General features: G+C 41.8%; 5 protein-coding genes and 15 non-coding genes across 29 annotated transcripts in view; 3 read left to right on the plus strand and 17 right to left on the minus strand.

The window, feature by feature from the left end:
• The first annotated feature begins 8,797 nt into the window (after positions 1-8,797).
• LOC125461785 (N-acylethanolamine-hydrolyzing acid amidase-like) lies at positions 8,798-36,029 on the plus strand. Of its 2 annotated transcripts, XM_048551028.2 has the most exons (11): positions 8,798-9,106; positions 16,303-16,464; positions 18,238-18,364; positions 24,160-24,250; positions 25,822-25,898; positions 27,822-27,994; positions 29,367-29,429; positions 29,544-29,610; positions 32,267-32,295; positions 35,428-35,518; positions 35,601-36,029. In XM_048551028.2, the coding sequence occupies exons 1-10, from the start codon at positions 8,934-8,936 to the stop codon at positions 35,495-35,497; spliced, it is 1,032 nt and encodes a 343-aa protein (XP_048406985.1). In that variant the 5' UTR covers positions 8,798-8,933; the 3' UTR covers positions 35,498-35,518; positions 35,601-36,029. The 2 variants fall into 2 exon arrangements, 1 of the variants encoding a protein (XP_048406985.1); XR_007249560.2 differs by lacking the exon at positions 29,544-29,610.
• A 6,004-nt stretch (positions 36,030-42,033) lies between these two features.
• Positions 42,034-42,104, minus strand: trnag-gcc (transfer RNA glycine (anticodon GCC)). The gene has a single exon. It is a non-coding gene; the product is annotated as a tRNA-Gly (tRNA).
• A 1,461-nt stretch (positions 42,105-43,565) lies between these two features.
• Positions 43,566-43,636, minus strand: trnag-gcc (transfer RNA glycine (anticodon GCC)). The gene has a single exon. It is a non-coding gene; the product is annotated as a tRNA-Gly (tRNA).
• A 1,463-nt stretch (positions 43,637-45,099) lies between these two features.
• Positions 45,100-45,170, minus strand: trnag-gcc (transfer RNA glycine (anticodon GCC)). The gene has a single exon. It is a non-coding gene; the product is annotated as a tRNA-Gly (tRNA).
• A 1,462-nt stretch (positions 45,171-46,632) lies between these two features.
• On the minus strand, positions 46,633-46,703 carry trnag-gcc (transfer RNA glycine (anticodon GCC)). The gene has a single exon. It is a non-coding gene; the product is annotated as a tRNA-Gly (tRNA).
• Positions 46,704-48,165: 1,462 nt separating this feature from the next.
• trnag-gcc (transfer RNA glycine (anticodon GCC)) lies at positions 48,166-48,236 on the minus strand. Its single transcript has one exon. It is a non-coding gene; the product is annotated as a tRNA-Gly (tRNA).
• A 1,463-nt stretch (positions 48,237-49,699) lies between these two features.
• trnag-gcc (transfer RNA glycine (anticodon GCC)) lies at positions 49,700-49,770 on the minus strand. The gene has a single exon. It is a non-coding gene; the product is annotated as a tRNA-Gly (tRNA).
• Positions 49,771-52,767: 2,997 nt separating this feature from the next.
• Positions 52,768-52,838, minus strand: trnag-gcc (transfer RNA glycine (anticodon GCC)). Its single transcript has one exon. It is a non-coding gene; the product is annotated as a tRNA-Gly (tRNA).
• Positions 52,839-54,300: 1,462 nt separating this feature from the next.
• Positions 54,301-54,371, minus strand: trnag-gcc (transfer RNA glycine (anticodon GCC)). The gene has a single exon. It is a non-coding gene; the product is annotated as a tRNA-Gly (tRNA).
• Positions 54,372-55,833: 1,462 nt separating this feature from the next.
• On the minus strand, positions 55,834-55,904 carry trnag-gcc (transfer RNA glycine (anticodon GCC)). The gene has a single exon. It is a non-coding gene; the product is annotated as a tRNA-Gly (tRNA).
• A 1,461-nt stretch (positions 55,905-57,365) lies between these two features.
• trnag-gcc (transfer RNA glycine (anticodon GCC)) lies at positions 57,366-57,436 on the minus strand. The gene has a single exon. It is a non-coding gene; the product is annotated as a tRNA-Gly (tRNA).
• A 1,462-nt stretch (positions 57,437-58,898) lies between these two features.
• On the minus strand, positions 58,899-58,969 carry trnag-gcc (transfer RNA glycine (anticodon GCC)). The gene has a single exon. It is a non-coding gene; the product is annotated as a tRNA-Gly (tRNA).
• A 1,462-nt stretch (positions 58,970-60,431) lies between these two features.
• Positions 60,432-60,502, minus strand: trnag-gcc (transfer RNA glycine (anticodon GCC)). Its single transcript has one exon. It is a non-coding gene; the product is annotated as a tRNA-Gly (tRNA).
• A 1,462-nt stretch (positions 60,503-61,964) lies between these two features.
• Positions 61,965-62,035, minus strand: trnag-gcc (transfer RNA glycine (anticodon GCC)). Its single transcript has one exon. It is a non-coding gene; the product is annotated as a tRNA-Gly (tRNA).
• Positions 62,036-63,498: 1,463 nt separating this feature from the next.
• On the minus strand, positions 63,499-63,569 carry trnag-gcc (transfer RNA glycine (anticodon GCC)). The gene has a single exon. It is a non-coding gene; the product is annotated as a tRNA-Gly (tRNA).
• A 1,462-nt stretch (positions 63,570-65,031) lies between these two features.
• Positions 65,032-65,102, minus strand: trnag-gcc (transfer RNA glycine (anticodon GCC)). The gene has a single exon. It is a non-coding gene; the product is annotated as a tRNA-Gly (tRNA).
• Positions 65,103-67,494: 2,392 nt separating this feature from the next.
• Positions 67,495-140,908, plus strand: ppef2a (protein phosphatase with EF-hand domain 2a). Its single transcript, XM_048533645.2, has 19 exons — positions 67,495-67,790; positions 79,206-79,287; positions 90,346-90,443; positions 95,225-95,248; positions 96,811-96,938; positions 101,798-101,855; positions 104,401-104,579; positions 106,067-106,181; positions 113,123-113,169; positions 114,110-114,276; positions 118,873-118,909; positions 119,016-119,165; positions 123,995-124,375; positions 125,619-125,804; positions 128,184-128,326; positions 134,651-134,757; positions 135,343-135,506; positions 137,374-137,461; positions 139,420-140,908. The coding sequence occupies exons 3-19, from the start codon at positions 90,389-90,391 to the stop codon at positions 139,599-139,601; spliced, it is 2,211 nt and encodes a 736-aa protein (XP_048389602.1). The 5' UTR covers positions 67,495-67,790; positions 79,206-79,287; positions 90,346-90,388; the 3' UTR covers positions 139,602-140,908.
• Positions 140,226-195,698, minus strand: nup54 (nucleoporin 54). 6 transcript variants are annotated; one of them, XM_048533650.2, is made up of 15 exons: positions 195,464-195,698; positions 186,322-186,423; positions 180,299-180,373; positions 177,658-177,810; positions 170,460-170,543; positions 166,909-167,052; positions 166,340-166,563; positions 163,905-164,092; positions 161,412-161,608; positions 159,739-159,793; positions 150,426-150,519; positions 148,442-148,549; positions 145,745-145,864; positions 145,489-145,599; positions 140,227-145,208 (listed from the first exon to the last, which is right to left on the minus strand). In XM_048533650.2, exons 1-15 carry the CDS (start codon positions 195,492-195,494, stop codon positions 145,080-145,082), a joined length of 1,815 nt encoding a protein of 604 aa, XP_048389607.1. In that variant the 5' UTR covers positions 195,495-195,698; the 3' UTR covers positions 140,227-145,079. The 6 variants fall into 6 exon arrangements, with proteins under 6 accessions (XP_048389616.1, XP_048389637.1, XP_048389607.1 ...); XM_048533659.2 differs by lacking the exon at positions 186,322-186,423 and having other exon boundaries at positions 140,226-145,208; XM_048533667.2 differs by lacking the exon at positions 177,658-177,810 and having other exon boundaries at positions 195,464-195,697.
• Positions 195,699-209,139: 13,441 nt separating this feature from the next.
• scarb2c (scavenger receptor class B, member 2c) lies at positions 209,140-270,017 on the minus strand. Of its 4 annotated transcripts, none has more exons than XM_059646393.1 (13): positions 269,786-269,937; positions 260,634-260,841; positions 257,142-257,299; positions 252,888-253,035; positions 248,279-248,470; positions 244,400-244,491; positions 243,918-244,037; positions 241,494-241,672; positions 237,766-237,884; positions 233,472-233,545; positions 217,057-217,108; positions 214,112-214,270; positions 209,140-210,742 (listed from the first exon to the last, which is right to left on the minus strand). In XM_059646393.1, the coding sequence occupies exons 1-13, from the start codon at positions 269,809-269,811 to the stop codon at positions 210,701-210,703; spliced, it is 1,569 nt and encodes a 522-aa protein (XP_059502376.1). In that variant the 5' UTR covers positions 269,812-269,937; the 3' UTR covers positions 209,140-210,700. The 4 variants fall into 4 exon arrangements, with proteins under 4 accessions (XP_059502376.1, XP_059502379.1, XP_048391623.1 ...); XM_059646396.1 differs by lacking the exon at positions 269,786-269,937 and adding an exon at positions 269,064-269,089; XM_048535666.2 differs by lacking the exon at positions 260,634-260,841 and having other exon boundaries at positions 269,786-270,017.
• Positions 270,018-270,060: 43 nt separating this feature from the next.
• The window catches only part of zgc:158260 (uncharacterized protein LOC571389 homolog), a 48,440-nt gene continuing 30,142 nt past the window's right edge, over positions 270,061-288,358 (plus strand). The window contains exons 1-5 of the mRNA XM_048535680.2: positions 270,061-271,423; positions 276,596-276,868; positions 277,732-278,110; positions 282,168-282,304; positions 283,611-283,773. Coding sequence (XP_048391637.2) covers positions 276,675-276,868; positions 277,732-278,110; positions 282,168-282,304; positions 283,611-283,773 — 873 coding nt within the window. The 5' untranslated portion in view covers positions 270,061-271,423; positions 276,596-276,674. The remainder of the gene's footprint in view (positions 271,424-276,595; positions 276,869-277,731; positions 278,111-282,167; positions 282,305-283,610; positions 283,774-288,358) is intronic.

Raw genomic sequence — 288,358 nt, forward strand, 5'->3', positions numbered from 1 at the left:
CGAGAACAAGCCAGCTCAGTGGGCAAGTCAACAACCTCAAACATTAATATACATAATTCTTGTTTAAAGACAGATGTCATACTCAATTCAAGCTGTTCCATTCAAACATGTTTATTTTTCTAAAGCTGACAAATAGACCTTGATTAGCAACTAGTTTAAAAAAAATAAACTCAGTTACTTGAAGGTAGACTGTTTGGTACCTTTTAAAGCCATCTTAATTAAGTCATTGACACCTACCCTAACTGTTAATTGTTTCACTAACAGAAAATTAAACTAAACGTTTAAAATGAAATCTAAGGGAAAATCCTAAAATGTTATTTCAAACCAACATGAAATCCTAAAAATTAGTGCCATTGTCAAAATTTTACTATTATTGCAAAATTTAACGAGCCACTATCAGATTTCACAGTGATTGCACAGAGATTTCTGCTGGGTAACTTGCAGGGAGACGTTCTAAAGAAAGTAAAAATGTAAGTTTTGCAACCTTGATAATAAAATGTGAGGCTGGATGAACACAGCAGGCCAAGCAGCATCTCAGGAGCACAAAAGCTGACGTTTCGGGCCTAGACCCTTCATCAGAGAGGGGGATGGGGGGAGGGAACTGGAATAAATAGGGAGAGAGGGGGAGGCGGACCGAAGATGGAGAGTAAAGAAGATAGGTGGAGAAGGTGTGGGTGGGGAGGTAGGGAGGGGATAGGTCAGTCCAGGGAAGACGGACAGGTCAAGGAGGTGGGATGAGGTTAGTAGGTAGCGGGGGGTGCGGCTTGGGGTGGGAGGAAGGGATGGGTGAGAGGAAGAACCGGTTAGGGAGGCAGAGACAGTTTTGCAACCTTTTTGGGTTGTGAAAATTTTCTGCACAAACTACAAATTACTTCCTTACCAGATCATTAACTTTTAATCTCAGCCAAAAAACGTTGTTTCTGTTATCACCAGCCTCTGCTTTTGGTTGACCTCAGACTTCCTAATTTCTCTCTTCAGACTGTTGAGTGCATGTCAAATACTGGACTCAATAAATTTCCACTGAGAACTCATCTTTGGGCAGCACCAGGAAGGTAGGTAACGTTTGGGCTCCTGAGTCTGTCCACTACAGATCGGCCATATCCTTCTTTCTCTTTCTGTTTCATTGTCTTTTCATTTTTCTTCACTTTTGTTGGCTGCAAAGGAGGTGTCATCGTGGGGGAAGCTGGAGCAGGACTCAGGGTGAAGATGGTGAGGTGGCAGCTGCAGGTTTGGCTGCATTGTGGACCGAGATTGGGATACCACGTAATGTCAGTGAGGTGACGGCAGCCGCGCTGGGGAGCCCTGGGGCATTGGCTGGACTCAGAACGGGGACTCATTGTGGCCTGGAGAACAGAACGCCTAAGAGAAACCCCAGAACCCTTAAGAAAACTTGGAGCTGTGCTTGACAAGAGGGGCTGTAAAGTTGAAATTATTTCTTATTTTTCTGCCTTTACATTTTAGAACAGAAAATGAAGCTCTATTTAAGTCTTTTTTAAATTTGTTTTGTAATCTAAAATTGCATTGGATTGTGGTGACAAAACACTTCACTATTTTTCCAAATAAATGTTACAATAAAATTATCCATTCATTCATCTTCCTGTTTACTATTGTCAGGGAGCCATTGCAGATATACAATTCCTTCCAGTTGCTCCCTATAATATTGAATTGTGTTCCTGCTGCTGTCAAGTGAACTGCTTAGAAGACTTCCAACCTGTACATTGAGAAAGGTGGAGGGAAGCAAAAGGACATCAGGATACCAACCTAATGGCTTTTACCCAATTTTCCAAACTCTAAAGGCCTAGGAAAACTCCCCTGGAGGTCTGCAGGACTAGCTGAAGTTGTCTTGTCTCTACTGGGAATTGAGGACCAACTGACATTGAATTAAAAAAAAACAAAACCAAAACTTGTTGGAAAAAATTTAACTGATGTAGGGTCACTGGACTAGACGTGTTAACTTTGCTTTCTTTCCAGACCAGCTGAGTTTTTCCAGCCATTTCTGATTTTCAGCATCCGCAGTTCTTTGGTTTTTTGACATTGTATTCAAACTTACTTCCCCATAAAGAAATTGGCTTATATGGCATGAAGAAACTTGCTGGCCTTTAAAATGTATAATAATCTGATTAGATTGTTCAACTGAGCTTTGGAGTTTTGGTGAGGACTTTGGTCACTGCTCCAGTGTAACCATGCTTATTTTACATGCTTTCTTGGACCTTTTGCAGCTCCATCCACAAATGTACTCAAATCAATATCTCCCAAATAGTGACCTCTTCCTGTCTTTTGAAATAGCTTTCATTTCTTTTTCTATGAAGAAGCAAAACGCAGTTAATTTTTTGCTGAAGAAATTAATTTTTTTAAAGCTACTTTTTAAAAAAAAAGGTTCATTTCAAAGGATACAGTTTCATCTCATAGTCCCACCCCTCAACTGAGTTGATGGTCCAACAATTGTGCTGTAAAGGTGCAATTTATTAATTTGAAAATCTAGCAACTGGCACTGCTAAGATTTCTCAAGTTGAAGGGTGAAAAATACTGTAATGAGCAGTGCCTCAACGCACTGTCAGAAAATTTAGAACATAGAACATTACAGCACAGTACAGGCCTTTCGGCCCTTGATGTTGTGCCGAACTGCCATACCAATCTGAAGCCCATCTAACTTACATGATTTTACACTTTGTGCTTCAGTTGCTTGTCAGTGCCTCATATTTCCAATTTCAAGTTTTCTTTCTCCCACTTGATTTGCATCCTTCTAATCTTCCTTCAGTTGCCTCCAGCAAGTTGTCATGTGTTTGAATATGGCCAATCCAACCTATAATCTTTAATTAATGACATTCACTACTTCTTTTCTCTTCAGAGGCAAGAGAAATATCTAAATCAACATTCTTCTCCTCCACCGATACCAGTTTATAACAGGGCCAATTTCTGCTACATGTAGTAAGAGCTATTTTTATGTTCTGCGATGCCTTTGGATTTTTATTTCACCAGAGGAGTCAACTCAATTGAGGAATGTAATCTACAAAACTTAAAAGACTCTGAAACTCCAGAGATTGGATTTTAACTAAGCAGTTAGAAGCAGGGAGGATGTGAGGTGCTCTCTCACTGTAGATTTCAAAGGGACCGAAGAGGCATCTTAACCTGTGTGTGTATGGAATGAGCTGCCAGAGGAGGTGGAGGCTAGTACATTTACAATGTTTAAAAGGCATTTGGACGTGTATATGAATAGGAAGGGTTCAGAGGGATGTGGGCCAAAAGCTGGCAAATAGGACTAGATTACACTTATGTGAGGAATAAGAGAATGGTCAAAGAAAGAGTAGGGCCGATCAGGGATAGCATAGGGAACTTGTGTGTGGAGCCTGAGGAGGTAGGGGAAGCCCTAAATGAGTTTTTTGCTTCTGTCTTTACGAAAGAAACCAACTTTGTAGTGAATGAAACCTTTGAAGAGCAGGTGTGCATGCTGGAATGGATAGAGATAGACGAAGCTGATGTGCTGAAAATTTTGTCGAACATTAAGATTGACAAGTCGCCAGGCCCGGATCAGATTTGTCCTCGGCTGCTTTGGGAAGCGAGAAATGCAATTGCTTCGCCACTTGCGAAGATCTTTGCATCCTCGCTCTCCACTGGAGTCGTACCTGAGGACTGGAGAGAGGCAAATGTAATTCCTCTCTTCAAGAAAGGAAATAGGGAAATCCCCGGCAATTATAGACCGGTAAGTCTCACGTCTGTCGTCTGCAAGGTGTTAGAAAGGATTCTGAGGGATAAGATTTATGACCATCTGGAAGAGCATGGCTTGATCAAATACAGTCAACACGGCTTTGTGAGGGGTAGGTCATGCCTTACAAACCTTATCGAGTTTTTTGAGGATGTGACTAGAAAGGTTGATGAGGGTCGAGCTGTGGATGTGGTGTATATGGACTTCAGTAAGGCATTTGATAAGGTTCCCCATGGAAGGCTCATTCAGAAGGTCAGGAGGAATGGGATACAGGGGAACTTAGCTGCTTGGATACAGAATTGGCTGGCCAACAGAAGACAGCGAGTGGTAGTAGAAGGAAAATATTCTGCCTGGAAGTCAGTGGTGAGTGGGGTTCCACAGGGCTCTGTCCTTGGGCCTCTACTGTTTGTAATTTTTATTAATGACTTGGACGAGGGAATTGAAGGATGGGTCAGCAAGTTTGCAGATGACACAAAGGTCGGAGGTGTCGTTGACAGTGTAGAGGGCTGTTGTAGGCTGCAGCGGGACATTGACAGGATGCAGAGATGGGCTGAGAGGTGGCAGATGGAGTTCAACCTGGATAAATGCGAGGTGATGCATTTTGGAAGGTCGAATTTGAAAGCTGAGTACAGGATTAAGGATAGGATTCTTGGCAGCGTGGAGGAACAGAGGGATCTTGGTGTGCAGATACATAGATCCCTTAAAATGGCCACCCAAGTGGACAGGGTTGTTAAGAAAGCATATGGTGTTTTGGCTTTCATTAACAGGGGGATTGAGTTTAAGAGTCGTGAGATCTTGTTGCAGCTCTATAAAACTTTGGTTAGACCGCACTTGGAATACTGCGTCCAGTTCTGGGCGCCCTATTATAGGAAAGATGTGGATGCTTTGGAGAGGGTTCAGAGGAGGTTTACCAGGATGCTGCCTGGACTGGAGGGCTTATCTTATGAAGAGAGGTTGACTGAACTCGGTCTCTTTTCATTGGAGAAAAGGAGGAGGAGAGGGGACCTAATTGAGGTATACAAGATAATGAGAGGCATAGATAGAGTCGATAGCCAGAGACTATTTCCCAGGGCAGAAATGGCTAGCACGAGGGGTCATAGTTTTAAGCTGGTTGGTGGAAAGTATAGAGGGGATGTCAGAGGCAGGTTCTTTACGCAGAGAGTTGTGAGAGCATGGAATGCGTTGCCAGCAGCAGTTGTGGAAGCAAGGTCATTGGGGTCATTTAAGAGACTGCTGGACATGCATATGGTCACAGAAATTTGAGGGTGCATACATGAGGATCAATGGTCGGCACAACATTGTGGGCTGAAGGGCCTGTTCTGTGCTGTACTGTTCTATGTTCTATGTTCTATTAACTTAGGATATCTGGTCATCATGGATGAGTTGGACTGAAAGGTCTGTTTCCATGCTGTACATCTCTGTGACTCAACACAGCCACACCATCAACACAGCCACACCATCAACAGTTCTGTCATAGATTCATATTGAATTCAAGAGGTTGACTCCACTTCTGTCTTCACAGATACTGAGTATTTATTTCTCTTTTGATACCAGACATTTCCAAGATGGCAGCAGGGTAGCAACACTGCACCAAGCTCCTGAAACAATATTCGTCCGCTTCCATCTAGTTTCTTTGGTTCTTGTCTTTCGATATTTTCTTTTGCTTTTTTTTTCTCATTTAAAAGCCTTCTGGTGTCTTGGGCGAGGCAAGAGCAGGCTAGGCCTCCTGTGCACGGGCAGCAGTGATGGCAAGAGTCAGCTCCTCCAAGAGTCTGAGCTCAGTGTGGAGGAGAGCCAGCCCTTAGAGAGCTCACAACATCAGCGAGCGTGGACCCAGCAACAAGAAATGGTGGCAAAGAATGGTGACCGCATCAGTCGGCCCACCGAGCACGTGAGGTGATGACAACGGCATCAGCTTTCAAGATGGCCTCCATGGTTAGCATCGATTGGTCCAACTCGCTCCTTCTGGTGGATCGATGGGAGTGGCAGCACGGTAGCTCTGGTGTGGTACACCTGGAGTGCCGTAGCGGCACTGGTGGCTCCAGAGCGAGAATCCTGGAGTAGACTGTGATACAAGGTCATTGTTGGAGGTCCCAGAGCCCCTTGTGGGGACCACGCACCCCCACCCCCAATATTGAGCAGAACACAAAAATTGAGGAAGAATTCTGTTTTTAGTTACATTCTAGTTATATCTTAATATCTCCTGAACTCAAAATGGCATTGGAACATGGCGACATATCACACTTTTCGCTATTTATTTGTTAAACACAAGTAACAATATATCATTCAATACAATTCAATGTTCCCTATTTGACTGGCATGTTAACCTGTCCAGAAAAAGTCAGAAAAGTTGGTAGAGGCAGGTTATGTCTACTCTCTGGCAACCATACCCCAGTCCATGTCCCTCTCCATGAAACCAGAGTAGGGGGATTCAGATATTTTAACTCGTCACTTGATCCAAATGCACCCTTTTGGATGCATAAAATGCCTCCAGATATACTTAACTTAATTTGACACTTAACGGTACAGTCTTGACCATGTCTGAGTCTTTATTTTAGTTAATACCGTGTGGAGCTGGAGGAACACAGCGGTCAGGCAGCATCAGAGGGGCAGGAGAGTGCGGGGCGACCTGCTGTGTTCCTCTAGCTTCATGCTGTATTGACTTTGACTCCAGCATCTGCGGTTCTTGCTATTTCTTTAGTCTTTTTTTTGGTTGAGCTGTTGGTAAGTTTTGTTTTCTGTACTCGGTTGCTAACTGTGCATGTGTGGAGTATTCCCCTAAAAGAGCTTCTTCACCCACCATCAGATTGTGCGCCCATCCCAAGAGCGTGTGAGTGATAATGGGAACTGCAGATGCTGGAGACGAGCACCAAACCATCATCTCCAACACCATTCACGACCTCATCACCTCAGGGGACCTCCCACCCACCGCCTCCAACCTCATTGTTCCCCAACCCCGCACGGCCCGTTTCTATCTCCTTCCCAAAATCCACAAACCTGCCTGCCCTGGTCGACCCATCGTCTCAGCCTGCTCCTGCCCCACCGAACTCATCTCCACCTATCTGGACTCCATTTTCTCCCCTTTGGTCCAGGAACTCCCCACCTACGTCCGTGACACCACCCACACCCTCCACCTCCTCCAGGACTTCCAATTCCCTGGCCCCCAACACCTCATATTCACCATGGACGTCCAGTCCCTGTACACCTGCATTCCGCATGGAGATGGCCTCAAGGCCCTCCGCTTCTTCCTGTCCCGCAGGCCCGACCAGTCCCCCTCCACCGACACTCTCATCCGCCTAGCTGAACTCGTCCTCACACTCAACAACTTCTCTTTTGACTCCTCCCACTTCCTACAGACTAAGGGGGTGGCCATGGGCACCCGCATGGGCCCCAGCTATGCCTGCCTCTTTGTAGGTTACGTGGAACAGTCCCTCTTCCGCACCTACACAGGCCCCAAACCCCACCTCTTCCTCCGGTACATTGATGACTGTATCGGCGCCGCCTCTTGCTCCCCAGAGGTGCTCGAACAGTTCATCCACTTCACCAACACCTTCCACCCCAACCTTCAGTTCACCTGGGCCATCTCCAGCACATCCCTCACCTTCCTGGACCTCTCAGTCTCCATCTCAGGCAACCAGCTTGTAACTGATGTCCATTTCAAGCCCACCGACTCCCACAGCAACCTACAATACACCTCCTCCCACCCACCCTCCTGCAAAAATTCCATCCCCTATTCCCAATTCCTCCGCCTCCGCCGCATCTGCTCCCACGACAAGACATTCCACTCCCGCACATCCCAGATGTCCAAGTTCTTTAAGGACCGCAACTTTCCCCCCACGGTGATCGAGAACGCCCTTGACCGCGTCTCCCGCATTTCCCGCGACACATCCCTCACACCCCGCCCCCGCCACAACCGCCCCAAGAGGATCCCCCTCGTTCTCACACACCACCCTACCAACCTCCGGATACAACGCATTATCCTCCGACACTTCCGCCATTTACAATCCGACCCCACCACCCAAGACATTTTTCCATCCCCTCCCCTGTCTGCTTTCCGGAGAGACCACTCTCTCCGTGACTCCCTTGTTCGCTCCACACTGCCCTCCAACCCCACCACACCCGGCACCTTCCCCTGCAACCGCAGGAAATGCTACACTTGTCCCCACACCTCCTCCCTCACCCCCATCCCAGGCCCCAAGATGACATTCCACATCAAGCAGAGGTTCACCTGCACATCTGCCAATGTGGTATACTGCATCCACTGTACCCGGTGCGGCTTCCTCTACATTGGGGAAACAAAGCGGAGGCTTGGGGACCGCTTTGCAGAACACCTCCGCTCAGTTCGCAAAAAACAACTGCACCTCCCAGTCGCAAACCATTTCCACTCCCCCTCCCATTCTCTTGATGACATGTCCATCATGGGCCTCCTGCACTGCCACAATGATGCCACCCGAAGGTTGCAGGAACAGCAACTCATATTCCGCCTGGGAACCCTGCAGCCATATGGTATCAATGTGGACTTCACCAGTTTCAAAATCTCCCCTTCCCCTACTGCATCCCTCAACCAGCCCAGTTCGTCCCCTCCCCCCACTGCACCACACAACCAGCCCAGCTCTTCCCCCCCACCCACTGCATCCCAAAACCAGTCCAACCTGTCTCTGCCTCCCTAACCTGTTCTTCCTCTCATCCATCCCTTCCTCCCACCCCAAGCCGCACCCCCCGCTACCTACTAACCTCATCCCACCTCCTTGACCTGTCCGTCTTCCCTGGACTGACCTATCCCCTCCCTACCTCCCCACCTACACTCTCTCCACCTATCTTCTTTACTCTCCATCTTCGGTCCGCCTCCCCCTCTCTCCCTATTTATTCCAGTTCCCTCCCCCCATCCCCCTCTCTGATGAAGGGTCTCGGCCCGAAACGTCAGCTTTTGTGCTCCTGAAATGCTGCTTGGCCTGCTGTGTTCATCCAGCCTCACATTTTATTATCTTATAATAAAATGTGAGGCTGGATGAACACAGCAGGCCCAGCAACATCTCAGGAGCACAAAAGCTGACGTTTCGAGCCTAGACCCTGTGCACTGGCTACGAGGTAAAGAAGTTTTGAAGTTTCTGGGGCGTTGTACAGCGGGGAGGCGTTGCACTTCCTGTCACACAAGAGGCTCCCAGTTCAAAATGAAATTTCGCTGTTGATGAGCGGGAGTTAATGCGATTTGTACCCTATTGCTGCTAAAATGTTGCTGTATTTGCACTTGCTGTTGTTCTGTTTAATCCCCGTTGACCGGGGGGATTTCTCTCCTCCGCGTTTCAATGTGAGTTTGGAGGTGCCGCCCGAGCAGCGCTGGGGGCCGGTGCTGAAACATTACGATGCGGCTCAGCTTCGAAAGATCGTACAGCGAGTAATCGAGTGAGTGAACGGCATCGTCAGTTTCAGTGCCCGGGACCCTTTTTTACTGTTTATGCAGTTACACCTTCGTTTACATTACTGCTGACGGAGAGTTCGTTCGTTTAATGCGGCGATGTTGTTTTATTGGTTTTCAAGAAGTTTGTTGCTCCCTTATTTTCTTCGTTTCTTCTTTACCGGTCGCGAGATTTCAGTGTTTTGTTACTGTTTCGGGTCGGGCGATCCTTGCTCAGACCCGAAATTCCGATTTCTCTCCACAGATACTGCCACTGCCTGTGTGGAGTTTGCACGTCCTCCCTGTGTCTGCGTTGCTTTCCTGCGGGTGCTCCAGCATCGTAGATTTCACGGAACCCCTGCAGTGTGGAATCAGGCCATTCAACCCCTCGAGAACACACCTACGCTCCGAGGAGCATCCCACCCAGGCCCATCCCAGTATTTCCCATCCTAGGCACCAAGGGCAATTTAGCATGGCCAGTCCACCTAATCTGCCCCTCTTTGGACAGTGGGAAGAAAACAAAGCATCCAGAGGGAACCTGCGCCGGCACGGAGGAAATGTGCAAACTCCCCGGCAGGCAGTCGTGAGGCAGCAGTACTAACCACTGAGCCACTGTGCCGCTCCCCTCCTCCCAAAGTCCAAAATTATGCACATCAGGTGTATTGGACATGCTAAATTGACCCACAGGCGTGTGCAATCAGGGAAATGCAGGGATGGAATAGAATGGATCTAGGTGCGATGTTCTTAGGAGGGTCTTGATGGGCTGAATGGCGTCCATCTCCACTGTAGGAATTAGAATCAGAATCAGAACCCCTACAGTGTGGGAACAAGCCCTTCGGCCCAACAAGTCCACACTGGCCAATGGAGATCCCACCCAGACCCATCCCCCTATAACCCACACAACCCTGAACACTACAGGCAATTTAGCATGGCCAATCCACCTCGTCTGCACATTTTTGGACTGTGGGAGGGAAACCCACGCAGACATGGGGAGAATGTGCAAACTCCACACAGGCAGTGTGGAGGCTGGAATTGAACCTGGGTCCCTGGTGGCGTGAGGCTGTAGTGCTAACCACCAAGCCACCGGGCTGCCCTATATTGTGTGATTCGAACTCAGAGGCTGGGTTAGCTGACTCTGTGAAGTATATGCACTATTCCGTACAAGTGCAAGCATGCACGTTAACAGATGCAACTATGAGCGGGGAGGGGAATAGTGAAGGACGTGGGGGGGGGGGGGGCGCGCGGGGGGGAGAGGAGATCGGGTAGTGGGGGAATAGGTTTGGGATAGCAGAGGGGGAATCAAGCCAGGGTGGGGAAGATATCTCCCTAACCAATCTCTTATCCATCCTGTGCACCTCCTCCCCATCTCCAACCCTATCTCTCTCCATAGCCCAATTCAATTCCCGTTTCAGTGTTGCAAAAGTCAGTTCCGTGCACATGCACATTACAGACTTCCTGCATGACACAATAATGTAGATGACCTAGAACCCAGTGCATGTGCTATTACCCCACAGATCCTATATCAGCAAATACTATCCACCCCAAATCACAAGGGAGTTTAGGTGGTAACAGGGAGTAGAAAAGCTGGGAGGGAAATGGGAAAATAAGAGAAATCAAGCACTTTGATGGTAGAATGATGTCCTAAAAGACAAAGCTAAGAATTCTCTATCTGAATGTATGTGGCATTCACAACACGATAGACCATGTAAAGGCCCAAATAATGGTAAATGGCTATGACCTAATTGCCGTTACAAAAATATGGCTGCCAAGTTCCTGGGACTGAAGACTGAACTTGCAAGGATTTTCAACATCTAGGGAGAAGAAGGAAATGAAGCTGGAGTTGCACTGATAATGATTGATGGGATCAGTACATTAGTGAGGAAGTGTCTCATTTTGCAGAACAATGTGTGGAAACTATTTGGTGGAGCTAAGAAACCGCAAGTGACAAAGGGCATTGAAATTCCTTACAGACCACTAAGTTGTTGTAGTAGTGTGGCCCATTGTATTAGTCAGGAGATGAGAGGAGGATGTAGCACGTGCGCCACAGCAGTGATGGGTGACTTCAAGCTGCACAGTGACTGACTGGCTAAACTAACAACACTAAAGCTGTGGAGGATGAGTTTCTGGAATGTCACAGGAATGATTTTCTAGAGTAGTATGTTGAAGGGCCACCTAGAGGACAAGTAATTTTGGATCTCGTATTATGTGATGAAAAATGCATCGTTAATAGGGATGGGTGACAATGCTATGATAGAATTTTACATTATGTTTGAAAGGGAGACCATTCAATCTGAAGCAGGGTTGTTAAATTTAACAAAGGGAAATTATTAAAGAATGAGTCATACATTTGCTACATTGTGAAAGACATTAAAAAAGGATAACCACATAGGCAATGGACAGTCTTTAAAGAATAATTATATGGCTTAGAGCAACTATAGGTGTCTTCAAATCACAAAAACTCAAAAAAGGTGAGGTAGTTGCGACTGATAAAGGAGGTTAAGCATTGTATAAGATTAAAAGAAAACATTTACGAAGTGGCTGGAAACGACAATAAATCGGAGTATTGAAAAGTTTTAGAATACAAAAAAGGAGGACCAAGAAACAGTTAAGGAAAGGAATGCAATGTGAACAAAATTTAGCAAAAAGACATCAAAAATTGACTGTAAAATGTTTTACATGTACATAAAAAAGAAGTGTTTGAGTAATATGAATGTGGGTCCATTAAAAGCAGAGTCAGGAGAATTTATTATGGGGACCAGAGAAATGCCAGTGATTATGTTTGGTTTCGATGAGGATGATGAGAACATAAGAGCTAGAAGCAGTAGTAGAAAACCAGTTCCTTGAGCCTGCCACGCCATTTAATACAATAAAGGGGATCTTGTCACAGCCTCAGTTCCGCTTTCCTCCCTACTTCCCATAATCCTTTAATCCACTACAAATTAAAAGTCACTGTCTTCTCTTTAATTTCTATTTATTTATTTTTATGGGATTTAGGCATTGCTGGCTGGCCAGCACTTATTGCCTGACCCTACTTGCCCTTGACAAGTTGGTGGTGAGCTGCCTTCTTGAACCGCTACAGTCCGCTTGCTGTAGGTTGACTCACAATCCCCTTAAGGAGAGAATTCCAGGATTTTGACCCAGCGACAGTGAAGGAATGGTGATATGTTTCCAAGTCAGGATGATAAGTGGCTGTGAGTGGCTTGGAGATGGTGCTCTTCCCATGTGCCTGCTGCCCTTGACCACCCAGGTGGAAGTGGTTGTGGGTTTGGAAGATGCTGTCTAAGGATCTTTGGCGAATTTCTGCAGTCCATCTTGTGCATTGGTGGTGGAGAGAGTGGATGTTTGTGGATACGGTGCCAGTCAAGCAGACTACCTTTTTTCCTGGATGGTGGCAAGCTTCTTGAGTGTTGTTGGAGTTGCACCCATCCAGGCAAATGGGGAGTATGTCTTCACACTTCTGGCTTGTGCGTTGTGGTTGTTGGTGGACAGGCTCTGGGGAATCCGGAGGTGGTTTACTCATTGCAGTAATCCTAGCTTCTGATCTGCAGCTGTAGCCACAGTGTTTACATGACAAGTCCATTTGAGTTGCTGGTCAATGGTAACCCCCAGGATGTTGATCGTGGGATTTGAACACGGGCTGCTTCAGTATCTGAGGAGTTGCAAATGATGATTAAAAATTGTGCAATCAGCAACAAACATCCCCAGTATACATCGTATGCTGGAGGGAAGGTCATTGATGAAGCAGCTGAAGATGGTTGGGTCTGGACACTACCCTGAGTAAGACCTATCCAGGAATAGTGGTGGCATAGTCTGGGACATTGTCCGTAAGGTATGATTCCATCAGTATGACTACATCAGGCTGTTGATTGACTAGAAATTATCCAGTGTCCCAGCGTCTAACACACTCTGCAGTAGTGAATTCCACAGATTCATGACCTTTTGAGAGAAGTTATTCCTTCCCATCTTTGTGTTAAATCTGTGACCCCTTAGCCTAAAACTGTGAGCTATAATCATTCTAGATTACTGCACCTAGGGAACCATCCACTCAATGTCCACTTTATCAATACCCTTTACATCTAATATACCTCAATTAGCTCTCCTCTCATTCTTCTAAAGTCGAGCAAGCATAGGCCTAACCTGCTGAATGCTGCCTCATATGACAGGCCTTTTATCTCTGGAATTAATCTAATAAACATACTCCAAATAGCCCCAAATACAATAACATCCTCACCTAGATGTAAAAATGTTCCCGGAATGAGAGATTCAGGTACTGAAGGAGAATGAGAAGTTGAAGGAAATTAATATTTGTAAGGTTGTAATGAAGAAGCAATGATCTGGAAGTTAATAAGTTAGTGTGACCTGGTAGTCTACACTACAAAATTTTGAAGAAGGTCTCTACAGCAATAGTTAATGCGTTAGTAATTATCTTGAATAATTCCTGCAGATTGAAAGCTTGCAAATGTCACCCCGCTATTTAAGAATGGAGCAATGGTTAAAAAAGGAACTACAGATCCAATCAGCCTTATATCAATAGTAAAAACACTAGAACCAATCAGAAAAGGGGTAGTAACGGACAATCGGATAAAAATTGGGCATTGTCAGTATGTAGAAAATTGTGATAAATTTGTAGGAGTTTTTTGAGGATATTATAAACAAAATTTATAAAGGGATTTCTGGTGTATTGAATTTTCAGAAGGCTTTTGGCAAGATCTCCCACAGGAGGTTGATTAGAAAATTTAAAACACATTATATGCAAAGCTATGTTTGGACATGGATTAAGGGTTGGGTAACAGATCGAAGACAGAGAGTAGGAATAAATGGGTCGTTCTTGCATTGCCTGACTATGACTAGTGGTGTAATGCAAGGATCAGTACTTGGGCCCCAGTTGTTCACAATATACCTCAATGATGTGTATGTGGTGACCAAATACAATAGTTCCAGATTTGCAGATGAAATAAAGTGAAGCAGGAATGTATGTTGTGGGGAAGATGCATGACATTTTCATAAGGATTTGGACAAGTTTAGTCATTGGGCAAGAATGTGCAGATAGAATATAATGTGCAAAATGTGAGGTTATCCACCTTAAAAAGCTGAATAGGTGCGCAGAATATTTTTTAAATAGTGAGAGATGGGAAAGTCTAGATGTTCAGTGACTTCATTTGAGACCTTGTCCATGTGTTACTGAAAGTTAACATACAAGTGCAGCGAGCTATTAGGAAAGCTAGTGGAATGTTAGCCTTTATCCATGATCATAATGAATGGTGGTGCTGGCTTGAAGGGCCGAATGGCCTACTCCAGCACCTATTGTCTATTGTCTATTTATCGCAGCAGGACATGGATACCGAAGTGAAATCTTGCCTCAATTCTACAGGAGCTGAGTCAGACCTCACCCTCGAGCATTGTGTGCAGTTTCAGTCTCCTAATGTCAGGAAGGATATCATTGCTGTTGAGGATGTAAAACAAAGTTTCACCCAGATTTGTTCCCAGAACGGTGGGACTGCCCAATGAAGAGAAATTGGGAAAAGTCAACCTGTAATCTCTGGCATTTCAAAGTATGAGAGAGGATCCCATTGAAACCAACAAAATACTTCCAGGTATAAACAGGGCAGATGCAGGGGTAAGATGTTTCCCTTGTTTGGAGAAGCTAGAGTCACGGATAAAGTTTAAGAATAAGGGGCAGCCATTTATGTCTAAGATGAGAGATAATGGGAACTGCAGATGCTGGAGATGCCAAGATAATAAAATGTGAGGCTGGATGAACACAGCAGGCCAAGCAGCATCTCAGGAGCACAAAAGCTGACGTTTCGGGCCTAGACCCTTCATCAGAGCTCTGATGAAGGGTCTAGGCCCGAAACGTCAGCTTTTGTGCTCCTGAGATGCTGCTTGGCCTGCTGTGTTCATCCAGCCTCACATTTTATTATCTATGTCTAAGATGAGTTTTGTTTTAATCAGAAGTTTGTAACGTTTGGATTTCTCTACCAGAGACAGCAATGAAATTTTACTTTCCTGAAGCCACTAGTCAGAGCCATGTCTACTAGAATACATGGTCCAGGGTATATGACATTATCCCTCCTCTCCCAGGGAAAGAATCACCCCAAGTCCTCCTCTCTTGGGGCAGCTCATATTATCCCCATTCTCCCAACTTGAGTGACACTGTGTTCCAGTCCCTCACAACAAATTGTACTCTGTCCTCCTGTTCCTCAGGCCAGTCACACGGTGTGGCTAACCCACAACCAGGAGTCTCTAGCTTTTCCTTTCATTCCAATAACAAAAGTGTCCATGTCTGCAGGTTTAACTTTGCTGGTTTCTAATTGCTGCCAAAGGTGACAACAAAAGCGACAATCACGCTGATTTACCCTATCCTAAGGAATGACTCTGCACCTAGATTTGCACTTGTTCCATGTGAAATGTTGTTCAGTACTAACACACCAACATGGTCATTATATAATAATGTGATTCCAAATTCCCATCCTGGTCACCATTATTTAGGAAGAATTGGAAAGTCCTTGAAAGTCTGCAAAGGGATAATTCAAATGGTACCAAGGTTGAAGAATTTTAGTGACAACATTAGATTGTAGAAGAGACATACTGGAGTCGAAACATTAATTTTGTTTCCCTCTCCTCAGATGCTGTCGGATCTGCTGAGTTTCTCTAGCACTTTCACTTTTTGTTCTAGTATTCACAGTATTTTGCACTTATTTAAGTATTTAGTTCTCTGCCATTTCACTTCCAGAAATGTCCATCTTGAAGAAGTTTTGTTCTTCTCTTTGATTGGATTCCCTGTTTAATCTTTTGGCTTGTTCACCAGCACAGCTTTTGATCTCAATCCCAGTGTTTGCCAAAGAACAGCCATACTGGACTTGAAATGTTAACTCTTGTTTCTCTCTCTGCAGGCACTGTCAGACCTGCTGAGTTTCTCTTCCACTATCTGTTTTTATTTTGGAATTTTGGCATCAGCAGTATTTTGCATATATTTGTTGGAGAAGCTGGGATTTTTCTTCTCGGAGATTTTACAGAGGTACACAAAATTATGACACGTTCAGATGCAGTAAACTGAAAAAAGCTTTTGGTGTAACGGGGCACAGGATTTTTTTTTAGCTTTTGGGACAGAGATAAAGGAAGGAAGATAAATAAATTTTTATTTCAACTGTTTGGGTAAAATTGGTGACAAATGCCTTGAAATAGTTAAATCTTCTCGTTGCAGCGCTGCTCCAAAGTGGCTGAGTTTCATCATTGAACGGTTTGAAAACCAGCTCGGCCAGATATTACCACAACCCTATGAAGCAGAAATACAAGGAATGGCTAAAGCCCTCAATTTAAGCCTTGGAGAAGGACTTCTTATTAATCTTGCTTATGAACTTTCTAGGTAGGTGTTCTTTAACATGAGAATCCATGTGTTTAAGAGCCAAATAATTTAACGCTGTTCGATTTCACACCTAATTACTTTAGCTTGCCTTACAAGGATATCAAAGTCAGATACTCTTAACCATGCAGGAATTGGAGCTATATTTACTCTGGAAGAGATTATTTTGGAGCATTCATACTAATTTTCACTGTCTTTGTCTTCCCAGTCAGGAATTTATTAGTTGTTAGAGTCACCTAATGCTAATGGCATAAGAGTAAATGGCTGACATTCTAAGAATGAAGAAATCAGTTTGATATGAACAAGCTGTTATGACTAGTTCACAGAAAATGGTTCCCAGTTGTTATGACTCCAGATGGGATACCCCCAAAATGGTCTTGCTCCTAAGAGGAGGGATGAACTACTCCCCTTTTGTGATCAACTACTCTCTTGCTTGATCATATGGTTAATTTAAAAAAGATCGCTTTCCTTGTCAGTACCTTTTCTCAGCCTCAATATATTGATGTTTTAAAAACAGCCAAATTAAGCAGGCTGGCTTGAGTTAAGGAAAGATTGTTGCTGTGGCCAACACAGACTGTCCAATACAGGCTGGTCTGGGGACTGGATGTGCAGGTTAGGTGGATTTATCATGGTAAATGTGGAGTTATGGAGATAGGGTTTGTGGGGGCAGGGGGTTGGGTGTTGGGTTCGGTGGGATGCTCTTCAGAGGGTTGATGCAGATGCAATGGGCTGAATGGCCTCTTTCTGCACTGTAGGGATACTATGAGCTGATATATTGCCTAGTTGCCCTCGAGAAGGTGGTGATGAGCTACTTTCTTGAACTGCGGATTCCATTTGGTATAGGTAGACCCACAAAGGTGTTAGGGAGGTGGTTCCAGACTTCTGACAAAGAAACACTGTAGGAGTGAGAATATATTTCCAAGTCAGGATGGTGGGTGGCTTGGAGGGAACTTGCAGGTGGTGTTGTTCCCATGTATCTTCGAGTTTATTAGCCACTAAAATAAGAGAAAAGATAATAAAATATGACACACATGCATGCAGTTTAGAAATCAGAGCTGAGTTCAGGAAGTAAATCTGGAAAAAAAAAGTTGGTCTTTAACTTATCTGTGACGAAACATGGCTCTTAACGTGGATAATTCCAGTAGTGCTGACTTTCTCTGTGAAGTAGTTGCTTGGAGATTCTTGGCTCTGCACTTAACTGAAAGGAGTTTCCATCAAGTATGATTCTGCTGACAACATATTTTCAGCAGCAGTGAGAGACTTTATTTCCTTTAACTGCACAGGCAGAGATGTTGAGTGGAAGTTCTGTGATTGTCTCTGCACGGAGAACATTAGCTCAATGGAATATGGAATACGAGCTAGCACACTAGCATGTTGCACACAGCAGTCAGAGACTTTGTATCACCCTGTTTGTGAGAAGATACTTACAACCTACCAGAATAAAATACACTCTGCACATGGCTCCATTCCTCTGACTGAAGTGTGTCTTGGATTACTTTCTTGCTCGGCCCCACCATAACTGATAGCTAGAAACCACACTCTGACTCAACAGTTCTATGCCTGTAGCTTCCTCTCCTCCTTTAGCACATGTTGTAGAACTCACCTTTTGACCATCCATAATATTATCATCCTTGTTTATTTATTCAGCATTTTGCAAATCAAGTCTCTGTAATGGGGTTTGGCTACACCAACAACTCTAAATGAAGGTCTGTTGTGATGGCACGAATGAAATGTTTGGTCTCTGAACTGATGGGTAACTCATGTCATTGTTCTTAGCTTTTGCACCAGTATAGTTGTCCAAGACACAGAAGGAAACATTTACCATGGTAGAAATCTGGATTTTGCATTCAGTGATGCTTTAAGATCTCTCACAGTTGACCTACAATTTATCAAGAATGGTCAGGTAAGTACTGCAGTATTATTACAACATATAGATGCTTAAGAAGATAAAGTGCTTTAAAAATACAGCTGAATATCTCAGCTTGCTATGCTAGATCTCACATATACTTTACAGATATGTTTTGGGAATTTCCCTGTACATCAATGGAAAAGATAATTTTGTATGCAGAAGTCAGGCTTAAAACAAATTACAGCTTTTTCTTAAACTTGAGGTCAAGAAGGCTGCAAAGAAGATTTTCATGTTTATGAAGATCAGTGCGGATATCAGCTTAGAAGAAAGACAGGTGATCCCATTGAAACATGAGAGCACCTGAAAAACTTGGGGATGCAGTTTAAAAATAAGAAGCCTGATGGAGATGTGAAGAAGTTTTCCTGCAGAGGGCCATTCGTCTGTGGAATTCTCCTCTACAAAGAGCAGTGGAAGCTGGACTGCTGAGTTTATTCAAGGCTAAGTGAGATAGATCTTTGACAGATAAAGGAGTCAAGGTTTCTTGAGGGGAGGACGATAAAGTGGAGTGGGACTGCTGTCAGATCAATCATGATTTAACAAATGGAGGAGCAGTCTCAAACTGGGTATTCCTGCACATAAGGCCTTCTGTTGAACCCAAGGCAGTTTTGTGTCTAAAACCAGCTTGGAAATAAATTAAAAACAACAACAAAAGGTGCTGAAAAATCTCAACAGGTCTGGTAACATCTGTGAAGAGGTCCGATTTGATGTTTCAGGTCCACAGTTCTTTAGGTTTTTATTTAGTTTGTGACTCGATTACTCCACTTGGGATCTAACAAAGATGAGGAAAATTTGTTCGTTCACATAAAACAGTAAAAACCTAACATCTGAAATCAAGGTGCACAGCTATTCCAGATTTCTTTTAAGCTGAAATTTTGAACATATTAAAAATGACTAATTGTGCTTGACTTTATTTCAGGTGCTTTGTTAAGTTAGAAAGTTGAATTTCAAGTGCAAACGGAAAGAACTGTGGATGCTGTAAATCAGGGAAAAAAACAGAAGTTGCTACAAAAGCTCAGCAGGTCTGGCAGCATCTGTGGAGGAAAAAAATCAGAGTTAACGTTTAGGGTCTGATGACCTTTCCGTTCTGAGGAAGGGTCACTAGATCTGAAACGTTAACTCTGATTTTTCTCCACAGATGCTGCCAGACCTGTTGAACTTTTTCAGCCTCTCCTATTGAATTTCAAGTGGGCTTGCATAGGTGTAGTTTTGAAAGCCATTCAAATTGTTAACATCTATTTATGAATCTAATCTCCATTAGCTTGCTATGTGTTTTGCAAGCTGAAATAGCTATGATCATCCCACATTTATTTTACTGGATTGTTGTGGTTATCACTAGAATGTTATGTAAGTATATAATGAATACATAATACTGAAAAACTGTTGAAATAACATGAAAATACTCAAATTGTCATTAATTTTCTTAAATAGCAAACTAATATTTTGATTATTTTATATTAGCAGGAATAGAATTAAATACACGCAATGCACTTTTCCAGGGTAGTGCAAAAGTTAATTTTATTAATTATTTTTCTTTAATTTAGTGATTGAGAAATTTGCTGAAAACAAGTATTTCTCTTGTTGCTAATGGGCTGTTTAGTTTGTTTTTGTTCAACTTTTTAAAATGTTATTTGTCGGGTGTGGCTATTGATGGATGGCCAGTATTTATTGCCCATCCATAGGTGCCCTTGAACTCAATGACTTTCAACTGCCCTCTGAAATAGCCAATCATATTGCTGTGAGTCTGGAGTCACATAGCTGTAGAGTTGTACAACACGGAAACAGGCCCTTTGGCCCAACCTATCCATGCCAATCATATATCCTAATTTAATCTAGTCCCATTTGCCAGCATTTGGCCCATATCCCTTTAAACCTTCATGTAGAGCTTGTATGTAGAGTCATACAGTATGGGAACTGACATTATGGTCCAAATTGTCTGCACTGACAGGATATCCCAGCAAGAACTAGTCTCATTTGCCAGCATTTGGTCCGTATCCCTCTTAAAACCTTTTCTATTCATGTACCCAATCCAGACGCCTTTTAAATATTGTAATTGTACCCACCTCCAACCACTTTGTGTGACAGCTCGTTGCATACATACAACACCCTCTATGTGAAAAATTTGCCCCTTGTGTCCTTCCTAAATAGAACATAGAACATAGAAAAGTACAGCACAGTACAGGCCCTTTGGCCCACGATATTGTGCCGTGGAATAATCCTAATCCAAAAATAAAATAACCTAACCTACATTCCCCTCAATTCACTGCTGTCCATGTGCATGTCCAGCAGTCGCCTAAATGTCAGTAATAACTCCGCTTCCACGACTACCACTGGTAAACTATTCCATGCGCTCACAGCTTTCTGGTTGAAGAACCTCCCTCTGACGTCTCCTTTATACCTTCCTCCTAACACCTCAAAACTATGATCCCTCGTGGCAGTCAATCCTGCCCTAAGGAAAAGTCTCTGGCTATCGACTCTATCCATGCCTTTCATTACCTTGTACACCTCGATCAGGTCACCTCTCTTCCTCCTTCTCTCCAGAGAGAAAAGTCCCAGCTCAGTCAACCTCTCCTCGTAAGACAAGCCCTCCAGTCCAGGCAGCATCCTGGTATACCTCCTTTACACCTTCTCCAAAGCCTCCACATCTTTCCTATAACAGGGCGACCAGAACTGGACACAATATTCCAAGTGTGGTCTCACCAGGGTTTTGTAGAGCTGCAGCATAACCTCGCGGCTCTTAAACTCGATCCCCCTGTTAATGAAAGCCAAAACACCATATGCTTTCTTAACAACCTTATCCACCTGGGTGGCAACTTTGAGGGAGCTATGCACTTGAACACCAAGATCCTGCTGTTCCTCCACACTGCCGAGAATCCTGCCTTTAATCCTATATGCAGCATTTAAGTTCGACCTTCCAAAACGCATCACTTGGCATTTATCCAGGTTGAACTCCATCTGCCATTTCTCAGCCCAGCTCTGCATTCTGTCAATGTCTCGCTGAAGCCTGCAATAGCCCTCAATACTATCAACGGCACCTCCAACCTTTGTGACATCAGCAAACATACTAACCCACCCCTCAACCTCCTCATCCAAGTCATTTATAAAAACTACAAAGAGCAGAGACCTAAGAACAGAGCCCTGTGGGACACCACTCAGCACTGACCTCCAGACAGAATACTTACCATCTACAACCACTCTCTGCCTCCTGTCAGCCAACCAATTCTGAATCCAGACAGCCAAATCACCCTGTATCCCATACCTCCTGACTTTATGAATGAGCCTGCCGTGGGGAACCTTATCAAATGCCTTGCTGAAGTCCATGTACACCACATCCACTGCTCGACCCTCGTCAACCTGTCTCATGACCTCCTCAAAGAACTCAATAAGATTTGTAAGGCATGACCTGCCCCTCATAAAGCCATGCTGACTCCCTTTAATCACGCTATGCTTTTCCAAATAGTCATAAATCCTATCCCTCAGAATTCTTTCCAAAACCGTGCTGACCACAGACGTACGACTGACTGGTCTGGAATTTCCAAGGATTTCCCTATTCCCTTTCTTGCCTCCCTCCAATCTTCCGGTACGACTCCCATGGAGAGTGAGGAAGCAAAGATCTTCACCAGCGGCATAGCAACCTCCTTTCTCGCTTCCCGGAGCAACCTGGGATAAATCTGGTCTAGCCCTGGGAACTTATCAATCTTAATGTTCACTAAAATTTCCAGCACGTCAGCTTCCTCAATCTCGATCTGTTCAAGCCTGTTTTCCTGCTCCTCAAAGTTCTCATTCACAACAAGGTCCCTTTCCTTAGTGAAAACTGAAGCAAAAAACTCATTTAGGGCTTCCCCTATCTGCTCAGACTCCACACACAAGTTCCCTATGCTATCCCTGATCGGCCCTACCTTCCCCTTGATCATTCTCTTATTCCTCACGAATGAGTAAAGTGCCTTCGGGTTCTCCCTAATCCTTCCTGCCAAGCCTTTTCCGTGCCCCCTCCTGGCCCTCCTCAGTCCACTTTTGAGCTCCTTCGAAGCAAACCTGTAATCCTCTAAAGCTGTGCTAGACCCTTGCTTCCTCCACCTTACATACGCTGCCTTTTTCTTTTTGACAAGAAGCACCTCTGTACCCGTCATCCAAGGCTCCTTAATCTTACCCCTTCTTACCTGTCTCAGAGGAACAAATTTATACATCACTCGCAACAACTGCTCCTTAAACAGCCTTCACATGTCTGCTGTGCCCTTTCTGTGGAACACTTGCTCCCAATCTGTACTTCCCATCTCCTGTCTGATAGCATCATAGTTTCCTTTACCCCAGTTAAATATCTTCCCCTGGTAACTGCTCCTTTCCCTTTCTATGGCTATGGTAAATGTGAGGCTGTTGTGGCCACTGTCGCCAAAGTGTTCTCCCACCACCACATCTGACACCTGTCCTGGCTCATTGCCGAGCACCAAATCCAAAATGGTCTCACCCCTCGTCGGCCTGTCCACATACTGAGTAAGGAAACCCTCCTGAACACACCTGAAAAAAACGGCTCCATCCAAACCATCTGCACTAAGGAGGTTCCAATCAATATTGGGAAAGTTGAAGTCACCCATAACAACACCCCTGCTACGTTTGCACTTTTCAACAATCTGCCGGCCAATGAGTTCTTCGATCTCCCTACTGCTCTTTGGGGGTCTGTAGAAAACCCCCAGTGAGGTGACTGCTCCCTTGCTGTTCCTAACTTCCACCCAAACTGACTCAGTCGACAAACCTTCCTCGGCAACCTCAGCCCATACCACCTCAGTAGACGAGTCCTCATCAAAGGTTCTTTCAGCCGCCGTTATACTGTCCTTGACCAACAAAGCCACACCTCCCCCTCTTTTACCACCTTCCCTGACCTTAATGAAAGATCTAAACCCTGGAACCTGCAACATCCATTCCTGACCCTGCTCTATCCTGCAACATCCATTCCTGACCCTGCTCTATCTTTTCCCCTTTCACCTTAAACCCATGCCCTCTAGTTTGTGATTTCCCCACCCTAGGAAAACAAGTTTAGCTATTCACTCTATCCATGCCCCTCATAATTTTATAAACCTCTAGAAAGTTAGCCCTCAGACTCTGATACTGTGTGTAAAAAGCCCCAGCCTATTCAGCCTCTCCCTGTAACTCAAACCCTCCAAACCTGGCAACATCCTTGTAAATCTGTGCTGCACCCTCCAAAATTTAACAATTTCCTATGCAGTATTCTATACATAGCCGCACCAATGTCCTGTACATCTGCAACATGACATCCCAACTCCTATACTCCGTGTTCTGCTCAATGAAGGTAAGCGGGTCAAACATCAATTTCATCAGACTGTCAACTTGCAACACCATTTTCAATGAACAATGAACCTCCACCCCTAGGTCTCTCTGTTCAGCGACACACCGCAGGGCCCTAATATTTACAGTATAAGGTCTGCCCTGGCTTGCCTTACCAAAATACAACACTTCACATTTATTTAAACTAAATTCTAATGGCCATTTATGTAGGCAAGACAAGGTGAAGGTGTCAGATTTCCTTCCTTGTAGGACATTAGTAAGGCATATGACAATTGGCAATGGTTTCATGATTCCTTCTTTTAATTTATTGTATTTAAATTCCACCATCTGGTGTGGACCAGGACATGTAACAGAGTTTCTTGAGTAATAGTCTAGCAGTAAAACCACTAGACCATTGCCTATCCTGTATACCACATAGTCTACAAGAAAATGCTGTTCCTTTCACTGTAATCCAAATTGTGTGTTTATTTTCATTAAATTATTTCTTTCAGATCGTCTACACAGGAACAACATTTGTTGGCTTTGTAGGTTTATGGACTGGACAAAGACCAAATAAATTTACCATCTCTGGAAATGCAAGAGGTATGTTGAACCTTGTGATGTTCTCTGAGCTAATGTACCTTTACTTCTCTTCAGAAGTATTACCATTATAAATATCTAAATTTTGATTTAGCTACTTGCCCTGGGTCTCAAATCCAAAATAAATATGTAAACATGTACATTTTGTAATGTTTGAAGTAATTTATGTCAACTCTGGAATAAATACGATCATGTTACTGTAGACTTGAAAACATGTCTGCGTATTTTCTACCACCTAGGCAGTCAATATGTGAGCCACAAAGCAATCATCTCTATTTCACTTCTTAGATTATGGCTTTTGCTTCTATTCAATATTTATTTCTTGCCGACACTTTTGGAAGCAAGTGAGGCAATATTTTGATCGATTTATATTGAAATTGTGTAAATTTCTGCATTCTACTAAGAGAAAACCCTCTCAATTCATTTATTAAAAGGTAGGGCTACACTTCAGTGGTTTAAATGACTTTACATTCCATTTCATTTGTGAAATGATCAAGATTGTTATGTTTTTAGTGAAAAAAGGACCAATTTTTCCAGATAAATCAATTAGTCTCTGTGTGCCACAGAACAGAAGTTCCATTTTCCAGTAAAAGCCTGTATCTTACAGGCTAATTTGCAGATCTGTGATTCATCTGTGTTGTAAGAAAATGTGCTAAAATGTATCGCTGTAAGAAAAGAAGTACAAATGTCACTAAAAAACTTTGCCAATGAGATGGAAGTTAATAAGTAGAACCTCTGTGCATTGCATATAATAGCTAAAAAATACATATTAATAACAATGCAGAAAACGCAGTGTTTATTCCTTGGTTCAAATCTCACTAATCTTGAAGGCATTGTAAAAGATGAACCGTGTGCATTTTAAGTCTCAAACATGTTGCATGCAAGGTCCTTCAAACCCAAAATTATTTATTGTGGATCAGAATATCAACCTCTGTGTTCTGACTGGAAAAATTTAGTTAAGGAAACAATTTAAAGTCTGTTGCATGTCTGCAACTAATTTGTTGATGCAGTGCTTCTGGCATACATACTTAGGATAGCATTGTTTTAACCACCTCACTCTCAGTGGCTCTCATCTCAGGCAAGACGGACTAAACCTGAGGCACCTTCTGTGAAAGTGTCCTCTGCAGTAATATCTCCACATGTTGGACAGGCCACTTCAGCTGCTGTGCCACCGGCTCACAGGGATGAAGGATTGCACTAGTTTTGCTTATCATCTAATCATTCCATTTTTAAAATATAATTACTTTTTTTTAACTAAAACGTACAATCTTACACTTATAACACTAAATTTGGAGTGGAAGGAAAGCAGTCCCAGAGTTGAATTCTCCATCAAATCACTACCCAAGTTTATACTTTTTTCACTATTAGATGCCTACTGTGCATGAAGTTTATTATAATACTTAACTGTTTACAGAAGCAAAGAAGAAATTACTTAATATCGGAGTGGGCTAATATAAATCTCTTGCAATTTGCTTGCACTTCAACGCATGTTAGTCTGTTTGTACTTTCTGGTTTAAGCAGCATTCCATCCATCATAGTGAATACAGAGCCATGAGTTTTATTTTGTTTTAAAGTCAACAGAGATTGGTGGAAAATTGCCGTTGCTGTTCTTTTCCAAAGAAGTCTTCCACCCAGCTGGTTGATTAGAGATGTAAGTAATTCCCTCTTTTTATTGCTTTTGTTTTATTTATTAGTCAATTTCCGCACAATATGGTTACATGAACATGTATTTTTTAAACCATTTCATGGGATATGGGTGTCATTGGCTAGGCCAACATTTATTGCCTGTCTGTAATTGTTAGATAGCAATTAAGAGTTAACCGCGGTACTGTTAGTGTGGAGTCACATGTGTGATGACAAAATTGGCAGATTTCCTTCCCTAAAGGGCATTAGTGAACCAGATGGGCTTTTCTCCAGTAATCAGCAAGTGTTTCATACTTACCATTGAACATGTCTGGAATTAAGAGTATAAAAATTCCACAATGTGGGATTCCAACCTAGGTCTCCAGAATATTACTGGGTCTCTGGATTAATAGTCTACAGATAATACCACTAGGCCATTACCTCCCTTACTTTGCTGCTAACATCCTGGTAAGCAGTTTAAGTGTCACTTAAAGGATAAATATCAGCCAGGTCAGCAAGTGAACTCTCCTACTCTTCGCACATAGTAAAATGAGACCTTTTTATATCCACGTGAAAGAACAGGTGGACTTGGATTTAATATGTCATCTGAAGTCGAGAGATTTCCTGACTCGGTAGTTCTGCCTTTGTTTAAAAGTGCCCCTTTACCCAGTGTTTCGGTGTGGGCAAGTTGGGGTGGGCTAGAGAGGGGCCCATCACCCCGTACTCAGGCCAGGGAGCGCTGAGTGCTGAAACCTGCTGTTTAAAAGCCCCAACTCAATCCCTGATACAGTTTAGACTCTCTAACCTTCACACTGCATCACCACATGCCACTAAACACACAACCACTATCAACTAGAAAGTAAGGGCAGCAAATACATAGAAACACCCCCACCTGTGAATTCCCTTCTTAGTCACTCATCATCCTGACTTGGAAATATATTGCCATTCCTTCATTGCCTCTGGAAAATCCTGGAATTCCCTCCCTAATAAAATGCTGGGTCTACTTGGACTGCAGCATTTCAAGAACCAACTCACCACCACTTTCTCTGGGACTATTAGGAAGGGCCAAAAATGCTTACATTCCCTGAATGAAGAAAAAAAACTAGAGTAAAGAATAAAATAAATAACTCTTCATGGTGCCTCCCTGCGCCAATGCTAAGTCAGTACCAGCTCATGCCCCCTCATCCACCCACAGATGGCTCCTGATACTGACAATGCCAACATGACTATCAAACAAGGTACGCTCTTTCAGAAACAATGAACGTTTTAGTAACAATGGCACATGTGAAAGTACTTAAAAACACCCATTCACAAACTTATAAAAGTGTCAATCAATCAATCAGGCCATCAGTATCTTAACTGGAGACAATGACAAAAGACACCACAGAAGAAAGTAACTAGTTTAATGTCCTATTGTTTTTGCTTGACTGATAACCACAGTTTACTCCAGCTGTTTAAACAAAGTTATCCATCCATGAGTCTTGTATCAGAGATAATGGGAACTGCAGATGCTGGAGAATCCAAGATAATAAAGTGTGAAGCTGGATGAGCACAGCAGGCCAAGCAGCATCTCAGGAGCTGTGCTCCTGAGATGCTGCTTGGCCAGCTGTGCTCATCCAGCTTCACACTTTATTATCTATCATCCATGAGTCTTCATGCTTGTCTGAGCGCTCAGGCACTTAAGTAAGGATCATCCTGTAGTAGAGAAATGTGGGCTTTGATAGTCTTATGAAGTAATATAAGCTATGTTTTGTGTGATTTCTTTTTATTGACTCAAAGTTTATTTACACCAAGTTGTCAAGTTCATAAAGCTTCAGTTATTAATAATGTTAAGGCCTGGCTGAGCAACAAATCAAGGGGCTGATAGAAAGTCTTAATTCGGTGGCAATAAAGGGAAATTGCACATCTTGGCTTCTCTTTATTATATCAGTGTTTTTTTTAATTTCTACAGACTTTGCTAGAAGCCGAGGACTTTCACACAGCTTTGAAGAAGTTAACCTATTCGCCAATCACTGCAAATGTATACTACATTTTGGGTGGAGTTCGACCAACTGAAGGTGTGATTATAACAAGAAGTCTAAATGGGCCTGTTGATATCTGGCCTTTGAATCCGATGAAAGAACAGTGAGTAGCAAATATGTAAATAATGCTTTCATTTAAAGTTGTTTAATTACTAGTGAAAAACAGTGCTAGCAAAATGAATTATTTTGATACTAAATTCTTATAAATAGATACTAGAGGAGGCCTATTTTGGTTTAATTGATCAACAAAGTGGCTTTATTGTCGTATCAAAATTTAAGTGGGTAAAAAATGTATTAACAGATTTCAATGAGGTAGTTAACATGGTAGATTTTGAAAACTGTTAATATGAATAATAACACCTTTTCAATTTTTTTTAATCATTCTGGACTCAACTTTGAGTCAACAATTTTAGACCATGAACTCTGTCATCTAGTTTTCATTATTTTGTTTTCAATCAGAGCTGACCTTTATTCTGCTATTAACACCAACTCTGGATCTATGCTTTGTCTTGTCTCTACAACTATTGCTGCTTGCATTGCCTCTTATTCTGTGACATTTTGATCTCTAATCTCTGTCGCCATCTAGCATTTACTTGACCTTCCCTTCTATTCCGATTGCTGCTTCCCATTTCTTTCAACCACATAAAGCTTCCACATTTCTATCCCTGTTCAATGCTAAGAGTCATAATCAGGCTCAAAACATTTCCTCTATATCATCTGATGTATTAATTTTAGAAAAATGCTTGAGTCTTGGGCACAATTACTAAGATTTTATTCAAGCATTTGTTGGAAACACATTTGGTAAAATGTCTAGAGGTCCCTCACCAAAACACAGTCAGCACAACCATTTGTAGTCATAATTGTTATATTTTGCTATTTTGTTTTACTTGTCATTGATTTTTCTTAGCCTTACATACATATCCTTATCAATAAACAAGACTATACTACAGATATCCCTTTTCATGTTCTCATTGAGCCATGATGTGTCCTTATTGCTGTAGTATTACATCCTCTCTGAAAGTTGCCTTATTACCTTAAGTATGCTATTCATCCTTGTGAAGGTTATTTGGTTTTCTTACTTACATTCTTAGCTAGGTTCCCATAGAATTGGCTCCACATCCCACCATTGCCTACAGTATTGGCAATATTTCCCTACATGCTTCAAGAAAGTACATATGGCTACATTTCTCTATTCTAATCTATTAGTGTGTTTTTAATTATCAAACTTAATTGTCTCACTCCAGACACTTCTAGACCTTCTAAGTTTTACCAACACTTTCAGATTCCCCGCATCTAGTGTTTTGCTTTTTTGTTATATGCCTCATAAATCTTACATTGAGTATTTGGCAGTATTAGTTCAATAATTCTATGAGCATGTTCTATTTCTTGGATGGTGTGCTGCTTTTGTTTTCATTCACCTTAATCTTGGGTGCATGTTATTGTGGTGAGTTCTGTGTTTTTTTTCATTTCCTTAGGTGGTACAGAGTGGAAACAAATTATGATCACTGGAATAATCCTCCACCATCTGATGACCGAAGGTGAACACTTTATGGCAATTAAATCTGCAATTACTTGCTTATAACAAAAACTGGAATTTATAATTCTGCTTTACATACTATTTTAGTTTTTTTATGTTATTTTCTGTTTTTAAGAACACCAGCTATGCAAGCTCTCAATGCTACAGGCCAAAATAACATCAATTTGCATGCATTGTTAAAGGTGAGCACCAATGGAAGCTAATTCTGCTGCTTCATTTATTTATTGGCAAAGTTAACATGTGGAATTATCAAAGATAATCATCAGTTAGAGGAGAAAGAATGAAAGCGGACAGGGATGATTCTAATGGTACAAATGATTCTCCTATCTGTATAATTTTCTTGGTAATTCTTTTACCTTCTCGTTCTCTATGAAAAATACCTGCACACTCACCAGCTGTCCCACATACTCACTGATGCTTTACTTAAGTGGTCGATATTCATGGCAAACTTTGGAACTGAGATTGATTTAATTTTTTAAACTAATTCTTGGCATATAGAGGTTGGTAGTTTCAAGAATATTAATGATGTGATGAAATCCTCTCATCATACTCTTTTTTTTGTGTCATGCAAAGCATCAATTCATAGCTGGTAACATTTATAGAACAGGTAGTAGTAAGAGTTGCTAAGTTGCAAGTTATATTTCTGCCTGACAAGAGAGCAGGGGCTTACCTCAAGCTTTTCATTAGGTTACTGAGGACAATTTGGGGGTCACTAACAGGAGTTGAAAAATTACTGAATTGCAGTGAATCTATGAGAAAGACTCGATGTTAAAAGTCTTGTGGGTTACTCTGTTTCTAGAAAGACACCTTAACAATGCACAGCCTGTGAAATGGACTCAGCTTGGAGCCAGAGCAGTTGGATGGCCTGGTGCTGTTAGAGCTCACGACGAAGTTCTTGTAGTTAGGAGGCAGCTAAGTGTTGTAGTCAGGACTCCGAAGATAAGACCATAAGACATAGGAGTGGAAGCAAGGCCATTCGGCCCATCAAGTCCACTCTGCCATTTAAATCATGGCTGATGGGCATTTCAACTCCACTTTCCTGCACTCTCCCTGTAGCCCTTGATTCCTTGTGAGATCAAGAATTTGTCGATCTCTGCCTTGAAGGCATCCAACGTCCCAGCCTCCACTGCATTCTGTGGCATTGAATTCCACAAGCCCACCACTCTCTGGCTGAAGAAATGTCATCTTGTTTCTGTTTTAAATTTACCCCCTCTAATTTTAAGGCTGTGCCCACGGGTTCTACTCTCCCCGCCTAATGGAAACAACTTCCTAGCGTCCACCCCTTCTAAGCCATACATTATCTTGTAAGTTTCTATTAGATCTCACCTCAACCTTCTAAACTCTAATGAATACAATCCTAGGACCCTTAGCCGTTCATCTTACATTAAACCTACCATTCCAGGGATCGTCAGTGTGAATCTCCGCTGGACATGCTCCAGGGCTAGTATGTCCTTCCTGAGGTGTGGGGCCCAAAATTGGAGACAGTATTCTAAATGGGGCCTGACTAGAGCTTTTCTGGAGATGTTCTGGAAAGTTCAGAAAGTGGAATAATCACTGGCTGTATATTGGGGTAAACTGAGAGGGGCTTGAAAGAAGCTGCAAACATCAATTATTCAGTGAGCTCGTGTTGGAAAGCTAAATTTGCCATTACTTCCAACCCAAACCCCAGTCTGCTTCAAATACTGTTCCAAGAAAAGTTCATTACAAGCTTCTGGAAAAGATATTTCATTTTCCTCCTAGATACCAGAAGAACTAGTCCAAGCATTGTCTTAAGTAATTTCAAGCTTTTGCTATATTTTTAAAAGCAGTTTTAATTTCACAGCCCAATTCCATCATTTCCTGAGTGCTGTACATATCTTTATTTCTTTGATGTCTGATACTTCAGTCTATTACTTGATGCAAATCATTTGCTGCATAATTTATTTATAGTTATTGTTGTTCATAATTCATATAACCTATACATCCCATTTATTGGATTGTTTTATGATATGTTACCACCTGTTCAAATTTTATTTTTAAAGTGTCAGTATTCAAAAGTGTTGCCCATGAGTACTAACTGACCTACTGTCTAGGGTCTAGGCCCGAAACGTTAGCTTTTCTGCTCCTCTGATGCTGCTTGGCCTGTTGTGTTCATCCAGCTCTACACATTCTTATCTCAGATTCTCCAGCATCTGCAGTTCCTTTTATCTCTAATACAATTTTAACCTCACTGCGAAGCCTCTTCTAGGGATGCCTAACCTGAAGAAGTTACCCTCCTCCCTGCATTCAGGGGATCTCTCTCCCACTGCAACTCTCACATAATCTGTTCGGCCTTGAAACTGCTCAGCCATGTCCTGAAGCAAACCAGATACCACAGCCACATCACCTTCCTCAGCACCTGCCTACTGAACCAGATCATCCCCAATGGACTGCAGTCCACATTCAAGCTTTCCCAATTTGACCCCAACCGTGACCACCTCTACATCCAGAACATTGAGACCCTTCAGAAGCGTTTCTCCCTGCGACTCCTGAAACACACACTTGCAGCAATGCGCCGGCATCTCCAGGCACTACAATCAAGCCTACCCCAGCTCAGAGCCTCCCTCTCCCAGACCTGCAAAGGACCTGTCCTGTTTTTTATTCTTCGTAGGATCGACAAAGCATTTCTGATGAAGGGTGTAGGCCCAAAACGTCAGCTTTTCTGCTGCTAAGATGCAGCTTGGCCTGCTGTGTTCATCCAGCTCCACACTTTGTTATCTCTTGCCTACTGTCTAGTTTTGTTTCAAATGTCTGGCATCCATGGCATTTTGTTTTTCTTGAATAATTGGGTATTCTAATAGTGTATTCTTTATGTTTCAGGTTCTTACTGTTAAACCAGTATTGAATAAGTAAGTATTGTTCATTTATATGCATGTTCAAACAAGGTTTAATTGGTGAAATTTTAAGGGAACACTTGCCAAGGTGCTGGATTGCATTTAGAATAGTATGACAAAAATACAAGTTATAAATTTGTGGTGTCCCTACCTCTGGACCAGAATGCCAGGGTTAAAATCCTACCTGCTTCAGAAGTGTGTCACATCATCTCTGAACCGGTTGATGTAGAAAATATACATCCTTCATTCGGCAAGGGGAGCAGGATTGCACGTGATATTCCAGGTGCAGTCTCACCACAAATTGAAACAGGAATTATTTGATCCTGTACTCAGGTCCTCTTCTGACAAAGGCCAACATCCTAGTTGCCTTCTGAATTGCTTACTGTACCTGTAGTGACATATGAATAAAGACACCCAAGACCCACTTATCAACATCTCACTATTTAGGACACAATCTGCACCTTTGTTCCTTCTACCAAAGTGGATACCCACAAGTGTTTTTGTATTATACTTCATCTTCCATATTCTTGTTCATTCACAGCCCTTTTAAATCAGCTTGAAGCCCTTCACAATTTATACTCCCACAATATTTGACATCATCTCTAAGCTTGGAAATATTACAATTGACTTTCACACCCCAAACCATTGATGTAGATTCTGAAGAACTGGATTTAGCACTGATCCTTAAGATACACCACTGGTCACAGCCTGCCAACCTGAGAATTACATGTTTTTACCTATTTTTGCCTGTTAACCAATCTTCAGTCCTTGCTAATATATCACCTTCAATCCTAATCTGCAGGATATTTCTCAGCGTGGTTTTCCATTAGACAAACAGAAACACCAAGTCACTTTATGTATGGCAGTGACACTTTTGGAAAACAACACGTGGTTTGTAATCCCTTGAGCCCAGGGCAAGTGACAGCTGTTGCTGGCTATTTTTGCTGCTGCAGCAAGCATCATCACCCCCAGCTATGTTCTGAATTGCAAGAAAGAGGTTTACGAAAGAGAACAGAAAGCAAAGAGCAAAACGAACATAGGGCAGTGCAATATACAAGAAAGGAGAGAGAAAAAGACGTAGCAGAGTGACCATATTCTCTATGATACCATAACATGTATTAATAATATAATCACAAATGCAATTGCAAATATTGCTTCCAAAAGTATTTTCTGTTAGTTTTACTATACATTCATAAACCCAGATTTGCATAGTTCTAGAAAATCCAATTTTGACTTGTCGCACTATAATAACACCCTCCCTCCATGAAGTTACAGGAGAGTGCAACAACAGTTTGGCCATTTTACAATGCCAGTGTCAACTATAAATGTGGACAGTTTTATATTTCCATTATTAATTTCTAAGAACAAAATGCAGAAATTTAAAGTGGGGACTGAATATTATTTGCAGTGTTGCTCCATTTGACCTCAGCTTCTAATCACATGTCATCTGAAGATGACACATGTAATGTCATGGAGATCAAATCAGACCCTGGAAGTAATTCAATCCAGTGCTTCCTGCCGAAGAAGAAAGCACTTATTTATTGCTGAAACTTTAAGAAGCTGGAGACTTTTAATTGTAGTTCTTTTTCACCTTTTGCTGCATAGGATTTATGTAAAAGGGCACATAGCTTTAAATTGCGGGATGATAGATATAGTACAGAAGTCAGAGGTAGGATCTTCACTCAGAGAGTAGTAAGGGTATGGAATGCCCTGCCTGTAACAGTAGTAGACTGCCCAACTTTAAGGGCATTTAAATGGCCATTGGATAAACATATGGATGATAATGAAATAGTGTAGGTTAGATGGGCTTCAGATTGGTTTCACAGGTTAGTGCAACATCGAGGGCCGGAGGCCTGTACTGCGCAGTAATGTTCCATATTCTAAAAGCAAATGAACTCCAGCAGGGTCAATAATGATCAGCAGGCAGAAGTCCTGCTCTCCTGTAATTCTATGTTGTAAAAGGCCTTGAGGAAATTTCAAACCATAAAATCTTTGGTTATATTTTATGTCTTGCTTTTGATTTTGAGCTGCAAGCACCAGCTAATAGTGCAAGGGATAGATTTTTTTCTGCTGTTAATACATAGTGCTAATGAGGGCTATAGCATTCTGGGGTGGTAAAACCTAATCCCTGTGGTATCTGTATTGAATACAATTAATTTAACAGTTAAAGTTCTTTTTAAATTCCCTTTAATAACATAATAAATATAACCTACATAAGTATAAATACTGTTTATTACATTCTGACTCTCATACACATGGACAAACATGCATACCCGGATACTCACAACACTTTCCCTTCTTAGTGAGAGAGAGAGAGCTCCATACAGCATACAAACAGTCCCTTCAGCCTGCCATGTCTGTGTTGACCAATAAACACCAAACTTCCAATTTAATCCCATTTATCTGCATTTGATCCAGAGCCTGCTGTGCCCTGGCAATTTTAGCATTCATCATATGCTTCTTAAATGCTGCGAGAGTACCTGCCTCCACCACCCTCTCAGTCAGTCAGTCCTATATTTCTACCGCCCTGGGTAAAAAGTTTCTTACTCATATCTCCTCTAAAAACACTTGCTTCTAATCTTAAACTTATGTCCTCTGGTCTTAAACATATCTACCATGGGGCCAAGATTCGCATGAACTGTTCTGCATCTGCCACTCATAATTTTGTATATCTCACTCAGATCCTGCCCTCTGCCTCCTCTGCTCGAGGGAAAGCAACCCCTCATAACTTATTCTTTTCATTGCAGGCAACTTCCTAGTGAATGTTCTCTGCACCTGTTCCAGTGCAATTAAGTCCTCCTGATAGTGATAGTCCTTCTGCCATTTGCATTATTTTTCCCCTTGCACGTTGGTATTTTATTGTAGAATTAATTTATATTGTCTTTTAGGCTGCAGGATATTTCCAACATGCACTTACCTCAAACAATTTCTCCAAAGCTGCTAACAATTACTTTTTCAATATTGTATTAACTTACTGTTGTACAATAACTGCTAACATCTTTGGTGCAATGGCCTTCACAAAAGTTAGAAAAATGATTCAACTGGATTATTAGTGCATCTGCGAATTGAATATTGTTGTAGTATTAAATGTGTGCAAAAAGTTTAAATCACTTGGTGATATTTTGTAAAATCATATTTAAATCTTAGCTTCACTATCTACACAACATTAATGTGTGCAGCTCAACCGTATTACTATAGGACGTTAGTTCGGACCTAAAGCAGAATACAGTGGAAGTTGGTAAGTAAGTTAAGAACCAATTATGTTGGCGATTCCTCACAAATGTGTTTGTGTATTTTAATCTTTATGTTTTCATTCATAGGCAAAGATTAACACTTGAAGCGTTTGCAGTGTTGAATTAGAAGATAAAGCAATCAAGGCATATTAGGTGTTTTTTTTGTCAGTTTTGTACGTTACGTGACACTTTTTTAAAAACCTTATACATACATGGTAACTGTGTTTTCTCTGCTTTCCACTGGACCTTTTCCGAAGCTTTTGGTTTGGAAAGTTTACAAATCAACTTGTAGATTTCAAACTAAATTCCTGGTATGATCCAGGAGATTTCTGATTTTGATTTTGATTTGATGTTGGCAAGTATCTTGATCAGTTTTTTTAAATACACAACTAATTTAGAAGAGATTTGAAATTGAATTCTAAAGCCATCAGATAGGAATTAATGCAGCATCAATAATCAGCTGAAAAATACAGAATTTTTATCAATGAAGTTTAATAAATCTGAATGTCTGGAGAATACTGTGTTTCTGTCTCATTCCTGCAGGATGTGCAAAATCATAGAAGTAACAACTTTCATGTCATATATCGATCAGTTGTTTGTAAAATGCTTGGACATTTTCATCTGAAATTTTAGTTACATCATAGCAATTAAAATCTAAAATACATTTTTCAGAAAATAGACTTTTTCCAATGTAATTTATCAAAGAACAATTGCCCCAAAACTAGTTCTACATTACTGGTGGGAAATTAACATACTGAATCTTGCCTGCCAAAGGACATGTTTTTATAAGCCAATACACTTGAGACTCTACTGACTTTTGGAATGTTTTGCTAATCATCTTGAACTATATGGTTTGTGAAACAAAGCCCCCCCACCCCACCTTCAAAAAGGTAGACTTTACCGATTGGGCCCTGGCTGCAATTGTAAATGCAGCTGTTAGATTAGATTAGATTCCCTACAGTGTGGAAGCAGGCCCTTCGGCCCAACAAGCCCACACTGCCCCTTGAAGCATCCCACCCTGACCCATCCCCCTATAACCCACAGCTCCCTGAACACTACGGGCAATTTAGTATGGCTGATCCACCTCGCCTGCACATCTTTGGACTGTGGGAGAAAACCCAAGCAGACACGGGGTGAATGTGCAAACTCTGCACAGACATTTACCTGAGGCTGGAATTGAACCCGGGTCCCTGGCGCTGTGAGGCTGCAGTGCTAAACACTGAGCCACCATGCAATCCTAAAGTAGAAGTGTCCCGTACAGGGATCGAACCTGCAACCTTGTTGTTATTAGCAACATGCTGTAACCAACTGAGCTAACTGGCCAGTTGTAAACAGTTCTTAGCAACCAAGAACATTTGTATCCCCAGCTGTGGTGAAGTCCAGCATGTAAATCAAGTGCAGTGAGGATACTTTTGCTCAATCAAACACAGAACACTGGGGAACCTCACTATGTGTGACAGCATCTGTGGAGAGAAACAGAATTAACATTTTGAATCCAGGATGATTATTCATCATAATTATACTTGCTCTTCTCTTAAGTTTTCCGCCGTTGCGGATCCACCGAGCAAGGACGCCAACTCATTTCATGTGATATTAAGACGTGGATAGCATTACACACATAAATACTGTAGGCACTGACCACATCATATCTGTAACGTTGCATGTGCAGTACCAGAGCTACCCATTCTCCTAATTAGGCTTCCACTGCAATGGCAATGATATTGACCTTATAATATAAAAGAGTGTGCCATCCACAAAGAAAAAACAATCTCGTCAAGCTACTTCCCTTTTACTGTCTCTGATTCTTCAGTAAAATAAGACGAGTAAACCATAATGCCATCAAGCTGCATTTAATAGCCAATGACAGTTCCTTTTGGAAGAACTTGGTTCCAGAATGCCATTACAGCCTTGATAGAAGTATGAACCAAAAGACCGTAAGACGTAGGAGTGGAAGTAAGGCCATTCAGCCCATTGAGTCAACTCCGCCATTTAATCATGGCTGATGGGCATTTCAACTCCACATCCCTGCACTCTCCCCATAGCCCTTGATTCCTTGTGAGATCAAGAATTTATCGATCTCTGCCTTGAAGACTTTAACGTCCCAGCCTCCACTGCACTCCGTGGCAATGAATTCCACAGGCCCACCACACTCTGGCTGAAGAAATGTCTCCTCATTTCCGTTTTAAATTTACCCCCTCTAATTCTAAGGCTGTGCCCACGGGTCCTAGCCTCCCCGCCTAATGGAAACAACTTTCTAGCGTCCACCCTTTCTAAGCCATACATTATCTTGTAAGTTTCTATTAGATCTCCCCTCAACCTTCTAAACTCTAATGAATACAATCCCAGGATCCTCAGACGCTCGTCGTAGATTAAACCCACCATTCCAGGGTTCATCCGTGTGAATCTCCGCTAGACACGGTCCAGCACCAGTATGTCCTTCCTGAGGTGTGGGGCCAAAATTTGCACACAGTATTCTAAATGGGGTCTAACTAGAGCTTTATAAAGCCTCTGAAGCACATCGCTGCTTTTATATTCCAACCCTCTTGAGATAAATGACAACATTACATTCACTTTCTTAATCACGGACACTACTTGCAAGTTAACTTTTAGAGAATCCTGGACCAACACTCCAAGATCCCTTTGTACTTCTGCTTTATGAATTTTCTCACTGTTTAAAAAATAATCCATGCTTGTATAATTTTTTCCAAAGTGCAAAACCTCACATTTGCTCACGTTGAATTTCATCAGCCATTTCCTGGACCACTCTCCTAAACTGTCTAAATCTTTCTGCAGCCTCTCCACCTCCTCAGTACTACCTGCCTATCCACCTCTCTTCGAATCATTGGCAAACTTCGCCAGAATGCCCCCAGTCCCTTCATCCAGATCATAAAGTGAACAGCTGCGGCCCCAACACTGAACCCTGCGGGACACCATTTGTCACCGGTTGCCATTGGAGATGTGCATTGTGGACAGTAAATAGTGTATACCAAATTGAAGGAAGTACAAGTAAATCACTATTTCACCTGCAAAGAGTAGTGAGAGGAGAGGAGATCAAAGAGCAGGTGTTGCATCTCCTGCACTTGCAAGGGAAGTGCCAGGTATTTGGGATGGGTGTTAAGGTGCTGGAATAGTGATCCAGGGCATTGAAGAGGGGCAGGATCCTTTGGAATGCTGAAAGGGAGGGTCGGTGTTGGGAGGCTAGTTTGACAGTTTGTTTGCAACAATCAAGTTTCAAGGTTATTAAAAGCTTGGATGCTGGTTTTAGCAGCAGAGAAGGTGATTGAGAGATTGAGATGGATGATGTTACAACAGTTGATATCAATTGTAGTAGTAATCACTTTTCTGAATGATTCATAAAGCTAAGTACTTTCAAAGTACTTAAGAGGATAAATGTTTGAAGCAAAAAAATCAAGCCATCAAAATCAGGTGCCCAGTGTATCATGCAAGAATTCTAGCAGTGAACTACCCCAATGCAGTATGTGTGGAGAGGCTTTTCTTTTCAATACAACTTTGCCATTGTAGTTCTTTAACTTTTCTAACAATTTGTGCATTTAGTCAATAGTTTTTTTAAAAACAAATTGAACTGGAAGTAGAAGCATTTACTCTTCCTATTGAATTTCAATTTTTGAAACATCTCAAAATATTCTACCTTGTTCTAATCGTGGGAAAATTATTGCAGAAGTAAAATACTTGAAAACCTTACCATTTTGCAAATGAAATTTTTACTCTTTAAAAATTGCGTAGTAATGGGGACAGAAATAAATTAAGACTAAATAGGCAAAGAGAATGGCTTTATTCAAAGCAAAAAAGTAAAGACTCAATGTAAGGCAGGGAGAGCTGTCTTTGAAGTAACAGTTACCTCACCTGATGGAACAGCTGATAATAATCCCTCGAAGTATGGCTTCTGTAACAATGCAGATGTATTTAAAAACAACAAAGGGTGTTTCATAGGTTTATTTGCAAGACAATCAGAGAACTGTGTAACAAAGCTGACTTTGTATAATTGATATCCAGCAGACGTAAAGCTCAAGATTCTGTCAACTAATGAGATGACTCAAAAGGAATTTAGTCACCAGAACATAGATGCAGCTTATGGTCTGGAGGGAGTAGTGTGGAGAGAGAAATTTAAAAAGCGCAAGTTTGATGCCATCTGGAGGTGGTTATGCTTTGCCAAGCCTAGCCATTTCGTTGTTTATAGGGAGATCAGATAAAATAATATTTAAAGGATCAAAAGGAATTTCAGGGAATATTCAGGGAATATCATTCTTAACATTATCATTTTTGAAAAATTCCACAAACAAAAAAAGGACAATACTGCATTATTCATATTAAAATTATATTTACACAGCATTTACACTGCAGACACAACCCATTTTCCCATACAGGTCGGCACCACTGGTAATTTCAATAAATATCACATTGGCGATCTGTGCAAGCCCAAGCCATTTATACACAATACTCTTGTTGACTAGGAAATGATTTCAAGTCTTCCAAATAGCAGGCATAAGTTCTAGCATCAGTTTAGAGATGCCAGAAGCACTCTCAGAACTTAAACAAAGATGAACTCACTCCCACCACACAGACCTGGCTCCCAACAATGAATTTTTTTTTGCACATGGTCGTGGGAGTGCTTTCCTACATCAGTAACATACTATAAATGCAAATTGTTGTAGTTAATTTTCTGGAGGAAGCCCTGTCAAATTTCTTTCAGTCTGGGGTCGTTTTAGTTCTCACAAAAGTGGTGCTTTTCTGACAGAGGCTGACTCTCTCCGTGACTCCCTTGTTCGCTCCACACTCCCCTCCAACCCCACCACACCCAGCACCTTCCCCTGCAACCGCAGGAAGTGCTACACTTGCCCTCACACCTCCTCCCTCACCCCCGTCCCAGGCCGCAAGATGACTTTCCATATGAAGCAGAGGTTCACCTGCACATCTGCCAATGTGGTATATTGCATCTATTGTACCCTGTGTGGCTTCCTCTACATTGGGGAAACCAAGCGGAAGCTTGGGGACCGCTTTGCACAACACCTCCGCTCGGTTCGCAATAAACAACTGCACCTCCCAGTCGCGAACCATTTTAACTCCCCCTCCCATTCTTTAGACGACATGTCCATCATGGGCCTCCTGCAGTGCCACAATGATGCCACCCGAAGGTTGAAGGAACAGCAACTCATATTCCACTTGGGAACCCTGCAGCCCAATGGTATCAATGCGGACTTCACAAGCTTCAAAATCTCCCCTTCCCCCACCGCATCCCAAAACCAGCCCAGTTCATCCCCTCCCCCAACTGCATCCCAAAACCAGCCCAGCCTGTCTCTGCTTCCCTAACCTGTTCTTCCTCTCACCCATCCCTTCCTCCCACCTCAAGCCGCACCTCCATTTCCTACCTACGAACCTCATCCCACCTCCTTGACCTGTCCGTCTTCCCTGGACTGACCTATCCCCTCCCTACCTCCTCACCTATATTCTCCTCTCTACCTATCTTCTTTTCTCTCCATCTTTGGCCCACCTTCCCCTCTCTCCCTATTTATTCCAGTTACCTCTCCCCATCCCCCTCTCTGATGAAGGGTCTAGGCCCGAAACGTCAGCTTTTGTGCTCCTGAGATGCTGCTGGGCCTGCTGTGTTCATCCAGCCTCACATTTTATTATCTTGAATTAACAAATGAATTTCTGCTTTTGCTTTGCGGCCGACGTTCAACTGATATCAACACTGCCACTTTTGACTTGACAACTAACAAACCCCTGTCAGAATTTGAGAGTCTTCTTGCCCATTGTTTGCCCTACCGTGATACCGCTGCTGACTGTGGTTAGCAGCTTTGGCCGAATTACGCTCGACCTGCAATTGGAAGATGTCAAGCATTTACCGTCCAGAGTGGAAGGTGTTGGACTGCTGCACATCACCATTAGGGACTTCGGCCTTGAGGAGCTGCAAATGCATTCCCTCATGTGACAGTGACGCTTGGCCTTTCCCAGCAACATAAGACACCACTCGCGCAACACAGGTGGGAAGCTTTCAATTTACTCTGGAAAAACACAAAGTGTGAACTCCCCAGCACACCCCCAATTCCGCTGGAACTGGTGGCCTCCTGTCATTCAGATTTGATTTCCAATTGCATTGTTGTTATCGACCAGACCTTGCCTGAACGATACGTTATTGCAGTCTCGCAAATTCCTTATGGACGTCAATTCATGCCGACATAGGAGTAGATCACTTAAAGGATCGTTACGCATGCAAGTGTGCCAAGTGATTCGAATTCAGCAGTGGAAAATGAGTCATGTCATGAAAGTAGACGTCTTGCGAATGCTGACCAACGAAGCTGACGACGGCGAGAGAGATGAAAGGCTGAGCGTCTTATTTCAAGAGCATTCTCAGTATTTGTCGGTTTCTAAGTGCTGAAGTAAAACGACTCAACCTTGTGGCACCAGGTGTAAGCTAAAAAGTTGCAAAGCAAAACCAGGCCACAAACGCGGCCCGATTCGGTAGAAAGGAGACTTCAACAAATAGCACCAAACAACAAGATGCATTGGCCGGGAATCGAACCCGGGCCTCCCGCGTGGCAGGCGAGAATTCTACCACTGAACCACCAATGCTACCAGGCACGTGCGCTCCTCATTACATCTATTTGAACACGTGACAACACGTCTCTCCACACCACTGACAGTTCCCTCAGTTTCTTCTTTCTCGACCTCGCTTCCACTACACTTCATCACCATGATCACTGCACTACAATTTCACCTCTCATACACCTCTCCACCATACCAGCGTTAACAACTTCCCGCCTTCCTCAACTCTCTGCACCCCTCTACAGCCCACATTAAAACTCTTTCAAATCAACTTTCCACCATAACCACACCTACGCTTCCCCACGCTTTACGCTGCCTCCACTCAATTCTCCTTTCGCTACTCTCTTCCTATTTTCCCATCGCTTCAAAACATCGCAATCAACTTTACATCAACATCGCTTTTCAATCCATTCACATGCTTTCTCCACACTTCTGACAAATTCCATGCATCACCTGCTATTTCCCACTTCAGCTTCTCGCTGCTAAAACACCACGCCTCCGTCACACAGACACCCTACTGCTTCTTTTCACTTCAACCCTTCCGCATTTCACCTCTCTTTGTCAAGGCAAAAGGGGACCATGAATTCCACATCGGTGGACATTCACCACATGGAACAAGGATGAATTCACAAATGAATTCTGCTTTTGCTTCGCGGCCGACTTTCAACTGATATCAACACTGCCACTTTTGACTTTACAACTAAAAAACCCCTGTCAGAATTTGAGAGTCTTCTTGCCCATCGTTTGCCCTACCGTGATACCGCTGCTGACTCTGGTTAGCAGCTTTGGCCGAAATACTCTCCCCCTGCTATTGGAAGATGTAAGGCATTTCCCGTCCTGAGTGGAAGTTGTTGGACTGCTGCACATCACCATAAGGGACTTCTGCCTTGAGGAGCTGCAAATGCATTCCCTCATGTGACAGTGACGCTTGGTCTTTCCCAGCAACATAAGACACCTCTCGCGCAACACAGGTGGGAAGCTTTCAACTTACTCTGGAAAAACACAGTGTGAACTCCCCAGCACACCCCCCAATTACGCTGGAACTGGTGGCCTCCTGTCATTCAGATTTGATTTCCAATTGCATTGTTGTTACCGTCCAGACCTTGCCTGAACGATACGTTATTGCAGTCTCGCAAATTCCTTGTGGACGTCAATTCATGCCGACATAGGAGTAGATCACTTAAAGGATCGTTACGCATGCAAGTGTGCCAAGTGATTCGAATTCAGCAGTGGAAAATGAGTCATGTCATGAAAGTAGACGTCTTGCGAATGCTGACCAACGAAGCTGACGACGGCGAGAGAGATGAAAGGCTGAGCGTCTTATTTCAAGAGCATTCTCAGTATTTGTCGGTTTCTAAGTGCTGAAGAAAAACGACTCAACCTTGTGGCACCAGGTGTAAGCTAAAAAGTTGCAAAGCAAAACCAGGCCACAAACGCGGCCCGATTCGGTAGAAAGGAGACTTCAACAAATAGCACCAAACAACAAGATGCATTGGCCGGGAATCGAACCCGGGCCTCCCGCGTGGCAGGCGAGAATTCTACCACTGAACCACCAATGCTACCAGGCACGTGCGCTCCTCATTACATCTATTTGAACACGTGACAACACGTCTCTCCACACCACTGACAGTTCCCTCAGTTTCTTCTTTCTCGACCTCGCTTCCACTACACTTCATCACCATGATCACTGCACTACAATTTCACCTCTCATACACCTCTCCACCATACCAGCGTTAACAACTTCCCGCCTTCCTCAACTCTCTGCACCCCTCGACAGCCCACATTAAAACTCTTTCAAATCAACTTTCCACCATAACCACACCTACGCTTCCCCACGCTTTACGCTGCCTCCACTCAATTCTCCTTTCGCTACTCTCTTCCTATTTTCCCATCGCTTCAAAACATCGCAATCAACGTTTCATCAACATCGCTTTTCAATCCATTCGCATGCTTTCTCCACACTTCTGACAAATTCCATGCATCACCTGCTATTTCCCACTTCAGCTTCTCGCTGCTAAAACACCACGCCTCCGTCACACAGACACCCTACTGCTTCTTTTCACGTCAACCCTTCCGCATTGCACCTCTCATTGTCAAGGCAAAAGGGGACCATGACTTCCACATCGGTGGACATTCACCACATGGAACAAGGATGAATTCACAAATGAATTCTGCTTTTGCTTCGCGGCCGACTTTCAACTGATATCAACACTGCCACTTTTGACTTTACAACTAAAAAACCCCTGTCAGAATTTCAGAGTCTTCTTGCCCATCGTTTGCCCTACCGTGATACCGCTGCTGACTGTGGTTAGCAGCTTTGGCCGAAATACTCTCGCCCTGATATTGGAAGATGTGAGGCATTTCCCGTCCTGAGTGGAAGTTGTTGGACTGCTGCACATCACCATTAGGGACTTCTGCCTTGAGCAGCTGCAAATGCATTCCCTCATGTGACAGTGACGCTTGGCCTTTCCAAGCCACATAAGACACCTCTCGCGCAACACAGGTGGGAAGCTTTCAATTTACTCTGGAAAAACACAAAGTGTGAACTCCCCAGCACACCCCCCAATTCCGCTGGAACTGGTGGCCTCCTGTCATTCAGATTTGATTTCCAATTGCATCGTTGTTATCGTCCAGACCTTGCCTGAACGATACGTTATTGTAGTCTCGCAAATTCCTTGTGGACGTCAATTCATGCCGACATAGGAGTAGATCACTTAAAGGATCGTTACGCATGCAAGTGTGCCAAGTGATTCGAATTCAACAGTGGAAAATGAGTCATGTCATGAAAGTAGACGTCTTGCGAATGCTGACCAACGAAGCTGACGACGGCGAGAGAGATGAAAGGCTGAGCGTCTTATTTTCAAGAGCATTCTCAGTATTTGTCGGTTTCTAAGTGCTGAAGAAAAACGACTCAACCTTGTGGCACCAGGTGTAAGCTAAAAAGTTGCAAAGCAAAACCAGGCCACAAACGCGGCACGATTCGGTAGAAAGGAGACTTCAACAAACAGCACAAACAACAAGCGGCATTGGCCGGGAATGGAACCCGGGCCTCCCGCGTGGCAGGCGAGAATTCTACCACTGAACCACCAAAGCCAGCAATGACGCGCGCTCCTCATTACATCTATTTGAAGACGTGACAACACGTCTCTTCACACCACTGACAGTTCCCTCACCTTCATCTTTCTCGACCTCGCTTCCACTGCACTTCATCACCATGATCACTGCACTACAATTTCACCTCTCATACACCTCTCCACCATACCAGCGTTAACAACTTCCCGCCTTCCTCAACTCTCTGCACCCCTCTACAGCCCACATTAAAACTCTTTCAAATCAACTTTCCACCATAACCACACCAACGCTTCCCCACGCTTTACGCTGCCTCCACTCAATTCTCCTTTCGCTACTCTCTTCCTATTTTCCCATCGCTTCAAAACATCGCAATCAACTTTACATCAACATCGCTTTTCAATCCATTCACATGCTTTCTCCACACTTCTGACAAATTCCATGCATCACCTGCTATTTCCCACTTCAGCTTCTCGCTGCTAAAACACCACGCCTCCGTCACCCAGACACCCTACTGCTTCTTTTCACTTCAACCCTTCCGCATTTCACCTCTCTTTGTCAAGGCAAAAGGGGACCATGAATCCCACATCGGTGGACATTCACCACATGGAACAAGGATGAATTCACAAATGAATTCTGCTTTTGCTTCGCGGCCGACTTTCAACTGATATCAACACTGCCACTTTTGACTTTACAACTAAAAAACCCCTGTCAGAATTTGAGAGTCTTCTTGCCCATCGTTTGCCCTACCGTGATACCGCTGCTGCCTGTGGTTAGCAGCTTTGGCCAAAATACTCTCGCCCTGCTATTGGAAGATGTCAGGCATTTCCCGTCCTGAGTGGAAGTTGTTGGACTGCTGCACATCACCATAAGGGACTTCTGCCTTGAGGAGCTGCAAATGCATTCCCTCATGTGACAGTGACGCTTGGTCTTTCCCAGCAACATAAGAAACCTCTCGCGCAACACAGGTGGGAAGCTTTCAACTTACTCTGGAAAAACACAGGGTGTGAACTCCCCAGCACACCCCCCAATTACGCTGGAACTGGTGGCCTCCTGTCATTCAGATTTGATTTCCAATTGCATTGTTGTCATCGTCCAGACCTTGCCTGAACGATACGTTATTGCAGTCTCGCAAATTCCTTATGGACGTCAATTCATGACGACATAGGAGTAGATCACTTGAAGGATCGTTACGCATGCAAGTGTGCCAAGTGATTCGAATTCAGCAGTGGAAAATGAGTCATGTCATGAAAGTAGACGTCTTGCGAATGCTGACCAACGAAGCTGACGACGGCGAGAGAGATGAAAGGCTGAGCGTCTTATTTCAAGCGCATTCTCAGTATTTGTCGGTTTCTAAGTGCTGAAGAAAAACGACTCAACCTTGTGGCACCAGGTGTAAGCTAAAAAGTTGCAAAGCAAAACCAGGCCACAAACGCGGCACGATTCGGTAGAAAGGAGACTTCAACAAACAGCACAAACAACAAGATGCATTGGCCGGGAATGGAACCCGGGCCTCCCGCGTGGCAGGCGAGAATTCTACCACTGAACCACCAAAGCCAGCAATGACGCGCGCTCCTCATTACATCTATTTGAAGACGTGACAACACGTCTCTTCACACCACTGACAGTTCCCTCACCTTCATCTTTCTCGACCTCGCTTCCACTACACTTCATCACCATGATCACTGCACTACAATTTCACCTCTCATACACCTCTCCACCATACCAGCGTTAACAACTTCCCGCCTTCCTCAACTCTCTGCACCCCTCTACAGCCCACATTAAAACTCTTTCAAATCAACTTTCCACCATAACCACACCTACGCTTCCCCACGCTTTACGCTGCCTCCACTCAATTCTCCTTTCGCTACTCTCTTCCTATTTTCCCATCGCTTCAAAACATCGCAATCAACTTTACATCAACATCGCTTTTCAATCCATTCACATGCTTTCTCCACACTTCTGACAAATTCCATGCATCACCTGCTATTTCCCACTTCAGCTTCTCGCTGCTAAAACACCACGCCTCCGTCACACAGACACCCTACTGCTTCTTTTCACTTCAACCCTTCCGCATTTCACCTCTCTTTGTCAAGGCAAAAGGGGACCATGAATCCCACATCGGTGGACATTCACCACATGGAACAAGGATGAATTCACAAATGAATTCTGCTTTTGCTTCGCGGCCGACTTTCAACTGATATCAACACTGCCACTTTTGACTTTACAACTAAAAAACCCCTGTCAGAATTTGAGAGTCTTCTTGCCCATCGTTTGCCCTACCGTGATACCGCTGCTGCCTGTGGTTAGCAGCTTTGGCCAAAATACTCTCGCCCTGCTATTGGAAGATGTCAGGCATTTCCCGTCCTGAGTGGAAGTTGTTGGACTGCTGCACATCACCATAAGGGACTTCTGCCTTGAGGAGCTGCAAATGCATTCCCTCATGTGACAGTGACGCTTGGTCTTTCCCAGCAACATAAGAAACCTCTCGCGCAACACAGGTGGGAAGCTTTCAACTTACTCTGGAAAAACACAGGGTGTGAACTCCCCAGCACACCCCCCAATTACGCTGGAACTGGTGGCCTCCTGTCATTCAGATTTGATTTCCAATTGCATTGTTGTCATCGTCCAGACCTTGCCTGAACGATACGTTATTGCAGTCTCGCAAATTCCTTATGGACGTCAATTCATGACGACATAGGAGTAGATCACTTGAAGGATCGTTACGCATGCAAGTGTGCCAAGTGATTCGAATTCAGCAGTGGAAAATGAGTCATGTCATGAAAGTAGACGTCTTGCGAATGCTGACCAACGAAGCTGACGACGGCGAGAGAGATGAAAGGCTGAGCGTCTTATTTCAAGCGCATTCTCAGTATTTGTCGGTTTCTAAGTGCTGAAGAAAAACGACTCAACCTTGTGGCACCAGGTGTAAGCTAAAAAGTTGCAAAGCAAAACCAGGCCACAAACGCGGCACGATTCGGTAGAAAGGAGACTTCAACAAACAGCACAAACAACAAGATGCATTGGCCGGGAATGGAACCCGGGCCTCCCGCGTGGCAGGCGAGAATTCTACCACTGAACCACCAAAGCCAGCAATGACGCGCGCTCCTCATTACATCTATTTGAAGACGTGACAACACGTCTCTTCACACCACTGACAGTTCCCTCACCTTCATCTTTCTCGACCTCGCTTCCACTACACTTCATCACCATGATCACTGCACTACAATTTCACCTCTCATACACCTCTCCACCATACCAGCGTTAACAACTTCCCGCCTTCCTCAACTCTCTGCACCCCTCTACAGCCCACATTAAAACTCTTTCAAATCAACTTTCCACCATAACCACACCTACGCTTCCCCACGCTTTACGCTGCCTCCACTCAATTCTCCTTTCGCTACTCTCTTCCTATTTTCCCATCGCTTCAAAACATCGCAATCAACTTTACATCAACATCGCTTTTCAATCCATTCACATGCTTTCTCCACACTTCTGACAAATTCCATGCATCACCTGCTATTTCCCACTTCAGCTTCTCGCTGCTAAAACACCACTCCTCCGTCACCCAGACACCCTACTGCTTCTTTTCACTTCAACCCTTCCGCATTTCACCTCTCTTTGTCAAGGCAAAAGGGGACCATGAATTCCACATCGGTGGACATTCACCACATGGAACAAGGATGAATTCACAAATGAATTCTGCTTTTGCTTCGCGGCCGACTTTCAACTGATATCAACACTGCCACTTTTGACTTTACAACTAAAAAACCCCTGTCAGAATTTGAGAGTCTTCTTGCCCATCGTTTGCCCTACCGTGATACCGCTGCTGCCTGTGGTTAGCAGCTTTGGCCAAAATACTCTCGCCCTGCTATTGGAAGATGTCAGGCATTTCCCGTCCTGAGTGGAAGTTGTTGGACTGCTGCACATCACCATAAGGGACTTCTGCCTTGAGGAGCTGCAAATGCATTCCCTCATGTGACAGTGACGCTTGGTCTTTCCCAGCAACATAAGAAACCTCTCGCGCAACACAGGTGGGAAGCTTTCAACTTACTCTGGAAAAACACAGGGTGTGAACTCCCCAGCACACCCCCCAATTACGCTGGAACTGGTGGCCTCCTGTCATTCAGATTTGATTTCCAATTGCATTGTTGTCATCGTCCAGACCTTGCCTGAACGATACGTTATTGCAGTCTCGCAAATTCCTTATGGACGTCAATTCATGACGACATAGGAGTAGATCACTTGAAGGATCGTTACGCATGCAAGTGTGCCAAGTGATTCGAATTCAGCAGTGGAAAATGAGTCATGTCATGAAAGTAGACGTCTTGCGAATGCTGACCAACGAAGCTGACGACGGCGAGAGAGATGAAAGGCTGAGCGTCTTATTTCAAGAGCATTCTCAGTATTTGTCGGTTTCTAAGTGCTGAAGAAAAACGACTCAACCTTGTGGCACCAGGTGTAAGCTAAAAAGTTGCAAAGCAAAACCAGGCCACAAACGCGGCCCGATTCGGTAGAAAGGAGACTTCAACAAATAGCACCAAACAACAAGATGCATTGGCCGGGAATCGAACCCGGGCCTCCCGCGTGGCAGGCGAGAATTCTACCACTGAACCACCAATGCTACCAGGCACGTGCGCTCCTCATTACATCTATTTGAACACGTGACAACACGTCTCTCCACACCACTGACAGTTCCCTCAGTTTCTTCTTTCTCGACCTCGCTTCCACTACACTTCATCACCATGATCACTGCACTACAATTTCACCTCTCATACACCTCTCCACCATACCAGCGTTAACAACTTCCCGCCTTCCTCAACTCTCTGCACCCCTCGACAGCGCACATTAAAACTCTTTCAAATCAACTTTCCACCATAACCACACCTACGCTTCCCCACGCTTTACGCTGCCTCCACTCAATTCTCCTTTCGCTACTCTCTTCCTATTTTCCCATCGCTTCAAAACATCGCAATCAACGTTTCATCAACATCGCTTTTCAATCCATTCGCATGCTTTCTCCACACTTCTGACAAATTCCATGCATCACCTGCTATTTCCCACTTCAGCTTCTCGCTGCTAAAACACCACGCCTCCGTCACCCAGACACCCGACTGCTTCTTTTCACGTCAACCCTTCCGCATTGCACCTCTCATTGTCAAGGCAAAAGGGGACCATGAATTCCACATCGGTGGACATTCACCACATGGAACAAGGATGAATTCACAAATGAATTCTGCTTTTGCTTCGCGGCCGACTTTCAACTGATATCAACACTGCCACTTTTGACTTTACAACTAAAAAACCCCTGTCAGAATTTGAGAGTCTTCTTGCCCATCGTTTGCCCTACCGTGATACCGCTGCTGACTGTGGTTAGCAGCTTTGGCCGAAATACTCTCGCCCTGATATTGGAAGATGTGAGGCATTTCCCGTCCTGAGTGGAAGTTGTTGGACTGCTGCACATCACCATTAGGGACTTCTGCCTTGAGCAGCTGCAAATGCATTCCCTCATGTGACAGTGACGCTTGGCCTTTCCAAGCCACATAAGACACCTCTCGCGCAACACAGGTGGGAAGCTTTCAACTTACTCTGGAAAAACACAAAGTGTGAACTCCCCAGCACACCCCCCAATTCCGCTGGAACTGGTGGCCTCCTGTCATTCAGATTTGATTTCCAATTGCATCGTTGTTATCGTCCAGACCTTGCCTGAACGATACGTTATTGTAGTCTCGCAAATTCCTTGTGGACGTCAATTCATGCCGACATAGGAGTAGATCACTTAAAGGATCGTTACGCATGCAAGTGTGCCAAGTGATTCGAATTCAACAGTGGAAAATGAGTCATGTCATGAAAGTAGACGTCTTGCGAATGCTGACCAACGAAGCTGACGACGGCGAGAGAGATGAAAGGCTGAGCGTCTTATTTTCAAGAGCATTCTCAGTATTTGTCGGTTTCTAAGTGCTGAAGAAAAACGACTCAACCTTGTGGCACCAGGTGTAAGCTAAAAAGTTGCAAAGCAAAACCAGGCCACAAACGCGGCACGATTCGGTAGAAAGGAGACTTCAACAAACAGCACAAACAACAAGCGGCATTGGCCGGGTATGGAACCCGGGGCTCCAGCGTGGCAGGCGAGAATTCTATCACTGAACCACCAAAGCCAGCAATGACGCGCGCTCCTCATTACATCTATTTGAAGACGTGACAACACGTCTCTTCACACCACTGACAGTTCCCTCACCTTCATCTTTCTCGACCTCGCTTCCACTGCACTTCATCACCATGATCACTGCACTACAATTTCACCTCTCATACACCTCTCCACCATACCAGCGTTAACAACTTCCCGCCTTCCTCAACTCTCTGCACCCCTCTACAGCCCACATTAAAACTCTTTCAAATCAACTTTCCACCATAACCACACCAACGCTTCCCCACGCTTTACGCTGCCTCCACTCAATTCTCCTTTCGCTACTCTCTTCCTATTTTCCCATCGCTTCAAAACATCGCAATCAACTTTACATCAACATCGCTTTTCAATCCATTCACATGCTTTCTCCACACTTCTGACAAATTCCATGCATCACCTGCTATTTCCCACTTCAGCTTCTCGCTGCTAAAACACCACGCCTCCGTCACCCAGACACCCTACTGCTTCTTTTCACTTCAACCCTTCCGCATTTCACCTCTCTTTGTCAAGGCAAAAGGGGACCATGAATCCCACATCGGTGGACATTCACCACATGGAACAAGGATGAATTCACAAATGAATTCTGCTTTTGCTTCGCGGCCGACTTTCAACTGATATCAACACTGCCACTTTTGACTTTACAACTAAAAAACCCCTGTCAGAATTTGAGAGTCTTCTTGCCCATCGTTTGCCCTACCGTGATACCGCTGCTGACTGTGGTTAGCAGCTTTGGCCAAAATACTCTCGCCCTGCTATTGGAAGATATCAGGCATTTCCCGTCCTGAGTGGAAGTTGTTGGACTGCTGCACATCACCATAAGGGACTTCTGCCTTGAGGAGCTGCAAATGCATTCCCTCATGTGACAGTGACGCTTGGTCTTTCCCAGCAACATAAGAAACCTCTCGCGCAACACAGGTGGGAAGCTTTCAACTTACTCTGGAAAAACACAGGGTGTGAACTCCCCAGCACACCCCCCAATTACGCTGGAACTGGTGGCCTCCTGTCATTCAGATTTGATTTCCAATTGCATTGTTGTCATCGTCCAGACCTTGCCTGAACGATACGTTATTGCAGTCTCGCAAATTCCTTATGGACGTCAATTCATGACGACATAGGAGTAGATCACTTGAAGGATCGTTACGCATGCAAGTGTGCCAAGTGATTCGAATTCAGCAGTGGAAAATGAGTCATGTCATGAAAGTAGACGTCTTGCGAATGCTGACCAACGAAGCTGACGACGGCGAGAGAGATGAAAGGCTGAGCGTCTTATTTCAAGAGCATTCTCAGTATTTGTCGGTTTCTAAGTGCTGAAGAAAAACGACTCAACCTTGTGGCACCAGGTGTAAGCTAAAAAGTTGCAAAGCAAAACCAGGCCACAAACGCGGCACGATTCGGTAGAAAGGAGACTTCAACAAACAGCACCAAACAACAAGATGCATTGGCCGGGAATCGAACCCGGGGCTCCCGCGTGGCAGGCGAGAATTCTACCACTGAACCACCAATGCTACCAGGCACGTGCGCTCCTCATTACATCTATTTGAACACGTGACAACACGTCTCTCCACACCACTGACAGTTCCCTCAGTTTCTTCTTTCTCGACCTCGCTTCCACTACACTTCATCACCATGATCACTGCACTACAATTTCACCTCTCATACACCTCTCCACCATACCAGCGTTAACAACTTCCCGCCTTCATCAACTCTCTGCACCCCTCGACAGCGCACATTAAAACTCTTTCAAATCAACTTTCCACCATAACCACACCTACGCTTCCCCACGCTTTACGCTGCCTCCACTCAATTCTCCTTTCGCTACTCTCTTCCTATTTTCCCATCGCTTCAAAAGATCGCAATCAACGTTTCATCAACATCGCTTTTCAATCCATTCGCATGCTTTCTCCACACTTCTGACAAATTCCATGCATCACCTGCTATTTCCCACTTCAGCTTCTCGCTGCTAAAACACCACGCCTCCGTCACCCAGACACCCTACTGCTTCTTTTCACGTCAACCCTTCCGCATTGCACCTCTCATTGTCAAGGCAAAAGGGGACCATGAATTCCACATCGGTGGACATTCACCACATGGAACAAGGATGAATTCACAAATGAATTCTGCTTTTGCTTCGCGGCCGACTTTCAACTGATATCAACACTGCCACTTTTGACTTTACAACTAAAAAACCCCTGTCAGAATTTCAGAGTCTTCTTGCCCATCGTTTGCCCTACCGTGATACCGCTGCTGACTGTGGTTAGCAGCTTTGGCCGAAATACTCTCGCCCTGATATTGGAAGATGTCAGGCATTTCCCGTCCTGAGTGGAAGTTGTTGGACTGCTGCACATCACCATTAGGGACTTCTGCCTTGAGCAGCTGCAAATGCATTCCCTCATGTGACAGTGACGCTTGGCCTTTCCAAGCCACATAAGACACCTCTCGCGCAACACAGGTGGGAAGCTTTCAACTTACTCTGGAAAAACACAAAGTGTGAACTCCCCAGCACACCCCCCAATTCCGCTGGAACTGGTGGCCTCCTGTCATTCAGATTTGATTTCCAATTGCATCGTTGTTATCGTCCAGACCTTGCCTGAACGATACGTTATTGCAGTCTCGCAAATTCCTTGTGGACGTCAATTCATGCCGACATAGGAGTAGATCACTTCAAGGATCGTTACGCATGCAAGTGTGCCAAGTGATTCGAATTCAGCAGTGGAAAATGAGTCATGTCATGAAAGTAGACGTCTTGCGAATGCTGACCAACGAAGCTGACGACGGCGAGAGAGATGAAAGGCTGAGCGTCTTATTTCAAGAGCATTCTCAGTATTTGTCGGTTTCTAAGTGCTGAAGAAAAACGACTCAACCTTGTGGCACCAGGTGTAAGCTAAAAAGTTGCAAAGCAAAACCAGGCCACAAACGCGGCACGATTCGGTAGAAAGGAGACTTCAACAAACAGCACAAACAACAAGATGCATTGGCCGGGAATGGAACCCGGGGCTCCCGCGTGGCAGGCGAGAATTCTACCACTGAACCACCAAAGCCAGCAATGACGCGCGCTCCTCATTACATCTATTTGAAGACGTGACAACACGTCTCTTCACACCACTGACAGTTCCCTCACCTTCATCTTTCTCGACCTCGCTTCCACTGCACTTCATCACCATGATCACTGCACTACAATTTCACCTCTCATACACCTCTCCACCATACCAGCGTTAACAACTTCCCGCCTTCCTCAACTCTCTGCACCCCTCTACAGCCCACATTAAAACTCTTTCAAATCAACTTTCCACCATAACCACACCTACGCTTCCCCACGCTTTACGCTGCCTCCACTCAATTCTCCTTTCGCTACTCTCTTCCTATTTTCCCATCGCTTCAAAACATCGCAATCAACTTTACATCAACATCGCTTTTCAATCCATTCACATGCTTTCTCCACACTTCTGACAAATTCCATGCATCACCTGCTATTTCCCACTTCAGCTTCTCGCTGCTAAAACACCACGCCTCCGTCACCCAGACACCCTACTGCTTCTTTTCACTTCAACCCTTCCGCATTTCACCTCTCTTTGTCAAGGCAAAAGGGGACCATGAATCCCACATCGGTGGACATTCACCACATGGAACAAGGATGAATTCACAAATGAATTCTGCTTTTGCTTCGCGGCCGACTTTCAACTGATATCAACACTGCCACTTTTGACTTTACAACTAAAAAACCCCTGTCAGAATTTCAGAGTCTTCTTGCCCATCGTTTGCCCTACCGTGATACCGCTGCTGCCTGTGGTTAGCAGCTTTGGCCAAAATACTCTCGCCCTGCTATTGGAAGATGTCAGGCATTTCCCGTCCTGAGTGGAAGTTGTTGGACTGCTGCACATCACCATAAGGGACTTCTGCCTTGAGGAGCTGCAAATGCATTCCCTCATGTGACAGTGACGCTTGGTCTTTCCCAGCAACATAAGAAACCTCTCGCGCAACACAGGTGGGAAGCTTTCAACTTACTCTGGAAAAACACAAAGTGTGAACTCCCCAGCACACCCCCCAATTCCGCTGGAACTGGTGGCCTCCTGTCATTCAGATTTGATTTCCAATTGCATCGTTGTTATCGTCCAGACCTTGCCTGAACGATACGTTATTGCAGTCTCGCAAATTCCTTGTGGACGTCAATTCATGACGACATAGGAGTAGATCACTTGAAGGATCGTTACGCATGCAAGTGTGCCAAGTGATTCGAATTCAGCAGTGGAAAATGAGTCATGTCATGAAAGTAGACGTCTTGCGAATGCTGACCAACGAAGCTGACGACGGCGAGAGAGATGAAAGGCTGAGCGTCTTATTTCAAGAGCATTCTCAGTATTTGTCGGTTTCTAAGTGCTGAAGAAAAACGACTCAACCTTGTGGCACCAGGTGTAAGCTAAAAAGTTGCAAAGCAAAACCAGGCCACAAACGCGGCACGATTCGGTAGAAAGGAGACTTCAACAAACAGCACAAACAACAAGATGCATTGGCCGGGAATGGAACCCGGGGCTCCCGCGTGGCAGGCGAGAATTCTACCACTGAACCACCAAAGCCAGCAATGACGCGCGCTCCTCATTACATCTATTTGAAGACGTGACAACACGTCTCTTCACACCACTGACAGTTCCCTCACCTTCATCTTTCTCGACCTCGCTTCCACTGCACTTCATCACCATGATCACTGCACTACAATTTCACCTCTCATACACCTCTCCACCATACCAGCGTTAACAACTTCCCGCCTTCCTCAACTCTCTGCACCCCTCTACAGCGCACATTAAAACTCTTTCAAATCAACTTTCCACCATAACCACACCTACGCTTCCCCACGCTTTACGCTGCCTCCACTCAATTCTCCTTTCGCTACTCTCTTCCTATTTTCCCATCGCTTCAAAAGATCGCAATCAACGTTTCATCAACATCGCTTTTCAATCCATTCGCATGCTTTCTCCACACTTCTGACAAATTCCATGCATCACCTGCTATTTCCCACTTCAGCTTCTCGCTGCTAAAACACCACGCCTCCGTCACACAGACACCCTACTGCTTCTTTTCACTTCAACCCTTCCGCATTGCACCTCTCATTGTCAAGGCAAAAGGGGACCATGAATTCCACATCGGTGGACATTCACCACATGGAACAAGGATGAATTCACAAATGAATTCTGCTTTTGCTTCGCGGCCGACTTTCAACTGATATCAACACTGCCACTTTTGACTTTACAACTAAAAAACCCCTGTCAGAATTTGAGAGTCTTCTTGCCCATCGTTTGCCCTACCGTGATACCGCTGCTGACTCTGGTTAGCAGCTTTGGCCGCAATACTCTCCCCCTGCTATTGGAAGATGTCCAGCATTTCCCGTCCTGAGTGGAAGTTGTTGGACTGCTGCACATCACCATAAGGGACTTCTGCCTTGAGGAGCTGCAAATGCATTCCCTCATGTGACAGTGACGCTTGGTCTTTCCCAGCAACATAAGAAACCTCTCGCGCAACACAGGTGGGAAGCTTTCAACTTACTCTGGAAAAACACAGTGTGAACTCCCCAGCACACCCCCCAATTACGCTGGAACTGGTGGCCTCCTGTCATTCAGATTTGATTTCCAATTGCATTGTTGTTACCGTCCAGACCTTGCCTGAACGATACGTTATTGCAGTCTCGCAAATTCCTTGTGGACGTCAATTCATGACGACATAGGAGTAGATCACTTGAAGGATCGTTACGCATGCAAGTGTGCCAAGTGATTCGAATTCAGCAGTGGAAAATGAGTCATGTCATGAAAGTAGACGTCTTGCGAATGCTGACCAACGAAGCTGACGACGGCGAGAGAGATGAAAGGCTGAGCGTCTTATTTCAAGAGCATTCTCAGTATTTGTCGGTTTCTAAGTGCTGAAGAAAAACGACTCAACCTTGTGGCACCAGGTGTAAGCTAAAAAGTTGCAAAGCAAAACCAGGCCACAAACGCGGCCCGATTCGGTAGAAAGGAGACTTCAACAAATAGCACCAAACAACAAGATGCATTGGCCGGGAATCGAACCCGGGGCTCCCGCGTGGCAGGCGAGAATTCTACCACTGAACCACCAATGCTACCAGGCACGTGCGCTCCTCATTACATCTATTTGAACACGTGACAACACGTCTCTCCACACCACTGACAGTTCCCTCAGTTTCTTCTTTCTCGACCTCGCTTCCACTACACTTCATCACCATGATCACTGCACTACAATTTCACCTCTCATACACCTCTCCACCATACCAGCGTTAACAACTTCCCGCCTTCATCAACTCTCTGCACCCCTCGACAGCGCACATTAAAACTCTTTCAAATCAACTTTCCACCATAACCACACCTACGCTTCCCCACGCTTTACGCTGCCTCCACTCAATTCTCCTTTCGCTACTCTCTTCCTATTTTCCCATCGCTTCAAAAGATCGCAATCAACGTTTCATCAACATCGCTTTTCAATCCATTCGCATGCTTTCTCCACACTTCTGACAAATTCCATGCATCACCTGCTATTTCCCACTTCAGCTTCTCGCTGCTAAAACACCACGCCTCCGTCACACAGACACCCTACTGCTTCTTTTCACGTCAACCCTTCCGCATTGCACCTCTCATTGTCAAGGCAAAAGGGGACCATGAATTCCACATCGGTGGACATTCACCACATGGAACAAGGATGAATTCACAAATGAATTCTGCTTTTGCTTCGCGGCCGACTTTCAACTGATATCAACACTGCCACTTTTGACTTTACAACTAAAAAACCCCTGTCAGAATTTCAGAGTCTTCTTGCCCATCGTTTGCCCTACCGTGATACCGCTGCTGACTGTGGTTAGCAGCTTTGGCCGAAATACTCTCGCCCTGATATTGGAAGATGTGAGGCATTTCCCGTCCTGAGTGGAAGTTGTTGGACTGCTGCACATCACCATTAGGGACTTCTGCCTTGAGCAGCTGCAAATGCATTCCCTCATGTGACAGTGACGCTTGGCCTTTCCAAGCCACATAAGACACCTCTCGCGCAACACAGGTGGGAAGCTTTCAACTTACTCTGGAAAAACACAAAGTGTGAACTCCCCAGCACACCCCCCAATTCCGCTGGAACTGGTGGCCTCCTGTCATTCAGATTTGATTTCCAATTGCATCGTTGTTATCGTCCAGACCTTGCCTGAACGATACGTTATTGCAGTCTCGCAAATTCCTTGTGGACGTCAATTCATGCCGACATAGGAGTAGATCACTTCAAGGATCGTTACGCATGCAAGTGTGCCAAGTGATTCGAATTCAGCAGTGGAAAATGAGTCATGTCATGAAAGTAGACGTCTTGCGAATGCTGACCAACGAAGCTGACGACGGCGAGAGAGATGAAAGGCTGAGCGTCTTATTTCAAGAGCATTCTCAGTATTTGTCGGTTTCTAAGTGCTGAAGAAAAACGACTCAACCTTGTGGCACCAGGTGTAAGCTAAAAAGTTGCAAAGCAAAACCAGGCCACAAACGCGGCACGATTCGGTAGAAAGGAGACTTCAACAAACAGCACAAACAACAAGATGCATTGGCCGGGAATGGAACCCGGGGCTCCCGCGTGGCAGGCGAGAATTCTACCACTGAACCACCAAAGCCAGCAATGACGCGCGCTCCTCATTACATCTATTTGAAGACGTGACAACACGTCTCTTCACACCACTGACAGTTCCCTCACCTTCATCTTTCTCGACCTCGCTTCCACTGCACTTCATCACCATGATCACTGCACTACAATTTCACCTCTCATACACCTCTCCACCATACCAGCGTTAACAACTTCCCGCCTTCCTCAACTCTCTGCACCCCTCTACAGCCCACATTAAAACTCTTTCAAATCAACTTTCCACCATAACCACACCTACGCTTCCCCACGCTTTACGCTGCCTCCACTCAATTCTCCTTTCGCTACTCTCTTCCTATTTTCCCATCGCTTCAAAACATCGCAATCAACTTTACATCAACATCGCTTTTCAATCCATTCACATGCTTTCTCCACACTTCTGACAAATTCCATGCATCACCTGCTATTTCCCACTTCAGCTTCTCGCTGCTAAAACACCACGCCTCCGTCACCCAGACACCCTACTGCTTCTTTTCACTTCAACCCTTCCGCATTTCACCTCTCTTTGTCAAGGCAAAAGGGGACCATGAATCCCACATCGGTGGACATTCACCACATGGAACAAGGATGAATTCACAAATGAATTCTGCTTTTGCTTCGCGGCCGACTTTCAACTGATATCAACACTGCCACTTTTGACTTTACAACTAAAAAACCCCTGTCAGAATTTCAGAGTCTTCTTGCCCATCGTTTGCCCTACCGTGATACCGCTGCTGCCTGTGGTTAGCAGCTTTGGCCAAAATACTCTCGCCCTGCTATTGGAAGATGTCAGGCATTTCCCGTCCTGAGTGGAAGTTGTTGGACTGCTGCACATCACCATAAGGGACTTCTGCCTTGAGGAGCTGCAAATGCATTCCCTCATGTGACAGTGACGCTTGGTCTTTCCCAGCAACATAAGAAACCTCTCGCGCAACACAGGTGGGAAGCTTTCAACTTACTCTGGAAAAACACAAAGTGTGAACTCCCCAGCACACCCCCCAATTCCGCTGGAACTGGTGGCCTCCTGTCATTCAGATTTGATTTCCAATTGCATCGTTGTTATCGTCCAGACCTTGCCTGAACGATACGTTATTGCAGTCTCGCAAATTCCTTGTGGACGTCAATTCATGCCGACATAGGAGTAGATCACTTAAAGGATCGTTACGCATGCAAGTGTGCCAAGTGATTCGAATTCAGCAGTGGAAAATGAGTCATGTCATGAAAGTAGACGTCTTGCGAATGCTGACCAACGAAGCTGACGACGGCGAGAGAGATGAAAGGCTGAGCGTCTTATTTCAAGAGCATTCTCAGTATTTGTCGGTTTCTAAGTGCTGAAGAAAAACGACTCAACCTTGTGGCACCAGGTGTAAGCTAAAAAGTTGCAAAGCAAAACCAGGCCACAAACGCGGCACGATTCGGTAGAAAGGAGACTTCAACAAACAGCACAAACAACAAGATGCATTGGCCGGGAATGGAACCCGGGGCTCCCGCGTGGCAGGCGAGAATTCTACCACTGAACCACCAAAGCCAGCAATGACGCGCGCTCCTCATTACATCTATTTGAAGACGTGACAACACGTCTCTTCACACCACTGACAGTTCCCTCACCTTCATCTTTCTCGACCTCGCTTCCACTGCACTTCATCACCATGATCACTGCACTACAATTTCACCTCTCATACACCTCTCCACCATACCAGCGTTAACAACTTCCCGCCTTCCTCAACTCTCTGCACCCCTCTACAGCCCACATTAAAACTCTTTCAAATCAACTTTCCACCATAACCACACCTACGCTTCCCCACGCTTTACGCTGCCTCCACTCAATTCTCCTTTCGCTACTCTCTTCCTATTTTCCCATCGCTTCAAAACATCGCAATCAACTTTACATCAACATCGCTTTTCAATCCATTCACATGCTTTCTCCACACTTCTGACAAATTCCATGCATCACCTGCTATTTCCCACTTCAGCTTCTCGCTGCTAAAACACCACGCCTCCGTCACCCAGACACCCTACTGCTTCTTTTCACTTCAACCCTTCCGCATTTCACCTCTCTTTGTCAAGGCAAAAGGGGACCATGAATCCCACATCGGTGGACATTCACCACATGGAACAAGGATGAATTCACAAATGAATTCTGCTTTTGCTTCGCGGCCGACTTTCAACTGATATCAACACTGCCACTTTTGACTTTACAACTAAAAAACCCCTGTCAGAATTTCAGAGTCTTCTTGCCCATCGTTTGCCCTACCGTGATACCGCTGCTGCCTGTGGTTAGCAGCTTTGGCCAAAATACTCTCGCCCTGCTATTGGAAGATGTCAGGCATTTCCCGTCCTGAGTGGAAGTTGTTGGACTGCTGCACATCACCATAAGGGACTTCTGCCTTGAGGAGCTGCAAATGCATTCCCTCATGTGACAGTGACGCTTGGTCTTTCCCAGCAACATAAGAAACCTCTCGCGCAACACAGGTGGGAAGCTTTCAACTTACTCTGGAAAAACACAGGGTGTGAACTCCCCAGCACACCCCCCAATTACGCTGGAACTGGTGGCCTCCTGTCATTCAGATTTGATTTCCAATTGCATTGTTGTCATCGTCCAGACCTTGCCTGAACGATACGTTATTGCAGTCTCGCAAATTCCTTGTGGACGTCAATTCATGACGACATAGGAGTAGATCACTTGAAGGATCGTTACGCATGCAAGTGTGCCAAGTGATTCGAATTCAACAGTGGAAAATGAGTCATGTCATGAAAGTAGACGTCTTGCGAATGCTGACCAACGAAGCTGACGACGGCGAGAGAGATGAAAGGCTGAGCGTCTTATTTCAAGAGCATTCTCAGTATTTGTCGGTTTCTAAGTGCTGAAGAAAAACGACTCAACCTTGTGGCACCAGGTGTAAGCTAAAAAGTTGCAAAGCAAAACCAGGCCACAAACGCGGCACGATTCGGTAGAAAGGAGACTTCAACAAACAGCACAAACAACAAGATGCATGGGCCGGGAATGGAACCCGGGGCTCCCGCGTGGCAGGCGAGAATTCTACCACTGAACCACCAAAGCCAGCAATGACGCACGCTCCTCATTACATCTATTTGAAGACGTGACAACACGTCTCTTCACACCACTGACAGTTCCCTCACCTTCATCTTTCTCGACCTCGCTTCCACTGCACTTCATCACCATGATCACTGCACTACAATTTCACCTCTCATACACCTCTCCACCATACCAGCGTTAACAACTTCCCGCCTTCCTCAACTCTCTGCACCCCTCTACAGCCCACATTAAAACTCTTTCAAATCAACTTTCCACCATAACCACACCTACGCTTCCCCACGCTTTACGCTGCCTCCACTCAATTCTCCTTTCGCTACTCTCTTCCTATTTTCCCATCGCTCCAAAACATCGCAATCAACTTTACATCAACATCGCTTTTCAATCCATTCACATGCTTTCTCCACACTTCTGACAAATTCCATGCATCACCTGCTATTTCCCACTTCAGCTTCTCGCTGCTAAAACACCACGCCTCCGTCACCCAGACACCCTACTGCTTCTTTTCACTTCAACCCTTCCGCATTTCACCTCTCTTTGTCAAGGCAAAAGGGGACCATGAATCCCACATCGGTGGACATTCACCACATGGAACAAGGATGAATTCACAAATGAATTCTGCTTTTGCTTCGCGGCCGACTTTCAACTGATATCAACACTGCCACTTTTGACTTTACAACTAAAAAACCCCTGTCAGAATTTCAGAGTCTTCTTGCCCATCGTTTGCCCTACCGTGATACCGCTGCTGCCTGTGGTTAGCAGCTTTGGCCAAAATACTCTCGCCCTGCTATTGGAAGATGTCAGGCATTTCCCGTCCTGAGTGGAAGTTGTTGGACTGCTGCACATCACCATAAGGGACTTCTGCCTTGAGGAGCTGCAAATGCATTCCCTCATGTGACAGTGACGCTTGGTCTTTCCCAGCAACATAAGACACCTCTCGCGCAACACAGGTGGGAAGCTTTCAACTTACTCTGGAAAAACACAGGGTGTGAACTCCCCAGCACACCCCCCAATTACGCTGGAACTGGTGGCCTCCTGTCATTCAGATTTGATTTCCAATTGCATTGTTGTCATCGTCCAGACCTTGCCTGAACGATACGTTATTGCAGTCTCGCAAATTCCTTATGGACGTCAATTCATGACGACATAGGAGTAGATCACTTGAAGGATCGTTACGCATGCAAGTGTGCCAAGTGATTCGAATTCAGCAGTGGAAAATGAGTCATGTCATGAAAGTAGACGTCTTGCGAATGCTGACCAACGAAGCTGACGACGGCGAGAGAGATGAAAGGCTGAGCGTCTTATTTCAAGAGCATTCTCAGTATTTGTCGGTTTCTAAGTGCTGAAGAAAAACGACTCAACCTTGTGGCACCAGGTGTAAGCTAAAAAGTTGCAAAGCAAAACCAGGCCACAAACGCGGCCCGATTCGGTAGAAAGGAGACTTCAACAAATAGCACCAAACAACAAGATGCATTGGCCGGGAATCGAACCCGGGCCTCCCGCGTGGCAGGCGAGAATTCTACCACTGAACCACCAATGCTACCAGGCACGTGCGCTCCTCATTACATCTATTTGAACACGTGACAACACGTCTCTCCACACCACTGACAGTTCCCTCAGTTTCTTCTTTCTCGACCTCGCTTCCACTGCACTTCATCACCATGATCACTGCACTACAATTTCACCTCTCATACACCTCTCCACCATACCAGCGTTAACAACTTCCCGCCTTCCTCAACTCTCTGCACCCCTCGACAGCGCACATTAAAACTCTTTCAAATCAACTTTCCACCATAACCACACCTACGCTTCCCCACGCTTTACGCTGCCTCCACTCAATTCTCCTTTCGCTACTCTCTTCCTATTTTCCCATCGCTTCAAAACATCGCAATCAACTTTATTCAACATCGCTTTTCAATCCATTCGCATGCTTTCTCCACACTTCTGACAAATTCCATGCATCACCTGCTATTTCCCACTTCAGCTTCTCGCTGCTAAAACACCACGCCTCCGTCACCCAGACACCCTACTGCTTCTTTTCACGTCAACCCTTCCGCATTGCACCTCTCATTGTCAAGGCAAAAGGGGACCATGAATTCCACATCGGTGGACATTCACCACATGGAACAAGGATGAATTCACAAATGAATTCTGCTTTTGCTTCGCGGCCGACTTTCAACTGATATCAACACTGCCACTTTTGACTTTACAACTAAAAAACCCCTGTCAGAATTTGAGAGTCTTCTTGCCCATCGTTTGCCCTACCGTGATACCGCTGCTGACTGTGGTTAGCAGCTTTGGCCGAAATACTCTCGCCCTGATATTGGAAGATGTGAGGCATTTCCCGTCCTGAGTGGAAGTTGTTGGACTGCTGCACATCACCATTAGGGACTTCTGCCTTGAGCAGCTGCAAATGCATTCCCTCATGTGACAGTGACGCTTGGCCTTTCCAAGCCACATAAGACACCTCTCGCGCAACACAGGTGGGAAGCTTTCAACTTACTCTGGAAAAACACAAAGTGTGAACTCCCCAGCACACCCCCCAATTCCGCTGGAACTGGTGGCCTCCTGTCATTCAGATTTGATTTCCAATTGCATCGTTGTTATCGTCCAGAACTTGCCTGAACGATACGTTATTGCAGTCTCGCAAATTCCTTTTGGACGTCAATTCGTGCCGACATAGGAGTAGATCACTTAAAGGATCGTTACGCATGCAAGTGTGCCAAGTGATTCGAATTCAACAGTGGAAAATGAGTCATGTCATGAAAGTAGACGTCTTGCGAATGCTGACCAACGAAGCTGACGACGGCGAGAGAGATGAAAGGCTGAGCGTCTTATTTTCAAGAGCATTCTCAGTATTTGTCGGTTTCTAAGTGCTGAAGTAAAACGACTCAACCTTGTGGCACCAGGTGTAAGCTAAAAAGTTGCAAAGCAAAACCAGGCCACAAACGCGGCCCGATTCGGTAGAAAGGAGACTTCAACAAATAGCACAAACAACAAGCGGCATTGGCCGGGAATGGAACCCGGGGCTCCAGCGTGGCAGGCGAGAATTCTACCACTGAACCACCAATGCTACCAGGCACGGGCTGTCCTCATTACATCTATTTGAACACGTGACAACACGTCTCTCCACACCACTGACAGTTCCCTCAGTTTCTTCTTTCTCAACCTCGCTTCCACTGCACTTCATCACCATGATCACTGCACTACAATTTCACCTCTCATACACCTCTCCACCATAACAGCGTTAACAACTTCCCGCCTTCCTCAACTCTCTGCACCCCTCTACAGCCCACATTAAAACTCCTTCAAATCAACTTTCTACCATAACCACACTTACGCTTTCCCACGCTTTACGCTGCCTCCACTCAATTCTCCTTTCGCTACTCTCTTCCTATTTTCCCATCGCTCCAAAACATCGCAATCAACTTTTCATCAACATCGCTTTTCAAACTAATAGCCTGCTTTCTCCACACTTCTGACAAATTCCATGCATCACCTGCTATTTCCCACTTCAGCTTCTCGCTGCTAAAACACCACGCCTCCGTCACCCTGTCACCCTACTGCTTCTTTTCACTTCAACCCTTCCGCATCTCACCTCTCTTTGTCAAGGCAAAAGGGGACCATGAATCCCACACATCGGTGGACATTCACCACATGGAACAAGGATGAATTCACAAATGAATTCTGCTTTTGCTTCTCGGCCGACTTTCAACTGATGTCAACATTGCCACTTTTGACTTTACAACTAACAAACCCCTGTCAGAATTTGCGAGTCTTCTTGCCCATCGTTTGCCCTACCGTGTTACCGCATCAGCATGTGGTTAGCAGCATTGGCCGAATTACGCTCGACCTGCAATTGGAAGATGTCCAGCATTTACCGTCCTGAATGGAAGGTGTTGGCCTGCAGCACATCACCATTAGGGCTTCTGCCTTGAGGAGCTGCAAATGCATTCCCTCATTTGACCGTGAGGCTTGGCCTTTCCCAGCAACATAAGACACCTCTGGCGCAACACACGCGGGAAGCTGTCAATTTACTCTTGAAAAACACAAAGTGTTAACTCCCCAGCACACCCCCCAATTACGCTGGAACAGGTGGCCTCCTGTCATTCAAATTTGATTTCCAAGTGCCTTGTTGTTGCCTGAACGATACTTTATTGCCGTCTCGCAAATCCCCTCTCGCAGTCAATTCATGCCGACGTCTGAGCAACACGGCAATCTACTGTAATTAATATAATCTATATAATTATACCATAGGTTTTTCATAATGCTTGCTCGCTGATGCCCTCTTTGCATATCTGCCAGGTTCTCTCAGCTGCGCACCTCCTGCTTGCCTTAATCCAAGCATGCAAATAGGAGCTGTTTTCTGTCGGGGATGTTATCGTTCCTGCCCTTGACATTCAGTCCTTCTTATTCTCAGTCTCACATCTGTCTGCTCTATCGAAATTCGAGTTATTGGGACTTTAGCGTAAACGGAATTGCTGGTCTCACTACACCAAATAGACTTCAGCCTGTCAAGAGGCGCCTCAATAAATTCCGTCCGAGACAGCGTTACTCAAGTTCCATGAGTGAGTTAAAATAAAGGTGAGCCAGGCTTATCCTGGTTATAACACATGCAATGGGACCAGGTTAAAAGTGACAAGAAGGTGGTGGTCAGTCTACCCATTATATTGTTTTTGCTCCACACTAAAATAATGCTCGGCAGCCAAGTATATAAAAAACGGAAATGAATTTTATTGAATCCACTTTCATTTACATTGGCCATGCTGCCATTTTCAGGGTGAGAAAGCTGGATTGGCGTGTTTGTCCTTGGAGGAGAAAATGTGGTCATTGTCGTAATGGTATGATCGAACCAGATTTTCCATCGTATTCACAGTGGTGCCCCCTTCTTCTTTCAGTTGGAATCACAGCAAAGAACCTAACATGAAATGTAAAACAAGAGGAACGCTCCGTCATTATTTCGTTGCCACAGAAGTGCCTGTTTTAAATGAAGGTAGCACAGAAAATGTGCCCAGTAGCACATTCGACGAGGTGTTTTTCTTTTAGTTTGTCTGGGTTAATGAATATTGTTCTTTTTGGCCACATTTTAGTCATGTGTGTACATGTGCAATTAATACAAGATATTAAGAGGACGGCAAGACTTTTGGCATTATCATTTTGTTGCAACAGATTTTTAAAGTAAAGTAAAATTCAAAGTTTTTTTTGTATGCAGTTGGTGCCATCAAACCCATTATTGCTCCGTTTGAATCTTACACTATTTGGTAATGGTTTTGTGCATTCTTTTATGGAGTATCGGCTCAAGCAGCATCAAGTCTCACAAGCTCAGGCCTGTACGTGAGCTAGTGTCATTGGTAGAAGAAAAATGCTGCAGGCTTAAATTAAAAACAAATCCCTCTATAATCCCAATCCACTTGAACATGTTGCTTCAATTAAATGAGTCACATGGGGACATGAAGCCACTTAGAACAGCTTATAATAAGTGCCATACTTCAGTCTGTCACAGGAGAAAATACGAATAAAATTTCTGGATTTGCAGTATGACTTGAAATATAATGTGGAACATAATTTATTTCATCTGGCATCCAGTATGGGGAGTTGCTTGACGGGTTTAACAAATTTATTTCATATTGGAAACAGTCACCACAAAATTATTACAAATGACTTATCATTGTTAAAGAAGGGAGCATTGTGAATAAGCCAGCTTGCAGAGGACTTGTGAAGAAGAGTCATGACTGGGATATATATAGCAAACAGTCGCCAGGTAAGGAAGTCATGTTACTATTTCATTTGGTGCCAATTTCAATGCCTGGCCTGTGGTTCAGTCAGTCACTGTGAATAAACATTAATTGAGGTTAATAAGGCTTAGCTCAATGAATTTATTTCTGTGACAGATTGGTAAGCCACTAAAGTTGGCTCTTTTATATCATAGGAAACATTTCTAATGCCAGTTCCAATAACTGTTGTTCAAAAACTGGCCCTAGTTTGTTAATTTACCACCTCTCTGATAACAAACAAATGTTTTTGCACATTAGAATTATGAATCAAATATATAATTTGTGCACCATTTATTATTCCAACTTTCTTAGAAAGGAAGATGTAAAGCCAATTTGGAAGTGATTATTCTTAATCATTATCTAACAGAAACAAGCACCTTGACAAGCATTGGGCAGGTAACCACTCAACAATTTGCTCACAGATATTACCATCTGCACTTGGTCTCTAAAGAGTGCATTTGCTTTTCATTTGGAAACATGCTCCCCTGCAATGTCATGGGTGCTCTTCTTTCTTGCCATTTTCTCTTTTTCAGTGTTGGGGGGCCCATATCATGTGAAAATTGGGTCCTGACTTCATTATGTATGGGGAAAAATCACAGAACAGGGGATTTCCTCAAACTGGTCAACTGGTGGCCAGCTAATGGGCTCTTCATTCAATTAAGTGTGGTGGAAGTATAATCAGAGGTATTCAAATATTGAAGAAACTGCAGCCTGCATTCAACAGAGCTAGATGGAACACTTTCATTCTAAGGTGCTGTCTTCCCACCAACTTATTCAAGCTTTAGATTTATAAATGGGCCTGGAAGCCATTCTATTCTTTCCAAAGGGGTGTCCTGCCATAGCAAGCTTCATTATGAATTCTTGGCTGAGAACCCTGACATCCAATAGTCTGTTTGAACTGCTATGGAAAATATTACTTGACTGACAGTTTCTTCATGGTGTTCTGTGCTTTTCATTGCAGAATACTTATGCAATATAAATTTGTGTCAAGTGCTGGTAATGAAATTTTGGACATCTTTATTCATGAAAAGTAAAACTGCTGTAGTCTTATCACATTAGAGAGAGGTGACCAATAGTGGTTCAAGCTGAGGGTCAACGTGCCTCAGATGGGGGGCGGGGTTGAGAATGCAGGACCTTTGAGGCAATCTGAGTGGGAGTGGGAAATTAACCTGCACTGTTAGTATCATTCTGTATTATAAATCTGCTATTCAGACACCTGTGCTAACCAATCTCTACTTCTATAGCATATATTTATTTAAATGATGCTGTAACTAAAGGGTTAATTGGTTCTATATATTGGGTAGATCAATGAGGACGTATATTAGCTTAGCATGCAGGATATGAAAGGTCGTGGGTGGAGATGCATAGCTTGCTGTGGAGAAGTGACGGTCCATGTGGGTATGTAAAGGTGCATAGATTAGCATGGAGGAAACAGGAACCAAGCAGAATGCATGGAGAGTGAGAGAAGCCATTATGACGGGTGGAAGGGCATTGAGTGGCATGCAAGTGTACAAGAAAAACATTTTGAACCTACCTTTCTAAAAGTTACCTCTTCCTTCACTGTCAAGTGAGCCAAAAGTTTACAGGGCAGCAGGGAATGCAGAGATGAGGACAAACAGCCTGTCCCTACTGCTAATTCATATGTTTGTCCAATCCAAACTATTGTCCACAATGTCTCTGAAGGACCATGAACTATGAGTCATTAGAAGTGTGCCCCAACTCCACAAAGATTAAAGGAGATTTGGAGATCAATATCACCACAAAGGGTCTAGAAAGGTCAGGAATGCAGGGTGCAGACTCATGATCTATACTCTTATCCGTCCTTGACAAAAAATGGAAATGTCAGGAATGGGTCTGGGCATCCTAGAATTGGGCGCTGGCTGCCATTCTTAAAGATCTGCAGGGTGGAGAGACTCCACAAAAATCCAGTCCATAAAGTTAATTTTACTTGCATATTGCCACCAGACTTCTGTATGTTTGTACAATGGTACTTTAACAGTTCAGGTTTTCTTCATTAAACCCTTGTCAGCACAAGTCGATTAAATTATAATACAAGCCTACTGAGTGAGATCTAAATGTAATTAGCGAGTTTTGAGAAGATTTGTAGCTCAGGTTGAGGTTCTGGATGTGAGTTTGCTCGCTGAGCTGGAAGGTTAGTTTTCAGACGTTTCATCACCATTCTAGGTAACATCATCAGTGAGCCTCCGATGAAGCGCTGGTGTTATGTCCCGCTTTCTATTTATCTGGTTAGGTTTCCTTGGGTTGGTGATGGAATTTCAAACCAGTGTCTACAGGAAAACAACACATACGGACCAAATACTGAACTACAGGAGCAACCATCCCAACACCCACAAACGAAGCCGCATTAGAAAATTATTCCAATGAGCCACCACACACTGCAGCACAAAGGAACTACGCAGAGCAGAGGAAAATCACCTATACAGCGTATTCAAAAAGAATGGGTACCCTATGAACACAGTCCGCCGATTTCTCAGCAACAAACCCAAACAAACAGACAAAACGGGCTCAGAAACCATAACCACTCTCCCCTACATTAAAGACATTTCTGAAATGACTGCCAGACTACTCAGACCCCTTGGCATCAGGGTAGCCCACAAACCCACCAACACACTAAAACAGCAGCTAATGAACTTAAAAGACCCTATACAGACAACAAATAAAACGAACATCATCTGCAAAATACCTTGCAAGAACTGTGACAAACACTACATTGGACAAACTGGCAGGAAGCTAGCCACCAGGATACATGAACATCAACTAGCCACAAAACGACATGACCCACTATCACTCGTATCCTTACATACAGATGAGGAAAGACACCACTTTGATTGGGACAACACATCCATCCTAGGACAAGCCAAACAGAGACACGCACGAGAATTCCTAGAAGCATGGCATTCCAACCGGAACTCCATCAACAAACACATTGATTTGGAGCCAATCTACCACCGCCTGAGAAAAAGAACAGGAAATGACATCACCAACCCAAGGAAACCTAACCAGATAACTAGAAAGCGGAACATAACACCAGCGCTTCGTCAGAGGCTCACTGATGATGTTACCTAGAATGGTGACGAAACGTCTGAAAACTAACTTTCCAGCTCAGCAAGCAAACTCACATCCTAAATGTAATTAATATGTATATTGACAAAGCCAGTCAAAAAAAAATTCTGCTGAACAATATTTATGACCAAGCTTTAGGTCCTCTGTCTTAATTCCTCCTTGTGTAGCTTGGTGTCAAATTTCCTTTGATTAATATCACTGATGCAGTGCCTTGAATTGTGAAGTGATTCATTTCTTTGGAAGAATATAAAGTTGGAGAAATAATGCAAAATAAAGGTAATAATTCATAAAGGGGTGCAAAAGCAGAAGAGCTGTTTGTATTTGTCCTGACTGGCCTCCTTCTGTGCTGGAACCATTCTAAGATTCTGTGTTTATCCAGCTTCACCTTAAATATTATTTACCTCAAATATGTCTTAGAGTCATAGACTTACAGCATGGAAACAGACAGTTCAGTCCAACCAGTCCATGCCAAACATAATCACAAGGCACTGCACCAGTGATCGTTACAAATTAAACTAATCCCCCCGCTTGTGCTTGCTTCTTACCCCTTCAAACATTTCTTATTCATGTACTTATCCAAATGTTTTCTAAAAATTGTTTTACTGTACCTACATCCTCCACCTCCTCTGGAAGCTCATTCCACACATGAACCACTCTCTGTGTAAAAAACAAATTGCTCATGTTTTTTTTAATCTTTATCCTGTCACCCTAGTCTTGAAATCCTGAAGATATCTGCCATTTACCTAATCCTCATCCCTCATTATTTTGTAAACTTCTGTAGCGTCACCCCTCAACCACTTATGCTCTAGTGAAAAAAGTCCCAGCCTATCCATTCTCTCCCTACATCAAACCCTCCATTCCTTGCAACATCCTGGTAAATCTCTTCTGAACCCTCTCCAGGCTAAGAATATCCTTCCTATAACGGGGCAACCAGAACTGGACACAGTATTCCAGAAGAGGCCTCAGCAAAGTCCTGTTCAACCTCAGCATGACTTCCCAACTGCTATACTCCAAGGTCTAAGCAATGAATGCAAGTGTAATAAATGCCTTCTTAACCACCCTATCTAAATGTGATACAGATTTCAAAGAACTATATACCTAAACGCATAGATCTCTATTCTACAACAGCACCCAAGGCCCTACTTTTAATTGTATGACTCCTATAAGCCCATGCTAATCTCTGAAGTGTAGCCTGATCAAAAGCCTTCTGAAAGTTGATGTAAAACACATTTATTAACATCTCCTAATCAGGTGTTAATTAGATGATTGTGAATGCGGCTGTTACTTTTAGAGCCACTTCCTTAAGTACTCTGGGAAAAATAGGATATTATTCTCAACCCAAAGGAGGACTCAATTACACTGAGTGAGGGATATTCAGAACAGCATATTCAGAGTCCATTCAAACTACACCTTAAAACCAGACTTTTGTTCCTTATTTCCTAAGGTGTATAATTTAGATATGGTATCTCACTGCGCAGCACTAATTTGTTGCCAGCTGTTGCAAGTACATACTTGTAATGTTATCAATTTTATAACAAACTGTAAACTCCCTAAAAATGGGCAATGTTTAAACATGGCTTCCAAATAACATCTGACTTCTCTTGTGGATTCAACTGTGACTAGCTAGGTAGATGAACCAGACAGTACTTACCTCAAGATAACAAATTGTGAGAATGGATGAACACAGCAGGCCAAGCAGCATCTCAGGAGCACAAACGCTGATGTTTCGGGCCTAGACCCTTCATCAGATGAAGGGCCTAGGCCTGAAATGTCAGCTTTTGTGAGCCTGAGATGCTGCTTGGCCTCCTGTGTTCATCCAGCCTCATACTTTGTTATCTTGGATTCTCCAGCATCTGCAATTCCCATTATCTCTGATCACAAGTACTTACCTCAAGAAGGGTTGCAAAAGATGTTTTGAAGTTCAGTGAGTGTCTGACAGCACAATTGTGAAAAATTATAACTTCTATGATAACAGCATAGTGTCAGCAAGATACCCAAAAAAAAAGGCAGCTTGATTGACTTCCTTACCCTTTTGGTACAATCGCTCATTGAAGTAACATACAGCAGCTGCTTTCAGATTTTATTTGTATAATGCCTGGCTGGGAACAATCACTTTGTGCAGCAACATTAGGTGAGCATGCAAAGACAGTTCCAGGCCCGGCTCGTGATTGAAATAACCGTGAAGTGCAAGTGAGAATTGTGTTGCTCTCTGTCATAGAGTCATGGAGTTGTACAGCACAGAAACAGACCCTTCGATCCAACTTGTCCATGCTGACCAGATATTGCAAACTAGTCTATCCCAGCATTTGGCCTATATCCCTCTAAACCCCTCCTATTCATATACCCATATAGATGTCTTTTAAACATTGAAATTTTACCAACCTCCATCACTTTCTCTGGTAGGTTATTCCATATATGCACCACTCTCTGCATGAAAAAGGGACCGCTCAGGTTCTTTTTAAATCTCCCTCCTCTCACCGTCAACCTATGTAATCTAGCTTTGGACTCCCCTACAGTGGGGAACAGACCTTGGCTATTCACCATATCCATGCCCCTGATGATTTTATAAGTTCACCCCTTCACCTCCGACACACCAAGGAAAATAGCCCCAGCCTGTACAGCCTCTCCCTATAGCTCAAACCCTCCAATCCTGGCAACATCCTCGTAAATCTTTTCTGAACCCTTTCAAGTTTAGCAAATCTTTCAGATAGCAGGGAGACAAGAATTGAACACAATATTTCAAAAGTAGTAGAACCAATGTCAAGTACAGCCACAATATGACTTCCTAACTCCTCTACTCAATGCACTAACTAATAAAGGTAAGTTTTCCAAGTGCCTTTTTACTGCCCTGCCTACCTGAGACTCCACTTTCAAAGAACTATGAATCTGCACTCCAACACCTCTTTGTTCGCAATACTCCCAAGGACCTTACCATTAGGTGTATACGCCCTGTCCTGATTTGCCTTGCCAAAATGCAACACCTCACATTTATCTAAATTAAACTCCTCAGCCCATCTGCCCATCTGATCAAGGTCCCATTGTAATGTGAGATAATCTTCTTCACTGCCCACTACAATACCAATTTGGTGTCATCTGCAAGCTTACTAATCATATCTCATATAGTCACATCCAAATCATTCATATAAATGATGAAAAGCAGTGGCCCCAGCACTGATCCTTGTGCCATATCAGTGGTTACAAGCCTCCATGCCGAAACACCAGCTTCCACCACCATGTTCTGTCTCCTACCCTCAGCCCAATTTTATGTCCAAATGGCTAGCTTCTCCCCCAGATTCCTTGTGATCTGAATTTGCTAACCAGTCTGCCTTGCAGAACCTTGTCAAATGCCTTGCTGAAGTCCATATAGAAAACATCCACTGCTCTACTTTCATCAATCTTGTTTGTCGTGAAAAAACTCAATCAAGTTAAAGAATCATAGAGTCAAGGTGCTGTATGGTATGGAAACACACCCTTTGGACCAACCAGTCCATGCCGACTGTTATCCAAAATTAATCTAGCCCCATTTGCCAACATTTGACCCATATCCCCCTAAAACCCTCCTATACATGTACCCATCCAGATGCTGTTTAAATGTTGGAATTGTGCCAGTTTCCACCACTTCTTCTGGCAGTTATCCCAGACATGCACCACGCTCTGCGTGAAAAAGTTGCCCCTTATGTCCGTCTCACCTTCAACCTATGCCCTCTAGTGTTCAATCCCCAAACCTGTAGAAAAAACTTGAAAATTCCCCCTCCATGCCCCTGATGGTTTTATAAGGCCACCCCTCAACCTCCAATGCTCCAGAGAAAATAGCTCCAGGCTATTCAGCCTCTCCCTATAGTTCAAACCCGTCAATCCTGGCAACATCCTTGTAAACCTTTCCTAAACCCTTTCAGGTTTAGCAACATTTTTCTTATAGCAGGGAGACCAGAAGTGAATGCAGTATTCCAAAAGTGGCCTAACCAGTGTCATGCATAGCTGCAACATGACCTCCCAACTTCTATACTCAAAGTACCATCCAATAAAGGCAAGCTGACCAAATGCCTTATTAACTACCCTGTCTACCTGCGGCTCTACTTTCAAGGAAGTTTGAACTCTATGTTCTCTCTGTTCAACAACGCTCCCCACGATCTTACCACTAAGATTAGTGAGACACAACATCCCACCTACAAAGCCATGTTGACCATATCTAATCAGTTCTTGCCTTTCAAAATACACATAAATCTTGTCCCTCTGAAACCCCTCCAACAACTTACCCACCACGCTGTAAGGCTCACCAGCCTATAGTTACCTAACTTTTCCTTACCACCTTTCTTAAGTCATGGTACTGCATTAGCCACCCTCCAGTCTTCCAGCACCTCACCCATGGCTATTGATAATACAAATATCTGGATGTGAGTTTGCTCGCTGAGCTGGAAGGTTAGTTTTCAGATGTTTCGACACCATTCTAGGTAACATCATCAGTGAGCCTCCGACGAAGCGCTGGTGTTAGGTCCCGCTTTCTATTTAACTGTTTAGGTTTCCTTGGGTTGGTGATGTCATTTCCTGTTCTTTTTCTCAGGGGATGGTAGATTGGCTCCAAATCAATGTGTCTGTTGATGATGTTCCGGTTGGAATGCCATGCTTCTAGGAATTCTCGTGTGTGTCTCTGTTTGGCTTGTCCTAGGATGGATGTGTTCATCCAGAATACAGCATATTCAAAAAGAATGGGTACCCCGTGAACACAGTCCGCCGATTCCTCAGCAACAAACCCAAACAAACAGACAAAACGGGCTCAGAAACCATAACCACTCTCCCCTACATCAAAGACATTTCCGAAATGACTGCCAGACTACTCGGACCTCTTGGCATCAGGGTAGCCCACAAACCCACCAACACACTAAAACAGCAGCTAATGAGCTTAAAAGACCCTATACAGACAACAAACAAAATGAACGTCATCTACAAAATACCATGCAAGTACTGTGACAAACACTACATTGGACAAACTGGCAGAAAGCTAGCCACCAGGATACATGAACATCAACTAGCCACAAAACAACATGACCCACTATCACTCGTATCCTTACATACAGATGAGGAAGGACACCACTTTGATTGGGACAACACATCCATCCTAGGACAAGCCAAACAGAGACGCACGAGAATTCCCAGAAGCATGGCATTCCAACCGGAACTCCATCAACAAACACATTGATTTGGAGCCAAACTACCACCGTCTGAGAAAAAGAGCAGGAAATGACATCACCAACCCAAGGAATCCTAACCAGATAACTAGAAAGCGGGACATAACACTAGCGCTTCATCGGAGGCTCACTGATGATGTTACCTAGAATGGTGACAAAATGTCTGAAAACTAACCTCCCAGCTCAGCGAGCAAACTCACATCCAGAACCTCAACCTGAGCTACAAAGATCTTAGCAAGGGGGCCAGGAATCACTTCCCGAGCTTTCCACTGGAATATATCTGATCCAGTTCCAGAGATTTATTCACCTTTATAGATTTTAAGATGGTCAGCACAACACATTCATAATATGGTCACCTTTCAAGATATCAGCATTTATTTCTCCAAGAGCCCAGCTTCTATATCCTTCTTCACAGTAAATACTGATGTGAAACACTTGTTTAGTATCTCATCTATCTCCTGCAGTTTCACACATAGACAGTCTTGTTGATCTTCAAGGGGTCCTATTCTCTCCATAGTTATTCTTTTGCCGTTAATGTATTTGTAGAATCTCTTTAGATTCTCGTTCACACTACTTGGTCAGTTATATTCCAGTGGAAAGCTAGGGAAGTGATTGCTGGGCCCTTTGCTGAGATGATTGTTTCATTGATAGCCATGGGTGAGGTGCTGGAAGACTGGAGGGTGGCTAATGTCATGTCATTATTTAAGAAAAGCAGCTTGTTGGCTCAGTTCTCAGCACTGCTGCCTCACAGCGGTTCACAGGGTTTGATTCCAGTGTCGGGAGACTGTCAGTATGCAATTTGCATGTTTTCCCGGTGTCTGCATGGGTTTCCTCCCACAGTCCAAAGATATGCAGGTTAGGTGGTTTGGCCATGCTAAATTGCCCCTTGGTGACAAGGGATGAGCAGGCTGGTTGGTTAGCCAAGGGAAATGCAGGGTTACAGTGATAGGGGAGGGGGTTGGTCTGGGTGGGACGTTGCTTCACAGTGCCAGGGATGTGGGTTCAATTCCAGCCTCAGGTGACTGCCAGTGTGGAGTTCGCACATTCTCCCCATGTCCATGTAGAATTCATCTACGTGCTCTAGTTTCCTTTCACAGTCAAAAGATGTGCAGATTAGGTGGATTGGCCATGCTACATTGCTCATAGCGGATGTGTAGGTTACAGGGATTAGCCATGGAAAATGCACGGTTGCAGGTTTAGGGTAGGGAGGTAAGTCTGGGTGGGATGCTTTTTGGAGAGTTGGTTGTGGACTTGCTGGGTTGAATGGCCTGTTTCCATACTGTAGGGATCTTGTGATGACCTCATGTCCCCCCTTTGCCCTCTTGTGTGTACTCGTCCTGTCCTTATACTCCTCTAGGGATTCACTTGATCCCAGCTATTTGTAGCTGACATGTGCCTCCTTTATTTTCTTGACCAGAGCATCAATTTCTCTAGACATTCAGCACTCCCTACACCTACCAGCCTTGCCAATCATACTAGCGGGAACATACTGCCTCTGGACCTTCGTTATCTTCTTTTTGAAGGCCATCCACTTTCCAGCTGTCCCTTTATCTGAAGTAGCCTCTCCCAATCAACATTAGAAAGTTCTTTACTAATGCCATCAAAATTGGCATTACTCCAATTCAGAAATTTAACTTTTAGACAGTGTATATCCTTTTCCAGAGCAAAAACTACTAGAATTATCATTACCCAGTGCTTCCCCACTTCCACCTACTCACTTGCCCTGCCTTATTTCACAAGGTAAGTTCAAGTTTTGCTCCTTCTCTCATAGCTACATCCACAGACTGATTAAGAAAATGTTCTTGTACATGCACAACAAGGTCCTCTCTATCTAACTCCTTAATGCCATTGCAGTCCCAGTCTGTTCACAAAGTTAAAATCCACCACTATTATAACCCTATTATTCTGACAGACATCTGAGATATCCTTAGAAGTTTGATTCTCAATTCCCTGCTGGAATTGGAGGTTCGTTAGTCCAACTCCAATAAGGTGATCATCCCTTTCTTATTTCTCAGTTCCACCCAAATAATTTTACCGGACCTTCTTCCAGGGCTATCCTCTCTGAGTACAGCCATTAATGTTATCCTTAATCAAAAATGCCACACACCCTTTCTCTTTTGCCCTTGTTTCAATCCTTCCATAGCTTGAGCTATGGACAAAGGTACATGGAAATCATCTCCTTTCTGCTGAAAAGCAAAACTGTGCAGTTTTCAAGCCTTGGGCAAACCTTCACTCACTGTCTTATGCTATTCTACCTATTGACTGTATCTATAAAGGCAAATGATAGACTATTCACCTCTAAAAGCTATTGCAGCAGTTGAACAAATTCTTCCAGTGCAATCCTTTACTCCAGGCAGCCAACACTTCAACTGAAAGTTCCAACTTGCAACAATATTTTACAGAACTGATCTAATCTCATTTTCGGAAGTATCTTTCATCCTTACCTGTATTTCATCTTTGCACACATGTAGTTGGTAACATTGTTACTTTTATTGAAGTAACTTTAGATAATGTTTTGTAAATTAACCTTCATTTTGTTTAAGATTGTTTGGTTATTTTTAACATGAATCACTCGCCAATTAAAAGCGGACTAGTTGAACACATTCAAATCCTTCGCTCCCAGATCACTTTGAGGAAATGCCTTTTTTGTGGTCATGACACCAGAATTGCCATCTCTGAACTCCACAGTCCAACCAATGCACCAGCTTAAGTTTGCATTGCAATAAATGAAATGAAGGCCCTAACAACAGTGCTATTTAAAGGGATTGTGAACTAATTACAGATCATTTTGTCTGACTGCCGATGCAATTACGGTATATGTACTTTCAGAGCTTTCCTGTAATTGGTGAGTTTGAATTCTTCACTGATTGTCTGCTGCTGAAGGCACTTTATGTTTATTTAAAAGCTAGCCGGGGTAAAAATAGCTTCCAGACATGGGCAGCCTGGCGTGGTTTCTTCTGGTAATTGAATCCGACTGCAAGTTTAAAAAGAAGGCGCACAAGTAACGGTGCTGCAAAGAGAGAGAGGCTTTCCTCAAGCGACTAGCCCGTGCAGTGACATTAGAGAGCAATTGTTACACCTCAACTTCAGTTGCTTCGGAGCACCAATGTTTTCGCTCTCTTCACTCTGCAGGAAAGGCTTCAACTGAACCCTCCCGACTGTTGAACTATAACCTCGAAACAAATCAACGGCAACCCTGCCAATGGTCGTCAAGGTAACGTTTTTTTTTCATTTTTATCCCCCTCCTTCAAGACTGATGCAACAACATCTTAGTTTGCGATGCCTTTGTCACGGTAGGGAGGTCACTGTGGTTCTCCAACATGGGTTTGACGGTGCAGCGACCTTACAAAGCCCACCCGCGTGGGAAATGTGGCTGAATGAACTAGCCAGGATGGGAAATTTCAGATTTAAGATGCAGCGGTAAAGTCATTGGTGTGTTCCTGGTGTGCCTCACGCATCCTCGGGTGGGTTTCTGTTTGTATGCATGCCAATAATACTGGTTAACGTGTTTTTTTTTTGAAAAAGTACATCTTACCTTCAACATCAAGTCAGTTTATACACGAAAATCGCTGTGACTATGAGATTCTCGTGATGCCTGATACCTGATCAGTCAAAGATAGCTTAGCCCAGCTGCCTTTACAGTTTTGTAAATTTAACTCCACTTGTACGTGGGAGAGCAGCGGGAGAAAGGACTATACTATCACAGTGTGGAGCTGGAGGAACACAGCAGGCCAAGCAGCATCAGAGGAGCAGGAAAGCTGACATATCTGGTCGGGACCCTTCTACAGAAATCATTTCATCAAAGCATCAACTTTCCTGCACCTTTGATGCTGCCTGGCCTGCTGCGTTCCACCAGCTCCACGCTGCGTTATCTCTGACGCCAGCATCTGCAGTTATTACTCTCTCTGAGGAAAAGGGGCGCTTGCCTGGAGGACACGGGATGGGGCCAGCTCATGGAGGAATGAAGGATTTGAAGTCCTGGGTATAGTGGAAACTGCCACTCAATGTAGAGCTCATATTTGGGTGCATGGCTTTAAGTTAGCCTACTACTAAAGGGGTATCTACTCTCACACCCTTTAAATCTCTTCATAATCTTAACTAACAAAAATAACAATAATAAAATTTCCATCATTTGCACTGCACTACTACATCATTCCACAATTTTGTCAGCTGATCTACAGCTGAAGCCCTCAACCACACCTTGGTTACCTCAATATTGACTCTTCCCAAAACACTCCTGGTTTATCCCTCAACCCTTTTCAAACTTGACGTCTTTTGAAACTTTGCAACTGATATCTTAACTTACAGTAAGTCCTATTCCCCTAATACCTCTCCACTCACTGACTTACATTGGCTCCCAAGTAAACCTTTTTAAAATTTTCATCATTGTTTACAGACCTCTCCATGGCTTTTATCTGAACTATCCCTGCAATTTCCTTCAACCCTATAACCATCAGAAATGCTTTTTCTATAACTCTGGCATGTTGAGCATTTACAATCATTATGTCTTCGTCACTGATGGTCGTCCAGTTGCCTAGGCCCAAAGCTCTGCAATTTCCTCCTAAAACACGACAATCTATTTATCATGCTTTCCTTCTTTAAGGCATTTTTTAAAACCCATCTCTATGAGCAAGCTTTTGATCACCTGACGGAATATGACTGCTCTTGCTCAGTATCACACACTTTGATAATGCTGCTATGAAATGTCTCAGGACCATTTCATTCTGTTAAAGGTCTCCTGCAGTGCCACAATGATGCCACCCGAAGGTTGCAGGAACAGCAACTCATACTCCGCTTGGGAACCCTGCAGCCCAATGGTATCAATGTGGACTTCACAAGCTTCAAAATCTCTCCTCCCCTTACCGCATCCCAAAACCAGCCCAGCTTGTCCCAGCCTCCCTAACCTGTCCTTCCTCCCACCTCAAGCCCCACCCCCATCTCCTACCTTCTAGCCTCATCCTGCCCCCTTGACCTGTCCGTCCTCCCTGGATCAACCTGTCCCCTCCCTAACTCCTGACCTACAGTCACCTTTACTGGCTTCACCCCCGCCTCTTTGACCTGTCTATCTTCTCTCCACCTGTCTTCTCATTTATCCATCTTCTAGCCACCTCCCCCTCTCTCCCTATTTATTTTAGAATCGCCTTCCCCTCCCTCATTTCTGAAGAAGGGTCCAGGCCTGAAACGTCAGCTTTCCTGCTCCTCTGATGCTGCTTGGCCTGCTGTGTTCATCCAGCTCTACACCTTGTTATCACAGATTCTCCAGCATCTGCAGTTCCTATTATCTCTGTCCGCACTTTGCTGGTGTGCTTTCACCCTCATTCACTGCTTTCTTTATAAAATATAATAGATTCATGACTGTAATTTAGGTCATTGCACAATTACTTTTCCATGAATTCTAAGTGTCTCATTGACCTGAAACCCAATTTAGGTAAGGATGATTAAGTTAAACAGTTTAATCAATGTTGCTAAGATACAATTGGTTTGTTGGCCAAGGTAAGTGAGAATCGAACTGACTTATTTCCATTGAATGAAAAATAATTTAAAAACACTTCAAAATTATCAGGCAGTGCTCATACTTGGAAACATGATACATTTGCATTGTGCAACTTTTATTTATAGAGATAAAATATAGAAAAGAGTTTAAAAAGGAGGGGAAAGCCCAAAACATGCAATTAAACAATTGATCAGGAATATCTGGCTTTCTCCCACTCAGCTGTCATTACTTCAGTAAATACACAAGTAGGTAGAGTCAGTGAATTGTAGCCAAAGCTTGAACTTGGGGAATTAAATAGTGATATCCTGAAAAGTCTCCACATTAAAGAAGAAGAGTTGGAGATCGTAAAATGCATAAAGATAGCTCAATCCCCAGGACCTGATCAGGTGTTTCCCAGAACTCTGTGGGAAGCTAGGGAAGAGATTTCTGGGCTCCTTGCTGAGATATTTGTATCATCAACAGCCACAGGTGAGGTGTTGCAAGACTGGATGTTGGTTAATGTGTGGTGCCATTGGTTAGGAAAGGCTGTAAGGAAAAATCAGGGGACAGTAGACCTGTAAGCCCTCTGTCAGTTGTGGGTAAGTTGTTGTAGAGGATTCTGAGGGACAGATTTACATGAATTAGGAAAGGCAAGGATTGATTAGCAATAGTCAGCATGGCATTATGTGTGTGAAATCGTGTCTCACTAACTTGATTGACTTTTTTGAAGAGGCGACAAAGAAGATTGATGAAGGCAGAGCAATAGACGTTGTTTCTGTGGACTTTAGTAAAGCGTTCGACAAGGTTCCACATTGTAGACTATAAAGTAGGGTTAGATCACATAGGATCCTGGATGAGCTAGCCAACTGGAATACAAAGTTGCTTCAGGGTTAGGACAAAGTCAGAAGTCACATGACACCAGAATATAATCCAACAGTTTATTTAAAATTACAAACTTTTGGATTGTTGCTCCTTTGTCAGGTGAAGCTGAAGGTAGGAAACAGAGTGTGGTGGTGGAGGGATTTTATTTTGGACTGGAGACCTGCGGCCAGCAGTGTGCCACAAGGATCAGTGCTGGGTCCACTGTTTTTTGTCATTAATATAAATTATTGGATGTGAATGTAGGAGGTACGGTTAGTAATTTTGCAGATGCATCAAAATAGGTGGTGTAGTGCACAGTAAAGACGATTAGCTCAGAGTGCAATGGGACCTTGAACAGATGGGCTGATGGACCAATGTACCAATGGGCCGAGGAGTGGCAGGTAGAGTTCAATTTTGAAAAGTGTGAGGTGTTGCATTTTGGTAAGGCAAATCAGGGAAGGACTTACACAGGAAATGATAGGCTGCTAGGAGTGTTGCTGAACAAAGAAACTTAGGGGATGCTGGTGCATTTTTCCTTGAAAGTGGAGTTGTAGGTAGACAGGGTTGTAAAGAAAGCATTTGGCATGCTTGCCTTCATTGGTCAGTGCATTGTTTTAGGAATTGGAATGTCATGTTACAGTTGTACAGGACATTAGTTAGGCCACTTTTGGCATACCGCATACAATTCTGATCACCCTTCTACCGGAAGGATGTTGTTAAACCTGAGAGGGTGTAGAAAAGGATGTTGCCAGAGTTGGAGGGTTTGAGCCAAAGGAAGAGATTGAATAGGTTGGGGCTTTTTCCTTTAGAGTATTAGAGAGCGAGGGGTGAGATTATAGGTTTATAAAATGATAAGTGGTATGGATAGGGTGAATAGCCAAGGTCTTTTTCATTGGGTGGGGAGTCCAAAGCAATAGGATATAAATTTAAGGTGAGAGAGGTAAGATTTAAAAGGACCTGAGGGGAAACTTTCTCTTGCAGAAGGTGGTGTGTGTCCAGAATGAGCTGCCAGAAGAAGTGGTTGAAGCGAGTACAAGTAAGACATTTAAAAGGCAGCTGGATGAGTATGTAAATAAGAAGGGTTTAGAGGGATATGGGCCAAATGCTGGCAAGTCAAACTCGGTCAGACTGGGATACCTGGTTGTCACGGATGAATTGAACCATACTGTATGATCCTATGACCCTTTGCTAACAGAGTTGGAGAATGCCTGAAGAAATTACCAGCCAACGCTGGAATAGTTCAGTGGCTCAGTCAGTAGTTGGGAAGAATTGTCTCTTCACTAGGTCTAGGGAAATAAAACAGCAAAGACTTGTAGTATCAAATCTCTGGGTTTCTAATTCCATTGACAATGCACTGTGATTGGCCAAGTCACCACAATACCATGTCCACACCTAACACTTCTTGACCACACCCCACCACCCACTGCACCTTTCCATATAATTTATAGCAGGTGTAGAGCTTGCCCTTTCACATCTTTCCTTCTCAGGAGCAAAGGCCACTTTTTTTTAGTCAAAGGAGCATTTACTTGAATTTCGTTCAACTAGTCTATTGCATGCACTGCTCCTATTGCAGTCTCCTTTACATTGGCAAGACTAAATGCAGACTGATTGGTTGCTTGTGGGAACACCTTCACTGTGTACATAGGAATGATTTCAGTCTTTCAATCGCTTGGGATTTGAATAAACCACCTTTCCCCCGAGCTAACATTTCCTTCCGGGCCCTGCTGTATCCTCCATTTTGATTATAACTTGCTCAGCTCTCCACGCACCCCCACCTCATCCTTTTCACCTGTGTCTTGTTAACTTTGTTCCCAGCAGAATGAACACATTTTCTCCTATTCATATCTATCAGTTACATTTATTTTCCATACCTCCCCATCCTTTGCTTCCCAGTGGGCACCTTAACCAGCTGTTCCACTTATACTTCTCCACCTCCTACTCTCACATCCACACTTTTTTCCAACTGCATAAAACCACCGTTTTTCATCCCCTCTCAGTTCTGAATAAGTTATATCAGATTTGAGACATTAACTCTGTTTCTCTCTCCACAAATGCTGCCAGACCTGTTGAGTTTCTCCAGCAATTTCTGTTGATTTTCAATTTCCAGCACCTGCAGTTTTTTTGCACATATTAATTTAAACATTGCTTAAAATAAATGTGAAAATTCTTTGTGAGTTGTTAGTATGCATTGGGTAGAAGGAATGTTTGCAATTAGAACGTAGAACAATACAGCACAGCACAGTACAGGCCCTTTGGCCCATGATGTTGTGTTGACCTATTATCCTACTCTAAGTTCAAACTAACCCCGCATACCCTTCATTTTACTATCATCCATGTGCCTTTCGAAGATTTGCTTAAATGACCCTAATGTATCTGACTCTATCACCCCTGGCAGTGCATTCTATGCATCCACCACTCTCTGTGTAAATAACCTACCTCTGACATCTCCCCTATACCTTCCTCTAATCACCTTATACCCCACATAATATTCATTTCCGCTCTGGGAAAAAGTCTCTACCACTATATCTATCCACTCTATCTATGCCTCTAATCATCTTGCATACCCCTAGCAAGTCACCTCTTATCCTTCTTCACTCCAATGAGAAAAGCTCCCTGAATCTTTCCTTGTAAGACCTGCCCTCTAGTCCAGGCAGCATCCTGGTAAATCTCCTCTGCATCCTCTCTGAAGCTTCCACATCCTTCCTATAATGAGGCGACCAGAACTGAAAGCAATATTCCAAGTGTGGGCTAACCAGGGTTTTGTAGAGCTGCATAACCTCACAGCTCTTAAACTCAATCTCCCTGCTAATGAAAACCAACATACCATACGCATTCTTAATAACCCTATCAAGTCGAGTGGCAACTTTGCAGGATCTATGGACGTGGACTCCAAAATCCTTCTGTTTCTCCACACTGCCGAGAATCCTGCCATTATCCCTGCATTCTGCATTCAAATTCAGCCTTCCAAAATGAATCACTTCACACTTTTCTGGGTTGACTTCCATCTGCCACTTCTTTGCCCAGCTCTGTATCCTGTCAATGTCTGGTTGCAACCTACAACAGCCCTCCATGCTGTTCACAACTCTGCCAACATTCATGTCATCAGCAAACCTACTAACCTACCCTTCCACTTCCTCATCCAAGCCATTTAAGAAGATCACAAGGACCAGAGGTCCCAGAACAGATCCCTGCAGTACACCACCTGTCACCAAGCTCCAGGCTGAATACTTTCCATCTACTACCACCCTTCGTCTTTTAGTCAGCCAATTCTGTAATCAAACAGCAAAATTTCCCTGAATCCCATGCCTCCTTACTTTCTGAATGAGGCTACTATGGGGAACCTTATTAAATGCCTTTCTAAAATCCATCTACATCACATCCACTGCTCTACCTTCATCAATGTGTTTTATCACATCCTCAAAGAATTCAATAATGCTAATGAGATATGACCTGTCCCTCATAAAGCCATGCTGACCACCTCTAATCAAACTATGCTTTTCCAAAAAGTCATAAATACTATCTCTCAGAATCCTCTCCAATAAAATAATTTGCCCACCACAGAAGTAAGATTGGCTGGTCTGTAATTCCCAAGATTATTCTTGTTCCCTTTCATGAACAAGAGAATAACATTTGCCACCTTCCAATCATGTGGTACTACTGCAGTGGACAGCAAGGATGCAAAGATCATAGCCAAAGGCGCAGCAATCTTTTCCCTCGCATCCCATAGAAACTTTAGGTATATCCCATCTGACTCAGGCGATTTATCTATTCTCATCCTCTTCAGAATTTCTAGCTCATCCTCCTTCCTAACAACAACCTATTCAGGCATATTAGCCTGTTTCATGTACAAGTTTTTTTAATTCATTTTTTGGGATGTGGGCATCGCTGGCTCGGCCAGCATTTCTTGTCCATCGCTCGTTGCCCTTGAGAAGGCGGTGGTGAGCTGCCGCCTTGAACTGCTGCATTCCCCCTGCTGTGGGTTGACCCACAATGCTATAAGGGAGGGAATTTCAGGATTTTTACCCAGCGACAGTGAAGGAATGACGATATATTTCCAAGTCATGATGGTGAATGACTTGGGGGAGAAATTGGAGGTGGTGATGTTCCCATATATCTGCTGCCTTTGTCCTTCTAGATGGAAGTGACTGTGGGCTTGGAAGGTGCTGTCTGAGGAACTTTGGTGAATTTCTACAGTGCATCTTGTAGATTGTACTGAGTGTCGGTAATGGAGGGAGTGAAATGCTTGTGGATGTTATGCCATTCAAGTGGGCTGCTTTGTCCTGGTATCAAGCTTCTTGAAGGTTGTTGGGGCCGCAATTAGGGAGTATTCCATCCTGACTCGTGCCTTGTAACATTCTTTGAGGAGTCAGGAGATGAGTTACACACCGCAGCATTCCCAGCTTCTGGCCTGCTCTTATAGCTACTCGATTAATGTGGTGAGTCCACTTGAGTTTCTGGTCAATGTTCCCTCTACTATCCCAGATTGGCCCTATCCTCACTCTGACCATCCTCTTGTTCCTCTCAGAAGTATAGAACGCCTTGGGGTTTTCCTTAATCCTACCTGTCAAGGCTTTTACATACCCCCTTCTAGCTCTCCTAAGTGCATTCTTCAGTTCCCTTCTGGCTTCCTTGTAACCCTCTAGAGCCCTGTCCAATCCTTGCTTTCTTAATCTTATGTAAGCTTCCTTCTTCCTCTTGACTAGCTGTTCCCCACATCTTGTCATCCAAGGTTCCCTCACCTTACCATCCTTTCCTTGCCTCAGTGGGACAAACCTATCCAGTATTCATAGCAAGTGCTCCCTAAACAACCTCTACATTTCTGTCGTGCAGTTCCCTAAGAACATCTGATCCCAATTTATGCTCCACAGTTTTTGCCTAATAGCATTGTAATTCCCCCTCCCCCAATTAAATACTTTCCCATACTGTCTGCTCCTATGCCCTTCCCTGACTCTAGTAAAGGTCGGGGAGTTGTGATCACTATCACCGAAATGCAGAAAGATCTGACACCTGGCCTGGTTCGCTGCCAAGAGCCAAATCCTATACGGCCTCTCCTCTAGCCGGCTTATCTGCATATTGAGTCAGAAATCCTTCCTAGACACAACTGACAAAATCTGTTCCATTTGCACTGAGGAGATATTCGGGAAGTTTTACTTCTGCACCTTTCCATAATCTGCCTCCCAAACTGTTCCTCAGTGTCTCTGTTGCTACTGGGGGGGGGCCTATAGAAAACTCCCAATGAAGTGACAGATCCTTTCCTGTTTCTAACTCCCACTCATACTGAATCAGTAGACAAACCCTCCTCGACGACCTCCCTTCCTGCAGCTGTGATACCATCCCTGATTAGCAATGCCACCATCCCACCTCTTTTCCCTCCCTCCCTTTTTTTGTAACATCTATTCCCCGAAACAGCTAACAATCATTCCTGCCCCAGTGTTATCCAAGTCTCCGTAATGGCCACAACATCATAGAGTATAAATCAGTGCTGGAGCTAAGTTGATCACTCTTATTCCTGACACTACTTGCGTTAAAATAGACACTTCAACCTGTCACACTGACTGTAACTTTGCCCTACCAACTGTCTATCCTTCCTCACAGGCTCTCTGCATGCTGTATCTGCCTGTACACCAGATACCCCATCCTCTGGTCCCATCACCCTGCCAGACTAGTTTAAACCCTCCCCAGAAGGTATCCCAATGATCCACATAACTGAAGTCCTCCCTTCTGCACCAGCTCTGTAGCTACGTTTTCAGCTGCACTTGCTCTGCATTCCTAGCCTCTCTAGCCCATGGCAATGGTGGCATTTCTTAGATCTGCTCATCCTGCTTCCTAGCTATGTTATTGGTACCAATGTGTACCACGACTTCTGGCTGCTCACCCTTGCCCTTAAGAATCCTTTAGACTTGATCCAAGACATCCTTGACCCTGGCACCCGGGAGGGAACAGACCAGTGTCGCTCGGTACCACAGAGTCTCCTGCCTGTTTCCTAACCATTGAATCGCCTATCATTATCGTTCTCCTATTCAACCCCACTTCCCTTCTGAGTCACCAAGCCAGGCTCAGTGCCAGGGGCCTGGCCGCTATGGCTTTCCCCTGGTAGGCCGTTCCCCCTCAACTGTATCAAAAGCCATATAATTATTATTGAGGGGAGCAGCCACAGGGTATCCCTGCACTGTCTGCCTATTCCCTTTCCCTCTCCTGATAGTCACCCTTTATCCTGTAACTTAGGTGTGACTACCTCCATATAACTCCTCTCTATCACCCCCTCAGACTCCTGAATGATCCGGAGTTCATCCAGCTCCAGCTCCAGTTCCCTATCACAGTGTGTGAGGAGCCGGAATTGGGTGCACTTCTTGCAGGTGAAGTCAGCAGGGACACTACTAGTGACCCTTACTTCCCACATCCTACAAGAGGAGCATGAAACTGCCCTAGATTCCATCCCTCTGATGAAGGGTCTAGGCCCGAAACGTCAGCTTTTGTGCTGCTTGGCCTGCTGTGTTCATCCAGCCTCACATTTTATTATCTTGGATTCTCCAGCATCTGCAGTTCCCATTATCCCTAGATTCCATCCCGTCTTCTCTAAACGGCCAAAAGAAATAAAGAGAAAGGGGAAAAAAAACTCACCTTACCGACCCTCCACACGCAGTCTTTTTTTTTGGTTAGAGGAGGAGGATGGGTGGGAGACTGTACATGTGTAAAGATTTGGATTTAGCCACTGCCCGAATATATTAGTTCACTTACTCAGCAGTACCCGTGTCGCAGTTGCTCCTGCTCAGCCTTCACTCTGCCTATTCACGAGGAAAGTATTTTATACTCAAACTTATCTTCCCAGCTGCCCCGGCTCATGCTCTTACAACTCCCACCACTGAAGTGGGCTTGAAATTCTACAATCAGAATGCATCAAGTGGTACTAGTTCTCGCTAATTAGCCAAAACCCAGAGGGGAAAGGAAAACATGGTTCCTACTCTTGATCCCACAACCCTCTCCATTTGCACTCTGAAATAACATGGGCTTGAGTTACACTCTGATGTTCCTTATGTTCTGATGGTTTGGTTCACATCTGGAAAATGGGCACTTGCTGAGATTGTAGATGAATGCTGATACCAGTGTAATTGTAAGTATGACTTGCAGTTTCCAAAAATAAAAGAAGAAAATTACATATTTTTTAAATTGTGCAAATTTATGATTCTAGTCATTTGTAATACATTCATAATCTAATTACCATTCGTATGCTTTTAGCTTTACCTTTCCATTTAAACTGTTGGCTTAGAAATTGGTATTTATCGAATGGACCATCACTGCCCAAACACAAAAAGAACATGTACTGTTGGGAGGAAATAGTTAAGAAGTTAACAGAATAGCCATGAAATCATGAAATTCCAGAGGATATTTAAGGTGCAGTTCTAGGGCAGGGTGAATCTCGTACTGGTCAATGAATGATTATTTTCATATGCCTTGAATTCAGGAGGATTTGTGCATTCAGGATGTGTTCCTTTGCTGTGCCACATTAATGTAATGGAGGACAACATGGTTTACCCAACCAATATTGCTACATCATATTAAAAGCTGCTGCTTTTCTTTAGGTTGCATTTCTGACATCCAAATTCCTCCCCTGCTTGGGAGCCAAGATTTTAATACTTTTTTAATGCCCTGCTCCTGAATTATCAGGATCAATAGTCATGTGGTGATAAAATTAGCTTTTCACAGTGCAATATTGCTTCACACTTAATATTTCACTTGCACATTTCCTATACAAAATCAAAGAATCTCTTTCCATTCCCTGCATTATTGAGACTCTAGGTTACCTAAAAATCATTGTATAAACATTGTTTTTGAAATTATTTGCGGTGAGGATGTACTGTTTCCCTTAGTATATTCCACTATCCAATAACTTATATAAATGTTGTAATCTTCATTAAATAAGCAAATTTCTCCTTAAAGCTGTAGAAGGGTGTGAAAAAAGGCTTTGAAGGACCACAAGATCATGGGATGTGGTAGTTCAAGAGTTAATACTAATTCAGTGAAGAGAATAGTGAAAGGTAAGACTGGAGTTCTGCTTACTCAGTTTTTGCTCAACTGACATAATAACAGTTTGGTAAACCAAACAATTTTAGGTGCTATATTAGACATATTTAAATTTAAAGGAATTGTTTATATTTTCGGTGGTATTTTATTTTTGTTATGTCTTACCATATTAATGTTAAATGTTCCATTGTTAAATAGCAAGTGTGACCGCCAGCTATGTCAGCATATTTCTTTCAACTTTTTGTGCAATGAATAAGTTTTTGGTTATATTATTCTTTACAAAAGATTTCCCTAGACATCACTGATTCTTTTATAGATTGTCTCTTAGGATCATAACTCGGTCAAATTTTCACAGTATTTTCATGGAGAAGTATTACTACTTTATTCAAAACTAGTTCCATGGATCCTTATTTTGCTTGAGCTATTGTTTCCCAACCATTCTCTCTTTAAGGACATAGATTAATAGTCTTGGGGTCAAGTAAGCTTATTTGGCTAGATGGATCATGTGTGGTTCATAAATTACATGAAGAGCATTAGGTTTGACCGCCCCCTACCCCCCCAAAGCAGAGTGAGGTAGATTTGAAGCCTCCCTCCTCACCCTGTCCTCAAAGTAAAACCACAACATGATCAGAGGTACGATAATCCTGAATGATGCTACCTGGAGAAAGAGATAATAGTTTTAAACAAATACATGAACAGTAGTAGGACCATTGGCCTTTCAAGTCTAGAAACATACAGCATAAAAGATGGTGAATTAGTATGAAAAGTTAGATGTGAATTTTAAAATCATTAACAAGAATTCCAGTTCCGATCAGTAGCAAGACGATGCAAAAAAATGAATAGACTGATCCTAGCTGTCAACTCATGACAAAATTCCTGTTGTATTAGAACAGAACAAGATAAGAATTTGTCTCCCCAATGACTGTTCAATGGTCACTTTTACTGATGCTGTCAGGAACAGATGCATTTGTTGCAGGAAAAAGTGAAAATAAGGTCAAGTATATTTTTTCCCTCTTGTGTTTTCTACGCCACCTACCGCAGTCCCAGTCCAGCAGTTATGTCCTTTGGGATTAGATCAGCTTGGTCAGTACTGGTATTCTGAGATACTTTTGGTGATGGACATTAAAGTTTCCTACTTAGTATTCATCTGCACCCTTGCCACCCTCAGTGCATCCTCCAAGTGCTCTAACCAAGCATGGGTGGTATGTGGTAACCAGCAGGAAGTTTCCTTGCCCATTTTTGACATGATGCCATGAAACTTCATAAATTCTGGAGTCAGTGAGAATGTCTGAGACATTATGTGTAAAATATGACATAAGTATGACTGTCAGGCTGTTGTCTGTCTAGCCTGTGAGATGGCCGTCCTGGTTTTGGCACTAGATATTAATAAGGAGGACTGTGCAGGTTAAGAGTCAACAAAATTGTTGTGAGTTTAGAATCACATGTACATCAGAGCAGATAAGGAGGGCAGTTTCTCCCCTAAGGCAATCAATAAACAAGGTGGGTGTTTATAAAGACAATGATCAGGGATCATTGGGTTTTTGAATCCATTTTTTAAAAAATAGTTATTATTTCCATCTGTGGGGATAGAATTTGAACCCAAGTCATTTTAACATGGGCTAGATCTTAGGAGTACTGTTCCAATGTCAAAACCATGAAGTCATCATCTCTACATGTGCCCTGGCAGCCATTTTGGACATGGGTGGGTGAACTTTTGCTGTCCATCCCTTGCTGACCTTTGAACTGCGTGAGTTGCTAGTCTAGTTCAGAAGGCAGTTTAGTCAACCACATTGATTAAGTCCTGGAGTCACATGTGGACCAGACTACCTAAGAACGGCAGTTTTCCTTCCATAAAGAGCGTCAGTGAGCAACTGAGCTTTACATTAGTGGTTTCATGATCATCATATGACTCTTAATTCTCTTTTTCTTTCATTGAATTCAAATTCCTTCAGGCATGGTGGATTCAAATCCAGCTCCCTGGGACAATACCTGGACCTTTAGATCATTAGTGTAGCAACAATACGACAATGCCATCACTTTGTCCTCTCTTCTAACTGTGGCTTTCCCAGTAGTTTGGAGACTGAATAAAGGAAATGTTGACCTTCTGAATACATTGATTGTTCAAAACAATTAAGATAATTTTGGACATATGCTCATTTGTCAGTGAAGTGAAACCTGAGTAACACTCTACTGGGCTAGCAACCTAGAGGCCTAACTAATATCCTGGGGTCTTGGGTCACCCTCACCCACCTGCCTGCAAGAGATGCATTTGGTCTGAGAAAGATGCTGTTTCCTTGCAGAGATGAAATCTAGTGATAATACTATCTATCGTACTGAGTTGCACTATCACTGTGCTAAGTCACACAGATGTAGCAACTCAAGACTGAGACTCTCATGCGGTGATCTGGGCCATCAGCAGCAGAATCATACTCCAACACAATCTGCAACCTATTATGGCCTAGCATATCCCCTGTTCTAACGTTATCTTCAAACTTGATTTAATGAAGAATGCGGAATGGCATGCCAAGAGGAGCACCTGACATGCGTAAAAATGAGGTATCAACCTGAAAAACAAGACTGCCCACATGCCAAACAGAGCAAGCAGCAAGTGATAGACAAAGCTAAGTGATTCCACAGCCAATGGGTCAAATCTGTAGACCTGTCATCTAGTGATAGACAATTAACAACTCACTGGAACAGGAAGTACCACAAACATCCCCATCCTCAATGTGGTGAGACCCAGTATATCAGGAGTAAAGATAAAGTTCAAGTATTTGTAACAATCTTCAGCCAGAAGTGCAAAGTGGGTCCACTTTGCACCCCCCCCCCCCCCCCCCAGAGATTCCCAAATTACAGATGCCACTCTTCAGTCAATTCAATGCACTCCATATGATATCAAGAAATGGCTGGAGACACTAGTTACTGCAAATGCCCTGTCAACATTCTGACATTAGTACTGAAGAGGTCCTCCAGAACCTGCCGTGGTCCAAACCAAACTAGTCCAGTACAGTTGCAGCAGGGCATTGCATGACAGATAGAAGAAAGCAGAGTCTATCCTGTACACAAAAAGCAGGGCAATCCAATCTGGCCAATTAGTCCCTCCTGAATCTAATCTCAATCATCATTAAAATGATGGAAAGTGCCACTAACACTGCATAACAATAATCTGCTGCTGATGCCTAGTTTGTGTTTAGCCAGAGCCACCCTGTTCTTGATCACATTACAGCCTTGTTCCAAAATTGACAAACAAGCTGAATTCCGGAGATGAGAGTGACAGCCCTTGACATCAAGGCCACATTTGACCAAATGTGGGATCAAGGAGCCCTAGCAAAACTAGAGTCAATGGGAATCAGGGAGAAAGTGCTTCACTCGTTGGAGTCAAAACTGGCAAATAGGAAGATGGTCAAGGTTGTTGCAGGACAGTCATCTCAGCTCCTGGACTTCTCTTTAGAGGTTCCTGAGTATAATATCCTAGGCCTAACCATCTTCAGCTGCTTCATCAATGACCTTTCCTCCATCATAAGTCAAATGTGGGGGCATTCACTGATGATGGCATGGTGTTCAGCACTGCTGACAACTCTTGAGATGGTGAAGCAATCTATGCTCAGATTCAGCAGACCAGGCTTGGACTGACAAGTGGCATGTAACATTTGTGCCACACAAGTTTCAGGCAATGACCATCTCCAATGAGAGAGACTCTAGCCATCATCGCTTGACGTTCAATGCCATACCATCACTGGATTCCCCGTATCAACATCCCTGTACATACCATTGACCAGAAACTGAACTGGATTAGCCAGATAAATATTGTAGCTGCAAGAGCAGGTCAGAGGCTAGGGATCTGACAGCAAGGAATTCACCTCCTGCCTCACAAGAGTCTGTTCACCATCTATAAAGTACAGGTCAGGAATGAAATGGAATATTCCTCACTTGACTGAATGGATGCAGCTCCAACAACACTCAAGAAACTTGACACCATCCAGGAAAAAGGAGTCTGCTTTATTTGGCAGCACATCCTCAACTGTTCAATTCCTCCACTGCTGACACACAATAGTAGCAATGTGTACAATGCTTACAAGATGGACTGCAAAAATTCGTCAAGGCTCCTCAGACAGCACCATCTGGAAGGTGAATAGCACAGATACATGTTAACATCACCACCCGCAAGGTCCATTCAAAGCCAATGGCATTATTTCTGGACTGTTAATCCAGACACCCAGATAATGCCTTGGGGACCTGGGTTCAAGTCCTGCCACAACAGATGGTGCAATTTGAAATCAGGAAATATCTGGAATTAAGAGTCCTATGACCATGAATCCTTTGTTGATTGTCAGAAAAACCCATTTGGCTCACTGATGTCCTTTAGGGAAAGAAACTACCATCCTTACCTGGTCTGACCTACATGTGTTTCAAACCCACAGTAATGTGGTTGACCCATAACTGCCTTCTGGGAAAATAGGGATGGGCACTAAATGTTGGGCTAGCCAGTGACACCCTCATCCTCCGAATGAATTTTTAAAAAAAAGCCGTTTGCCAATGTATCGCCATTCCGTTATTGACACTATGTCAAAATCCTGGAACTTTCTCCCTAACTACAATGTGGGTCTGCTTACAGAAGATGGACTGCAGAGGTATAGGAAGGCAGCCAACCTCCTCAAGTTGGCTTAGTGTTGGGTAATAAGTACTGGCCTAACCATGAATAAGTAAAATAAAATGCTTATGAACTATCTTATAAAAAGTGTGTTCTTCATAAATAATATGATCTAATTCACTTTTCTGTGTGTTTGTGTTGTAGAATATCACTGCACAGCTGGGACAGGTAAGAAATAATGTCATTGATTCTCTGAGCCTCCTCACAATAAAATCCATCTTATATTGGTTTCACTTTTCTACTTTTACTAAATTTAAATGAAGACGTTATTTAACAAGTAGGATAAGTTCAGTTTTATGCACCCCAGCAATATAGCGCTGCTAGTTGCCAGTATTCGAGTTAACATTCCCATCCTTGTTTCAAATCGCTCCACAGCTTGCTCCTTCCTACATCTAATCTGTCACTGCCCACAATCCTGTGATGTCTGCATTCCTCTAAGCCTGACCTCTTCGGCACCTACGATTTTCAATCGCCCCACTATTAGCAGCCATGCTTGCAAGGTTTATAGCAGTATCTCTGACCGAAGCTGCTGTTTAATGAGGGTCCATATTAGAGAGAAATTTTGCTGCCCATGTATGTTTGGGCTGCAGCTTAACAAAGATTCAGTAAATTCTGTGCTATTAAAGAAGAGTGCCATGATTTATTTGGACTGGCTCAATGCTATCATAGAACTATAAACAGAATGATAAATCCCCGTGAATGAGTTATTGGGATGTGGATGTTACTCGCAAGGCTGAGAAATTGTCGCCCATGTTTAGTTTCTCAGAGTTGTTACTAAAGAATACTGATCCTCTGGAGGTTTATTATAACTAATTGGCGTGCTGGATCAGCTAAGGTGACACTTGGGAGTCAAGCACGTTGGTTGTCATGACATCACACTTATCATAGCTAGATAAAATCTTAACCTAAGGACAGTAATACCCAAAATAACTCCTGCTGTATTTATTTAGTGTAATAAAATGTCCCAAACCTACAAAGCAAAATTAGAAATAGAGCCACCTAAGAAAATGATTGTATGTTTTGTCATAGAGACGGGTATTAAGGTTTGTCTTTAAGGAGAAAACAGAAAGAGTCTTGGAGGTTTAAAAATGAAGTTCCTGAGCTCAAACTGATGAAAGCATGGCTACTAATAGTGGGGCGATTGAAAATCATAGGTGCTGAAGAGGTCAGACTTAGAGGAATGCAGGCATCACAGGATTGTGGGCAGTGACAGATTACAGAGATAGGAAGTAGCAAGCTGTGGAGAGATTTGAAACCAGGATGGGAATATTAAAATCGAGATATTGCTTTACGGGGCACCGAACTACATTAAGAAGCACATGATGGTCAATAAGCAGCATAGTATGGGGTGGGACCTGCCAGCAGACCTCTGATAAATTAGTGAAAAAAATTGTGATGGAAGTCTCTAATGGCACAGATAGTGCTGGTAACTGCATATCTATGTTCAATTTGTAACAATTCATCGGCCTGTGCCTGAGACCAGGGCCTATAAAATATGCTGTTTCCTTCTGCAGAACATTATAATCCTTTTTTTTATTGCCAAGAATCCTGCATGGTGTTCACGCCACAAAACAAATAAGCCCTGACCCAGGAAACGTGAGCCTGGGTCAACAGTGAAGAAGCCAACAGTCAAGTGAAAGTCCAACTTCACTGCTACTCTGCCGAGAAGGAGAGAATTAACTCTGCAACTGAATAATTTCTTTTGTGTTTGTGTGTATTCCTCCTCACAGCCATCAAGGCTGCCATTCTCATCCAGAGGTGGTATCGTCAATATGTTGCCCGGTTGGAAGTTCGCAGACGGTGCACGTGGACTATTTTTCAGTCAATTGAGTATGCAGGGGAGCAGGATCAGATCAAGGTAAGGATGAACAGATTTGCATTATAGTGTGCTTTATATCATGAGAAGGCACTGGTCCTCACCTCTCAAAGTCTTGAACATATGGCAGGTGTTCATGCAAAAATTCTACCAAGGTCTTTCAGGATGAGGCTTCCCGAGCTAGAATGCAAAGGGAACTGAATTTCAATCACAAGGGTGGGCCATGACATTCCTCAGCTAAGAATGAAATTATAGAATTACCAATATGAAAGAAGGCCATTTGACCCTTTGTTCTCATACAGGTGCTAACTCCACTCTAGCAGAAAGATGGACGGACACTGGATTTCCACAAAATTGAAGCCAGTACCGCAACCCACGATGTGGAGATGCCTGGTTACAGCCCAAGCAGAAAGTTGTTTGAATGCCGAACGTAGTTCCAAACTAAACTAGCCCCACCTGCCTACACCTGGCCCATTTCCTTCCAAACCTTTCCTATTCACGTGCCTATCCAAATGATTTTTAAACATTGTAATTGTACTGCCTCCACCACATCCTCAGTCAGTCCATTCCACAATAGGGAAGGCAATGGCCTAGTGGTATTATCAACAGTCAGTTAATTCGGGGACCCAGGTTTGAATCCTGCCATGGCAGATGGTAGAATTTGAATTCAATAAATATCTGAAATTAAGAAACTGATGATGACCATGAATCCATTGTTGATTGTCAGGAAAACCCCATTCGGTTCACTAATATCCTGTAGAAAAGGAAACTGCCATCCTTACCTGGTCTGGCCTACACATGACTCTAGGCCCACAGCAACGTGGTTGACTCATGACTGCTCTCTGGGCAATAAATGCTGCCTCAGCCAGTAATGCCCTCATCCTGTGAATAAACAAAGAATAAATGCAAACCACCCTATGTAAATATTTGCTTCTTATGTCTTTTTTAAATCTCTCTCTCCCCTCACCTTAAAAACAGCAACGACCATTAACCCTGTCCATACCCTCATTATTTTATAAATTTCTAGCAAGTTGCCTCTCAACTTGCTGAGCTCCACTGAAAAAAAGGTCCCAGCCTATCCAGTCTTTCTTTAAACTCAAACCTTCCGTCACTGGCAATAACCTGGTAAATCTCTCTTGAACTCTCTCCAGCTTAATAATATCTTTTCTATAACTGGGTGACCAGAACTGGTCACAGTATTCCAGAAGAGGCCTCATCAATGTCCTGTTCAACCTCACATAACGTCCCAACTCCTGTACTCAAATGACTGAGAAATGATGGCAAGCATGCCAAATATCTTTTAAATCATCTTGTCTACATGTGATGCAAACTTCAAAGAATTATGTACCTGCACCCCTAGATCCCTCTGTTTTGCAACACTTTACCCAAAGCCCTAGGATTAATTGTATAAGCCCTATAAGAACCAAAATGCAATATCTTGCATTTCTCCAGAGTGAACTCCATCTGCCATTTTTTTAGCCCATTGACTCATATGATCAAGATCCTTTTGTAATCTTAGAAAACTTCCTTCACTGTCTACTATGTAACCAATTTTGGTGTCATCCACAAATTTACTAACCATGCCTTCTATATTTACATCCAAATCATTTATGTAAGTGACAAATAAAACCAGAACAAAAGGACCCAGAACTCTAATCTCTGTGGAACAGCACAGGTCACAGGCCTCCAATCTGAAAAACAGCTCTCCACCATTACCCTCTGTTTCCTGCCATTAAGCCAATTATGTATCCAGTTGGCAAGCTCACCCTGAATCCCATGTGACCTCACTTTACAAATTACTCTACCATGCGGAACCTTGTCAAAGGCTTTACTAAAATCCAAATAAACAGCATCTACTGTTCTGCCACCATCAAAAGTTTTCTCAAAAACTCAAAACTTGTGAGGCACAATTTTCCTAGCGTGTAACCATGCTGACAATCCTAATCAATGTTTCCTCCTCTAAATGTCCATAAATCTTACCTTTTATAATCACTTCCAACTATTTACCCACAACCAAAGTCAGACTCACAGGCCTATAGTTCCCCAATTTCTCCTAACAACCTTTCTTAAACAAGGTACAACAGGGCCACCACTCCTGTTTCCACATTGTAGAGATTCTATGATCTCTCTCTCTATGATTAGCTGCCCTCCAGTAGTCAGGCACCCACCCATAGTTTTAAATGATGCAAATATTTCTGCAAGGGGTCTTGAAATTTTCTCCCTGACTTCCCATCATATTCTGGGATACATTAGATAATAAAAACCAAAAAACTGTGAATCAGGAATAAAAACAATGTTGCTGGAAAAGCTCAGCAGGTCTGGCAGCACCTGTGAAGGAAAAAAAGACCAATTTCATGTTTTGGATCCAGCAACCCTTCCTGAGAACTCAGAAACCGTTCTGAGGAAGGGTCACTGGACCTGAAACATTAACTCTGTTTTTGCCTTCACAGATGCTGCCAGACTTGCTGAGCTTCATTTTATGTTCCTGGGATACAATAGCTCAGGTCCTGGAGCTATATCCAACTTTATATCCTCTAAGACCTCCCAAACTTCCTCTTCTGTAATGTGAACTCTTTTTAAAACATCAAAGTATATTTCTGTGCATTCTCTAGAATCCATTTCCTTCTCCATGGTAAATATTCATTTATTATCTCTTCCATCTCCTGGGGTTCAACACAAAGACAACCTCCTTGATCTTTAAGAGGCCCTACCCTCACTCTATTTACCCACTTGCTCTTGATATATTTGTAGAATATCTTTGGATCATCCTTAATCATATCAGCAAATGGTACCTCATATCCCACCTTTGCCTTCCTGATTTCTCTTTTAAGAATGTTCCTACACTCTTTATATTGATTAAGGTGCTCAATTGAACCAAGTTGTCTACATCTAAAATAAGAATCTTTTTTATTCTTGACAAGAGCCTCAACATCTTTATTCATTCATTGCTCCTTAATCTTACCAGCTTTACCGTTCGCTCGAACGGGGACATAATGTCTCTGAACTCTTGTCATCTCACTCTTGAATACCTCCCCCTTGTCAGACGTCTTTTTATCCACAAACAGTCGACTCCAATCAACTTTTGAAAGTTTGCGTCTCATACCAATGTTTACAATTGTTACAAGGAGCGTTTGAGCTGAATAATGTACAAGCAGTTAACAGGAGGTAAGAGTGAGAAAGGAGTGGAAGACTAAGCTAAATATGTTAGAGTAAGAGGGATGAGAGGAACATGGGGAGCATAATCATCAACATAAACCATTTGGGCTGAATGGCCTAAATTTGCCCTGTAAATTCTCTGGCCCTGATCTTTGTTCCCAGGTTGGATGCAATGTAACAAGAGAATTCCTGGTTCTGTTGAACCTGATCTTTAAAACTAAGCAACCACAATGTCCATTTCCAGGCTGGAGGTGATAGGTTTGGAGGCGCTGGGTTTAATTGAAAATTGGGTCAGGTGAGGGCCCCTTCCCTTTAACAATAAAATACAACAGAATGGTAGAGTCCTGAAAATTGGAGCAATCCATAACCTCCTAGGAGTATGTGCAGAATATAATTGACTGCACTCCTCCTGTTCCCTTCATTGCACCTTGGGACCAGCAATGATGTTTATGGTGAAAGATAGATTTTTATTTATATATCACCTTTCAGGACCAAAGAACAATTTAAATCACTTAGTCAGTGAGCTATTGTCAGTGTTGTAAGAAATAAGACAGCCAGCCAGAGACAGTGTGCTGTCACCAGCAACAATGGTTAGATAATCCGACTATGGAATGTTGTCAGGATAAATATTGGCTGGGATATCAGGAATGACTCTTTGAAATGTAGGATCATTTATGCCCACCTGAGAGGGCCACTGACTGGGTTTTTGGTTTAACATCTTATCAGAAAGGCAGCAGCGCTGATTCATTGCACTGCTTCAGTGGAGTGTTATCATCGACTTTTGTGCTTCAGGCTGGACCTGGATTTTTGTGTTCTCAGCTGGGTAGCACACAAATAGATCTTTTAACCTACCCAGTTTGAAGTTCACAGCCACTTTGTGCCACGGATGGAATCTGCAGCCTGCCTGCCATGTTTAAATGAATGATCAAAGATTAACTGGGCTTGTTAGCAACCCTATACACTTGGATAATACATTGCTGACCAATATAGCCTGTATCAGCTATATTGGAAGGAGTATGCATTTCAGTGAAAACTAGTCACAAGGAAGCGAGGGCACCTGGTTTGGAAGGTGCTCAGTGTACGTTGGAAGCTCGTCCGAAGAGGTCACCCTTACACGCCCTACAATGTCAGATTGGACAGCTCCTCCCACCGAAGGGTGTAAATCCCATTCTCAACTAATTTAGCCTGCCCCTAATGTTACAGCTGCAGAGTGGACTTGCTTGGAGTGCATCGGATTTTAGTTGACTTTCCAACTGGGAGGTGAGCTGTCCACTCCATCACAAGCTCTATCTTCTGCAGTGTTACATAAACCTACAGTTTTTGGCTCAAAGGCAAAAATACCACAATGACATGAATCAAACCAGTGCAATGAGATTACCAAGAATAGCGATTCGAGGAATTAATGTCTAACTTCCAAAAGGAAGGATCCCAGGTTCATTTAAAACACTGCACAAAATTAATTTAGCTTTTTTCCCCTTGATTTTTTAATCTTGTCAAGCCCAACAGTAAGCCCCTTTATAATTAGCCTCCATGCTTGGATGAGAACAACCTTCACCTCAAATGTGACTTTCCTTTCGATTCAACAGCCACATATGGAAATGGCTACTTGCATGAAACTTTGCCATTTATAAATTATGCTTATTTGTGTTTGTTTGCACTGACACAACAGCTGCCTATATTGTAACTGATGATGCTATTCCCATTCACCAACCTATTTCGAGAAATTTTTTTTTTCTGTTTCACAGCTGCACGATTTTTTCAGTTATTTGATGGACCACTTTACCCCAGCTTCTGGCAATGAACGTAAGTTGTTTAAAAGAGCTGTTTTGGGGTTTGTCTGGTACAGTGGTAGTGTCCCTACCTCTGAGGTAGGAGGCCTGGGTTCATGTCCTACCCACTCCAGAGCTGTGTGATAACATTAACAATAATGCTGAATAATCAGATACAGAAACAGAAATTGCTGGTAAAACTCTGTAGGTCTGGCAGCATCTGTGGAGAGAAAGCAGAGGTGTGTGTGTGTGGTGTGTGGTGTGTGTGTGTGTGGTGTGTGGTGTGTGTGTGTGTGAACATCCCAGAACAAGTTAGGTGTGTGTGTGTGTGGTGTGTGTGGTGTGTGTGTGTGGTGTGTGTGTGTGGTGTGTGTGTGTGTGTGGTGTGTGTGTGTGTGTGAACATCCCAGAACAAGTTAGGTGTGTGTGTGTGTGGTGTGTGTGTGTGTGTGTGTGTGTGAACATCCCAGAGCAAGTTAATTATAAAATATCTAAAACATCTGTCAGTTAAGATCAAAGTGTAACTGAGCATCTCCCTGCCTCGGGATCTATGACAAATGAAACATTTGGTAATGTTGAATGAAAGCACAGGTTTGTAACAGCAAAAAATATTTTCTACTTCAGTATTCAGAAGTATGTCACTCTTTCAGAATGCTAATTAAAGAACAGCCAATTTAAAAGCTACCTCACGTCGGAAACTTCAAGCTGCCGATGGACTTGGGAAACTCAGCTGTCATTACCAACATGTCAAAGATCAAACATGTAATCATGTCAGGACAGCAGGAGTATTTGTAATTTTGTGCAATTTTGTAAAATGGATGAGAATAAATCACCAGCTGAGTTTACTTCTCTCTTGGTAGTTATTTGTCAAACATAACAAAAATAAAATTAGGGACAAGGGGAGAAAGGCAACGGATGCATTAACACTCAGTCTGCATCACTGCAGAAGGCCAAAATTACTCGGGCTATTTGTAATCATTTTTTTAGGAGATGAGACAGTTAGTGGCCAGGCACCATAGACATTTTTATTAGAACAGTTGAGTAGCTTGCTGAAGTTGCAGATTGAATCTACTCAATTTCTACTGTAGGGATATTCCACACTGTTGACAGCAACATGGAAAGAGCCATGCTTAGCTAGATTTGCCCAGCTGTGTGGAATTCACATTTGGGAACCTTCCCCTGGGTTGTAGCAGGCCCGCGTACAATGGAGCTCAAACCAATGGCCAGGAATTCCCTTTGAGTTGCTTTGTTGTTGATGTGGCTGAAAGTCTGTTTCAGCAGTGGAGTGGGAACAGCCTTGAGGAATTGCCCAGCCTGTAACACTGATCTGTACAGGTAGTTGCACTGCGGTAAAGGGAAAAAAAAACACGGAAGTGTGTGCTGCTAAGTCATTTAACATGGAGACAAAGCCAGGAGGTTTGTCGTGGGTTGTCAGCAGACCTCAGACAAGTCAACGGGGAAGAGTCTTTGCTGAAGGAGTTGTAAGACAATTGGTTAAAGGCAGCCTCCGACACCAGCCCAGGGGTTTGGACATGGTCAGTCAGCCCCTCGGGGTAGTCAGAATCAGAGCAGTCCCCACATAAAAATTGAAGATATGAACGTCAGCGAGCTTACTACCCATCAGGATTCTTTCTGTCCTGCTGGGCGGGGTGGGGGGGGGGGGCACGATTTTCCTTTGAAAATGAAAGATGGGCATTACAGAAATGAAAGTGAGTGGCACAACTGTTATTTTACATCTGGCTGGGGAGGTGTCACAGCCGAGCAATTAGGCAGCGCAGGAGGCAAATAGAATCAGTACTCTCAGGGGTCAGTCTTGGTGAGAGTGAATGAGAAAAGATGTTACAGGAGACAGTGAGAGTGGTAGAGCATGACCCATGGTGGGAGGTGGATACACGAGCAGAGATAGAGTCAGTGGGAGGTTGTGGAAAGAAAACAATGGCACTTATACAGATGGGGTGGAGGTAGTCATCCATCTTCTTCCTCTAGAGCTGACCATTCCTCTAGAAAGCTGAGACCTCTCCAGCCCATGATGTACCAGGCTGGCATGGTGGGCCCGACTGCTGGGCATGAGGGAAGAAGAAGTCCTGCCCCTGCACCACTCAATCCAGCAGGATCTCCAATTTCCTGCCCATACTGTGGGCACTAATTTTCCCTGTCTGCCATGCGTCGCGAAAATGTCAGAAAACATGGAATGCACCTCTGGGCTGATTGTGCTTGACTGGGTGTCGAGTGGGCTTTAAATGGAACCTGGCAGTGGTGAGTTGTTTTAGTACACACCTCACTAAGGAGGGGATGGCACTGAATGTAAGCTAGATAGCTAGTAGGCATATTTGATAAAATAAAGAGCTAGAGCAAAAAACATGTTGCAATCTGTTCTTTGTCATAAAATGTAAGACTCAGCCGCATATTTTGTGTATTGACATGAATCTAAAGTCCACTTTAACAAATAAACCACAATTTTGTAATATATATTTGTTCTGAAATCCTAACCGTAAACGTTGATGTGGGAAAGTCAGAATCTCATGCATCGTACTTGTATCATGACCAAGAAATGTTAACTTCTAACTTTCCCTCTACAGAAGATCACATTTCCCAAATTTTCACTCAGACAAATAAGTCATGTAAGGATGCAGAATGGGCTATTCACTGCTTCTATGGTAATATTGAGATTTCAGACTCTTACACTGGACCTCAGCTCTGTTTCCCTCTCACTCCCGCACATGTAACAACCTTACTGGAAGCCTTCAAACATGAACAAGTAAGTGCATAAATATCAAAATCATTTTAGCTTTCGATGAAATACAAAGTCTAATATCTCTGAGAAGGAAGTCAGATGACCCATAGAATGGGCTGCTCATTTTAGATCATTAGTGAAATGATAAATGGCTCCGACCATCAAAAAACATTGAAAAGCCTGAAGAGGATAAATGTAAGGACAAATGAGAGGTCATCCATAACACTGAATGCACAACTCTAAACAGGTAAGAAGGTAATAAATGGGGTGAGATGTTTGGGATTCTCAAAAAGAAATCCCAGATGGATGGTCAAATTATTAAAACAAAATCTAGAATTTGTGAGGGAATGTAGTCAGAAATTATTCATCACAACTGTATGAAATACAAAGAGATTAAGGCTTAAATTCTCATAAATTCAAGTAAGGTGTAACTATATAGTATTAGTGAAGGATTAATGGACATTATGAATTGTGGAAAACCTACATGTCCATCCAGAATAAATCTAAACATTGACCACAAATGGACACCATTTGAAGATATAATTCCAAGATGGCTGCAGAATAGGCTCCTCAGCCGGAACTCCATTTCTTCTTTTCTTCCACTCTTCGTTTTGTTTTCTTCTTTTCTGTTCTCTCTCTGTACTGACCTCCATTCCTCGGATGGTATCGTTGGTGGAGAGATGAGCCAGTGCGGACTCAAGAGACTCCCAGCCTCGAGGAAATCCAGCAGGGTTGGATCCAATCAGTTCCTGGCCTTGAGGAAGCCAAGTGCAGACTCAATGGACTCCTGGCCTCATGGTGATACCCAGCACAGACTCTCGGCCTTGAGGTCAAGCCCAGCACAGACTCCCTGCTTTAGAAGGAGTGTAATGCTGAATTGTGACCTTTTTTTACATTTTTAAATTTAAACCTAAGATTTTATACCTAGGCATCTTTGTACCTAAAATGGCACTGTTAATGGCGACTTTGCACACTTTTCACTGCACTCATGTATCCCTGTACTTGAGTATATGTGACAATAAACCTAATCCTAATTCTAACTCCATTCCAATAGGGAAGGAAATAGGTTTGAAGAGCCAAATGGCCTACTCCTACTTCAGTTTAAATGATTTTGACTATCTTCCAATGTTATCATATAACAAATTGTTCATATGGGTTAAGCTACAAGACCAAGTCAATCAGTAAAATAATTGTTTTGAAAAGGGAAGATGCATTAGTCAATAAACATTGGTTCAAATATATTAATACTTAATATATTTCAGGATCCCTAAGAATGGATGCAAATGAAATATAGTAAAATAAATAGTTTATTATTAATAAATGAAAGATCATGAGGACAGAATACTTCCTATAAATTGAATGAAAGCAGCCACTTAGAGTATACTTAAATAAGTTAGAATTTAAGGAAGGCTTCTGCACTTTTAAGTAATCTATCGCTGTGGTTCAGTATTCAAATATGTTTGCAAGCATATGCCTGCAATGTGTCACACTCACTGCATTTCTCTCAGTAGCAGCTTCATGCTCGCTATGTATTAGAGCTACTAGATGAAACCAGGAAGCATTTGGAGCATTTGCCAAATATCAGCCATGTTTCTACTTGCTACAGTAAAGAGATTACAATATGCGGTAAGAATTTTACCGTTTTACTACAATTAAAAGGAATTGATAAATCAGATTTTTATACATAGAACAACAATGTAGATGCATGTTTAATAAAGACCTAAGAACATAACATAAGAACTAGGAGCCGGAGTAGGCCATCTGGCCCCTCGAACCTGCCCTGCCATGGCTGATCTTTTTGAGACTCATCTCCACTTACCCGCCCACACACCATAACCCTTAATTCCTTTACTGTGCAAAAATGTATCTAGCCTTGCCTTAAAAACATTTAGCGAGGTAGCTTCAACCACTTCACTGGGCAGGGAATTCCACAGATTTACAACCCTTTGGGTGAAGAAGTTCCTCCTGACCTCAGTCTTACATCTGCTTCCCTTTATCTTGAGGACATGCTCTCTAGTCCTAGTTTCACCTGTGGCGGAAACAACCTCGCTGCTTCCACTTTACCTATTGCCTTCATAACCTTATATGTTTCTATAAAATCTCCCCTCATTCTTCTGAATCCCAACGAGTATAATCCCAGTCTAGTCAGACTCTCCTCATAATCCAACCCTCTCAACTCTGGAATCAACCGAGTGAATCTCCTCTGCACCCGCTCCAGTGCTAGTATATCCCTTCTCAAGTAAGGAGACCAAAACTGCACACAGTACTCCAGGTGTGGCCTCAGCAGGACCCTATACAGGTGCAGCATAGCCTTCCTGTTTGTAAACTCCATCCCTCTAGCAATGGCAGACAAAATTCCATTTACCTTTTTCATTACCTGCTGCACCTGTAATCCCACCTTCAGTGATTCGTGCACTAGGACACCTAAGTCTCTCTGCACAGCAGTGGGCTGCAATTTTTTTACCATTTAAAACATTGTCCATTTTGCTGTTATTCTGACCAAAATGGATGACCTCACACTTATAAAGCTTAAACATTAATTAAGGCTTCGTGAAACATTGCAAATCACAAGACAAAGATTGATGCACTAATGTTAACTGCATTTTGTTCCAGATTATATTTCACTTTGATGTGCTTATTTTATATCAGAATAGAATTAAAGGATCATACAGCAGCAAAAGAGGCAATTCACTCAGTCTGGTTTGTTTGGTCTTTAAAAAGAAATCTGCTAATCCTGGCCTTTTCCATATCCTTGATGTTTTTCCTCCCTGTAATTAGACAGAGAATTAATTGGGAAAGTCCACCTACTGACAGGATATGGGGTCCACCCACAGCTATTATTACTGTGGCCTCCCTTGGTTTGTGGGATCTGGGAATATAGCCATTGGTAATTGGAAGTGGACTGTACTTTGTACATCTGTGGCGAGAACAGAGGCTAGATACCAGTTACACCTATGCTAAGTAGCTTTTTTTAAAAAAGAAACTACTGAAACTTGGAGGTCAGGATTTATACAATTAATGGTCGGGCCCTGGGTAGTGTCCTAACAGAGTCCTAGGAGTTCAGGTACATTATTCTTTGCGATTTGCATCACAAGTTGACAGGGCGGTTAAGGAGACATTTAGCAAGACTTGCCTTCATTGCTCAGTCATTTGACTGTAGAACTTGGCAAGTCATGTTGAGGTTGTACAGTATGTTGGTGAGGCCTGTTGTGGAGTACTGTTTGCAGTTGTGGTCATCCTGTTGTGGGAAGGATATTATTTCGCTAGAGAGAGTTCGGAAGAGATTTACCAGGATGTTACCAGGCCTGGAGGGTTTGAGTTCTAAGGAGAGACTGGACGGGCTGGAACTTCTTTCTCCAGATCATCGGAAGTTGAGGGTTGAACTTATTCAGTTTTATCAAATCAGGAGGGGCATAGATAAGGTGAATGATAAGGATCTTTCCCTTCGGGTGGGGGAGTTCAAACCTATGAGGCATATTTTTAAGTTGAGAGGAGAAAGATTTAAAAAGGACATGGAAGATAAACTACTCTGAGAAAAAGTTATGTGTGGAATGAACTGCCAAAGAAATTGGCAGATGCAGGTACAGTTACAACATTTAAAAGATGTTTGGATCAGTACCTGAGTAGGAAACTTTTGAAGGGATATGGGCCAAGCTGGTGGGACTAGCTTAGTTTGGGAACATGGTTGGCATCAACTAGCTGAACCGAAATATTTGTTTCTGTGCTGTATGACTCTATGACTCTATGTCAGGATCCTGATCCTTGTCTTGGCCTCACCCTCCCTCAGCGGGGTAGGGATTAAAGTCTGTTACCATTCTTCACCTTTAGTGTACCAGCTCTAATATAAGCCATGGCCCCCCATAACATAGACAGCCTGACTCTGTTAGAGCTCACCCACATGTAAGCATAGGGCCAAACTTTAAATTATATGGGATAATTAAACATTTACCAGAAATATAAAGTGGGCAATATGGAACTGGCAGTTTCTCTTCCAACTTATATGCCTATTGACCATCTTTTGTGTGCGATAGCCATGTAGTCCCACATGATCATGGAGTTTGCAATAACAGTCTTTTGAAGCTAGAAAGCACAACCCCATGCCTCTAATTCCTTAGGAGGCTGAGGAAATTCGGCATATCCACAAGAACTCTAACCAATTTTTTATAGATGAACCATAGAAAGCATTCCATCTGGATGTATCACAGCATGGTCTGACAGTTCTCTTCCCAAGACCACAAGAAACTACAGAGTTATGAACACAACCCAGTCCATCTCGCAAACCAGCCTCCCATCCATTGACTCCACCTATACTTCCCATTGCCTCTGGAAATGAACCAATATAATCAAAGACCCCCTCCCACCCTGGTATTACTCTCTTCCACCCTCTTCCGTTAGGTAGAAGATATAAAAATTTATATACCCATACGAATAGATTCAAGAACTGCTTCTTCACTGCTGTTTTAGATTTCTAAATGGACTGATCAAATTTAAATTTTAATGTTGACCCCACAGCCGTAACATTGTATTCTTTGTTCTGTTCTATTATGCTATGCACCTTGTATGGTATGATCTGCCCGTACAGCACACAAAACAAAACTTTTCACTGTACCTAGGCACATGTGACAATAATAAATCAAATCAAGGCAGTGGTTGATATTTGGCCATGTTGTTGGGCATTGAGGGTTGTGAAAGGAGTGATTTTCAAATGCACGCTACATTTTTCTTCCCTGAGTAATCATCGACCCTGTACAGTTTTCAGGTTGGTCTGGACATTGGCATTCAGAATGATCCATTCTTTTGGATAGAATGATAATACATCCGCAACTTGATGTCCTACTATGGTTGCAGCACCCCAATTAAAATATTCTTGCCTTTTATACCTTTTTTAAGGGACTAAAACATTTCTTGGCAAATATTTGCCATGGGGTCCGGAACAGTAGGTGCCCTTTGGCTTCAGAAACATATTTTGGTATTGCTTTAGTCCATCTTCAAAACTTATAGGACAAACTCCGAAATCTAAACTCCAGACCACTGTTGCAGTGTAGGAGTGAGCTGAATTCCTAGCCTTTCATAACTGCCATAGTCTGTTTGCTGACTACACTCAATTGAAATTTGGGTCTCCTACTAAGCAGATGGCATTTCCAATCTCCTGACTTTGTGGCATTCCTGGCAGAAATCAAATACCCTGTTGAATTATGAAGAGACTGGGGCATTTCAAATCACCTGTAATTGGAAAATGTAGGTACGACTACCTCCTAAAAAAAAGTCATAATTTTAGAACATAGAACATGGAACACAGAACACAGAACACAGCGCAGTACAGGACCCACAATGTTGTGCTGACCTATTATCCTACTCTAAGATCAAACTACCCCGCACACCCGACATTTTACAATCATACATGTGCCTATCTAAGAGTCACTTAAATATCCCTAAAGTATCTGACTCCATTTCCACCGCTGGCAGTGTACTACGCGCACCCGCTACTCTTGATTTTTTTTTCCAGCAGATTGTCTCCCCACTATCACAGGAATTTTCTTTCTCCTTCCTCTACACAGACAGACTCAAACTTATGCATGGGCCCACATTTTTTATGTAACTTAACTATACGGAAATCCAGTTAGAGGGTAAGGCAGTCAATTCAATCTTGGCTTACCTTGATCCTGCCCTCAAACATATACTTTCCAGCAACAGTTGCAGCTTGGGCAAATTTTTCTCCTTATATACAAATTAGTTTTGCTTGGTTACTGCTTTTTGCAGCCCACTCTAGCTAGTAATTGTTAGCTCAGAACAAAGCAGCACTTGAACCTCTACTCTGGCTGAAGTCATGGGGCATTCGACAATTTGATTGGGTTTCTTATTTGGTGGATTTTTAGTTTGTTATATTTCTGTATCAAACAAGTAGCACATGGCTATGAAATAACTTAAAATAAAACATTTTTGTAATGTTCCATATTATCCAATAGTCATAGAACATAGAACATAGAACATTACAGCACAGTACAGGCCCCTTCAGCCCTCGATGTTGTGCTGACTTGTCATACCGATCTCAAGCCCATCTAACCTACACTATTCCATGTACGTCCATATGCTTGTCCAATGACGACTTAAATGTACCTAAAGTTGGCGAATCTACTGCCATTGCAGGCAAAGCATTCCATTCCCTTACTACTCTCTGAGTAAAGAAACCACCTCTGACATCTGTCCTATATCTTTCACCTCTCAATTTAAAGCTATGTCCCCTCGTGCTCGCCGTCACCATCCTAGGAAAAAGGCTTTCCCTATCCACCCCATCTAACCCTCTGATTATTTTATATGTTTCAATTAAGTCACCTCTCAACCTTCTTCTCTCTAATGAAAACAGCCTCAAGTCCCTCAGCCTTTCCTCGTAAGACCTTCCCGCCATACCAGGCAACATCCTAGTAAATCTCCTCTGCACCCTTTCCAAAGCTTCCAAATCCTTCTTATAATGCGGTGACCAGAACTGTACACAATACTCCAAGTGCGGCCGCACCAGAGTTTTGTACAGCTTCACCTTAACCTCTTGGTTCCGGAACTCGATCCCTCTATTAATAAAAGCTAAAATACTGTATGCCTTCTTAACAGCCCTGTCAACCTGGGTGGCAACTTTCAAGGATCTGTGTACGTGGACACCGAGATCTCTCTGCTCATCTACATTACTAAGAATCTTACCATTAGCCCTGTATTTTGCCTCCTGGTTACTCCTACCAAAGTGCATCACCTCACACTTGTCTGCATTAAACTCCATTTGCCACCTCTCAGCCCAGCTCTGCAGCTTATTAATGTCTCTCTGCAACCTACAGCATCCTTCGTCACTATCCACAACTCCACCGACCTTAGTGTTGTCTGCAAATTTACTAACCCATCCTTCTATGCCCTCATCCAGGTCATTTATAAAAATGACAAACAGCAGTGGACCCAACACCGACCCTTGCGGTACACCACTAGTAACTGGTCTCCAGGATGAACATTTCCCATCAACTACCACCCTCTGTCTTTTTTCAGCAAGCCAATTTCCGATCCAAACAGCTATATCTCCCACAATTCCATTCCTCTGGATTTGGTACAATAGCCTATTGTGGGGAACCTTATCGAACGCCTTGCTGAAATCCATATACACCACAACAACCGGTTTACTCTCATCTACCTGTTTGGTCACATTCTCAAAGAACTCAATAAGGTTTGTGAGGCACGACCTTCCCTTCACAAAACCGTGCTGACTATCCCTAATCAATTTATTCTTTTCTAGATGATTATAAACCCTATCCCTTATAACCTTTTCCAACACTTTACCAACAACTGAGGTAAGGCTCACTGGTCTATAATTACCAGGGTTGTCTCTACTCCTGTTCTTGAACAGGGGAACCACATTTGCTATCCTCCAGTCATCTGGCACTATTCCTGTAGACAATGACGAGTTAAAGATCAATGCCAACAGCTCGGCAATCTCGTCCCTGGCTTCCCAGAGGATCCAAGGATAAATCCCATCCAGCCCAGGGGATTTATCTAACTTCGTCCTCTGAAGGATTTCTAATACCTCTTCCTTGTGAAGAGGTATTCATTCTAGAACTGGAAAATGCTGAAAATTCACAGGGGCATCAGTCATCTTTTAAGTACAGTTTTATGAACCATCAGAATTCACACAGAACTAAAAGGTCTTAAACATCCCTATTGTCACTAGAAAAGCTGATTTGAATACTATGTATTATGGTGTAGACTGCAGTTTATACATCAATTTAATATTATTTGTGTGAAGTTTGGTATTTTAGATTTTAAAGTAATGACATATGGGTTTTTTGTGCGTCTGAAGGAATTAATAACTGCTTCTACGGCCATCGTGACATTTTTAGAAGTTTGTGAATGCTAGTTTTTTGAACTAATGAAATTTTATATGCCTTCGGAACATTTATGACTTAGTGATGCAAACAATTGGGACAGTGTTTTCGTTGGAAATCTCTTGTTTTTTTTAAGCTTAAGCGAAGCACCCATAGAGTTACTTGAAACTGAGATAATTTAACTTCAGGTTTATGATAGCTTCCTTCTGGAGCTATCAGTGTTTCCAGACTGGGAGTTAAAGTCATCAATACAATGTGTGCTCTTGTATCCTACATAGGTTTTAGGATCTGTAAAGGACTGTTTTTGGGATTTATGGGATATTTCACTGCATGTTTCAAAATCTTTAGTTTTGTTGGATAAGAAAATAGTTTAGCTTATTTTATCTTGTCTTCATTCCTTTTGCTTAATAAAAGTCTGTTCAATTGTTAAAAGCAAATTTTGTCATGTTTCATGCTTATGTTTCAATAAGACACCACCTCTTTAGAACCAACACTTAAAAAAAGTCCCAGTTTTCAGTCTGAGATTACACTTGTCCAATAATAACATCAACTGGGATCATAACAGTATTAGCAGCAGTTCCTTTCTTCAATTTAGATTTTCGGGATTTACAGTTTGTCTTTGTTATCATATAATCCTTGAGTATACTTAGTTCTGTTGAAAAAATTGTATATCAGTCATTGATTATATTATTTTCTCTATGGAATTCATAGGTGATTTACATGGACAATTGGATGACCTATTTTTAATATTCTATAAGGTATGCCTGCATATTTTTGAAAGCCAATTGCCAGAATTGTTTTGCATATAACAGTGTGCTTTGGTAAAAGATGTTATACCTGCACTTGTTTGCAATGGCTCCTCTTCTTCTGTAACTGGAGGTCTTGGAGTGCAATGAGTTGTGTCCTTGTCTGGCAGCTCTTGGGTTTGAATCCCAATCGGGATTGATGGTCAAAGATTGCATGTTCTATACATAGCCAAGTAGATTGAGGACCAATCTGAACACCTTTCTAATTCATACGGAAGGCAAGGGGTTAAATGTTAAGTGTGGGAGAGATTCCTAGTCAACTTGTCCTCATATAAGATGGTTTGATGCAATTGTAATGTTTTTAATATTTCCATAATACATTGCATCTCAAGCATACTCCCTCAGGGCAAAACATTTCAAATTGAAAATTACAGAAAGTGCAATACAATTAAACTTTTCGCTATACACCGTATTCCACTGTGTGCGGTGGCTCAGTGCAACTTCGATACTCTTGATAATTACAATTCTTATTCCTTGTCTGGCATACCATCCAAGGTTTTCTCTAGCTTCTAGATTTTCTGTGTACAATGGTTGAAAAGCCTTAGATAGTGACCTTTCCCGGTTGTGTCTCAGTGCATCTCTCAGCTCCTAGTCATGGACATTGGAATGTTCCAGTCAGTACACTTGGCCTTTGTATAGGAGGATCTGCAGGTTTCAGGCAGACCAAAGAGTATCTTCCACAAAATTATTGGTCCACCATCCAAAGTTAATACTGATTTCGGAGTGTGCCTTTGGGAACATGGGGCCCATGTCAATTTAAAAGAAATAAATTTGGGCATCTAACGGGTTGTGGTCTGGAAAATAACTTATGTACCACCTCTCTATTGTTATATGGTACTGAAACAAGAGACATTTCAGTTACAATGTAGATTTATTTTTGTTTCCTAACCAGAACGGGCTGCCATCGCCAGAAAAAGTGTATATCTTTAATGGAGACTATGTTGACAGAGGGAAATATTCTATTGAGATTCTGCTGATTCTGTTCGCATTTCTACTTGCTTACCCAAAAGCAATCTATCTGAACAGAGGAAACCATGAAGATTATATCATCAACTTAAAGTACACAACATAATCATTTACCATCATTTTGATTCCCTCCAATGTTTCAATGTGCATGTGGCATGACAATGGGACTATTACATGCAGCTTCAGGATTACATAGCCTAGGATTAGACGGACATTAGCCAGAATATTTGCTCCTGATCATTGCCTGATGACTATTTCTGGAAGTATGAAAGTGAGCCATTACATTAGAACTCAAAGGGAACTCAGCTCTAATGGTTACCCTCATTGTATAAGTTGTCAAAACACATTATCAGAGCATAAATATGAATAATAATGAGTATATAATGAATAATAATGAGCAAGACATAGCAAAGTAACTAGCTACTGTTGAAGTTCGACACAGCAAGAAGTCCATGCCTTAAAACAGATATGATTGTCACCATCTTTTCAGACCATGCAGATCGTCTAAATGAATTTCTAACAGATTTTGTAACACGTTTGAAGATACAACAGCTAAAATAGGCATTATCAATTGGGATAGAGAAACAGAAATAGGATATCAGTTAGCACCCCAAATCTGTTCTGAACACTTAGATTATGGTTGATCTACGAGACCAAACTCTATCCAACCATCTTAGTTCCATATTTGTGGATCTAATTTTTAAGGTTATTAAATGTCAATTATTAACATCTTTTAATTGGGAGTGAGTTCAAAACTTCTACTACCCTTTGCTAAGGTACTAACTTTCACAGTTAATACTACGGCACAGTGGCTCAGTGGTTAGCACTGGAGCCTCACAGCGCCAGGGCCCTGGGTTCGATTCCAGCCTTGGGTGACTGTCTGTGTGGAGTTTGCACATTCTCCCCGTGTCTGCACGGGTTTCCTCCGGGTGCTCCAGTTTCCTCCCACAGTCCAAAGATGTGCAGACTAGGTGGATTGGCCATGCTAAATTGCCCGTAGTGTTCAGGGGTACGTGGGTTATAGGGGGATGGGCTTGGGTGGGATGCTTCAAGGGGCAGTGTGGACTTGTTGGGCTGAAGGGCCTGTTTCCACACTGTAGGGAATCTAATCTTGAACGATCTGGTTCAAATTCTAAGAGTTGGATTTTACATTCTCCTGGTTGCAGCTTTGAAGATAGCTGTGGGAGTGGTGTGGGGCGAGGCATGTAAATTCCACTGGGTGGCTTTCCTATTGTCCACCCTGTTTGAAATTCTGCAGGGAGCAGGGTATGCTCCCCTTAGGCCTGCAAGACACTTCAGTCATCAACTGATAGGCAGCTAAAGGCCCTGACTGTATTTCAGCCCCTGGTGGCAGAGGTCCATGCGGAAAACTCAGCTGCATTAGTTATTTGGGCTGATACTGAGCAAAGATGGCACCCTCAACCGTGGGTTCATTGAGCCCATCAGAAACTTGTCTTTTTCATTCTCTGTTTCAAACTTTCCGTTCACTGATGTCTAGAAGCCAGTCCCTCAACCCTTCCAGAACAATCTCGCAACACACACAAATACACACACATCATCCCAACCCCACCCCCTGGAGACTTACCTGGCCATCAGCGCGGTGAACAGCCTGTAAACACAGCGGTGGTCACCATTCCCACTGACAATTTGATTTGGATTGAGATAGGAGTGGATCACAGAACATATAACAGCACAGGAACACACCCTTCAGCCCACCATATCTCTACCAACCGCCATGCCATTCTAAACTCATCCCAACTGCGTGATCATGGTCTGTATCCCTCTACTTCCTAACGGTTCATGTCTGTCTGAATGCCTCTTAAACAGTGCTATTGCCTCTGCTTCTACTGCTTCCCAAGCAGCACATTCCAGGAACCCACCATGCCCGTATAAAAAAACTACCTTGCACATCTCCTTTAAACTCTACCCCCTCACCTTAAACCTATTTCCCCATGTCCACATTAAGAAAAAGATTAAATATCCATGCCTCTCATCATTTTACATACCTTTATCAAGTTACCCCTCAGCCTCTGACATTTGTGAAAACAGTCCAAGTTTGAGACAACTTCTCTGTATATATAGTACACACTGATCTAGGCAACATCCTGGGAAACCGCTTTTGTAAAGGCCTCCACGTCCTTGTAGTATAACAGTCAGAACCGTGCACACTACTTCAAGTGTAGCCTAACTAAAGTTTTATACAGCTGCAACGTGACTTGCTACTACCTCAATCAACGAGGGTAAGCGTGACTTCTTTATCAGCTTATCCACTTGTCTTCCCACTTTTAGGGACCTATAGGCTTGCACCCCTAGATCCCGCTGTATATCAGGAACTAAGGGTCCTGCCACTTACTGTATACTTGCTTCATGCATTTAACCTCTCAAGGTGCATCACTTCACACTTGTCCAGATTAAATCCCATCTGCCTTTTCTCCTCCCAACTTTCCAGCTGATCTCTACCATGCTATATCCTTTGATAACTTTCCTCACTACCCACAACTCCAGCAATTTTTGTGTTGTCAGCAAACTTACCAAACCACTTAACAGACCATTTACATTTTTGTCCAAATATATACAGTTCAAACAACAGAGGCTCCAGCATTATTCCTTGTGGAACATGGCTTGTAGCAGGCCTCCAGTCAGAAATACACTCCTCCACAACTACCCTGTGTCGTCTATGACCAAACCAATTTTGTATCCAAGTTACCGACTTACCATAGGTCCATTGTGCCTTAATCTTCCAGACCAGCCTATCGTAAGGGGCCTTGTCAAATCCTTCAGGAAAGTCAATGTGGACGATATATACTGGTCTACCCTCATCAATTGTCTTTGTCACTTCCTCAAAAAAACTCAAACTTATGAGACAAGACCTCTCCCGCATAAAACCATGTTGACTATCCTTAATTATTTCATTCTTTCCCAAATGCGTGTCCTGCTTTAAAGCAAGTAATGCTGGTCTGAGTTCCGTAAAGCCCAGCCCTTATAAGTCTAAGCCCCTTTGCCCGAGTGTAGCCATCAGCAAAAAGAATTTCTTGTTTTCTACTTTATCAATTACTGTCCAAATCCTTAGAAAAAAACACCTTTCAAATTTACTTCAACCTTCTGGGATGCAGGGAATATGAACCTAACTTATGCAATCATTCCTCATAATGTAATCTGTCGAACATATACTGCTCACCATCTCAGGCCAATGCACCCTTTCTAAACTTTGGTGCACAGGACTGCATAGTTGAGATGTGGTCTAACTAGGCCAATGTTGTTTCTTTTGTTTAAGAAGGGTGGCAAGGATAGTCCAGCTAATTACAAGCCGGTGAGCCTTACATCAGTGGTAGGGAAATTATTGGAGAGGATTATTTGAGACAGGATTGACTCCCACTTAGAAATAAGTGCGCATATTAGTAAGCGGAAACAAGGTTTTGTAAAGGGGAGGTCTCTTGTCTCACTAACCTGGTTGAGTTTTTTTTGAGAAAGTGACGAAGATGATTAATGAGGATAGGGCAGTTTTTGTTGTCTACATGGACTTCAGTAAGGCCTTTGACAAGGTCCCTCATGGCAGACTGATACAGAAGGTAAATGTAACTGGTCTAATTAGTAAGTTTGCCGATGACAGAAAGATTGGTGGAATTGCGGATTGCAATGAGGACCATCAAAGGGTATAGCTGGATATAGATTGGTTGGCAACTTGGACAGAGAGATGGCAGATGGAGTTTAATCTGGAAAAATGTGAGGTAATGCAGTTTGGATGGTCTAATCCAGATCGAAAATACACAGTATTTGGCAGAACCCTTAAGAATACTGATAGGCAGAGGGATCTGGGCATACAGGTACACAGGCCACTGAAAGTGGCAACAGAGGTGGAGAAGGTAGTCAACAAGGCATATGGCATGCTTGTCTTCATCAGCTGGGGCATTGCATTTAAAAATTGTCAGTTAATGTTGCAGCTTTATAGAGCCTTAGTTAGGCCGCATTTGGAACTTTATGTTCAATTCTGGTCGCCACATCATCAGAAGGATGTGGTAGCTTTGGAGAGGATATAGAAAAGATTTACCAGGATGTTGAACGGTATGAAGGGCATTATCTATGAGGAGAGGTTGGAGAAATGTGGGTTGTTCTCACTGGACCAGTGGAGGTTGTGGGGCATCCTGATAGAGATCTACAAGATAATGAAGAGCATGAACAGAGTGGACAGTCAGAATCTTTTTCCCAGGGCAGAAGAGTCAGTTACGAGAGGCCGTAGGTTTAAGGTGCGGGGGCAAGATTTAAAGGTGATGTACAAGGCAAATATTGTACACAGAGGATGGTGGGTGCCTGGAACTCGCTGCCAGGGGAGGTAGTGGAAGCAGATACGATAGTGACTTTTAAAGAGCATCTTGACAAATATATGAATAGAATGGGACTAGAGGGATACGTTCCTGGAAGAAAAGGGGATTTAATTGTAACAAGCACATGTTGGTGCAGACTTGGAAGGCTGAATGGCCTGTTCTTGTGCTGTAATTTTCTTTGTTCTTTGTTCTAGCGCTTGAATATGAGTCATTGCACTATTCAATTTATAACATACTGCTGAACATTTTCGATGACCAGATGTTAATTAATTCAAAAATATGCACTAAAGTAGCATATATTACAAAAATATCCTATATTCCCTCTAATATAATTTTTCCAATACTAAGTTACATTTTACCATTTCAGATACGGGTTCACAAAGGAAGTAATGCAGAAATATCAGGTAAACGTTTGGATGACCACAGCTTTCTTCCACAAGTTCACACCAACATAATATTGGAATGTTTGAATATTTTCTGTATACTAATGATTTTTTATACTTGGCCTAGGTGCATGGCAGAATAATACTGAAATTAATACAGAGTGTTTTCAGTTGGTTGCCACTAGCTACTATTATAGATGAAAAAATATTGATTTTACATGGAGGCATTTCAGAAGCAACAGATTTGGATTTCCTGAGCAAGATTGACAGACACAAGGTATACATTGAACATTTAAGATGACTAAATGTGTCTCTGAATTATGGAAAAGTTATTCTAGTTACGTTTATTTTGCAAAGGAACCCTGGATATGTTTTCTCTTGATTGCTTCTATTTTTTATTAAAGCATGATGGAATTTGCAGAAGGCTCTTAGCAACATTAATTTATCCATCTCTTTATAATTCTCAAAAATCAAGCTTAGATAATGATTGGATGTGTGTGAAACCAAATCAAAATCTAAAGTAACATGGGCTGGGCCAAGCATATCATTTTTTTTTCTATATTCATTCATGGATTGAGGGTGTCACTGGCTAGGCAGCATTTATTGCCCATTCCTAATTGCCCAGAGAGCAGCTAAAAGTCAACTACATTGTTGTGGGTCTGGAGTCACATGTAGGCCAGACCAGATAAGGATGGCAGTTTCCTTCCTTGAAGGGCATTAGTGAAGCACATGGGGGTTTTCCAAAAATTGAAAATGGATTCAGAGTCTTAATTTCATTCTAGATTCTTAATTCCAAATATTTTATTGAATTCAAATTCCACCATCTGCCATGGCGGGACTCAAACCCCAGGCCCACAGAACACTATCTGGGCCTCTATACTAACAGTCCAGCACTAATACCACTAGGCCATTGCCACCCCACAAATTATGCTTATCTTTTCAAAGATAGGATGATGGGACAAAATATTCCTTTATAAATTATGACTACCATTGTTTTATAACTAGAGGCATGGCAACGGGGATTATAGAGCTAATGTGTCCATTTCGTGTGCAAGCTCACTATGTAGGACGTTTGGTGACATTAACCTCATTAACTCTAGGGATCCCACTGGGCCTGTCTGGTCTACTGTGTTAGAAGAATACCACAAACTGGCCTGGATAAAAGAAGTGCTTTTTTTTTGAATGACAAGTACTTCAATTACATGTTAGTAACTGGTTAGGTGTTAAATTGATATGATAGACATTATTACAGAGACTGTGAGGAGGACTTAGATGTGGGAGTCACTCCTTCAAGATCCTATGAAATTCTGCCCACAAGCCCATATTATCACCATAATATCAGGTAAAATCACCTGACAAAGGAGCAGCGCTCCAAAAGTTGTGATTTCAAATAAACCTTTTGGACAATAACCTGGTGTCGTGAGATTTCTGACATAGTCCACCTCAGTCCAACACCGGCATCTCCACGTCATCATCATAATGGGCAGTGCTCATGGAACTCTTCAATATTAGAACTTCTGATCCTTTCAGGTGCAAATACATTATCTACTCTTAAGTTTTGTTCCTATCATTGTTATAGATGTGTGTATAAAACCACATTTACCAATATCCCGCCTTTCTGGCCTTACAAATTCAAGCAATCTGAAGGTTTCACTACTCTCCTGGAAGATCTTCCGTTCAGACTTGGAAGACTGATAGTTTACTAGGTGGAAGACTATTGCCTTTGATTCTCTTCTTGACACTTTGAGGTCTTTTATTATTAATTCATTCATGGGATGTGGGTCAACATTTATTGCCCATCCCTGGTTGCTTTTGAGAAGGTGGTGAGATGCCTTCTTGAACTGCTGCAGTCCATGTGGTGTTTTAATTATTCAGTAATTGCATGCTTTAAAGCAGATTCTATTACTTTCCTAATGACTAACATCAAGCTAACTGGTTTGCAATTGCCTCCTCCTTTCTTAAACAGTGGGATTACATTTTCAATTTCTAATTTGTAATTGCCATTGCTGAATTAATAGAATTTTGAAAGATGATCAATTATGCATAATCTCTGTAAGATATCTCTTGCAATACTCTAAGGTGGAGGTCATCAGATCCAGGGGATTTGTTAATATTTGTCCCTTAATTTCTCCAAAACTGCTTTCTTACTAACTTTTTTAAATTCTACACTCTCACTCGACCTTTGGATCTTAATTATTTCAGGGAGACATCTCGTGTTTTCCTCTGTAAAGACAGATAAAAAGTATTTAAGTTTCTTTGCCATTTTGATACTTGCTATTATAAATTCTCTTTTCTCTGCCAGTAATAGATCCACATTTATTTTAACCAATCTTCCTTTTTACATACCTATAGAAGATTTTACAAACTATTTTTATAGGTCATGTTAGTTTGCATTCATACTCAATTATCAATTTCTTGGTCCAGCTTCACTGAATTCTCCCTCCTCGGGCATACAACTTTTTTTTAGAAAACCAAAGGGACTGCAGATGCTGTAAATCAGAAACAAAACCTTAAGTTGCTGGAAAAGCTCTGTGGGTCTGGCAGCATCTGTAAAGAGAAGTAAGAGGTAATGTTTTGGGTTCAGTGACAGTCCCTTAGAACATACATTTTTTTTGGCAACTTTACAACCTTTCTCCTTAGGATTAAATCCTATCTTCAACTTCCCCTGTTAGCCATGGTGTTCTCACTTTCCATGTTGGATATTTTTGCCTTTAAAGATTGAATATGCTTGCTTGAAAATCAAGCACTAATTCTTTAAACATTAGCCATTGCTATTTATCTTTGAACATATTTTCCTAATCCACTACAGCCAAATTCCTCCTCATATCTTTATTATTACCCTTGTTAGGCTGAACAGCCTAGTTTCAGATTGAACTGTATATTTTCCATACTTAATGGAAATTTCTATGATACTGTGGTCCCTATTCTCTCACTGCCTAATACTTCCCTCTCTGAAGTTCAACCATTTGTCCATTTTTAAATTCATGTTTCCTCTTTATTTTTCTCCTTTTCTATTTCATGCTACTTCATCTGCAGCTGATTTGTAACCAACACAACCTGTGATCTCTCTGAGTTAGATTGTTCTTCCAATCCTAGATGTTGTCTTACTACCTCGACTATTTTTGTTTTCTTAACCCATGCTTTCAACTCTCGACTTCAATGTTTTTGCTAGTGCTATTAACCTAGCCTGTGTTAATTCTTGCAAATCACTCAAGAATAAATCTTACCTTTCCAAAAAAGTTTTAACAACTTATAAATCCATTTTACTTTTCAACATACACAGCAAAATTCACTGAAAATATTAACCATCCTTAACCTCAACAAGTTCATGGGTTTCAATTGCCTCAAGATCCCCCAAAATATGTCACAAACCAAGACAAGTCCATCAAATTTATGTTGAAGGTTGGAAGGGATCATTAACTTTTATGTTTAAAGAAAGAAAAGTGTGATATCAGGGAGACTTATTCAGATATTAAAGGCACATATTTCCACAATTTTGAACAAACTGAAAAAGACTTCAGTATAAATTGTTTGAACAGTAACATAGTACATGGACAACTTACTTCTAATACCCAGAAATAACAAATGATGAGGATGGGTAATAGACTGTGTTCAAACACCCCACACTGCATAACAAATGGTGAATGCTATTGAGACTGTCCCCACCAATTTCTCAGCAATTCTTTATGTCTGAAGCAGACATTAATGTCATTGAGTGTCATTAAATCTCATTAACCTTCACAATCAAACACAATTCTTTAAATTTGCCAATCTTGAAACTTCCTCTCAAGAGCCATTCCATAACAAACTGCATCAACAATTGTTACAGAGATAGTGGGAACTGCCGATGCTGGACAATCTGAGATAACACGGTGTAGAGCTGGATGAACACAGCAGGCCCAGCAGCATCAGAGGAGCAGGAAGGCTGATGTTTCGGCTCAAGACATCAGCTTTCCTGCTCCTCTGATGTTGCTTGGCCTGCTGTGTTCATCCAGCTCTACACCATGTTATCTCATTGCATCAACAACTGCTCCTGTTATGGTCAGGCACCTTCCACTTCTGGGTCACTGCTCCCGAGCTACAGAAACTGTTCTTCTTCACAGGCACAACTCTATCATTTAGCAAACACTCAATCTTTTCACAAATGCCAAGGGCCACTAAACCAGTAAAGCTATTGGGTTTTTCTGAATTCTAATCATTTTTAGTTACATCAAGTAAATGCAGCTTGTGAGGTTTTCAGACTCTGTTCTCTCAGTTGTATTGAAGTATTAATACTAACAGGCTTTTCCGTAGCCCCTTATGGCATCGCCCAGCACATTGCTCGCAACTTTCCTATTTTTTCAGCTTTTGAGGATGATTTCCGAGCACTGACCCCAGTGTTTAACTGCATGCTAATTTCCAAGAACTTCTTCCTGACATTTGACAACACAGAGCTATCCAACTTCTCTTGACTCCTCATTGCTATAAGCCCCTTTGCCATTGTGGGATAGAATTTATTGTTATCACCTATTGACTTTTGCAATATCTGTTTCATCAATGTTACCATAGATTGCTGGCTTGCTAGGACAAGCAGCTGATACAAATAGAGGATTTCATCACAATATATTACACACAAAGATAAAGAAATTCACTTTTACCTTGTGTGTTTCACAGTCTCATGAAGGACACCCCAAGCATGTTGCAGCCAATTATGTATATTTTGAAAATGAGTCACTATTGTATTGCAGAAATATACCAGTAAACAAGCACTAATTTTTCATAGTTATTTTTAAACTGGCCTATCACTTAAAAACCATAAAATCTGAATGCTATAATGAAGGTAATCACTTATGCAGATTTAACAAAAAGTGCTTCTGCTGAAAATGTCTAGAGGTTAATTACAATATCTGAGGGAACTGGTTATCTTTATTTTTAAGAAATTATATATTCCTGCTTAGTTTCCTATCTGTTTAAATGTGACATGTAGCTGCTTTGTCATTATCTTCAAGCTAAACAGCTGGAAATGCAATTGATATGTCAGATGTAAAACTTTCAAATCGATACATAGAATGCAAAAATACCACCAGGGTGCTTCTTTCTGAAAGAAAACTCATCTGTTTATGACAGTATACTTCAGCTTTGAGACGATCCAAAAGGAAAAGGTTTGAGCAGAGCAAGCAAGAGTCGGATCAGGAGCAATGCTGCAGCCGGGGTAATGAGCAGTGTTTGAACAAATCTGACCAAACTCCAAGGAAGAATTTATTATCTGGCATGATTAACCTTCATTCTCATTGTTACAAGAGTCAGAGGAGGAAGAGTTCTGGCACTACATGTGGAAAGGAAAAGGAAATCTTTCAAAGAGTACAATGTTCAGTTGAGGAGGGACTAGAGAAATGTCGTAGAAAAGTCGGCTTCAGTAACACTTATGATGAATCTAAAATAACACGGTCCACGTTAGATTCTGATACTCGAGAAATCCTTGACTTCAACAACCATGAATGGAAACAGGTGTGTTGACATAAAATTTAATATTTTGATTCATAGGGTATCAAATGCAAAAAAACCGATTTGTACCGTATTGTGTTATGCCCTGTACATTCAAGTCAAATGAGACATTTCTTTACACAAAAGTAGATAATAGATTAAGGCTTTGCCAAAATGGGTAACCAAGTCGTACACTAGCCTATTTAAAAATAACTTCAACTGGAAAGACAATGCAATTGCATGTACCGTGCTGAACAGCTTTCTTCATCCAAACCTGGCTTGTGTCTTTTTGAAGACAAGGCTCTGAAAATCCATTAAACTTTGTAGGGATGAGATCATGAGCAATCACTTAAATGTGAATGAGTCACCAACCATTAAAACCATCAGGCGCAAGAGGTCTCAGGAGGAGAGGGAGCTGTGTGTGAACATGTCTAGTTTCCACACATCACCACCCTATTATGGAAGAAAGCTATTTTTGCAAGCCTGTGATCTCGCAATGGCCATCGGAATGTGAAGTGTTACAATGCAATCTAATGGAACTTGTCCTCACCTTTACTACAGTGGTGCAAATACATAATACAGTACAGGGATGTCATTTTTTCTGACATCAGTTGAGGTTAGATTTGTATTATTGGTTTGATTGGCACAACATGTATATATTTCAATAATGCCATTCACAAATTGTTTTTACTTAGTGCAAAATCAAGCCTTTTTCATATTTTCAACAATCAATATTTGAAATTTCCAATAACACAAGAAGCAACAACTGGCATTGAAGGATGAGAAAACAATACTGAGTCAAAATAAGTGTTTAGGTTTAAAACACAATACATTCAAATTTTTGAATCTATTATATCCTGTCTCTGTGATATTTCCTCATTGCTGAGCACTTGCTGCTTTAAATGAGGTCCAGAAAGTGATGAAACATCAGTGCATGTGCAACATTTTCTATTCGACACCACTGTGCTAATATCAAATGGAATTGCAGAATCATCCTGGGTCATGTGTGGCCTCTAGGATAGGCTGTATGAGTTTAATGGGCCAAATGGTTTCTCAATTCCATGTTTCATCTCCTAACTCTTTCATTTTTAAAAATATTGTTATTGGGACTTTGGAAATGCTGATAATTATTGCCTAACTATAGATGCTTTACAAAGGCAGTGGTTAGCCTCCTCCTTGAACTATAGCCATATTTCTCTTCTTATAATAATGTCATGGAATTCAATAAGTCAAATGTGGGATTGAAAAATATATTTTCTCTGTTGAGATTGTGGACATCTTGTGGAGTGACCCAATGCATCAGGAAGGTTGCATTGCAAATACGGTCAGAGGAGGTGGATGCTACTTTGGACCCGATGTGACTGAAAAGATTCTACAGAAGCACCAATTACAGCTCTTGATCAGATCCCATGAGTGTAAGCAAGAGGGCTATGAGTTCTGCCACAATGAAAAGGTAAAGATAAACCTCAATGAAGCCAGTGAAGTAGAATCAGTACGACAGAGTCATACTTACACTTGTTTGGCAGTAGTTATTTTACCTGCTTCCTATTAGTACAATGCCTTGGTCACAGATCCAACATGACTAAGTGCCTCTGACCTAAAGTAATGACTATTCATACAGGTTATGCACTTCTGCTGAACAAATCTGACAGGAAAGATCAAAATCAGAAACTGCTGGAATAACTCTGCAAGTTTGGCAGCATCTGTGGAGTAAAAGCAGAGCTAACATTTCAGGTCCTGTGAGCTTTCATAACAACTGTTGAAGTTAACTGTGCTTTCTCTCTACAGATGCTGCCAGACATGCCAAGATAATCCAGCAATTTCTGATTTTTGTTTTGGGTTTCCAGTATCTGTAACTCTTTGGCTTTCTGACAGTAAGGATAACTCGCAAACATTGGGACTTAGAGCAGAATAAACCAGATCACACAACTTGACACTGCAGAAGGCAATTTATTTGCAATTCTAGGAAATTGAGCCATTGTACGCAACTGGACAGTGCAACACAATAAAGAGAATGAACGTTCATATTTAATCGGGCCATCTGTTGTAAGAAGAAACAGTTACATTTTATATAGCATCTTCATATTCCTCAGTTTCTCCAGTTCATGTACCTTTTTCACTATTAAATTGATGGGTCTAATGAATAAACAAATAATTGATTTAGCATTCACCAGAGCTTCATATTAGAATTCAGCACACACTCACAACATATAACCAGTTACCTACACAGCAGTAATTACCAGGGCAAGAGAAATTATTTCCCACAGCCCCAAATATCACAAGAAACAATAACTGACATTGAAGGAAGGGAAAACAATACCTTGTGAAAATAGATGGCTGTTGGCTGGTTGAATAATTATGCCAACAGACACCATCCTGGAACACATACATTGAAATAGGAGCTGATGTATACTATTTGACCCTTTGAGCCTGGCCTGACATTCAATGCAATAATGTCTGATCTTCTGCCTCAACCCCACCTCCCTGCACTTTCTTCACATCTCTTGATTCCTTAAAAATCTGTTGATCTCCGTCTTGACTACACTCAACAAGACACCCTTCTGCAGTACAGAAATCTAATGATCCACAACCCTTTGAGTTAAGTCATTACTACTAATCAGATACCTAAATATTTTGAGAGTGACTCTCAGTAGTAGAGTTTCCAGTTCAGAGAAACATCTTCCTCCATCTACCCTGTGAAGCCTCTTAAAAATTTTAGAAGTTTCGATGGCTTCACTTTTTATACTCCTAAATGCCAGGGAATTTAGGCCTACTCAGTCCAATCTGCCCTTGTTGGATCTTCCCCGAATTCCAGAAACCAGTTGAGTAAACCCCATTCTACAGTACCCCCAAAGGCAAGTACTCTCCTCCTTACATGAGGAACTCAAAACTGCACAGAATATTTGAGGTGTGGTCTCAATATGGTCATACACAACTGCAGCAGGCCTCCTTAACTCTTGTCTCTGGCCACTTTGCAATAATGTTATTTGTCACCCTAATTGCTTGCTGTATCTATATGGTAACTTTTTGTGATTCATGTAAAAAAACACATAGGTTCCTCTGAGTACCATCTCTTCCCTGTTTCTCACCACTTCAAGAAATATTCATTTTTCTCTTTTTTTTGTTACAAAGTGTCTAACTTTGCACTTCCCTGCTTTGTATTCCATCTGTCTGTGTTTTTCATTCACTCATTCAGTTCAGATCTTTCTTTTGTACCTCACTTTATTTCATCAACAATTTCGGATACACTACATTTGGTTCCCTTATCTAAGTCATTGTTACAGATTGTAAATAACTGAGGACAGAACACTGATTCCTTGCAGTAGCCCACTAGTTCTGGGCCACCAACCTGAAAGTACCCATTTGTTCTTCTCTGGTTTCAACCTTATCCAATTTTCAATCTGTGTTAATATGTGATTCTCCTTCATAAGCCCTAAGTTTATATGATAACCTCTTTTGTAGTACCTCATCATTTTTTTTTTCTAAAATCTGAATACACTAGATTGGGTCAATGTACCTTACCAATTACAGCAAAAAGCTCTAGCAAATTTACCGAATACAATTTTCCTTTCATAAATCCTTTCTGACTTTGCCTCATTATATTATGATTCATTAAAAGCACTGTTTCCACACCCTTAATAATAGATTCTAGCATTTCCTTACTGTTGCTGCATATAATTATGTGTTTTCTCTCTCCCTCCCTAATAAAGAATGGCTCGGTCAATTTTCTCCTTTGTTGAAGAAGTAGCTGAAGTGTACAAATTTTGTCTATACAGCAGGATTGCGCATGAATACCCTTCATTACATTGTAATCATTTTCTTATCCATACAGGTCCTGACCATATTTTCTGCTTCAAATTATTACGAAGTCGGCAGCAACAAAGGAGCTTATGTGAAACTTGGTCCTGACCTTGTTCCTCATTTTGTACAGTACCAAGTTAGTCAAAGTACTCGAAAACTAACCCTGAGACAAAGGTTTGTAAACTCCTAGCAATGAAATTCAGTAACAAATATTAGGGAAATATTCCACAATACAACTAGCAAGCATACACCTGTCTGTGGCCAGATGATGTATCAGATGTATTTTCATCACACCATGGTAATAGGATAATGTAAGAGAAGAATACATATTAAATTAGTAAGTAAACATTTGTGGGGTGAGTGAGAAGGTAGAAATGGCAATGATTTCAGAGGAGAATTGTACACTTCCCTTCCTTTCCTTGCTGAAGAATGACACATGCCATATCATGCTAGTAATTGGAACCTTTGCCTTGAAGCAGTAAGCAAGTAAGAATTGCCTTTTAACATAGTTGACTTTTGAAATAATTTAGTTACTTTCAGTGAAGCTAAAGGCAACTTAAAGCTCCATTTAAGATTGCGTGTTGGACTGCCCTGTTTCTTGTGGCCAGGAGAGCTTTGTCAGGTAGGTGTAAATGCAGTAACTTTATTGGTATGTCTGGTCGTTTAGAATACAGGTCTTCAACATGTGTCCACACACTACCTGAGTGCACCTAAAGGTTGAAACCAGGATCGCCAAATCAATGCAGGAACCAACCGGTGAAGGGAGATAGTGGTATAGTGGTGACGGCAGGACGACTGGTAATTCCAAGGCACTGGCCAACGCCCTGGAGTTACAAGTTTGGGTGTCACCGTGGTAGCTTGTGGAATTTGAATTTGATTGACATAATCAATTGATTGATTTGAAGCTAGCATTGAAGGCTGGTCTCAGCAATCATAACCAGAAAGCTACCAATGATTGCTGTGAAAACCCATCAAGATCACTAATGCTCTTTAGGGAAAGAAATCGAGTCATGGTGGTTTACAGCACGGAAGCAAGCTGTTTGGCCCAATTTGTCTCTGCCGCCCAATTTTCACAATTAATCTAGTCTCATTTGCCTTTGTTTGGTCCATATCTCTCCATGCTTGTCTCATCTACATATCTGTTCAAATGTTCCTTAAATGGCAAAATTGTATCCACTTTCACGACTATCTCTAGCAGCCCGTTCCAGACACTCACCACCTTGTGTGAAAAAAATCTGTCCCTCTGGACCCTTTTATTGAACCTATGTCCTTTAGTTTTAGACTTCCCTACTGTTGGCTATCTACCTTAACGATGCTTCTCATGATTATATAGTCCTCTATAGGTTCACCCCTCAGCCTCCTACACTCCAGGGAAGAAATCCCAGCCTATCCATCTCTCCTCGTAACTCAAACCTTCCAATCCAGGTAGCATCCTAGTAAATCTTTTCTGCACTCTTGCTTGTTTAAAGGTATCCATTTTTATAGCAGGGTGACTAGAACTGCATGCAGTACTCCAAATGTGGCCTTACCAACATCTTGTACACCTGCAATAAAACATCCCAACTCCTACACTCAATGCTCTGACTGATCAGCCATCTTTGTTGGTCTGGCCGACATGTTACTCTGCACCCAAAGTAATATGGTTGATTCTCAACTGCCCTCTGTAATGGTGTGACATGACGCTTAGCTTGAGGGGAGTAGGAGGGCCTTGTTAGCAACACCCACATTCCATGAAAGAATAATTAGAAAACTAATTTGCAATCTTAAGCGGCCTCTGATCAGGTTCAAGGAAGTGGGTTATTTTTCTGTTTTCAGAATCACCAAAGTAATGAAATCAGGCAGATCTTCAGCACCAATGAGGTTCCCCCCATATCACCCTTTCAATTACCAGCCAACTGTTCTTGAGATGAGGAATAGGCAGAATGGATTTGAAAATCTATCCAGCATCTTTTTTCTATTCATTTTTGTGGGATGTGGCTCGGCCAGCATTTCTTGCCTGTCCCTAGTTGCCCTCGAGAAGGTGGTGTGAGCTGCCTTCTTGAACTGCTGTAGTCCACCTGCTGTGGATTAACCCACAATGCCCTCAGGGAGGGAATTCCAGGTTTTTGACCCAGTGACAATGAAGGAACAGCAATATATTTCCAAGTCAGCATGGTGAGCGGCTTGGAGGGGAGTTTGAAGATGGTGGTGTTCCCATGTATCTGCTGCCCTTGTCCTTCCAGATGGAAGTGATCGTGGATTTGGAAGGTGCTGTCTGAAGATCTTGGGTGAATTTCTGCAGTGCATTTTATAGATAGTACACGCTGCTGCCGCTAAGCATCCGTGGTGGAGGAGGGAGTGGATACGTGTGGATATAGTGCCAATCAAGAGTGCTGCTTTTTCCTGGATGGTGTCAAGCTTCTTGAGTGTTATTGGGTCTGCACTCATCCAGGCAAGTAGGAAGTAGTCCACCATGCTCCTGACTTGTGCCTCGTAGATAGTGGACAGACTTTGAGGAGTCAGGAGGTGAATTACTTGCTGAAGTATTCCTAGCTTCTGGCCTCTCTTGTAGCCACTGTGTTTATATGGTGGGTCCAGCTGAGTTTCTGGTAAATGATAACCCCAGCATGTTGATCGTGGAAGGGTTCAGTGATGGTAATACCATTGAATGCCAAGGGGCAGTAGGTAGATTGTCTCTGATTCATGATGGTCATAGCCTGGCATATTTGTGGCGCGAATGCTACTTGACACTTGTCAGCCCAAGCCCAGATATTGTCCACATCTCATTGCATTTGAACACGGACTGTTTCAGTAACTGAGGACTCACGAATGGTGCTAAACATTGCACAATCATTGACGAACGTCCCCATGTTGACCTTATGATGGAGGGAAGGTCGTTGATGAAGCAGCTGAAGACGCTTGGGCCTAGGCCACTACGCTGAGGAATTCTTGCATGGTGTCCTGGAGCTGAGATGATTGACCTCCAACAATCACAACCATCTTCCGATGTGTCAGGTATGACTCCAACCATTGGAGAGTTTGCCCCAATACCCATTGATTCTAGTTTTGCTAGGGCTCCTTGATGCCACACTCAGTCAAATGTAGCCTAGATGTCAAAGGATGTCACACTCACCTCACCTCTGGAATTCAGCTCTTTTGTTCCAAGGCAGTGATGAAATCAGGAGCTGATCTGGCAGAACCCAAACTGGGCAACATGAGCAGGTTATTGCCGAGCAAATGCTGCTTGATAGCACTGTTGATGACACCTTCCATCACTTTACTGAAGATCAAGAGTTGACTCTTGGAGTGGTAATTGGCCAGGTTAGATTTGTCCTGCTTTTTGTGTATAGGACATACTTGGGCAATTTTTCACATTGCAGGGTAGATACCAGTGTTCTGGCTATACTGGAACAGCTTGGCTACGGGAGCAGCAAGTTCTGGAGCATAAGTCTTCAGTAATATTGCCTGAATGTTATCAGGCCTGTAGCCTTTGCAGTATTCAGTGTCTCTAACCATTTCTCACATGAGTGAGTCAAATTGGTTGAAGACTGGTATTTGTAATGCTGGGGACCACTGCAGGAGGCTGAGATGGATCATACACTCGGTGCTTCTGGCTGAAGATCGCTGTGAATACTTCAGCCTTCTCTTTTGCACTGATGTGCTGGGCTCTTCCATCATTGGGGAGGGGATATTTGTGTAGTCTCTCCTCCAGTGAGTTGTTTAATTGTCCACCACCATTCATGACTGGCTGTGGCAGGACTGCAGAGCTTAGATCTCATCTGTTGGTTGTGCGATCACTTAGCTCTGTCTAATACTAGCTGCTTTTGCTGTTTGGTGTGCAAGTAGTCCTGTTTGGTAGCTTCATCATGTTGATACCTCATCTTCAGGTATGCCTGGTCCTGCTCCTGGCATGCCTTCCTGAACTCTCCATTGAACAAAACAGGGTTGATCCCATGACTCGATGGTAATGGTTGAGTTGTGGATATGCTAGGCCATGAGGTCACAATTTGTGCTGGAGTACAGTTCTGCTGCTGTTGATGGCCCACAGCACCTCATGGATGCCCAGTCTTGAGTTGTTAGATCTGTGCAAAGTCTGTCCCATTTAGCACGGTGATAGTGCCTCACAACACGATAGAAATTATTCTCAACGTGAAGGCGGGATTTCATCTGCACAAGGACTGTGCGATGGTCACTCTTGCGATACTGTCGTAGAGAGATGGAACAGCAGCTGGCAGATTGGTAAGGGTGAGGTCAAGTATGTTTTTCCCCTCTTGTTGGTTCCCTCATCACCCACCACAGACTCAGTCTAGCAGCAATGTCCTCTGGGATCCAACCAGCTCAATCAGTAGTGCTACTGCTGAGCCACTCTTGTTACTGGACATTGAAATCCCCACCCAGAGTACAGTTTGTGCCCTTGTCATCATCAGTGCATCCTTCAAGTGTTGTTAAACATGGCGGAATATTGCTTCATCAGCTGAGAAAGGATGGTATGTGATAATCAGCAGGAGGTTTCCTTGCCCATGTTTAACCTGAAGCCATGAGACTTCATGGGGTCCAGAGTCAATGTTGAGGACTCCCAGGGCCACTACCTCAAAACCGTGTGCCACTGTGCTGTCCCCTCTGCTGCGTCTGTCCTGCCGGTGAGACAGGACATATCCTGGGATGGTGATGGTTGTGTCTGGGACATTGTCTGTAAGGTATGATTCTGTGAGTAGGACTATGTATTCTGAAATTGAAAGAACATAAAAGATATAACATATGTAGAAGAACACTTTTCTTTCCTATAATCCCTACAGTGTGGAAACAAGTCCATGTGACCCTAACTCATTCTCTTACCCCTACCTAACCTAAACATCCCTGGACAGTATAGGCAATTTAGCACAGCCAATCCATCTAATCTGCACCTTTTTAGACCATGGGAGTATATCCACCCATACACAGGGAGGATGTGCAAACTCCACATGGACAACCCAGGTCCCTAATGCTGTGAGACAGCAATGCTAACCACTGAGCTACCCTTTCTCCAGTTGGTCTGCTGTGCACACAGACCAACACACGCACATTCAATTTCTCAGCTTTAAATTAAACATTTATATATTTTATTTTGGTAAACTTTTAAAAAATAGTTGTCATATAGCTTTCCTTCAAATAATTAATGAATAGTGTTGGACACTTAAACAGCTAACTGGAGAAAGAGGAAGAAGCTTCTCTGGAAACATTTGTATGATCAAAGACGTCTGAGCCTGTTACTTGAGTGCAAAAGTCAAGTCATTTTCAACCATCTTTAGTGAAAAGTGTTGAATAAATGATGCATTTCTGCCTCTTCCTGAGGTCCCCATCTCCACAAAACCCAACCCATCTCCAGCCAATTCAGCATACTCCATGGGATATCAAAAACAGCTGATGGCAGCAGATTAAGGAGAGTTGTGGGCCCTAATGACATCCTGGTTGTGGTACTGAAAACGTACTACAGAATGCAGCACTCCCCTAACCAAGTTGTTCTAGTACAGTTACAACAATGCATCTATGCAACAACATGGGAAATTCCCATGCCCAGTCCACAAAAAGCAGGACAAATCGGATTGGGGCACTTACCCTCCTATTAGTTTACCCTCAATCATCAAAAAAGAATAGGAAGTATCACCAACAGTGCTATCCAGGAGTGCTTACTCAGTGAAAACTTATTCACCAATGCTTAGATTGGGGCTCCAGCAGGAATATTTGTCACCAGATCTCATTATAGACATGTTCCCAAAATAGATAAAATAAATGAATGTCAGAAATGACATGGGATTGACTGCTTTCAACATTGAGGCTGCATTGACAATTAGCTAAATCTGCAGACATCACTGCAGGAGCTCCTCTGCATAATGTAACAGACCAACCATCTTTAGGTGCTTTGTCAATGTCCTTCCCCCCATCATAAGATTAGTTATGGGCACATTCATGGATGATTGTTTCCTGTTCAGTTTCATTCAAAGCTCCTCAAACACTGAAGCAGTCCATGCTCATTTGCAAAAAGACCGAGACAACATCTAGGCTTGTGCTGATAAATGACAAGTAACATTTGTGCAAGGCAACGGCCATCTCCACTTGATTTTCAATGATGCTACCTCCACTGAATCCTCCACTATCAACGTCCTGGGGATTACCATCAACCAAAAACTAAAGTCGATCAGCCAAATAAGTAATGTGCCATCAGAGCAAGCCAGTGGGTCAGTGTGTTTTGGCAAATAGCTCACCTTCTGCTATACCAAACCTGCTCATTATCCACAGAACATAAGTCCAGAGTGTGATGGAATTCTCTACGTATTTTACCTAGATATGTGCAGTTCCAACAACACTCAAGAAGCTCAACAACATCCAAGACAACACATTATGCTTGATTGGCACCAATTCACAAGATTTAAAATTTTCTTATCTGAATTCTGTTTTATATCACTTGCTTCTAACTATATTCTACTGAGCAAATTTATTTGATGTGCAAACACATTCTAATCAGAGATTCTTTTTATGCAGAGTGAGTAGAGTTGAGAGGTCGGCATTAGGAGCTCTGCGGAAGAAGATTTTTGCCCATAAATCAGACCTCATCAGTGCATTTGAGCATTATGATAAGAATAAAACAGGTAGGGTTACAAAGGTCAGTTGTAAATAGTGATTTATTTCAAATAATTTTGAGTCCTACTAGATTGGTAACAAAACTGAATGATGGTCTAATCCTTGTTTGGTAATCAACTGCAAACATGCAATAGAAATCTGCATGAAATTGTAGAAGAATGTTAGCATTAACCAAAGTATTAAAAGGTATCTCCAAGATTTGGCAAACAAGAATGTTGTGTCTCTTAAAAGTTGTTCTCCAGATTTCAAACTGTTTCTATCTAATATATTAAAACAAGCTCATTCAACAGTACAATTTTAACCTCAAGCAAAAGTGAATTTAATCATTTAACACCAAGCCACTCAGATGCATTTTCTTGTGGTGATGAAAGAATATAAAAACAGTCTAAAGAGTGAATGCAGTGCTATCTAATAGTTAATCCATTTTTCTTTATGTTTCAACCTTCAGGCTGTGAATTTTTAAATGATCATTGAGCGGTCTGCTAAGACATCAACTGTCATATTCAATCACCAAGTTTAAGATAATAACTTCTGTTCAATGTACCAACATTTGGTTTTGATGTTAATTGTCGTAATCTTACAATAACGCATAGGTAAAATTTCGCTGAATGACTGGGCAAATGCCCTGGAGACAACATTAGCTCTGGGTCTGCCATGGCGTGTTTTGCGATCCCAACTTGTGCCCAGTGCTCCTCATGGACTTCTGAATTTTTACTCATGGTTTGATGATCTTGCCATAGAGAAACCCATTGCGCAGGTAAGAGATGGACTTCACAGAGTGCCACACCGATTATCCAGAAAAAAAGCAAAATTTACATACATGCACGGCTTTATATTGTCTGTTTGGGCATTCTAAACTCTTTGCACAAAAAGAACTACTTTCAACCAGAAGAACCCAAATAGGAAAACATGATTCAATAAGGACTTTGAATGGGCTGGGCAATGTTACACTTTCAGATGTATGCAGGATGAATTAAAGATGATGACATTAGGAAGGATAACTAAAAGTTTAATTTTTAAACAGGCTCATAAGAAAGGAGAATGAAATTGACAGAATCAGAATTCCAGAGCTTGGAGTTTGATGTCCCTAGGCACATTTATTAAAGGGAGTGAGCAAAGCAGAGCAGGTTAGACTTAAGAGGAGTACAGAGTTTTTAAGAGGTATGCAGAGGTTACAGAATTTGAAGGATTAGGCCATGGAGGAGCTTGAACACAAAGATGAGAATTTAAATTTGCAGGTCCTGTGGGGCCAGGAAACAATGTCATTAATGAAGTACAATGGTCATGAACAAGCAAGGCCTGACAGGCATTAGGATATGATCTGCAGGATTTTGCATGAGCTGATATTTCTGGAATATAGAAAGCCACTCAGGAGAGCAGTAGTATTGCTGAGTCTAGAGATGACAAGGGCATACATGAGGGATATGGCAGTAGATGGGTAATGTCACAGTGTTGAAAACAGGCTGTCTTTGTGAAGAGGGTGCAGGTCTGGTCAGGATGAAATAGTACACCAGGGTTGCAAACAATTGACCTCAAAATATAACCAGGGGGGAATTATTGGTGATGACAGCAAGTTTGTGGTAGGGCCAAAAGTCAATTGCTGCATTTTTCCATCAGTAACTGGAGGTGTTTGGCACTCATCCAGGACCAGAGCTAGACAAGCCGAATGACTCTATGAAGCCATACAGCCTGAAAATAGACCCTTCAGTCCAACTCATCCATGCTGAGCAGATGTCCCAATCTGAACCAATACCATTTGCCAGCACTTACCCCAATCCTTGTAAACCCTTCTATACCCTCCACATCCATCAGATACCTTTTAAATGTGAGATAGAGGTGGCAAGAACTGCAGATGTTGCAGTCAGAGTCGATACAGCGTGGTGTTGAAGGAACATAGCAGGTCAGGCAGCATCGGAGGGGCAGGAAAAATCAACGTTTCAGGTTGAATACAGGGTCCTGACCCGAAATGTCAAATTTCCTGCTCCTCAGAAGGCTGCCTGATCTACCGGCGTCCCTCCAAGTCCACACTGTATTGACTGTGCCTTTTTAATGCTGTAATTGTACCCAACATCAACATTTCCCGTGGCAGCTCGTTCCATTTACACACCATCCTGAGCGTGAAGTAGTTACCCCTCAGGTCCTTTTTATATCTGTCCCCTCTCACCTTAAACCTATGCCCTCTAGTTTTGGACTCCCCCTATTGCTTGGAAAAAGACCTGGGCTATTCACCGGATCTATGTCCTGCTCAGCATTTCAGTTACAAAATCTGTGCAGTGTGCTGCTATGTGTTAGGTTACATATTACATTCTACATAGAATATTTTTTCACAGCTACTTAACTTCAAAACAGCACTTTAAACATATTTGTACATATCAGGGCTTTTGTCACCTTTGATATGAGTGGGACAGCGGAACATAAAGCTAATTGATAATAAATATATTTTAAGAGTCTATACGGAGAACCACTCATGTGGATATAGAGTTTGATGCCTGGATCAAAACTCAATCTGCAGCAGTTCCAGAAAGGGATTCAACCACTGCCTTCTCACATCTATCTTGTTGCAGAGACTAATCTAATCTGGCAGTTTTGTTTAAAAATTAAAATGCCTTTTTTACCCTTTGCAGCATTTACAACCTAGTTTGCTGGAAATGCTTTACAGAAGCAGGTCTGACCTTGAAACCATTTTTAGAATTATTGACAGTGACAACTCTGGTAAGTGTTGTTTATAAAGGTGACCCCCCCCCCCCCACCACCTTGTATGTTGGAGAGATCACTTTGACTATGATGTCTACACATAGCTGTACCATAGTAACTCCAGAACTAAGCAATCAGAGTATGCAAAATGGAGTAGGTTCGGGAGATATGATTGACTTTTTAAAAATTGAGGTGAGTTGGGAGTGACTGCCCTTGACATTAATGCCACATTTGACCAAGTGTGACATCAAAACACCACAGCAAAACTGGAATCAGTGGGAATTGGGGAAAATCCTGACTGCTTAGAATCATATGTACCGCACTGTGGTTGTTGGAGCTGTGTCACCTCACTCCAGGGCATCTTGGGAGTTCCTCAGGGTAACGTCCCAGGCTCAACTATCTTCAGCTGCTTCATCATAAGGTCAGAAGTGCAGATGTCTGCCGATGATGGCACAATGTTCAGCACCATTCACAACACGTCCAATACTGAAGCAATATCTGGAGAATATCCAGACTGGGACTGACAAGTGACAAGTAACACCCACATTGCACAAATGCCAGGCAATAACCATCAATAAGACGATCTAAACACGGCCCCTTGACATTCAATAGAGTTACCATCACTGAATCCCCCACGATCAACATCCTGAGGGTTCCCATTCACCAGAAACTGATCTAGCCATATAAATATTGTGTCTACAAGACAGGGCCAGAGGCTAGAATACTTCAGTAAGTAATTCACCTGCTGACTTCCCAAAACTTGTTCACCATCTAAAAGGCACAAGTCACTTGCCTGATGAAAGCAGCTCCAACAACACTCCAGAAGCCTGATGCCATTCAGGACAAAGCAACCTGCTTGAATGGCACCATTTCCACAAATATCCACTCACCCCTCCAGGAACACTCAGTAGCAGTTGTAGCAAGGCTCCTTTCTAAACCTGCGGCCACTTTCATCAACAAGGACAAGGCCAGCAGGCACAAAGGAATATGACTACCTCCAAGTTGCCCTCAAGTTACTCACCATGACTTGGAAATATATCACCATTCCTTCACTGTTGCTGATTCAAAAACCTGGAATTCTCTCCCTAATAGTGTTCTGGGTCTACCTATGGCAAACAGACTGTAGCAGTTCAAAAAGGCAGCTCACCACCACCTTCTCAAAAGGCAAGTAGAGACAGGCAATAAATGCTGGCCCAGCCAGCGCCCATGTCCCATGAGAGAATTTTTAAAAAGTATTGCATGATGTTTATTGTGGATATTGCTGGCAAGACAAGTTACTGCCTATGCCGAATAGTCCTTGAGAAGGAAGAGGTGAATGCCTTTCTGGAGCTGCTGCAGATCAAGTGGTACAAGTACACAGAGCTGCAGGAGTGTTCCAGCATTTTGACAGAGTTAAGAATAGAGATGTATTTTCAAGTCAGGGTGATGAGTGACTTGGAGAAGAACTTGCCAGTAGTGGTGTTCCCATGCATCTGCTGTCCTTGTCCTTCTAAATGGCTTGAACAGCACTTCTGAAAAACTGGGAGTTAATTAATTAAAGTACCTGCTATTTGATTGCTGGACAAATCCTCAGTGTGAGAAACTGAAAGCAGTTTGGCCAACTGGCAGCCAAACCCAGAACAGGTGACAGCAATTTCTCAGAGCAATGTCTTGATCAAAGTAAATCTGCCTGCTTTAAAACATAAACAAAGCTTGGCAAAACACTGTCACTCATCATTAACTGATGCATTCTCCATGGTAACACCACTCTCAGAGTTTGCTTGTAAACCAATTAGCACCCAGTTCTCATACAGCATAACATGTAGTTTCACCCTTTATTTTCAGAGTCCTTGTATATTGCCCTGACAAATACAAGACAATCTGCCTTGTTACAGTAATTTGAAGTCCTGTACTATCTAATACTGACTCAGAAATTGTACATGTTGTTTTCTGTCAATGGAAGCAAAGTAAACTATCCATTTTCATGTCAACGGCAGGTCTGATAACATTTGAGGAATTACAAAGAACTTGTAAACTCCTCAGTTCTCACCTTAAGATTGATGTTAGTGATAAAGCCATTGGTGACCTGGCTCGCAGTATGGACTTCAACAAGGATGGAAGTATAGACATTAATGAGTTCCTTGAAGCTTTTCGTCTGGTCGATAGCTCAAGTTACTAAACTGGAGATGCTGATATGCTGCTAATTCCACAATTGAGTTTGGTGAATTAAGCAAAGAATTAAAAAGGAAGATGTCAAGCTGATAATGACATAAAACAGGCCATACATTGTTTGAAAAGAAAACATGCTTTGTTTAATTTTAAAATGGTCATTTCTGGAATAAAATGGCCACTGCAGATCACATGATTTGCAAGTTGGCTACAACTGTAGAAACTCTAGTAATTACAAGGACAAAGCTAAATCAAATCAATCTCAGTGCAATTTCTTACCCTGAAATTGCATGGATAGTGAAACAGAGAGCAGTATACATTCTGTCTGCTGAACTTGAACTGATAATAAAGGGGATGTATCAAAACTCATCACGACCGCACTTGTGCTAGCAATCATCATCTAACTTAAGTGTTTGATGGATTTTCAAGGACAGACACTAACTACGAATGGACAATGTCACATGACCAAATCACATCTGCCTTTTTGTACAGTTTTAATTGTACATTTATGAATCCTTGACAATCTGCTTTAACATGAGAACAAAGAACAGCCACCAGTGCTCAAGGCCAACAGCTAAGCCTGCCTCAAGTCCAAGTCTCATTGTTCTCGAAAGAATCCTGCATTCGCCAAAATGAAAAACCTAGTTTCCTGTCAATATGAATCATCCTGCTGCATCAATCAATTCTGCAAGTCCACGGTTCAACCACCTGGGATCACCTCAACTTTGTAATGTCTGAGTGAAAAAACCCTCATTGATTTTTCTTATTCACATGAATCAAGTTTCCTCACTGTTGGTTTTAACATTATAGCTGCAAAACTCTTCTTTCCTGTTTCTTGTGTTTGTGTCAATGCATATGTGTGAGAGAAATGTCAAAGACCACAGTGGGTTCAAAAACAATTTAGGCATGAATACATACAATTCTTTAATGTAAACATAAGAGTGTTTACTGCAAGATATCTTTTTAAAAATTCACAAAAGCAGGTTGGAAAACACATTACATTTGAAGTTAAAAATACTCTGCTCAAGACAGAAAATGAGGACAATAAACTAGTTTAATCAGCTTCCCTACCTGTCTCATATAAAAGTTAATCTTGGTCATGTCATGATGATGATGGATGAATTTATGTGACACTTAATACAAATATAAACAAATATACTTCAAGTACAAAATATCTGTTTTACAATTCACTGCACGGTATATTTTTCTGATTTTCTGGTAAATTTAGTTATTCATTTATTGTTAGAAACATAATCATTACTTGCATCTGAAATGTTTAAATGAATAGGTCAGCAACTATTTGCATATTATGTATGGAACAGCTTCTTTTATTAAAAAAAGGAAACCAAGAGTTTCTGTGTCAAAAATATGCTATACTTTGGGGAATCTCCAGCATCTGCAGTTCCCATTATCTCTGATACTTTGGGTCAAATTTGGTGACTGCTGTTGACAAAATGATATTCTAATAAATCTCATTTCAGCAGTGAATAAATGACATCTCACTCAAGCATGTTAATATGTTTAACGATTCAAGTAGGACATGCAAGGTAATGCATTTTGGCAGGAAGCAGAGAGCAGCTAAATTCCATTAGAATGGAGAAAGAATGCAGAAAGCTACAGAAAAGGGATTAGGAAATCCTAATCCATGAATCACAATAGTTAGCATGCACATTCATCAGGTATTAAGGAAGGCAAATAGACTGTTAGTCTTTATTTCCAAGGGGATGGAGTTTAAAAGTAGGGAGGTTTTGATAAAACTATACAGTCACTAGTCTAGTCAGATCACAGATGGAATATTGTGAACAGTTTTGGGCCAATTATCTAAGGATATATACCAGCGTTGGAGGCAGCCCAGGGAAGATTCTAGGTTGATACCAGTTATGGACTGTGTTTGGAGAAGTTGAAATGGTTGTCCTGCTGTACTCATTGGAATTTTGAAGAATGAGAGCCAATCTTATAGAAATGAAGATGATATTTTGAGGACTTGACAGAGTGGATGTGGAAAGGTTATTTCCCATTGTAGGAGAGTCTAGGATCAGATGGCATAATTTCAGAATAAAGGGTTGCACATTTAAGACAGAGATGAGGAGCATTTTTTTTTCTGGCAGTAGTGAATCAATAGAATTCTTTACTGCACAGGTCTGTCGAGGTTGGTCCATTAAAATCTATCTTAACCTTGAATATAGTTGATCAGTAAGAGAATCAAGGGTTATCGGAAAAAGGCAGGAAAATAGAGTTTAGGATTATCAGACCGGCCATGATCTCATTGAACGGCCACGCAGACTTGATGGGCTGAATGGTCTACATCCGCCCACATTTCAAGCGTTGTACAGAAAATCAAACCAGCTATTTCTGACTGTTGCAGTTCAAGGAGATTAGGGACACAAACAGATGTTACAAAGGAAGATCCAGGATTTCAACCCCTGCAATTTTCATTTATTCTAACTTTGTCAAAGCTCCATGATAGTACACTCAGTAACATGTTACCTTGATGTCAACAGCAGTCACTCACACCTCATCTCTGAGATTCAGTTTTTTTTGCCCATGTTTGGACAAAGGCTGCAAGGAGGTCAAGAGCCGAGTGGCCCAAGTGGAACCTAGACTGAACATTAGTGAATATTTGTTTGTAGTGCTGCGAGACAGCGCTGTTCACAAACCCTTCCATCACTTTATTGATGATCGAAAGTAGGCTGATAGGGCAACAATTGGTGGGATTGAGTTTTCCATGCTTTTGTGGGCAGATGTACTTGGGAAATTTTCTACATTGTCTTGCAGATACCAGTGTTGTAGCTGTACTGGAATAAGTTAGCTAGGGGCATGGCTAGTTCTGGAGCACAAGTCAACAGGACAATTGCCAGAAATGTTGTCAGGACCACAACCTTGGCAGTATCCAGCGCACTGCCATTTCTTATGTGGCATGAGTGAACTTAATTGACTGAAGGCTGACGTTAGTAATACTGAGGTCCTTAGAGGAAGCGGAGATGGATTTTCTATTCAGCACATCTGGCTGAAGAGGGAAGCAACTGCTTGGACCTTTCCTTTTGTATGGATGTGCTAGGCTCCCTCATTGTTGAGGATGGGGATATTTGTGGAGCCTCCTCCTCCAGTGAGTTGTTAAGTGTCCACCATCATTCATGACTGCTGTGGCATGACAGCAGAACTTCGATCTGATCCATTGATTGTTGGAATTACTTAGCCCTGTCAATCACTCGATGCTTATGCTGTTTGACATGGAAGTAGTCTTGTGTTGTAGCTTCACCAGGCCAATGTCTCACTTTTTGGAATGCTTAGTGCTAGGGTTGACATTTCCTTCTTCACTGAGCCAGGATGATGCCCAGGCATGATGATAATGGTGGAGTGGGATGAGCCAAGGAGTTGAAGATTGTGTTGGAATACAATTCTGTTGATTCTAATGGCCCAATTTCTCAGGGATTTCCAGTTTCCAGTTGCTAGATCTGTTTGAAATATGTGACAGTGGTGACAGACAACAAAATGCAAGGTATCCTTGACATGAAAATGGGACTTAGTCTCCAAAAGGACAGTGAGGTGCTCACTCCTAACAATATAGTCATTGTTAAATGCATCTGCTGCACACAGACTTCCCCATCAGCTATATACAGAGTCATTGGTAATGAAACAGTAGATTTCAAGACCAATGTCAGCATTACAGGTATCATCCAAGTTAATGGCCATGCCAGCTACCGTTCAGAGGCCAGAGGCAGATTCCTACATCTTTATAATTTTCATCTTTTAACATAGTTCAAATTTCTAATCGAAATGGGTATGTCTGTTATGTTTTATCAATTTTATTAGTTTTGTAGTAACTAACTCACTCTTTAAAGGGCCATTGAGTTGTAGATTGTGTTGAAGTACAGTTCCATTTTTGGGCCACTTTTAAGCACCTGAGGCTAGTGCTGCAAAATTTCACCCTCAAAAGCAGAGTAATAAAGTCTCGACGTCAGCTACATCATTCCATTATTTGAAACTCAAAGCTCTTTTCCAAAGACTGTAATTCAGACACTTAGTTGGGGAAGAATCACCATTTCTCATGGTCAGAGGTCATTCATTTAGGCTTCCGGTATTGAATCACAATTCCTCAGTCATCACAAAGAATTGGAGCAAATTACTTTACAATCAGTAAGAAGTTTATAGTTTTGACCAATATTCTTAAGCAAGGAAATAAAACACTTATCAGGTTGAAGAGCTGGACGAGGGGTGTTAAGGAAATGTCACATGACATTTTAAAAATATTTGCAGCTGAACAAAATATGGTTCGCACTATGAAAATAATATTTGAAGACTCCAAAGTGGATGATTATTAAATCAAATTGTTTATTTAGAATTTATACCCTCTTTGCTTAATTATAACAAACATTTAACACATTTATAGTAGTTCTTCAAAGGAGAGCCTTGTCAGAACTAAGATTGTATTGATGTATGTTTCAAAGTGACCATAAATAGCACAGGAAATTATTTTGTAAACATGCCTGGCACCAACCTGAACTTCCTACTGGATTAAAAAAAGGAGTTGCATGCATTAACATGAAAAATATCACAGATTGAATTTTAAAAAATATCAACTCCCAAAAACAAATCCAAGCTCCTTGTGATAATTCTATAAATACACTAGTACAAGTTTAACAAAAAAATAAAATCAGTTTGGGTATCTAGCTCTTCAGCTTCTCTGAATTATCTAACATTAATGACCAATTCATGGCTCCAGTCTCCAGGGCTCTTATTATGTCCATTAAAGTACACTTCAAATTTTCCACATTCATAGCAAGGTCACATTTTCAAGTTGTACAAGTTGTTCAGAAGTACTCAGAATGGTCAAACACCTACTCATCTAAAATAAACAAAGCTCCAGCTGTGCGCTAATATTTTATGAAAATGTAAAGAAACTCCAATTTGTTCCTGACTTAGTCAGTACTGATAATAGGCATTCCTGTTCAATGCAAGTCTGATTGTTAGCAGCATTAAAAAAAAATCTGTCCCAACCTATTGCATAGAACAGGAAAATCATATTTATACAATTGACAAAAATTGGAAAGAGAAATTGAGATATGCATCCAGAAACTACTATTTGCAATTTTCGTGAATAAATACTTATTACATATTAAACAGGTTAAAACCTACAATAAAATAGGTCATTCTTCAGTGAGCTGTCATTTCAAACATTCATCACTAACTTGCGCACAGTAGTATCTAAGCTATGCCTTCAGACATGCATAACAAAGTCACTCAATAATCACTAATCTCTTGTAAAGTTTTGTAAGTGGCTGCTGTCAAGGCAAATATTAAAATTCCCAAAGCTACAGACTTAACCGAGGTGACTGCAGCATTTAATGAAGAATGGCAACAACATTTCCTTCTCCAACCACACCAACATGGAGATGCTGTATCATTTGTGCAGGTGGTATGGACCCAAAAACAGAGTTTGGACAGGAAAAATAACTCTCTTAACCAAAGCGATATTCCAGAAAGGCCATCAACTGAAAAGGTCACGGCGAATATGAACACTCTCATTAAGGCCATGCTCAATTAGCTTCATGTCCTCCAAATCTTCCTTCAGAACACTGATCAAATGAGTCAGACCTTCCTGCTGCAATTTCAGGTGCTAGGAAGATAAACAGCTACATTAGCAGATATTGAGAAAGATGCTGCATGCATTTGTAAGCACATTTCTAAACAATTAGAAAATTTCTCACTGATGCAAAACTGTCTCGGCAAGAGTGCTGCTTTTATTCTAACATAAACTTTTAATGTATGCAGTTTTTTTTTAAAAAGGTAAGCCTAAGATTCTGTATTGTCAAAATCTAACCAGCACAACAAAAAATTTCAACATATTTTCATTCTGTGGAACTTATTCTATCACATTGGGGAAAAGCTAACTGTACCTGCTTGATTTCACCCAAGAGATCCCCATCGACGCTGTATCTCTCTTCTGATCTCACGGCTCCAACATGATTCTGCATTCTTATCTGAGACATCAGTTCATTCAAACGGCCCTGCACATAAACATCATTACTGCAACATGCTGTCTTTTCCATTGATATTTCGTAGCAACCACGTCAATTTAATTATACATGCTCAATGCAAAATGTTGCTGTTCTATGTCATTCTAAGTTCCAAGAATTTAGAATTTATCTGTACCTTAAACTGGGTGGGTGCATTTAGCTCACTCTGGATAGTATCCAGCTGCACACGAAGCTGTTCTTCTTCTGCTTGTATTGCATAACCTGCTTTCCTCTGGATCTCTTGCTTTATTAATACCTAAAAGAGAGAACAACATGAACTGAAGAACTGACTAGCCTAAGTTACACACAGATTGTGGTTGGACGGAGGCCTATAAGCATACTCACAACACTACAAGTTTATAGAAAGCTTTTAGATCAACACTACTTCTTTACCAGACCAAATCAAAAATCTTTAGCTGCACGATTATAATTATTTCTCTTTTTTTCTTAGAAAAGAAGTTTTATTGTCTTGTCGCCCCAAACTGCCCCCATATGCAAACACCTTTGAAATCTGGCAATATTTCTAAAAATATCAGAGGATTTCTCCCTGACATTCTTACTAATGTTTTCATCTTTCAGTAGAACAACATTGCTGAAACACACTAAAAAAACCTGGTGATTAAGGCATTGTTGCTTGCAGAGCGCAAATGTACTACTGAATTTCTTACATTGCAACAGTGAGTGTAATTCAACAAGTTCTTCCTTCACTATTAAAATCAGAATGATTACAACACAGAAGGATGGCATGCAGCCAGTTGCTTGAGTGTCAGATCTCTGCAGAAAATTCTTTGGGAGATCTGGTATCATTATATTAATTCAAGTTTCTCTTTTATATTCTTCTTTTATCTAATTTTCCCCCTATAAATTGCAATGGTGCCTGTCTCAACATTTCTGAACTTCACAGATTCAGTGTACACATTTCTCTTGACAACCCACTTATTAGATATTTTAACCTGATAATTGCACCAAAAATGATCTTCATCTATTCACTTTATCAAAACACTTCTTGACTTTAAACACATTTAATAAATCTCAGGTTTCAGTAAAAACAGTCCCATCTCCTTTTTACAACAATTTGTATTTTCCGAAGTTTGCAGTCATGTCGAAACCTTCGTTGCTGAATCAAATGCATTCTACGGTTTTAATTTCCCTTCCGTAAAATGCATTAACTGTGATTTAAACATTGGCTTGCATAAATGTATTACTTCTTTGCTCTGTACGCTACACACTGTGCATAAAATCAAAAATGTTACTAGCTAATAAAGCGCATTAGTCCATTTTCTATTCATGAACAAACTTTCTACCTCTTGCATCAGAACAGAAGAATCTTTGTTACAGAAGAAAAACTCTGCTAAAATCAATTCTGAATACAATATGCCAAATAAATGACTACAGTATTATTTCAACAAAAAGAAACCTAAAGTAAGTTTTTGTCGTTGTTGAATAAGACAAGGTGGACATGATCTCAATGTTTCAAATGCTTTTACAATATTCTTGTACTAACCTTTCTAACCTATTAGAAAGATAGGAATCATTTGTCAAAAATTAAAAGCAGAAACAGTTAGAAGCACACAGGTCTCTCAATATCTTTCGATTCTAACGAAATATTACACTCCTGACTGTCACAACCTGTGTTTTCTCTTTAATGCAGCTGACTGACTTGGAGGCTTAAGTATTTTGGCATAATCTCAAGAGACTTAATCTGATGTCAATCCTCTGCTTGCATTTATTGCCAAACTTCACGTCCAGCAAACTGCTATTCTTGACTGCACTGCAGCATTGCTCAGAGTTGAGATGCTGATCTGTGGAGAATTCACCTCCTGATACAGTAAACTGAGACCCCTTTATCTATCCAGGTTGAAGGCAATCCAGAGAAGAAAGTCACAGGTGGTTTCCAAGTCTCACAGAAGCTCAGTGTAGGGCTCTCCAGGCTTGAAAAGTGACACAAGACAGGATTTAATCCGGTTATAAAATATGTAACAAACATGGCAAAGCGAACACGAAACAAAATATCCTGCAATTCGGGGCAGTTGAACAAGATCAGATTGAGAAGTGCGAATTACAGGCAGCTGTGGACAGCAATATCTTTTCCAAATATTGTGACCAACAGAAGTAACAGGCCATGAAGAAATAAAAAAGATGAAGCCAAAGTATTAAACAAATTTAAAAAGGTAAATGTTGCAATGAGAAGATGGTCGGGCTGGCATTCTGGGGCTCAAAAAGATCAAATATGAGTTAATGGGTAGTCTTCAAACAAATCTCTCTCGTGAAAGAAAACGATGAAGATTCTTTGGAGGATTTGTAGAGCACAAACTGGCCAGTTACTAGAATCAGAAAAGTTTGGAAGGAGGAGATAATTAAACTTAAGATTAAGCATACAAGACACAGAATGCAAAGTTGATTACACAGTGGTTTGGACACTGTCATTTGGAACTGCAGTTCAAGCCTGGTGAGAATTATAAAATTGAAAACGGATGCTGCTGGTTTCAAGGACCTGTGCACACAGTCTTCAATTTTGTTCTGAATGGACATTTACACACAAAATTTAAACTTCTCCCTATTGAGCCCAACTATGAATTGTTTTAACTCAGAAGTGATGATGGCTGGAGTGCAAAACTGTGAGAAGGAAACCAAATCAAGTTGGTAATGCTCATCAGGAAGTGGGTATTTGGCTGGAATACGACAAAACAGTTTTGTTCTGGAACACCTGATCAAAGGGAACTCCTTACTAACAATATTTGCATCGAAAAAACAAATTTGCAAGAAGTATAGATTTTAAAAAGGTTTTAAAAAAATGTGCACACAGAAGTTGCGAATATACACAATAAACTACCTGCAAGACTTTATGAGCTTGGTCCATCAGTTTTCGCTTGTACTGGGCTATCTTTGCTACTGTTGTAGCCTGGTTCTTCTGCAGCTCGTTTACATCCTCAGATATAATCTGTATTTGGGGGTGGAGAAGATACATCAATGGTGGGTTATCTAAATTTATAGATGTTGAAAAACATATCAGTTATGAAACTCAATCTTTAATTGTTTTATTTGAGCAATAGCACAAGTGGAAATCAAGATATTATAGGAAAGGGTTAGTCTATGTGTGCTCAAGCTGTGTGTGAAATATGTCGCTGTACTTCCAGCTTGTTTTTACATAAGCAGGTGGATGTGCGAAAGAGTTTTGAGAGCATCTCTCATTTTGAAAGTAAAAAACAAACAAAAGCAAAAAAAACACAAGGATAACATTATTTTACGACCTTTTTCTCCCAACAAAAAAGGAGCCAAACAGTTGCTTGTATAAAGAAATTAGAATGAGCTGACTCACAGGCCTATTTCAAATACTTGCTACAATGAGTACTAAAGCAAAGCTCTTATACACAGTGTCAGATTAGCAACTATTACGAATGTAATTGAAGATGCTGCACTTTTTTTTGAATGACTCCACAGGACCTCAACAAACAAAATACAATCAAGACTCACAGTGGAATTTAAAAAAAAAGGACACGTCAGGATTAGGTTTATCTGATCTGATGCGGAAACATTCTTTGAATAGCTAGGAATGAGAATACCATGCCAATTTGATCCCAGACATGGCTGTTTCTGCTTCAGCCAACTGTCAGAAACTGCATAATAGCAGCACAGCATTGGCATTTCCGCTGGTTGTTGACCTCTTGATAACAGGACAGCAAGATTCTGCTTGGGAAATCCTTATAAATGACAGGAGAATCATTGCATATTGCACCGTTGGTTAAAAATCAGTGTCCAGGACCTCTATAAACATACCTTGTAAATAGGTGTTGTCATCTCTTATGCTTGAACGTGAAACATTCTCTATACCTCTCTGTCTTATTTTCAGCCATTTTCCCTTTGGCCGCATCTTGACAGAACCATGACAAGGATTTTTTTTTTAAAATGTAAAAAATGTTTTTTTTTGGGGGATATTAAGTCAGGTTTTTGTTCTAGCTTCCTGCATATCTCAAATCTTGCCTTACAAGGTAGGTAATCAACCTAGTCTCAGTAACCACATCACACTATGGGAAACATAACAACAACCAAATCACTATTATCTAATTTAGTTTAATTTGCTGGCAAGCAACTGAGATCAGCAAAGAGCAGATTAAAACCTCATTCTCAAACGCTGCAATGCCATTAGCTAGTGTCTCAATGTGTTACACCTCTCCAAAGTCAGAGTCATAGAACTGTAGAGATCTATAGAACAGAAAATTCAATTAAAAATCTGCAAAAAGAAACTAATTTAAGGTAACTTTAATGCCTATACTTTTGTTTCTAAATATGTGCAGTGACAATTTTCACAATGCAGTGATACATAACTGCATTGAAGAAAGCTTTGCAACAAAATTAATGGATTCTCAAGCATTTCTGACCCAAGTCACTTTCCAAAATATTGATGCACAAAAGGTCACAATATGTCAAAGTAGTTTGAACTAGTTAATGACAACTGATTGTTTAAGCAAAGCTTAGCAATTAGCTAATTAGTGCATTCTCCATGGCAACAACCCTACCAATCACAGTCCATTTTTTAAAACCAATCGGCACAGTCCTCTCAGAATAATTGGTGTTTAGCTTTTGTTTTGGAATTTCTTGCAAATTGTCCTGATGATTGTTAGTCTAAGAGCTTTGATAGAACATGCCACTTTTCAACAATACTCAAGTTCTGCGTTACCAAGTGGCCAATTGTTGCACAACTTGCAACTGCATAACCATACCAGGTAAGAATTAACAACAGAGAACGATAACGTTAAGTAAACAGAACTGATAATGTTGTCTAAAAATGGGCTTTTGAAGCTAAAATCCCAACTCACATCCAGTCTGCTCTGATGCTGCTTTGTCATCTGTTCCTGGAACTTGAGCCTCCTCAGCAATTCCTTAAAACCCACCATGGGCACCGGTATAAGCCTTAGGAAGGAATGAGGAACAGAACAGTTAATAATCAAGATGCATATATACAATGAATGAAAATGCTGTAGAGATTCTTGTTATCACCATCCATGTAGCTAATGTTTATAAGATCTGGAGATGGAGGATACCAGCTTTTCAGGAATATGCATACACCCTTCAAAACATACTCAATATAAAAGTGAGAGAATGTATGCTTCATTGAAAATAAGGTTAATAGCACATTGCAATTGAGTATAATAAGTCTCAAAAGTATAAAACTTGGAACTGAGTCCACACAGGATTTCAGATCTTGCTTGACTTTAGGTCAGATGGTTTTGTTGGTATCAAGTTCACTTGAACCAGAGTGTTGGAAAAAATAAATCAGACTACTGTGTTAGGCTGTCTATTCCATACCATTGCAGCATCTAACTGAATAAGTTATTTTGCTTATTTAGTTAGATTAAAATTCACGGACAATAGTTTATAAAAATATCTTGTCTTTTGATCATGAAAATTAGGGATATGGCCATTTGGGCCCATGAATCTGCTTCTCCATTCAATAACATCTTGGCTGATCTATTTGTTTCATCATCATGTCCACTTTCCCCATTTACACTCTATGACTTAACTCAATTGCCTAACTTTCGCTTTGCCTTAAAAATATTCAATGGCCTCCCTCCACCGCCTGAGACACAGAGCTCCAAAACTGCACAACACTCAGAGAAAAGGAATCTCCTTCTGTCCTGAAAGGGTGACACCTCATTTTAAAACAGCATTCACTAATTCCGGACTCTCCCTCAAGGCAAGAATTCCCTTCCATATTCAGCTCATCAAGGCCATTCAGGATCTAGTCACCCACACGGCTCTGAGCTGTCGTCAAAACAGGCCCAGCTTATCTAGTCTATCCTCATGGAGCAACCCACTAATTCCAAGTATTAACCTAGCAAACCTCCACTGAACTGCATTTATATCTTGCCTTAAGACCGACCATAACTGGACACAGCATTTACCTTAACTAATGTTCAATTCCTCTAAAAGATACCATCTCGTTAGCTAAGACCCGAAAGAACGGCGGATGCACCTCACTGGCTGTCTTGATTACACGCTGTACCCGTATACTAACTTTTCACGGCCCACGTACTAGAACTCTAAATTCTTCAGCAGCGCAATTCTGCAGTCATTCTCCTATTACTCTACAAAACTTCACTATTCTGTCCTTCCTGTCAAAGTGAACACGTTTTCCTCCATCTATGGCTTTTTGTACCCACTCACTCAACCTATCTTTACGGGTCTACAACTTCCTTTGTCTTCAACAAACTTTCCTACTTATCTTGGCATCATGTGAATTTACGTGTACCCTGCCATCGCTCCCCCCAAAGTTTTATGTTTATGCTCAATTCCTTTTGAAATAAGGGTTAGCATCCCATTGGTCTTCTTGATTATAGGCTATACCTGCACACTAACATTTTGTGACTCATTACGACAACAGATAACTTACAGACTCAAACTTTTAACTATGTGAATTTTTTTTTAAAAATAGATGTACAGCTCAGAGAAGGGAACTTATATCAAGCAAGTTTCAGGGGGGTTGGACATAAAACGGGGAAATGCATTCCAGGCTGAACTGGAATACCTGGGAGTTCTCTCGGGCTTTGAAGATGATGGTAGAGAAGACCGTAACCTGAATGAGAAATATTTTGTGCCATCCCCTGTCAAGATACTCAAGAACAGAGGTTAACATTCAGTTCATCCTTGTCCTGTGAGCTCCCGTGGAAGGTGTGCTAGTGAGCTGAGGTTATGTAAGAGCGTGAGTTTGAGTGTTGTAGTGTGCTGTGAAGATCAGTCGAAGAATCAATCACTGGTCACCCGTGTGTTGTGGGTGAAGGGTACTCTCGCTCTAATGCCAAAAGAAAACAAGATGAAAAGTATTTCAACTAATCTGCCAAGCTAATAATCAATTGCTAAACTGCAACATTCCACTATCAGCTCTTCATGAGCTACTCATTGAAACTGACCTGTATATCTTTTAATTTCTTTCTGGACTCACTTCTCTTTTCCAATCTGGTTGCATGTGTCATGTTATTTTTCTTCATGTGTTTAATAACTACCAAACTCACTTTTCTTACCTCCAAAAAGCTTAACTGGCTTTTTGAAAACAAATTAATTTGGCCTATGAGAACGGTTTCCACAAGGGAGGGGATCTTTTGTAAATTAACCTTGTACAAAACCGAGGAGGGTACTGAGCAAACAAAAGTGGAGTTAATTCATCCCTCCATATGCAGGAGCTTGGAAATCTGAGGTCTCCCGTCTGGAACCATTGTAAATTAGGAACCTTACCTGGAATCTGGTTATAACACTCCTGAATTAGAACACACAGATTAGAACATCCTTTGCAGCTCAGAATTCAACACAGTCTTTCTCCACTGAAGTAACTTTTTTTTTTATTCTTCCTACCGAACAACATTTGCAGTATTATATTCCATCTATCACACTGATTCCCATGCACTCAACATGTCTGCAAGCTCCTCCTTCAAAATTTTCTTGCCTATCTTCATGTCAGCTGACAATTTAGCTATCATGCCTTTCTTCTCCTCATTTAAGGTATCCATGTAAACAGTAGAAAATTGAAGCCCCCGTACATAGCCCTGCTCAACTCCATACATCATGTCACACCAGACAAGACCCACTTATAATAAATTGTGAGGCTGGATGAACACAGCAGGCCCAGCAGCATCTCAGGAGCACAAAAGCTGACGTTTCGGGCCTAGACCCTTCATCAGAGAGGGGGATGGGGTGAGGGTTCTGGAATAAATAGGGAGGGGGGGGGAGGAGGCAGACCGAAGATGGAGAGAAAAGAAGATAGGTGGAGAGGAGAGTATAGGTGGGGAGGTAGGGAGGGGATAGGTCAGTCCAGGGAAGACGGACAGGTCAAGGAGGTGGGATGAGGTTAGTAGGTAGGAGATGGAGATGCGGCTTGGGGTGGGAGGAAGGGATGGGTGAGAGGAAGAACAGGTCAGGGAGGCAGAGACAAGTCGGGCTGGTTTTGGGATGCAGTGGGTGGAGGGGAAGAGCTGGGCTGGTTGTGTGGTGCAGAGGGGGGAGGGGACGAACTGGGCTGGTTTTGGGATGCAGTGGGGGAAGGGGAGATTTTGAAGCTGGTGAAGTCCACATTGATACCATTGGGCTGCAGGGTTCCCAAGCGGAATATGAGTTGCTGTTCCTGCAACCTTCGGGTGGCATCATTGTGGCACTGCAGGAGGCCCATGATGGGCATGTCATCTAAAGAATGGGAGGGGGAGTGGAAATGGTTTGCGACTGGGAGGTGTAGTTGTTTATTGCAAACCAAGCGGAGGTGTTCTGCAAAGCGGTCCCCAAGCCTCCGCTTGGTTTCCCCAATGTAGAGGAGGCCACACCGGGTACAATAGATGCAATATACCACATTGGCAGATGTGCAGGTGAACCTCTGCTTAATATGGAAAGTCATCTTGGGGCCTGGGATAGGGGTGAGGGGGCAAGTGTAGCATTTCCTGCGGTTGCAGGGGAAGGTGCCAGGTGTGGTGGGGTTGGAGGGCAGTGTGAAGCGAACAAGGGAGTCACGGAGAGAGTGGTCTCTCCGGAAAGCAGACAAGGGTGGGGATGGAAAAATGTCTTGGGTGGTGGGGTCGGATCGTAGATGGCAGAAGTGTCGGAGGATGATGCGTTGTATCCGGAGGTTGGTGGTGTGGTGTGTGAGAACGAGGGGGATCCTTTTTGGGCGGTTGTGGCGGGGGCGGGGTGTGAGGGATGTGTTGTGGGAAATGCGGGAGACATGGTCAAGGGCGTTCTCGACCACTGTGGGGAGAAGTTGCGGTCTTTGAAGTACTTGGACATCTGGGATGTGCGGGAGTGGAATGCCTCATCGTAGGAGCAGATGCGGCGGAGGCGGAGGAATTGGGAATAGGGGATGGAATTTTTGCAGGAGGGTGGGTGGGAGGAGGTGTCTTCTAGGTAGCTGTGGGAGTCGGTGGGCTTGAAATGGACATCAGTTACAAGCTGGTTGCCTGAGATGGAGACTGAGAGGTCCAGGAAGGTGAGGGATGTGCTGGAGATGGCCCAGGTGAACTGAAGGTTGGGGTGGAAGGTGGTGGTGAAGTGGATGAACTGTTCGAGCTCCTCTGGGGAGCAAGAGGCAGCGCTGATACAGTCATCAATGTAACGGAGGAAGAAGTGGGGTTTGGGGCCTGTGTAGGTGCAGAAGAGGGACTGTTCCACATAACCTACAAAGAGGCAGGCATAGCTGGGGCCCATGCGGGTGCCCATGGCCACCCCCTTTGCCTGTAGGAAGTGGGAGGAATCGAAAGAGAAGCTGTTGAGGGTGAGAACGAGTTCGGCTGGGCGGACGAGGACTGGTCGGGCCTGCGGGACAAGAAGAAGCGGAGGGCCTTGAGGCCATCTGCATGCGGAATACAGGTGTATAGGGATTGGACGTCCATCGTGAATATGAAGTGTTGGGGGCCAGGGAATTGGAAGTCCTGGAGGAGGTGGAGGGCATGGGTGGTGTCACAGACATAGGTAGGGAGTTCCTGGGCCAAAGGGAAGAAAATGGAGTCCAGATAGGTGGAGATGAGTTCGGTGGGGCAGGAACGGGCCGAGACAATGGGTCGACCAGGGCAGGCAGGTTTGTGGATTTTGGGAAGGAGATAGAAACGGGCCGTGCGGGGTTGGGGAACAATGAGGTTGGAGGCTGTGGGTGGGAGGTCCCCTGAGGTGATGAGGTCATGAATGGTGTTGGGGATGATGGTTTGGTGCTCGGGTGTGGGGTCATGATCGAGGGGGCGGTAGGAGGTGGTGTCGGAGAGTTGGCGTTTGGCCTCGGCGATGTAGAGGTCAGTGCGCCATACTACCACTGCGCCACCCTTGGTGCCACCAAGAGCATAAGACCCACTTATGCTCTGTTTCTGACAGCCAGCCAATTATCTATTCACACCAATAGGTTACGCACTGAGTTTTATGTTCTGCAATAAACTTTGGAAGCTTATCAAACACCTCCTGGAAATTGACAAACATGATTTTTCTCTCATAATATCAAGCTGAAGATTCTTGATTCTCATGAGTTTTTCGAAGTGTTTAGCTGTAACCTCCGATCAATTCGAGACACTTTCCCCACTCAGACATCAAACTAATTAGCCTGTAACTTGGTTTTCGGCCTTCCTTTCTTCTTTCCTCCTTTCCTAATTTTTTTTTCGGGGGGGGGGGGGGGGGGCGGCGGTGGGGGAGAGAACAGTCATATTTGCTATATTGCAGTCTGGTGGAACCATTCCTAGATCTAAAAAATTGCAGAACACCACAAATGCATCCACTAGTCAACACTTCTAAGACCCTCAGGTGAAGTCTGTCTGGACCAGCAGATCCATCAGCCCACACCTCTCTCAGTTTGCTTGGGACTGCTGCCCTCGTGATTACAACTTCATTTGAATTCCTCCGCCCCTCCACCTCCTGATTTACAGCTATTACTAGATTCTTTTTTGCATCCTCTATAACAAAGACTGATGCATTTAAATCACATTATCATCAACTATTCCTATTCTCACTCTCTGGTGAACCAACAATTACCTTTCTATTCCTTTCCTTTTCAAGTATTTGTATAGACTCCTGGATCTGCTTTTACATTTCTACACTGTTTCCTCTCATACTCAAACCATAGGGTCATTATGTTCTGAGTAATTTTGGTCATTAGTTATATTCTGACTAATCATCTGATCTGTCCCTCATCTTTGTAAACTTCTTGAGCAACCACAGATGGTGAATCCTCCCTCTGGAATTTTGGAATAAAAGAAACAGTCAGACAGGATATTTTGAGATATCCTTTTAAATCTCTCCCTTTCAAATTGACTTTTACACCCAATCATATTGTGGCCACTGTTACCCAAGGATGCCTTAAATCTCTTGTCATTCATTCATCCAGTCACATTATACAATACAAAGTTGAATACAACCTGTTTTCTGGTCAGTTCCAGAAAGCACTGCTTTAAGAAACTCCCGGCAAGTTTGTATATAACGTCACCGATGATCGTTGCTGTCCCTTTATAACAAACAACCAATATTTCTTGTATAATTTGTCCTACATTGTGGTTACTATTAAGGGGCCTTTAGAGGACTTCTATTAGTAACCCCTTCCTACTATTTCTCATATCTTTCAACAGATCCTATCTCCCAAATGAAGGTCAATTCTGTCTACTGCATACATTGATTAACCCACCTCCATTACCTAGCTTCCTATTCTTCTTGAATGTGGTATGATGCTCAATATTCCGATCCGGTCATGCAGCCACATCTCCAGGGCTATCAGTTCGAAGTGCATTATCAATTTGTTTACAATTAATGAATACAACACACATTCAGAAACAGAACTTATAACGTGTCTTTCTTTGTAAGATCTAATCTTGACTGTTAATGTGTTCTTAAAGTTTCTCTCTCCGCCCCATCATTCTCTAACCCTCCTTTCCAATATTACTATTCTCCTCTTATCTTTGATATACCATAAGTTAGAGACATCTTTCCACATTTGATCCCTTGCCTGAATAGTTAATTTAAACAGCTAGCCAGATTTGAGAGACTGTACCTGTTCTAATGTTTCTTTACAGGTAGATTTACTGACAAACAGGAAGTAAAGTGCTCTCACAGGAGAACATATACTTGATCAAACACTCAGATAATTATCTTGCTGTTAAGAGGTGATTTAATGACACCATTTAAAGAAAAAACGTCAGTTATTATCTTTTCAAGGGCAAATTTGTTTTTGAAGTTGTACAATTCACATATTTGTAAGTTCATTATACTGTTTCCCTCTTTTTAAAAATGTATTCCTGTTGTGAACCTGTCCACAGCAGGAATATTCCATTAAATATCCAATCTAGCCATCCTTGTACAGTCTCTCCTTACAAGTTCCTCCTAATGTACATCAGATTTTAGTGATGAGGATGGGATTAATGGACAAAATTAACTGCATCAGATAGCAGCAGAAACAAACAGTGATAAAACAATATGGTTCCCAGTGAGTAAGCTGCTAAACCAGCAAAGGATTTAGTTGAATTATGTGAAGCCTGAGCTTCAAGTGGCCTCGGCAGTATATGAGATGCCACTGGGTCCTGGTGCACATCTGATTCAACAACTGACTATCCTCAGTTTGACAAATAAATCACCCCACCAATTGCCTCTTAGCAGGTCCAGCATAGAAAATACTCCTTTTCAGGTTCCTAAAATAAACAAAAGCCACTCCCTCTAGCTACCTTTTCTTTTACAGCATTAAATGAAATATATTTAAAGTTTTATGAAGTTAGAGGGGGAGAAAAAACTCTGTCAGGCTTAACAGTCTCAAAACCAAAAAGAAAAGCTCTGAGCTCTAATAAATTACACTGAACCAAAACATACTTTGGAATAAAAGTAGGTTATGCATGAGAGAGCTAATTAGTTCAAATATATTAGCAATACAGGAGGGGTTATGGGCTGCCCAAGGCAGATGTTCTGCTCAATTTTCCATGCCTTTTCAATTGCTTGGCACAGCCTCTCATTTTCAAATTAATTGAGCAATTTGTCAAAGGAAAAGAATACACAAGGCGCGTTTTCTTTTGCTATCCCCACAAGCACTTAAGGAAACAAGCCCTCTCCTGGAAGAATCCTGTGTCTGCAAGTAACTGCTGAGCCTCAAGAATCTAGCTCTTGAAGCATCACCACCAAATGTTCATGGAATCTAACACTGGGTCACCCTGCTAAGGATGACACTGTTACTGGAGCCTGGGCAATTCGCGAAAGGATGAATACAACCTTGAGTTGTCAAATGAAGTTACTACAAGAGGTCTGTCAGAGAGAAGAACAGTTATTCCTTCAGTAATAGAACATAATGGAAATAAGTTAATACTGCTTGTAGCAATGCTATATGAGAAACAAAACACATGTCAATTGTAACTACTAATATTGCCTAGGTATTCAAGCCAAAACATCCAACAATGCAGTTTACTCAGCAAGCTTGGGAGCTCCATCACTGTGTGGAGACTGATCTGAAAATTTCATCAGAAACAAGCTCACCTATAATGGGTCAAATAGCTGTTTGTTCTCACATTTCAGCTACTTCAGAACTGTCATAAAGTCATACAGCACAGAAACAAACCCTTCAGTCCAACCATTCCATGCCCAACATAATCCCAAACTAAACTAGTTCCACATGCCTGTGCTTGGGCCATATCCCTCCAAACCTTTCCTATTCATTTACTTAGATAAGGGTCTTTTAAATGTTGTAATTGTGCCTGCATCCACGACTTCCTCAGGAAGCTCATTCTAGACCCAAACCGTCTGTGTAAAAATTTTGCCCCTCGTATCTTTTTTTAAAAGCGGCCACCTCTCACCTTAAAAATATGCTTCCTAGTCTTGAAATTCCCCGTGCTTGGGAAACAACACCTACCACTAACCCTTTCTACACTGCTCACCATTTTATAAACCTCTCAATCTCCTACACTCCGGTGAAAAAGTCCTAGCCTGTCCAGCCTCTATTTCTAACTCAAACCTTTCATATCCAGCAATATCCTGGTAAATCTCTTCTGAACCCTCTCCAGCTTAATAATATCTTTCCTATAACGGGACACTTAATCCAGAAGAGGTCTCACTAATGTCCTGTACAACCTCAACACGACTTCTCAACTCCTATACTCAATGAAGACAAGTGTGCTAAGTGCTTAACACCCTGTCCACCCGTGATCCAAACTTCAAAGAATTATGTATCCAAACCCCTAGGTTGCTCTGTTCTACAAACCTAAGGTCCGACCTTTAATACACACATCCTGCTCCTGTTTGTTGCTCAAAAATTCCATACCTCAAATTTATCCAGATTGAACTCAAATGCCATTTTCCAGCCCATTGATCTCCTTGATCAAGATCCACAGTGAAACAAGGTCCCTATACCACTGACTGCACTTTCTGTGCATTGAGCAGTGGACTTGAAAGTATACTGCAAGACATTAATGTATGCACGCTTAATCTGTTCATTCATCACAAAGCCCTATCTGCCCCAATAGGTATTTCCACTGCAATGGAGTGGAATTTCAGAAGTACATATTCAATGTTCGCACCCAACACATGAAACGTGATGCCATCACATGAACCTTAGCACAACGAACTAAGTAAACAAAAGTAAAACATTCCACTTTTACAGTTTCCACGTGTCATGCAAGGTGTGTGGGGAAAGGAGGAGATAGAGAAACCTACTTTTCAGGATCAGGATTGTCAACTTTAGCCTGCTCCCAAATTATTGGATCAACACCTGCAATGGAAAATGGTACCAATAACTGCAAAATTCACTCTTAGAATTTCTTACAATTGGCAGCTTGTCAGAATATCTAAGTGAGCTATAGGTTTTTTTTAAAAACAACTTATTACTGTGAATCATTTCAGATAGCTTCATTTAAATCAACATTCCATCAGCTTTCAATTGCAGACAGTGAATTTCTGATGTACTGTTTAATAAAATACACATTTTAGGGCGGCACAGTAGCTCAATGGTTAGTACTGCTGCCTCACAGCACCAGGGACCCAGGGTCAATTCCACCCTCGGGCGAGTGTCTGTGTGGAGTTTGCACATGTCACTCATGTCTGCCATGGGATTCTGCCGGGTGCTCCGGAATCCTCCCATAGTTCATAGATGTGCAGGCTGGGAAGATCAGCCATGAGAAATGTAGGGCTATAGGGATAGGGTAAGTGGGGTGGGTCTGGGTGGGATGCGCTTTGTTCCTCCATGTTGAGCATCAACAGGGGACGCACTGAACATGGCAAGAGCTCAATGTATTCTAGTGGGGAATCTTCAATGTCCGCCATCAAGAGTGGCTTGACATCAGGACTACTGATCGAGTATGGACTCGATGGGCCTGCTTTGACACTGTAGAGATTCTATGATTCTACACGAGATCAGAAGTTGAGAAAAAATACATTTTATAACTGGGAAGTACAACCAAGGAGGAACTTGCACCCACACTTTAGCAACTCTGAATTTTCTAAGTTAAAATTGATTTTTGCCTCGGATCTTTCCACAAGTGGTGATCAGGCTGCTCCTGAAACAAAAATACCCACATGGTCCCGGAAGATGTTGATCTCCTTGGAGCTTTCCTGCCCAATGCGGTTCAGGACTGGAGCACAAACCAATCGAAGCTGACACTCCACTGCAGATTGAGGGAGTTGTCGGAGCTGTTGTCTTCCAGGTGTATATTAAACCGAGATCCCATCTGTCTGTCTGGGTGGATGTTAAAGATCCCACCGTACTATGACTTACAGGGGCAAGGGAGTTAAATCTAATAACCTGGACAAAATTTATCCCTTGATCAGCATCACAAATGATAGATCATACCAGCTAATCATAATGCAGTTTATGGGAAGCTGCTGTACAGAAATTGGCTGCTGTTTCCTACAACAGCATCAACACTTCAAAAGTACTTCAACGGTTGTTACGTACTTTGAGACGCATGGTGAGGTAAAACATGACATTAGTTCCAGTCTTTCTTAAAGTTCAGCATGAGATTGAGTTTGACAGAGTTGGTCCTCTGTGGCAAAACGGGGAGGAATCTAAATGGGTTAGACATGACAGGTTTATCCTGTATATTGTGGTTTGAGTCCAATTTTCATGTGCAGAAGCTATTCAGCCACATTATCTAATAAAGGCAAGATAGTGCAGACACTGGAAATCTGAAAGAAACAGAGAATAATGGAGAAACTCAGTAATTCTGGCAGCATCTTTGGAAACAATAACAACATTAACGTTTTGAGTCCAAAATGACTCTTCCAGAACTGATGCTAGACCTGAGTTTCTCGAGAATTATCTGTTTTTGATCCACATTATCTGCTCATTTCAATAAACAGGTGGCTTAACTGCTTCATATTTGACTACATACCAGCAGGAGGATTCTGCAGCAGTTGTTTCATCTGAGCTGGAGAAAGTTCTGTTCTGGGCAGTGCGACAATCACTCCTAACTGCATCAGTTGACTTTTTACATTAGCCTGCTCCAGCGAACTGTAGAGGTTTGTCACCGAAACCCTTCTGGAATTTCCGTTTGGAAAACGTTCAACGACATAGATCACCATTTCTGTCCTGTAAGTAAAAAAGGTCTTTACATCCAAGATGTAATCTAGAGACACAAGTAAAGTGCTAGTTCAGATCACAACTCGGCTGATAGTAGCCTGTTGGAGATAGCAAGAACTGCCGATGCTGGAGTCTGAGACAACACAATGCGGGGCTGAGCAAACACAGCAGGCCACACAGCATCAGTGAAGCAGGAAAGTTGACGCTGCAGGTCGGGACCGTTCTTCAGAACAGAAATGTCAACTTTCCTGCTCCTCTGATGCTGCCGCCCTGCTGCGTTCTTCCAGCTCCACACTGGGTTGTTTCAGCAGATAGTAGAATTTTTTAAAAAATCTTCAAAAGTCTAATGATGATCAGTCATTAATGGAAAGAAATCTGCATCCTTACCTGGCCCGTCCTACATGTGACTCCAGGTTTATTACAACGTATTGACTCTTAGCTGTCCTATGAACAGGAACAGCAAGCCATTCAGTTGCTTCAAACTGCTCAACAGTCTCAAAGAAATGAAACTGGGCAGACAACCAGACATCAGAAACAATAACTGCAAACTCAGCACTGTTGGTCCTGCAAAGATCTCCTAACACCCAAAGACGAGTGCTAAAGGTGGGAAAACTGACACAGACTAGTGAAGGAACAGCCCAGGATTAACTGTAAGGTACAATTACACAAGCACGATTACGATCCAGACAACACCAACACCATCTCTGGAGGGTATTCCTTTCCCAACAGCAAAACAGGTGCAGCAGAGGCAATAGCACAGTGGTATTCAGTTAGTGCTGCCCTGGGAATCCTCAACATGGTCTTCGGATCGTGAAGTTTCATGCTATCGGGTCAAAGGCAAGAAACCTTCCTGCTGATTTGCACGTAACAGCCACTGCCTTCAAGTGATGAATCGTGTTCTTCCACGTTGAGCATCAACAGGGGACACACTGAACATAGCAAGAGCTCAGAATGTACTCTAGTGGGGAATCTTCAATGTCCACCATCAAGAGTGGCTTGACAGCAGGACTACTGACCGAGTCCAAAAAGCTGCTGCTGCTAGATCGAGTCTGTGGCAGGCAGTGAGGGAACCAACAAAAGACCAAAAAAATCCCATTCTCCATCAATCTACCAGCTGCAGAAGCAGCTATCCATGATAATAAGAGTGCCCACTGCAGAGTCCTGGCAACAAAGTCCTACCTCACACCAAGTACTTTCCATCATGTTGCGAAGCATTATCACCTAGCCGAACGGAATACACGCAGAATTAAACTAGTAACTTGAAACAGAGCATGCATGAGGCACTGTGGGCCAACAACAGAAGCAGAATTGCACACCCACACAATCTGCAAACTCATGGTCCAGCATATCCCCCACTCCACCAATTTCTAGCAATATTTTAGTTACAGTCAGTCTGCCTTTTTATTCCTGCAAGTTCAATTGGAACACCAGCACATCCAACTTCCCCTCCAATCCACTCGCCATCCTGACTTGGAAATATATTGCCATTCTTTCACTGTTGCTGGGTCAAAATCCTGAAATTCCCTCCCTCACGGCATTGTGGGTCAACCCACAGCTGGTGGGCTGCAGCGGTTCAAGAAGGCAGCTCATTACCACCTTCTCAAGGGCAACTAGGGATGAGAGCAATAAATACTGGGCAGGCAGTGATGCCCAAATCCCACAATTGAATATATTTAAAAAAATTCACCTAGATTGATGGGAAAAAGACTAGTTTCTGATGATTATAAAAAATTTATGGGAAACTATTCCTGTGTGAAATGAATTTAGATAATTACAAATAAAACTCCTAATAAGTATAAATATATTAAAAAATTGAACCGCAGATAATGAGAATGACTTTGAAAAACATTAGTGAGGTAAGTAGCAGGACAATCCCACTGATGAAGCGAGGATGCTTCTAACATAATGCTCTAGAGCGATTAACCTTGCACCTCTCTCCATAGATACAGTCTGACCTGCTGAGTATTTCAACATTTTCCAGCTTTATTTCCAATTTCTAACAGCTCTTTTGAGTTTTGCTTCTTTTAAAAGGAATTGTTGGGAGCTGAAGAGACAGATTATCCCGCCACAAGCTGTGCTACAGCCAACATAGTTGCGTTCAGAGTTGAACTATCCTAACAATGTATTATGAGGTAACAGTGTACAGCTGGGTGAACACAACAGGCCAGACAGCAGAAAAGTAGGACAGCTGACGTTTCGGGTCTGGACCCTTCTTCAGAAAAACAATGTATTATTCTCTGTCATTAACACTGTTCCTTCATAGTAAACAAAGAACAACGTCAAATAACCGACTCGCATTACTTACTGGTCGTCTGGCAGAGCTCGGATTCCTTCAACATTCACCATGATTTGTGGCAATCCCCCGAGAATTTTGTGCAAAGATTCTACGATCAATTGCTGCTGGTTTCGAACGTCTGCCTCTTTTTTGTTAAAAGCCAAAGCTACCAGGCCATCCTCATCCTTATTATTGGGTATGCAGCTGAAACCAACAGTCTATGACAAGATAGATGCAAAACATTAATTAATTACTTTCAGAGGTCTTCAAGATGAGAGTCTAACAAGGCCACAAAAACACCCACACAGTCAGTCAGGGAAATGGGGAGTATCGACTATGCACAAAGAATCAATGTCAAAATGCAGTACAATTCACACGATAGTTTATTTTAGTATCCCATCGCTGCCGATGTGCCAGGTTATAACAACGCACTTTCCAGACCAAGTCCAAGCTCCGAATACCTTTAACAGAACAATACAATCTGGCTGTTGCAATAACAACCAGGTCAAAGTGTTCTGGTCACTTCTCAAGTTGAGCTAAAATCTGGTTTTAAAGCCGATCAGAAACTTTAAAAACAACGTGATGTGGAGTTTGGTAAGAATAATAATAATAATAATAATAATATTAATTATTAAATAATAAAATAATAAAAATAAAAATAAAAATAATAATAATAATAATAATAATAATAATAATAATAATAATATTAAACACAAGAAAGAAAATTCTAAAACATTTTTTTGTAACATGTCACAGGAATTTAAGCACAACATTAAATATTTAAAGGTGAACTGTAACTTTAGCACACTATTGGAAGAGATTTTTAAAAAATTTTCTGCTACTCAAGTTAACTTCCGCAATCGGTTGGGGATTCTCACAGATGAGAATTAAGTAAACCATTTCAGCATAAGGAGGACCAAGAGTAGGCCATCTGACCCATTGAGGCTGCTCCACCATTCAATAAAGTCGTGGCTGATCTTTTATGTACTCAGTTCCACTTACCCATCAACTCACCATAATCATTAATTCCCTTAGTGATCAAAAATCTATCTTTTGCCTTAAAAACATTCAACGAGGTAGCCTAAACTGCTTCGTTGGGCAGGGAATTCCATAGATTCACAAGCCTTTGGATTTCTCCTCAACTCAGTCCTAAATCTGCTCTCCCTTATTTTGAAGCTATGCCCCCTAGTTCTAGTTTCACCCATCAGTGGTAACAACTTTCCTGCTTCTATCTTATCTATTCCCTTCATAATTCTGTGTGTTTCGATAAGATTTCCCCTCATTCTTCTAAATTCCAATGAAGAGAGTCCCAGTCTACTCAAATCTCTCCTCATTAGCCAACCCTTTCAACTCCAGAACCAACCAAGCGAACATTCCTCTGCACCACCTGCAGTGGCATTACATCCCTCCTCAAGTAAGGAGACCAAAATGGTACACAATACTCCAAATGTAGCCTCTCCAGCACCCTGTAACAGCTGCAGCATAACCTCAATTTTATACTGTATCCCTCCAGCACTGAAGGACAATATTCCATTTGCCGTAATTACTACCTATAATTACCAATGTTTTGTGATTCATGCACAAGGACAACCAGGTCCCTCTGTGCAGCAGCGTGCTGCAATTTTTCACCATTTAAGTAATAGCCCATTTTGGTGCTATTCCCACCAAAATGAATCACCTCACATTTACTAACAATGTACGCCATCTGCAAGGCACTTGCCCAAATATTTAACCTATCCACATCCCTCTGCACACTTTGCTCTACCACTCATTCTGGTGTCATCTGTGAACTTAGACTACGCTTGGTCTCCAACTCTAAATTATCTACGTACATCGTGAACAATCGCAGTCCCAACACTAATTCCTGACACACACCACTAGTCACTGATTGCTTTTCCAGTCGGCATTCATTTATTTCCACTCTTTGCTTTCTGTTAGTTACCCAATCTTCTGGGCAAATAGCAGTCATGTAGCTATTCATGGTGATAGGAACCACATTGGTTTGCTATCTGTATTAGCAGTGCCTGTGGCCAGTGCAGGCAAAAGCAGTTCAGAGATAAACAACAAACTCACATTGACAAAGCATACACCCTCTGAACCTCACTATGTCAATGATTGAAATAACTGATCAACAACAATTTCAGAAGTGCTGTCAGATGCAAATATGCAATATATATCCTCATATACATCAATAATGTCACAGTTTAATTGTAAACTACTTTCTATTCAACCATCACGTAACCTTTTAACTGATCTTAAGTATCACAAGATTTCCTTTGCAGATAATTGAATGGTTAGGATTTATGGCCAGTTCATGCCAATGAGGTGCTGCACCTGGAATTTATGGAGGTTCTTGCTTTCCTCTTTGCTTTTTCCTGGAGGTAAAAACTCTTATATCCGACATTTGTCGGAATCAGTTGTGTACGAGAACAAACATTTGAAGTTGCTTTTATTTAAACATTCACCTTAAACCGACAGAAAGGGTTTTCTTGAGTGAACTCTACAGGAGCCAGATTATTATGGAAGTAGCCTTTTCCAGTTCCCCAGAACGCCTGTAGCTGGTTCCACTTGGCCAATATAGCATCGCGCTCATCCCCCAGTAGAGTTGGCGCAGAAAGGGCGCTCGCTGTGTTGATCAGTTGAGCTGACTGTGTCTGAGGCTGTATTGCCTGTCCAAGAAGTCCTCCAGCTTTAAAATGTATGAGTAATTTGATTATTTTTCATCATTTGGGAAATGAGGAAAGGACAATCTAGTGAGCAGAAGGATAGAGGGGGCAGATTGATTTATAATACACTTACAATAGGAATCAATGAAATTTGTCTCTACTGTACATAACCTTTGAATTTGCCGAATGCATAAAATATAAGTGTAGCCTTTGCTTTTGACATCAATCTTTTATGTAAATACAACAGGCACTTTAACTCTAATCAGTGCATCAATGTTATGGCCCCCAAACAAAACTCCCAGCTGATTTTAAAAGTGTCTTAAGCAAAACAAAACCTAGTTAGTGCCTTTGCCTTCCTGTGAACTTACTTTGCTGTTGTTGCTGAGTACCAAAGCCACCAAATCCTCCAAATGTGGAACCAGCTGCTAAGCCGGTTGTCAGGCCTGCGCCAGTGCCGGTGCCAAAACCACCACCAAACCCAAAGCCTTTATTCTGTGTGTTCTGGAAAAGGCCTGAAAAATAAAGAAAACTACATGCAATATTTTGGCATTTGTAATTGCAACACCGGCTTTCTTAGGATTACCAAACTGTTAGTTTAGTTCAGGTTATTCTTAGGAAAAATTTTATGTATAGTTCACAAAAGAAACTTTGAACAACTGCTGAAAATGTCTTATGAAGCAGCTACAAACATTTATCTAAAACAAAACAAAAGCCACAGTCCAGTTTTAAAAAGAAATTTAAGTTTACATAGCAGTTTATCATTTCCTCAGGATGTCTCAAAGTACATTCCAACTAGGGGAATCCTTTTGAAGGGCAGACAATGCTGTTGTGCCAAATAAACAAAAGGGCTAATTCTGTGCATGGCAAGGTGTCGGACAGCTTTGATTTAATAATTCCTTTAAAAGACAGCGCATTGTGTGCTCAAAGCTGCAATGGGACTTTAATCATCAATTGGAGTGCCATTAATTAAGCCAAGCTCATAAGTGCATGTTTGTGCATGAATGTGCCGGTATGCACGTGTATGGAATGCTATGAGGCATTACGTTCATATCAACTATCTATGATGAATGACATCTGTTTTATTCTATCCACCTTCCACCAACAAATTCATACTGATTTTCATGTTATTTTGCAAACCGCAGCTTCTGACTGCATCACAGAGGGAAAGAACTGAGTGAAGGAAATACTGAGCTCAAACAATTTAAAGAATTGAGCTAATGTTGTGACAACCACAAAAATCAGTACAAATCTGACTACACAAATGAGTTCAAGTCTGCTGCACTGTTAGAGATATTAAGTTTGAAGCCTATCCCTTACAGACTTCAGTAATGATGTAATGAATCATTTTCGCCACTTCCTATTAATTTCTGCCTTTGAAGTGATGAACTGTAGTGTTATATATTTGACATCTGCCCTCTGTTACCTCATCCAATTCCCTACAAGTTGCAATGGAGAGACACTCTGACCAAGACAGAGTGCTTACATTCCTCTTCACATGAAGTTCTAGAAAGAGGAGATGAAAGGTACCCTGTGGCAAATTGGCCAAGTTTTGAGTCATTGAGTGTCTTTAAGACAAAAGACAGATAGTTTCTTGATTAGTGAAGCAATCAAGGGTTATGGGGAGAAGGCAGGAGAATGGGGCTGAGAAACATATCAACCACAAATCGAATGGTGGAACAGGCTCGATAGGCTGAATGGCCTGATTCTGCTCTCATATCTTATGGCCAATTATGGGCTGCCATCAGACCCTCAACTTCTAGATTGCCAAGAGTAGTTCAGGGGTGGTGGAGAAAACCTGACAGATCATCTTTCTCAAGGAGCTTCCTTCCACATAGAGTGTCATTCCCAATCCCTCCGCACTCCCTGCACAAGGTCAGTACCCAGTAAGGGGATCCTCTCCGATCAAATTCTGGCTCCTCCAGCACTCCCTATTTCCCTTGGGCATTACCTCCACTGCCCACCAACAGAACCAGAAAGTACAGGCCCATACTTTTCCGGTCCTGGACTCCAGAACTTTGCATTTGGGGAACTGCTGGAAGTCTTGAGCCTGGTCACAAACTGGAGCATTGGAACCAAGAGCGACCAGATAACCAGGCTGGCTGGCAGGTCAGAACCAGAAAATCAAGCCCACACTCGCAGCAAAGACCCTGCTGGTGGTAGATCACACGGTGTGAATCGACCACGTCTAGCACAAAGGTGCTCAGCATTGACTCTTCAGGTGCCAGGACAGGAAACCCCACCTGGCATTTGAAAAATCTTGCCTCGTGGTTCTAAGTTCTGCTGTTAAATTTCAGACAGTTTGATTTTTCCTCTTTGAAGTACCGGTGAGCGGGATGCAAGCTCCTCCTACTGATAACCATTTAAAATCAGAAACCTACAAATAGAGTTACGTGATCACCAAAAGTATCTTGGTCTCAGCCAGGGTGCGTTAGAAGGGTGCTGTACAATTGCTTCCAGCTCTTTTTCGTGGCAACAGAGAGAATATTTGGATAATTTTTGCAAATCCCTCTGCACTCGGCCCCCCCCACCCCCATACCAATTCCCTGTCAAATCGCCTGTCGGTACTCTTAATCGATGCTGATGCACAGACAATGACAAGTCTGGCACAATAGCCAAAAATAGATGCTAGCCATGAAACCATATTCCGTCATAAATTAGCACTTCTGGACAGTCTGACTGAAAAGTAGCAATGTGATACATCACATTTTGGAAATTGGCATGAGGCTCAACCATAGGTGTATGTAAACCGAAGCACTTAGCCAAAAAGCACACTACACTGCTGGGCGAGAGCTAACTGGCAGAAGACCCTCCTTTTCAGAAAAGCTATCATGGGCTGTTTGCAAGTAAACAAACGTTTGCGGATATTTTAACCAACAAAATATCCTCTTTTACCCTCCTTTTCCATTCTATAGTCTGCCAGTAATAACTACACAAGAATCTCTTGAACAAACATCACCAAAAATTTACAGATAGCACTATTTTTCATGCTTCACAATGTTCTCAATGACAAAAGCAGCTCATCAAAACATATCCAAATTATGAGCAACAGCAATGGAACCAGTATATTCTGTTGGGACTCAGCAATCTAAATTGTACAAGGAATCGTGAATATAGCTAGGATTTAAGCAGGTACTATACCTTCAGCAGCCTCTCACTAGAAATCAAAAGGAATAATAGTCAACAAATTTAAAATTTTCAAACATCTTGAGCGTTTGGACAAACTATTTTACAACCACACTGCACCTTCCCCAGGATTTTATTTTTCAGCATGCACTGTAAAGTAAGCTGTAGTGTCATCTATCGTTGAATTGCTGCTAATCAGTCCTTTATTCTGTTGCAAAGTCCATCTACAAGCACACAATATCTAAAGAAATTTTCTGCCTCAATGGCTTGATGCTTACAACAATGTAAAGCCACCCTACTTACTTAAGCAGCAGCAGTGTAAGGGGAAGCAGTGGCACAGCAGTAATGTCACCAGACTAGTAATTTAGAACCAGAGGTTAATGTTTTGGGGCATGGGTTCAAGTCCCACTAGATACTGAAATTTGAATTCTTCACTTCACTAAAGAAAAGTCTAGCTTAATAGTGACCATTGTCAATTGCTGCAAAAACCCACCTGTTTCACTGATTTCCTTTAGAGACGGAAATCTGCCACCATTACCCGGTCTGACTTAATGTGAGTACAGCAACGTGGCTGAGTTTTAACTGCCCTCTGAGCAACGAGGGGTGGGCATCGAATACTGGCCTAGCCAGCAATACCCACATTCCATGAACAAATTGTTTGTAAGGTAAATGTTCTTTGCTCCCTTGAACACCACCAGCATACCCTCTTCAAGAAGCACAAAATATTTTGTGATTGTCCAAAATAAAATTTTATTTGTTAAATCTCTCTGGCAAGCGAATACCATTTTCTTTTTACCTGTTACCCCTGTATTGGCAGGTGTTGCTGAGAAATTGAAAGCGGGAGCAGCTGTCGTACTTGTGCCAAACCCTCCAAAACCACCTATGTGGACATTTAAGAAAAATCAGAGTTCAACAAAAAGTAAACTAATTCATTTCATACCTTTGCATTTGTGACCCACCATTATTTCAAAATGAAATTAATCAACCAGAATATTTCCAGATTTAGTGGGTATTTTTTGACCGTAATTTAATGAAACTCCAATCCATTCCTAAACACGTAATCGCACTGTAAGGGTAGTAGGTTCTTCCATTACGATCAGGAGATGATTACAGTTGTGTGAATTATACCATAACATAATTGCAGCACTGTGGTGCATGGCTAGAAATACATTGATTACTATCTTACGCAGTCTTCAGCATGTTTCACAGCATTCTTATATCAAATTGACTAATCTGCGTTTGCAATAGTGAAGCTGCATGGTCAGGCTTCCAATCTTCTTGGATCAATTATTTTATTTGATCGTATTAAATCATCATTTTGGAAAACAAAGATCTCTTCACGAAATAACTCTCTCTTCCTTTTAACCAGGGGCCCATATCTATCAGTATTTCTCATGCATTCACCTACAATAGAAATGCCTCCTTCAAAAATCAGACAAATCCATAAGGTTCAAGCTCTCTTAAGAAAGATGAAAGAGGTAACTTGAAAAATATCTAGAATGTGCCATCAAAATTCTCAATTTCTTTCACCCCCCCCCCCCCCAACTTTCTGGGTCCTTCACATACGATGCACAAGAAAGGATTGCAATACAGACATCAGTCCAACTAATGTCACCACTTGCATTTTAATGTTTAAGCCAGAAATTCAGAAAATCTCTTTCAACTTTTTATGAAAAAAACTGTTTAGTTGGTGTTCCGAGAGAAAGATGATCTGCTTTCAGCCACTGTCAGCAAGTTATTGAATATATAACTGCTTTAAATATATTATCAAAAGATCATGATAAACAGAATCTATGAAACTGACCATTTTGATGAAAAGATCTGAGATCTGAAACAGTTTCCTTTGCTAAATGATACTAAAAATACTTTTTTTTTTAAACTGCCCTTGCAGGTTTCTAGAAAACACTGGCATTTTTTTCCATTAAAACATCTAGATTCATTAGCTATGTTATGTAAAGGAAGGGACTGCAACAAAATAATTTACACAATTTTCAAAGTTAGAAAAAAAAAGTGTATGATTGGATATTGTTAGAAAATGCAATTAAAAACTGCTCCCTGTCTGATGTAAGTGCTACCAAAATAGCCAACCACAAAACAGTGACCAGGTATTTGAGTAAAACTTTTTGACAAGCTAAGACGTCACAGGTAAAACCAAGCACATTTCTAAAAAAAAAAATTGCATCTGGCCAGTAAAAGAATCCTAGTTCTTGTCATCCTTGCCAGGATGGTAAGGGCACCTTTTGCACTTTAAACAACATGTTGGAAATGATGGGTCACAAATACCTACTAACCATATGCAAAATTACATTATTGTAGCTAGAAAAATTAACACACTGATGCTCCTTGTTAAGTGTATGAGTGCAAGGTTGGAGAAATGCATCATTTAAACGCTGATCTGAAGTTAATTTTAATGCAAAACAACAGAAAGATCATCCCTAATCAGGCAAAAACATAACTGAAGAGAATGACATTCTCACAAAAAAAAAAGCGGCTGTACTGGAATTTATCCAAATTGTCATGCAAGTGTGGCGAGAATGAGAAGGAAACATTTATTGGCATCACACAGAACATAATGAACCAAAAACTTGGTGTTACATTTTATAAAAGGAAAAGTCATCTCAAAACTCGAAAAGGTGATATTTCAAGCACAGCACTAAGAGTCAAGACTGGAAAACTCAACTACATTCACGTAGGCCAGACTCACAAAATTGCACATGTTTTAAACACAGCCAATTAGTCAAAAGGTTCAGTAAGCTCAAACACGCAATAAAGAGAACTAAAAAAGGGAACACCAGATACACACTGGCCTTGCAATAAGGATTAACGAAACTTACAAATTAAATTCCTTCCTCTAGGGTCAATTAACATTTATTTTAAAATGGTTAACTGCTCGATTAACCGGCTGAGGAATGAACTTCACTGAACACATTCAATGCTTGTATCCAGTAGGATAATTTTATTGACCCTGACTTCTACACGGAACTATCAGCACAATGCCGCAGTAACAAAAAGACTACAGGTTCATCTATTCCAACTACTGGACTGTAATTTCCAAAAAAAATTACAGCATTTAAAACAAACATTGACTCATACACAGATACAGGAGCAAGTGTATTTGTCTAGCCTCAGTAACAACTTTGCCTCAATATTAGTTCACCATGCATAACCCTGATCAGCAGACCCTCTAAAACTCTAATATTGTATTTTGATTCTTTGCCCGGATAAAAAGTCTTAATCACATGTCTCATTTTTTTGTAATATCCCCAGTTAAACGGGAATGCCAATCAGAATTTCACATGTATGATTGGGAACAAAAATAAAATTTAATAAGTAATAGTGAGTAATCTTTTGATGAAAGTGGCTCATGGTGTACAATGATTTCAAATAAAAAGAAAGCATTTTTGACAATTGATCACAAACACAAATGAACCGAATCAGATCCAGCTAGGAAGCAACATTTTTTAAAATGCAGGATATTCCTCCTTAAACTACGCAATAAACATTCTCTTTCCCCATGATAACATGCATTTTTTTCCTGAAATGTGACAAATCTATTAAATATGTTTAAAGATAGATTTCACATGCAGGTTCCAGCTTTCTAAACAAAAAGCTTTCAAGAATTCACATTCATTGTGACAGAACAGTTTTGCTAAACACAAACTAATATTCAGTTCCTCAACTCAAAATTGTTAAAACTAAAAAAGGAACTTTTAGTCTATGCCACACTTACTAATTAATTGACAGACGACATCTGTGAACCCATTTAATGCTGGATATAAAGGCACGTCCATTAGCAAAGAGATACAACAGTATTTGAAGCCTTATCAGCAAAGGACCTATTATCATAACCTTAAACCATCTTCTGAAGGGTCCAGACCCAAAACGTCAGCTTTCCTGCTTCTCTGATGCTGCTTGGCCTGCTATGTACATCCAGCTCCACACCTTGTTGTTATCTTAAACCACTTCCCCTCTTTACAGTTGATTCCTTTTCCCCAAATTTACAGCATTTGTACTTTCACTTTTTAAAAAAAGTACTTGGTAACATCGTTCACGATTCAGATCCACCCCTAAACCTAACTGACTATTTATGCTTCACTCCTGCTTTATGGATTTGTTAGGGCCACAAGCATGTCTTTTGCTCTATCTCAAACAATGACTATGTAATGCAAGAACTGAGCTTTCGTTCTGTAAATGATGAGCAAGAAAAAACTGTGTCTCTAAACAAACAAGACAACAGCAAGTTATTCCAAATATTAGTACTTAAGAATTAAGTACATAAACAATTCGCAACACTGACAGCAAGAGATATTTTAATTAAAGGAAACGGTAACTCAAAAAAAAGTAGCAGCAAACAAAAAAATCCAAATAGATATAGTGAATATGTTTCTTGCACTGTCAACTCTCCAGCGAGGAGCACAGAGAGTGACCAATTTTGGATTTTTCTAGATTGTAGAATGATGTTAGAATACATGATACCAGATGCATAAAGTGAAACCACAAATGATATAAACATTTCCTGGAGACATAATGGTGAGAAAATATGTATAAAATAGTAATAAAAATGGCTTTGCTTATCCAAACCCTGTTATCATTCAGGTTCCAGTCCTAAAGCACTGTTCTAAAATGATGTCAATGGCATCAGAAAATGCTCAAAGTCTGCTCAGAAACTTCCATTCAACTCATGTTGCCAAACAATATATTTCCAGACCAGAGAAGATAGCATACAATGCATTGGGGGAAGCACTTTAACACTTTACCCACTGATTCGAAAGGGCATGGTTCTGTTTACTTGATTAATTGTTTGACTGTTGGGCAAGCTTCTAACATCAAACTATTTCAATATATTTGCTGGGAGCAGTGGAGGAACTATGGAGCTTTTCTAAATGTCACAGTCTCGATCAGGTGGTTCCTTTATTTTCATGAACCTAATTTTTTTTCGAAAATCAACATTTTTAATTTCCATTGTTAAATCGTAGCAAAATACAATTCCTCCTGATGGTGGTGTTGAGCCAGTGGATAGAGCTTTATGCTAGCAGCAATGTACTTGTAGTTTTGTCAAAGTAAAAACCAAAGTTCAAGAAATCAAAGTTTTCCACAGTTCCATACAATAACAGTGCAGAAAACTGCATTATGATTATGGTTTGGGTCAGCAGAAGCCAGTATTCCTTGCTCACAGCCACCCATTTGTTAAAAAGGAGTGCTTTCTCAGTCAAGGTTAACCATGAATATTGAAGAACAAACAGTCAAGATGCTCTCATATAGAAAAGTGGCACCACAATGACATTTTGACAATACAGTGGCAAAGTGCCCAAACCAGACACCAGGTTTACAGATGACAAAACATGGGAAGCCAATCAAGAGTCCACTGGAATACTTAAGACCAGAAGCAAAAAAAAAAGGCACGAAGGAGAGTGGCAGCAGCAGATGAGTTGTGATGAAGCAAAGATATGGAGGTGGAAATGGGCACGCTTAGCAACAGCAGAGCTATGTGGTTAGAAGCTCAGCCCTGGGCTCAACATAAAGCAGCCTGTTCAGTCTCAGACAGTGGCCAAGGTCAGTGACAGAGACAGTGGTAACAGTACAGCGTTTGTGGCAAGGATCATGAACAATGGTTTCAGATGTTGCAAGACATAACTGAAAAAAGTTCTGCTCAGCCATTACCAGATGTCAAGTAAGCAGTGACAATACATTCATTTTTATTTTCCACTTTCTCCCCATCATGCCATTGGCATGGGCTCTCTCTGGGGTTGTGCTCAAGGGGTGATAACAACCTTTCATCATTAAACTGGTCCCCATATGATTATTATGACATTATTTGATCATTAAGGAGAATACAACAAAGTCTGACATTCTGTTGTTCCCAATGTCCTCCTTTTAAAAGAAGTGCAGGTTATAAAACATCAGGCACGAAAACCATTGAAAATCTTTTCCTTTCCCTCAGTCAACATATTGAAATCAATTGCTGCACCCTCACTTTTAGAACTCTTCCACCAACTTTGGCAAACCCCTACATCACTTTCTCCAGTTGAACACAATTCATCATGTTAAAGCTGGGGCTCTGCAGAACTGCAAAACTATTCAAAACGCTGATTAGAAAATTTTGGTGCTTTCAAATTTTATTTTCAACATAATGAAATATCTGTCCATGTAAGTGAAAATTTTCACATGAATTATAAAGCCAGCTGGTTACTAAAGTTACCAACAACTGACACTTTCAAAACAGCTGCAAAGACAGAAAATGACAAGGAACAACATGCTACACTGTGCCAGTCATGTTGTTGCTTCTTAAGTTAAAATCCAACAAAGATATGAAGATCATTGCAAGAAGGATTTCATTTGCAGGGCTGATGAAGGACAAACAATTTGGCAAATCGTTTTGGAGCACAGATTGCACCCGATACAAAGCAGGGTTGGGTTGCTGAATGTATGGCACAAGTACTCCAAGTCAGTCAGGAAACAATTTGCGGCTGAACATAAGCTGATCTCCAGGGCTATGTTCAACAAATCTCATTACACACTCTTAAGCAGAGATCTCCCATGCGCAGGGAAAAATGCATAGCCTGCGCAATAGTGCAGCCACACTTAAGACTGGTGATGTTCTCGGAATACAAGCTGAAATACAGAATGCTCCCCTCAAACAATATTAGTCATTTTACAATACAACAATTAGACAGAAAAAAAGCAGACCAATTTACCATTTAATAATCAAATTTCATTGGGCTTTTAGAAATATTGGCTCTACTGAATTTATAAAAGATGAAGTGACAGAAAATGTATCTATCTTGAGTTCTAATAAATAGGTCATTAAGTACTGATTAACACTGCAAAGTTACTTGCTCTCCAATTAAGTCCGTTTATTTTATTGCACCTATTACAAAGTCAAATTACTGATTAAAATTAAATCTTTATGACATTTCACACGACATTAGTATAACACTAGAATGGATTTAGCAACAATGAAATGTGTTGATATTGGTACATGGCACTTCCTGGGGTGGGGATTCACATCTACAGTCTACCAATCTTGACCACGACGTTAAAGGGACTGATAAGCAAAAGCACTTCTTCAAAAGGGAGGAGAGAAAGACTATGTTTAGGCCATGATCTCACAGACCTCGAGGTCTAGCAATGAAAACGTCACTTGAAGTGGCCTATTAGAGGGTAACATGGTTTCACTGAAGTGATTATTCAACAAGCTTACAAAAAGGGGGTTGGAATATAATTTTTAATATTAACCACAATTCAAACGTTTGCCCTTTTATATTTCGATGAAAAAGAGGAGCTTGCTATTAATGCAGAGAAAATTAAGAGGAGACTACAATCATGAGGGATTTTAAGAAAAGTAGACGAGGAGAAAACCTTTTCTCCAATCAAGAGCATCAACAGTCAATGAAGATCACTGGCAAATATGAGTTGGCATGTATTGCAGAAAGAAGATTCACATGTAACTTAAATAGGAAATTATATGCATACTTCCAATGTAATAAGCTGGGTGGTGAGATTAATATGGCTGTTCTTTGAAATAACCGGCACAAACAAGATGGGTCAAATATTCTCCTTCCAGGGTTAAATGCATAGCGCTTCCTTCAGTCGACACAGCAACTTAACTGCATTGTTCTAACCAGCTTCCATTATTTCAGGACTGATGCTAACTACGCAAAACCAGGTACAGACTGTATACTACTCCCAGCTGCTGTGATCAATTGCTACAATACTGGAGGAAGATACAACCGATAGCAATCACAGAGAACTGCTGAATCAAAACTAAGTAAAGACTCAAAGAATTTCAGAATGTTTATTACTACAGTGTAGGGTTTCCAAATGTACGTATAGAATGTAACACTGAGCCACTCAGCTGTGGATCTGTTCGCTCACAGACAATAATTCGGATGTCAAAACCTTGGTGAAACCAAAACTTAGATGAAATGAGGCACTGAAATGAATGAGTGTATTAAAAATAATCTGCCACTTTGATTGCAGTAGCAGGGAACTACCTGTGCCAGCCAAGCCACCACTACCAAAACCAAAAGCTGTGGTTGTAGCTGCACCAAAACTTCCGATATTTAAGCCAATTGCAGTGTTAGCGTTTAGTCCGAAACCCCCAAAATTAAAGCTACTGGCTGTAGCAGCTCCAAGCCCACCAAAACCTGTAGAAAAGGAAGCACTGTAAAACCGATGCAAGAAATGGTTAGTTTAAAGCAAACAGCATTTTATTAAGGCTCCAAAACAACCTCTCCCAGTTTAGATTTTTCTAAAGCTCGTAAGAACAGTATTAGGTTGTATTAAAATGGAAAACACAGAGGGGACACATTAAAATAAATACAAACTAGTGTTGCACACAGTTGCAGAAGTCAAAGTAACAAATTAAGTATACTGCAAAACTTACGGTAAATAAAAACATGTGGCCCTAAAATATTCTCATGTTCATTTCAGCCAATTAAAATACTGCCAGGCCAAATCATCTAAAGCAAGGCATCCCAAAGTTGGGGAGCAGGGTGGAGGCTGTCAGTGTAATAGGTCATTGGAAAGTCAACATCCTCAGTTCAACCCAATTTTGGAGCAGAGATTGGAACCGTGACTTTTGACTCAAATGGGTGAATGCTACCACTGAATCAAAGTTGGAGCCGAGTCAGAAGTATCAACTGTAGAAATTGTTTTTGTCACATGCTAATACAAGCCAGTATCACATGATTACTACAAAAACATGTTCAACTTCGGTCACAGGACATAAAGAAACTATATTTAATTCCCAGACGAAAAAAAAATATTGTTTTAATTTTAAAAAGTTAATTTTTTTTCAGCTCTCAAGATGTTTGAAAGTGACCACAATAAGCGTGTCTGTAAATGGGAACTGAAATACGGCTTTAGGTTTCCATTCATAAATGCACATGGGGCAAGATTCTCCCATTTTGATTAGATATAAACGAAAAGGAATTCATCCAGTTTGATGAAAAATCATAGACCAATCCTTTTCCTCCAATCTTTCATAGCCTTTTCTTCTGCTTTACTTGTTCTGTTGTAATCCACAGTCACCCTTCCCCATGCTACCGAAAGACATTCCCATTCTTTACACCAAAAGAAATGTAGAATTCCTTTTTTCTGGGATATATTTCTCAAAACAATGCTCTTGTAAAGATCTATAGTGAGTAATGATTTTTTAAAAAAATTATTGAAAACCATTCCAACTTAACAAGTCATTGAGAAAACTAACACAATCTATTCACCGCATTAATGCCCAACACAGGGGCGATTTCAATAGGGTAGACCTTTTGGAGCAATGGAGGGCAATCTTTCAAGGGTAATGATAAGCTAGAGATTTTGAGCACTATGCAACTGCTCAAAAGATTAGGAAGTTTGTGAACCTTCACATTGCAAGCTTTTCAGTCTTTTGTTGTATATTAGGAAGTACAATTGACATATTACCTTGAACACAGAAAACAAAGGACAGGGTGCATCACAAAGTAGTGAAGAAGGAAAAATATGCCTGCACAGAGAATGAAACATGAAAAGGGATTCACAATACCTTTGTTTTAAGACAAAGTAAGCTGCAAAGGCAAAGTTGCTTAAGCATGAATCTCGTGTAGGGTAGATGTCTAGGTAACCGAACACAGAGCTGGGGGATGGACAGTTTAAGGGTGAAAGGAGGGTCCATAAGGGGTGGTGAGGCGGAAGTATTTATTTCAGTACACCAATCGCAATTTTAAATTGGAAACATTTAGGAACCAGAAGCCAATGTGAACATCAAAAAGAACTGTGCGTGCTGTAAATCAGGAACAAAAATAGAAGTTACTGGAAAAGCTCGGCAGGCCTGGCAGCACCTGCGAAGAAAAATCAGAGTTAACGTTTTGGATCTGGTGACAGAGTTGCAGAATATAAAATAACAAATTAAGAATACCGCATAACTTTGAAAGGTCACCAGACCCGAAACGTTAACTCTGATTTTTCTTCACAGATGTTGCCAGACCTGCTGGGCTTTTCCAGCAACTTCTGTTTTTGTGCTAATGTGAACAACATGGTGACATAGGGAGAGATGGAACAAAAAATAGACTTTGCAGCACCCAGTTCTGATTTCACTAATTAGACAAATGGCTCTGGGTTTCAAGTCCATTTTCTCCTTATTTCCTTTGACATCCTGACCCAAGAAAAATCTAGATCTCGATCTTGGCAGCTTCAATTAACCCAGCATCTACAAGCTTTAGCAAGGATGAATTCCAAATTCTTTTAATGAATAAGTGGCTTTCCAACTTCAAGCCTGAATAGTCCAGCTCTAATTTGTTCATAATGCCCCCACCAGAGGGAACAAATAGAAATAATCCATAGGACTATTGACTATTTGACTATACAATTAATTACAATACCATGCTTTATTTTATTTAATAACAAACAAAATCTGGAACGGGTACACTATGAGTAACTGGCACTATTAATGACTATCAAGTTTCACCAAATGAAGTTGTATCTTCATTATGGGGATTTTTTGGCAGACAAACATGATCACCAGGCTCACCGAACTGTGAGCAGTGAAGTCAAGATAGCTTTCAGTATTCATCCAGCAAAAAACAATACTGGAATTTCAAGGAGCAACAGTAGCAACAAATTATTTCACAGATCATTTGCTGATCAATGTTATCATACCTGTTGATGCTCCAAAAGGAAATCCTGCTGTTTGCCCACTTGCTGTGGTATTAGTGGTCCCAAATGTGCCAAAACCTAATGAAATACATAACACAGATAACAAAATTGCATTTTAAAAAGCACTTATTTTATTTATTAAGGTTAAACTCTAGGATTGGCTAATGAAGGATGCTACCCAAAAGATTCACTTAATACTCCATTTACAAATCCAACATTCTGTTGGAAAGGGAAGACACACCGAGTGGTAATAATTTTTCAGTGTACTTAAAAGTGGTAGGTCACAGGAAGATGTGGATGGAATTATCCATGTGCCAACTGATCCTGGAAAACAGTGTTCTGAAGAAGGCTCACCGCTTTCTCTCCACAGATGTTGCCAGGCTTGCAGAGCTTATCCAGCAATTTCTGTCCTAATTTTTGGTTTCTAGCAGCCACATCTATTTGGTTTCTTTTCCTGGAAAATGGTGATATTGAATGGGGCTTTAGAGTTCCCAGGCTGTAGTATGATTTGTTGGAATGGGCATTACCTGAGAATACTTGTTCACTAGTACTGATGTTGAGTTTTGCTCAATCAGAGGCAACTTGCCAGATTTAACATCTCAACAAAGCTCGGTCATTGTTATTGTGTGTATTCACTGCAGCAACACCTCGACCTGCCAACCAAGTCAGCAGTCTAGGGGCTCTTGTGGTGCAGTGTTGGCATTCCTAGCTCTAGACCAGGAAAGAGGGACTCAAGTCTCACCTGCCTCACAGATACATCATAACACTTTTGAACAAGTTGATTGAAAGTATCTAAAAAGACTGTTTTCCCTTTACTTTGGTATTTATTGTGAACGGCCCTGATGAAAGTATGATGAAAAAAATTGACAAAGAGTCTATTTTTTTTGGTAATTAAGTTCCAGCGAACTTCAGGACCATTTAAAAAACCAGTCTCCCCTCTATCCTGTTACCATTTGTATTGGTGACATCATCATTAGAACTGTCCAGTGAGGATGGGCATCCACATCAATAATCTCAGCATGGAAAAGAAGAAATACCAATCGAACTTCTACTGGTTCCATTCTACCACACTACAAAATATTTTTCCCCTTGAATAAAAAGGGGGCTTTTCTCAATTCCCTCCATTCCAAATGTGAAAGATGATCATAAAAGTGCAGATATATGTACAAGTAACACATAATAAACAACACAGAAAGGACACCTATTCCAGGAAAGTGACATTCCTGGAGTAGAATATCTGTTATCTCATTTTCTATGCAATACACTGCAAGTAAAAAACTTAGAAATATTGTGGATATAAAAGACTGCATGGCACTTTCAAAGAAAAACATTGGCATTCACCCTAGTCCCTGACACAGTAGACATTTCTCTGAGAGTACACCCAAAACAGATAAATGCATTTTAGTTGCGGGACATTGTTGTGTAAATCAACTGACATTTCCTACATAACAAAAGATCTTGCATTTGGCAATAAAGGTTTTAGGACGTCGTACAGTTGTGACAGGTGCTTTATAATCCAAGTTTTCTTTCTTTCTCTTAACATAGAAGGAAGAAGTTTTAAATTAAACTAAATGAGTGACATTTATTTATAAGTGAGTTTGATGTACTGAACAGTTTATTCTACTTTTGGTGACCAGACATCCTTTTAGATGCCAGGATGTGCAATTACAGTAATCAGACTTGTCAAATTTATACCTCAGTTCTTTCAGCTACTGGTTTCAGGTGCTGGAAACTTCTCACTGAACCAGTTCATTGGCTACGGTAAATAAAAATGGAGGTTTTTTTTGTTAAATGTTCATTTTCTTCTGATGTTAATTTTTTGAACTCTATTTCACAAGTTGTCATTGTGGGACAGAAACTCATAAGACCAGAGTTGTCCAGAGGAATAACCAAACTACCATACCCATGCAATATCACAAGCCTTTCTTAATCACACTTGTTTGATGTGTTTTTGCACTGAATTCATGTTTTTAAGCTTACACTTCCTTAGACAGTGTCTAAATCAGGAATTAGTCATTAAGCTGAATGGTCGAAGAGACACACCTTGCTTGCGCTGTTTATGCAGTGCCAGAGCCCCTTCAAAGAGTATCTTAAGACGGCTTTCTAAACAGTAGTTTTGATACAAAAGGTATTAAAAGTCTATCAACAGCTGAAAGTTTAAAATGAACATAAGCAGTTTGTTAGCTGCTGACCACACAATCTGTGTTGAATACCTTCAATCCTTTTATTTATAACAAACTGATTTGTATCAGCAAAGAAAGAAAAATCAATTACATCAGTCTGGCACAAGTGTTTGAGACAGGGCTGGGTGCCTAGTTTCAGAAATTGCCCAAGTTCAAGGTTAGAAGGTTTGCTCACTTCCAAATTAAACACTAACCTTAAAAATTAGGAAACTATTTAGATCTGGAATTCAACCACCATTCTGTGGAAATGGAAAGTGATTTAAACACAAGATTTTTTTTTAAAGTAACGGGATTTAGTTGCAATTTCTCCAAAACACTGTTCCAGATGCTATGCAGCAGAACCAGTAATAGCTCTGACTGTTAAAATAAACATTTTAAATTTCTTTGCATTGTAGCAGGCTAAACACCAGCATTGATAACATGCAATGAGGGAAGCTGGTCACCTGCAATCAGGAAAGCATATTAGCAAGTGTGAGATTATTCACATTGGAGGTAAGAGTAGAAATTTTTCAGGTAGTTTTTTTCCCAAAATTCAAAAAAAACCCTTTAAAAAAAATCATATTCAGAGAGGCTTGTGAGCAATTTTGCAAGAAACTCAATGTTAGCAAGCAGGTACCGTTGACAATTAGAAAGGTAAATGACATGTTGGTTTTAATTTCAAGGAGACTCCAGCACAAGAACGAGAGAATCTCACTATAATCGTAAAGGGCACACACTGGAGTATTGTCCGCTGTTATGGTCTCCTTAATAATGGAGAATATTCTTGCATACAAAGTCATACAGAATATATGGCTCTCCCATAATTCCCATTGTGGTGGTGGTGCTGGCTGCCTCCTGGGAGAGGCTGAATAGGCTGTGGCTACTTTCCCTGGAGCAAAGGCTGAGGGGTCACCTTTTAGAGGTTTATAAGATCAGGAGGGACACACAGTGTGAAAAGTCAAGGTCTTTTCCCCAGATAATAAAATGTGAGGCTGGATGAACACAGCAGGCCAAGCAGCATCTCAGGAGCACAAAAGCTGACGTTTCGGGCCTAGACCCTTCATCAGAGAGGGGGATGGGGGGAGGGAACTGGAATAAATAGGGAGAGAGGGGGAGGCGGACCGAAGATGGAGAGTAAAGAAGATAGGTGGAGAGGGTGTAGGTGGGGAGGTAGGGAGGGGATAGGTCAGTCCAGGGAAGACAGACAGGTCAAGGAGGTGGGATGAGGTTGGTAGGTAGCTGGGGGTGCGGCTTGGGGTGGGAGGAAGGGATGGGTGAGAGGAAGAACCGGTTAGGGAGGCAGAGACAGGTTGGACTGGTTTTGGGATGCAGTGGGTGGGGGGGAAGAGCTGGGCTGGTTGTGTGGTGCAGTGGGGGGAGGGGATGAACTGGGCTGGTTTAGGGATGCAGTGGGGGAAGGGGAGATTTTGAAACTGGTGAAGTCCACATTGATACCATATGGCTGCAGGGTTCCCAGGCGGAATATGAGTTGCTGTTCCTGCAACCTTTGGGTGGCATCATTGTGGCAGTGCAGGAGGCCCATGATGGACATGTCATCAAGAGAATGGGAGGGGGAGTGGAAATGGTTCGCGACTGGGAGGTGCAGTTGTTTGTTGCGAACTGAGCGGAGGTGTTCTGCAAAGCGGTCCCCAAGCCTCCGCTTGGTTTCCCCAATGTAGAGGAAGCCGCACCGGGTACAGTGGATGCAGTATACCACATTGGCAGATGTGCAGGTGAACCTCTGCTTAATGTGGAATGTCATCTTGGGGCCTGGGATGGGGGTGAGGGAGGAGGTGTGGGGTCTTTTCCCCAGGATAGGGGATCCCAAAACTAGAGAGGGCACAGGTTTTAAGCGGAGAGGGGCACCTTTTTCCACATAGAGGGTGGTACATGTATGGAATGAGCTGCCAGAGGCACCTAGACGGGTATATGATGAACAGGAAGGGCTGTGAGGAATACGGGCCAAACGCTGGCAAACGACACTAGATTGATACAGGATGTGTGTTTGGCATGGACGAGTTGAGCCAGAGGATCTGCTTCTGTGCTGTATACCTCAAATGGTTCTATCACTCTATGGTTTGTTGTAAGAAAGGGAATTAGAGGATTTTGCCATAGCAACATTCAGGGTGGCACGTGGCTTGTTGGAAAACAGAGGTTCCAGTGTTTGCTGCATCTTCTGTCCTGCTGAATGGTAGAGGTCACTATCCAAGTCACAAAATTTTGCTGTGCATCATGTAGATGGCACACAGTCACCACGTGCGTCAGTGGTGAAAGAAGTAAATACTGAAGGTGGTGGACGGAGCGCTACTTAAACAGACTGCTAGGTCTTTGATGGTATCAAATTTCTCAAGTGTTGGAGCTGCATTCGTTCAGGCAAAGTGGGGAGCATCTCATTCCACTCCTGACCTGTTGGCAGTTGACAGGCTTTGGAGGACAATGAGGGAAGATACTCACTTCCGAAACCCAAGCCTACAAACTGTTGTTAAAGCCATAGTATATATATATATATGGTAGTCCAGTCCAGTTCCTGGCCCTCAATAACCCCTGAATGTTACTGGAGAGATTTTCAACAGTGACAGATAGTTAGATTTTCTCTTGTTGGAGACAGCCATTGCCTAACAGTTGTGTGTCACAGACAGAACGTGTCATCTATCATTCAGGAATTGCTACACAAAGATACTGACTGGTTCAGTATCTAAGAAATGGTGCTGAACAATGTGCAATCATCAACAAACATCACTATTTCTATCCTCATGTTGGACACAAGGTCGCTGAAGCAGCTGGAGTTAGGTCATGGACGTTAACCTGACAAACTCCGAATCAGGAGGCTCAGATTCAAGTCCCACCTAGTCCATAGGTACGTAATACCATCTCTGAACAGGCTGATTAGAAATAGTTACCTTGGTCAATTTTGGCAGCAAAGACCTGGGACTGAGATGATACTGCAACAAATGACATGTGTCTTTGAGCTAACTGCAACTCCAACCAAGGGAGAGTTTCTCCCCTTATTTCCAATTTGTGAAACTTCCTCGATACTAATCTTAATCAAATGCTAACAAAAACAGAAATTGCAGGGTTCTGTGACCCTTCTTCAGAACTCCAAAACGTTGACTCTGCTTTCTCTCCACAGATGCTGCCAGACCTGCTGCACTTCTCCAAATTATTTTTTATGTTCCCTTCTTGTTGCTCTCACTACCTCTTGTATGTAGTTTTGCTCTTTCCCATTTCTTTCTGTGCCACCTGAACTGTCAATATTCATTTTTCCTTTGCTGCAATGAGTTACTGAACCCAATACAAAGACAGCTGAAATGATAAGGTCACTGACACCCTTACCCAAGCTCATGAGATCAACATGCCACATCAGGCTTGGTAAATTCCACCGGGTTAGCAGTTTTCACTGTTTAAACAAAAGTGTTCAACAGAAATTTATGGAAAAATAGGAATGATGTGAAAGTAAATAGAATTTATTGCACTATAACGGTTTAATTTTTAAACAGGGTACAGAGAGTGACAGTTCTCACCATTCAAATAACATTGAGGATGCACGGCCAAGTTAATGTTTGATGACAAAATGGAAAAAACCTAAAAGCATGCTAAGAAGTTTATCTCATATTATAAGAAGTTTATCCAAATACTGAAAAAAATTAAAACAGAAAAGGCACTTCAAAGACACAAGGTTTATCAAATATTAAACAGCAAAAGCTAACGGAAGAAGTGTATTGCATATACATTCCTTAATTCAACAAAAATTGGAAAAAAAGTTTCCCCAAATTATATTTTTCAAGTGGAAAGCTATCACAAGGAATGATCTCCGTACTTGGTCCACCGTTGACAAGCAGGACTGGAGAGAAATATTCGCATTACCTCCAAATCCTGAAGCAGCTGTTGTGGTGGCAGTTCCAAAACCAAAACTGGGCTGTGCTGTAGTTTTGGCACAAAAAGAACCAAAAGTAAATCCACTCGTTCCTAAAAAGAACAGATTTGTCACTAAGGGGACAACAGTACAGGTTTTCATTGTTGCACATTTTAATTGGCATGTGTCAAGAGAGACTCGGTAATACTGGAGATTTGATAATGATGGATTAAATAAATATTCACTCATCCCACAATGGATGGCATAGTGGCATGGAGCAATTTTTCAAGCATGTGATCTAAATTCCATACAATACAGACTGCTGGAGCAAATGACTTCTCATTGTAGCTTTAAAGGTGAAGAGTAAAACTATGCATTTCAAACTCAATTTTGACCACACAGCATTGAATTGCCGGCCCCATTTTAACAGCTATAAGAAGCATTTCACTAAAATAAATAAATCAATTTCTCTTTCAGATGCAGTGAAGTCCCAGCAGATTATGCATTTGATCGAAACTCTACATGTGGTTTAAAACCAGGGCTCCAGGAGGGGGGCTTGTACATATCTATCAAGCTTCGAGCAGGGGGTGGTCTTTCTCTACCAACATAGTTACTCCAAGCTGCAAACAGATCTTCTGTATGAACTCATAACTAAGGAACAGGAGCAGGCCACTTGGCCTCTCAGACTTGCTCTGCCATTCATGAAGTTAATGGCTGATCTGAAAGGCACAAATATGGACCAACCTGCGAAAACCTTTCATTCCCTTGCTTATCAGAAATCTACCTACTCCTGGCTTAAAAATATTTATGGATTGTGCTTCCTATGTTCTTTGAGGGAATGTTTCCAAATATTCATGGCTGAGAAAAAGTTCTTCTCATCTCTCTCTCAAATTTAAACAGTGAACTCTAATTCTGGATTCGTACCACCAAAGGAAATACCTATTTTATGTCGTCTCTGTTAGGATCCCTCAGGATCTTTCTATCAGGAGGTAGTTACACTTATGATTAGGGTGGCGGGGGGCGGGGTGTCGCCTGATTTGATCAGTTTTTCGAGTCAAGAGCAAGAGACTGCAGGTAAGGAGAACTAGAGCGAATATGTGCAGAAGCCTCAGCGTTAACTGTCCAACAAATGCAAGATTCTTTCAGCTTATCTGGGTCAAAGTGGGGCTGTGTGGTGTAGGATGAAGCCATTTAAATAGGAGGAGAAGAAAGGAACATAATGGCAGTCTGTGGCATACAGAAGGAGATTGACGATATTCTTTGTAACAAAAAAATGCAAGTCCAGATGGTTGTGCTGTCCGCCCAGAGGAAAGGTTCAGATCATTTGCTCAGGGCTGGAGAGAAGCCTGGGATATCTTCATTAAGGGAAAAATCATGCCTGACAAATCTACTAGAGTTCTTTGAGGGTGCAACAAGCAAAATAGGTTAACTAGAAAGAGCGGTTGCAATTATTTTGACTTTCAGAAGGCATTTGATAAAGTACCACACGTTAGGCTGCATAACAAGATACGGACTTATGCTGTAGGAAGTAATTTTTTAGCATGCTTAGAGGATTAGCTAACAAATAGAAGATAGAGTCGAGGGGTCTTGTGGTGCAGTAGTAGTGACCCTTGCTCTGAGCCAGGATGCCCAAGTTCAAATCCCCCATCTCCGAACATATTTTAGACAGCAGAGTTTGGATTAGGTGTAATTTTCAGAATGGCAATTTGGAAAAAGTGGAGTGCCATAAGGATCGTTATTTAGGCCAAAATTTAAACTATATATTAATGACTTGGGTGAGGTAAGTGAATGTACTATATTCTGTGATCTACAGCTGAGTAGGTAGGAAGGCAAGCAATAAGGATGACTCAGGTGACCGCCCAGGGATACGGACAGACAGGAAGTAGCAAGAATCTGGCAAGTGGAGCACAACATAGGAAATTGCAAAGTATAGATTGACATTTGAGCAGGAAGAGTAGAGAAGCTGAATATTATTTAAATGGAGAAAGACTGCAGAAAGATACAGAAGAGGGGAATCTGGGAGACCTTGCATGTCAATCACAAAAACGCTAACATCCACTTCAGCTGGTAGTCAGAAAGACAAATGGAATGCCAGCTACTATTTCAAAAGGAAAACAGTATAAAAGTGGGGAAGTCGTGCTAAAACTGCATAAGGTACTATAACTTCAGACCATAACTGGAACTGTGAACAGTTTTGCGATTCTTTATCTGAGGAAAGATGATTAGTATTGTAGGCAGTCCAGATAAGGTACACTAGACTGACAGAAGGTATGGAGCAACTGTCTTATGAGGAGAGGTCCAGTAAGTTGGGCTTGTACTTGCTGGAATTTTAAAGAATGACAGGTGACCCAACAGTATTGAAGCCGAAAGATTGTTTCCCATTATGGGCGAGCCTCAGAGAAGAGGGCATAATCTCAGAAAAAGAGGGTCACATATTTCTCACGGAGCTGACATGGAATTTCTTCTCTCTGAATGAATCTGTAAAATTCTTCGCTGCAAAAGGCTAGATCATTAAATACATTTGAGACTGATAGAGACAAATTTCCAATCAGTAAGGGAGTCTAAGGTTATCGGGTAATGGCAGGAAAGTCGAGTTTAGAATTATCAGATCCGGATGTTCTCATTGAATGGTGAAGCAGACTTGATGGGCTGAATGGCCCACTTCTGCTCTTACATCATTATAGTCTTATTGGCGAGGCAGACTCCAGTCATTCTGATCCCCCTGCAGGTATCACTGGCATAGGCAATACCACAAAGGAGATTCTCGGTACGAGGAATCAAGCAACAAATTAAGAATTTGATCGTGTAAGGATCTCTGAACTGTTATTTGAACTACGTGCTGACTGACATAGGGCAAATCAGATTAAGTACTTTCTAAACAACCTGCTCAGAGATTTTATTATTTACCTTTGAAGCAGCTGGGACTCGAACCAAAGCCTCAGCCCAGACATAGGGACACTAGTGATGATTGTCTGTTTCAAGGATTGGCATGGAAAAATTGAATCCCAGTTCACAGGACACTGACACCAGTAGCAGGGAAAGCAGGATGTACACAGTCAGTACGGTCTCCACCTGAACCATGCTGGGACTGTCTTTCTTGCAAGTCACATAATTAGGCAAGTGGAGAGGCTTTTAAATTAAATACTGGGGTCAAAGGTTCAAATCTGGGAAGATGTGGTAAATTAACTTGTACAGCCTAGGCCAAAAAGAAAGTTAATATACGTAATTATACAGTGACTGGAAGGGATGGTGACAATAAAGTGGTGTAAATTTAAAAAAATATGGTTCAGAAGATACAATAGAAATAAAGGATAAAGAGATGACAAGGTGTGGAGCTGGGTGAACACAGCAGGCCAGGCAGCATCAGAGCAGGAAAGCTGACGTTTCGGGTTTGGAACCTTCTTCAGAAAGAAGAAACCTTTCTGAAGAAGGGTCTAGGCCCGAAACATCTGCTTTCCTGCTCTGATGCTGCCTGGCCTGCTGTGTTCACCCAGCTCCACACCTTGTCATCTCAGATTCTCCATCATTGGCAGTTCCTACTATCTCTGTAACAAAATGATAAAGACTCTGTATCTGAAAACATGGAACATTTGAAAAAAAAAGATGAATTGAGAGCGAAAAGATACGCTTAAGTACGATTTAGGAGTCATTGCAAAGCCACAGGCTGCAAGATGACTCGGATTGCATTCTGAATCTTAAATGGTTCAAAGCACTGAGGAAGGAGGGGGAGCTGGCAAAAGGTGAAGATGTGATAATATCATCATTAATTAACAGTTCCACATGGAAGTGGGGCGGATGGTCTAGGTTTAGGAAATCAGGATGTGGAAATATTTTGGTAGCGATAGGAAATAGTAAGAGAAAAAAAAAGTCACACGTGACAGACATACATAGGCTTCCTAACAGTAACTACAGAGACTGAAACACAGCAAAAGCAGAGACAGGCGAGCAGGGTGCGGACACAGCACAGTGCAAGGCGAGACCTGTGGGTGTGATTGGAGACGGAAGAGAAGATGGTCCTGTAATAGTGGCCTTTTAGGGCAGAAGCACTGCCTTTGTAACCCACTCAGCACACTTCAGAGGGGCAGCTGCTACCTACAGTCTGTGATCCCAAAATTTCAGCTCACGATGCCAATTGAAATCCTAATCCCCTATTAGGGAAGCCCTACTCGAGCAAATGAAAATAGCATCCCTGATGAAACAACAAATCAGGTAACTGAAGTGAGAAAGAAACTCAGGAAAATTACAATTGCCGGAGAAGTGGTACAGAGTAAATTGCTAAAAATGAGGTTTGACAACTGCCCAATACTAATGGATTTCATCCTAGTGACGCAAAAGAAATGGCTAGTGAAATATTGGATGACTTGGTTTCAATTTTCTAAAACTTTTCTGATTCGGGAACTTCCCATCAGATAGTATGACAGCAAATGTAACTGTTATTGTAAAAAGGAGCAGAAAGCAGGAAACTATAGGCCAGTTAACTTGACATATGTCATAGAGTAAATGTTAGAAGCTAATATTAAATCTACAGCAGGCAATTTATAAAACTTCAACATAAGGTAGTGAGCTTAAGGTGAAGGAACCCCTAGGGGGAAGTGACCATAATATAATGAAACTCACCCTGCAGTTTGAGGGAGAAGCTGGAATCAGATTTAACAGGATCACAACTGAGTAAAGGTAACTACAAAGACATGAGGGAGGTGCTGTCCAGAGGTGAATGGAAGAGGGAATACAGTGGAGCAGCAATGACAGGAGTTTCTGTAAGTAATACAGGAGGCACAGCACAAATTCATCCCAAGAAAAAAGAAACGTACTAAGAGTAGGACAAAGTAACCATAGCTGACAAAGACAGTCAGGGGCAGGTTAAAAGCAAAAGGGGAAAAGAAAAATACAACATACTGAAGACTGGTGGGAGGCAGAGGATCGGGAAACCTCAAAAAAAAAACCCAGCAGAGCCATAGAGACTTAGGTACCAATCCAGATGCCTTTTAAAGTGTTGTAAATGTACCACCTCCACCACTTTCTATGGCAGCTCGTTCCATACACGCCCCACCCTCTGTGTGAAAACATTGCCCCACAGGTCCCTTTTTAAATCTTTCCCTTCTCATCTTAAACCTACGCCTTCTAGTTTTGGACTCCCCTACCCTCGGAAAAAGACCTTACCTGTTTAGCCTATCCATGCCTGCGCACCCCCTCCTCAACCCTGTGATTTTATAATCCTCTAGAAGGCCGTCCCTCAGCCTCCTTTGCTTTAGAGAAAATACACTCAGCCTATTCAGCCTCTCCCTTTAGCTCAAACCCTGCAATCCCAGCAACATCCTTATAAATCTTGACTGCACCCTTTCAAATTTAACAGCAACTTTCCTATAGCAGGGACGCCAGAATTGAACACAGTATTCCACCAATGCCTGCGGCACACCACGGGCCACAGGCTGCCAACCTCCGTCTCCCAGCTTCAAGTCAATTTTGTATCCAAACAGTTAGCCCTCTTTGGATTCCACGTGTTCAAACCTTGTTAACCAGTCTACCATGAGAAACCTTATTGAATGCCTTGCTGAAGTCCATATAGACAATGTCCATTGCTCTGCCTTGATCAAACCTCTGTCACTTCTTCAAAAAACTCAAATCAAGTTAATGAAATGTGATTTCCCATACACAAAGCCATATGTATCCCTAATCAGTCCCTGCCTTTCCAAATACACGTAAACCCTGATCCTCAGAATCCCTTCCAACTACTTACCCACCAGTGACACAGGCTCTCCAGTCTACTGTTCCTTGGCTTTTCCTTACCACCTTTCCTAAATAATGGCAACACATTAACCACCCTCTAGTCTTCCAGAACCTCACCCGAGGCTAAAAATGATACAAATATCTCGGCAAGGGGCACCAAAATTCTTTCCTTAGCTTCCCACAAAGTGTTGGGATATGCCTTATCATGTCCTCAAGATTTATCCACCTTTACACATTTTAAGACACACAGCATCTCCTTCTCTGTGATATGGACACCTCAGGACATCATTATTTATTTCCCCAAGTTCTCTGGCTTCATATCCTTCTCCACAGTAAATACTGAAATAAAATAATTATTTAGTATCTGACCCACCTCCTGCCAAAGCTATCTCAAGTCCTTTTTGTGACCTTTCGATTTCCTTCCAATTATACTCTTTCTGCGCTCACATACCTTGTGTTTTCTGTACATACCACATGCCTCCTTTTAAACAAAATAACAAAGATGAATTATGCTGGTAAGCTAGCTGGTAATATCAAAGAAGATTGCAATTTTTTTTAGATATATAACATTGGGCTACTGGAATGTGAGGCTGGAGAAGTCATAGTGGGGAACAAAGAAATGGCAGAGGAACTGAACAGGTATTTTGCATCAGTCGTTATGGTGGAAGACACCAGTTGCATACCAGGATTTCAAGAGATTTAAGCAGTGGAGGTGAGTGCGGTGGCCATCACCAAGGAGGTCGTGACTTGGAGACAGTAAGGATTGCAAGTGCCGGAAACCAAAGTCTAAGCGAAGCTGGAAAAGCACAGCAGGTCAGACAGCAACCGAGCAGCAGGAAAGTCAACATTTCAGGCAAAAACCCTTCGTCAGGACTGGGGAAGGACAGGGGACCCTACAAGTAAATAGGGGGAGAGCAGTGGGGATTGGGGGATGGTAGGTGGACACAGGTAGGACGTTATTATGATTGGTCAGTGGGATAGTGGAGCAGGTAGGGAAGTAGGAAAGTGGACAGGTCAGGGGGAGGGGGAGGGGGAGGGGGAGGGGGAGGGGGAGGGGGAGGGGGAGGGGGAGGGGGAGGGGGAGGGGGAGGGGGAGGGGGAGGGGGAGGGGGAGGGGGAGGGGGAGGGGGAGGGGGAGGGGGAGGGGGAGGGGGAGGGGGAGGGGGAGGGCTGGACATGGGACAACACTGGGGGTGGTGGGATGTTGAAGCCATTGGGCTGCAAGGTCCCGACACAAAATGTCAGGTGTTGTTCCTCCAGTTTACGTTTAGCCTCACACTGACAGCGGAGGCGGCCAACGATGGACATGTCACCAAATTGCTTCAAAATGGATGGCAACTGGAAGGTCGGGTTAGTTGGTGCATGCAGAGAGCGCATGCTCCACAAATCTGTTACCGACTCTACACCAGGTCTCCCTGATGTAGAGGAAGCCACCGGAGGAGCAATGGATACAATAGATCAGGTTGGATGAAGTGCAGGTCAATCTCTGTCAGACCTAGAAAGATTGTTTTGCGCCTTTGATGGAAGCGAGAGGGGAGACGTAGGGGCAGGTGTCGCAGGGAAAGGAACCGGGTACGGTGAAGAAGTTGGCGGGGAGTGTACCGCTGACAAGGGAGCCGTGGAATGAACAGTCCCTGCGGAAAGCAGACACGGGTGGCGAAGGAAATATCTTTTTGGCCGCAGAGTCTGATTGTAGGTTGTGAAAATATCGGAGGATGATGTGTAGGATTCAGAGGTTGGTGGGATGGTACGTAAGGACGAAGGGAACTGTATCCTTATTGTTGTTGGAGTGAGGGGGTTTGAGGGCAGAAGTGCAGGAAATAGGGGAGATGTGGTTGAGGGCATCCTCAATTACAGAGATAGGGAAATTCCAGTTTCTAAAGTACAAGGATATCTGGGAGGTAGTGAAGTAAAATGCCTATTCCAGACAGCAGACACGGTGGAGAAATTGAGTGTATGGGACAGCATGTTCACAGGATGGTGGGTGAAAGTGATGTAGTTGAGGTGGTGTAGATGTGGGAGTCAGTGGGTGGGTTTGAAATGGATGTCAGTGATGAGTCAGTTTCCGGAGACGGAGACCGAAAGATCCAGGAAGAGGACAGAAGCGTCAGAAATGGTCTGGGTGGAAGGTGTTGGTGAAGTTGATGAACTGCTCGATCTCCTCACGGGAGCAGAAAGCAGCACCGATGCAGTCACCAATAAAGTGGAGAAAGGGGTGAGGGATGGTGCTGGTGTAGTTGTAGAACAGGGGCTGTTCCACGAATCCTGCAAAAACACAGGCACAGTTCGGCCCCATGCGGCCCTCCACTACAACTTCAGCCGTGGGCTCAATCAATCCCCCTACACTGACACTCTCGTTTACATGGCAGAACTGGTCCTCACCTTCAATAATTATTCCTTTGATTCCTCCCACTTTCTACAAACCAAATGGGTGGCCATAAGCACTTGCACGAGCCTGGGCTATGCTCACCTCTTCGTAGGATTCACATTAAGAGTAATTTCTTTTGCAACCCTCTTAACACTTCAATACAAAACTCTAGCAAGTACTAAAATATAGTTAGATCCAATACTGCAATAACAGCTACTTTTGTGGCAAAATATTCATTAAGAGTCAAATACGTGTCTACTGCTTCCACATATAAATTACCTTTATATTTAACTTTTTTTTTAAAGTTGAAGGGTTTCTTTTATTCTGCTTATCACGCTTTTTCAGTGCACTACGCTTGCTCCTCTAAACTTTTTAATTTCATAGCTGCAACTTGTGTACATAAGTTCGCACAGCACGGTGCCCTTCCTCAAGGCTTTCTGTACTCCAGAGTTCTCAACAGTTCAGTGGAAAGGACAACATAATGGTTAATTATTGAATGTGTAACTCAAGTCTTTTCCGCAGAAGTTGAAATCCCACCGTGGCAACGGTGATTTAATATCCTAATTGCCTGCCAATCAGATTTCATTTTCTTGATCTAGATTCCACACTTATTCCGAAGGAAACAGAAACTCTCACTTAAAAAGTGAGAAATATTTTCGATGGGATCATCTGCTAAACTGCAGCAAATGCAAGCCATCCTTCATGCTGCCTGTCCTTACATTAGCGCGGTCACTTTGCTGTGCACTGGTTTTACGGTCGACATATTCCTACCAAGATTGAGGGGCGGGCGGCTGGGAGCCTGACCTGTCTTTGCAGCCTTCTTATACAAAGTAATGTACAGCGTGTAGATTTCCCTCCTTCCCTCTCTCTCTCTCTGTAGGCAGGCTGCAGCCCTCACGCGGTGCTATTGTTCCCCCTCAGATCCGGGTCACATTCGAAATCCCGGAGGCTCCGCACAGACCACGCGCCGCCGGTCTTCGTGGCCTGAGGGTAACACCGAGCCGGTAACCAAACCCCACCGCCTTAAATCCAAACCTGACGCTGGCCCTCAAACTTACCCGAGCTCCCACCGCCCAGATTGAACGCCATAGTGCAGCGCGCCGGTCCGTCACGACATTCTGATCCGGGTGGAGTGAAAACATCACCATTAAAACGTTCCGCCGCTCCTCGTGCACCCGGAACCTTTAGTCAGGTCACGAAAGGATTCCGCTTGCTGACCGGATTCGACAGGCTTGCAATGAAGCAGCCAGCGAAAAGCTTTCATCCGCACAGCCATTGCTTCCTCGTATCTGTAACATTACTGATGCGTAGGAGTGGGAGATGTTGTCACAAAGAAGGATGGCGTGTGGCGTTTATATACTTACATCAAGCTACAGAAGAAACCCACACGGGAACTTCCGTTGGAAGTCATGGGCAATTATTTCTAAAATCTATCTGAAGTACTGGGTTTTTTTTATTTACAGATTGGCGAAAGAATAAAAACGCAATCTCCAGCAACTGGTCAATTCAAATCGCGATCAAGTAGGATCTGGACTCACTTTGTTCAACAAACTAATAGCAAGCATCTTCTGAAAAAAGTATCAGAGATAGTAGGAACTGCAGATGCTGGAGAATCCGAGACAACAAAGTGTGGAGCTGGATGAACACAGCAGGCCAAGCAGCATCTTAGGAGCAAGAAGGCCGACGTTTCAGGCCTAGACCCAGAAACGTTATCTTCTGAAAAAATACTGCTTTTGTTTACAAACATTTAATTTGTGACAAAGCCCTAATTAATCGCACTTAGAAGATTCACATTTAGAATGACAATCAGTCTCACGTTGTAGTTGTGAGCGTCTTCAAGAAAGGAGATAGGATTGATTACAGGAACTACGGAGGGCCCTCCTTGTTTTCTGCCATAGCCGATGTATGGCAAAAACCCTCCCCACACGCGCCTTCCCAAGGTTTGAAAAGTTCTTCGCAGAGCCCATCCTTCAAGACACATTGTAGACATGATCTTCGGGGCAAGGCAAGACCAGGCTAACTGCAAACGGCTTTCTTTAACGTCATAAGACCCTTTGACTCTGTCAATTAGGAGGAACTGCTGAATGTGGTCCTCAAATTTTGTTGCCTGCCGAAATTCATACCCATCCTCCACGTGCAGCAGGATAATATCCAAGCTGAAAACCTAACCAATGGATCCACAACGGCTACAATGTGTGTACAACTTGGAGCTAAGTAAGGCTGTGTTATCACACCAATGTTTTTTCTCCATCTTCCTTATTACCAAGCTCCACCCCATCTTCATGAAGCTTCCCATGGGAGTAGAACTAATGTATAGGACAAAACAGGAAATTGTTCAACCTATATCATCTCCAATTCAGAACCAATACGACCTCAACCTCTGCCATCAAGCTGCAGAACGTGATCTGAAATAACAAGCCACTCAGTTGTATAAATCCAAGAATCATTGATGTGTTTATGAGACATAAAAGAAAATTGAACTTAAGCTAAACATTTTTAAGACAAAGATCCATCCCCACAACACTGCCAGTGGCCCCTGCACCCCAACCCATCAAGAACTCTATCAAGAGGCCATCACCTAGTGGTACTACCATTAGCTGAGCTTCGGGAGTAATAGTCTAATATTCTGAGGTCCTGGGTTTGAGTCTCACACCAGAATTTGAATTCCACCATGAATTTAAAATAAAGATCTGGAAGTATGAATCTACAGTTGACTATGAAACCATTGTCAGGAAGAACCCACCAGGAAGAATTCACTAATGTTCTTCAGGAAAGGAAATCTGCCATCCTCACAGGGTTTCGCCAACACAGGACTCCAGTCCTAAAGCAATAAGGACGTCACTTACCCTCTGAAATGGCCCAACAAGCCACTCAGTTGTATCAATCCCTACGAGTCTCAAAGAAGTGAAATGGGATGGACCAGCTGGCATTGACCTAGGCACTGGAGAAGACAATGGTAGAAACAGTCCTGTCAATCAAACATGGGCGAGGTGTCTCAGACACCTGTGAAGCAGTAATCTGAGCAAGTCATAGTCATGGAATCATCCCTGAATATGTCCTGTCTCACTAGCAGACAAACACAGTAAACACAGTGGGATAGAGGAGGTGTTGCCCTGGGAGTCCTCAACATTGACTCTGGACCCCATAGGCATGTTTAAATATGGGCAAGGAGTAATCCAAGATTAAGGATGGATAAAAATTGTGACCATAAAATCTGCTCCGTTTTGAGGTATTTTCAGTGTTGGAGCCAATTTATTTGAATTCTTGGAGCTGTAATTATTATTTTAAAAGGTATCTGGATGTGTATAAGAATAGGAAGAGGTTAGATGGGCATGGGCCAAATGCTGGCAAATGGGACTAGATTAATTTAGGATATCTGGTTGGCATGGACATGTTGAACCCAAGGGTCGGTTTCCATGTTGTATATGTCTATGACTCCAAGTGGTGAATGTAGGCATAGTTGCAACATTTAAAAGGCACTTGGATAAGTGGGACTAGTTTAGTTTGGGATTATGCTTCGCGTGGACTGGTTGGACCAAAGGGTCTGTTTCCATGCTGTATGATTCAATGACTCTGTGGCTGTAAGGAAACCTCCTGCTGGTTACCACGTACTGCTCTCCTTTTGCTGTTGAATCAATTGAACAACACTTCGGCACAAAATAGTCTGTGGTGAGGGTTTTCAATGTCCACCACCAAGAGTGGCTCAGCAGCAGTACTACTGTTTGAGCTGGTTGGGTCTTAAAGAACATAGCTGCTAAACTGTGGTCTGCAAGTGGTAAGGGAACCATCAAGAGGGAAAAACATACTTGACTTCATCCTTACCAATCTGCTGGCTGCAGATGCGTCTGTTCATGACCCTATCAGTGAGAGTGACTACCACAGTCTTTGTGGAGACGAAGTCCCGCCTTCACATTAAGAATAACCAGCATCACGTTGTGTGGCACAATCACCGTGTGTTAAATGGGACAGACTAGACCAATTTAGCAACTCAAGACTGGGCATCCATGAAGCATTGTCGGCCATCAACAGCACCAGAATTGTACTCCATTACAAATCAGTAAACTGATGGAAGGTGCCATCAATAGTGCTATTTGCATCTGCTCCTGACCTCATTACAGTCTTGTTTCAACCATTGTCAAAAAGGTCATCAGAGGTGAGGAGATAGTGACAGCCCTTGACGTTAAACCTGCATTCACCTGAGTGTGGCATCAAGGAGCCCTACCAAACTAGAATCAATGGGTATCAGGGGCAAATTCTCCAGTGGTTGGAGCCATACCTGGCACATAGGAAGATGATTTTATTGTTGGAAGTCAGTCATGTCAGCTCCAGGAGTTTCTCAGGTAGTGTCCTAGGCCCAACCATCTTCAGCTGCTTCATCAGTGATCTTCCCTCCATTATAAGGTCAGAAATGGGAATGTTCATTTCCTCAGATACTGAAGTAATCTGTTCAAATAAAACAAATCTGACGTTTCAGTTTGGGACCTTTCTTCTGAAGAAGTGTCCCGACCCGAAACATCAGCTTTCCTACTCCTCTGCTGCTGCCTGACCTGCTGTGTTCCTCCAGCTCCATGCTGTATTATCTCTGACTCCAGCATTGGCAGTTCTTATTATCTCTGGACGACCTTCAAGCTTTGGCTGATGAGTGGCAAGTAACCTTTGTGCCTTGCAAATGCCAAGCTATGACCAGCATTGATAAGAGTCAATCTAATCACGACCTCTTGAAATTCAATAGTATTACCAAAACATGAATGCCCCACTGTCAACACCCTACGGGTTACCATTGACCAGAAACTCAACTGGTCTTGCCAAATAAACATTGTGACTACAAGAGCAGTTCCGAGGCAAGAAATACAATGGTGAGTAACTTATTTCTACTCCCCTATCAATCATCTACAAGACACAAGTCAGGAGTGTGTTGGAATACTCCCCACTTGCCTGGATGGGTGCAGCTCCAACAACATTCAAGAAGTTTGTAGGACAAAGCAACCCGCTTGATTGGCACCACATCCACAAACATCCCTTCCCTCCACTAACAACACGCAGTTGCAGCAGGGTGTACTATCTGCTAGATGCATTATCCCCAACATTATGTGGGAGTCTTTCATCCAAGCCTGAACAATTTGGAGAGGTAGCATCCACAAGGGAACATAAAGTACATTTTGAGCATCTTCAACAGGCCAGGTCAAGAACAAGCAAAAAACAGTGGAAGGTCTGTGACAACTCAAGCACCCCACTACCTGGTTCAGCAAACACCATGTGCCCCAGGTGAGGCTATGTCTGAAGATCCAGTATTAAAATGTTTGGTCACCTCGGTGCCCACGTGACTGGAATAGAAGACAGTCTTCAAGGGGCTGCCCAGGCCGAAAAGGATATTCTAAAAATTGGTTCCTGTTCTCCAAAAATGAAAGATTATAGCTTTTTGTTTAAATAATTTGCAAATTTGTTTGAGGAAATAATGAGATGACCTTTTATAGACATTCTGTGGAATAGATTGGATGGGTAAAACCAGAATACTGTATGCTTTCTCACAGAAGGTAGGTTTGTATTTGAAGATCTGTAACTTCGGTGTCAATTTGGCTTAGTGATAGTACTGTGTCCTGTAAATCAGAAATCTACAGATTCAAGACCTACACCAGTTTTTAAACAAAATGTTGTTAGTGCCCCAAATACCTGGAAACATTCTTTAAAGCCACTCACCATCCCGACTTGGAAATATATCGTGTTCATTCAGTGTCACTGGGTCAAAATCCTGGAACTTCCTCACTAATAACATTTTGGGCGTATCTACACAAAAAATAGATTGCAGCAGTTTGAGAAGACAGCCCCTGCTGCCACCTTCAACTAGGGATGTACATAATTTACGAAGAACAATACTGAGGGACTGTGCTTCTATGAGAGGTGTTTTCCTTTACTAAGACCTTAAGATGAGGTCTCTTTCCACTCACGTCAATGTGAAAGTTTCCGTTTGAAGAAAATAACTCCAAAAAATGTAATTGGTCATTTATTTATTTGCTGTTTGTGGGATTTGGCGGCTGAACTTGTGTAAAATCAGACATGAAACACTCAATTGAAGGTGAGTTAATTTCAGTGAGGTGAACGGGATCTGGCCCCATAGCTTTTATCAAAGATTTATGTAGAACACAGCAATGTATTTTCTTTGAAGAAACATTCGGGGCACAAGTAAAGCAGATAAGAAGGGCATCCAAAACGGGAAATGGGGAGTAAGCAGGAGATTGAAAGTATGAAATAGAACCAGGTGCCGGTACGATGGGCCGAATGGCCCGCTCTGTAACGATTCTGTGTAATCTCGGTTCACACAATGAACGACCTCACGGTCCTGTGACAGTGCGGATGCTCCGTCGTTCAAATCCGAGCTCTTAGAGTAATAAGCCTGAACCAGAATCCACAACAAGGATTTTTTTTCCCCCGGGTGGACTAGCTGTTGCCCTTTGCACACCTCCTGCTCCCCGACAGCCTGCCTTCCTCACGGCTGATCAGGTGACAGGGTAATGAACTATAAATAGCGGAAAGCCGTTTCTAACACAGGTTCACAAACGTTGTCCTGAAACAGTAGACAGTATGAGGGCTAAGGTGCTTGCTGTTGCAGGGATGTTTTTATTAATTTCCGCCATGACGGTAAGGAGCTTTTTGAAATGAAAGTATGATTCTCAGACCTCGATAACTCTCCTCTTAATAGTTCAGAAAACAACAGGCGAAAAAGAACACACTCTTCTGAATAGGAAAACAAACTGTGGCTCTGCAAGGGTTATATCCGGTCAGATAGGAACTTCAAAGTTGGACTTGCAGGCAGGCAGACTATCTGATGCTGACGTGCGGGACCAAAGATAGGATAAGTTAGTATTTGCAGGCTGAAAACTGAAAGAACTGCTGTAGATCAGGAACAAAAACAGAAGTTGCTGGGAAAGCTCAACAGGTTTGGCAGCATCTGACGGAGGGTCACCGGACCTGAAACGTTAACTCTAGAGTTTTCTTCACAGATGCTGCCAGACCTGCTGAGCGTTTCTAGCAACTTCAGTTTTTGTTAGTATTTGCAAGGTATTGGCGGTTCGTTGCAAAAGAAACCCCCATGTAGCAAGCTGCGAAGGTCTTGTGTGAATAAGGTAGGCACAGGAGGCCATGACCCTCAAATCTAATCTTCTTTTCATGAATATATAACTGACTCTTTTCTTTTAAAGAACTGACGTTTTCCCACGCCAGAAGGAAGGATTCACACAATATTTTGGTGGTAAACTAAAACCTGTAAAAAGATAAAAATCTTCAGAGAGGGACAAAGATATGTAGAAATCGAGCTGTTAATGTTTCCGTCACAGTAACTACGTTTTGCATTTTAAAAGAAATAAAGTTCAGGTGTGTTTTTCAAGAATACAATGCCGCTTCAAGGCAGCTTAGCGATATTGAGTAAACTCGTATGGGAACTGGAAGCAGTTACATTTGAATGTCGTTAAAAACCTTATTTTACGGAATTGCCCTATTTTCAAATGTATTGATAAAACTCTACCAGGTTATGTGATCAAGGAGTGCTCTCAAATAGGGAGGGGGAAAAATACATATTATCTTAATAGAACACATTTCTCAAACGAGTTGTGGTGGCATTTTGAGTTCTGAGAAAGGGTCACTCGACCCGAAACGTTAACTCTGCTCCCTGTCCAAAGATGCTGCCAGACCTGCTGAGCTTTTCCAGCAATTTGTTTTGTTTTTCCTGTGTTTCCATTTGAAGTTTAATGGATATACTGTCGCAATTGCTCTCTCAGTGAACGTCCAGCCGAAGAAAGAGTACAAGGAAATCCTCCATACGTCGAAGAATATTCTTCTCATTCTCAAACGGGAGAGGAGAATTGCCGTTTTTTAAAATAGGTTTTTGGGAATGACCAGTTCTGGCAACATTTGTGGAGAGACAAAAGGATGCGTTCAGGTCGACAAAAGTATTTCCTGTATTTGGTTTTTTTTAAAAAATAGCGTCTTAATGAAAACGATTTTTTTTGCCTTACAAACAGCATTCTCATGAGAATCTGAAAGGCGAACTGACCGACATGAATTCTTTATATTAAATGCTGGTTTTTGTCCAGTAAACCAGGTATTTCAGGGATTCAATTTGGACAGCGATAGCATTACGAAAGGTACTGAATCTCAAAGTCTCTATCGTTCTACTGGACCACAGCTACTCAGCACAGACACGCCTGGTGGTATTTAACCTGAGGGTCAACCCACTCGAGGCAAGGAGAGAGCTCGATAACGACAAATCTTTCACGGTAACGTCAGCAGTTGCAGAAATTCAAACCATGCGACCAGCGTAGCTCTACATCATAAACCAGCCATTCAGCCAACTGAGCTAACCTCAAACAGCGTACCGCAAGTCCTACATGAGGGGGCAGAGGGCTCAGCCTCCCCTTTAGGGAACAAAGCAGGCAAGCCCTTGAAGTGTCAGTAGGAGAACACTTCAGTGAGAGTGAGCAGAAATAAGGGTTTAATTACCGTAGAATGGTGTTTAGCCGCAGTGGAGTGGAAGCAGCTACTATTCGGAAAATCTATAATGGAGCGGTGAGAATCTTTGAAAAAAATGGTGGAAATGCAGGGTTAATATGTTCCTTGTAAAAGGTGAAGACTAGGACCAAATAATCTCGAACACTAGACAGAAGAATAATTAGGATTAGATGACCTTAAATGGGACTGAATTAGTCTAGGATATGGGGTTAGCACAGACCAGTTGGACTAAAAGGGTCTGTATCAATGCTGCACATCTGTACACCTGTCTAGCGAGATGTGGATGAGTACTCTGGTCAATATAAGACTTTTAACAAGGTCCCACATGGGACAGTAGTCAAGGTGGTAAGAGCCCGTGAGATCCAGGGCAGTTTGACAAATAGGATCCAGAGGGTAACAGTCAGACACTGCTTTTGAGCGGAAACCTGTATCTAGTGGCATACTAAGGGTTGGGTGCTGAGTCACTTGCTGTTTTTGTCTCGGTATGAAATTAAGAAGCTTGATCAGGAAGTTTGCTGATGACAAGACATTTGGTAGTGTAATAGTGAGGAGGAAAACCATAGGGTATAGGCCAGACATAGAAGGGGCTGGTCTGATTGCAGAATTAAATTCCATTTGCTATTCCCCAAAGGGAGATGTGCTGCTGTTTGGGAGGACAAACAAGGCAAAGGAGTAGACAATGAATGGTAGGAACCCAGGGAGTGCAGATGAGCAGAAGATGCAGAGTTCATATCTGCAAATGTTGGAAGACACCTGGACAGATAAATAAGAGGATAAGATGATATATTGGAAACTTACCTTCATTAGTCAAAGCATTGAATACAAAACAGGAAGGCTATAACGGAGCTGTACAAAACGAGGTGATGGCTGGAGTGATGCGTACAACTCTGGTCACTACTCTGAGAATGTGACTGTGCGAACAAGGTTGAGGAGGAAATTCAGCAGGATGCTACCTCAGCTGGTGTTTCAGCAATGAAGAGACTAGATAGTCGGACATCATTTAACTGAGAGCAGAGAAAGCTGGGTGTGGTGTACAGAATTGAGGGGAAGAAACCGCTCCCGTTAGTGGAACGATCAATAACCAGGGATATAGAAGGAAGGTAAAAAGGACAGGAGGTTTCAGAGGAATTGTTTTCACTCAAAGGGTGGTGCATATTGGAAACTCACTGCCCGACAGTGCAGATGGACATTTAAGTATTTAGTAATTACTACACATGGCTTAGCAGGAAAGCACTGAATATTCCAGCAGCCCGAAGGTTGAAGCTTTACTTAGGAAAGACTAAACTTCATTTTCAATGTTAAACCATAAATTTATACAACTGTACAGCATGGAAACAAACTCTTCAGTCCAAGTTGTCCAGATATCCTTAATTAATCTAATCCCATTTCCCAGCATTTAACTGATTTCTCTCAACCATTCCTATTCACATACCCATACACATGCCTTTTAAATGTTGTAATTGTACCAGCCTCTACCACTTCATCTGGCAGCTCATTTTATACACACACCACCCTGCATGAAAACATTGCCGCTTTAGGTCCCCTTTTAAAAAATCTTTCTCCTCTCACCTATGCGCTCTATTTTTGGACTCCCCTGTTCTGGGGGAAAAAACCTTGGCTAATAACCCTATCCATTTCCCTCATGATTTTGTAAGGTCATCCCACAGACTGCGCTGCTCCAGGGAAAGTAGCCTCAGCCTCTTCCTATAGCTCAAACCCTCCAATCCTGGCAACATCCTTTGTCTTTTCTGAGCACTTTCAAATTTCACATGAGGAGAATAAAGTTAACAGAAGTTAATAAAAACTAGAGTTAAACTCAGTTACTGGATATATGGACTTTACATGAATATGTACAATTTGCTCCACTAGTGGAGCAGTTTGAGCAAAAGGTCCTTTAAGACCTTGCATTTGTACATTGGGACAAATGTATAAAAACAGACATGTGAAGACATAGGAACAGGAGTCGGTCATTCAGTCCATTGAGCCTGCTTCGCCACTTAATACAAACATGACTGTTGAACACTAATACATTTTAACCCATCTACCCCTATAACCCTGTATGCCATTGATAATCAAAAAAATGATTAACCTCTAATTCAAACAAAGATTGAGCTTCTGCAGCCCTCTGGGCCAGAGAATTCCAAAGATTCACCATTGTCTGATTAAAAATATTCTCGTCACCTCAGTCCAAAATGGTATCCCTCTTACAATGTGGTCCTCGGTTCTTGACTCCCAAGCAGAACTTTTTTAAAACAAAAACTGACCTGCAACCACCCTCAATATCCTTTTAAGTATTTTCTAAGTTTCAATCAAAACTTCCCTGATTCTGCAGAACTTGAGAATACAGGCCCCGATTGCCCAAACACTACATGGGATACGCTTACTATCATGGGAACAAGTCTGGTGAACCTTGCTGTCCATCTACGGCGACAATATCTTTTTCAAAACAGAGGCAAAACTGCACACAGTACTCCAGATGCTGTCTATCCAAACTCCTGCACAACTTAAGGATATTTAACAAAACCAAAAGTCTTGAGAAAGCAAGGTCAAAAAGGCAGAGACATTTTAGGAACTGAATTCATGGGATTGTACAGTTGAAATCAGAGCTTCCTTTCAACAAACAATTTAACTACTACTTCCCTTCCTGAAGTTTTTCTCCCCTTTATTTTCCATGCTCAATTGATTAAATCACCAGGGTTAATAGACAACAAATTAGCCATCTTCTTAAGCACTTTGGATGTGGTGAGGTAAGGCTACATTACTTTATATGCAAAGCCTTATGATGGCCCAGAGACCAACCAGATGAAACCAATTCTTGAACTGGTCCAAATTACAAAGAAGAATTGTGATGTTGGAGATCTGAAACAAGCAAAAACAAATGTTGGAATCACTGAACTTTAAAATGTTTACTGTTTTCCCTCTACAGAAGGTGCCAAACCTGCGAGTTTCTCAGACTGGTCCTTCGGATAGAAAGTAAACAAACAGTCTGCTGGGTTGCCAAGTTAATCATTAGTTGCATGAACTCTATGACATGGCTTAGGGGAGGTGATGGCCTAGCGGTATTATCACTGGACTGTTAACCCTGAGACCCAGATAATGTTCTGGGAACCCAGGTTTGAATCCCACATGGCAGATGGTGGAGTTTGAATTTTAATAAAATCTGGAAGTCTGATGTTGACCATGGTTCCATCAGATTGTTGAAAAAAAACCATGCCCTTTAGGGAAGGAAAGTGCCATCCTTACCTGATCTGGCCTACTTGTGACTCCAGACCCACAGCAATGTGGTTGATCATTTAATTGCCCTCTGGGCAATTAGAGTTGAGCATTAAATGCTGGCCTAACCAGTGATACCCTCAATCCATGAATGAATAGTTTAAAAAGAAATTGAAAGCTTTCAAGCATGTTCATATGGAAAGTGCTTGTTAACCAGATAAATAAATCAATCAAGATCTGCCCATCAGGACAGTGATATTAAAATCTGAAAAATGATCATAATCTGTTGAATAGTTTCCATGATTTCTCAACAATCAAAGTGAAGGCAAATACTTGTCAGAAAATTAATTTGTGAACTGACAAACATGCAGATTAAAAAAGTCAATTGAAAAAGTTTGTCATGTAGAGTTCATTTGATAAGAACAATTAAGCATTGACACTAAAATATGTATAACACAATTATTTGTAGGTGCAGTTGGCTCCAGTTTCTGACAACCAGAAACCATTAGTTCAGCGGATTAAGAGATCAATGCTTTTGCGCTGGATTACTCAGAGACCCAATGGAGCAACTTGCAGGGTGGATGCTGAATGCATCACCAATTACTGTGCAGTTCAGGCTACGTATGTATTCAAGTACCATTCCTATGATTGCAACTCTTATCAAAACAAAACGTTTTAGTAAGAACCCAAGAAACCTCTGGTTCTAACACATTCGGGAGACATATCATTTAAAAAGCATACCTTCAGTAGTATTACAACAAATGGTAGTTTTGTCAGTGAATTAATTTTATTACCATGGCACAAGGTTTAGAGCATGTTTTTAAACTTTGTATCAAGAAAATACAACATAGGAGAAACAAAGAAAATCTTGTGTTACAAAATCAATTTTGTTCTTGGCATTTGGGGAGAAAAAGTCTTGTTGATCCCCAGATGTTACGAGGTCATAGACTGAAACATTCAGACTGTACTGCACACAGTTTTACACTGCTTCTTCATACATCTTGGCAACAGGAGCTTAAGTGATTCATTAATATTCATTATGATTTGATTTTGATTAACTACCAATATTTAAAACTGAGTAGGAAATCTATCCTTCACCTTACATGCTGGCGTAGCTTAAGCATTACAGGAATTAGTTTGCTTTTCTACAGCATGTTCCTGGAAAATGAAGACTTTGTTTTTACCTGTCCTAACACAAAATTCTGACCTATGACATGAAGCAATATACTGTACTTCTGCTCAGATGAGGCACAGTACATTTTCCCACTCAGGGACACTCATTTAGGGCAACAGGATGATAAGCATTGCAAGTGAATTGTTAGAGTTTGTTAAAATTATATACATCTGCATATCCTATTTTACATTGTCTAGCTGGACTACATCTGCAAGACAGCCTGGTAGCACCAAATTTAAAGGTTATGTTAAACATTGGACAATGTTGGAGTTCTGCAAGCATAGTTGGAGCACAGTCAATACTCTACCTGTTGTCGCCATCTGGAAGGACACTTTGATGGATTGCATCAATTATTGGGATATACAGTGACACTAATTCACATACACGTCAGTCCAAACTCCTGTAGTAGTATTACTGTCTATGCTAGCCACCTTCAGTCAATAGATACGGTGAAATTCCTACTGCTTCATGCAATACACGTTTGATGTTAAAGCCAATCTCAGAAGTAGGGTTTGGGCTATTTGCTGGTCATGCAAGCTCGATGCCAAAATAGGACACAAAGCTATCTTATGGATCAGTGGCAACTGCAAATCAAGTCACTGCTTGCTGTTCACCTTACAAACTTAAATACCTAAGACCACCACTTTTCATCTAAATATAGGTGAACTTTACTAAATAATCCAGTGTGTGCAAAGAATGAAATGAACCAACCAATTTAAGATAATTAAAGTTCACATGACTCACTGAAGTTTGCTGGAAGATACAGGTAATCAAAACAGAGGGCACTGTCCCTTGCAAGCAAACTTTATCAGCACCCAATTTTTTTTCTTATCATTAGAATCCATACACTGTGTGGAAGCAGGCCAAATCGACCCATCAAGTCCACACTGCCCCTCCAAACAGCAGTCCACCGACACCCACCCCCAACCCTATCCTAGTGACCCTGCATTTCCCACAGCTAACCCACTTAGCCTACACATCCCTAGTCTTGATAGACAATTTAGCATTGCCAAGCCACCTAACCCTCCGCATCTTTGGACTGTGGGAGAAAACTGGAACATGCAGAGAAAACCCACGCAGACACAGAGAGGATGTACAAACTCCACACAGTCACCCAAGGCTGGAATTGAACACATGTCTCTGGTGCTGCGAAGCACCATACAATATAAATTATTTCCCCCTTTGAAATCTGGTAGGGTACCCTTCTGATGATTGCAGGTCAAAAGTTCGACAGAATTTGTTTTCAGCAATACCATCGACTGTTCCATACTATCAACCATTTGTACCTCCTCTCTCTTTGTCTCGCTCATTTCTTTCGATTAATAGCTTTTCTCATGTTTCCTTCCTGGATTAGTATACCACTAAGTATTCCAATAAATAGACATTTGATGTGTGTGCTGAAGCACGGATGATCAGCCATGAGAATACATAGAATAGCTTGCACTTATAGAGTCGGTTGAAACACAATGTGAACCAATACAATTTGTGAATGAGTATTTCTCCCACTGCAGGAATTCAGTATGTTCATTACAAACATTCTCAGCCTAAGCCAATGGACACGAAGGTCCAAACATCATTATTTTGAAGTAAAGAAACCACGCTTTGGAAACTACACATTTTCACTCTTCCAAAAGTGATCTGTGGATTCAAAACTACTTCACTTACCTGAACATCCGGGAAATCTCTAGCCACAGAAGAATACTGACGTCATAAAATGACCTCTGGCCACAGAATGAATAAGAGTGATTCTAACACATACCATGGAAACTGCTGATTTGTGACAACCTACTGTATGATCTTGTACTGTGACACTGCACAGGCATATTTATGATTAAAGTGCACAAATTAAATAGCATATTTTATTAATATTTTGGAAATAACATTACATTTACGTATTCTGCAGTGCCAAACATGGGTCAGTACATCAAACTACTTGAATGAAGTGATGTGCTTATTTTTTTAAAAAAATCAAAAAATGATCAAAAACATCTTAATCCATATTAAAATATATACAGAGTACACTACTTGGCATACAGGGTGAAGATGAGTAAGGTTGGTCTTAAACAGAACTTTCCAGTTGTTTTCTTAAATTTAGATCATGTTTTGGACAGTGCTTAGCATCACATTATTGGCCTAAATGTAGAAGGTCAAGTTCAGAAATTTAGCCATGACATACCATTGGTAAGTACCGTTGCTGGGACAGATTCAAGGGTATAGGTTAACTTGATTATTAACCACCCTAGTAAATGATGAGCTAACATGTTAACAACTTCTACAAAATATTAATTTGATACATGGTGTAACTTGGATTCTTAAATTGCTTTTGTTCATGCACTAAAGTTTTGGTATGCCACAAGTCATTGTTAAAACTTTCTACATTACACCGAATATGCCAGTGGTAATGTGAATAGTAAACTGCCCATAATTCCACTAGTGGATTCACATGTATACAAAACACAGGAACAAGAGGGAGGGATGTGTAAATAACAATACGTCCTTCCTCATATCTTTTGTATTACATTCTGAAATAAGTCATATACAACTGAGCTGATGATGGTTGGAGTGTAATTAAAGACAAACAGTACACAGAGACACCAACAAAATCCAAATTTATACGTAGAGACAAAATATTGTTTGGCACTGACATTCCTGATTAATTTGACTACCTTCTTTCTCCCCCAAATGAGCAAAGCCATTTTTCCACCTGATCTCATAAATACTTTGATATTATTGACTGTAACATCATAACTCTCTAATATCACAAGAGGTGAATTTACAAAAAATACTTTCCAGTCCATATGGCGAGTGCAGAAGTAAATATAAGTGCAGCTAAGGGATGGGGGTAAGTGAAGGAAGGATGTTATTTTGGAATAAGTGTTCTCATCTGAACAAACTAGATCTCTCTAACCAGAAGAACATACCCAACCTGTAACCACGATCATTAAAGTCAAATGAGCTAAGTTACATATGCTTCAACAGCTACACAAATAACTTATTCAAAATTTCACAGTGCCAAATACAACATTGCTGTGACAGTACACTTCATCATAACACAGATCTTAAGCAAATGCTTGGTTACAGAGTTCTGCCTTTACAAACTAAAGTGATAGTGGTCAACACTGCAGAACTGCAATAGGTAGTTCATTTAAAAATCATCATAATTATTACTTAAATTTATAAAAGCTGCATTTGATACTTGAAGTAGTGTTATATACCGAAGTATAATTTTGCAAGCTCAACCTTGAAAACTTATTAGTTATGCAAGTAGAATTTAACATTATACGTAACAGATTGTGCTCTGTGAGACTTTGAAACCTGTGGTGATTCTCGAATATGCCAAAAAAACAAACATGCGTCCTTTGCATAGTTTCTCTCAACCAGGCTGCAGAAATACTGGCATGAAGTTTCAAGATGGTTTCAAAAGGGGTGTCCTTTCTGCCTCTGATGCCTGTTTATGAAAAAAAATATTGCATTATAAAAATAAAAGAATAAAGCAAGAGAAGTATGCACCATTGACCATTGCAACAAACTCCCGAGAAAGGTAAATGCTTCCTCACTGACATATCCGCTCTCTTTTCCTTCTAAAACCCATGAACTAAGGATAAATCACTCAGTAATCTGCATCATCACAGCTTACCTCTTCACTCAGCTCCTTCCCAGATGATTTCTCCTCTTGCCATCATACATTACCAAGCCGTCCACTTTGCCATCCTACTTTGGCCTCTCTACTCTTAAGATTTGATCACAAGTAAGGTCATACCTAATTTCTTCCTTTTATTTGATACCATTCACATCCCCTTTCTAATGTAGCTTTTCTATATCTCTTCCTGAATAAACTTTTCAGCAAGTTACTGACCATTGCACTTTAAAACTACCATCTGGACTTTTGTTATGCATCTTACCGTCTTTGTAATTTTCAATTTGTTGTATCATTCCCTCAGTTTCACATCTGAAGTACAGAGGTTTATAAAATCACGAGTCACGGATGTGGTAAATAGACTGGACTTGTCCCCAAGGTGGGGGGAGTCCCAAACTAGAGGGCACAGGTTTAAGGCGAGTGGGGAAAGATTTAAAAGGGACCTGAGGTGCAACGTTTTCATGCAGAGTGTGGTGAGTGTATGGAATGAGCTGCAGAGGAAGTGGTGGCAGCTGGTACAGTTACAACATTTAAAAGACATCTTGATGGGTATATGAATAGAAAGGGTTTAAGAGGGATATGGGCCAAATGCTGGCAAAGGGGGCTAGATTTTAGAATATCTGGTCAGCATGGATGAGTTGGACCGAAGGGTCTGTTTTCCATGTGTACAGCTCTGTGACCCTCCAGTAATATTCTCTCATTCTATTTGATCGTCTGATTATGTCCCACCTTTACTCTCAGGTTTAAGGCAATGCAATGGATTTTCCCCATCTATAACCAGATATGGCTGGGCTCCGTCAAGCAAAATCAGATCACAAAAAACTTAAATGCCAATATGATTGGAAAAGTAACTATAACTCTCCGTATCTTTTCTCCAGTACAACATTCAAGCTTTCTCAATAACAATGAACTCAGAATTCTCTGTCACCAAGATTCAGACTATTCATTTAGCACTCCCTTTATCTTGCTCCTGCCTAGACACAGAACCCATTTTTTCAGTCTGGATTGTCAAAAAAACCTTGAAGATTCCATAAGGGAAATTAATCACTGAAGAGCAGTTCATCTGATATCCTGACCAATATTTTAATCAAGTAACAGTGAACTCTTGTTGCAGTTTGTACAGTGAAGTCTACCATTTTAGATTGATAGTTAATTCCAGTTTGAGTGAACATTCCTCCGTCAACCATTAGTTAAGTCCTCATTTGATGAGCAAGAAACATCCCTTGAGAAATTTGAAAATAACGGTGATAGGTAAAATGTTTTTGATGCACAAGAAAACTTATGCACTGTATAAGTTAAATTCTTTGCTTCCTTACAATGTAATCTCGAGGTTGCTCATTTTCTTTCTTGTTGGACTGTAACCAAACTATATACGGTCCTCCCGTGAAAACTGATGTTTTGTCACCTCATAATAGCTAATTAGTTAAGGTAATTTTTTAAACTTCCTCAATAACTTCCCTAAAATCAATTTTTGACAATTATGTTGTTCCATTCAATATGCTAATTTTGATGTTTTTGTTCTTCAGGGAGTCTAGGTATAAGTGGAATGGCCAACATTTATTACCCATTCTCAAATTGCGTTAATTTTGCTTCCTTGCCCTTATCCTAACATTATCTTTGTATGATCCACAAACTCAATTGTGCAAAGTTGTACAATATAGATTCCTAACACGTACTGGTGTTAAAATGGCAGAAGAATTTTAAATATTTTAAAACTTCTTTTAACAAAAAAAAACAAATAAATTATTAAGATATGGAAGAAGCTACTTTTTGTAAATTTAAAAAACTGCAAACAACTAAATAGGTATTAACTAAGTTGAACCATTAAAAAAATGATGTACTCAATAAGACAGCCTCTGTCACCAAATTTCCTTCTGCAAACACCCTCCCCCACCACCACCACCACGACATTCCGGACACTGAAAACAGTCTGGCTTTTTTTTAAAAAATGAATTGCAACACTGTTCTCAAAGTTTATGACTCGGGCCGAGGACAAAGATTAAGAGAGATCATCAAATATGTGGGGAAAAGATGGAACTCTCATAATAGCAATTATTTTTCAAATTCTTAAACTGCAAGGGTGGATTTAAACATGTGCACACTGAAAACTGGTTCATGTCTGTGATTATTAGGCCTGTAGCATCACCACTAACAATGTCTGAAATCTAAATAATCAGACATAATGTTTATTAAATTGGGTCTATTAAGAAATATAACGTGTTTTAATATTGTTGTGCTGAAGTGAAGTTCTCATTTTGAACTCCTGTTGCACCATCATATACAGAGCTTTCACTTGGAAGGGGACATTTGATAACATCACAGGCAGGATTGTTAAATCATGAATTCTCCATTTCTCAACGTCTTCTGCTGAGAAATTTGCTGCTGGGATGAGGAAAAGAACATGCCCTCCATCAGAATGCCACCCAAGTTCTGACACCTCCATTAGATACGAGCAAATAAGTTTTTTTTCAAGCAATTTTAAGGAATAAGGCAACACAATTAGTCCTTTCTCTGAAGAAGAGCTTTATCAGGCAAGATAAAGTTACAAACTAGAAGCTTTGGTCACACAACTGTTGTCAACATAATGGCGACACAATGCAGGCGGAGACGTGTTAAAAATAGGCATATATTGTCTATTTTCTTTGATCAGAACAGTATTTGTGAACTTTTTGTTTTACCTAGCTATTAGAGGGATGTGGGGGTGGAGGGGTGGAGAAAGTGGTATTTGATTAGTTTGGTGAGTTTTATCAGTTAAATGTGCACAAGTTGTATTTGTTGGGGTTACAACAAAATGCTACATGCAGCAAATAGTACATCATTCATCAGTGTAAATTTAGGCCAGGGCAATGAGGTGTTGCATTATGAAACAGTGCAAGCACTCAAAAGATACAGGACCTGTTATTTTTGGCTCATTCTTTCAATGATTCAATGGTTACAAGAGTGGTAATTGGGAAGGTGCAGATGGCACTGGATCTGCAGTTAGAAAACACCACAAGCCAGCAGACCAAAGCAGAAACTTGCTTGCTCTGTACAGGTCATCACTCCTCAACTAAAATTGAGAGAAGTAATTCAATCGAGTTAATAAGTATCCTATATGCCACCATAAGATTCATGTTGAATGGAATATAACCAGGGAGCAGCAAAATCAGAGCACTTTTCATATACATCATGAATACATACCTCATTAATCTCATTGCGATTAGTGCACACAAGTATGACAAAGATCAAACCAAAGAGAATCCCCAAACCCATTATCATAAATGGAATCACAGTTACTACTTTGGACTGGAGGAGCATGGAATTCAACTTAGCAGCTGATGCATTGTCAATCAAAACACTCTGGAACAAGAGAGAAGAAAAAATTGAAGCAAAAGCAAAACTGAAAGAAACAGGAAATAAAAATCTACAGTACAAACATTTATTGTTCTGAAACTATCGAAACCATAAACTGTTCACTGCAATAAACTGTTCCACACTGTCCGCATTAACTTAATAGGCAAAAGCCACTTGGTAAGTGGACACACTTGTGATGGCATAGCAGAACTATTTGTAAAGCAGACCATATATTATGCAGATGCTGGAGTCAGAGATAACAAAGTGTACAGCTGGAGGCACACAGCAGCCCAGGCAGCATCAGGGGAACAGGAAAGCTGACGTTTTGGTTCGGGACCATGTTATAAGGTCATTTTAATTCTATAATTGCAATGTACAGTGTCTCCACGCCAATTCTTTGCTCCGCCTTTGGAATAGTGCAGTACCAACAACAATGCTTTCCAAATTTTTCCCCATTCTGACACATCAAAATTGGTCGACTGGCATAAGGGGGAGGAGCTTAACGCATGTATTTTTAAATATTATTAATTCTGCCTATTCTCTGTTAATGTCAATGCACTGAAGTTACTTCCCAAAAATGCAACATTCATATTTAAAAAGTCAAGATATTGTTTCTTGCATTCTTGAAAACGGATGACTCCTATCAATGGAAACACATTGCCACATCAAAACAAAAATTAAAAGCAGCAGCCTAATATCATCCTAATCAGTCAATGTGATACACTCAGAATGTGGATTAGCAAGAAACATTATTAAAATCAGAAAACTAGGGCAATTTGGAAAAAGGAAATCACAAGGTAGAGAAACTAGGTGGATAAACCCTTCAGAATGGACAGCAAGGGACAACATTGGGAACATACAGTCCTGCAATTTTGGGGGCTTCATGCTCCAGGTCCAGTTTTCATAGGAATGTCTGCAAGGATCTTAAAGTGTCCCAATTATAGTCTGCAAACTCAGGTTTTGGAAGTTTGGAATTCAGATGGGCAGACAGTTAGCAAATGGCAATCTAAAAAAATCTAAAGAAAAGGTGAATCAAAGCGTGAAATTAACATTAACAGTCAGCACCATCCAGGCCCGACCTCAATTATTTTCTCCCCCAGCCTTAAATGGGTTGGTGACCCACAGCTTACAAAGTGCTGTTCTATGGCATCGTCTTGCTTTGTCAATGGAGAGAAAAGTATTCTAGACTGTCCATACTTTAAGCCTCTAAATATCAATCCTTGATGAACAGATTCAGTACTCAACATGGTAGTTCAACCAGCATTTTGTCTGCGGAATGGAACAGTCTCAACTGAATGATGTATGTTGCAATTTTGAAACTTGGAAACCATCCAACTCCCTCCCACCTCACTCAGTGAGACAGTAAATGAGACCTTGGGTCAGAAGTGATTGCAGAGGTATGAAAGGAAAATCCACTGGAAGACAATTTATTGTGTTAGAAACATTAGCAGTTACAGCAAGGCACTTGGATAGTTTCCCTTGCGAAAGAGAAATCATGTTTGACAAATCTACTGGAATTATTTGAAGGAGTATGTGCTGTCAATAAAGTAGACCTGGATGACATGCTGTACTTAGACTTCCAAAAGACAAATGATAAAGTGCCTCATCAAATACATGTTTGTATGTTCGCAAAGGTTATTGAGGCAAATGAAAGCTCATCGTATAGGAGGTAACATATTGGCATAGATAAAAGATGGTTGGCTAAAAGTAAGCAATTAGGTGTCATTAATGGGTCTTTTTCTGATTGGCAAGATGTTACAAGTGGTATGCCACGAACATCATTACTGGGACCTCAGCTGTTTACAACTTATACAAATGACTCTGATGAAAGGACCAAAGGTATGGTTGCCAAATTTAGAGATGACAAAGACAGATAGGAAAACAAATTGTGAAGAGGACTTAAGGAGGCTACAAAAACATACAGGTAGTTTAAACGAGTGGGTAAAGACGTGGCAAATAGAGAAAATGGGAAACTGTTATTTTTGGTAGGAAGCACGAAAAGAAATCATATTGTTTTAAAGGTGTGAAACTGCAGAGCTCAGAAGGTGCAGAGGGAATTGGTTGCTCTTGTGAATGAGTTGTACAAGGTTAGTATGCAGGAACAGCAAGTAACAAGGAAAGCTAATGGAAAACAATGATCATTTATCATGATAAGAATTTAATATAAAAGAAGTAAGGGTATGCTCAAATTTTACAGGGCTCAAGGAGGGACAGAGTGCACTGACAGGCAGCTATGGTTTATTCAAATAATACACTGAACGGGGGTTAATTGTGTGAAGAGAAAAGGGTGGAGAGGCTAGGCTTGTACCTTCTAGAGTTTAGAAGAGTAAATGGTGTCATGATTGAAACTTGCAAGATCCGGAGTGGTCTTGCCCAGGTAGATATGGAAAGACTGTTTAGCACTGTATATAAATCAGTGTTACTCATTTAAAACAGATATAGCCCTTTTTGCCCTCTCTAAGAGGTTTGAGCGCTTTGGAACTCTCTCCAGGTAATAACAGTAGAAGCAGAGTCTTTGAACATCTAACAATCCTCAAACATCTTTAAGGCAGAAGTAGATTTATTCTTGTTAAGCAAGGGTGTGAAAGGTCATCAAGAGAAGGCAGGAATGTAGATTGGAGATTACAATCAAACCAGTCATTGTCCTATTAAACAGCTGGGCAGGCTTATACAGCTGAAAGGTCTACTCTCGCTCCTAGTTCTTTTATTTATATGGAATAGATTAGTGCCTTCACATACTGGCAATGGTATTTGTATCATCAACCTGAAGATTGAGATTTAATTAGTCTTACCTCATTGAGGTACATCACAGGAAACACAAGTGTTTGGATAGTCTCAGTCTGACTGCAAAAGTAAAGTAGAACATTTTAGTAATAATTAGAAAATATTCCTCTCAATTTCTGTCCTCTAGAATTTTACAAAGTCACCTTCCTTCTTCTGCTCTCCTTTGAGGATAAACAACTGAGCATGGAATTATTGGACACTTTTTAAACCTTTGCAGTTTAGCAGATTTAGCAGGGCAGAAGTGGATGGATTGTATATACTGAGGAAGAAAGGGCATCACTGGCTCAACTACCAGTCCTCAACCACTGCAGGCCTATCAGGGTGGGCTGGATAGTAATGAGAAGGAATCCATTCTTGCATTCCACATCGCCTGTTGTGCAAGTCAAAGGCAATGGAGACAACTGAAACAGCCATCATTCTGAATGATAGCAAATGCACTACACGCATGACTTCAGACTATAACATAGGTCACTATATTAAACATATGCATTGAACACATCGAGCCAGCTTTAGCAGTGATACAAAAACAAGGCACACTTAAAACAAAACTTCTGCGAGTGAAAAAAACCTATTCCTGCTTCCAAGCACAAATGTCTGAAAATGGTATGAATCCAACACCTGCCATCTGTTTCTTTTAAAATCTTACATTCTTGTACTTTTATTTATGCCAATGGACCTAGAATAACACCTACATCCTTATTTTAAGCCTAAACATTGTTGCAATCGTTGTCAAGACCAGCTCTCTCCTCTCTACTTTACCTGGGTGAATCTTCCAGTGACCTTTTAAAAGGCATCCCTTCACTCAGACCTTCTGATCGCAATTGAATGGATGTCTCATTGCATGTGACCCTCTGGTGATTCTGTGCAATTTAACCATTGCGGGGTGGTTAACCTACTGCACGTTTTGTGGATTTTCATCCTCTAAAGTCTTAGTCTGACAGCCTCTGGGCTGCGTGAAGTTGCAACTGCCTTCTCCTGCGTGCCCCGAGGTTAAAGCATGGGCCTCAATTTTCATACTGTATTAGGTGCTGGAAAGTAGGACTAGTGTAGATTTAATGCAGCCTTGACAGTACACACGATGGGATGAAGAGCCCCTTCTGTACTGTATGGCTCTAGCTTTGACCTGGGCTTCGCTCTTCATGGCAACCAGGTGACATGGGCTTCTCCCTGGGCAGACTTTGTACGACATCACATGCTTCTCTTCACTATTCTATGATTGAATTCAATCAGTTTAAAGTGCTAATCACAGCATACATTCTGTATTGCTGAGAATATTTCCATGGAAGAGATGAATAAAATATAACTCCTCTACAATGCCCAGTTGTCATTACAACACATTTTGTCAATCCTTCAGGCACAATTCCGTTCAGAATTACATTAGTTACAGTTTCATATTAGGCAATTAATGACGTTATGTATCTTGTAGGTAACAGCAACAAAATGTTGGGAGGTCTTATAACCTATATCAACTATATAAAAATGTAGTTGGACAATGAATAGTCAAACAATGAAAGGCAAAATTGTCATGATCTACCATAAATTTTTTTTGGAAATGAAATCACAGAATAGAATAGTATGTAAAGCATCATTTTAGTTTAATCTTAATATTCATTTGTGAACTACAACCAATGCAGTATTAGGTTGTTCATGTGGTTGGGCAGTGGAGTACAAAAATTTCTGTTGCCAAACAGTTGGTGATTCTTGCTTTTTTAAAGAAAAAAAGATTGAATGGGAATTTAAACCACATTTCAAGAATTTCTATCGGAATATGGCAGCTTTGCCTGCCTGACAGGGCCCAATGCTCTGTAAAAATTGCCTTGGATCACAGACAAAAACCAAAAATGCACATGGCATTATCTTTTAAACTTATATTCTTGGAGAACAATTAACTTCTTTGCATTATGCAGACAGGCAAGGTTTATACTGATGCTCCCAAACTTGCACTTCAGGTGCAACAGGCAAGAAATTTAAATCTCAACTCTGGTATGTTTAGAAGGCATTATCTGGAATACTAGTCAACTTGTGCCATTTGTCATCCTTCTTCAGTTTATACGTTAATGAAGCAACACAAATTTACGTTCTCACTTTGAAACCTTCACAAAAAAGAAATTAAGAACTCGCCATAAGTACCAACTCAAATCGACATGAAAAGCTGCATAATGTGTCCTAGAATACTTGAGATAAATGAGAGTTACAGCCGAGAGAGGAAAGTAGCGAGAAAACAAAATGGGAAAACTAAAGAATAATGTGGTAAGCAAAACTGAAGTAATGAAAATGTCATTTTCAGTTCAGAGATAGTACAACACAACTGTGGCAGTTTTAGTAACTTATTAACATAATTTCACCTTCACTGTACACAAGCTTAAAACATACAAAATCAAATGGTCCAAAAAGGCTAAAATTTCATCGATCTACTGCAGGTTAAGGAGTTCGATCAGTTGCCCTTATCACTGGACTGAAATTTTAAATCCACAAGGTCTGCACATCTGCAATGCAACCGCGAATGCACTGCAACTGGAATTTTCTGGTGCATTACATTTAAAAATTAAATGCTATACAAGACAGTAGGAAAAATGATAAGTGTGCAAAAGGAGACCAATTCAATTGTTTGCACAATTACAATGCATGGTCACATTAGTTGAACGTATTTGGTTTGGTGGAATTCTTTTGTAGATCAGTTTCTGAAAAACTGTACGAATAAATTAGAAAAAACACTCAAAAGGATAGTGAAAGTTGTAAGACACTTACGCGAGGAACAACATATTTCCATGTTGCCTTTTGACAATATCTACTAACTAGACTGCACTTTATAACTTACTTCAGTTCCATTAACTTACGGTCATTGCACTGAACTGTAAAATTGATTACAGGTCATCTCACAAAGTGACTTACATAAGTACATAACCATTATATAACTGGATCAGTACCATTAAAAAAACTTTTGTGACAGAAAACTACCAAAAAACACGATCAGATAAGAAAAAAGACTTATCAAGAGTGATGACTAAGAGAAAGAGATGGCCAAGAGAGTGGGCAGTTTTTAATGAGGGTCCTTAAAAGGAGGGAGAGAGAGATTTAGAGACGTATAGTCAAGAATTCCAAAAGGCGAGTGCCCGGAGAGCTCACGTCACTGCTAACAACAGACTCAAAAATGTGTTAGGTGCCTCATCGAGTGTGAGCTTCAATTCTTGCATAATCTTGCAAAACCCATAATCTTTTCATTTGGAGAACAGAATATCAATAATTGATACTCCAGAAGGGTGTGTAGGTTTCCAACACAGAATAAGAGAAGGAAGACAGCATCAACTGCAAAGGCAAAAGGCACGAACACTGCAACGTGGTCCCAATCATTCTAGTTCAATACATCACTGACGTCCGAACATTGACCCATCAAAAACATTCGAATAATCATGGTGTCTCTCCAGGTTCTCACTTTAAGCCAAACCACACATAGGTTTACACCAAGGTCCATTTGCCAAGTTCTGAGGTGATGGAGAATTGGTGACAGGGGCAGGACTATGAACCTGGGAGCCCTTAGGCAAGGACACTCACACAGGCAACAGATCCATAAAGGTAACACAGTGTGAAGCTGGATGAACACAGACAGCCAAGCAGCAACAGAAGAGCAGGAAAGCTAATAAAATGCTTCAGAGACACTTGTTCTCAATGGAATACATCCTTAATGACTGTAAGAAGCTCACGACTAATACCTTCCATGATGAAAATTTGTCTTTCAAGCAGCATCATGATTAGAGTCCAAATGCCTTAATGAAGGGAAAAAAGTAAATCTTTTACTCTGGTTCTCACTGACTCATGCCCCAAGAGCACAAAGATCGGCGGGTCTTTGATTAGAAATCATAGAATCCCTACAGTGTGGAGGCAGGCCATTTGGCCCATTGAGTCTACCTGTCAATCCTATCCATGTAACCCCACACTTCCCATGGTAAATGCACCCAACCTGCACATCTTTGGACTGTGGGAGGAAACCAGTGCACCTGCTGAAAACCCACACAGCCCCGGGGAGAACGTGCAAACTCCACGCAGATGGTCACCGGAACGGAAACTGGGTCCCTGGTGCTGTGAGGTAGCATCCCATGCACTTGTCAACATGCACAACTGTGAATAGAATTCTCAACACCAAAGCTTGACTAAATAGACAAGAAAATACTTTACTGACCATACAGAATTAAAATGTTCTGCATGGAAATGTGAGTACACTTACAACAAACCAGTGTAGCTGTGGCCATCAATAAAAGTGCGGAAAGATATATTGTGTAGTATTATAAAAAATTACCGACCAACATCTTCAAATTTATGATCTGCATTTCACCTGCCAAGTCAGCCATGAATAAACATATTTCACAAATGGGTGGAACCACAAATGGATAACGATGGGATAGTGTAGGGGCAGGGGCTTAGATTAGTTCACAGGTCGGCGCAAGACTGAGGGCCGAAGGGCCTGTTCTGCGCTGTATTGTTCTATGTTCTATGAACCCTACAAGCTATTGATTTAGTAAAAGATCCACACATAGAAGTCACAACAGTTATAGCATCACCCCCAAATGTTAAATAACTGGGAACAGCAAAAGAGGCCTCCATTAATTCATTCATGGGATGTGTGCATCACTAGCTAGGCCAGCCCCAACAGGCCAAAAAGCAGTTCATCATACATTACGCTTCTATGGGTCTGAAGTCACGTGTAGTCCAGACCAGGTAAGAACAGCAATTTTCTTTCCTAAAGAACATTATTGAACCACATGGGTTTTTTTTTAAAATCGGACAATCAATAATAGTTTCAAGGTCATCATTAGACTCCTAATTGTAAATAGTTATTCAATTCAAATTCTACCATGGCAGGATTTGAACCAGAGTTACCAGAACAGTACCAGGGTCTAGGGACTAACAGTCTAATGATACCACTAGGCTATCACCTATCCTTGGCCGATACAATAATATCTATGACGCAAAGTGATGGTGCACCACAGTGCACAGTGCGACAAACAACAGTGTAAGTTACAAAAGATCCCTGTGTCAGCAGCTGCACAAACATAAGCTGGGGTGTTCAGAGCTCTAGTGGTGCCTGAAATCACTGAGATACATCTGTGAGGCACAGCTATGTGGACAGATGTTCAGAGAGGTGGTCTTACCACAAGTTAGCAGTAAGCAGGCAGATAGGATTGGGTGACCAACAGACAATCCAAGAAAAACAGGCAAGTAGCATGGGACTCACCAGAAGACCTGTTCACTGACTGGTTATCCATTCTATGTACTGGTAAAGGTGACGGCTCCTCAAAGGGATGCAGCAGGAGCGAAACCTTTGCACCATAGGTAGCCAGGCTGCACAGTCGGGGAGGGTGATGAGTGGCAGGGAAATAGTAATAAGGGATTCATTAGACAGGGGAGCAGACAGACATTTCTGTGGTCTGTGAGGAAAATCTAGGAGGGTATGTTGCCTCCCAAGAGCTGGGTCACGGATGTCACAGAATTGCTGCAGGATCTTCTTGTGGGAAGATTGTGGGTGCCAGATTAGCGGTTGCAGTCCACATCGAAATTAACGACATACTTATGAATGGGGAAATATAGTTCTACAATCAGAATGTACAAAGCAAGGCAGAAAACTGGTGAGCAGGACCTGCAAAGTAGCAATCTATAAGTAGACAAGACAGGCAAACGCGCGGCTAGAAAGATAGTGCAAAAGAAAGGGCTTGGATTTTTGGGGCACAGGGTCTAGCTGTGGGGGAGATGAAATTTGTACAAGTCAGGCAGGTTGCAGCTGAATGGGAGTTTTGCTGGTGCTGTTGGGGACAATTTATATTGGCATAGTAGAGATGTGGTAAACAGGACAAAATAATAGAAAGCAATAACAGAGTACACAGCACTAGAATTAAGAACAGCAAGTGAATAGATGGAATCAGAATAAGAAAAGCAAGTTTAAATCAGAGAATTACTTCGCATGTATGTGAGCACACAAGTGTGTAGTTAAGATGATCAACCTAATTTAAAATAGAAAAACAAAGAAATAAGTTAAGAAAGACTTTAATGTTAACTAACACCTTATTTCTTTTTTTGAAACCTGTTCTATGAAGTAATGCTTAACTTTTTAACACTTTCTCTTACTACTTTGTACCTAATTAGGTTGGTACCTAAAATGGCAAGTTATGAGGTGACATTTCCTTGTACTCGTCTACTTGAGTGCAAATGATAATAAAATCTAAATCTAAAGGCAGTTTGCCTTATGGGATTATGATATTGGTGATAACAGTGGCCTGTTTTAAGAAAGCTTAATAATCCTTATAATAAGAAGTTCAGAAAAGATTAAAATGTGAAAAAAAAGACTACTTTTAATGAAGAACACAGAGTGCTAGAGAAAGACACATCCCAGAGAGTTCAAGGTCAGAATTGATTTGACTTGACTGGTACTAAGGAACAAAAAACGTGCAATTATATTTCTTGTTGTAGTCTTTAGATCACCCACTAGTGCATAGGATATAGATAACCAAATGTGCAAGGAAATTACAGAGCAAGTGTAAACATCAGAGTAGTCTGGTGGTCTTTAATTATCTGAATACAGACTGGGATCGTGGTAGTGTAAACCGCAGAGGTGAGGGATGGCAAACATTCTGAGATTGCATTCAGGAGAATTTCCTACAGCATTACATGTCCAGACCAAGAAAGGAAACATTTCTAAAACTGGTGCTTGGAAAAAAAGCAAAGGCCTAGCAGATAAGTAACAGTGAGGAGATAGTGATCACTGCATCGTAAGGATGGTGCAAAATGGCACTGGTCAATCCAAACTAAGTATAATCAACTGGTGGAGAGTGGACTTATCCAAGAACAGAGCTGGCCTGGGTACACTTGAAATGTAAGGTTGGTAGTAGAATCCCAAAGTCTTTAATAGGCGCACAAATGGTAAAGGGTGGTAAGAAGAGAAATAGAGCCAATTAGAAACCAAAAAATGGTTTTACAGATGGAGGCAGGACACATTCCACGTGCAACACCCTCCACATGTTCAATGAATAATTTCATCATCTACTGCCCAGGACAGAGGAGGAAACTCATCACTAGAAAGGTTTAAAATTAAGAAGGAGGTATTGGATAAACTATTGGAAATTAAAATTGATATGGCACAGGAATCAGATGAGATGTGTCAAAAGACTTTGAAGGAAATGACAGTGAAAATTGCAGAGGCACCGGCAAATAATCTTTTAATCTTTCCGAGATTTGGGGGTGGTTCCAGAGGACTGGAGAATTGCAAATATTACACCTTTATTCCGTTGTCCAGGAACTGATCACACACATGGAGACAACAGCTTGTGAACTGAAATAACCAGAGTCCCAACCACTGGCTTGTGCTGGTGAAACCAGGTGGAACTGATTCGACTCAGGAAAACAAAGGTGACTTAAGGTGCAAATCTTTATTTGGTGGAAGATTAAGAAGGCCAGAGTATACAATGAAAGACCACAGGCTTAGCATATGAGCCAGAGCCAACAAAAGCAAGGCACCCCAGTTCAGAAAGGTAAGGAAAAAAGATAAAATGAAGGATTTTAAAACTGCAGCCAGCAAAAACTCCAGAGATCAAACTTCACAGAAGTGGAGGACCTTATGTGGGATGCATAGAGACTGCATCAAGGACCTGAGGAATCGCCTGGCCAAGGTGAACTCCTATTCTCAGGTATTAGACTTTATATTCCGTGGCTGTTCAGCGAATGTCAGGAAACATAGTGGGGGCACGCATAGGTTTTGGTCTTGTACGAATTGCATGCTTGCTTTTCACCCTTTCTTCATACTGAATGGTGTGAATTGCATATCTGTTTTGACTTAACTAACAAAGTTAGTTTACAAGTGAAGAAAAAAGACAGTTATCGTTTTGGGTCCAGTGACCCTTCCTCAGAACTCTGAGGAAGGGTCACCAGACCCGAAATGATAGCTGCCTTTTTTTTCTTCACAGATGCTGCCAGACCTGCTGAGCTTTTCCAGCAAATTGTTTTTGTTCCCAATTTGCAGCATCCACAGTTCTTTCAGTTTTTAATAAAAAGTGAGTTGTTAGTTGATACAGATTTGACACTCTCTCTCTCTTTGTTCCAAACCAATAACTTGTGGAGGGTGGTAGCTGGGTAACACGATCGGCATACCTGAGTGGGTGCAGAAAAGAAGCAGTTTGGTTGCTCCAACACCAGACTTACCTCCAGCTCCTAAACAAAACCATCTAGCCTGAGGTCCCAAGGGAAGGCCAGGAGGGAGAAAGAGCTAAAATTGACAGTGGCGTGAATCCTGAAGGACACAGAGCTTTTAGGTTAAAGGGTGCACTGTGTTTTCAATACTAACTTCCAGCGAGGTTAACTGTTGTCACAGAGAGAGACACAGACAGTGAGCATCTCAAGGTTAAATCTCTCCATTGAGTCAGTGGAAGACTGATTGTGACAGAGAACTAGAGTCAGGGATTAATTAAATACTACTAATCCAGGATGAAGAAGCAAAAGGAATCTCTGAGTCCTGGGGATTTGGACTGTTTTGATTGGAGGGGACTCCTCCAAAAATACATAACGGGCAAGTGTCCGGAACTCCGGGAGAATGCTGGTCACTCCAGCAGTGAGGGAAAAAGCGCTGGGAAAACCCTTTGGAAGGCTGCGCAAGGGACACTGCTGACAGGGAATTTAGAAAAACTGCAGAAGTCTGTAACAGTCGGCTGTCTGCTGGAGGACTGGGCAGAAAAAAAACCAACAGGAAAGGCTGAAGCCGGTAGACAATCTTTGGAAGGAGTTAGAGATAATGGGAACTGCAGATGCTGGAGAACCCGAGATAACAAAGTGTGGAGCTGGATGGACACAGCAGGCCAAACAGCATCTCAGGAGCACAAAAGCTGATGTTTCAGGCCGAGACCCTTCATCAGAAAAGGAGTTAAACAGGTTTACAGAAAAAGCTGAGTACTATTGAACCCAGATGAAACAGTATGAGACAGAGTACAAGATATTAGAGACCGAGAGAAAAATAAATTAGATGGCATTTAAACCAGATCATGAGGAGAAAAAGGCATTGAAAAAGCAGTGCAATAATTTGAAGACTGCTATGAATGCAGTACATAAAACAGCTGAGGAGAAGAGCAGTACTATGGGAGATCGTAGTGTTTAGAAAGATAGAGAAATCACAGAGCGACATCTTGGCTCAGCGAGGCATATGTGGGTACCTTCACACCCTTACCCTTTGCAGAGGAAGGGGAAGTTGTGCTGTCGACCGGGTTTAACAGATACGCTGCTAGGTACAGTGAGGAAGATAACCAGAAATGGCACTTCAAGTGAAAAGGGGAGGACCCAGCCACATCTGGTCCAATGCCTCCTGTGGTGACAAGTCGGACCAAAGTAGGGGATTGCTCAGGCTATTAACTATTCTACTACCTTTGGATTCTCAGAACTGAGTAACATTGCCAAATTTGCAGGTATTTGTCAGCTCAGAGATGATTCACTGGATCAGCATACTCCTAGCAATGGGCACCATGGTGGTTGTACAACTGCAGCCTCACAGTGCCAGGGACCCGGGTTCGATACCACCCTCAGGTGACTGTCTGTGTGGAGGCTGCACATTCTCCCAGGGTCTGCGAGGGTTTCCTCCGGATGTTCCGGTTTCCTCCCACAATGCAAAGGTGTGCAGGCTAGGTGGATTGGTCTTGGTAAATTGTCCATACTGTTCAGGGATGTTTATTTTTTTTTTTTTTGGGGGGGGGGATGGGTCTGGGCAGAATATTCCAAGGGTCAGTGTGAATTTGTTGGGCTAAAGGGCCTGTTTCCACACTGCAGGGATTCTACAATCCCGACTTGCGGCCACTTGTCCATTACATTTGGACGAGTCCCGTCCAATCAAAACAATCCAAATCCCCAAAGACAAACTCCCAGAGATTGATATACAGATTAGATAATGATCAGAAAAAGTTTAATATTAATGCGCCTGCACCCAAATGTTCTCACAGCCCTACCAAAAAAATAAAGGGCTAATGGACAAGACATGAACCCTCACTTACTTAAAGGAAGCTGTTTTTACAGCTCTGGGAGCTGACCGAAGTGGTCCTGTGGAATCATTAAATAAGTGCAAAAAACACCCAACAGCTTTCACTCAGATAGTAGGAAGTGCTGATGCTGGAGTGTGAGATAACAAGGTGTAGAGCTACATGAACACAACAGGCCAAGCATCAGAGGAGCAGGAAAGCTGATGTTTCGGGTCTGGGCACTTCTTCTGAAGACTGCCAGTCCCGAAATGTCAGCTTTCCTGCTCCTCTGATGCCTGGCCCGCTGTGTTCATCCAGCTCCACACCTTGTTATCTCAACAGCTTTCACAGATCGCCAGAACCTACAGGACTGACTGGCGTTCCTGTGCTTACGGAGCTTACTATCACATGATACAGAGAGCTTAAAAAACCGTTTGCGACTCGGTAGACCGACAGAGACCACACACAGAGACGTATGGATAAGATGACAGGTATTAGAGCATGGGAAAAGTCAAAGTAAAATCCAAATATGACTAACATGGCTAAGATGGTATCAGGCCAGGAGGGATCAGGGTGGCTGGGGATGCTGGTAAAATGAAGGAAGGAGGTCTATACTGAGAGACCTGCTCCGCCAGTGGCAAGTGACGACCGACCCCTGTGAAGAGCTAACTAGTGTTTAATCTGCAGAGTGGGATGCACAATGGTAGAGACCGTCTGAAATGCAAGTCCAATCCTTGCCACTAGAGGGATCTCAGCCCACATAACGAAATAACATACGGCTGAGTGAGGCAATGAGATGATTATACCACAGCACACAATGACAACTTCGGCCTCTCTAATATGGAGGGGTGATGCCAGGAGGGCTAGAACAGGAAGACCCATGGTGGACTGTAGAGTGGCTTCCAACCCGATCGCTTTTCTTTGGGACACAGGAGGATCCCAAACCACCCTAAACAGATCCACTTTACACCAACATAGCTGGAAAACAGAAGCAGAAATTACCCTGACTGGGTTTAAAGGACATTCCCAAGCAGGGTAGGTAACTATTCCTTTAAGTGTCCACATTGAATCTGTACTCTTACAGCACTGGGTTGTCCTACCAAAACTACCACAGCAGCAGGGACATATTTTGGGAAGTGATACATGGTAAGAGCCAGTTTTTGTTTTGATCTGGTAAACTGTGCAATGTGGCAAATGCCAGGAATTGAACGAGGAACAGTCTGTCACTGCAATTCCAGTTGGTCAATACAGGGAACGGGTTTGCACAGTGGGAGAAATGTGGATAAACCCTACAGACGTGAGCTTTGCTCTAACGGTCCAGGCCATACTAATACAGCAGCACCAAAGTGCTTTTGCCAAAAGTAAACACAATTGCCGGAGGATGCCCGGGTTTTTTTTTAAAATCCAAGGTTGAGACTTGAAGCCACAGAAACAATACAGGTTTCTCCAATATGAAGGAGATACTGAGAAAGCAATCCAGAGTCTAGTAACTCTGGGAGCACTACAACCTGTCATGTCCACTAATATTTCTCCAATCTGGTCCATTAAAAAGCCAAACAGAAACTAGCAATTGCCTACACGGAACTAAATAAAGTCACACCTATGGTAGGTCCTAGCCCTGAAATTATAATTAAACAAAGCGACTTAGCACAATGGTTTATAGTAATAGACATCAACAATGGGTTTTGGTCAATCCCTTTGACTAAGGGGTGTCAGTATAAATTTGCATTTACCTTTAAAGGACGGCAACGTACGTGGATAGCTTTACCACAGGGATTGAACAATTCCTCATGAATTTTTCATGAACGGTTAAGCCATGGGTTAGGGATATTTCTAGGCCAGACTGTCTGATACAATATGTCAATGACTTCTTTTGACTAACGAGAATGAAATGTGAGCATTACCAGTTCCTAAATGAGTTATTGCAACTATTAAAAGGAACTTGGGTTGAAAGTGAACCCCCAAAAAACTTCAGATAACGAGGCAAGAAGTGAGTTACTTAGGAGTGGTCTTAACACGGAGGGGAAAAGTATGTAAATAACAAATCGAAACAGCAGCTGGACTTTCCATCCCTACAGATACGAAGGGGTTAAGATCATTTTTGGGCTTAATTGAGTATTGTACAGACCTTATTGAAAGCTTTGCCGCAAACATTGCACCATTAATGATGTTATTAAAGAAAAATGCCCCACAAGAATGGAAGCCAGAACACGCACAAGCAGTAACAACTTTGAAGTAGGGCTTGGGGAGCGCCCCTGTCCTGTTTACCCCGAACCATTCTCGTTAGAGGTGGCTCCGTCAGATTCCACAACATCAGTGGCCTTATTACAGGTGGTGCGCGATCAGGTAAGACCAGCATGCCAACAGAGCACATGGAAAGTATTTGTTGGCCTTCTGGGTGGTAGGATATTTTACCTACACTGTAAGGTCGAGCCTGTTGACAATTTTGACAGAATATACACCCATTCAGATGCTGCTCGATACACACATCAACAATGGCACAGCAAGCCAAAATAGCATTGCCAGATGGACACTGTAGTTACAGGAGAGAAACACAGCAGTAAAAGGGGTGAAAGCCACTACTATGCTGGGTGGCAACTTAGTGTATCAAGGAGAAAAACATGAGTGCCAAGTTATGATAGCAAAATGATCCCAAGCGACCATGTGTATCAAATCAAAAAGGAAGGAATGCTGGTAATTAACAAAATTTTTAAAAAAATATTGTTGACTGCTCTTCATCTGTACAGATAAGACAATAAAAGATGCCAAAGAAACAAACCGCTCCTCGATCCCACAAGAAGAAACTGGGTCGGAAAAAACGGATAGCTAGAGTCCGAAGAAAATTGGGAGCTGGGCTTGGATGAACTAGTAGGAAAAATTGAGAATTTGGACTTAAAATAAATGTAAGAAACAAGCTGGAAATAAGAGAAGTTACATTTGTGTATTACAGGCCTAGTGCAAGATGAAGGGAATAATATGTCTCATTGTAACTGGGTTAACCGCGACAGGGGCCACAGTCAGATTCACTCTATAACTCTAACTTTAGTTCTTATTTTTCTTATACTATTAATATCTGTAAGGTGATGCAAGTTTTTCCCCCCCCTTTGTATATCTATTTTGTATCAAACGTTTTTACCAAAGTACTGTGTACTGTGTGTGTTGGGGGGGGGGGGGGGGGGGGAATGCTGTAAACTTTTCACCATAATCCTCTACATCTGTACTTGAGAACATGTGACAATAAACCTAATTCAGGCTGACAAGCACACCTGTATCAGTGTCGACACTTAAAGAATACCCTGTGATCAAGAACAACTTCACGCAAAAGATCAAGATAATACAGATTAACAGAGAGGAAGTAGAGGGGTCAAACTTGCATTATGCAGGGGTAGATGGTTTGGCGTGCGCAAGTGAAACATTGAGTATCCAGAAAGGGGAACGGTTTTCATGCAACAAAATTCCAGAAGTGACAACGTGTCAGTCATCCCAGAAGGGAAAATCATTGGTCAGTTTATACACCTTCTACTGGGCAACTGTTCAGAAATGATGGCCAAGGTAAAAATTATGGTTCACTGGGATCAGTACTTATGAAAATTGTTCACTGTCTATATTGCCTGCGAATAATCAGGTTTTTGTTTGCAACATGTACTCATGGACAGACATACTATGTAGTGACGACAGCCATGAATTATACCAAGGGGCAGAAACAGCTACATTGGGTCCCTTCAAAGGACTAGGTCACTAAAGTGACCTCTGTCCTGGTTGTTGGAGAACAAAGCTTTCCCTGGCCAGTAATAAAAGTGGGAATGAAGGAAAATCTCATGATTCAACACACCAAAACAGATCGGGATATGTGGGCATGCACTTCCAAGATGCCACAATTTCCAAATCTAACAGCAAGCTGTGCGCAAATGGCAGAAAAGGGAAAGGTGACAATGAAATAAACATACTAGAACAAATACCAATAAGACAAAAGAGAGGTGTTGAGTGTCCCTGGTTTTTGGAATTGTGGATCTAATGCTCAAATGCCCCCATGGGGGAGAATGTTAATCGCATGCAGCTGTAATATTGATTTTGTGTATGTAGGTAATTGTAATAGTGAACGGGCATCAGCTCAGAAGGTGGAAAGAATTAAATTTATAAGGAAGTTAGAAGTTGAAGCTCTAATGAAACAGAAGGGACAAATATTATTATAAAAGGTTGTATGCATTAAGTAGTCAGACCTTTTAAACAAAGTATTGTGAAAAGGTGGTAGTACAGATAGCAGGTCTGTAAATAAAGCCTACAGTATTCTAGCCTTTATTAATAGAGAAAAGCAGTACAAGAGCAAGGAGATGATACTGGACTTGTACAGAACAAGTGAATAGACCTCAGCTCGAGTAGTGTGTGCAGCGCTAGTTGTCAGACTATAGGGAGGATCTGAATGCATGAGATAGAGTATAGAACAGGTTTATGAGAATGGTTCCAGGAATAAGAAACAACAGTTATTAAAATGTTTGAATAAGTGGGGACTGTTTTCCTTGACAAGAGAAGACTAAAAAGTAGATTGGATAGAAGTTTTCTAAATTGAGGGGTGGCTGGACAGAGTAGATAGCGAGAAATTGTTCCTGCTTCTAAAATGGCACACTGAACACTTAAAGAGGGCACTGTTTCTACTTAACTAATCATCCAATGTGCAAGGTTGTGGGGGAGAAACAGAAATTTGGCTGTAAGCCCAAATGCTAATAGCCTGTGCAGTCTGGTGGGCCAAATGGCCTCTTTTTGCACGTAACAATTTTGTGACTCAGCACCAAAGACAGATTGTTATTTCTGAACGGTGTCCCCACCACTACACAGAAACAAGCAGCACTTGAGCCTTCAGAGTTTGAGTGAGGATTTGTAGCTCGGGTGCTGGTTGTCGATGTTGGTGTGTTCACCGAGCTGGGAGGTTTGGTAGCAAACATTCCGTCCCCTTACTTGGTGACATCCTCACTGCCGTGGAGCCTGTTGTGAAGCGCAGTTGTCTTGTGCCACTCAAATTTATATATGGTCTGGTTTTTGCTGCTTCCTGCAAAGTGCCGATTCCAGTTCTGGTTGTGCATTCCTGCAGAGGGAATTCTAGGAGACTTGGCATTCATCCGCGGACTCCATCAATAAACACATGGAATTAGACCCGGTATACTGACCATTATGTTACACGACCGGAAACAGCACCTACAGGAAGCAGCAAAAACCAGACCATATTATAAATTCGAGCCGGCACAAGACAACTGCGCTTCACTGGAGGTTCCACAGCAGTGAAGATGTCACCGAGTAAGGGGACGAAATGTCTGCTATCAAACCTCCCAGCTCGGTGAACACACCAACATCTACAGCACTTGGGCCTGTTCTGTTATTAGAGTTAATAACAACTTCTATATGTTCCATCTACCCCTTGTTTTGGAGCATTTATATCCTTGCCCAACAAAGTTGATCAAACTTAGTTTTGAAATTTGCAACTGAACTACCTTTAACAACATTCTGGAAGTGAGACTTACCGGCATTCATTACCCTCATTGTCGAGCTCTCTCTGGTGCACTCATAATTTTTATTTTAAGATTAGATTACATAATAATTGTAAATCCATCCAGGATAGACAAGAATCTGGGGTCCATATGGAATGGTGCTTGTCAAAACATAGCAAGCTAGTGGGAACGGGTAGCTGGCATAAAAGAGGAAATAGGCAGAGAAGCCCGTGCCCTGACAGCCTGCCGGCCATTTTACAATGGAAACAAATGTCATGCATTTAGCAGCTATGAATGGCATGCCAGAAACTCAAAGTAGATTAACCAGCCAAAATCTGGAGAAGAAAATAAATCTGAAAAGAAAATGGTCTCAAAATGTGATTCTTGTTTCAAATGGTGCGATTAAGTCAAGGAAAAAGTCTTCAAAGTTGGCAATAAAGCTTGACAGGATGAAGCTGTTTTCATTTGTAAAAGGAACAAGAAGCCATATATTCAAAGTGATGTGCAAATGAAGCAAGAGTAATGTGAGGAAAACAGGGAGTATGGAATCCACTGCCTGGAAATATGGTGGAGACACATTCAATTGAAGGCCTTCAAGAAGGTATTCGATGTTTATTTTCCAAGTAATGGTGCGCAGAGATGTCGGGGAAAGGCAGGAGACTGGCATCAGATAATAGAACTGGTGCAGGCATAAGAGGCTGACTAACCTCTTTCTACACTAATATTTCTGGCCTTTCCCTCTGGATTATTGGAACAAAAAAAAATCAAAACATTCCTATTGTTAAGAACCAAATCAAACAGCTTTTAAATTGTTCAAGTTTCCCTTTTCTGCTATTTTACACAAAACCTATCAACACTACATTTGTAAACCTGTTCAATGCTAACAACAGCTATAAAAGGGTAGGTGTATCCCAAAAACTTCTTCATCAAGTATGGATGTTGGATAATATCTGAAAATCTACTCACTCAAATCCTGCTATTGGTTCAATGTAAACGTTGATCTGAACTCGTTTTGCTGCCCTCACGAGGAGTCCTGTAAGCTAAACATTACAACAAGTCAGCACAGACAGATATTCACATGTGCATTGTTATAGAAAATCAAGTTATTTTCTTGTAGGTGTTCACATCCTGTAATAAACATCTTTCAACTCTTTGCACCCACGCACATCATTTTATAACTCAACAATTCTCACTGTCTGCTTACATTCTGCATACTTTACTTTAAAGCCACCCAACATTAGATGGCATTCTGACTATTCGCACACATTTGCCTATCACAACCTGTTGTCACATTTTAAATTTTCAAATTCAAAAATGAAATGTCTTTACCTCACAACATTTACTTTTCCCACTTCCTTAATTTCAATCTCTCTTCCCATTCTCATTTGACGGAAAACTGCTCTGACGCACTAACCATGCAAAGGCCCTATGGCCCTCTCTTCAGCCCCAGAATTCCCTGTTTGGTATTGTCTCCATTCAAGGTATTTGCCCAGATAATGATTGCTGCCATGTGAAATTGTGACTGGTGACATTTGCCACTTCTACTAGAATGTGGTACAGGGTATGGATTATTTGAGGCAGCTCACTACCTTCGTCTTTGCCATGCGTTGGGGTCTATCAAAGGATTAGGGGTACACTATTGCAGTGTGAAGGCACTGTTTTTAAAGCTCAGAAAGATTACTATATGATAGCAAAAGGTACTATATCTGGTCAGGCATAACTAATAGGATCATGTGAAGCGAGTACAGACACACTGTTGCCTCCAAAAGCTAGAATAGAACCAACTGTCTCCACCCACAGACAGAGATATTGATAGAATGGTTGGAGCTAACGTAACATAGAGCCTTGCAGAACCACTGATGTCAGGAAGAAAGGGTGTTGTCTAAAGCAGAAATTTCAGTCACAATGGAAGTTGAATCCACAATAACTTAGGAAAAATGAGAAAAACGCAAACAATTTTTAAAGAATGAATATTTGGTGTGCCATAGGCATCTGTCGTGTTTCAGTGGCATCAGTCACCACCTTAACCAGTTTGCTATATTGTTATTGTGTAGTAACACCAACCCAATCATCCAAGAGCCAAACTCGAATAAACACTTCCTCAAATATAAACAATATAGATTGAGAAAATGATTTATAAACTAGCTACTTATTTACATATTTAAATTCATCGCAGATGTGAAGCTGTATTTGAGTAAATCCAAATTAAGGCTAATTAAAATTGGAACACAATTTCATTCCTTGTACCAAACATTTACATGGTTAATTTTGCACAGTTTGTCTTTAAGAGTGAGATCTGTTATTGACCAGTATTGTTGTGACAATTCCCAGAACCAATCAGCTAATTTGTAGATCCAGATTTTCATTGGATCAATGATTCTTTTGTTGGAATACAGCATTGGCTTTTACAGCAGAAAAATGAGAAGTCAAGGTGCACATCATTCTCCAACAGAGCTACAAAAGCATCAGAGTAGCTAGTGGTGATAGGTAACAACATCATAGCTTAATAACACTGCAGGCAGTCTGTTCTAAGTCTCTACAATATTTTAATTCAGTGACGCATACTATCAATGGCACTTCATTCCCGTCAACAGAAATCATCCAAGTAACAGAAAACTGTATTAGCAGATAGAATTTGTTTATTGCTGAAGTGTGTATTTCAGGTTTAACTTGTTATTATTAGTCTTGCTCCAAAATCCAAAAACTTTGCCACTTTAAAGGAATATTCAAACAGCCAGATCTATCCTTATTTTATCCAATAAAATGCACAACGTAATTACTTCTGATTGGCGGGTTAGAGCGGTCAATAAAATCCAAATGCTCTCCTCTTATTACCTGACAGTACTCATTGTAATGTTTTTCTATCTAGATCTCAAATTATGCTTACACATAGACAGTTATCATTATGTCCTTTATACAAAAGTTGAGAGTGGGCCATATCAAACTGTGCATTACTTGTTAAGGTGCAATTGTTTGTTGGATTAATGTGTGCTCTGCCTTTAACAATCTCAGGATACTTCCTTTGATCTTCACAAATGATGATTGTTGTTTTGGCAGAAGCCATTGGACAGTTGAGCACAATACATAAAATCATAGAGTAACTGTCCGTAACAAAATCACTCATCAGCACAGACTCAACAACTCAGTGCTGAACAAGCTTCCCAGATAGCAATAAAAAGGAGCTGGAATAGAGCCACTGGCCTGCTTACATCCTAACCATGCCCTTTTTGTGGCTGCCCCAAGCTTTAGTGCATTCCTTAGCATGTAGTTCTGGAACTCGCAACGTACCAGACTGTAACTCAATCAAGGACAACAATTTACACTGGAAAGCCTGACAGTTTCAGGTTGACAATCCTCCAGGCATAGTTGACAGTTGACTTGGTGCACATCCCTGGGGGTAGCTTGTACAGCACAGAGTCCTGTACCACAAAGCAGCTTAGGGCGTATCATGACAAAAACTGCTATATCTAGGGAACAGTAGACGTGCAATTTTTTAACCACTGCAGCTGGTTCAAGGGCATTTTATGTGTCACAGAAGCATTGCACAAAATAAAACAAAAAAAAAATCAGGCAGCGGGCACCCTTCTCACCACCAGCTAAGTTTGTTTGAAAGTTCTTGTGAAGAGGCACTCTGCCAAATGTCGGAGAGTCCAGAACCCAAAAAGGTAGGGTCAGCAGTTTCTATTAGCCCAGGGCCTGGAGGACATTACATATGACAACTGCCTGATGAACCTGTGGTCAAAAAGTGTTTCTCTGTACAATTTTTCCGCAACAAATTAAATGGTGCAATCCAACTGCTTGGACTGCAATGTGGCCAGATCCAGCCTGTGTGACACCAGGGCAGGTAGAAGGTTAGTACATAGTAACACTTGGTGTTTATGAATGAGGGTCCAAGGCAGCTGCCAACGGCAAGTATTCTTTGATCTTCTAAAGTAGAGAAGACCGATGGCAGCACATAACTGATTTTCAATAAATCACAAGAATCTACTGTTCAACTCACTCTGGTGCCAAATAACAGAAGGTGTGCTTCAGTAAATTGTCACCAATTTGGAATCCAAAGTAAGCATTAACTGACATCCAATCCCTCTCGAGATGCAACATTTGACTTGAATAACATGTTTACAACTTATACATTTAATAAATGGTCATCCCAAGCCTGCATGTTGTCCAGATCTTGTTGAGTTTGTGCATGAACTGCTTCAGTATCTGAGGAGTCGTGAATGGTGCTGAACATGGTGCAGTCATCAGCAAACATCCCCACTTCTGACCTTATGATGGAGCGAAAGTCACTGATGAAGCAGCTAAAGATGGTTTGTCAAGCACACTATCCTGAGGAACACTACGAAGGCTGACCTGGAGCTGAGATGACTGATGGCTCCAACTACTGGAGAGTTTTCCCCGATTCCCATCTGAGTGTTGAAAGTAACAACCAAGTGCATGATTCACAAAAGATTAGTACACAGGTAGAGCAACCAAAAGGAATATTATTAGATGTTATCATTTATTGAAAGAAAATTAAGAAATAAGGAGGTTATGCCTCAGTTACATAGGGCACTGGCTAGGCTGCATTTGAAAAATTGCAGACAGTATGGGTCACCTTACTCATGGATGGATGTAATTGTTAGAAGCTGTGCAGAGAAGGCTTACCAAACTAATACCCAAAACGGGTGAATTTTCTTAAGAAAAATGGTTGGGCTTGTATCTGCTGAAGTTTGGAACAGTAAGAGCAATTTCATTGAAACAGAAAGGGTATTGACAGGGAGACGAGGAGAGTCATAGGAGAATATAGAATTAGGGGTAACTGTTTTAAAAAAGGAACTACCCATTTAAAGCAGATAAGACAAATTTTTACTGTTATAGCATCTGGAGGTTTTGACTAATTTAGTGCAGAGGTAGACACAGTTTTTGTTAAGCAAGGTGCAAAGTGGGGTGATGGTGAAAAGTTGTCATGGGTAGGCACAAATGCAGATTAGTGCTTACAATCAGACCAATCACAATCTTGTTAGGTGACAGCACAGACTCAAGGGACTGAATGGCCTTCTCCTGCACATTGTTCAAATTTCATGCCTCTCTTTGAAATTTACAATACACACATAGTGCATTATGTACACAAAGCAAATTGTCAGTGAGCAAGATGAGGCTCAGTTGGATGATCAGAACGAATACCACAGCAGGCTTGAAGGGCCAATGACACACTCCAGTTCCTTTTTAAACATGTTCCTATGTCCTATTTTTCATGAGATTAACTACATTTACTTACCGAATTTATGTCCAGAAACGTTTCATGGTTTGCCTTGTCTGGGTGCATGCCCTCAATATCATCAATATATTTTTGATCTGCCTGGTAAAAGTGTGGAGATGAAAGAATAATAGGAGCCCCTATTGTAGTAAAGGAGAGAAAAATAAAATGTTCATTGATTAAGTGTGCCTAAATGGTATTCCACATTGTAAATAACGCGTTTTTTGGTTCATAGTGAAACTACTGCATATCTAATGGCTGCACAAATTAAATCTCACCTTTGGTCAAATTAAAAGAGGATGGTTAGATTAATTGATTGTATATGGCGAGCTGCCATAGAACTGAATGAAGTTAGGTATCCAGGAACTGAGAAACATACACCCCCGGTACAAGCAGCGACTTCATTAACAGGCTGGCCCAGTTGTAGCACGCTTACCTCAGTCATCTGAGACCATTAAAAGTGTTAAGTACACTCAGTCAATTTGCAAAAATCCACTGACTTTTCAGCTGCTTCTTTGCACAAGAAGTTTCCATGTTTTATGAACTCAATCGTCAAAGGTGAGTTATGTAAGTGCAATCACAGGTTTCATGGCCTGCCAGTTCAAACTCCACACATTCACACTCTGACCAACTATCGGTAACATTACAAGAAGTCATGATAACTGCTTCAGAGGCGACAAACCTTGAAACATTGGATCTGTAACATTGGTACCTGTTGAAGGCCATTCTCGATTATTTGCCATGATTTAACCATAGCTTACGCCACCATTGTCCTAAGGGGCTGGATTAAGAAGTAGACTCTAAACCTACTGCAGCAAGAATAGGGATGAAACCCTGAAACGTTGGCGTCATGCTCAACCACATCCTAGCTATGGCGGGCTGAGCATCACGGAGACATGGCTGCAAGGGGATCAGGATTGGGAGCTGAATATCCAAGGATATACATCTTATCAAAAAGATAGACAGGTGGGCAGAGGGGGGTGGGTTGCCTTATTAGTAAGAAATGAAATTAAATCAACAGTAAGAAACGAAGTAGGGTCAGATGGAGTAGAATCTGTGTGGGCAGAGTTGAGGAACCGCAGGAGGTTTTAAAAAAAACATAGTTGGAATTATGCACAGGCCTCCAAATAGCAGTAAGGAGCTGGGGCGCAAGATACACCAGGAAACAGTAAAGGTGTGTTAGAAAGGCAAAGTCACAGTGATCATGGGAGATTTCAATATGCAGGTGGACTGGGAAAATCAGGTTAGTAGTGGGTTGCAAGAAAAGGAATTTGAGCAAGGTTCTTGAGATGGCTTTTTGGAGCAGCTTGTGGAGACCACTAGGGAACATGCAATTCCAGATATAGTGTTATGCAATCAGGCAGACTTGATAAGGGAGCTTAAGGTAAGGGAATCCTTAAGAGGCAGTGATCAGAAGATGATCAAATTTACTTTACAATTTGAGAGGGAGAAGACAGAATCAGAGGTAACGGTATTACAACTAAATAAAGGCAACTACAGAGGTATGAGGGAGGAGCTGGGCAGAATTGACTGGGAGAAGAGCCTAGCAGGAAAGACAGTGGAATAGCAAAGGCAGGAGTTTCTGGGAGTAATTCAGGAGACGCAGCAAAAATCCATCCCTAGGTAAAAGCAGCACAGTACAGGGAGGATGAGGCAACCACAGCTGACTAGGGAAGTCAGGGAATAGTATAAAAGCGAAAGAGAAAGCAAATAATGTGGTGAAGGAGAGTGGGAAACCAGAGGACTGGGAAGCTTAAAAAGACCAACGGAGGGCAATAAAAAAAAAGGAAATAAAGGAGGGAGAAGATTAAATGAGGGTAAGCCAGCCAGTAACATAAAGGAGAACTGGAAGGCTTTCTTTAGATATATAAAAAGGCAAAAGGGATGTAAAAGTGGACACAGCTGGAAATGACACTGGAAAGATAGTAGTGGGGAACAAGGAAGTGACTGAGGAACTCAAAAATCAATTTGCATCAGTCTTTACGGTGGGACACACGGGTAATATTCCAAAGAAATTCAAGAGAGTTGGGGGCAGAGCTGAGTATGGTGGCCATCACCATGGAGAAGGTGCTAGTAAAACTGATTGGCCTGAAGGTGGAAAAATCACCAGGATCAGATGGACTACACCCCAGAGTTCTGAAGGAGATAGCTGAAGAGATAGTGGAGGTGTTAGTGGTGATCTTTCAGAAGTCACTAGAGTCAGGGAGGGTCTCAAAGGACTAGAAAATCACTAACATGACACCTCTGTTTAAAAAAGGGAGTAAGGCAAAAGACTGAAAATTACAGGCTGATTAGCCTAACCTTGGATGTGGGTAAGATTTTACAGTCCATTGTGAAAGATGAGGTTTCTGAATACTTGGAAATGCATGGTAAAATATGACAAAGTCAGCATGGCTTCATTAACAGGAGGTCATGCCTGACAAATCTTTTAGAATTCTTTGAGGAAGTAACAACAGGGTAGACCAAGGAGAGCCAATGGATGTTATCTCCCTGGACTTCAAGGCGGCCTTTTGACAAGGTGCAGCACAGGAGGCAGCCGAGTAAGATAAGGGCCCATGGTGTTAGAGGCAGGGTGCTAGCATGGATAGAAGATTAGCTGTCTAGCAGAAAGCACAGAGTGGGAATAAAGGGGTCTTTCTCAGGATGGCAGCCGGTGACAAGTGGTGTTCCGCAAAGGTCAGTGTTGGGACCACAACTTTTCAGTATATACATTGATGATCTCAATGAAGGAACTGAGGGCATTCTGGCTAAGTTTGCAGGCAATACAAAGACAGGTGGGGTATTGAGGTGGCGGCGAGGCTGCTGAAGGATTTCATCAGGTGAGGAGAGTGGGCAAAGAAGGGGCAGATGGAGGACAACGTGGGAAAGTGTGAGGTCATGCACTTTGGTAAGAAGAATAAAAGCATGGACTATTTTCTAAATGGAGAGAAAACTCAGAAATCTGAAGTGCAAAGAGACTTGGGAGTTCTCGTCCAGGATTTTCTCAAGGTAAACTTGCAGGTTGAGTCAGTAATCAGGAAGGCAAATGCATGTAATGGCATTTATTTGGAGAGAACTTGAATATAAAAGCAGGGATGTACTTCTGAGGCTCTGGTCAGGCCTCATGTGGAGTACTGTGCACATTTTTGGGCCCCATATCTCGGGAAAGATGTGCTGGCCCTGGATCAGTTTCAGAGGAGGTACACAAGAACGGTCCCAGGAAAGAAGAAATGTTTGAGGACTCTGGGTCTCTACTTGATAGAAGGATGAGGGGGATCGGACTGAAACTTCAGAGCGGATGTTGGGAACATGCTTCCATTGGTAGGACAGACTAGGACCCGACGGCACAGCCTTAAAGTAAAGGGAAGACCTTTTACTATGGAAATTAGGAGAAACTTCTTCAGCCAGAGAGTGGTGAACCTATGGAATTCACTGCCACAGAAGGCTGTAGAGGCCAGGTCATTGAGTATATTTAAGATGGAGATAGATAGGTTCTTGATTGTCAAGGGGATCAAGGGTTATGGGGAAAAAGCCGGACAATGGGGCTGCGAAATTAATCAGCCATGACTGAATGATAGAGAAGACTCAATGGGCTTAATGGCCTAATTTCTGCTCCTATGTCTTATGGTCTGTCCAGCCAGTGGAGCTAACCAACTCGTTTTGTAATTCTAGCCCATAAAATCTCTAACTTTATCTTGAAGGACCCAAACCCTCCAAACAGAACCCTGAGCCTTCCAAGATCAGTCAATACGTGGCTTTAATCCAGTTACCTTGCTTGCACGTGCTCACGTTCAACAGGCCTGAACCCAGGCAGTTTCCAGCTGGAACACAGAAACCAGCATTTTCTGGGTTCACTGTTATATTTGCAAAAATCTCACTTGGAGGCACAAATCGCAAAACTGGTATCCCTTTGACACTAAGTTCCTGTTCAAAATTGGCATAGAGGGACCTGTTAACAAAATTTAAAACAAAAACACAATTAATAAAACTCTTCTTATTTTCAAAAGGAAGACTGGCATCAGTACAGACTGAGTTGTGCTCAGCTTTATTGAACACAAATTTTGAACCAGGAACAGAAGTTGCTTAGTAATATTAATAAAGGCAAACAGTATACATGAGGGTCTTAATAATAAAATGTGAGGCTGGATGAACACAGCAGGCCCAGCAGCAGCTCAGGAGCCTACATGAGGGTCTTACTTGTTTAAGATGGCCGATTTTAAGAAGTTGGCAACTTTGATTTGCGTGCTTTGTAATGACATCTTTATATAGAAGCAGCAGCTCACTTTAATTTGACTTGTAACCTGGATGTCATTTGCTAACAAACATTTTACAATGTGAATGTCTGAAGCATTACAGCAATTATATTTGTCCCATTCTTCTTAAGTCTTTGTGCTGCAGTTCTGCCAGTGTCTGGCAGTTCAAAGCAATTGATGCTGCTCACTACTGTCTGTTGTCACCTGATGTCCACGATCAAGAAATGGACATTCTCCTCCCATCCCTCGACATCTCCCACAAGGTAAGCCAGCTCCACACAAGTGTTTGAACTAGGGCTGCTTAGTATTCTCAAAGCTACATTTATTCGAGAGAATAAGGGAGTCAAGCAATAATGCATTGTTTTATAAAACTGCAATTTAGTATCAAAGGACCTGAAACAAGCTATAATCAATGTATGAGGCTTTCTCCATTCCTAACAGTTTGGAAATCATCTAAAGTTGCATGGAATTCCAAACATACACAAAAACAGTGGCTTTCAAAAGGAATTGCAGAGCATTCTTGTTTGTTCTCCTTGCACCATCTTGCAAAGCAAGTCATGCACCTCTTTAAAGCGATCAAAAAAAAGAGTGGACAGATAGGAGGATAATGTCCAATGTTTGTTTGTTTCTTCATACGCTACTGTACAGAACTGAACAGCTTTAGTAACTATATGAATATACTTTTATGAACAAAGTATGTGTTAGAAAGAAAAATGTCGGAAATTATAAACATCTTGCATTAAAAAGCGGCTTTAATGTAGTAGATATTTCAAGGCACTACACAGGCATGTTATTGAATCAATTTACTGAAATATATATATTGAAAAAAATGTGCAAAAACAAGAAATAATTGAATATATTCCTAAAGGAATGGAGACAGATATTGTAAAGCAACAGTTCAGGTTGCTCAGGTCTCCTCCTAGTGGAAAGCAGGCCAATAACTAAAAAGCAAGGAGAAAAAGACTTCACTTTGAGGGAAAACCTTCCCAGCAAAATTTCTTTCCAGTGGCTGTGCTTTGAAATTATAGTGGTGTTATTTCGTTTTAAATTGTTGCAGCTTTTGTTGTCATGATTTATTGACCCATAAGATCACTTAGGTCTGCAAACTGATGAATACCAACATGTGAAAGTTAGAGGTGGTCCCCCGTGCATCCTCAGCACTCCTGCATCAAAAACATTAGACGTGATTATATAGAAAGTGAGCAGACAGTGCACTCTGCTCTAGCGCATGTCTGATAAGTTCTGAGATTATTTTATTCGTCCACCAATAAAATTGACCAAGCTCAGCTTTGTGCTTGGAGGCACCCTGAGGGCTTTGTTCGGTGGTTCTAGAGTGGAAGGAGGAGCCACAGATTCATGAAGTGGGAAGAAAAGGTGGCTTCAGCTCCACATCTTATTTTCTCTTGTGCTTCATCTTGGTACTCATTAAACAAAAATGTTAAAGTGGGGAGTGATGGGAGACAAAGAACAGAAAAGGGATAAACCAAAGAGAAGAATGCAAAAAATATACAAGAGTGAAAAAAGGCGCTCAAATGTCTTTGTGGCTATACTTTCCCTGCCTTTCCCTACCTGTGCTCCCCAATTCTGGTCACCTGCACATACCATATTTCCTTCACACCTCCCCTCCACCCCAGTATTAGGTACTAAGCCTTCTGTATGCTAAAAACTCAGGCATTCCCTTCCTAATCCTCTTGTCTCAGGAAACTCTCCTTCCTCGTTGAATAAACCCCTTAAAAATTCTCTCTTTGGCTAAGCTTTAAGTTGTCCTTTTCAAGATCTGCCTTTTTGGCTCAGTGTCAATATTTATCTGATTACATGCACGAAAACTGTCAATGTGTGTTACTACATTGAAAGACACTCTATAAATGTAAGTTCTTGTTGCAATCAGCTTTGCATAGTAGTTGAATGTTTAAAAAAACGAAAATGCAAGAATAATCTTACCGGCAAAGGTCTGAAGAAAAGAAGAGCAGAGTTTCATTTTTGGTTATCAAGGGGTGGAAAGAGGTTCCATCAGTCCCATTGATCATATTGCATGCATCTGTTGTCCACCAGTCCAATGAACTAATAACATTGGTATAAAAATTGGAGGAGTAAGATAAACATTAAACGAGACAAAAAAAAAGACTTGAATCGGAGGTGCATAAAACTGAATAGCAAACACCAATTTTAATGATGCACTACAAATTCTACTTTCACAAAACAGATCTCTGCATTAAATTGTCAAATTGACATTGGGTTAATTGATTTTTCTGCACATGTTCCACAAATTGCCAGCATTGAGCATTCCACTGTAAATTGACTAACTGGAATTCAACCAGAGTTTAAAATTGCCAGATCAGCAGCATTTTGTTCGGGTTTGCGCAAGTCAACAAATTCAGTCAGTTATTAACTCTCAACTGGAAACAAAAAGAAAAAGCACTCACTTGTTACCTCTCCATTCCACGATGGTGGTAAAATTTTTATAACTTTTTTGCCCCGTAAGAAAAACATATTCACCATCATCTGTCTTGTTCATCTGGAAAGTACAACAAAGGAGGACAGATATACCAAGTAAATCACCTGACCTCCCCCCACCCCCATGTTAGAAACCTCTCCAAATGCAATTCCAATCATTTGAACTACTCGCCCCGACCTTCCACACAAAAATCAATTAACGTATCAATAATGAAACATAATAGTGCACATATTCATCTGGTCAGCCCATGAGAAAGCATACAACTTAAAAATATACTGTACAACAGAGACTGCTGGAGAAACTTAAAGTCTGGCAGCATCTGTGGAGAGAAAAACACCATTCTTCAGAAAGGAAACGAGTTGGAAAATGGTTATATTTTAATAGTTTTACCACAGGCACAGAAGTAGCAAGGGGGAGGTGACATAGGGCCCCAGTACACTCCCCACAAAGGGTAGTTAACAGTGGTAAAAGAGAAAGTGAGATGTAAATGGGTGTAAATGTGAAAAAGCAACAAATGGGTCCTCTCTACTAAGAGCAAGGAAACATGGCAGGGCTGTGATGTTGGATGGTGTGGGGAGAAGAGAATACAAGAAAAAAAACAATGCAAGAACAATCATAACGTGGTCAATTTCTAAGGCCCTTGTTTCTTGAGTTTCCATTGTGCTTTGATGGTAGATTGCAGCTTGCCCAGAAATTAAAATATACACATAGAACTGGCACATTTCTCAGTCATCGATGGGAAAGAGGTGAGGGGAAGTTGCATTTTTGATTAAGAGGAGCATCACAGCAATGGTCAGAGATGAAATAACTGAGGGGATCATCCAGTGAGGCTTTGTCTGTAGTGCCGGTGACATTACTGCGGTTGTACTGCAGGCCCCCAAATAGTCAACAGAAGTTAGAGCAATAAATATGCAAGGAGACTGGGGAAGACTTGCAGGAGCAGTAGCATTATAATAATGGGGCATTTTAATTTTCCTAACAGAGACTTGGATTGCCATAGTGTTAAGGGCTCAGATGGGGTGGAGTTTGTTAAATGTGGTCAGGAATATTTCCTTAAGCAACATATAGAGGGTCCTACTCAGGAAGGGACAAAATTTGACTACTCTTAGGAAATAGGGCAGGGCAGGTGACTGAGGTGGCAGTGGAGAACACTTTGGGGCCAGTGGCCATGGTTGCATTAAATTTAGAATAGTTATGGAAAAAGACAAAACTGCTCCACAGATTCAAGTTCTAAATTGGGGCAAGGTGAATGCTGATGGAATTAGACTAGAGCTTGCAGGGGCTGATTGGAGTAGTTTGCTTGCAGCCAAAGGGACCTCTAGCAAGCAGGAGGCCTTTAAAAATGTGACGGCTAGAGCTTGAGGTCTGTGTGTTCCTGTGGGGGTGAAGGGCAAGGGGGCAGGTGTAGGGAACCCTGGACAATGATGAGGGATATTGAGGCTTTGACCAGAAAAAAAAACAAGGAAGCATGGCACAGATACAGATAGCTGTGATGAAGGGAATCCCTGGAGGTACATAGGGAATACAGGAGTTTACTGAAGAAGGAAATCAGGAGCGCGAAAAGGGGGCATGAGTTTTGGCTGAGAAGATTAGGGTGAATTCAAAGAGATTCTTTAATTATGTTAAAGGAAAACGAATAGCGAGCAGGGGAATAGGACCACTGAACGGCCAAAGTGGACATGCATGTGTAGAACCGCAAGAGATGGGCGAGGTCCTCAATGAACATTTCTCTGCTGTGTTTACCAGGGACAAAGACATGAAGACTTCTGAACTTGGGGAAGTTAGTGGCAATATCTTGGGGATAGTCCATATCACAGTACGGGTGGTGTTAGAAGTATTAGGATGTATGGAGACAGAGAAATCTCCTGATCCTAATCAGATATATCCAAGAACCCTGCAAGAGGCTAGGGAAGAAATTGGGGGAGCTCTGGCTGATATATTTGTATCATCATTAGCTAAGGGTGAAGTCCCAGAAGACTGGAGGGCAGCGAATGTTGTGTCCTTTTTCAAGAAGGGGGCTGCATAGAAAAATCTATAAATTATAGGCCAGGAAGTTTAACGTCTGTGGTAGATAAGTTACTTGCAAAGATTCTGAGGGATAACGATATACATGAATTTGGAAAGACAGGGTGAGATTAGGTGTAGTCAGCATGGCTTGTGTGTGGGAGATGATGCCTCACAAATTTGTGGGAGTTCTTTGATGAAATGACCAGAAAGGTTGATGAGGGCAGGGCAGTAGGTGCAGTCTATAGGGATTTCAGAAAAGCCTTTGATAAGGTTCCACACAATGGGCTGCTTTGGAAGGTTAGATCAGATGGAATCCAGGGAGAGATTAGTAAGTTTGCAGATGACACTAAAATAAGCAGTATCGTGGACAGTGAGGAAGGTTATCAAAAATTGCAGCAGGATCTTGATCAGCTGGGAAAGTGGGACAAGAAATGGCAAATGGAGTGTAATATAGAAAAGGGTGAGGTATTGCATTTTGGAAAGTCAAATCCAGGTAGGAGTTTCATGGTGAATGGTAGAGGCTTAAGGACTGTAGTGGAAGTGAGGGACCTTGGAGTTCAGGTGCACATTTCTCTGAAAATGGAGTCACATGTAGACAGGGCAGTGAAGGCAGCTTTTAGTCCACTGGCCTTCATCAGTCAGGGGACTAAGTTGGGGAGTTGTGATGCTGCGGTACATGACGTTGGTGAGGGCAAACTTGAAGTACTCTGCTCAGTTTTGGTCTCCATGCTATAGGAAGGATTATATTAAACTCAAAAGAGTGCAGAAGAAATTTATAAGGATGTTTTCAGGACTCGAGGAACTGAGTTATAGGGAGAAGTTGGACGAGCTAGGACTTTATTTTTATTTAGCGTGCAGGAGCCTGAGGGGGAACCTTGCAGGAGTGTATAAGGTCATGAGGGGTACAGGTAGAGTGAATGCACTCAGTCTTTTTCCCAGGGTTGGGGAACGGGGAGCTAGGAGGGCATCAGTTTAAGGTAAGAGGGGAAAGAATACATGGGAAATTGAGGGGCAACTTTTTTGTTTTATCTTTTACACAGAGGATGGAATGAGCTGCCAGCAGAAGTGGTTGAGGCAGGAACATAAACGATATTTAAAAGGCTTTTGGACAAATACATGGACAGGAAATGTTTCGAAGGATATGGGCCAAGTGCAGGGAAATGAAGTTAGCGTGGACAGACATTTTGGTCAGCACAGACCAGTTTGGGCCAAAGGGTCTGTCTCCATGCTGTAGGACTGTATAACTGAATAAATTGAAAAAAACTGAGTTTTAGTCTTTTTTCGTAAAAACACTACTTTCAATTGTATGCATCTGACTTCAGGCAATCAGACTAACTTTCTAAAAGAAAGAACTCTGAAGGCAAGGGAACCTTTCTTCTTTCCTGACCTCACGGAATCGCAAAGAATTCAAAATCATTCATTATTTTCTGTGCCCCAAGTTCAACAGGGAGAAACAGTAATGTTGCTTTTATAAACAAAAGTCCAGGCCACTGCAGAAATCATGGTGCAAGCTGATGTGTGCATTTTTCTTTCAGGCATCTTTGAGTACATAGGCCTCCACAGTTGAGATCTACATATATTTTGGAGGGCAGCCTCCTAAAATATCATTCAAGTCAGCAGTACCAGACAAAAAGTCATCATACACAAAATAGTGAGGGGGTGAATCAAGCTATCATCAGGGTCTGAAGGGAAAGAAGGTCAACATTATTTACGCATCATCACTAAAACTAGACTTTCAACGTTTCCAATCTCTCTTTTCAGAAGGTGAGCAGAATCGCTGTGCATTTTCAACTTCCTTTGCAAATTCTTCACAACCAAAACATTTGGAAGAATGACATACCTTATAATAGAGCCCAAAGTAATCGTCAACGTCCTTTTCCAAGAAGTGGATGGCTGAAAGCACTGGATCTTTGTAACCCCAAAGGAGTTTGTGTACGGTTCTTGTTGTAAAAATGCCAGCCCTTTCGGCAATCAACAGAGCTTTTAGCAGTAAAATCTGCACACTAGAATACCTTACCATATTCATTAAAGTCTATTTACAAAGAGAAACAAAAAAAAGGTAAATCGACATAAATGCAAACAGAACTGAAAATAAAATCCAACTTTCATACTTAGACAATTGGGAAGAGAATTTTCTCTCTGTGGTTGAATATAAATAAATAGAGTAGATGTTGCACAACCTCACACCTGCTGGTAGTTGGCAGGGGGCATGGAGTGGGATGAGGTATTTCTAAGATGCAGGGCTGTAAAAAACCAACCTTACCAACTAGTTACGTCGACCCCTTTTCCCCGTCTGAAATCCCTAAATGGTGAGCAGCTAGGAATAGTGCGATCTAAAGAATATTGGGAGCCCAGCTGTATAGATCGGTTAAATGTCACAAACAAGTACAATATGTTAGCCAAAAGTGGATGCCACATGACTATATATCTAGAGATGGCACTAGCAAAGGACTGCTCCACCATGATTGTGTAAATACAGGTCCTTCACTTAGAGATATAGTTGCGTTCCCAAGAATCATTGCTTTAAATGAAGCACGGGATCAATATCAAAGCCTGAAGGAGAGTCTAGACCCGATACATCAGCCTTCCTGCTCCTCTGATGCTGTTTGGCCTGCTGCGTTCATCCAGCTCTACATTGTGTTATCTCAAAGCCAGTGCTTGGTTCTTGCAGAATTTTTGACCTGGTAACAAGTGTACGGGTGAAAATACTGTGCTAGATGTGTGAAGTACTGTGTATGCCAAATTGATGTAACTTAAATCAAATCACTAAATGTGCAAAAAACACCACATACTGTGCAACGAATTAGTGGTTAAAAGAATCACTCACTTACAGTACATTACTTTTAGGCTGACCAGGCTCCATATGGGGAAGGACGTTTAGTAAGTCAGTGCAGGTATGAGCTGGCCAGGCATACTTACATCTAATCACAGAGTTGGTCAATGCAAGTGTGGTGGATCAAAGTGTGGTTCAATCTAGGAGTTTAAGAGAGGATTGCCAAATAATGTAAACAGAATCATTGTGCAGGATTACGGGAAAAGGCGGGACAGCATTAAGTTAAAATTCTCAGAGAAGCTATGCAGACAGAATAGGATGAATGGTCTCCTACACAAGTATTCTGTGAAATAAATACATATGCACTAATTATCTCCTTTCAAACAAAACAATGTTAAGCGAGTTGTCTTTAAATGAGATTTTTACTTCATAAAAGTTAATAGCTTGCACTCGCCTGATGTTCAGTCCAGGCTACTACGAGCTGCTAATTGTATATGCACACGGCAGCAAATGGTTAGAAGATTCCAAAAAGCTGCAGAAAGTGGCACGAGAAAGCCCAGCAGCAGCATCAGAACAGTAGGTGTTGGAGACCAGCCCAGCAACTGACCATGGGGAGGAAAACTGCAACGACAGGCTAGGGGCACGTGCAAACAGCACCGGCGCAGACATGGACAACAGCTCAGGATGAGCAATGAACTCTATACAACCCCATCCAGGGACTTTCCAGAATGTGACAAAACTCTCAACAGGATCAGCAAGAGTTTGGCAGGTGTAAGCCATTCCAAGTCACTCACCTTAGAGGGTGCAGCACCAAAAGAGCACTACAGCAACAAGCAGGGCCAAAAGAAAAGGGACCAACTACCTATGTCCCTGCTGTGGCAGAAGAAAGGTCTCCAGCTGTGAAGCAGCCTCTGTCAAAAGCTTATGGCTGTTGTAAACCAACTGGGTAAAACCTCCTGCATCACTTGGCTAAATAAATAAACCTTAACAACAATTTTGAAAAAGATCAGGTGGACTGAACATCAACAGTAACGATGTGAGCAAATTGAAAAGATGCTAATATCTTCAGAGGGCAAAGCTTCGAACTGTTGTAATGGCAGATGCATTGCCCACAAATCTGTGAGCAACTTTACGTCAAATTCAGGGGATAACATGACACTTCAAAAGATACTGACTGAAACAAAATGGCTATATTCAGTAGGAAAAAAATACTTGCTGTGACCTGGGTATGAAAAAAAAATCTGACTATGCCTTGCATCTATCATTTAAGATGGAAATTAATCATGAACTGCTGGTAACTATGAATGCAAAATAATTCAAAGATGCTATCCAGAATCCACATCTATATCAGTGATCAGCTCTCACTTCAAGATAAGGGCTTCCTGGTCTCATGATCTCTGTATCTGGGCATCCTCCAGAAAATTTGGATATTTGGCCAGGACACAGCAAGCCACATGGTCACCAGGTATCTCGGCTTCTCTGAAGGTCATGATGGCCAATTGTTCCATTCACAGACAGCAGCAGAAAGAAATCCCTCCCTAACGGCAGAGTATCGCTATGATCTCAGCTGATGTTCTTACTCCAATCTCCAATTAAAATCTAGCTTAATAGATTTTTTGTTTGGAAAAGCAAGGTGGCCTTTCACCAAACTACAAGCATGTAATGCTGCAGATGGGAGTTTTGCAATAAGTTAGATTATGCAAAATGACAAACTAAATTTCACACAAGATTTTGAAATCTTAAAAGTACAATATTCTTATCTTAATAGCAGTCCTTTACAGTACTCAGAATTCCCATCTCTATCACATCTGCGCGCTTAACTTAACTGTTGCTCTCAGTTCCTAGTCAAGAGAGTTTGATAGCCTCTCCCTTACATATTCACACAACTGAGATTAAATCTTCTCAGCTTTGGAAATGCCTACAGAGTTCAAAATACTCTGATCTGGGGAGGCAATGGCCTAGTGGTATTATCACTGGACTATTAATCCAGAGATCCAGATAATGTCCTGGGGCCTGGGTTTGAATCCCACCAAGGCAGATGGTGGAATTTCAATAAATATCTGGAGTTAAGAATCTAATGATGACTGTCAATTGTCAGGAAAAACCCATCTGGTACATTAATGTCCTTTAGTGAAAGGAATTGCTATCCTTACCTGGTCTGGCCTACATGTGAGTCCAGACCCACAGCAATGTGTTTGAGCAATTAGGGCTGAGCAATATATGCTGTCTAGACAGTGACGCCCTCATTCCATGAATGAACTTTAAAAAAAAAACTTTGCAAAAGACTTACCTGGAGTTAACATATTGCCTAGCTTCTCTCTAGGGGAAACTCTTTCAACCAGGACTTCTCCAAACTAAATGTTCCCTCTGTCCAACAAATTCCCATTACCTCTCCCAAAATTTCTCTCTAATACCGATTTCAAGAAACATGGCTCAAAAAGAAAATACTGACAGGTTAATTTTAAAGATATTTTCCGTGTCAGAGAACACAGCCATGGTCATCTCTGACAATGGGCCACAATTCGCCGAGTGTTTTCAGTTCTTTGCGGCCTCATGAAGATTTGTCCATGTCACAAGTTAATGAAGGTGCCACTGGACGAACTGTATTGTCATTAATAGGTTGCAGCCACCAAGATAATACCCAGCCTAAACCGAAACTGGCATCATCTAAAATAACAAGAGGTAAACAAAACTACACAACCAATAATGACAGGAGACAAGGAACGAACAGCCTCAGGATGTGTTTGGAATAAACAGGTCCTCAATTAGCTCAAAAATAATTCAGTACACAGTTGGATAGAATGGTGAAACCATCCCAGAGTATCCCAGTAAAGGACAAAGACTTTGAGGATGTATAAATAGTAAGTAGGGCTGAAAAACTGGAGACGTGGAAGAAAGAATAGATTGTGTCCATAGTCTAACAATAGCGACTGAATATGTGAAGACATATCATGACGCTATCAGATCACACAGGTCACAAACTCAATAGAAGGCAATTGCAAAACCCTGCTCTACCACACTTCTACACACTTTATAGTTAGTAAACATAGATAGTTTGCTCCAACCTAGTGTTTAAACCTAGTCTGTCCATAGCTCCTAGAAGTGGCTAATGATATTTTTACAAAATGCACAAGTTTTCATTTGGCCAAAGTTATTGAAAAGGACATGGGGCAAAAGGGGTATATGGAGTTAGGTCACAAATGAGGCATGATCTCACTGGGTGGCAGAGCAAGCTTGAGGTGGTAAGTGGCATGTTCGTTGTCCTGTGCTGGTTGGGTCAGGTACCTTAAAAACTCCCCAGAGATGGTTTCAAGCGCCTTGTTGCCTAATTGACCTGCTGAACTCGATTCAAAATTCTCATCATTAGATGTGCAGTGCACAGGCCAAATGTCCCAATTTTCACTCGAACACAAACACAGATCCAACGTGGAGTGTCTGAGTTATCCAGGGTATCTGCCCCGTTCAGATGTACTGCCCCTTCAAAAACAATTTTCCTTTCGATAATCTAAAAATTCATCAGCAAAATTAGGAATTTCTGAAGTTAGAAATTGCAGAGAAGCTTAGAAGCAGCTCAAATTTCACTTTTACTCAAGTTTAGCTCCAATACATACAAGTCAAGGTATTGTCAAGTTAACAAGTCAATTGCAAAGTGAGTTTTAAACAGCCAGCAACTCACCACAACAGGAATATTCACTGTCCTAATCAGATCTGTCTCAGGATCTCCATTACTCAACTCAGGCACAAACACGTAGGTCTTAGTGGTGACAGCAGACACCTTCTGTCCATCATCCAGAAATGTCACATTTTCCTTAGGTTTGTATTCTCTGAAAGGATATGCCAAAGCTGGTTGCTATTAAAAGGTAAATTATTAAGGCACAAAATACTGTATAATTACCCAAGTGTGTACACATTCCACTCTGCACCTTAAACTCACTGCATCTGTGTCGATACTACAGTGAGCTTAAATCAGCCCATTGCTCAGGCCACACTGATCACTAAAACAGGAAGGGGACAGCGATTATAATCACTTTCAGGACTCCTGTACACAGCAAAGTGCAATGACAATTAATTACCTCCAAAAGTTTAAGTCTCTGTTTTGTAGGCAAGCACAGCTGCCAATTTGAACCACTTATCTTACAGTCTCTACAATGGATTTGGAATATACGTTAGCCTAGAACATTGGAAATCCATCTTTATTACAAAATGCTACAAAATCTTTAAAGACCACCTGAGCAGGAAGACAGAGCTTAGTGCCTCGTGTACAACTCTGCATCTCCTAATTCCAGTCTAGGTGCGGAAGTAAGAGTGAACCTACAAACTTCTGATTCAGGGACTTACAAAACTGACACTTTAACCTCTGGTTGATGCTAGACTGACCAATCGCATTGTGGGTGGCAGGTTGCTTTCTCCTCAATAATGGTGACTGTGCTCTTCTGCCTCATGCCCAGATGCAAGGGAACAGTTTCAGAGGGGAATTTTAGAGCTGGAGGAAGCAGGGGAAAAGTGAAAAAAGATACCATGCGGAACAAGTACAGTATTAAGATACTGAGGGCAAGGCATGGATGGAGAATTAAGAGGCAGAGTTTTGGGGCAACTGGAGTTGGGATTGGTGTGATGTGACAGGGATAAAGTACTAAACTAAATCAAGTCTAGAGGCAATGTATTTAAGAAGGTCTCAGCACTGGACCAGTTGAGATAGAGGGATATGCAAGTAACACAATGAAAGAGTGAAACTGTTGAATTGGAGGAATTAGAGGGGCTGGCTCATAGGCTGGACCAAACAAACACTGATTCCATCTTCCTCCTGCTTTCAATGGGGAACCCGAATCCCTCTTTACCCCTTAAACTCCATTCCTTTCTCAGAGATAGTAGGTTTAGATGCAGGAATGGAAAATAAAGAATCAGTTATCAGACAGCTTAACAGCAGAAAAGTGTGAAAAGCTCTCTGCCTGGAGGTCATTCACAGCAACCCCCTGTCAATATGGTTGACATTACCTAATATGGCACATACCCATTCCAACCCCTTAAACTTGTAATTCAACTTCACACCACCATAAGAAGGACTCCGACGTCATTATGAGGCAAACTGTGTGAAATGTCAACGTTTATTTTAAATTAAGCAAGTACCACGTGAAACGATCACACAAACTTAACAGACACAAGATAAGTTTTCACTCACAGTTAAGTCAATGCAAGTAATTAGAATGTGTAAACTATCATGATAAGCATTTCCTGCTGAGTAAATTCCTTGAGACAAGAATAAATTTAAGAAGTAGGCTTTGGTTCACGGTCCAAGTCATGAAACACAAATTCACGTCAGTAGAAACAAAACCCAACCACAAATCAATCAGTCAGGTGATCACGGATGCTATTTTGATTTAGATTGTAACATTCACTTCTCTAAAAGAAAATCATGAACCATAACATCCAGGTTGGGTCATTTCAACATTTGCTATGTACTTCATTTAATCAAGCCTAAATGCTAGATTTCTAGAATCTGGAGAACAAGAATTAAAGTATTTAGTAAAATTAAAAAGAGAACTAAGCAAATATTCTTGCCAAGAGGAGCAATGGCAAATGATGGCAGCGTTATTTAGATGTTAATAACATTCCGATTCAGATACAGATTTAGGGATTTGCACTATTTGAATTTGAGGAGAAAGAAAAGTAAGTAATCACTGAGCATCATTTTCACTTCCAGCTAACAGCGAAAGGTCAGTGTCTGTCCATTAATTTTTGTAATGTATATAGACTGTTCTCCTCAGTATCATGACTAATTGAGGAGGTTCCAGCAGCTGCAATACAATGACTGAGAGCTTTCACAAGACTAAGAATTTTATTTGCACAGCATGCTACTGCCAAAATCATTTTCCTTCGCCTTAGTAAGGATAAAAGATCCGAAAGTGTGATCAAATGAGTTGGAATGTCACTGAGCAGGTTGAGGAAAAGAAGCAAATATTACTCCAAGACTTGTGGGGCAGCACAACAACCTGAAATATACTGGGTATTCACAACTGCTCGCACGGGGAAATGCCCAGCATAGTACGAGGCAAAAAAAAATACAAAGAACAGCCCAGCACAGGAACAGGTCCTTTGGCCCAACATGACAGCGCTGGCACATTATGCCGTTCTCAACTAAGAACATTTCGCCTCGGTCTGGGCCGTATCCCATTATTCACTGCCTATTTACCCATCAAGATGTTGCTTAAACATTGCTAATGTATCTACCTCTACCATCACCTCTAGCTGTGGTCCAAGCATTTATCACCCTCTGTGTTTTAAAAAAAAACTCACCTTCTATCTCAATAAAAACCAAGAGAACTGTGGATGCTGTATATCAGGAATAAAAACAGACATTGCTGGTAAAGCTCAGCAGGTCTGGCAGCATCTCTGAAGAGAAAATCAGATTCAATGTTTCAGGTCCAGTGACCCTTCTCAGAACTGTTCTGAGGAAGGGTCACCGGACCCAAAACGTTCACTCTGACATTCTCTTTAGAGATGCTGCCAGACCTGCTGAGCTTTTCCAGCAATGTCTGTTTTTGTTCATCTCATATCTCCTTTAAAACTTTTAATCCTTTTTACTGAAATCTATGTCCCGCAGTAACTGACATTTAAACCTTGTGAAAAAGACTCCAATTATCCTTTCTATCTATGCCTCTCAGTTTTGAAAACTTCTATCAACTCATTGCATTTGTACAGTTAGAAGCCAAATGTTCAGAGATTTTAACTTGCCCAGCATAAAGGAAATATGTAAGGAAAAGGGAAGGGAGAAAAGAAGGGGAAATGTGGGGTTCAGCAGAAATTCACAGGGTGGGCAAAGTTAAAAGAAACTTAATTATATCAGGGTTAAAATTGCTAGCAGCTACTTAGAGAGCCACAATGGGTTCTGCATCACTGAAGTGGAACTAGTGAGATTAAGAATGCTTGAACAGCGTCCGCAGTTCTTTTGGTTTTTATTAAGAATGCTTGATCCTTTTAATATCGTAAAGCACTTAAGCACACAACGGGGCGGGGGCGGGGGTGGAGAGACCACAGAGTGACAGAGTGATTTCATGTGATGTAAAACACTTCACCGAACACACTTGGTTGACCGTAAAGGTCAGTTTCAAGTACCTGCCCCTATAGAATAAACAAGCCCCTTACAGGAAATGGATACTTGCTGTTAGAGCATTACATAAGAACACACTGTAAAAAGAAACATCTATTGATTATATTGAGGATCTGATAACTGTCGTATCTTGTATCTGGTACAATCTAGTATAAAAAAAGCCACATCTACAGAATATAATAGTTCCAGCTAGTGTTCCAGTGAGTTCTCTGAATAATAGACAACTGAAGGCCACTCTACCATCTCTCTATCTTTCACTCTGGTTTGCAGCACAAGAACCTCAACAGATGTTCAAAGTTGCTTCAGATTTTTGCCGCACAGTTAAAAAATCCAGAATGTCACTAAGATCATCAAATAAGAATATTGTGAACTTTTTTAAAAAACCAAGTAGAACACACCTTATTGAAAATATTGAAAGTTTTCCAAGTAGCATGCCCATTCCTCAGTATGCCCCATCCAAGCCTTCAATGGTTGCATTTTTCCCTTCACGTTTTCATGAGCAGACATTTTGTTCCCTTTCCTCTATTAATAAGTGTAAGAACACTGCACATACTTTAAATTATTAAATCTCTAAATTTTTCTTCACAAGCCACAAGTTTGTTTTTTACCTGGACACCCCTTCAAAGCTCCCTCAGCATAATTCACCTTTCAGGAGATTAATGGCACTGACTCTGTATGGTTTGGTGAAGGAAGAAACTACAGCGACAACATTGCCCCTCATTCCATTATTTTAATTTGCTTTAACACATCCATGAAAAGTATAAAATGGTCTAAAAAGCATTTTGAAGTAGTTTAAATTAATCAGAATTTTATTCCTCATACCTGTAAGTGTAAGGGCCTTTTTCTTCAACAAAGGGTTTTCCTCCATTTAGTACCTCCTCTGGATTTGTAACATTAAAGAAGTAAAACTGCATATAAATTGGAGGAGGAGGATTTTTCCAAGTCTGAAAGGCAACTGTACCATTCCTGAGCTGCACTTCCTGCCAAAACATATGAGTAAGAAGAGCACATATTTAAATTAGTGGGCATTATATCCACATTCTTTTGTTAAAACAATTAATAGATTTTCTAATGCAGTACAATTGGAACACAGATTTGAAATGTGACCTTGAAAAAAAATCCCTGGCCAGTACAATGTTCTTGTCATTAGATGAAATATGAACTTTTATATTTGATTTCTCATTGAAATCCTGATTTGAAAGGACTTCTACAAATTGACAGTAGCAGACTCAGAGAGCCAGGAAACCCAGTGGGAGGAAGCTTGAGCCTTGGTCAAGCTCGCAGCAACTCTTTTAGTTATTTAAAATACTAACTGGGTTTAGATTGGGTAAGATGTGGGCAGAAAGATAATCTATGAAACTTCAATAAATAGTTTAATTTTTTTTAAAGTAAGATTTATTCTGATACAGACAGTGAATAATTGACTTACATGAGCAGAAAGCCACATTTCAAATTTTGTTTGCATTATATTGAAGCTAAGCATAGCCACACAAACTCAATGCTTCTGAACAAATGCTGAACTGAACTGATGGACATTGACATGCTGCTAAAGAAGCTCAGTGCACTAGACACAGCAAAGGCTGTCCTGGAATAATCCTGGCTGAAATTTTGAGGACTTGTAAACTAGAGCTAACTGCCTCCCAAATCAAATTGTTCTGGTGAAACCAAAACTCTACCTTCATCCAAAAATTTGAAATTTGTCTGGGTAGGTCCCCCCACTAACAAGGATAGGATGTTGTACAGCTGCTATAGTGGACAGTGAAGGAAGTTATCTATGATTACAAGAAGATTTTGATCAATTTGGTCAATGGGCTGAAGGAATGGCAGATGGGGTTTAATTTGTTTAAATATGAGATACTGCATTTTGATAACACAAATAAGGGCAGGACTTCAACAATTGATGTTAGGATCCTGGGTAGTATTGCGGAACAGACACACTAGGGGTTCTGGCACATAATCCTTTGAAATTTACACAGGCAGACAGGAGGTTTAGAAAGGCATTTAACATGCTTGCCTTCATTGCTCAGGCCTTTGAGTACAGGAATTGCGACGTCATGTTGAATTTGTACAGGATATTAGTGCGGGCCTCTTCTGCAGTATTGTGTGCAGTTCTAGTCAACCTGTCATCGGAAGGATATTATTAAACTGGAGAGGATTCAGAAAAGATTTACCAGGATGTTGCTGCAAAGAGAGGGTTTGAGTTATAAGGAGAGGCTGGATAGGTTAGTACCTTTCTCATTAGAGGGTAAGAGTTTCAGAGCAACCTTGGAGTGATTTACGAAAATCATGAGGGACATAGATAAGGTGAGTAGCAAGAATCACTTCCCTACGGCGAGTAGGGGGTGTAGTTTAAAACTATGGAGCATACTTTTAGGGTGAGAAGAGAAAGATTTAAAAAAGGACACGAAGGGCACTTTGTTTTAAACTGAATGCAGTTAGTGTGGGAGATGAACCGCCAGAGGAAGTGGTGGATACGGGTACAGTTAAGACATTTGGATAAGTATGCGAAGAGGAAAGTTTTGGAGCAAAATGTGGGAACACGGGACGAGTTTAGTTTGGGAACATGGTCAGCAGGAATTAGTTGAACCGAAGAGTCTGTTCCCTGCTGTGTGATTCTATGACTCAATCAAGTCATATGATGGACAGATAATAATATCCAAAGTTTCAAGCACAAGATATCATCAGAGAAAAACCATCCTGCACTGGAGTCATGGTCAGTATGCAACAGGGTGGTTGTCAGAGGCTAGCCATCATAAACATAGAACATTACTTGAAGAAATCATTACAGGAAGATCCTCTGCTCATTGACAGTTGGTTAGTTGCTCCAAGAACCACCTTACTTCCACTATAAGGTCAACAGTGGGACTATTCATGAACAACATCTATGAAGCAGCCAAAGTAGATGACAGACAACATTCCATTTGACAAATAGCAGAAAATACCCATATACAGCAATAAATTCACCACAATCAACATTTTGGAGATCATTGATAACAAAAGTGTGGAGCTGGATGAACACAGCAGGCCAAGCAGCATCTCAGGAGCACAAAAGCTGACGTTTCGGGCCTAGACGCTTCATCAGGGAGGGGGATGGGGAGAGGGAACTGGAATAAATAGGGAGAGAGGGGGAGGCAGACCGAAGATGGAGAGAAAACAAGATAGGTGGAGAGGAGAGTATAGGTGGGAAGGTAGGGAGGGGATAGGTCAGTCCAGGGAAGACGGACAGGTCAAGGAGGCGGGATGAGGTGGTAGGTAGGAAATGGAGGTGTGGCTCGAGGTGGGAGGTCGGGATGGGTGAGAGGAAGAACAGGTTAGGGAGGCAGAGACAAGTTGGACTGGTTTTGGGATGCAGTGGGGGGAGGGGACGGGCTGGGCTGGTTTTGTGATGCGGTGAGGGAAGGGGAGATTTTGAAGCTGGTGAAGTCCACATTGATACCATTGGGCTGCAGGGTTCTCAAGTGGAATATGAGTTGCTGTTCCTGCAACCTTCGGGTGGCATCATTGTGGCACTGCAGGAAGCCCATGATGGACATGTCATCTGAGGAATGGGAGGGCAAGTTAAAATGGTCTGCGACTGGGAGATGCAGTTGCTTGTTGTGAAACGAGCAGAGGTGTTCTGCAAAGCGGGTCCGCAAGCCTCCGCTTGGTTTCCCCAATGTAGAGGCAGCCACACCGGGTACAATGGATACAATATACCACATTGGCAGATGTGCAGGTGAACATCTGCTTGATATGGAAGGTCATCTTGAGGCCTGGGATAGGGGCGAGGGAGGAGGTGTGGGGGCAAGTGTAGCATTTCCTGCGGTTGCAGGGGAAGGTGCCGGGTGTGGTGGGGTTGGAGGGCAGTGTGGAGCGGACAAGGGAGTCACGGAGAGAGTGGTCTCTCCGGAAAGCAGACAAGGGTGGGGATGGAAAAATAGCGATGGTGGTGGGGTCGGATTGTAGATGGCGGAAGTGACAGAGGATGGTGCGTTGTATCCGGAGGTTGGTGGGGTGGTGTGTGAGGACGAGGGGGATCCTCTTAGGGCGGTTGTGGCGGGGGCGGGGTGTGAGGGATGTGTTGCGGGAAATACGGGAGACGGGTTCAAGGGCGTTCTCGATCATTGTGGGGGGAAATTTGCGGTCCTTGAAGAACTTGGACATCTGGGATGTGCGGGAGTGGAATGCCTCATCCTGGGAGCAGATGCGGTGGAGGCGGAGTAATTGGGAATAGGGGGATGGAATTTTTGCAGGAGGGTGGGTGGGAGGAGGTGTCTTCTAGGTAGCTGTGGGAGTCAGTGGGCTTGAAATGGACATCCGTTTCTAGGTGGTTACCTGAGATGGAGACTGGGAGGTCCAAGAAGGTGAGGGATGTGTTGGAGGTGGCCCAGGTGAACTTGAGGTTGGGGTGGAAGGTGTTGGCGAAGTGGAGGAACTGTTCGAGCTCCTCTGGGGAGCAAGAGGCAGCGCCGATACAGTCATCAACGTAAGAGGTGGGGTTTGCGGCCTGTGTAGGTGCGGACGAGGGACAGTTCCACGTAACCTACAAAGAGGCAGGCATAGATCATTACTGATTTCAACTAGGAATTAACATATTAAAGATTACAAGAACAGGCAGCAGGTAAATATCCTGCGATGTGGATCTTCTACTCTCACCTTTCTGCACTCACCTATGCTGAGCCCAACACAGTCACACAGTTCATCTTATCACTAAATAACTGCTCTCAACCTCTGATCAATTTACAAGGTTCAAATCAGGAGCTTGAGAAAGTACTCACTTCTTCCCTAAATAATGCAGCCACAAAACTTAGTCAACAACAACCAAGACAATGCAATACGCTTGGTCAGCATCCTACCACTGGACTTCATTCTCATATATTAAACCACAAATGTTCCATCTTGAAACTCTTCAAAATATGATGCTTAGTTCAACCACACCCAAACCAAGAGTTAACCAGGCGCTGAACAACACCGCCACTGGAACATCTCTGAAGTTGCTGTCTAAGCCAAGGGCATGCACCCTCACTGATGCAGGATCAAAGTCCTGAAATTGCTCACCTGATATTATGGCAGGGGCACTGCAGGAATGAAGACTACCACAGCTCAAGACAGCCAATCGTTAACTGCAGGGGAACTGGGGAAGTGTAAATGCAGTCTTGCCAATGCCATGCTTAGTCTGTTTTGGAGGGGGGGGGGTGGAAAATCCATTGGTACTGGAAATCCTCCAATATTACACTTAAATATTGAATCTTCAGGAAGGATCAGATGGAAAGTATTAGCGAGTTATTTCATAAGAAGAGCACCATAAACCGTTTGGGAGACACATCACCATTCTGAGGAAGGTTCACCAGACCTGAAACGCTACCAGACCTTTTTTATTCACAGATGTTGGCAGACCTGCTTTGACAGCAACTTCTGTTTTTGTTCCGGATTTACAGCATCTGCAGCCCTTTCCGTTTTTATTCAGGTTTTATTCATTTTATACGCTTACAAAACCAAACAAATACAAGTCAGTTTTATTTCCCATTGTCCGACCTGGGGAGACCGAGACCGAGACCAAGATCATATGTCTTGCTGTATTGAAGGCAGTTAGATTTAAGCAGTTGAAACCTGGGATACAGCTCTTGGTTTTAAAAAGAAGTTAAAATTGAGAAAACACAGCTGACTAAACAAAAGCAAAAGGAGGGGACCAAAAAAAATTAAGCTTGCAAAAACACAAAATCACAAATAAAATTTGTCACAACACAACTGAAAATTTCCTTCAGCACAATGATGGGAACTACAAAACATTTTATGCCCAGTACACTACACATTTTAAAAGCAGAGAGAATATTAGTGTCTAGGATTTGTAAGGAAAATGGCAGCATATAGAAAAATGAGTGTTATGAATGGATACGCCAATTGCAGTGGGGAGGTAAAGGCAAGCTCAATTCATGCCAATAAAGTAACTTTATAGTCGAGACATCACTTGCAGCAGCTTCACTGTATAGTATCAAATGTTTGCTGCAAATGTGGGGCTGCTCATCTTTGAGAAAACAAATGTTCAGTCACCCATCTCTCTTCCTCTCGGAGATGATGTCTTTCAATGACATCATGTTCTCATTCCACTGGCTTTCAAAATTCAAAACAAGATCTCCTGCCCATTTGGAAAAGCTAATTGCTGCTCGTTAGTCTATATATCTTTCTTTCTTCCAGTTATCCGTGCCAATTGTGGACAAATGTTAAAACAAGCAGTGATTTCACTTTTTAGATTGATCATCTCACAGCACCTCCTCTTTATACACCTAATTAATAGGTTTAATGCCAAATACAAGGCTCCAGGAACCCATCAATACTGCAGTTTTAAGAATAAGAACCAAACTTCAATCCACTTCTACTAAAAACAAGATGGAAAAATGACAAAAACCAACTTTCAGGTCAACAGTTTACATCTGGATAGCTCTGACACACGATTTGGTTGATCGATCAATCGATTGGTTTGATTGTCACATCTACTGAAATACGGTGCAAAGCTTCATTCATGAACGGTATTAGGTAGATCACAGCAAGCAAAGGATGTATAGACCAAAAAGACTTAGAGGCATACAGATTACATTACTTGAGGCTAGAGTCCATTCAACAGTCTGATAAAAAGCTGGAAAAAGCTGTTTCTGAACCCGCTTGTTTGCGTCCAGACTTCTGTATCTTCTGCCTGACAGAAGAGATTGTAGGAGGCCATTGCCAGGGTGTGATGGGTCTTTGATGATGTTGGTCACATGTCCATGGCAGGAAAACGAGTAAATAGACACCATGGATGGAAGGTTAGCATCTGTGATGGTCTGGACTGTACACACCACCTTCTATAGTTTCTTACGGTCCTGGGTACAGCAGTTGCCATACCAGGCCATAATGCACCCAGACAGTATGCTTTCAATGGTGTATCTGTATAAGTTGGTGAAGGACCTTACGGACATGTCAAATTTACTGAGTTGCTTAAGGAAGAGGAGGAACTGTTGTGCCTTCTTGACTGTCACATTTACGTGGGAAGTCCAGGAAAATTATTGATCTGGACGTGCTGCATACCCTGTTAAGTATTTTCTGGCTTTATTTCCAATTTCCAGCACTCACAGCTGTATTGCTTATAAAAAATGAAGAAAATTCTTAGCTCACGAGCAGAGATTACAACTCTTCAACAGGTGGATGAATAGAAGGACTGAAACAACAACTGTTTGTGTGGCACGTGAGGCGCTGACTCATTTAAACGTTTTAAATCCATCAGCAAAATACACACAAAATATAAAAGAATTAAATATCTCAAAATTACACAAGTCCTGGATAGGGTGTGACTTTGGAAAAAGAATCAAGTGTACATTCATCAGGTAGCAAATTTCCAAAAAAACATTTATTGCCCCTTCGTAAGATCACTAATATGCACATATCCATTTACTTCATTTGCTAAATCTACAATGGCCTTTCTGAACTGGACAACAGTGCAGTTATTCACAAACATTTAAAAAGCAATACTTTACCATCAGCTGCTTAAACTGCAAATTTCGATCCGACTGTTGTGATGATACAATGGCTTTAGGTGGTGTATTTTGTCCTGTTTTATTGGAAGAGAGGTTTTAAGACAGAGGTGATGAGCTGTCTACTTAAAACCAATAAACTCAACAGCTTGAAAGTCCTTATTTTTTTTGTTTGAAAAGGAACAATGGAAGTGGCATGAATGGGTGGAGTCAGCCTCCCACAGAACCAGTGTTTTCGTTTAGCTTTCAGCAGTTCTTGGGGCTTGATGTTGATGGTGAAAGCTGTTACATCTGTTTTGGCCACAGCAAAAAGCTGGATTTCTTTGTGCAGACAAAATTGCATGCGAAACAATCTATTTTACCGAATTTGCTTTTGCCAAGGATGCATTTATGCGGTGTTATTATATTGGAACAGCTGTTGTTTAGTGATTAAATAATCTATTGTTCTGTTAAGTTTTCCAGCAGAATTAGACCCATTTTTTCTTTATTTTGTTTGTTTTTAACTGGGGGTAAGACTAAGTGTGTTTTGCTTAAAGCTGAGTAGTGTGGCCAATTGAATTACACCTGGAACACAGCACCTTACACTTGATTTTAAATAAAATAACAGTTAGGTTCCAGGCTATCTCCTTGATATATATGTAGGCTGGTTTGGTCTGGTCCATAGCGTTCTTATTTAATGACGAAATATAGAGGGGCCATCAATTGTACAATCTCCATGTTAAATGCTGATTTAAAAAATGAACATAAAGATGTACAAGAAATAGCAAAAGAACAGGAACAATGAGGGAAACAAATGAAGAATAATGACAGAAATCAAAGTAGTGAGAAACAGCATCAAAAGTCATTAAAGTCAACCTTAAGACCCAATTGCTTGTGCCCAGTTGAAATGGAGCATGCTGTTTCTTCTCAGTGCGGAGTTTGTTCAGACTAACACAAAGTTGAAGATTGAGGCCAGAATGGGTGTCACCAGAGCATTTAAGTCATGAGCAATCAAATTTACAGTTGCACAAACAGACAAAAAGAGGAACCGGTGCAGTAATTCCCTAATTTGATGTAGATTTGCTAAAGTGCAGAAGTCAGCACTGAATAACTAATGCAGTGTACTAGATGAAAGAAGTTCAATGTACGTCACACCTGACAGGTGAATTTTAGGCACTAAAATTTTCTCCTGATCCTCAGGACCATGATATGGGCCCCCACATTGACCTTCCATGCCATCAAACTCCACATTTGGAAAATCATCAACTGCCATTTCATAACCTTTGAAGTGATGACCTGAGTAAGGTCGATCACTTCTTCCCAGTAATATTTTGTATGCACTAATCCCTTCTTGATATCCCAAGTCATTTTCCAACACTTGTCACCAGTTCATTTTTATCTGGCACTTTCCTGTGCAAGCCCAAGGAATGCCTACTTTCTTAATCACTGCTTCACTGCCGATGTGAAATGGATGCTAGTGAAGTAGTTTCAACCCACTTTTATGTCCCCCTGAGTCCACGGCCACTAAAACTGCTTCAATTTATCAGGTTTTAATATTTCCTATTCTAATTCACTCTTCCGCTAAACTCACATCATAGCTTACATGCATCATTTTTCTTTAAATTCTCACTATACTTTCCTTCGTTTCTGGACATATTACTTCTCCTTTACCCATTTTCTGAACCTCAACAATCGGATTTAGTGGACATTTCTCCCTGTATTCTCCACCCCATTCCCCTTGGTCTCTCTTTCTTCCCTCCTTTAACCATATTTTCATATATATTGTTAATTACTAAATCTACAATGTGAGGAGAGGATTACACTGGAAAGATCAACTGTCTTGTGGTCTCTCCACAAATGCTCCCCTGGTTCTAACATTCTCAGATTTAATTTGATTTCTAACATCTGCAGTATTTTACTTACAAATTACATTTAAAATAATCCTCTCCTATCACTGGAAGAAAATACTGCAAAGAAAGCACTAGTAAAACAATAGAAAAGCCCTTACTTCAATGTAATTGTCTGCATATCTCGCATCACATTCAACACAAAAACATATTGATTAAACCAAAACAGTACCAAACCAGAACAAGTTTGCTCCCATGGTGTTCTTCAAGTTTTATATCTAAATCAAGATAAAGGAACTTAGCAGAGATTGGATAAACTGTTATTAGAGATGGAAAATCACAATACTTGAAAATATTTAAAGTTACATCAAAACATTAGATTTTCAAACATTTTCAAGATCCAATGAAAAGTTAGAGAGACCCACTGAAACTGAAGGGAGAGCTCAACTTTGCAATTTTTATAAATTACTCCCTCAGTAAGAGATTGGATTTTGAATTGGTGTTGATAACCAACTAACTACTAACACTGAGCAGATAATTCAAAGTAGCTTGGGAAGTTGTGACCACAGTTTATTCATTGACTTCAAAATAAAAATTCTCACAATGTCTGATTAATCCTGGCTCATGAAACAGGAACAGCTTGTCAGAGAGAGCACAAGTGCAGATCTTTGAGTTACTACAATACAATACAGTATCTTGAGAGCCTATTACCTAACTCATTATGTCATGCAACATTCTGAGACAAACAACATTAATATTAGTGCACACTTGGAATAAAGATTCACACAGATAAATATTTTCCTCAGATTCATGATGAGAAAAACATCAAAGTCACTTTTAACAGTTCAATTTAGTGAAACTTCCTATTCTCCACAGTGCTCTGACAGCACTAAATCATTTTAAAGCAGTTGATATCTTAGAGCTGGGTGCCTCATAGAACATCTCAACCAAATATCCAAATTTTGACGAAAAGCATTGGCAAGTTAGTCAATTATGGGAGGCAAGACTATCGAGCCCGATTCTTTTCCCAAGACAGACAGACACACACTTACCGCTTACCAATGATTAGAAAATTAAAACTTAATCTAACCTATTTTAAAAGAACAATTGTAGTGGCACTACCGTTGACCCTGCACCAATTTGAGAAATGCAATCCCCAGAGCTCTGTAACTCCTTAGATGAAATCTTGCTATGCTATTGAGAAGAACCTAGCTGAGTTTGCTTATTTTTATGCTGTCATTAAAAAAACTCCTTTCTATACTAATTATTGTACTTGTCTAGGTAGTTTAAGCCTTTATTAAAAGATAAATCGGTCAAACATAAGTATTTCCAGTGAAACAGCTTAACTTGGGAGACTGAATAAAACCATAAGTCAACTTTAAAGCAGGCACCAAAGTTAATTACTTTCAGTTTGAGAAGTAAAAGCAATAATGAGTCACTTTTGCCATAAAGATTAACTTCAGTGAGGTTTGTGGAGTGTGGTGCAGTAATATGACACGATACAATAAATCAAATGACTTCTAGACATGTTTCTTCCAAGACATGTCCCTTCACCAGTGCTTCACAAGCCTAGATAACTACTGCAACTTCTTAAAAATTATTTTTTCCCACACATCTAAATGATATCAAACATGTGGTCACAGCATCACTGGTACAATAAGAAAAAATCTCATTTATAATAGAATTCATTGCACAGTTACAGCATGAAAGTAGAAGGCCAAAGAGCCTAACATTTTATGCTCCACACAAACATACTTCTGCTCCATTTGATTTAAAACCATCAACATATTTTTCCATTCCTTTCTCCCTCGAGTACTTAAGTCAGTAAAATGCAAAATGAATGCAAGTTTTCTGATATTGTTTAGCTTTAGAGTCCGTTTTAGACCACAAAACATAAGATTTGAGAAACACGTTTCTAGAATTTTGGGAATCTAGGAGCCTAATCTATAGACATTCAGAACCTGGTGACATTATCTCCGTGTGTGAATACATTGCATCTCTTCTTTCGTATATAACGAGTCTTCCTCTGATCCCCAATAACAAAACTATCCTGACTTATGTCCGGCAGATACCAACAGAGTTTGCAAGTCGCCTCCCATGTACCCTACATTTCAAGCCAAAGTGCCATCAAAAATTAATAAACCAAAAGAAATTATTCTAAACTTCACAATTCTAACATACCGCTGCCTGACAAATATCAAATTTTTTTTTCTGATTTTTTTTAAACTAACATAGCCTCAACAGTTTTATGGCAAGAAAATCAAGTTCCATTTTGGGACACCATCATCATCTCAAGGATAATTAAGAATGGGCAAAAAGAATGCTGATTTTGACTCAACTCAAACAAATATAAAAATTTCACTATGAAGTAGTAATTCCTGACATTGCACCTAGATGATGCAACCTAACCTTAAGTTATGGAATCTCCCATGGTACAATTTTTTGCCTTCGTCCCACTTGTTCCTTACATTGCTTTTATTGAAACGTCCCTTTTAACATCAAAATCCACCAGAGCATGAAATTAATTATTTAAAAATTAAAAACAAATGCAAGATGGTGACAAAGAAAATTTAACAGGATCTATATTACTTAAGATGACAAGTAGAGGATTTGGAATTAACATTAAGTGCAAGTAGGCAACGCACAGCAGCTCAGTGATTAGCACTGCAGCCTCACCACACCAGGGACCTAGGCTTGATTCCACCCTCAGTCAACTACAGTTCTAAGCTCTATGACTGTCTGTGTGGAGTCAGCACATTCTCTCAGTGTTTGCATGGGTTTCCTCCCACAGTCCAAACTTGCGCAAGCTAGGTTAATTTGCCATGTTAAATTGCCCATAGTGTCCAGGGATGTGCAAGCTACGTGGATAGGTCCAGATGGGAAGCTCTTTGTAAGGGTGGTGTGACTTGATGGGCCAAATGGCCTGCTTCCACATTGTACGGATTCTATGATGACCTATGATTAAATATCTATACAAAAATAGAGATGCTATTAGCAAAACTGCAATGCCTGACAATCAAAAATGTAAATATTAAGTTTAAGAGAGCCAAGTACTGAGATACTTAAAGGACATAGGTGTATGGAGTTAGACCACAGATCAGCTATGATCTCGTTGATTAGCAGAAGTCTCCTTGGGCTGAATGGCCTACTCCTGTTCCCATACTTACTAAAATCAGAGCGCTTTACGTAAAAAGCAGGAGAATGTTTTGCATGCGAGTACCTTCAAAAGGCAAATCGAAGTCTCAAGTCACAAGTCACAAAGTTATCCAGTTATTCTTTCCTAGGTTCTCTCTACTACATCCAATCAAAGGATTTTTTAACATCCTACTTTAAAACATGCCTACTATATAACTCAATTAGATGCTCGCACGCCACAATATCAAATCACATAAAACAGAAACAATTTCTGGAAAGGAATCAAAATTAATTCCGACTTTTTGTACATCCTCCCCCTTCATCTCTTTTCGTAGTTGCTTTCAGCTGCTCTCAAACACATTCTTTTCTTCTTATATTCTCCTCCTTCAGACTCTCCTAATCATTATTCCTCCTTCCACTTTTCGACCACGTTTTCTTATTAAAACGCTGCGCATTCGAGAAACATTTTCTGGCTCCGGAGTATGAACATGGACTGCTGTGGAAAAGCCATGTGTCATCCTTGACCATGACTCAACAGCCCAGTATGTCACAATTACACAAACCCTGCATATTACATTCACTCTCAATTGTACAAGCGACACATCAGTAGAATAAGAGGTAAAAGAATATTGAGGCACCTAACTAAATTATACTCTGTTTTTCAAAACGAAAGATCTACGGCATCAGGTCTTCGTCGCCAATTCCGCAAACACTTTCAATTCCAGACTTCTTGTACAACATGTTTAATTGGTAACAAACAACAGCAGTGTTTATATGACAGCTTTTATTTAAGCTTGGAGCAACGCCAATTAAAAGTATCCTTATATACAATGTTGAGTAGCTCATTGATGCAGCGGCCCCTGTTGTTAAATTCTACGCCTCAATATCAACCCAAAACAACTGCTGTTACACCACCGTGGACATCCAAAACATCAAACAGGCAAAAATGAGCTTGAGCAAAACGGACCTCCCCCAACTAGATGCAGCACAAATAACTTTAAATACAAATCCCAGGCCTTACCTTTTTAACGTACTTCTCGACAACATCAACGAAGACGTTAGTCACTAAGAGCGCAATGCTCGCTATTAAGAAAATAATGCAAAGAATGCCGATTGTGTAAGTGACTCCAGGCCGTACCCCCATTGTGGAGACTGAGAGGAGCAACAGAAACTCACGCAAGTGCCGCTGTCGCCAGCAGCAAATTGATTGACAAGCAGCTCAGAGCAATCCGCCCTGGCCCGTCCCGCGGCTGCGCCCTGCACAGACAAGGGACCACGCATGCGCGACCGCTTGTCCCGCGGGCAGGGCAAAGGTGCAGCTGCAGCAGTGAAGAAGTGCTTCGGACAGCAGCAGACGCTGGTTCACATTCTTAGCCACCGGCAGCAGAAGCTCCTGTCAGAAATGCGTCGACTAATAGGCGGTGCATTTGCAGCATTTTCTGTTTTCACTTCAGATCTGTATCATTCGCGCTGTTTTCTTTAAAATTCTGATTCGAAGACGTCAAGGCTCTGTATTTCAGTACTTGCTTACGAAGAGGTAGATGCAGACGGGTCTCGGCATTGCAAATCCTGCGGGATTGACACGAAGTCTGCCGGAATTAAAAATTCATCGTCAGGACCTCGTTTGCGGGGCAGTGGCCTCGTGGTATTATCCCTGGACTGTTAATCTGGGGACCTGTGTTCGAATCCTGCCAAGGCAGATGGTGGAATTTGAGTGTCTGGTTTGAATGAGGCTGACGCCGAATAGGCAGTAAATGCTGCCTGCACTCTCACCCCTGGTATGAATATAGGGGGGAAAACCCGAAATATGTTGTTCAGGAACATCTTTTTCATTCTCCTTGTGTAGTTCCAATTGGAGGTTGGTTATACAGATATTGGGGATTGCATATGGGATGATTTTAATTTGGCCCCTCACCAATCCAGCAGGGCTGGAGGAGAGGATGAGGAACCCCAGCACCTGGGCTCATCAAGACGACTGAATAGAGGGTGCTGCATCCCGGACAACATGTCTTGGACCTGTCTGAGATTCACTGGCAGAAGGGGTTGCCCTTCAGATGGATCACCATGATTTCTTACAATAGGAATTGTCGTCACTGAGATCAGTAAGGGTGAATATGCCCTACCAATGGTCCTCAAAGTTACACCTACCCTGAATTTTATTTTCTGGCTACTTTCAATTAGCTACAAGGTCTACTAATGTGCCAGTTTTCAGTCCACAGCTGTAGTAGGCAGATAACTAGCGTCCTGTTTGCCAGAAAAGTACGTCATGGTCTCCATTAGCTTCAACATTCAACAGAAAAGAGTACATTGTTCTGGAGCCATGGCTGACTTACATGCAGGACATGATTGACAGTGTGATATTGGTGGCCATTGAGCACCAAAATAAAAGCTCATTCAAGCAATAAATTTCAATCTCTGCATTGTCAATGTTAGCAGTTTGCTCTGCACAATTTCCCCCAGATTGTGTGTTATACATCGACATGATCTGCAGCATATTGCTCCACACTGCCTTGAAGGAAGACCTCCCTTTGGCAGAGGAAGTAAGCAGCAGCAGCAACAGGAACCATCATCAAATGATGAAAACCTTTGAGAAAGATGCAATCACATTGGGAAACAGGCACTCTGAAAAATCAGCATTTTGTAGCACCAGATGTAAAAGGTCAGCACATTCAACATTGAGTCAAAGTGGCTCGGTGGTTAGCACTGCTGCTTCACAGTGCTAGGGACCCAGGTTTGACTCCTCCATCGGGTGAATCTCTGTGTGGAGTTTGCACAATCTCCCTGTGTCTGTGTGGGTTTCCTCCAGGTGCTCCGGTTTCCTCCACAGTCCAAAGATGTGCGGGCTAGGTGGATTGGCCATGCTAAATTGCCCATAGAGTTCGGGGATGTGTAGATTAGGGGATGGATCTGAGTGGGATGGTCAGTGTGGACTTGTTGGGCCAAAGGGCCTGTTTCCACACTGTAGGGATTCTGTGATCTAGTCTGTGGATCCCCTGGGATTCTTTATATCCCGACCTGAGAACGTAGACAGACCCCTTCTGCATAACAACCCTTGTTAAATTCCTCATTCTGCCTTGAACATTGAAAACATTCTGACAATGTTGACTCAGATGTAACTGTGAAACTATTTTGAAGGCTAAGGTGGCTGATTATGATCAAGTTGATTAATGTCAAAAATAATAAATACGTTTTATTTCTGTCTTACCCAGATGTAGTGTTTCTCTTTCGAGAATGTTTTCTAACTCCTGTGACGTTCTCTTCAGTGAGCAGAGCAAGCTGGCATGTGCTCGAATCGTTGTGATGCTCCTAAGTGCTCGAGCCCATGAGGATCCAATTTCTAGTTGTTCCAGCTCAGTAGCTCATGTGTTGGCCCTGTGACAAGTATTAGTTGCTCAGGTTTGCTGTAATTCTGAAAGAAAGGATGCATCCTGCTTCCGTCACGCCACTACCTTCCCTCAGATTTGGGTCTCTTCAGTTCCATTGATCTATGGAAAAGAAGAAAGCAAAGGATAATTGAGCCCAGCAAAGCTGTTATCCATTTGATTGAGCAATCACTCAATTATACATTCTGACCTCTGGACGGCAGCTATTTTAAGCTTAAACCAAAGCTGCAGAGAATGTTAGCATGACGTCCTATAGACTGAGGGCCTGGCTTCTGTTTATCTGAAGCTAATCATAATTTTCAGGGTGGAGTGCAGAGTGTGAGATAACATCACTGAGGCTGGATAGGGATTCCTTACCTCAGGTTTCATTGTGAAACTACTGAGCATAACTCCTCATACCTCATCCAGTTGTTTGTCTGAAGTCCACAGTTATCAAGCCCTTAAATTCTTTATCTCTCTCATCTTGGTCAGAAGGAGCACTGCCTCATCACTTTGCCACCAGAAAGGTCAGGGATTAGCTCATAGCTCAGTGATTTCACTCGGCCTCTTGCAACTTTGCCCTGAGAGCTGTGACAGAGTATGCCAGCGTGATCTCTCCTGGTCGGCTCTTGCCAGCAGTCATTACTGTTGTCCACTGTATTTTGCTAGGTGCCGACTCCTCCAGCTCATTAACTGTCCCATATAGACTGTCAGTGTTTGAACTGGTGTTTGGGAAGGATGGAGCTCCTTCTCAAAGAGAGTTTTGATGCCTTGCAGGATCCTTCAGGAAAGAAGAGGGAAAGTGAGCATTTTCAGGTGTCAATCTGACCTCCAGTCAGAAAATCATCCTTCCGTAAATACCCTCTGTCTCCTGTGACCAAGTCAATTTTGTATCCAATTTGCTAACTTATCATGGATCCCATGCAATGTAATCTTCTGTACCGTCCGACTATTGTCAAATACTGTAGTAAAGTCAACTTGGACAACATTTACTGCCCTACCCTCATCAATCGTCTTTGTCACTTCCTCAAAAACCTCAGATTTGTGAGGTAAGACCTCCCCTGCAAAAAGCCATATTGACTATCCTGACGAAATCCATTCTTCTCCAAATGTGAGTAAATCCTCTTCCTAAGAATCTTCTGCAATAATTTCCCTATCACTGATGAAAGATTCACAAGCCTATAATTTCCCAGATTATCCCTGTTGCCCTTCTCAAAGAAGTGAACAACTTTGTCTAATCTCCAGTCTTCTGACACCTCACCTGCAACTAAAGAGGATGCAAAGATCTCTATCAAGGTCGCAGCAGTCTGTTCCCTTGTCTCCTTCTGTATCCTGGAATAGATTCCATTAGGCCTTGGGGATTTATCTATCTTAATGTTTTTCAAGATACCCAACACGTCGTCCTCCTTAATATTGACACACCCCAGAATATCAACAAACCCCTCTTCTAATCTCACCATTGTCTATGTCCTTCTCCTTAGTGAATACCGATGCGTAGTTATCCCACTTCCTCTGGCTCCATACATAAATTCCCATCTTTGTCCTTAAGTGGACTTATCTTTTCCCTAATTCTCCTCTTGCTCTTAAGATTCTTATGAAATGCCTCGCAACTCTCCTTAATCCTACTTGCGAAGGACATTTTGTGGCACCTTCTAGCCATCCTAATTCCTTTTTTAAGTTTTTTCCTGCTTCCTTAATATTCCTCAAGGACCTTGTTTCATTTCAGTTTCCTAAACCTTACATATGTTTCCTTTTTCTTTTTTACTAAACATTTGATATTTCTTGTTATCCAGGGCTCCTGAATCTTGCAGCCCATATCGTTTATCTTCACAGGAACATGCCATTCCTGAACTATGATCAACTGGACTTTGGAAGATTCCAATATATCAGATATGGATTTATCCTCGAACAGTTGTCCCAATCTAATTTCTCCATTTCATGCCGAATACTGTTGTTAGCCTTCCCCAAGTTTAGCAATTTCACCTGGGGACCAGTCTTAACCTTCTCTATAACTATCTTAAAACCTATGAAAGTATATTCACTGTTCCCTAAATACTTTCTTTCTCCTTTGTGTATTTGTAAAGCTTCCCCTTATATATAACCGTGCCAGTTGTGATAGTGAGTTCCTCATTCTAACCACTTTGATGTAGAAATTTTCTTATGGACTCATTCATGACAATGATCTATGGACCTGGCTTTGGTTTTCCCTGCAAATGGAAGCTTTTCTCAACATCTACGATGTCAGACCCCTTCATAATCTTATGGTCACCTTTTGAATATTTCTAGAGAAACAAGCCTACTTTGTTAGTTAATTTTTTCCAAATTGATATAGCCTGTGATTTATGTTGTTATCATGGTATACTTTTACAACTTCTTCAGTGTCTCTAATCTTTTTTGTTACACAAAGATAGTACTGATCATATATAAAGTGCGATTCAAGATGACGTAACTTCACTGCTTTTTAATCCTTTCCCTTCACAAATGAAAACCTATGCCTTATTTTTTTGCCACCTCATTTTTGTCCAAGTAAATTGCCACTTATCATATTTATCTACATTATAGTTAATTTGACAATGATACTCCCATTCTGAAAATGTATTAATGCATTGCAGTATTTTTCTTTAGTCCTTCTCCATACTGAAAATACTCCTTAAATTGATGTCATTCATTGTTTTTTTTCCAATTTCTGAATCTAAGTTGTTTATGTAAATGGTGAACAGCAGTGAAGCCTGCACTGATCCTTGTGAAATGCCATTTCCTGCCTTTCACCAGTATGAGTGACAAAGGGAAATAATGAAGATAGTGTAGTTGATATTGGGTATGGAGGCCTTAAACAAAGGGTTGGTTCAGTTGTTTCACGTTGTTCTTAATAATACCAACAATTCAAGTTCAATTCTCAATCTGACTGAGGTAGACTTGGGACTTGCCTCTTTGTCCTTTCCCTGAGAGAATAAGGCAATGGAAAACCACCAGTGACTAAAACTGTCTGGAAAATAGCTCAGAACAAAGCATCAGACAATGATACAGGGACCTACTTTCAGGCAAAGCACACATGGAATTGAAATCTTAAACATTTAAACTGTGTCTATGAAAGCATTTGTTGTTTATTCTTTTTCATCCTTTGTAACAAAATGACAATAGATCATCTTTCATTTCTCTGGAGAGGGAAGTGTCATGATAATACAGCAGAACCCCACAGTATATATGGACATATCAAATTTTTAATTACAGTATGTGATTTTTAAGGTAGACTGATACAGTTAAAAAGTCATCTGTGGATGTATATTCACTAACTAAGTGGTAGAGTCCTGTGTTGGCCCATAGAATGTCACACCTGTACAGAGTCAGGGAAACTTCAAACTTCAGAAAGACTAAAAAGGAAGAGCTAACAGAGGCTGATTACCCAAATCTCTCTCAGCAGATGGCCATATCTGTAGTTTACGTATTATCCCTTCAGGGATAACAAGAAGTGCGGTTAAAAGCAAACTACAACTCTGGTCTCAGTGTTTGGAAGTAACATCCTAGTGTGCTATGGAGTTCAAAGCTTTAAGGATGGCCAGTAAACATTCCTGCACTGAAAGTAAATGAAGGGAAAGTACTCTCTCACACTCGGAATGCTGCCAGTCAGATGCTGTCGAAAGGAACAGAAAGGAATTACAATCAACATGCAAAGTGAAGCATCTCAAAATTCACTGTTCAATTTCCTGTGTCAACATTACCAGTGACATCCACTGTGATAGCCTCAATGTTTGCCCATCAGCTATTTAGGAATGATTCAGAAGCCAATTTTTTTTTAAACTTCTATCCATTTTTGACTCACTTCACATGTCTAATCAGTGTGTGTGCATCCAGCATTAATATTTTTATTGCATTTGAGTAAATAATAAACTCACTCCTGTTACTTCTAGAAAGCCTGGTTAATTCAGCTCCTTTTGAAACATAGATTCATTTGATCTGAGAGAAAAGTATTCACAAGGGAAGGGATCCTTTATATCAAAATAGTCTTTGCCTAAAGAGGGGAAGCCAGTTCATCGTTCCTCACCTCGAAGCTTAATTTGGGGCATCCTGCCTTAAATGAAAGACTTCAGTGATGCAGAGAGACTAGATAAACTGCAGCTGTTCCCCCGAGAGAAAAGAAGATTAGGGGAAATAGGAGTGAGGTGTTCAAAATTCTGACTGAATTAAATGGCTTCCACCAATCAGTGAACTTGTCACCTGCGCGTGTATTTAGGACAAATTAATCTGGGGAGACAAATAAACATTTTTATTCAAGAAATTGATAGAATGGAATGCATTGCCTGAAATGATGGAGGAATTATTGTCCATAGTAATTTTCAAAATGTAACTTAAAATATGGTTGCAAAAGGAGGATAGTGCATGGCTATAAAGAGCAGGGGAATGGGATGATTTAACTCTTTCAATGACCCAGATCGTCCTCTTGTGTTGTCTGATCATGTGTTACTCCTCAGTCTCCAGACATTGAGCTGGCCATCCGGTGTTTACTGCGACTACAAATGGGTCTCCTAGCAACTGTATTGTTTACAATCGATGCCAGAATCGGAGGGAAGTCAGGCGAGGCCAGTGCAAACGCTGCTTTTGCGATCTGCTAGTGAACAGTGCCATTTGGGAAAGCAGAAGTCCCCCTACCCCCCAGCCATGGCCCACAAGTACGACACGCTTCTTGCTGGAAAATCCGAGTTCAGCAAAACACGCTCAGACAAGCCGCCACTTCCCCAACCCTGGTAAGTGGTTTCCTTCCAACTGGTGTTCCGTACCGGGGTATGCCAAGGCACTTTATTGCAGTAATGGTCAATTTGTTTATTGAGATAACAAGCATCGTGCGAACTTAGCCTACAGGGATAGAGTTCCTGCTTACGTGAAGGAAGAAGTTGAAGTGGTGCTGTACCAATTACAATCTAAGAACACACCTTTTTGGTTGCATTTCCTCGCGGTTATTTGGAAAGAGGCAACTTTATTCTCTGAAAAGGGCTGTTAGATAGAATTTGGGGAAATGATTTTGCAGAAGGGAGGGGATTTTTTTCCCAAGTCTCGAAAGTTAGATTCTAGGTATTTATTTTGAACAGGGAGATTTTATACAGCACGAATGCTCCCAGTTTAATATAAAGGGTATATATGGCTGCAGTTCTGAAAGAACTTCATTACTTTACTATTAAAACACATGAAGATCACTGCGGCAATGGTACGTTTTGCCTCTTATTCCTATTCTACGACTCACTCTGCATTTCCACTTCACTAATAAAGTGCCATCTTCCTTCACTAAGCACACTTCTGTCTGCCTAAGGATCCAAAAACAGGATACAATTAATTCCATCGTCACTATGTTGTTCTCCACTGAGTGCATCTACATCCAGTCGGAAAGGCAAAGCCCGGGTCCGTGCTTATCCTTTCACTTCTATTGTTGAAAAAGACGATGTGCCACAGAATGTAGCTGATACTGGAGGGGACATAGCATTGATTGTGAAGTTAAGACTCTAAACATAATGTGTCCTTTAAATTCAAGTCTGTGGTTTTGAGGAAGAGACACAATATAGTGAGGCACAGCTCCAGGTAGTGAATGAAACTGAAAACTTACTTCAAATTGTAGGTACAAGGAGAGGCTAAAGACGAAGTACCTCAAAAAGAATCAAACCTTGTCGTCTGACGCTTTGAATGGACGTCGATGGCGTTTCTTGAAAAGTGGGCTAGATGATTTCCGTGATGGCTATCCCCCTCAGACACAGGAAGATTTAGCCATAATACGCAGTGTGAAGGGTGCTGGTCTTCGTCCCTTTCTCTTGAAGGGCACAGAAACTTTCAAACCTGCTCAGAGTGTGTCAAAAAGGCTTACTAAATCACAGATATGTTTTTCCAAGTTTCTACCATTACAACAGACGAGGAGGGAGCAGCTGGAAGAGATTGAATATGGCTTGAGTCAGCATCCATTAGCTCTTTATCCACACCTGGAAGAAGGAATACGTCCAGAGGTAGGAAATAACTTCGACAAAAAGCTGGCATTGTCTAATGTTGACTTGCTTTTTGGGTCTCTGATGGTCTCATCTCCTCTTTCTCCTGTTTTAGTCAAGTGAGAAAAGTCTTAATGTCTTCCCCTTTTGACTTCTGATTCAAACAGAGTGTTCACGATTCATCAAGGTTCAATTTGCGCATTTAAAAAATAAGATTCTGGCTATTTTAACTAGTTTAAAATTTGACCCTGGTGTAAGTGGAGCAGTATCTTGAGGGGGCGGGGTCGGAATTTCCATGTGTTTTTTTTTAATGTCTGTCAGGCTATTTTTGGATGGAATTGCAAAATTAAAATCACCCTATGAAATTATTTAAAAATTGTGCAGAGCATATCACAGATTTGCCTGATGCAGACAAAAGTTGCTTTTTCTGCTTGGATCAACTCATGTATTTATCTACTTATTCTGTAATTTAGGTGAAAGTAAAGCAGCCAGTCATATTGTTTATTTTTTAATGGTTCCAGCTATAATCTTAGGTTTCTGACCTTACTTAGTAGTTAACATTTGCACCATAATCGCATAATGTTTAGATCATTTGTGATGAGATGGCTAAACCTTCCCATAAGGATATTTCCATAGAGTCATACAGCACAGAAAAAGACCTTTCCTTCCAACTTGTCCATGCCAACCAAGTTTCCCAAACTAATCTAGTCCCACTTGCTGGCATTTGGTCCAAATCCCTCTAAACTTTTCCTGTTCATGTACCTGTCCAAATGTCTTTTAACTATTGTAACTGTACCTGCATCTACCAGCTCTTCTGGCAGTTCATTCCACTTACAAACTACCCTCAGATCCCTTCTAAATCTTTTTCCTCTCACCCTAAAAATTAGCGCCCTCGTTTTGAATGCCCTCTCGTTTTATGTCCCACCGGAGGGAAAGAAATCCTTGCTATTGGCCTCATTTATGCCCCTCGTGATTTTATAAACCTCTATAAGGTCACCCCTCAAACTCCTTATAACTCAACTCTCCAGTCCCAACAACATCTTGGTAAATCTTTTCTGAACCCTCTCCAATTTAAACATACCCTTTCTATAGCAGGATGACCAGACATGTACACAGTACTCCAAAGTAGCCTCACCAACATCCTGTATATACTATCTTAACTGCTAACACCAATGTGCTATCTTTATAGCTATTCTAAAAAGTCTGAGCAGTGAAGGCAAGCCTGCTAAACACCTTCATAACCACTCTGTCTATGGTTACGTAAATGCAACTTTCAAAGAATCATGTACCTGAAACCCCTTGATGTCTATGTTCAGCAATACTACGCAGTGCCCCACCATTAATTGCAAAAGTCTTGCCTTCGTTTGCTTATCAAAATCCAAACTAAATTCCATTGTCCATTCAGCCCATCAATCAAATTGATCAAGACTTCTTTGTAATTTTAGCTAACTGTCTTCACAGCCCACTGTACCACCACTTTTGGTGTCATCTGCAAACTTACTAATCATTCTTCTAAATTCGCATCCACATTATTTACATAATGACAAACAAATGTGGACCCAGCACTGATCCCTATGGAAAACCACTGACCTCGGGCCAAAAAAACCCTCCACCCAAAAGCCACTCTCTGTTTCCTACCGTTAGTCCAATTTTGTATCCAGTTGGCAAGCTCACTCTCAATCCCATGTGATCTGACTTTACTAATTAGTTTAGCTTGCGGAACCTTGCAAAGGCTTTACTAAGGTCCATGTAGACAACATCTACTATTCTGCCCTCATCAAATTTTTTAGTTACATCCTCAAAAAACTCTATCAATTTTGTGAGAGACACAATTTTCCATGGATAAAAACCATGCTGACTACCCTTAATCAATCCTTGCCTCCCCAAATGTGTATATATACTATCTGTCAGAATCCCTTCCAACAACTCACACACCACGGATTCACCAGTCTGTAGTGCCCAGGCTTCTCCTTACAGCCTTTCTTAAATAAAGGCAGAACATTAGCCACCCTCCAGTCATCCGGCACCTCAGTTGTGGTTGTAGATGACACAAACATCTCTGCTAGGGGCACCACAATTCCTTCCCCAGCATGCCATAACATCCTGGGATACATTTTATCAGGTCATGGAGATCTGTCCACCTTTATGTTTTAAGACCTCCCCTACCTCCTCTGTAATGTGGACTGTTGTCAAGATGACAGTACTTATTTTCTCGAGTTTCCAGCCTCCATTCCTTTCTCCACAGTAAAAACTGATGTGAAATATTCATGTATTATTTCTTCCGTCTCCTGTGGTTCCACACGTAGATGTCTTCATTTATCTTTGAAGGGTCCTATTCTCTCCCTAGTTGCTCTTTTCCCCTTAAAGTCTTTAAATTATCTTTATCCTTACCTGCCAAGACTATCTCATATCCACTTTATGCCTTCCTGACTTTTCTCTTAAGAATAGCTCTACATCCTTTATACTCTTCACCAGATTCACTTGATTTCAGTTGTCTATACTTAATGTATGACTCCTTCTTATTCTTGACTAGAGCCTCAATATCTTTATTCAGCCATTGTTCCCTACTCTTACCAGCCTTGCCCTTCACTCTAACAGGAACATAATGCCTTTAAACTCACGGTATCTCAATTTTGAAAACCTCCCACTTTCCAGTCATCCATTTAACTGCGAGAAGTCTATTCCAGTCAACTCCTGAAAGTTCCTGTCAAAATTTGTCTTACTCCAAATAAGAACTTCAACTTTTATACAAAGGCCTATCCGTTCCATAACGATTTAAAACCAGTTGAATTGTGATCACTGGTCCAAATCTGCACCCCTGTTAACACTCAGTCACTTGCCCCACCTTGTATCTCAAGAGGTCACGTTTAGCTCCTTCTCTAGTAGGTACATGTATAGATTTATAGAGAAAATTTTCTTGAACACTTTCAACAAATTCCTCACCGTCCAAGCCCTTAACACTATGACAGTCCCAGCCTATATCTGGCAAATTAAAATCCCCTACGATTACATTCCTATTGTTTTTACATATATGTGAAATCTCTGAATGTTTTTGCTCCTTAATTTCCCACTGATTATTGGACTACAAGCCTCACAATCCCATCAAGGTAATCAGCCCCTTCTCATTTCTGAGTTTCACCCATGTAGCGTCATTGGAATCCTTCAGAAATATCTTCCGTATGTACAGCAGTAATGTTTACCTTAATCAGAAATGCTCCCCCCCCCCACCTTGCCTCCCTTTCTATCCTTCCTTTGGCATCTAAACCCTGGAACACTGAGCTGCCAGTCCTGTCCCTCCCTGAGCCATGTTTCTGTAATAGCTGTGGTGTCCCAGCCCCTTGTTCCCATACACACGCTGAATTCTTACAAGTTTCATGCAAACAAAAACAAAATCTCTCTCTGGAGCCATCAACACTTCCACAAGCATGTGGATAGGCCTTTCCCACAAACTTCATCTGATCCAATCTCTTCTTCCTCACATTTGTTTGCCTTTTGTAAACCATACAAGTTCTAGTCATAGCTTTAAAGTAAATATTTTCTGCTTCTCTGCTAGAAAATCCAGAGGAAAATCACAAGAAAAATCTCCACCTCAGAGTAGCTGCAATGTCTGCATCACTCTGCTTTCACCATTTTTAAAAAAATGTTAAGACATATAAGGAGTTTCCCCTCTCAGTGAGAGTCTTCCCTCTCACTGGCTCGCTAATATAACCCCACATTTAGACATGTTAACAGACGCCATGGCTTCTGCAGGTAAATTCTACATGTGTAAGAGAGACCCATCATTATTGAGTGGTTCACCCTAAAACTACGAAAACCGGTAGTGAGGGCTTCAGTCTAAGTGCTTCACTCAAAAAGGTGGCTTCAATGCCAAGAGAGTACTTGCTTGGTACTGCAGTGGAATCTCAGCCTAGACTAAACACAAATGCTGATGTGAGGTTTGAACCTACAGCTTCTTGATCCAAGACAGCACTACCACCTGAGCCAATCTTCTGTCCACTGATTATCTATGAATAGCCACAAGAAATTTATAGCTGTTGCACGTGTCTGCAAAAGAATAACCAACATATTTTCAATCCAGCTCTTTGAGGTAATTGTAGGTCTGCTGGACCCTGAGATGCTATTGTCTGACAATATTTGTGTAGAAGTACCTGATGAAAAGAAGCAGACAGTTATAAAACCAAAAGAGAAGACACAAGGCAGAAAATGTTTAGAAAAGTAAGTAGCACTGTTCTGTACTCAAGAGTCCTTAATTGAAGTATAAATTTTCAATCAGCAAATGATAAGACTCTGAATTAAAACTAAATGTTCAGCTTATTCAGTACAAGCCAAAAAGGCCTGTACTCTCTATAGATGCTAACTGACCCAACTTGCAATTCAAACCTTTTTTGCCTGCTAAAATGTCACCCTCTATTTGATATTCTGTTCTATTATCATGTATCTCCTTCTGTGCAAGCCTTTTCAGGGCCCCGGATAGCACTGTAAGTTGGTTACAGAGAAGGGCTGCAGAAATCACTTTCTCCTTCTCAAGCAACTTGGCTGATATTCGGGAATTTGGGATCTTCTCAGTCATTCGTCACAGCTTCAGTGAAAGATATCTGGGAAATCCAGAAAATGCAGTGTAGATCTTTCACTGAAATTCTTAAATGTAATTCTGCACAGTACTGCTTAAAGAAATCAGAGGTTTGAAAAGACACGGTACTGAAATTCCTGTGTTTGGGGCAGAGCAGGGGCAGTTTGAATGGGTGAGCCAGAATGTGGGATGGACTCCATCTCTGTCAGCTGTCTATCCATTCTTCTGTATGTGCAGTTTTCAGTATCTGACCCAACATCTTCTCTATGGGCTTTACCAGAGGAGGATGATCTTGCAGTAACGTCCTACCAGTTCTACCCCAAATTGCAAGATGCAGGCAGATGAGAGGGCTATAATCTTACTACATACTGGCTTACTAAAGGCAATTGATTGGAAAGTGATTGACTGCTCTTGAGAATGTTTCACCAAGTCATTTTCTCAATATTGTAGGAATCCTCAGGTAGAATGGCTGAAACCCTGTAACTCAATAATGTGAAATTCATGGCCACTGGCAATGCAGACACTCCAGTCATGATAGAGTTAGTGCACATGCTCACATAATGAATTTACATAATTTTTAGTACCTGCTTTTTTTAACTCAATTCCTGCAGTGGATCTCTGTGCGTAAGGAACCATTAGTGAAGCAGATATAATGGTATACAAGGAAGATGGAAGGGACCAGAACAGAAATTGACCTTTGCATCCCTGTTGGTAGTTATATAAAAATTGATATCATAAACTCACATGCCCATTCAGTTTGTAAAGTATTCCAAAACAATGCATTTTTGCCTGAAACATGACAGAAGAGTCATTCTTGGAAAACTAAATTCAGTGTAAATCATGTGTTTAAAATATTCTTATTGTAGGTATCAAGTAATCAGCCATAAAAATCACATGCTACTTCTATTGGTACATACAGTTTCAATAAGCATTGGTACTTGGCTTGTATAGCAATGAAGAACCAAAGCAGAGAAACCCCTATAAGTGGATCCTATCCAGAGGGAAACAGAAGAAGGAGGACCAGAAAACCAGTCGAAAATGGGATAAAAAAACAGGACAAGATGAAGAAATAAAACAAATAACAAAGGAATTTTGTGACTGGGTAGCTTCTCTGGTATGTAGAATTAACATATATGATTAAGATATTTAAAGTGTTGCAAAAGCATTCAAAAGACTATTGTTGATGAAGCTGTTTTTTGATTTACTGATCTTCTGAATCTGCTGACTGCTTCAAACAAAGACATTTTCCTGGAATGCTGCCTGCTGGCACATGTTCCTGCTATCTGTGATGTCCCTTTTGTCATGCAAATGCCATAGGGTGGCATGGTGGTTTAGTGGCTCAGTGGTTAGCCCTGCAGCCTCACAGCACCAGGGACCTGGGTTCAATTCCACCCTCGGGCAACTGTCTGTGTGGAGTTTGCACATTCACCCTGTGTCTGTGGGTTCCCTCCAGGTGCTCCAGTTTCCTCCCATAGTCCAAAGATGTGCAGGCTAGGTGCATTGGCCATGCTAAATTGCCCATAGTTTTCAGGGATGTGTAGATTAGGTGGGTTATCGGGCAATGGGTCTGAGTGGGATGCTCCAAAGTGCAGTGTGGATTTGTTGGGTTGAAGGGCCTGTTTCCACACTGTAGGGATTCTATGATAAATGCTTAGGAGACAGAATATATAACATTGACAAGAAGAATTGGAAACAGAAGTCATAAAAGACAATAGCAAGCAAAATAAAACCTTCACAGATTGCTGAATTGGTTTTCATCCAAAAAAACCTATTAAACATTGCATTCCTTATATCAAAACCTAGCAAGTCAGGAAGAAGAAATTATTAGTAGCAGATTATGCCGATTTATCTCTCACAAGCACACTTTTACTTTTAAGGAATTAGACTTAAAATTATAATTTTGTACCATTCCCTGAAAACATTTGTAGCCTTTTTCAACAACAAACCTCTGGAAATACATCTGTAAAAAATTGAAACTTTATTCTTCTCTCACAACAAAGTCTTTTACGTTCCTTCAGTGCACTTTAGGAAAATTTGTGCCTGCTGCCTATGAAATGAAAATCAACATTATATGCAGATATTAAGATGCTTGGAACAAATAATAAATCCTCAACAGATTGATGATGGTATACTCTAATACTCAATGTAATTAAACACGTTTAGTTGACCTTTGAAACCAGTGTAAATTCACATACTGAGAAAACTTATGGTTCAGGCTTGAAACAACCAGTTAAGATTTATTGAGAGAGATTTAAAACAAAATTAAATCATTAGCAGAGTGAGTGTAGTAATAGAATACTTGGGAATTAAATTTCCTCTGAACGTTTTCCATTCTGGCACTGTAATGTCAGTGGAAACCCAGTTACATGTGTTGTATGAAAGGAATTTCTGCCAAATTACCTTCAAACTATGGCAGCAGAGCATGAGAAACCTCAAGGAAATTGATTCTTATGATTTCTTACTGGTCCTTCAAGAAATTCCAAAATAATTAAGGATTGGCAATAACAACATTGCAACAGTGGCTACATTTCTGAAGTCAGTGTTTGGCTATAATGTACCACGAAACATACTGAGGTGCCTAATGTTGTTTTTATTCAGTATTTACTGAAATACTGCTTGTAGATGGTACACCCTGCTGCCCTTGTCACTGTTGCTGAAGGGTGTGAACGTTGAAGGTGCTTCTGGAAAGGCTGTTTTGTCTTGGATGGTATCAAGCTTGTTGAGTGTTGTCACCCATCCAGGCAAGCAGAGAGTATTCCATCACATTCCTTATGTCTTATCGATAGTGGACAGGCATTGGGGACACAAGTAATTTACTTGTCACAGAATTATTAACCTCTGATCTAGTCTTACCATCATAGTATTGGTATAGCTTGTTCAGTTCAGTTTCGGGTCAATGGTAGCCCTCAGGATGTTGATAGTGGGGAATTCAATAATGGTAATTCCATTTAATAGCTAGGTGCAACAGCTAGATTCTCTCTTGTTGGAAATGATCATTGCCTGGCACTTGAGTGGTGTGAATATCCCTTGCCATTTATAATCCAAGCCTAGATGTTATCTATGTCTTGCTGCATATGGAACAAGGATTGCTTCAGTAGCTAAGAAGTTGTGAATGGTGCTGAACATCATAAAATTGTCAGCAAATGTCCCCACTTCTGAACTTATGATGGAGGAAGGTTCAATGATGAAGCAGATGACGTAAAATTAGGCCGAGGGCACTACATTGAGAAATGCCTGCATGTGTATCCTGGGATTGAGATGATCAAACTCCAACAACTACAACCATCTTTCTTTGTGCCAGGTATGATTCCAACCAGCTGAGTTTTCCCCAGTTCCCACTGAGTGGTTCCAGAGGACCCCCAACTGAGTATCAGTGAGCAGTTTATTCTTTTGCAAATGCTGCTTCATAATACATTTGATGTTCCTTCCCATCATTTTGCAGTTGACTGAGAGTAAATTTATCGGGTAGAATTTGGCTAAGTTGGATTCATCCTACATTTTGTGCACAGGCTGTACCTGGGCTATTTTCCATATTGTCAGGTAGAAGTCAGCATGTACCCGTATTGGAACAGCTTAGCCAAGGGCCTGCTAACTCTGGAGCATAAGTCTTTGGTACAATTGTTGGAATATTGTCAGGCACTGTAGACTTTGCAGTATCCAGTGCCCTCAGCCAGTTCTTGATATCACGTGGAGTGAATTGTATTAGCTAAAGATACATCTGCAATGCTGTGGACCTCAGGAGGAGGCCAAGATGGTTCATCCACTCAGCTCTTCTGAGCTAACAATGGAACTGTTGAGAAGTTACAGCATATAAAGAGGCCATTCAGCCGACTGTGTCTGCACCAGATAAATAAAACAGCTGCCCATTATAATTCCATTTGCCACCACCTAGCCCTTAGCCTTGAAGGTTACTGAAATCCAGGTACAGATTCAGGTTCTTTTAAATGAGATGAACACATCTGCCTCAACCACCAAACTGGCCAGTGAATTCCAGACACTCACCACCCTCATAACTTCTTTAATCCTTCGACCATTCGCTTTAAATCTATGCCCCTGATAATTGACCTCTGTGTTATGGGAAACATGTCTCTCATATGTGCTCTACCCAAGCCCCTCTTTTTTTTTTGTACATCTTGCTCAAATCATCCCTCAGTGTCCTCTGTTCTAAGGAAAGCACACTAGCTTAACCAATCATTCTCCTTAGCTGAAATTTTAGAGTCCTGGCAAAATTCTTGTAGATATCCTCTCTACTCTCACAAGAGTAATTATGTCTTTTCTGCAATGGGATGATCAGAACTGTGTGCAAAACACCAACTGTAGCCCAACCAGCATTGCATATAGAGATAGTAGGAACTGCAGATGCTGGAGAATCTGAGATAACAAGGTGTGGAGCTGGACACAGCAGGCCAAGCAGCATCAGAGGAGCAGGAAGGCTGAGGTTTTGGGTCTAGACCCTTCTTCAGAAAGGCCAAAGAGATTACGAGAAGTGGGAGAGAAATCCACTGAGGTTTTTACGGAGGGAGGAGGGTAGCTTCTTCAGGGTAGGCATCCTTAGAAAAGGCTTCACAGTGAGGTTAAGATAATAAAATGTGAGGCTGGATGAACACAGCAGGCCCAGCAGCATCTCAGGAGCACAAAAGCTGACGTTTCGGGCCTAGACCCTTCATCAGAGTGAGGTTAAACTTGTTTCAGAGATAGTAGGAACTGCAGAATGCTGGAGAATCTGAGATAACAAGGTGTGGAGCTGGACGAACATAGCAGGCCAAGCAGCATCAGAGGAGCAGGAAGGCTGACGATTTCTGAAGGGTCTAGGTCCGAAACGTCAGCCTTCCTGCTCCTCTGATGCTGCTTGAGCTGCTGTTTTCATCCAGCTCCATACCTTGTTATCTCAGTATTGTACATAGTTTGTTTTCATTCCTGTATAAGATATGGGCACCGCATGCAAGGGCAGAATTGGTTGTCCATCCTTAGATGCCCTTAAAGTAATTGGCTGTCCAGGTCATTTCACACGGCAGTGACAATTCATAAAGATTGCTGTAGGTTTGGACTTTCAAATAGACCAGACCAGGTAGATACATCAGGCAACTTTACTGAACTAGATGAGGTTTTACATTAATTGGATATCTGGCTAGTTTTCTGTCCAGAATTTGAATACATTTAAGTTTCACCATTACCGTGGTGGGATTTGAATCTTGTCTCCCAAACACTAGCCTGGGTTGCTGCATTTCCATCTAGTGGTACTAGCCCTGGCCATTGTATTCCCAGTTTGCAGCAATAGATAACGAGGTGTAAAGCTGGATGAACACAGCATGCCAAGCAGCATCAGAGGAACAGGAAAGCTGACGTTTCAGGATCTAGACGCAAAACATCAGCTTTCTTGCTCCTCTGATGCTACTTGGCCTGCTGTGTTCATCCAGCTCTACACCTTGTTATCTCAGATTCTCCAGCATCGGCAGTTCCTACTATCTTTGCAGCAATAGACCCCTGTTTTGGTATTCAAAAGCTTGTTCAATGAAAGAAAGATGCCTTTATCATCTTATCTGCCTGTCCTATTGCCTTCAGGGTCCTCTGGACACACTTTCTGCGCTCCTAGCAGAACCCTCCTGCTTATTGTGTATTTCCTTGCTTTGTTTGCTTTTCCCAAATCCATAACCCTGTACTTCTTTGGATTGAATTCAATTTTCCACTTTTCCTCCATT

Source organism: Stegostoma tigrinum, chromosome 1 (genome assembly GCF_030684315.1).
Source record: "Stegostoma tigrinum isolate sSteTig4 chromosome 1, sSteTig4.hap1, whole genome shotgun sequence".
NCBI classification, from domain to species: Eukaryota; Metazoa; Chordata; class Chondrichthyes; order Orectolobiformes; family Stegostomatidae; genus Stegostoma; species Stegostoma tigrinum.

Excerpts from the sequence above, each read along its gene's own strand:
- LOC125461785 (XM_048551028.2), top strand. The coding sequence starts at position 8,934 with ATGTTGCTGTATTTGCACTTGCTGTTGTTCTGTTTAATCCCCGTTGAC. Across the intron at positions 25,899-27,821 it reads CCAGCTGGTTGATTAGAGAT|ACTTTGCTAGAAGCCGAGGA; the intron begins GTAAGTAATTCC and ends TAATTTCTACAG. Across the intron at positions 32,296-35,427 it reads GTTAAACCAGTATTGAATAA|CTTCACTATCTACACAACAT; the intron begins GTAAGTATTGTT and ends TTTAAATCTTAG.
- ppef2a (XM_048533645.2), top strand. The coding sequence starts at position 90,389 with ATGGGATGTGGTAGTTCAAGAGTTAATACTAATTCAGTGAAGAGAATA. Across the intron at positions 90,444-95,224 it reads AGTGAAGAGAATAGTGAAAG|AATATCACTGCACAGCTGGG; the intron begins GTAAGACTGGAG and ends TTTGTGTTGTAG. Across the intron at positions 124,376-125,618 it reads ACAACCATGAATGGAAACAG|ATTGTGGACATCTTGTGGAG; the intron begins GTGTGTTGACAT and ends TTCTCTGTTGAG.
- nup54 (XM_048533650.2), bottom strand. The coding sequence starts at position 195,494 with ATGGCGTTCAATCTGGGCGGTGGGAGCTCGG. Across the intron at positions 170,544-177,657 it reads TGGTGGCTTGGCTGGCACAG|GTGGTTTTGGAGGGTTTGGC; the intron begins GTAGTTCCCTGC and ends ATGTCCACATAG. Across the intron at positions 167,053-170,459 it reads TGCCAATACAGGGGTAACAG|GCCTTTTCCAGAACACACAG; the intron begins GTAAAAAGAAAA and ends TTTATTTTTCAG.
- scarb2c (XM_059646393.1), bottom strand. The coding sequence starts at position 269,811 with ATGTTGTCGAGAAGTACGTTAAAAAG. Across the intron at positions 244,492-248,278 it reads ACTTTGGGCTCTATTATAAG|ATGAACAAGACAGATGATGG; the intron begins GTATGTCATTCT and ends TGTACTTTCCAG. Across the intron at positions 210,743-214,111 it reads ATCGCAATGAGATTAATGAG|GCATCAGAGGCAGAAAGGAC; the intron begins GTATGTATTCAT and ends TTTCATAAACAG.